Raw genomic sequence first — 288,358 nt, forward strand, 5'->3', positions numbered from 1 at the left:
ATTTGCCCAAGCTCAAAACCAGAAGTTTCTCTGCTTCTGCTCATTCATTCTCAGTGTCCAATGACTCATCATTAAACAGAGGTCCCCAAAATAAAGACTCTGTCTTACTTGTTTTATACTCCTATACTTTACATGGTATTTGAAGCCTTTTATTATATATTTGACAATGAAAATATAAGTGATGCCTGCAAAGAATGTGTTAATCCAGTAGGCTGCCACTGTAATTTTTCCTTAACTGCTGTTTCAAATGCCATAAGAGGTTGAGTAAATTGATGGCTGAGAAATGCCAATTCGATTTATCAACATGTGGATAATAGGTGACCTTAGAAAGACTGAAGCAATCAAGCCCAAGCTGACTGCAATGGTGCCCTGCGTTAGGAAGCAGATTCTGGGATAGAGTTTGGAGTATCTATTAGGGATGAACATCTGTTGAAGGAAGGGAAAGAAACATGACTGAGCAGAGAAAGCAGTTAAACTGGGATCCAAGCCCAACATCCTCAGCCAACCAGATGGGGGCCTTCGGAATAAACTCTACCCAGGCCAAAATGGCCAGTCCTTTTACCTCACTCATCACCATACATGGGCCACCCTGGGAAGGGCATGACCTTGTGCAAGATGACACTGAGTCTGAGGCAGACCCTGAAGAAGCAGACAGTTTGAGGCAGTCTTCAGACCACATTCCCCTCAGCTGGGCAGCGAGTACTTCCTTGAAGGAGGTTAGCATCCCATGTCCACAAATGGACTGAGAGGTGAATGGAAGGTTAGAAAATTGAGACAGACATAATGGACACCTCTTTCCAGAAATTTTACTGCAAAAGTAAGGAAAATGATATATAAGTAATAGCCAGATGGGAAAATAAAGTGAAGAAGGGGCTTTATTATTTTGTTCTGGGGAATAGATTGTTTGTTTCTAAGACAGAAAAGACTTGAGCTTATGCAAAACCAGATGGGAAGGATCCAGTTGGGAGAAAAAGGTAAAAAGATGGAGGATTGGACAGAAATAGACTGCAAATTACAATTTTTTTCCCTGGCAAATTATGTGTCATTACATCTGTAAAATGCTAAGCATTGTTCTGGACACATCATAAGGACTCAAATATTATCACATTATTATTATGACTAATTTTGAAATACATGCTGATGCTTGTCACAATTATGCCACATACTTAAGGGTTTATTTTAGTGACTACATATGTCATTTCTTCTGCCTCCTGCTTGAGATTATCAGCTAAGTTACATAACCTTGAATAAGAATCTAAACTTTGCTAAGACTCAGGATCTTCATTTATAAAATATGAAAGTACGTACTTTACAGTGCTGTGAAAATTAATTGAAACTATGTACTTAAGCATTTAGTACAGTGTCTGACCCATATTAACTTTTTCTAAAAGGTATCTAGATACACTGTTTTATCTTTTTTTAATATTATTTTATTTATTATTTATTTTCCTTATTTCTTTTGGCTGCGTCAGGTCTTACTTGTGGCACATGGGGTCTTTGTTGAGGCATGCAGGATCTTTTCATCACGGCTCGCAGTCTGCTCGGGCTTCTCTCCAGTTGTGGTGTGCGGGTTTTCTCTCTCTAGTTGTGGTGCGCAGGCTCCAGAGTGCGTGGGCTCTGTAGTTTGTGGCACACATGCTCTCTGGTTGAGGTGCGCGAGCGCAATAGTTGTGACACGCGGGCTTAGTTGCCCCGAGGCATGTGGAATCTCAGTTCCCCAACCAGGGATTGAACCCGTGTCCCCTGCAATGGAAGGTGGATTCTTTACCACTGGACCACCAGGGAAGTCCCTGACCCATGTTAATGTTATCATTATCACCTTGCTTGCTTGTTTGCTATTATACGTTTTGAACATGTCAACTGAATGGAATTCTGTTGAGATGAGCATTATTTTAATGATGGCAAACTTGCTCTGACTCCCAGTTATTTACCAGCTGATATTTGAGAGTAATATAGAAACACTTAAGATTAAACACAATAAACAAAAATAAAATAATAATAAATAAACCCACTGTCTGAGCCAGGTCCAGTTCCTGCATCTGAGTTTCAGGTTACAGTGTGGACATCATTTTTTATTTGATATTTCCTGCAACACTTAGGGAGACAGGCATCCTGGTTTTCATAATAGAAACATCTGTTTTCTAATTCAGTGACAGTTTTCACCCTGTTTCGTTGAGGAAAATATTAGGGGCTTCCCTGGTGGCGCAGTGGTTGAGAGTACGCCTGCCGATGCAGGGGACACGGGTTCGTGCCCCGGTCTGGGAAGATCCCACATGCCGCAGGGCGGCTGGGCCTGTGAGCCATGGCCGCTGAGCCTGCGCGTCCGGAGCCTGTGCTCCGCAACGGGAGAGGCCACAGCAGTGAGAGGTCCGCGTACCTCAAAAAAAAAAAAATATTAGGCTGTGTATATGTTCTCCTAGAGTAGGCTGGGGCAGAGTCACAATCTTCAGCTTTAACTGCAAATTTGGTAAAATAATGGATGTGCAAGAGGCACCTCTTGTCTCTGGGGGTTCATCTGCATGTAGCAATTCCTCTCTGTCTCCACAACCTATTGAATTAGAAGAGTTTTGCAAATGTCAAAAAGCATGTTTAAACACCAACTTATTAATGGTATTCCTACTGAAGTTTAGATAAAGATTCAGAGTTCTTGGCTACAAGTAACAGAAATTAACTATTGCCTTTCCATAACTCACTCGTGAATCAAAGTCCCTAGAGAGAGAACTCCATTGACTGGTTAAGTCATGTGCCAGCCCACGTGGTGGGGGCAGGGAGGCTCCTAATGCTTTGGCTCCCAAGTGAAAGAGAGTCACCTAGAATTATCCTCTCAAGCAAGACTATACTCAAGATAATTTCCCAATACAAAAATCAGAGTGCTACTAACAAAAGGGGACCTAACCTTGTCAGTAAAGCAGGCAAGGTATGTATATATATATATATATATATATATATATATACACACATATATATATAGTTATTTATATGAAAGACAAAGATATATTTTGTTTATATATTAAACACATAGTAATATTTCTCTTCTACAAGGAATATATATATATATATATATATATATATATATATATATTCTCAGTTTCCTTGAAGAATTTGGTCTTCTATCTTTCCTTGCTCACTTTTGATAGAGACATAGAGCAAAGGTTCTGTCCTATAAGAAACACCATAGTGTCAACGTGATGATCACTGGCAACTGATACTCATCTTTGATGTGGGGATAATAGAGAATGGTAGGGACTGTGGCAAACAGTAGAATATAAGCTCTGTCTACAGGAGTCAGTTGCTAATTATACTGGATATCTCCTGCTTGGCCCTCGAGATCCCCCCTCCAATCCTTTCCACCCTGCTCTGTGCCCCTTAGGACTACACTTTATGGGCTGACTCAAGAGGCTCCCTTGACTTATAGCTTCTGGTTTCATTCGGCCATTGAGGAGCACTACCAGACACAGACAGAGAGTGAGGTTTGGATATTTATTCGTCTGGCTTCCTCCCTGAGGCATTGTCATGAGCTAGCTGTGTCCTTCACCCAAAGTCACAGCTCTGCCAGACAGCCTTCTCCATTGTGCTGCCTCTCTGGTTCCAATGCTTCTCCCTCTGCTTCCTCCCTGAGGTTATACCGGTTCCAGGCTACTGCTCTTTACACTGTGGTTTCCCAACACACTGTCCACACATGTGTAATCAATCTCTTTATTAAGCCTTCCTCAAATTCCCCAGTTTGAGTTTGCCATTTGTTTCCCACTTAGGCCCTACTGATATATGACTCAAATCTGTTGGATTATGGGCCTGGTGTCAGTAGAGTCTCCAATTTTTCAAAAGAAGTGATATCAAGGTTTATATATATAATTCCTACTTTTTTTTTTTTACTGCTGATTCAAGTTTTCTTAAAAGCACTATTCAGACCAAACAGGTTATCCTAGTTATTATCCCAAATTATTATGGGCCAGATTTGACCCATGGGGTCCATCTGTAACGTCAGCCATTTATGATGGGAAATAGATGGAGCACAGGCCACTCTATAGCTATCCAACTTGCCAATAATGAGGGGCCTTTTTGTGTGAGTGAGTGGTGGACAAAATTTATTTAGTGTCTATAACAACCAGATTAGATTATTAAACTTCCTTTTTTTTTTCAGTATGGATCACAGAGGCTTGCTCTTCCTTCCTTCCTTCCTTCCTTCCTTCCTTTCTTTCTTTCTTTCTTTCTTTCTTTTTCTTCTCTAGTCATTCTATTGGTCTGTCTTCAAATTCCTTTCTTTTTTAGTGTCCAATATATCATCATCTAATGGAGTTTTACAATTTTAATATTGTATTTTTCATTTCTAGAATTTTCACTTGGTTCTTTAATCTTCACTTTAATCTTTCTTTCTTCTATTCGGTGAGACTACTGTTCTCTATTTGGTTTCCACAGCTTTGTGTTTTATTTTGAAAGGTGTCCTCAGGCAAAAAGCCAGAGAGAATGTTGAGTTCACCCTATTTGTTTCTTATATCTCAAGGTCATGATCCACACTATCTATTGTCCAATGCTTAAAAACGGTCGTTCATATATTTTGTCTAGATTAATAGTTGTTTATTGTGGGAAAGTAAATCCAATACCTATTCTCCATCATGGATGGAATCAGAAATTGTTCATTAAAAAAAATTACCTATCTATTTATCTATCTATCAAGATATCTTTTTATATTCTGCTTCTGATCATGATATCTGAAGTCCATGGGCTATAATTCTGCTGATTTTTATTTCTATTGATTCTTACTCATGGTGAATTTTTCCTGTGAGTTTAATGATCTTTGACCATGAACTTTTATTTGTTTGATCTTAAATGTGTAGAGTGGGTATTTTTCCCCAGAAAGGATTTGTAATTGCTAATTCTGGAAGCCAGGGGGCACTACCAACCTGGGTCCACTTCGGTCCACTTCTAGGATACTGGGTTTAACGCAGAAGTGTCATGTTCTGCTTTTCTACCTTCTGTTAGTTGCTTAACCTTCAAAGCCCTGGTATACTATTGGCATTTGCCCTCTAGATAGCTGGGCTTTTCCAGTTTTCTATTTGTTCAGTGTTGTTCTAATTCTGGTACAGTGTTAGGTTTTTGGTTTTTGGTGGAGAAGTTTTGGAGATTTATTTTAGCCAAAAAAAAAAGAAAAGAAAGAATAAATTAAGCTATTGATATTTATTATACAGATTAACAATCAACCTGTCATTTGATTAGTAGGTTGTATTGGCATGAGTCATGTAAGGTATCCTGAGGGAAAACTGGGGGTTCTGCAACTCAGGGGAACTCACAACACTCGCCTAGGAAGTCTTTTCACTTGGGCATATGTCCATATATCACATCCAGATAATTGGATTTAAGGAGTATATTTTAAACTATCTTTAACAAAGTGGATACACGGTTTATAAAGAATCTTGCAAAGGAACTATGTGTATGTAACACAAAGAATGAAAGCACAAGCACAAGATTTTAAAATATGGAAGATCAGATATTCTTATTCCTGATACTAGCACTTTAACAACATCATTACAAGAAAAAAGCAATGATAATGTAATCAGATGTCACAATGTCAGCCAACATTTAAAAATATTGAAATTATTAAGATTATGTGAAATATAAATTTATGCACATTATCCTTTAATATTATTTAACTCTAAGTGTATACTGTTCCTTAGGATGTTAGCTAATGATAGTATAAAGCTATCTGATTAGCAAAATATTTAAAAATATTATGCAGATAATTGAAGATATTATGAAAATAATTGTTTCCTGTAATGTTAGAAGCCATGCAGTATTGAATTCATTGCTTTGCAGAAAGACCCTTCTTTTTGTCAACAAAGAGGTCCATACCAGTGGGGAATATAGTGGCATTTCCTGCTATGGTAAAAAAAAATAGCTTAGAAAACACACAAAGAAAACAATTTGTTGACAAAACTAAAATGCAGTCCCATTGATCAACCAAAACAGAAAAAGGAAAAGAAAAAACAAACAAACTGAAGACTTGAAGAAAAAGGTACTTGAACAAATAGGCATTATGGAAGCTTTTCAGTGCAGTTGGATGGAAGCATAGATGTTTCTACACGTCTCAGTTTATGGTGTTTGCTAAATTCTGTTCAGTGGTAAAATACACCAATAACTACTCTTTTTCTGCACGACCAAAGTAAAGGTGTATCAAAGAATATATATTCTTATCAGTAAACAACTTCCTTAATAAAAACAATGTTTTATGAAAAAAATCAACAAAGCAGTTGTTATAAATGATAATTTAAAAGGGATTCACAGAAGAATAGAAAAATGCAGTTTAGTTTTCACACACTTTGAAATGAGGAGTGACTATAAAAATCTTTTGTACCATGCAGATGTCTGATATTTATTTAGTGCCAAACTGTTTTTCATGATGGCTGATGATTTCCAGTAGCACTGTATCTTAACAGAAATTTAAAAAAAATATTAAATCTAAACTTTCCCTTCAAGGTAAATATAACAATAGCTAAGAAAGTTATTAATTTTCAGAGAAATTTGTGCTAGGAAGAGAGCATTTAGATAATAGGCATTTGGAAAAACTTCCATAGTTTTGTGGGGTTTTTTCTGAAAACAAAAATATAAATGTGTCATCTACATAAAGTTTTATATCTACACTTAAAAATCATGGAAACAGAGTTTCTAACATGCTTAGAATCTTTCAGATTAAGAGTTTCAAAACCATTCTGAGATCATTTGCTAAACATTTCTAAATGTTATGCCTTCCAGTTTGCTATGAAAATGAATTGACACTAGGGAAGATGGACATTTAGTAGCCAAATTACATTAAAAAATTTTTTTTGAATGGATGGAGTTTGGATGGATTTGAAAAATGAGTGTTATGATTTAGAAACTGCAGCCAACAGAGTAATTCTTCCACTTTTAACTTTGTATTTTGTGATTCCAGCCACTAAAACTCAATATCCAAATAAACTCTTAGAATTGGACTTTTGAATTGCTGTACCACAAAGATTTTAACAACAGATTTTTTAAATAATGAAGTATATTCAGCTCCTTTGCTTTTGTTTTTGCCACTAGTAAAGCAACATAAAAAATTACTTTGAACCATTTTAATTTCATCTTTATGTTTTATATTCTAGTAAATAAGAACGTTAATACACATGTATTGGAGTATGTGCACAAATGCACTTTTTAAATGATTTGTTTGTTTATACATAAATTTTGGTAGGTCCACTGCTTAACAAATTATTATAATCAAATGTTTATAATTGTGGTTTAGGGTAGCCAACAAAATTCCTCTAAAACAGTTTTCCTTAAAAAATTTTTTCATAAGTAAAAATTTGTTTTAGAACAATTAAAATGAGGAAAAAAAAAGATAAAATCACTCAAATTTCTACCAACCAGAGATAATCACTGTTGAAATTTTAGTGCATACCCTTCCAGATTTTATGAATTTGTGCATCTTCTTTCACAAACATATGCTTATACTTCATTTAAAGCTGTTTTCATTGAGGGCCTTTATATCTTACAGAATTTTTAAAAATTAAATTTACACGAGATTTTGGGACAGAGATTAAAATTTAAAGGAACAATACTAAGAGGCAACTTTGTGAACCTTCATAATTAACCCTGTATAGGATTATAATATCTGTTTAATTTAGTCTATTGCCTGTCATTTTAATGGCCTTTACCTAGATGTTAAATGTGTGGTTTAACTAAGAAGAGAAATTACCCAAAAATAGACTGACCAAATGTTGTGGTCTTTGACTTGCTTTATCTTCGTATGGCCTATGTAATAAGGCAGATAGATAAAGGAAACAAAGATTTTGGCAAGGCTTTGTTTCTCTTCAATGTTATCACTGTATCTGAAACATATAATTTGGTGTATAAACTAGAATTATTAACTGTATGTAATTGGATAGGGAATAGAACCCAGAGTGACTATCAATGAAGTCATTGTATCTTCCAAAACAAGCAGTTATCTTTTAGAGGTGTGGTCCTGGACCTAATCTCATATAACACTTTTTATCAATGACTAATACAATGAGAAAAAACAGTCATTCACACAGTAAATGAAACTTAATTGGGAAATGAAAACTAAGAAGAGGAAGTCACATTCTCAATGACCAGATTAGAACCAAAATGACCTGGAAAATTGGAGAAGTAGTAAGAAGTAAACAAAATGAGTAAGACAGAGGAGTGGGCTAAAATAAACAGGGAAGGAAAACAAGTTTCAAAAAGAGGAATGGCTAGCTATTGGCAAGTTTAGAAAATAACTTAGAGATTTTAACAACAAGCTGACTAAGATCGATAATGTAGTGTTATGATTTAAAAAGCAAACATAACATTGTAAAATGTGTTCCTTACTAAAATTTACCGAAACTCCTGCTTCCTAGTTGAAAGTCTTTTGCAAACACTAAGAACGTGTTCTTTTTACCAGAAATGCCATTCACCTTAAGAACAAACATGGAGATCACAGCCAGTCAAATGACTGGGATAGTAACAGAGGAAAAAACTAGTTTCACTGTAAGATGTAAGTCTTGGAGAAAGATGATTTTTTTCCTCCTGAAAGAGATGGAGTAATTGAATAATGATCTTTAAATAGGAGCATATAGTTATAAAGATGAAAAACTATTAGATTCAGGCTCTCATGTACACTAAGTACTTTAAAAGTGGATCGGTTGTTCTCAGTTTTCACGAAGACTGAAAAAGAAAATGAAGTTAAATTGTACTGGGAAAGGGTTAATTCAGAATAGATAGGAATTTCAGAAATAGGGTAAAAGGGGTTGGTTGAAAATTGAAACCATTCTAAGAATCTGGTAGAGTTTTCATTGACAGATTTTCTACTTTTCTAAAATGGTGAAATGTGATACATGAAGAGATGAAATACAAAAATTTAATGTCCTATCCAGACCTCAAGTTTTGTGATTTTTGCCTTAGTCTGTAACTGTTTGGTAATGTCAGAGGACATTTTTAAAAAGCACTCTAATTGTGTTGCCTCCTTGAATCTAAGAGCAATATCAGCAGCAGATACTGATTGCAGCTCTCCTAAGAAAAGGACCTGGAATATACAGAGAACAGTATCCTAAGGAAGCAGTGTTCCTCTTTTATTTTCTTGATGATGCTACCCTATGCTGCTTTTAGTTTTCTCGTTAAAGTTTTTACTTATTTTACAATTGATATGTATTAATTATAGGACATTTTACAAGTACAGACAAACGAGAACAGAAACTGTATGTGTAATTCCACAATTTAAGGAGAGAAAACAAGTTAACATTTTGAGGTACATCTCAGATTTTTCTCTCCATACATAGACATGTAAGATATTTTATAAAGTATACTTTTAATTTGTTATGTATTTTAAGTGTTTATAAAAAAAGGGAACTTTGTAATTTCTTGCTTGATTTAGTATCATGAACAGTATTTCCTATAAACTAGACCTGCATTGTCATTTTTAATGGCTGCGAGAATTTGCATAATCCCTACTTTGGTTATTTAAGTGTTTCCAATTGTTCCCTATTTTTAACGACTGCAATTGATATCTCCAAATAGCTTTTTTTTTTTTTTTTTTAAACAGCAGAAAGAGCATTGAAACAAAGAAGGAATCCAGGGCATTTACTCAGCTACCTCATTATTTATTGAACACTTATTTATGCTGGGCACTGCATTAACTAGTAGCCGGGATAAGACAGGTTAAGGCAAGATCACTGTTAATTAACCTCCAGTCTCATGGAATATAGAAAGACAAGTGTCGAGGAACAGGAGGCGACAAAACGCTCACCCCTCTCTTCAAAGTTAATCTAGTTTAAGAGAAAGTTGCTGGGTCAGGGGCCAGGTGTATATATATTGATTAAAGTCTCTACACTTAATACTTGTTAGGTTCATCTGTAAAAAATATTAATCCACAACATCCACATTGCCCATTGTTTCAGGAGCTACACAGAGGGGAAAACCCAGACAGAGGCTTTAGCAGCTTCTCTTTCCAAGCAGAGAGGAAACCCTCTCCTCGGGCCTCCAGGGCCCCGCGCGTGCGCGGGAACAATCCCACCCACCGCCAGGGACCACCACCCGGCACTCCCGACTTTTCACCCCGTTCTCGGGTCCTACTACAAGCGGTCAAAAGCAAAACTTCCACCCGACTACTTCCACTTAGAGAAGCCAGCCTGGCTGAGTGTGGCTTTGAAGATCAAGTGCAAGGCTGCCTAGCACGGTGGTCAGTGAGGCTGGAAAATAAACTTTGTTACGTGTTAACTTGGTTGGAGCAAAGCGACTCTAGGCAGGATTTAGTTACGTTACAACTGCACAGTGTTTTGTATTTTTGTTGTTGTTTTAATAAAATCGTTTTAATTGACGAATAAGGAAGGAGGGCTATCTCAGGACTTGAAAACAATCATGCAGGATGGTTTCAGCAGGTGGCCAGCCTGGCGCATGAAGGCCTCCTCCCACTTCGTGTCGGTTTTGACTACGGTTTCCGCGGCGGCTGGAGGGGAAGCATCCTCCACGCTGCAAACTCGCATCAATGGGATTCCCCTCGTGGGAAATGCCCCCTCCTGGCGGACGTGCTCCCGGAGGGCCGAGCGCGTCGCCGCGCCCTCCGCCTCCGGGACGGGCGGGCGCGCGCGCGCGCGCTCCGCAGACTCTATCAAGATCCCGACTTGGCACCGCACTCCCTCCGCGCCCCGGGCTAAGCCGGCACCACCCGCCGCCCGCCGCCAGCCGCCGCGGGGGGCGGGCGCGGCGCGAGGGGAGGGGAAGGGGTTCTCGCGCGATTGGGCGAGGTTTCCGGTGTTGTGACTGAAACCCGTCAATATGGCGGCGGTCGGCCGCGGCCGCTCGCTGAAGAACCTCCGAATACGAGGTAAGTCGGCTGCGGCCCTCACCCCTCGCCGCCGGGCAACCGCCACCCCTGGCACTTGCCTACCCTTGGTCATGGGTGGGGGGAACGAGCCGGGGCGCTGGCCGGAGCCAGGGCTGCCTCCGCTGGCCTGGGAGCGAATCCTAATTGGGGCTATGTGTCTGTTTCGCGCAGGGCGGAATGACAGCGGCGAGGAGAACGTCCCGCTGGATCTGACCCGAGGTAACGCGGGGCGCCGCGGGCGCCGGCGAGGGCATCCTAGTGGGGAGGAGCCGGGGGCTCGGGGCCGTGGGCAGGGTCCGGCCCCGCACGGGACCCGCGGGGGTGCGGGAGGCAGAGCCCGAGCCCCGCCTGCCGGCCCGCGGGAGCCGAGCCGGGGGCAGTCTCCCCGGACCCATCCCCCTTCCCGGTGCCCGCTTTCCTCGCTCCGAGCCCTTCTCCGGGCCTCTGGGTGCTGCGGGGAGCACCGAGCGGGACTCGGCGGAGTCGCCGACCCTTTGGGTTCTCTAGACCCGCGGGGGAGCGTTGTCCTCCTGTCCCGGAGCTCGAGCAGCTGAATCCCAGGGGCGGCCGGAGGGAGGTAGAGGCTGTTATTTAGGTTGCCGGAGGACGTCTGAGGGAAGAGCGACCACATCCTGCCCTCCCCGTCCCCCAGCGCCGAAGCCGGACCTGCTCGGTCCTTGCTGACTGCGTGACTGTTTTTCTCTTTGCCCACTGCCCTGGGGGACCCGCAGCATTGATAACTCGGTAGTGAAACCTGGAGCCCGTGATTTCTGCGAAGTGTCTGGTGTACGCTGTATTTCCCTCTTGTATCCCTTTCCCGGGCCTCTGAGACTGTAGTTGGCAAAAGCCGGCCCCTCACCCTCGTTGCAGGTTCATTGTTTACCTTCTGCAGTGGCGATGGGTTTGTTTACACGTTCGGAACTGGGTAAACCCCTGCTATATTTTTAAGGACCCCAGCCGGCTACTGGCCAGTATATCTTCTATCAGTCACCGTACTGGAGTTTATTCGACAATATCTCGTTGAGCGTTTAGTAGTTATATACAAGGTTTCTCTTTTCTCTTCCACGGTAAACAAGATTTGGTCTATTGATTCTGAAGAAGTCGTGTTTCACACGGGCTGTAACTTAGCGTGTAACCTGGTTCAGCTGTATAGAATTCAGTTTCCTTTTTGAGATCTGAAAAGCACTTTAGGAAGTTTGAAAAAACGTCGTTTTAAACATTCTATATAAAATTAAAAAAAAATTTTTTAACCTACGTTCTACTTAACATAATGACTATTATCTACAGTATTTGTTAGATGTGGGCTCATTGTTGAGGATCATCTCTGTATTTAAAGCATAGCGCATTTTCTAATTTGTTTTATTTTGTGTATCATAATGTAAGATTACTGTTTTGTAAACTAAAAGCCTAGTTTTTATTTAGCTACAAGAGTACATTTTTGTAACAATATTTTATTCTGAAAGTTCTAGGACTTTGTCTCGGGTGAACTAGGTCCTTTTACAGGCAGAAGAGTTTCTAAAATAAAATAGGGCTTAAGTAATAGAAATGACAACTAATTAGATCACTAATGCACTAAATTAGAACATTTTTTCAGCAGATAGGGTTTGAATATTACTGTAGGGAGATGTAAAACTTTTGACTTGTGTAACTGTTTGGAAACTTGACTGTGTATAACACACATATGAAAAGTCTATATGCAATATATGTGGAAAAAGATTTTCTAGTAAATTTGCTAACAAAATAAGCAAAATTCCCACAGGGCTCAATTTAGCATTTGAGTTTTGTAGCAGATGTAGTTTTAGTGATTTATTTTATACATGCGCATATGTTTTAGATGGAGGTGAAAAGACCATTTATTAGATAGATCTTGGGTCTAATTTGTGTATTAAAGACCTGTTTGAATGTGGTGCTAGAAATAAGTTATAGTTGTGCTTTAAATTGACTTTACTGAGCTCCTATATATAGTGGTTTCTCTGGTTGGTGTCAAAATTTTGGGTAGTAAAAGAGCTTATGTACAAATTTGATACCTTTGGTTTACTCCAGTTTTACTCAAGTACACAGATAACTGTATATTTACTATTTAAAATACTATATTTCCTGAGAATTTAGTAAATACCTATGTCCTTAGGTGTTTCTGGGATAATACAAATAGTGCAGAAAATGCTATTTCTGCTTGCCCTGACAAGATGTATTTCAGTTTGGAATGAAATATACACAGCCAGTTGAATCTGATTGCAAAAGCAATATACAACTAGGAGTGAGAGGGCATTTGAGAACTGTGTTCCAGAGTCTTAAGGAAGTTTTGAAAAAGTAATCTGAGTTAGATTCATTGTATAGTGACTCTGTTGTTTGAGAAATTGCTATTCTGACAAACATTCATTGTTAGAAGAAGGCTTGTGGATCTAACATGAAGAAAGTTCATGAGGAATTAAACTTTAGTAATCATTTGAGAACTGTGGGGCAGTCTGGGTTGCAGCTGAAGGGCAGCTGTTTGTGGATTGGATTACGGCATGTTTTAGATAAAGTTTGGGTAACCAAAAAATTTTTTTTAACGCTAAGGCAGTGTTTGCTCTCATTCTCATTATTTTTATGTAACCTTTGAGAAATTCACTGTGTAGCTGTATAACAAAGTTCATTATAAAATAGAGGCCATGATCATTGTAATTCTTGAAGGAGCTATCAATGTGTAGTATAAAGTCAAATAGTTCTGAGTTGTAATCTCAGCTGTGATACATAATAGGTGATTTGGGGCAGGTTATTTGACCTTGATTAACTCTTGGTTTCTTCAGCTCAAAAAAAAAAAAAGAGATTAATTTCAGGTTATTCTTGAAGGTTGTTAAGAATGTGATAAGTAAATGAGCTAGGTCATATAGTACTCAGCATGGGTGGTAGTACTTTGTGAGTGATGTTACCTAAATGTTAGTTGCTTTCCTAAACTATGAAATCAAAATTATTTATATCACATTTAAAATATTTCAGACGATTGTTTTGAATATTATAAACTTTTAATAAGGAATTATGGTAGTGAAGCTTTCTTTTTTTGAGACATACAGTTAATTGGGTATAGTCTTTCTGAACTAGAGTTCTTTTTATTTTTTTTAATTTATTAAGAAAAGCTTCAAAATGTATAAAGTATATGTGAATGTATGAATATAATAAATATAAGGAGCTCTTATATGTCCCCCATCATTTAGTTTCCTCGTGCCCCCACCCCAACTGTGATCATTTTTTTCTTCCAGTTTTACTGAGACGTAATTGACATACAGCACTGTATAAGTTCTTGAATGTAACAACTGTAAAAAAAAAAAAAAACAAAAACAAAAAACTGTAACATTACCAGAATTAGGCCTAAGCAAGGAACAATCTGTTATATGTACTTAAGAAAAAATGTGATATTTTCTTTAACAGAACCTTAGAATTTTTCTCCCAGACTCCAGAAAATTTCTTAGTAATAAGACGTGGCCAGCCTTGCAAGCTTCTTTAAGCCCAGGAGAGGCTTAAGGTTCTTTGGTTTTCATATTGATGTTAGTGCTATGGTTTATACGAAAGTGCTTTAATTAAAAATTGTTTTTGGATTAATTTTGATGTAGTTCAGGAACTTCATTGTAGGAGATCCTATAGTTGATATATTGGTGATTGTTGCTTTAAGTTTTGTTCAGACAACTACTGTACTGAATCATGAAAGTCCGTGATACTTGCTATTGGTATCATTAAATACTCTCTCTGTTTTGCATGCCAGTTTAGTTTGAAACCAAAATGCTTCCCTTAACCACTTCCACTGCAAGGATAGTCTGTTTTTTTTTATCAGTCCACTAGTACATCTCTTCTTGGTACTGAATAACTTGAAGAGAGACAGAATATTCTTCCTGTGTAAGCCCTTCCTAGTATAATTTAATTATTGTGTTCAAGGTGAATTCCAGGGACATGGAAACGTGTATATTCAAATATAACTGTTAGAATATAATTTATTTTTAAGTATTGAGTTTTGTATTTTTTGACTGTCCAATCCTTTTACTTTTCCATTAGTAGGAATAAAAAGATTGACTGTCTTAGCTGCTGTTTAATAGCTAGGAAAGTAGGAAGGTTATCTGAATGATGCAGATTTGAACACTTAATTTTTTGTTTTGTGATTCCTTCTAGTCAAGAGATTGCTCATGTTGTTTAATCCCTTACTTCAGTTAGACAAAACAAACATTGACTGCTTTTTATATAAGAAATGCTGAATTAAGTGCTGGAGGAGTAAAGATGAGGAAGATGTTACTCCCTTTTTAGGAGTTTACTGGAACAGACATAAAGAAGTGATTGCGATACGGAACAATAAACTGAGTAATCAAACTGTACAAGGAACAGAAGTAGCCTAGAGGAGAGAATGATTAACTCTGGTGGGTAGAGAATCAGGCAGCTTCACAGAGGGCTTGACGTCTTATAAGAATTGTGGACATAGTGGAAGGAAATGTGGGCTCTCAAGAGAATATACCACACCTTGGGAAAGGTAAAGTCTGTAGGCAGAGGAGCTGCTCTGGAGGCCCCTGGTAGAATCTAAGAGATCATGGGACACTAGACCGGGGTATTGGAGACAGAAATGAAGTTGAATATATATTGGAATGGAGGAACCAACTAATTTGTTTTCTCCAGATTCTAAACTGACTTTGGAATCCTCGTACTCTGCGCAGAGAACAGTTATTTCTTTATTAGGATGACAGAGGCTGTCTAATGTGAATCCCCTTGTCTTCTCCCCTTTGTATTTCACCTATACTTACCTTCTGTTTTCCCGAGTCGGAGGATAAATCATCTCTGTTCATTTCCAAGGCTAAACTGGAAAGGAATTTTATGCTCCTAATTCTGTTTCCCCTAAGATTCTTTGTAGAACTAAGATTTCTTGCTTCTTCATTTCTTCCTTCTTTTGGCTCAGTTTTCTCGTGTTCAGCATTTGTTGTTGTATTCATATGGAGCAGGTACTTTGCTAAGCGTGGAATGATGGTGAGACGAGTAGAATGATAAGGACAAAGATTTCAAAACAGTTATTTTTTTGTAGGCTCTACACACAGTTTTCTTCCTTAACTCCTTTAGTCTTGTAAACACAGCTCTCCCCCTGTACTTAAAATAGTTTCTTAAGGGATGCTAGTAACCTCATGCAAAATTCATTGGTATTTTTAAGTTCCCCATTCTATTATTAGGACTACTTACTGTATTAGTAGTTTTGTTCCAGGCACTAAAACATTATTTTTCTTAATCTTCGATAACTCTTTGAGGTACTCCTATTATCCGTATTTTACAGTTGAAGGTATAGGCTTTCAAAATCTAACAGACTGAAACTCAGAAAGGTAAGTTATTCAGCCAGGGTCACAGGGCTAGTGAGTGACTAACTGCAGATCATGCACTTGTAGCTACTACACTATTGCTATTCTTAAAACTCCTGGTTCTTTTCCTACCTCTCCTTCTCTGTTTGCTGGCTGGACTTCCAGCTCCTTAAGCAAGTGTGCCCTAAGGTTCTGTCCTTGATTTTCTTGTCTGCCCTCTTATTGATGCTAGCTCCCTGAGCACCCTTTTCACTCATGGATTCAAGAATCCATGAATTGAGATGGTTACAGTAATTACATTTTTATTCATACTTTCTCTTCTAAGCTTGCAAAACATATTAGCATGTATGTCTGGTAATCATCTCAGAGTTGTGGTTTATAAAATTTTGCACTCCAACACATACCCACTTTTCACTTTCTAGGTACCACCACCGTCCTCTGTTATTCAAGCTAGAGACCTATTGCTCATCTTCTTGGTTCATTTGCCACGTTTCCCCAGTTTGCCTCTGAAATCTCTCTCTCCTTCTATTCTCATTGTCATTGGTCTAGTTCACATCCTCATTATCTCATTTGGATGACAGTAAAATTTTTTTTCTCTTTTTTTCACTCCCTCTGCTATATGATTGCCTGAAATCTGGAACTGATCTCATTCCCTTACATAAAACAAAACAAAACCAACAACAACAAAAACAAACAAAAAACTGTATACACACACTTTACAGGTTTCATTTTTTGCTCACAGAATAAAGTCCAAATTTCCTAGCTTGGCATTGAAGGCCTTTTATGATTTATTCTAGAAGTATTTTCTTCTGTACTATCTTAACCATACTATTCTAAATCAGTCTGCCTCTCCACATAGTTCACTTGTGTAACGCACTTCCTCCCTTCTTTTCACACAGTGATTTTCAAAGGGGGTTGGGGAGAATTTGCTAGCCTAAAGTACCTACCTCCCCATTCCTGTTCTTTCCCCTTGGAGATTGTGTTATGCCCGTGATTGAGAATCCCTGCTTTAGTCAAAGACGACTGTTTGTTCTTCCTTGCACATGGCATGCAGTGTCTATTTACTTTTCTTTGCATAGGTTGTTTTCTCTGCCAAGAATTCCATTTTCAGCACTCTTTAGAGAAATCCTAATTCTTTAAGGTCTAGGTCATATGCCACTTCTGGGAAAATCCTTCCTTATCATCCCAGTGGGAATTCATTGCTTCCTCCTCTACTTTTCCACATTTTTTGTTTATTACTTTGTAAATATCACTTACCATTGCCTATTTAAGTTCCTTGTTCACTACTTCTCTCACTAGAATTTAAGCTTCTTCCCCAGCATATATCATATAATAATAACCGAGACATTTATTGTAAGGAGGGATGGAGAGAGAGATGAGAAAAGGAGCACAGTATTAAGGAGAGTAGAAGTAAAAGAGTATTTTAAGTTTGCAAACTTGAGGGACAATGAAAGCGATGGTGCCAAGAAATGGAGAAATCATTTTGGAAGAGATGATAATGTGTTCAGCTTTTCACTTTGAGTTTCAGATGATTGACTCTGTCAGAGATGTGTAAGAGGTAGTGAATGCTGCAGTGGATGTTTTTGTAGTTGTTCTTGTGATCAGATTGTTCTCTGCTTTAGGGCCTTGAGAGAGGGAAGAATGTAAATGGAGGAAGAGCTGAAGATCTGAATGTTAGAGGATAAGCTGATTAGAGTATGTGTCACAACATAGGAATCAATAAGAAGAAAGGGGCGAAAAACAGAGAAGAAAGTTAAAAATTAGTAAGATTGTGATCTTTGAAGCCAAGTGGAGAATTTGGGGTTGAAGAGGTTGAGAGGCATAGCACTGAAGTTGGGTTCTGGAGAACTCAGTTCTTCTCTTCTTTAATCTGAGGATGATCTTGGCATGCTACTTTCTCTGGGCTTCAGTTTCCTGATCTCTGAAATGCGTACTACTTTCCATGCGTAGCACTTTCACCATCAGTCTTTGTGATTCTCAGATATCACGATGTTTCTGGGATATTGAAAGGTTAAAGAGAGAGCCTTGTTAAATCTCTTGTTAAGTTACTGTGAGAAGGATTCCCATAAACAGCAATGAATACATGTAGCAGTATGGTGTTTCATAGCACTTTAAATGTAAATTATAGTCAACTCTCAATTTCCTTGTAAGTGATCATCTGCAGTGACTTGCTACCTCCTCCCCCTCTCAGGTCTCAGGCTACTGAAATAGGGCTGTGAAAAGCACAGTGGGGTCAGTGACTGGTTTGCGTGCCTGTGTATCTGTACTTCTATTACAAGCTAAATACAGTCCACTCTCAGTTACCTACACTTAAGAAAAAGGTGAATAATGGTGGAAGATTGCTAAATATAATCTCAATAGCATTATTTATATGTGGTTTGGGAAGATTTTATATTTTTTCCTCCCCTACAGTAGATTGATGTATCTTTCATTTGAATTATTAGCATCAATTTTTATTTCCTAAGCAAATACTCTTAGAATAGTGGATGTAAACTGGCTAAAATATTTATTAGGTAATCCAAATATGAATAGTTGAGAGTTGACTGTTAATGCTTTTTGGATCATCCATTGTTTTGTATTATCTGTGCTTTTTTGTTAGTGTGGCCAGGTTAAAGCTGAATAGCTACTTTTAAATTATATCACTATGATGAATGTACTTACAAGACTATATAGATGCCAAACTAAATTGAAAATAATTGTGTAAAACTAGCTGAATATAACATTCATGTGTTCAGAGTCATAGGGTTGAAAGAGAACCTAAACCTAAGTACCTTCTTAAAATTCCTGTTACAAAGTCCTCTAGCCATACAGATTGCATAAACTGAGCAATGTGCCTGGTAATGATGAAATTTATATATAATATAATAAAATTGAGGATGTGCCAGGGCTTCAAACATGCCTGTTCAAGGAGTCAGTTGAGTTCAGTAAGCAGTATAGAAGAGCTTTTTAACCTTAATTACCTGGATTTTAAAGAATCTGGCTCCTTCAATTACTCTGCCATTTTTTTAATCCCAAAATGTTGAAGAATTTGGATTTGTAGTGGCTTGTTAATATCAAGACAGCATATTTTTAGTATATTATCAGGTTAGTAAGTGTTAATGTGAATCAGGAAGGCATAATTCTTGGCTTTAAGGAGTTTTATATTTGGGATATACGTGTAACAGGGCATAGTATTTGAAGCACCTGCCAGTTATCTTTATAAAGGAGTCATAAGCCAGAGGAATTCAGAAAAAAATGGGAGATAGGTAAGGAATGACCTAGAGGAGAGTCCTCATAGAAGTGTTGACATCTGTTAGGACCTTTGCATAAAAGTGTAGTATTTGAATAGTTAGAGCCCTGGATCAGTGTTTTAAAAATCATGCGTAATTTTGTGAATTAACATGTTCCTGGCATATTATTCAGTATTTGAAGATAATGTTGAGAAAAAGTTGATGATGAGTTCTGTATATAAATCTCTTAACTATTGAAGGCTGATTGTATTTTGGGCTAGGGCTTTTCAAACCTTTGAAGGTAGTGCTGGACTGGACTGAGAGATTTTAGGCATATTGTGAAGTAATTGTGTGCTTCTGATTAAGAGTGTATAGATGCTTGGCTGCATTCCAAACCCAAGCATAAATGATTTTTTTCTTTCATTGTTTTGTAGTATATGTGTCTCCTCTCCCCGTTATTAATATTGCATGTTCAAAGGGCTCTATAAATTTGTATCAAACTTATTTCTAGATGTGTGCAATTTGGAAATAGAGACTATAAGTGGGATGAGTAGTGTTTTTGTTATTTTCCATGCTAAAATGACCGTATTTTCTGATTTCAAAATTTAAACATGTGGCCTGACAGTTTATATTTGAGAGAGAATATTTGAAATTAAGCTTATCCTGAAAAACATGCACTGTTTCATTGCCAAATCCAGACACCCTACCCTCTAGTTATTTGGGTAAAGGATAAACAGTGTTTGGGGAAATTAACACTCTATTAAAGGAGCAAAACAAGAGTTGAATTGCCACTTGCAGGGATTTTAGTAATCTTGTTCAGAACCCAGTGTAATTTCACATGTTTCTTATAATGAATAAATAGTGAAGAAACACAGAAGCTGTAAACAAAGAAGATTGCCAAGTAATTTACTTTTAGTTGCTAAGAAGAAACAACTTGCCAGATGAAAGTGTATTTTAACTGTTTTTAGATGTGTGTACATATATATTTTTATCAATAGTTTCATACTTTGAGAAATCACATCTTAAAATAGTATTGCTAGTTATTTCCATGCTTAATGTTCATCCCTATAAAACTTTTAATTGCCCTGGTTTTTTTTCCACTCATAATTCTGTATAATACACTCCCTAACCTTCACCACACCACCATCACCACAACCCCTTCCCCCAAGAAAAATGAGAAAAAGAAAAACTGACGGGAATAGAGTTGCAGAAAAAGTGAGAAGACTCCAGGTTGGAGGTAGGTGAGCTGTGAACTTGAACCTTTAGCTATACAGCAGTATCTGGGGTGGCAAGTGGAATATTGTGGAAAGTTTTATTTAACACGTGTTGTAGGTAAGATTTTAATCATATCTGTCACATAACATTCGTATAAAATCATGGTAATGGGATATTTGAATACAGATAGCTATTTCCTATCTTGTTTATTTAGAGTGACATGTGGTTTTACTTTATATGTTGTAATTTCTAATGGTATTTTCGAATGTCATAACTTGGTATAAAGCAGGTCGGATTAATTCTTATGTTGTAGAAGATTTCGTATGTCATGTAAGAATAATTCTTAACGTAAGAGTTTATAACTTTTTAATGAGTTAAAAAGTTATAATTTTAGATTAGTGTAGTCTTAAAAAAGTTTAAATCACTTCTTATTTTTAATAAACCTTAAAATAGACCTTTTCTCCTTTGTCACGGGAGAATTCAGTGTTGTGTGTTCATGTTTCAACATTGTTTTGAATATATAAGTGTATACTGTTTTACCTAGCGTAACGGAAGAAATTTTTCAAAATGCTGGTTAGTTTTCAAAAGGAAATAAAAAGATTAAGAGATTTGGATAAACTATGGCAGTTGCCTTTTGCTATGTTATTGTTTCTTGTAATAGTTATTTTGTTTTGTTAAAAAAGTTTAGATTTAATTTTTGAGTCCTAGGAAAAATTTTTTACTTATATCGGTGATTGTGTCTCTATTATAAAAGTACCACAGGAAAAAGTGTAACTATTTTTAAAGTAAGTAACAATATTACCACTAAATATTCACTGGGGGTACTTGAATATGAGTAGATTTGGGACAGATGTGTGTGTATAAATATTATTTCTATTTTTAAGCATATATGGAAGCTACTTTAAAAATTATGTTTTTAGTTTTACTGTGCTGTAAAATACAAACTGTATAACTGGACTTATTAACACTATATGGAAAATAGGGATAATTAGGTTGTGATTATGAGGAATTAAGGGGCTCTGCTGTCAGTAACATATACTAACTGTAGTGAATAAACTTGGTGATGATACATACTTTGAATTTTTATTGGTATCTTTTGGAGTGCTTGATTTTGCATCCTGGTTGTTTTCCAGATAGGTAATTGCTTCATAGCATAGTTCAAGGTAGGTGAGGTATGACTCGACAAAGTTGTTATATATGTCTACAATATGGATAGTAGGATTATATGTATAAAGATAGATATAGGGTACTAATATGGACAAAATAACATTTAATAACATGCTACCTGCATGATACATTAACACAGTCTAACACTGTAACTAAGGGCCTGAGCTTTGGAACCAGATAGATGTGGATTTGAATCTGGATTTGAATCTTGACCTTGCCTCTTAGAATTTTTTGACTCTGGACAAGCTGCCTTTTCTAATTTATTTATTTATTTATTTATGTTATTTTTGGCTGTGTTGGGTCTTTGTTGCTGCGTGCGGGCTTTCTTTAGTTGCGGTGAGCGGGGGCTACTCTTCGTTGCGGTGCGTGGGCTTCTCATTGCGGTGGCTTCTCTTGTTGCAGAGCACGGGCTCTGGGCACGCAGGCTTCAGTAGTTGTGGCACGCGGGCTCAGTAGCTGTGCCTTGCGGGCTCTAGAGCGCAGGCTGGGTAGTTGTGGCACATGGGCTTAGTTGCTCCGTGGCATGTGGGGGTCGTCTGTGACCAGGGCTCAAACCCATGTCCCCTGCATTGGCAGGTGGGTTCTCAACCCCTGCGCCACCAGGGAAGCCCAAGTTAAAGTTATTTTAATCCAAGTCTGCTTATGTGTGTTAGGTATGTCATGATGTGTATGGATTTTTTTTCATTTGGTTGGGCAGTGGATTTATATGAGTGGTTAGAGTTTGGAATAATTACACTAATTCCAACTTAAAACATTTAAAATCATTTTCTGAATATCTGTTTTTTCCTCTTTAGCCTGACCTTTTAATGTTTTAGCCATGAAAACATCTAGATAGGTGAATTTTTTTTTTCTTGAATTTTTTTCATAATGACTATTTAAAGAAAAATTATAGATAAATCACCGTAAAGAGTTCAAAGCTACCAGTTAGAAAGTTGGAAAAACTAGAATTCCAATCCAATAAAAGTCTTGTGTTGACCTAATTAAATTGGTGGAATGGTTACAGAAATTGGCTTAGTATTTCTATGGAGAAAAAGGGAGGATGGTAAACAGTTCTTGGTCTTCACTGCAATAATCTCATGTGGAAGACATCATTAATAGTTTTAAAGTGTCTTCGTGTGATTGTTTCTCCATCTTACCCTTGTTTTTTTCAATTTCTCTCATCGATTTGTATTTCTCTTATTCTATTTCTAGTCTTCTGGTGACTCTTCACATTTTTCTTTTCCCGTACTTGATAGTGTTTTATATTCCTTGATTTAAAATAAATTTTAATTGTCAAGTTTTTTTTTTTAATTAATTCTTCATTGAATTTTAGGTTTTTGTCTCTGAGTCGGTGATGCTTTGTTAGAAAAAGATTCCACTGCCCATCTCTTGGTATGCATATCCCGAAGAACTTAGAACTGAATATTGCATAGGAAATTGATTAAATACTTGACAGCAACTTGGCAACATGTGCTTAGCATAGATGAGTAAAATAAAGAGCATTTTACTTATTTCAATATGCAAAAGCAAGAGTAAATATGAAAGTGAAACAAAAATATTCAACTATACTGAAGGTGAAGAAGTTTTGATGAAGTGCATTTTCTAAATGTTGGTAATTTTAAAGATATTAGTATTCACTCCATTTAAAATATTTTTATGCATCTACTCTTTGGAATTATGGAAAACAATGACTGGAATTCCCTGAAGGTGGGAACATTTAATAACCTTGGAATATCCTTGTTGATTCTGAGTCTAGACTGTTCAGTTCACTGAACAGATCTAAACTGAGTGTGGATTATTAGCTCCCAAAAGAATACTTGTTTTGGGACTTCCCTGGTGGTGCAGTGCTGAAGAATCCGCCTGCCAATACACGGGACACGGGTTTGAGCCCTGGTCCGGGAAGATCCCACATGCTGCGGACCAACTAAGCCTGTGCACCACAACTACTGAGCGTACGCTCTAGAGCCCGTGAGCCACAACTACTGAGCCCATGTGCTGCAAATACTGAAGCCCGTGCACCTGGAGCCCGTGCTCTGCAATAAGAGAAGCCACCACAATGAGAAGCCTGCACACTGCAACAAAGCATAGCCCCCATTCTCCACAACTAGAGAAAGCCCATGCGTAGCAGCGAAGACCCAACACAGCCAAAAAAAAGAAAGAAAGAATACGTGTTTTTAGTGGTGAATTTTGAGTGAGGGCTTGTTTGATTGTATTAGGAATGGTAAAATGCGGTAAATCTATATTTTGCACCATCTTTTTCAGGATTATATTAGTTATTGCTCTTGTTACCTACTGGTACATGAATTTTTTCCCAAATTATTTTAAATGATTTTTTCCTAGCCTAGAGCTGAACTAGTGTGGTAATTTTTTGCTGTCTACCATGATCAGGACTTGGTCTAAAATGATATTTTGATTATCAGAACATTTCAAATTGTGTGAAGGATTTATCACATGATGTGTTGTTTTAGCAGGCAATCTAGAAATTACATACTTCGAAGTAAATGTTTTCCTTCTAAGCAGTCCTCTTGGAAGGGCATGTACTTGTTCTAGTGGTGATGTCACTGTTCAAAACATTTTAAAAATTCTGCTTCTGAAGATTATTAAAGCTTAAAATTTAGACTTTTAAATTGGTATTTGGTTTGTCCTTTGGGATGAATTGGAGTTCAGGAAACAGTTAAATATAAGTTGGACTCAAATGTAGTGGGAATTCATTAACTCAGTGATTTATTCACTCATTAATTTGAAAAGAATTCATCGAGCATCTGCTGTATTTTAGCACTGTACTGGAATATGTGTGAGAAGATAATTTTTCTAAAAAGTATACAACCACTATATGTGATGACTGCCATTATAATCTAGTCCCTGGCTTCCTCACAACCGTTGTCATTTCCTAACTCTTTTCCTTTTGTTCACTATATTTGGCAAAACAGCCTCCTTTTTTTTCATTCCTACTCTTATTCTCTTTTTAGGGCCTTCGTACTTCTGTTACATTCTGTCTAGATTATTCTTCCCCTAATCTTGGGAGGCTTGCTCCCTCACTTTATTTAACTCTGTTCAAATATCACTTTATCAGAGAGGCCTTCTCTGATCATCTTATCTAAAGTAGCCCTCATCTCCATCACTTTCTATTCTTTTTTTTTTCTTTCGGTACGTGTGCCTCTCACTGTTGTGGCCTCTCCTGTTGCGGAGCACAGGCTCCGGACGCGCAGGCTCAACGGCCATGGCTCACGGGCCTAGCCGCTCCGCGGCATGTGGGATCTTCCCGGACCGGGGCACGAACCCATGTCCCCTGCATTGGCAGGCGGACTCTCAACCACTGCGCCACCAGGGAAGCCCACTTTCTATTCTTTTGTATTGTTTTCTTCTGTAGCCCTTGTCACTGCTGCCAATTACAGTATTGTTTGTCTGTCTCCCTGGAATGTAAGTTTTGTGAGGACAAGCACTTTGTGTTGTTCACCATTGTATCCCCAGAGCCTAGAACAGCTCCAGCACATTATATGTGCTTGGTAAGTCTTTATTGGCTGAATAAATGACCATCAAATTTGTGTTTAGCTTGAGGGCTCCAGGCCCATTTTTTCATGGCTTACTCAACATCTTAACAATGTAGTCATGTATTTCAAGCTTTCTGTGTTTCATACTTAACTAATTATCTTAGTATTCTAAAAATCTTTCTATATTTTCCATTTGGGTTTTAAGAGAATTACTTTAATGGGGCCATGTCACCCAGGAGGACACCCAGGAGACATTCTAGCCTCATTCTTTGTCCTTATTCTACACATCAAATCTGTGACCAGATAATAATGATTTTATCTCTGAAATACTGGTAAAATCTTTTTTCCATTTCTGTTGCCATGCCATTCTTGAGGCCTCATTTTCTTTCTTGGGTGATTGCATTGGCTTCATAACTACTATCCCTGTTCTAGTTCTATCCTTTCCCAATCTACTCTCTTCACTCTAGCTAGAAACACATTTTCTACAAAGTTAATCTTAATTTCCTCAGCTGGGTGGAACATCTTCCTTCTTTGGGCTTCTATAGTATATTGTATGTTACCTTTCTTGTAATATTGTAATAATATGTTCACTCCTGCCTCCCTCAGTCATAGTTGACAGATATTTATTTACCTTAACTGTGTGCTGGGTACTGTTCTTTTGCTGGTGATTCAGTGGTGAAAAACATTGAATATTTCCCCTGAGGAGTTTATGTTCTAGTAAGGAGAACACAGACAGTAAACAGGTGAACACAGAATTTTAAGTATGAATAAATGCTCTGAATAATGTAAAATTGGAGTATGTGAAAGAGAGTTGATAGGTGGTTAGGGGGTTGGTCAGAGAAAACTTCTCTGAGGCAGTGATATTTAGTTGATCCAGGACTAATGGGGAGGCACCAAGTGAAGAAGTAGGGGGAAAGTCTTCAACAGGTAGAAGGAACATAAAATATTGATCCAAAGGCCCAGAGATAGGAAAGAACCAGAGAAAGAAAGCGCTTGAGGAGAGGAAGAGTGGAGGATGTGAGACTAGAAGAGGTAGGCAAGAAATAGTATCGTTGAAGTATAAGTATTACATGAGAAAATTTGTTCAAAGACCCTAGTATAGTGTCGGTAAGTGCTAGGGTGAAAACCCAGAAGGCAAATGTTATTAAATAAATAATAGTGATTTATCCATTCTTTTAATCATGGACATTTGGTTCTAGTTTTTTGCTCTTATAAACAATGATTTTATATATGGTCTTGTACATGAATCCTGGTACTCATACGTAAGTTACTCTAGGTTATATAACTTGGTGTAGAATTACTGCTTATATGAAAAAATATATGTATATCATAGTAGCAATATGTAAGAGTTGCTCTTGATCCATACTTTTGTCAACACTTGGGATTATCAGACTTTCATTAAAAATATTCTATTATGAAAAATTTCAAACATACACAGAGAAAAAAATATAAGGAACCCTCATGTACGCCTTATCCTACTTCAACTATCGTAAACATATGGGGCAGTCTTACCTCATGTGTAAATCTTCCTCCTCCCTTTGTGGATAATTTTAAAGCAAATCCTAGGCAAGTATTATTTAATTTGTAAATACATCAGTGTGTATTTCTAAAGGATAAGGACTTTTAAATATATAACTGTAATACTATTAGCACAACTAAGTAAATTAACAATGATTTCTTTATATCATCTAGTATTTAGTGTTCAAATTTTCCTGATTGTCTTACAGATATCATTTTGAGTCAGGATTCATACACAAGGTTCACACACTTTTAATTTAATTTTTTGAATATGTCTGTCATATTGCTTCTCTTTCTGTGTAATCTGTCTTTTCAGTCTGTAGTATTTCTTTTGCTTTGGTCTGAAACATCTTGAATAAAATGTGTTTAGATGGTTATTTGTCCTACTTTGAAATTCATTGGGCATCCTGATTCTAAGTATTTTTCATGTTTTTGAACAATTTTGAAAAATTCTCAGTCTGACTTTTTGAGTAGTGCATCTCCTGCATTTTTTCTTGTTTAGGAATTCTTATTAAATGCATGTTAGACTTTCTCATTATCTTTCTTGTTTTTTAAATTTTTTCATGTATTTTGTCTCCTTTTTTCTTGGGGATCATGTTATAATACCTTCAGATGTATCTTTCAGTTCATTAGTTCTCCCCACAGCTGTGTTTATTCTGTTTATCCCCCCAATGAGTTTTTTAAATTTCAATCATGCTATTTTTATTTCAAGAAGTTCTGCTTGGATGTTTGTAAATTTTGAATCATATTTTCAGTCCTTTCTTTCCTTTAAACCAGAAGCTTGCAAGTTATGGCCTGCAAATTTTGCAAGTAAGGCTTACAGATGCTGCATTTGTAAATAGTTTTATTGAGACATAGCTGTGCTCATTTAAGTATTGCCTACAGCTGCTTTGGTGCTACGGCTACTGAGTTTAGTTGCGAAAGAGACCTTATACCTTTCAAAGCCTGAAATACTTAGTCTGACCCTTAATGGAACAAGTTTGCCAAACTCCCTGCTTTAGATATATAAAACATAATTATTTCATTGTTTGTATTATGTATATGGTACTTCTAATATTTACAGTCTTTTAAGATTTTTTTGTTTATTGTTTCTGTTGATAGTGGCTTGTTTTCACGTTTCCTTCTGTGTTTATGATTTTTGCTTGTGCACTTAAATTTTTTAGGTTACTCAGACTAAGGGTGGCTACCTAGTTGGGTGGGTGGGTGGGTGGGTTGAGGTGGTGGTTGATGGTTGAATTTGCTTCTGCTGCCCAGGAATATGGTATACCAAGGGCTACTTTAAATTAAAATTCTCATTTTGAGATTTTTTTTTTTGGATCATGCAAAAGAATATATCTAGGTTCCAAAGACACCTGTGGTTGGCTTAGAATCTCAGGGAAGTCTCTTTTTATTTGTTTTGTTTCTGTTTGCAGCTTTACCCAGAGATACTTTTCTTTGTTCTCTGCCCCTTTTGCATGAGTGTTCTTCTCAGTGTATCAGACTTTATGGCTGATGAATTCCTTGTCTTGGGGTAAGCCCACACTCCTTAAGTCATGCACTTAAGCTCTACAGCAGTGGTTCTCTAGCTCTAGTCTTGTTTTGGAGGTCCCCACGACCTCAGTAATTTGCTAGGAAGACTCATTATGGCAAAAGGATGCAAAGCAAAATTAGCAAAGAGGAAAGGTACATTGGATGAAATCTCGGGGAATCCAGGCACAAGAGTCTTGTGTCTTCTCCCAGTGGGGTCACATAGGACATGCTTCATTCTCCCAGCAATGAATTGTGATAACACGTGAAATATTGTCCACCAGGGAGGTTTGTTAGAGACTCAGCCCCAGGGTTTTTATTGAGGACTTGAGAAGTAGGCAGCCTCTGCCTGGCAGGTAACAAAATTCCAGACTAACAGAATGAAAGCAGACGTTTGGCAAAAACCTTGTTTGCATAAATGGTTTAGGCCCAGTGAGCCACTCTTACCAGTTAGGGCTGTAGGAAACCTCTGCAAGTATTTTTCCGGATGTAAGCCAGTGACTGAACTGGTAGGCAGACCTTTTTAAGGAAAAGCAGTTAGGCCTGTTAGGTTAACGTTTTCTGCGTAAATGTACAAATGAAGCACCTGGGGATGTTGATTTAATGAAGAGTCAGATTGGGTAGGTATGGGAGGGCCCAAGAGTCTGCATTTCTAACATGCTGCCAGGTAGTACCCATGTCGGTAGTTCACAGATGTACTTTAGTAGCCAGGTAGTTGCCCTGAAGGCCAGAAGTCCTTCTTTCCAATAGTATTTTTATCATAAACAATAAGTCTTTATTCTGAATTGGTAGAAAAGTTTTTTGTTGGGGGTTAAATTCTCTGTGCTGACAAACAAGTTTTTTTTCCTGGAGTGATATGGTTTATTTCGTATTAAACCTTATCCAACTTGAATAAGGAGATCTAAATTTATACTTCAATATTGGCATATTTTGTGTCATTGGGAGAATGGAAAAAGTGACTTTCAATGACTTTGTTGTAGAAAAGAATGAAGGATCTGGACTGTTGGTAATATTAATTGTACAGACCCACAATCTCTTATCCACAATTTTGAAAAACCAAAAACTCTGAAAATGAAAGCTGTTTTTCAGAAATAATGTGACCTGACAAAACGTAACCTGACCTAAACTCATTTGGCAGCAAAACCTGACCAGAATTTATATTATCTCAGTGTGTCTCCTCACATGTTCATCTAAAAAATATTACTGTATGTGAATATGTAATACTGCCCCTAACCTTGTTGGGATTGTTAAATCTGTGGTATATTACCTTTAAAATTAAAAAAAATTTGAATTCCTAAACCTATCTAACCCCAGCATGTCCGATGAAGGATCATCTGAAGGTCGTATAGTAGAAGTATGGAAAGAATTATGTTTAAAAGCACTATCAGAATGCATAAATAAATATAAAAATATTAGCAGTTAGGGTGGATCATATTCAGACCTCCTGTTCATGCAAGATATAACCAAAGAAATGCATTATATTGTTATATTTATAATAGTTCAGAGCTTTTAAAGGTTAAAATTCAAACAGCATTTGTAAATTTACTTTTAGATTTTGATTATTGGTGTTAATGCAATTATTTATGCATGCCCAAGTGGAATGTACAGAAGAATAACAAGTAGTAAATTTGTAACTAGAGGACTTGTTTGCACTTGAATTACACAGATCAATTGTATATTATGGCATTTTTGCACAATTAAGATCACCATTGCCCAAGGTTCATGAAAAAGCTTAATTTATCATGTGTTTCCCATATGCATGGGACTCCAGAGTAGTCAATATGTTTTTGTCTTGATAATTTTAGGTGAGGTGTGTCTTCTTTGATGTATATAACCATAAAAACATAAACAATGCCAAATACGGCAATATCAGCAAGGCACTGATTCAGAACTTAGTAGTAGTATAAAAATAAGATACTGTTGTGATATAGTCTGTAGAAGAGGTGCTGAAGATACATATGCTAAGATGTCTCAATGATATTTGTTGACTACCTGAACGTAATTTTCTAGTTCAGACAATATTACTATTGCCTAAAGAAGGAAATTTTGGAAAGCTTTTTTTTTTTTTTCCCTTAAAGGATGAATTAATTTGATCACAGGACATACTGAATTCGACGTAGACAGACCACCAAACATAAAAACAGATATTTGTTTCTTTAATTGAAGATACACTGTAGAATTGAAATTTTGAGGCATTGTATTGAATTTGTTAAGAGTTATGGAGACAGTGAAAAGAGAAACCTGAGGGCAAATGATACAACTTTAGGTAATATTAAAGAGTATAAAATAGGAGGAGGGAATGCAGACCTTTGAGAGAAGTACTCAAGGAACAGTGAAAAATAGGTATGAAGAAGACCAAGACAGTGAATTATAGCAACCAAGGGAGAGAAGGTGAATTTGGTTAGCATTGGCCAGTAGTTCTCTAATGGAAAAGTCAGGGAGTTTGAAAAGCTGAGAAAAAGCCTTTGTATTGGGTAAATAGTAAACTCGTAGAGAACAACTTTAGTGGAATGGTGGCCTAGATACCTGATGGGTAGAATTTAGAAGATGAGGTAAGAATTAATTAACTTGAGCCTCAGAGAGATTTGGTAGAAGAAAGGTGTAATGTCACTTCAAAAAATGGGAAACAGTGGGCAGAAGCATTTTTTTTTTTAAAAGATGGGTAAAAACTAGTGAGAGACTTAGGTCAATGAGAAATAGTGAATAATTAAATGATGGAAATACTGGAATTAGGCAGTAAGATGTAGAACCAAGAATACAAATGGAAAGGTTAGAAAATAACATTGTAATAGCATTTTTCAGATTTCTAACCCACACTCAAATTGTGTCTTGCAGCCAAAGTGTATTTGTACTCTTTGCTCCTTTATTAGTTTCTAAGAGGGAAGTCCTTAATTACATTCATAGAAGCCACCTGTCAGACAAGTGATCTGAACTATAGTCATGTTTCATAAAAAACGTGAAAGTAGCTGTACAAGCAAAATGTACAACTAACTTTGTAAATAAATCTAATAGGCTGGGTGTATATAACAATTAATTGCCTCAGCTTTTAGGCACAGCTGTTCAGTTCTTTTACAGGGTTCATTTACATAGTGAATTGTTTCAGAGAGAAACAGAATTTTTCTCTTACAATAAAAGATTTCTAATTAGGGGACTGTGGAAACCTAATGATTTAATAGATTAAGACATAGAAGTTTTAGCAGAACATCCAGTGATTGTAATCTTTATATAGTAATTGCTTTTAGTTATTTTTACTAACATTAGAAAATGTTCTAATTGCAGACAGTACTTTTCATACTGTTTTTCTGCAGAAAAATAGCATTAAAATAAATGCCATGACAAAGATTCTTTGAATCTTTTCTGTAGCCTGGTGAATGTCCTTTGTGTATTCTTTGTATATATACTTGTGTATACTTTGTACGTGTGTATAAAGTAAAAGTGCTTTGTGAATTTGGTTACAGTTCTGTACTACGGTTATCTCTAAGCCCAAGCATTCTACTGATCTCTAATTTTATTGTGAAAAAGGGAAAGAGATGAACTCTAAGAAAGCACTTCATATTTTTTTTCCTAACAAGCAGCTCTTCTTCATTTTCCACCACAAACATCTAAGCCATCTTTACCAGAAAAATCTTTAAAAATTCACAAATTACTTACCATTTAAAAACAGATAATGATGGAATGATTAGAAGATTATTAGGTAAATAGTTAGGCTTTAGTTCTTTATCTAATTAGTACAACCTGGGGACATGATTTCTAGTGCTGGTATGAATGTAAATATCGATATAATGCTTGGAGGGAGGGGGTGTGTAGACAAAGATCAGGAAGGTGATTTTCTGAAGGTAAATGGCAGGCTCAAATTTCTACCTTTTCTAGACATTGTCATTTAAAATTTTTATATTTGACAAATTTGAATGGGTCATGGCAGTTACATTGCTAATTATATTAAATAGGTATGTTCTTACCTTAGAAGGTGAGATTCCTTTTCAAAGCAATAGAAAGACGTTACTTATGGTTAGGTTTTGGGGGAGTAAATTTGTTTTGGTCCTCAGAATTTGAAAAATAGATACATTAAAGCAGTGTGATCTTTCTTATCTGCTCCTCTTTTATATACATCTCTTCTACAGTTATTGTTATTATAATCATAAGACAGTATTTCCATTGTAAATTCTTGTGTTTTAATATTCACAGTGTGACCTGGGACATTCAATAAAATTTTGGGGGGGTGGTTACTGTGTGTCAGACATCATTCTAGGTATTAGGATGACACCATAATGGTGAACCAGAGCTGACTTACAGGGAGATAAATGTCAACCAATCATACAAGTAAATGTATAATTGCAAACTGGTGTGTACACTGAAGGTACATTCTCCTTTGAAAGGCAGAACAGTATAATGAGGTAGACTGTAGGGCGATTGCATTTTGGGGAGTGAGATAGACTCTAGAGTCAGATTGGTTAGGTTCAAATCTTATTACCATGTCTGGTATTTGTGTGACTTCAGGCAAGTGAATTAATGTCTCTAAGACTCTTTTTAGCATGAGGAGGATAATAATAGCACCTACCTTCTATGGTTCGTATGGAGATTAAAACAGATTTTTCATGTAAAAATATTAGCACAGTATATTGTAGCATATAATGTACTAATAGTTATTTTTGTGTCTGGATATTATTTCACATTGTAATATATTCTTATTTGAAAATGATACAGAAGCATATTTCATAGAGTAGCTCTTATCTGTTCTTCAAAAGTTCAGATCAGATAAATCCAAAGGGATATCAGAATCTAGTTACATGACATTGTGGTAGTCTTTATATCATCTTTCAAATTTCAGTGTGCATAAGAATGACTGGGGTGCCTCCTACAAATGGTACAAATGTGGGTCACTTTCCAGGCATATTGATTCTGGAATCAGTATTTCTTATAATTCATGTATTTCTTAGAAACACAGGTTTGAAAACCACTGGTCTGTAAGTCTGTTTCCGATGCAGGCCAAATAGTCAATTATTTTGTCTCATCATTTTAAGGTATAACATGTAAGGTGTTTTTTGTTATTTTTGGTGTATATGCTTACTACAAATGGTAAAAAAAATTCCCCTAAATCTATACTTGCTCTAGGATTACTTATTAGTAAATAGTGTCATACATCAGTATATCCAATCTAGAATCCTGGATTCATCCTTGATTCCTCCTCCTGCCTTTCCTTCCAGCTCTAATCCATTACTGATGAAGTTTCTTACATGGAAGGTTTTTGTAACCTCTATTTAAACTTGACTTTCTTCTCCCCTACAGTCTTTCTAAAACACAGAGTTGATCATGCCATCCACTTGCATAAATGTCTTCCTTAATAATTATCCATTGCCCAAAGATGTCTAAATTTCGTAGTATATCTTATAAGGCCATTGGAATGAAGCTCCACTTTCCTATATTTCCTATCATCTTGTTTTCTTGGGAATATTGAATTTCTTGCCATTCCTTGAGAAAATACCATATTTTTTTCATGTTTACTTGTTGTGTACATTCTGCTTTTTCCTGTTGTATATGCCTAGAAAACTTATTGCTTATGGTCAAGAATCAGTTCCCATGTCAATCCATCCCCAAATAACTGTCTCACTCTTTTGCTCAGTCTTTCTTACCCAGTGTTTATTTAGCACCCACCATGTGCCTGGCATTGTTTCCAGGCCGGGGATGCATGTGTGAACAAAACAGTTTTCCTGTCTTCACTTGTCATACAGTCTAAGTGAAGTCTCTATCAAACACCCTCCTTTTATCTTATTCCCATAGTATTACTATGAAGTGTTATATATACCTCTATTCCCATTTAATTTTGATCTCCAGGGCTGAGACCGTATCTTGTATTTATTAATATTCCTCACCTAAGCAGTTGGCACAGTATATGGCTTCTGGTGAGCCCTGAAATGTACAGTTGAATAAAACTTAGGAATCTAAATATAAAGCTACTCCCAGGATAGATCAAAACTATACATTGTAGGAGACATTTGTACTTTCAGTTATATAAGTAATAAAATGACTAAATACAATCTAGAGGGGAAACCTGTGTTCCCACTCTACTGTCCCCACTATATAATGTCATTGTTATTTTATTCTTTACAGAAAATATTTAAGGAAAATTGGGAGGAATATTCTGTCATTTGAAACTTAAAAGTATTTTAAGCCATTTGTATCGATTTATTTTGTGATTTATTCAAAATAATGATTTGAAATAAAGATTATAGACAGTATTCTAATTATTGATATTATATATCCATACAACTTTTATTTTTTATTATTTTTTTTTTTTGCGGTACGTGGGCCTCTCACTGCCGTGGCGTCTCCCTTTGCGGAGCACAGGCTCCGGACACGCAGGCTCAGCGGCCATGGCTCACGGGCCCAGCCGCTCTGTGGCACGTGGGATCTTCCCGGACCGGGGCACGAACCCGTGTCCCCTGCATCGGCAGGCAGACTCTCAACCACTGCGCCACCAGGGAAGCCCCATACAACTTTTAATTGAAGTTCTGTTCAAGTGAATTATTAACTATTTCCAGCTGACTTTATTTTTAATGTTTTATGCCTAGGTCAGACCTGGTCTGTATCTTACAGTTATATAATGACATGCTTGTAATAAAGCAATTAAAGACATGGTTTTTGTTCATATAACTTTTAAATGATCACATCAGTGAACTGGTAGATGTCACTTGTTTAATTTATCCAGTCAAAGGTACAAATGAGAAGCCTCAAGAAGGACATTTCTGCCACCCCCTTTAGTGTTTTTATCTTTTTCCCTTGAAATCATTCAAAATGAGCAATTCTTTGGGATTATAGAAAAAAGACATATTTTTGTAAAAATAGAAAGAGGAATGTATAAAATGAGGTAATTTTAAATCCAAAATTGAAATGGAGCAAAAGAGACCTGAACCCCTGGGTCACTGGGAAGACAATCTTAAAATGTTGCAGATCAGCGGAAACTGCCTTAACCTCTTCTTACAAAATTGTATTGATAAGAGTAGGATACTGGAACAGGAACCCAACAAAACTGTTCTCTTCCAGCCTCTGGGAAAAGGAGATAGAGAAAAGATCTAGTTGTAAGAAAATTTTACAAACAGTCGTTGAATTTTAACTGTCTGCTCTTATGGTGGTCATGTCATTTATAATACAACCTGGGATACTTTGGGGAGTGAAAGGAGGTGGTATTAATAATTACACTGGCACAATAGGTATAAGTTAGAACCTAGGCAGTTGAGATATGTGTTCTGTCATAACTGCTGCAATAGTGGTATGAAGAATGTATCATGAGAACATAAAGAAGGGAGCTTGTAGGTTAAGGAAAACCTTTACACATCTGAGTAAGACTTCTGAAGAGTGAGGATTTCCTCCAAATTGGGTAGGGAAACAAAGGGCATGCCAGGCTGAAGAAACCTAGTGCCATCTTGCTGTCTGTGTAGTCTTGCCTCTGTACGCATCATTCACTCTCAAGAGGTGCTTCATGTCCATCATTCTTCTAAAGTAGCCCTACGAAAGTGTTCAATTTTTAGTATAATAAACCTAACATTTAAGAAAGTTAGAAGGGCTTCCCTGGTGGCGCAGTGGTTGAGAGTCCGCCTGCCGATGCAGGGAACGTGGGTTCGTGCCCCGGTCCGGGAGGATCCCACATGCCGTGGAGCGGCTCGGCCCGTGAGCCGTGGCCGCTGAGCCCGCACGTCCGGAGCCTGTGCTCCGCAACGGGAGAGGCCACAATAGTGAGAGGCCCGCGTACCACACACACAAAAAAGTTATAACTAAACTGATTTACTTGCAGTAGTAATTGATAGGTTTTCCTTGCCTATCTCTACTACAGTATTTATATTTAAAATATACCAAAGATTAAAAAGGTTATCTGCTACAGTTGCTTGAGAGGAAAAATTATTATTTTCAGTATGTGAGGGTAGATAATACTTGTTTTGCATTCCAGATTGTTAATCCAGAGCAAATCGATGAAAATTACAAAGGGACAGAGTTTGGCATCAGTATAAGAGACAATATTCGACTCCTCTATCAAAGATGGAATAGAATAGGCTCTCTTAGGAAGTTTTGAGTTCCTCTGCATTATAGATAAAAGGAAGGCCCTTTTTCCAGGATGCTATCATTGGGATAGATCCTTTCCCTACTAAATTATATAACTCTTTGATATTAATAATTGTTAGAATTTCAGGAAATGTTAGAGAGTTTGAAGCGGTGCTTCCTCAACTTTTGGACCTGTGGGTAATGGTGAGAAGGTGTACTCCCAGTGTCCTTGCTGGTAGAGGAGACAGATTTGCTGCTGGCTTTTACAGAGGTAATACCAACTATAGTTATGCCATATACTTTTTTTTTTTTTTTTTGCAGTACGCGGGCCTCTCACTGTTCTGGCCTCTCCCGTTGCGGAGCACAGGCTCCGGATGCACAGGCTCAGCGGCCATTACTCACAGGCCCAGCCGCTCCGCGGCATGTGGGATCTTCCCGGACTGGGGCACGAACCCGTTGTCCCCTGCATCGGCAGGCAGACTCTCAACCACTGCGCCACCAGGGAAGCCCTGCCATATACTTTTAATCCTTTATGTCTGCTCACAGTAATCATAGATAATATTAAATATATAATTAAATACATATCCAATTTATGTAGTCATGTTTAATTTTATTAAATTCTTATGCACCCAACTTTTCTAGCTTGTTGCTTACTAGCATTTGTTCATGTATATTCACAAATAAATCACAGAAAATATTGCTCAACTGTGCTCCCACTCCTAATTCCTCTGACATTTTCAAGAAGGCAAATAAGACAATAAAAGTTTTACTTCAAAAATGAGCAGATCTTGGATCATAAAAGTAATGCACGGGACTTCCCTGGTGGCACAGTGGTTAAGAATCCTCCTGCCAATGCAGGGGACACGGGTTCAATCCCTGGTCTGGGAAGATCCCACATGCCGCGGAGCAACTAAGCCCGTGCGCCCGAACTACTGAGCCTGCACTCTAGAGCCCACAAGCCACAACTACTGAAGCCCGCACGCCTAGAGCCTGCGCTACACAACGAGAAGCCACCGCAATGAGAAGCCTGCGCACCGCAACCAAGAGTAGCCCCTGCTTGCTGCAACTAGAGAAAGCCCACGCACAGCAACAGACCCAATGCAGCCAAAAATAAATAAATAAAATAAATGTATTAAAAAAATAAAAGTAATGCACTAAAATGTAACCAAAATTCATTAATTTAGACACACTAATATGTGAATTAAGCATTTGCCTGGGCTAGCCACATAACTTTCACATGATTGATCCATAAAAATTGTTTTTGCTAAGCAAATGATAACTAATTTTAATTATAGTTGCTACTATTTATTGAATATCTGTTCTGGGCTAGGCACTGTGCTAAGTAAGTTGCACCTCACACCTTGTAACAATGCCTTCTAGGTTAGGTAATTAGTATATTCACTATAGGTATGAGAAAATGGATGCCTGTGAGGTTTAGTGACTTAGTCTAAGGTTACATGGTTTGTAGGTGATTAAGCTAGATTTGAATCCAGTTCTTTTTTATTTCAGAGTTCTTTCTATTATTCCCAAATAGATGTATGCGAGTAGTTTTTGGTTATTAATTTACTATGTGTACTTGAAACTAACTTTATTTAAAAATCAATTTTATGTTGTATATTTTTTGACAGGTAAAGCTATTAATATGATTTATTGCAGCATGTTACAAAGCAGTACATATTGAAAACATTTTAAAATAAATGCATGTTTACTCACACATATATATACATATACGTGTGTGCGTGTGCATATGTGCACATACATGGAGAATTAAGCTAAAGGGGGAAAGAATATATTTATGTATGTGTGTATATGTCTATAGATGTATAGAGATAGAGATGAAAGGTTTCTTTACTGTAGTTTTCTCTTGGTGGTTTTCTGTATGTATATATGTATCTATATATACGTGTATGTGCTTATATAATATTAAATTGCTGGATATTGGCTATAGTTATTCCATTACCTCCAGAAAGAGTCATTGGGAACACTCATAGGACTTACAAGTTACACAATAAGAGGAAAAGAGCAACTGTAATTTTAGCAGTTCTTTTGTGTTTTGCTTCCTTGCATTTGAATGGTTGGCCATCATAGCCAGCTAGCCACAACTTTTTTTTCTCTTTTTCCTAGCCACATCCCCGGCCACCCCCCCCACCCCCGCTTTTTTCCCTTAATGCAGCTCTGGGCTAAACTACTGGGCTTCAGAGAAATCCTAGTGGATTATCTCATTTGTGCTTTATATCAATACTTCTCACATAGCACAGTTTTGGAGAGGCTGAACTGGAAACATTAAGTGAGAATAGGAAGAAATAAAGAGAGGTAAACCTCTCCTTAAAGTCTCTCCCCTGTCCCCAAAGTCTCTCCCCGTCCCCGCCCCCAGCCAATAAAAAGCACACTGATCTCAGCTTGCTCATATAGTTTAAGTTCTGACTGTCTAGCATAGGAGCTGGCAATCTACAGCTCATGAGGCCAGGTCTGTTTTACTGAAACATAGCCACATTCATTTACTTATGTATTTTCTACTATTGCTTTCTTGGTTACAACAGAGTTGAGGTTACAACAGAAGAAGAGAGTTTATGGCATAAAATACTTACTGTCTGGGCCTTTTTTAATTAAAAAGTTTGTATACTCCTAATCTAGCATGTAAGGAAGAAACCAGGGACTTCTTATTTCATTACCAGGGGAACTTTACCCTAATATTTCAAGTTAGAGTTCCTCATAGGAACATTGTAGCACATGAGCATTACATAGTATTTCATGTCTAAAATGGCCCTGAATACTATTTTTGAATTGGTCTAGGAAGTAACATAGTTTCTGGGAGGAAACATGTTCTGTCTTTCAGGAAATATATTATGAAGAAACTTCGAAATTCTTCCGTATTACAATTCTAGTTGGGTGTTCCTGGTAATTAATTATATAAAAGAGAAAGGGGTAAAGAGGGCAAAGAAGAAGAAAGGCTGATTCATTTTGATTTGGATTGACAACAACACCTGCATTGTATGTTAGGTTCATTATATGTCATTATTCATCAGGCAAAGATTTGACCCAATATTGGCTTCTCACCATCTGTCAATTTTCATATTGTGTGCATAGGGGTTTTTGTTGTTGTTGTTTATCAGTTTTCTTCCATTTGTATGTAAGGTCCAGCAAGGAACGATCTGTCTTGCTCATTGGTGTATTTTCCCAGTACTTAAAACAGTACCTGACCATATAGGTGTTCAATTAATGTTTCTGAACGAATGAACTCAGACTCGAGATTTTATTTTTGTCACAAAATTGTGGCTTTTCAAAAATGTCTGCAATCAGTTTGTACTTAGAAAATAGGCAATAATTAGAAATATGCAAGCCTTTGTGAAGAATATATCTTCAGACTAATCATCTTAACTATGAGTCCTATCACATTGCATAGTAGTAACTGTGTCCTCACGTTAGCGAAACTGTTTGATGCCTGACAATTTAATGATAAATTGATGTAAAATGGTTAGGTTATATATTTCCATTAGGTGGATTTCACACTGGCTTTAAAGATCCTTAACTCTGGTTTTGCAAACTACTGTAGGTTCTGAATTACTGTAAGGGTTGTTATAAAAATTGTATTAAGTTCGCAAGTATAGTTAAATCATTTAAAAATCATTGGCTTACTCATAATTTTTCTTCCTCAATGTCTCCAAACAGATACCATTTATAACAAAAAGATATTACTGAGTACTAGCAGTGATCTATTCATGGTCCCTTGCAGTTTTTTTAATGAGCTCTGATCCCACCCATTGGTGAGCTGTTTTCATTCCATATTTAAGACAACCTAAAAGAGTCACTAATTTTAAAGTCATACGCTAAACCATTTAAAAGTAGATAGAATTTCATTGGAGTTTAAAAAAAAATGCGAAATTTGTAGGAAATGCTCAGAAATCAAATGAATGATCTGAGTATGTAGTCATTTCAAAGTGATTGGAAATAACTGGGTTATGTAATATGCTTAGTGGTTTGACACTAACCAATTTATGGTTGTCATGGCTTACACTGAGTATAATAGAATGGCGGAATGTAGGCAGATGCAAGGTAAATTTATAGAACAATGTGACCAGTTTCATTTGCTGAGGAAAAGACTGATTCAAAACAAATAGCATCTTAGTTCTGTGTTAACATCTAAATATCTCAAAGGAAGGCATAATGGTTCTTAAACTAAAATACCCGTAATGTAACAGGTTTTTTTTCTTCTTTAGATTGTGCTTTTGTTTAAAGCAAATAGGATGCTGAATATATTAATAGAAAAATAGCTTCAGGAATATTGACACTCTATTCCAGGGGTTGGCAGACTACCAACCGCAGGGCAATTTCTGGCTTTGGCCTGTTTTTGTAAAACAAGTGAGCTAAGAATGGATTTTACATTTTAAAAGCTTTTTTTTTTTTCTTTCAGTATTTTTTTTTGAAATAATCTCACACAGGTCATTAATCACTGCATAGTGCCCTGTTATATAGATGAGCCTTTTTTAAAAAAAATTATTTATTTATACCTGCTGAGTTGAGTCTTAGTTGCGGCGCGTGGGATCTTCATCGCATGCAGGCTTCAGGCTTCCCTGTAGTTGTGGTGTGCGGGCTGTAGAGTCTGTGGGCTCTCTAGTTGTGGTGTGCGGGCTCTTCATTGCGGTGCATGGTCTTCTATCTAGTTGCGGTGCACAGGGCTCTCTACTTGTGGTGCATGGGCTCTAGAGTGTGCAGGCTTAGTTGCCCTGTGGCATCTTAGTTCCCCAGGGAACCCAGGGACCAGGGATCGAACCCATGTCCCCTGCATTGGAAGGCGGATTCTTAACCACTAGACCACCAGGGAAGTCCCTCTTTCAGTATTTTAAAGATGTTGCTTCACTGTCTTCTCATTTGCCTGTTTTCCACGAGAAATTTGTCATTCTTCTTATTCCTCTGTTTTTTATCTGGTGGCTTTTAAGACTTTTCTCTACCAGTGGTTTTGAGCAATTTGATTATGATGTGCCTTGGTCTAGTTTTGGTCCTGTTTCTTGTGCTTGGGGTTGATTGAGCTTCTTGGATTTATTGGCTTATTTTGATCAAATTTGGAAAGTTTTCATCTATTATTTCCTCAATTCTTCTATCGCCTAATTTTTTCCTTTGAGGACTCCAGTTACACATATTGTAATTGTGTTAGGCTGCTTGAAGCTCCATAGTTCACTGATAGTCTTTTCATTTATTTTTTGTTCCCTTTCTGTTACATTTTGGTTAGTTTTTATTGCTTTGTCTTCAAATTCACAATTCTTACTTTCTGTAAAAGCCGTTATGCTTTTATTCCCATCCAGTATATTTACATCTGAGACATTGTAGTTTTCATCTCCAGAAATTCAATTTGAGTGCTTTTTATACTTTTCATGCCTCTCCCTAAGTTTTTGAACGTATAGAATACAGTTATAGAAACTGTTTTAATGTCCTTTTCTGCTGATTCTAACAGTTCAGTTTTGGGTCATTTTCAGTTGATTAATTTTTCTGCTTACTATGAGTCATAGTATGACTTTGCTTCTTTGTATGTCTGATGATATTTGGATGCTAATCATTGTATTTTGCTTCATTAGGTGTTCCCTATTTTTTCTGTTCTTATGATACTTCTTGAGCTTTGGTCTGAGACACATTTTAGTCACTTGGAAACAGTTTAATTCTTTCAAGTCTTGTTTTGGAGATTTGTTAGGTGGGATCAAAGAAATGTTTAGTCTATATCTGATTGTTCCCCACCACTAAGCCAAGACTTTTCTGAATACTGTAACCAATGCCCCATGCACTATGAAGGTTTTCAATATGGACATTAGGAACAAGCACTGCTTGTTCTGCCCTGTGTGAACACAAGGTACTCATCCCTTTAATTCTTTCGAGTGGTAATTTCCTCACAAACATGCACCAATCATTGCTATATTGACTACATAAGGGATCCCTTTGCAGATGTCCAGTGTTCTCTCTCTGTGCAGTGCTCTCTTCTCTAACACTTTTTGGTCTACTGGGACTCTGAGCTCTGTCTCTTCAACTCAGACAGTTTGGGTTTCTCCTCTCAGCACCAAGGCCTGGAAACTCTCTAAAGACAGTAAGCTGGGGCAGTTGTAGAGCATGCTTGTTTATTTCTCATTTCTCAGGGATTATTTTTCTTTACTTCTTGATGTCCAGTGTCTTGAACTATCATTTTATATGTTTTGTTCAGTTTTTTGGTTGATTCAAATAGGACAGTATTTTTGGTGCCTGTTACTATTGTGTCAGTACATTGTGGCCAGAAGTGAAAGTTGTGCTTGGGGTTGGGGTTGAAATTTAAGAATGAGTGGTTGAATAATTCCAGGTGATGATACACAGAGTTGCACCATAGGTATAAGTGGAGTAGAGTCATCCACATGTGAGTCATCCACATGGACTTTGAAGTCTCCTAAGTAGATAGATTTCAGAGAGAGTGTAAGACTTTAAAGAAGCCAAGAGCCAAAGTTGCGAAGTTTTAATACTACACGGTTTGTGTGTTTGGTTAAGAAAATACTCTTTTAAAATTATGTTAAATTTGTTTTGTCTGTTCTAGAACCTTCTGATAACTTAAGGGAGATTCTCCAAAATGTGGCCAAGTTGCAAGGAGTATCAAATATGAGAAAGCTAGGCCATCTGAATAACTTTACTAAGGTAAGTAACTTCATTCTTTGTATTACCATCTTAAATTCTTTTTTCCTTATTGTACTTTTTAGATGCTTCTTAACCACCATTAACAAGAAATTCTTGAATATTCCTTCAGTATTAGTGCTTTCCTCTGCTGCTTCTCATGGATTTTTGTCATATGTTTTTAAATTTAAAAGTATATTTGAATAATGGGAAGCATTATATACTTGTTGTAAAAAATTTGGTAGGTTCAGAAGCGAATAAAGTAAAAAAAACACTGAGAAGTCCATAATTCAATCTCCACTATTATTCACAGAATGATGTATTTCTTTTGCCTTTTTATATTCATTTTTATGTGATACTATAGGATAAATATGTTTGTACATAAGTACGTGTGTGTTGCTTTTCATAGGTGTAATAATTTCCAGAGAAGTATTACAACTTCCTCTCTCTTTCCCTAATACTCTATTCCCATTATCTGGATCTCAATTAGAGCTCAAGATAAATATTGACTTGATCTCTGTTAGCAGCCAAGAATTCCCAAGTTTGATAGATGGATTGGTGTGCTTTTGAGCCTGGTAATGCTGGACAGCCAACTCTTGGAAACACTAAAATGCCGTTATTTGAGGTGATGCCATAAATAGAGAGCAAAATGCTTTCTTTGGGAAAATTTTTTTCCCTTTTTAGTTTACTAAATATAAACTGTTATACATTTTATTTTATTTTTTTATTTTTAAATTTTTGTTGAAGTAGAGTTGATTTATAATGTCATGTTTCAGGTGTGCAGCACAGTGGTTCAGATTACATATATATGCATACACATATATATGTATTCTTTTTCAGATTCTTTTCCCTTATAGGCTATTACAAAATACTGAGTATAGTTCCCTGTTGTACATTTTAAATGTAGGAATAATTGTTTGTTATAACCCCTTACTACTCAAAGTGTGATCCATATACCAGCAGCATTGGTGTCACCTTGGAGCTTGTTTGATATGTACAGTTTTTGACCCCCCCCCCAGACCTACTGAGTGAGAATCTACATTTTAATGAATATCTCAGGTGAATTTGGGTGTACATTAAAGTTTGAGCGGCACTGTTTTAATCCTTCCAAAATATTTAATTCTCTGCTACCTGGTAGTTAGACTGTGGCTTGGATTTGATTTTATTTCATAGAAATAGAAGGGGATAAGAATATTGTCACTATGTAACCAAGTTGTTTTTTTCAGTATGGTGTTGTCTGATAAATATTTACAAAATAGATTAGTTTTTTTTCTTTTCATAGTTAGGGAAACATAGATATGCATTTATTTTTTCTTAGTGAAACTTTGAAATATTCTGGCATTTTATTTTTATATAACAGATGAGAAACTTATTTTGTATGAGGGATGACAAAGTGATTTTTTTAAAAACAACTTTCAAAAACACTGAATGAGTGCTTGTGAAGGGGTTTTCAAAAATATCCCTGTGACGCAGACTTACTAGAGAGTGGACTTGAGGATACGGGGAGGGGGAAGGGGAAGCTGTGACAAAGCGAGAGAGTGCCATGGACATATATACACTACCAAACGTAAAATAGATAGCTAGCGGGAAGTAGCCGCATAGCACAGGGAGATCAGCTCGGTGCTTTGTGACCACAGGTGGGATAGGGAGGGTGGGAGGGAGGGAGACGCAAGAGGGAAGAGATATGGGAACACATGTATATGTATAACTGATTCACTTTGTTATAAAGCAGAAGCTAACACACCATTGTAAAGCAATTATACTCCAATAAAGATGTTTAAAAAAATAACCCTGTGTATATTTTCATTTTTATCAATGTAATGAAAGTCTTCAAATACATTTCTTCAGTGTGCTAGTCAGATAATAGCAAGTTTTTAAGACCTAGAGTTGTTCCACAGTTGCAAATGGCATCTCCTGGTTTCACTCCCTCTATTAAATTTCCCAGTTTTATGTCATCATTCTTCACCCAACCCTAATAATAATACGTCTTACCACTTGCCTAGATTTAACTGTTAAAAACAATTAGTAGAGGTTTTTGTCCTGTTTGAACTCATGGGTCCTGTCACAATCAGGTTGACATCTAGATATGTAGTTCCGAATCTCTTGACAACTGGGATTCTGAAAGTTGGGAATGAATGTAAGAATGGCAATGATTTCTGTTATTCCACTTTGGCACCAGAATGGGTACTAAAGCCATCTTAAAAATCTACAGTAGCACTATGCAGTAGACATATATGTGAGCCACATATGTAATTTTAAATTTCTAGTAGCCACACTAAAAAAAAGTAAAAGTGAAGTTATTTTAATATATATTTTCTTTAGTCCAGTATATCCACATTATTATCATTTTATGTAAGTATAAAATATTAATGAGATATTTAATATTTTTTCATGCTAAATCTTTGAAATCAAGTGTGTATGTTATGCTTATAGCACATCTCAATTCAGGCTAGCCATATTTCCATGTTCACAGCCACCTGTGTGTGGCTAGTAGCTACTAACCATAATGGACATTGTACATACAGAACTTTTTGGAATGGGAGTGGTTTAAACATCTATTTCTAGGAATCTGTTGGACACCTTTCTTTTTCCCTTGTCTATTCTCCATTTATTTCTATCTAGATCCCAGTTTCTCTAGGGTTAAGGTCAGTTGCCTTCTCTCCCTTTTTCCCTCCTCCATTTCTTTGTTTTTTGAGTTTTTCCCATAGTATTTCACTAAGTTGTTCCCTCCACTTGGTCTCTCCTTGATTTGTGTTCTCCCAGTCTCTTCTCCGGTTTCTCCTTCCCTCTCCTCCTCCCCTTTTTTTTGTTTTGCCATATCCTTTGTTTACAGTTTTCATATTTCTCTCTGAAAAGGGCTTGTAGCAGCCCTTTAAATTATTTATGGATTTAAAAATCAGATAAACATACTGGAATTTTTCTACAATATGAGGGACTAAACCTTGGGTCAGGGTGCGAGGGGCTGTTCAATTAGTAAAATCCATGAACATGAGACTTGATAAAAACTCACTTGGCTGCCTGGTGATACAGTGAGGAAAGCATGAACTTCAGATCAAGTAAATGGGGTCTTACAGCCCAGCTCTGACCCTAACAAGGCAGTCTTGGGCAGATTTCTTTACTCAGAGATAATTTTGCTGCAATTAGAAGCAAGGTGTCAGTACAGTGCTGGTACATAATATATACTCCATAACAGGTAATGCCTTACAATCTAGGGTTTGTTTTTTGTTTTCTTTTGCATTTTTTGCCACTTTTCAGGAATTTTTGTTGACTCTAAAAAGGTGAGTCTGCTTAATAGCTTGAGTTGCAGGTTGGTAAGCTGTTACTGTAACAGGGTTTTTCAACATGAGCAACATTGACATATTGGGCCAGATAATTATTTGTTTTGGGAAGCTGTCTTGTTCATTGTAGTGTGTTTAGCTGCATCCCTGGCCTCTACCCACTAGATACCAGTAGCGCACCTCCACTAGTTGTCACAAGCAGAAATGTCTCAAAGCATTGCCGAATGTTTCCTAGGGGACAGAGTCATCCCCTAGGTGATAAATAAAGGTCTGTAGGTTTTATTATAAAATTTCTCCAAACACCTAGCACAAAATAAATGCTTATTGAATTTAATCATAATATAATGTGTCTTTGAATTCCATTTTGTTAGCGAGCTACGCTAATAAATATTTACAGAGCTGGTATTCTTTTAAAATCTGTAAGTTCGTTAATTTACAGAGTAAAATTTATAAATTCTTAGAAATCTCTAAGAATAGCTCTATAGAATAAGAAAATAAGAAACAGGATTATGATTCCAGGAGACTGGTTAGACAGGAGTTAGTTGGTTACCCTTCACTGTTCCTATAATAGGTTATATGTGTGTCTACTAAATTTTATCTGCTCTTTTGTTATTATTATTTATTGTGTGTGACTATCTTATTAAACTGAGTTTATTAAATACAAGAAATATGTAGTATTTAATTTTTTACTCTCATATCCCTCTCTTCCCCAAATCCTGGCACATATCAAGTGTTTAATTAAAGGTATTGTATTACATTGGGATGATTTTGCAGTTTAAATAAGAGTTTTTGTTGTACTAGCATTTGTTTTGTTATTAAGTAACAAAACAAACTAGGATTAAGTTAATTTAGTAGATCAGTGGGGCTAAAATGTTGTAGAGGGTGGCCTTTATCTACAGAATTAAACCTCCTTTTAAGGTATGAAGAGAGGGCGCTAGTGTTGTGATCCTAGAACCATGTGAATGTCACACACCCATGCTTGCCTTCTGACATCATTTCACTAGATAAAGTAATGTGTATAACAGGCTGCTGATGAATATAATCTTAGTATTCTATTTTTAAAACTGACAACATGCTCATAATCTAAAGACCTGTTTTTAAAGATGAAAATATTTTAGCTCTTTTACATTTTAATGTTCTCTTTTCCTATATTTCTCATATATTAAAAGCTCCAGAGGAATCTTTATTTTGTTCTGTTTTTAAAAACTTTAAAATTATATAAGTTAAATATAAAAATTTAAATGGTACTAAACAATATATGGTAAAAAGTGAAATTCCTCTTTCACATCTCCTTCCCATCCACCTCCTTACCCTGACAAAAATACCGTTTCTCACAGGTAACCACTAGAAAGTATTTATTCTTCTCTGGTATAATTATAAATGTGTGTGTGTGTGTGTGTGTGTGTGTGTGTGTATTTCAGTGAGTTGTGAGAGTCAAATAAGCTAAACAAAACGAAGTGTCTAATATAATGCTCAGTTTATTTACCATTTATTATATGTATACATAAAGGTTTTTTTCAATGAGATCTTGAGATTTATTGATTTGTAGTTTGTGTCTTTTCCACTTTCCAATATATCATAGAGTCCTTTATTTTCTATAAATGTAGATCTACTTTTTAGTAGCTGCTTATGTGTATTGATAGATGTATGTGTGTGTGCATATCCATCCATATGTATGTATATGTATGTGCATCAAAGTATACATACATATGCGTAATACATATACCGTAATTTATTTAATCATTCCATCATTAGAAAATAGAAGTTTTTCCTCCTTTTTGCATTTTAAATTAATGCATTCATAACACTCTTGTGTACTGTCTTGTGTAGAATAGAATTTTAAAAGTGTAATTATTTAGCCAAGAACATTTGTACTTTATATTTTAAAACCTACTTATAAATTGCCTTCTGAAAAGACTATGCTGTGGAATTCTAATTTGTGATAAGATTTTTTGAAGTTTGGATTATTCTTTCTGTTGCTCATTGAGGAGAACTGTTCAGTTAACCTTCAGAGCCATAAAAGTAACATGGGAATAGCATTTAACTGCCCAGTTTTAACTGATCATTATATATTTTTTAAAGTTAATAATTTTAATAAGCAGCTCAGACATTTCTATTACCTAGAGACGGTTTAGACTTATATTTTAACTTTGTCAGAATATAATATTGTTGATAGCCCCCTTTGATTATTTTAGTATTTGTAAGAAAATTCTGTGCATTAATGATAACAAATAGATTGATGTTGCACATGGATTCTGATAGGCAAAATATACCAGTGACATGTTATCAAAACCTTTACCTCATTCATTTATTCATTCATATTATTTTTTGACCATGCAATGCGGCATGCAGGATCTTAGTTCCGCAGCCAGGTACTGAACCAGTGCTCCCTTCAGTGGAAGCGCGGAGTCTTAACCACTGGACTTCCAGGGAAGCCCCATACCCCATTTAAAAATAAGATATTATGTAACAGTATTTGTTTTGTTTATATTAAAAAAATTAAATTTAATAGTTACGCTCATAAAATAATTGCGGACTTCTTATGATATTGAATACTTAAGTTGGTTTATAAGTAACAAATGTAACAAACCTAATTCAACTGAGCTAAAGTATCCATAAAAGGAAGTTATTTACTCTCATGATGAGGAAGACCACATGTCAGGTCTTAATTTCAGGCAGAATGACCTAGAGGTTGAAAAAATGTTAATTGCATTCTGTCTCTCCATTTCTCAGCTCTTTTCTTTTAGGTTAGCTTCATCCTCAAACACTTTCCATATGACTAAGATACATAATATTTATAGCTTTCAGTCATAAAAGGAGAGGGTAGCCCTCTCTTACAACTTCTACATGAACTCTGGTCCTATTTAGTGACATTAAGCTAGGTATTGTGACTGATAGTCATAAAAACACATGGGGTGGGGAGTGACTGAACTCCAGTGAAATATGTGATGTCTAATAATTTAGCATTTTAAGTGACTGTTAGGATGCTAATTCTCACATTTTGAAAGGTCTTTAATGATTTCTAAGCATCAACAGTAATTTATTCTTAATATTAACAAACCTATGTGGTAGGGCAGGCATTGTTATAAGATAGAATTGAAGAAATTGCTACCTAATGATTGAAGGTTAATTAGTAATTCAGTCAGTAGTTGAGGCAGGATGAGATTCCCATTGTTTAAATTTACCAATTCAGCGTTCTTCTTGCTATTTCTGCCTATCTCTTTCCCAGAGTTGAGTTAAAGGGTTTCAGCTCAATATCAAAAAAACAAACAACCCAATCCAAAAATGGGCAGAAGACCTAAATAGACATTTCTCCAAAGAAGATATACAGATTGCCAATGAACACGTGAAAGGATGTTCAACATCATTAATCATTAGAGAAATGCAAATCAAAACTACAATGAGATATCATCTCACACCAGTCAGAATGGCCATCATCAAAAAATCTACAAACAGTAAATGCTGGAGAGGGTGTGGAGAAAAGGGAATCTTCTTGCACTGTTGGTGGGAATGTAAATTGATAAAGCCACTATGGAGAACAGTATGGAGGTTCCTTAAAAAACTAAAAATAGAACTACCATATGACCCAGCAATCCCACTACTGGGCATATACCCTGAGAAAACAATAATTCAGAAAGAATCATGTACCACAATGTTCATTGCAGCTCTGTTTACAATAGCCAGGTCATGGAAGCAAACTAAGTGTCCATCAACAGGTGAATGGATAAGGAAGATATGGCACATATATACAATGGAATATTACTGAGCCATAAAAAGAAATGAAATTGAGTTATTTGTAGTGAGGTGGATGGACCTAGAGTCTGTCATAGAGTGAAGTAAGTCAGAAAGAGAAAAACAAATACCGTATGTTAACATATATATGGAATCTAAAAAACAAACAGAAATGGTCATGAAGAACCTAGGGGCAAGACGGGAGTAAAGACGGAGACCTACTAGAGAATGGACTTGAGGACACGGTGGGGGAGGGGTAGGCTGGGACGAAGTGAGAGGGTGGCATGGGCATATATACACTACCAAATGTAAAATAGATAGCTAGTGGGAAGCAGCCTCATAGCACAGGGAGATCAGCTTGGTGCTCTCTGACCACCTAGAGGCGTGGGAAAGGGAGGGTGGGAGGGAGACGCAAGAGGGAGTAGATATGGGGATGTATGTATATGTATAGCTGATTCACTTTGTTATAAAGCAGAAACTAACACACCATTGTAAAGCAATTATACTCCAATAAAGATGTTAAAAAAAAAAGTTAAAGGGTTTGATTTGTAGGGTTTATTTAAATCAGTAGATTAGTAAGGTAGTGAGTCAGTCAGTACAAAAATTTTTTATTAAAATAATTTATTCTTATTCCTAATATTTTGAAACTTAAGATGAACTGGTGATTAAAAGTGAAAGCATAATGTGTCTTTGATAATCGAAAATTTAGAATCTTATCAATGTCTTCTCTGATTTCTTTAAATTAAATCTTTATTTATTTATTTTTGGCTGTGTTGGGTCTTCGTTTCTGTGCGAGGACTTTCTCTAGTTGCGGCAAGCGGGGGCCACGCTTCATCGCGGTGCACGGGCCTCTCACTATCGCGCCCTCTGTTGTTGCGGAGCACAGGCTCCAGACGCGCAGGCTCAGTAGTTGTGGCTCACGGGCCTAGTTGCTCTGCGGCATGTGTGATCTTCCCAGACCAGGGCTCGAACCCGTGTGCCCTGCATTGGCAGGCAGATTCTCAAGCACTGCGCCACCAGGGAAGCCCTTCTCTGATTTCTTATTCCTGATATATGTGAATTACTTACATATAGAAAATTTAGTCTCTACTTGGGATAATTCTAATTCAAAAGGGATATTTTCATTTAAGACTGATTAATAAGACCCCCTTCTATAATTCTGTAAACAATATGACAGCACAATTTAGCCACCATTGAAAGCATAGCCCTAATGTCTCTTACTGTCCCTGGAAAATAGGCAGATGATTATGACTAATATGCTGTGTTTCATTGCAAAGTGTTTTTTAGTTGTTACTGGTGATTTTCCAGTTTCCAACTGAGTGGACATTTTTCTCAGAAACATTTCTTGCAGTTCAAATACATTTATATTAGGTAGCAGAAAACGAAACTCCTTTCTAAATAATTTCCAAATTGTGTGTGCTTTTTGGAAATCATAATAATAACTTTGAAAAAATTTTTACCTTTTCAACAAAACTGCTAATTATAGCAAATGTTAAATAGTGAACAGTTATACATTTTGTGATTTGAGAAGGGGAGTAATTTTGAAATTATGTTTCTCTGAATCTGTAGTTTTCTGCAAGGATATCTAAGTGTGAAAAAGAAAATTCAGGAAAAGAGAACCAAGTACATACTTAGGGGAGAAACTAACCCTTGACAGGGTAAGATTTTTTATACTTCTACATTTCAAAGCATTTCATTTTATTAACAAACTGTAGCAGAAGAAAGGAAACACTGCCTTTTTAGAAATGGAGTTGTTTTAAGAAAACATTTCTCCCATTTTAAAAGCACAGTATCTTATATGTTAATAATAGAAAAATGAAGCTTAGAATTTTTTTTTTAAGTTTATGAATTAGAATACATCCAAGGTCTAAGTGATAACACCATGTTAAGGAGCCCTTTTCTTTTTCTTTTTCATTAATATATGGTACCATATAGTGACAGTGCTAGTAATCTGAAATATCTGGGGAATCTCAAATGAATACTAAATTATTTTTTAGTAGTGTAGTGATAAGGTTCTTTTTGTGTGTGTTTTAATCCTTTGAAATGGGCAATATTTGTATGTGTGTTTTTAGTTAGCTGTTCTGGGAAAAAAATAATAAATTCACTTACTCATTTTATGTGTTTATAGCCAGAGTGTGATTCTCCAAACTCTTGATTCATACCATTTTTGAGGCTGGAGAAATGAAATAAGATGGTAATGTTCAGTTATTCTATTTTTAAATCCATCCCCTGCCCCCATGTAAATTTTTTTTGTTTTTTGTTTTTTCTTTTCCCATGTAGATAATTTTAGTACTAAAGTACAGTCACATTTCATTGGGCTCTGGACTTAGACTGGTTTGGTTTGATTTCTGGCTTTACCACTTAATAGCTTTGTGGTGTTTGGAAGTCATATTACCATCTCTAGCCTCAGTAGTCTTTATTTACCAAAATATTACTTACTTTCTAGGGTTGACAAGATTAATAGTCAATAAATGCTACTTCTGTTACTATTTATGAATACTGTACTGTATGTAGAACCCTTCCCAGATTAGGTAAGTAATAGATATTCATTGTAAACATTTATAAAATACAGAAAAGCACAGAAAGGAAAATAAATCACCTATGATACTTCAATTTTTTTTCTTTATTTATTTTGAATTTTAATTTTTTTTATGCAGCAGGTCCTTATTAGTGTACTTTCATTTTTTGATGTTAAAATGTTGATGTATAGACTTCTTTAAAAATGTATATATTTTTAAAAATGTATATCTTTTAGAATATTTTCCCTAACTCACCAATACATTATGCAGGTTATTTCTTGTGTTTCAGTATTATGTAATATTAACATCTGCATAAGGTTCCTCCTTTATGAACATTTTGTTTCTAGTTCCTTATTATTGTAAATTATGTCTTAAGGATCTTGTGCTTGAACCTACTTTATATTTTAAGTTATTAATATAAATCACCAAAAGCAGGTCCTGATTTTGGTGCATTTTTCCAATTTATTTTACAATATGTGTTTCGTTTATAATTCCATCAACAGTGCATTTTCTTATCTGGTATAATCATGTTAAAAAAAAAACAGTTTCTTGCCAGTTTGGTAAGCTTTATTTAAATGGCATTTTCCAATGTATTTGATTCAGATTTTAGGAAATAGGAAATATGTCATGTTTATTTATCAGTTTTATTTCTTCAATAAATTCTCTGTGCATTTTATTTGCCTCTTCTGATAAATCTTTCTGCATTTTGTTTAGACTTTCACATTATAAGGTCCTGCCCATATTACTTTGCTGTGAGGGTGGAGTGTTACGAGCTGAATTGTGCTCCATCCTCCACCCCCTGCCCCCAAGTTTGTTTGTTGAAGCTCTATCCCAGTACCTCAGAATGTGTCTCTATTTGGAGATAATTCCATTAGAGAGGTAATTAAGGTAAAATGGAATTATATGGGTGGTCCCTAATCCAATATGACTGATGTACTGATAAGAAAAGATAAAGACACAGACACACATAGAGGAAAGATCATGTGAAGACACACAGAGAGATGATAACCATCTACAGGCCAAGGAACGAGGCCCTCAGAATAAAGAAACTCTGTCAAGACACCTTGATATTGGACTTCTAGCATCCAGAATCATGAGAAAATAAATTTCTGTGTTACAAGCCACCAGATTTGCTGTATTTGTCACAGCAGCCCTAGCAAACTAATATAGGGCCTAAACCTTTTGCCTATTATGTTTTTCCAATTTTTTTTTTTTTTTTTTTTTTTTTTTTTTAGCGGTACGTGGGCCTCTCACTGATGTGGCCTCTCCCGTTGCGGAGCACAGGCTCCGGACGCGCAGGCTCAGCGGCCATGGCTCACGGGGCCCAGCCGCTCCGCGGCATGTGGGATCTTCCCGGACCGGGGCAAGAACCCGTGTCCCCTGCATTGGCAGGCGGACTCTCAACCACTGTGGCACCAGGGAAGCCCTCCAAATATTTTTGACTAATATGTTATTTAACTTTTAATTTTAGGTATGCCATTGGTTTTCTAGAGGTATAGAAATTTTCCTGTCTTGTCCCAAAGCTTAGGAAATCTTACATTATTATTATTTTTTAAACATCTTCATTGGAGTATAATTGTTTTACAATGGTGTGTTAGTTCTATTGATATACGTATGTATAAAAAGTCTCATCCTTCTCAGTATTTAAGTACTTACAACATTGTATAACAATACAATAAAAACAAATAAAAATTTTTTCATACTCTTTGACACTCTAAACCTTCTTTGTTTATCATATTTCAGAATTTTAAGGAATTTATAAGAATACCAGTATAATCATTTTGGATAAAGGCCTGTGAAGGAAAGCTTTTAGCTTGTTTTGCCTATTTACCTATTTACACAGCAGTTTCCTGCCACATAAAGTGATCATTTTTATAGTCTTCTCCCCTGCTGTGAAAATGTTACAGTATCTGAGGGTTCCTGTATTCCTATCCCCTACCCTGTTCTATTTGCAACATCTTTCTTTTTTTTTTTTTTGCCTCTGAAGAAGAAATTGGGCAGGAAGTTTTACAAGGATCCTACCAATAGAACAGTGAGTTTATATCATTAGTTTTTTTGCTACAATATTGTGCTTTTCACAGAGGCAGATGTGCTGGTCACTTTGGTTGGTTTTTAACTTCATAACTTCATACTGAGGAAGAGTAATAACAGCACTTGAAGACCCTTCTGATCCTTCATGTTAATGAAATGATCAACTTTCTCTTTAATCCTTTTCAGTTAGGCCCAATAAATAACTTGCGAAGCTTTATGTAACTTTTAGATAAAAGTCAGTTTTCAAAACTTGCACTAGATCAACATGATATGTTGTCATCCAGGTGGGGTGCAAATAGCTAGTATTAGATCAGTATTCTTAATAAAAAAAAAAAAAAAGGAAAGCCTGTTTGAAGGCATCAGGCAACTATTCTGGCTGTAAGTGGGATAGGAACCAGGACTTCAGAGAAGAGAGAATCTTGTGGAGATGATCTAACTTCTCCAGCAACATTTACCTGGGGGATACTGGCTAATGTGGAATGTGGACAGGAAGCTAAATATTTAGACTGTAGTCCCAGGAGTACTATTGCTGAAACATGGGAAAAACAGCACAGAGCTTTTGATGGAGACCATCAAATGGGAGAAATCAAGTAAAAGGAGATTCTCCCCTCAGTACATTTATTTGTTGAATCCTGGGATGGGAAATATAAAATCCTAAGCAGAAAATCTTTGAAAATCAGGGTGGACTTTCTAGTGTTTTTATAAAACAAAAATGAGACATGTCATCCTCTTGAGATTGGTCCCCTGAACAACAAGCTTTCAGTTGAAACCTGGGGGAAAAACCATAGGTAGACTGAGTATTACCAGGGCAGCAGCCTAATATGGACTCACCATTGTCTATTGGCCTGACAAAGAAAAGGATGAACGCTTTGTGGAGAAAGATAACATAGTCAGGAATCTCAACGCTTTGTGGAGAAAGATAACGTAGTCAGGAATCCCTGCAAGTTTTTATGTACAAAGATTATAGGATCCACCAAAAGACAGGACTACATGACCAGAACAAATGGAAAAACAGATAATAAAAACAAACTCAGAGATTATCTACATCATTCATTCCATTTAGATGATAAGCACTTTAAATATTTAAAATGTAGTTAATATATCAAGAAAATAGAGGAAACTGTGGAGAAAATAGGTGAAAAAAGATTTTTTCATTATGATATTGGATGTGTACAAAGTTAAATGGAAACATGATAGGTAAAATTAAAAATTCACTAGGTAGGTATAATAGAAGATTAGACTTATCAGAAGATAAATAAATAGGAAATACCCAGCTGAAGGACAGAAAAAAAAGAGGAAGGAGAAAACAGAAAAGAGGACTTAGAGATTTGTGGTATACACAAAAAGATTGAACATTTGAATTACCAGAAAAAGAGGAGAGAGAATTGGGCAAAACTGCTTTTGAAGAGATACAGAATTTTCTAAAACTGATAAAATATATCAACCTAGAGATTTGGAAATTTCTGTTTTCCCTAAGCAGGGATGCAAATAAAACCACCCTTGAACAGCAAGAGTGCTGAAATCAAAGATAAAAAAATCTTGAAAGGAGTCTGACCAAAAAGGATAAGACCTTCAAAGGAGCCGACAGTAAGACTCATATCAGACTTGTCAACAAACAATGGAAGCCATCTTGAAATTGTTTTAAGAAAAGAGCAAACCTAACAATTTATATAAATCCAGCAAAATGTCCTCCAAAAACATAAGTGGGAAAAAATCATTTCTGGACAAACAAAAACCAAGAAAATCCATTGCCAGCAACCTTGGCTATAAAACAAATGAAGATACCAATAAAACAGATCAACAACAATGAACTGAGGATTCTTTAGGCAGAAGAGAGAACATCCCATAAAGGTACCACTGGAGTGAAGAGTAATGGAAGTGGTGAATTTGAGAGTAAATATAAATTGATATTGACTAAATATTAACTAAAAATAAAAATAATGTCTTGTGGGGCTTAAAAGATAGAAAAAACAAAAAGTGAAAGGTGAGAGGAGTAAATGGAGTTGAAGTATTGGGGTCTCATATTATTGAGAACATGGTAAAGTAGTAATTTCTGTTAGACTGTAATAAGTCAAAAATGCATGTTGTAATCTCTGTGGTAACCACTAAAAGAATATAGTTTTTTTCCCATAGATTTATTATTTATTTTATTTATTTTTGGCTATGTCAGGTCTTAGTTGCAGCATGTGGGATCTTCATTGAGGCCTGCAGGATCTTTTGTTTCAGCGCGCAGGCTTCTCTCTAGCTGTGGCGTGTGGGTTTTCTCTTCTGTGGTTGTGGTGCGTGGGCTCTGTAGTTTGCAGCATGTGGGCTCTAGTTGAGGTGCGTGAGCTCAGTAGTTGTGGCGCGCAGGCTTAGTCGCCCCGTGGCATGTAGGATCTTAGTCCCCTGACAAGGGATCGAACCCATGTCCCCTGCATTGCAAGGCGGATTCTTTACCACTGGATCACCAGGGAAGTCCCAGGAATAGTTTTTAAAACAGTAAGAGTATGGAGGGGGAAAAAAGAATAATAAAAAACAGGTGGTTAATTCAGACAAAGGCAAGAAACCTAGAACTGTCAGGTCAAATAAACGATAAGATGATAGAAATAAGTCATATTTAGACAGTAGAATCATATATTTTTCAAAATTTTATTAGGGAAAAATACCTTTTTATTCCAGTCTAAAAAGGTAATGTATGTAAATAAGCAAAAATACATGCTTATGTTTATGCATACTTGTTTTGTTTTTCTGACAGCTGCTTTGTGATATTGGCCACAATGAAGAAAAACTGGGTTTAAACTATGAAGATATCATAATTTGGTAAGTATAGTTCAGTTGCCTTCCTCATCCCTTCTGGATTTTAGTAATTTCAGTTTTAGTAATTTTAAACTAAAAATAGAGTATAACACCTTGTTTTGATTTTATAGAAACAGTTGTTTGAATGTTAGAAAAATTCAGGATCTCCAGCATTTTTAACTGTTATCCTATTGTTCTTACTGATATTTTGTAATTATCAAATATAAAGAACCAAAGCTAATGTTTTCGAAAAGTACCTGGACTTCTACAGTCTAAACTTCTAAGTTAAATCGCAGAATAAAAGTTCTCATATTATTCCCAAGAGCAAGAAGAACCTGTACAGTTATCTCTAGATCTCACCTAAGACACAGTGTGCTATGGCAAACTTGATTTGCTCAAGCCCACGAGAGGCTTAATGTTACAGTTTCATAGCCATCGTTTTGGCATCGTTTAAAATTGGTATAGGGCTTCCCTGGTGGTGCAGTGGTTGAGAGTCCACCTGCCGATGCAGGGGACACGGGTTCTTGCCCTGGTCCGGGAAGATCCCACATGCCGCAGAGCGGCTGGGACCGTGAGCCGTGGCTGCTGAGCCTGCGCGTCCAGAGCCTGTGCTCCGCAACGGGAGAGGCCACAACAGTGAGAGGCCCGTGTACCGCAAAAAAAATAAATAAATAAAAAATAAAATAAAATAAAATAAAATAAAATTGGTATAAGTAGTTTCTTCCTACTGTCATTTTAAAGTATTTTTATTTATTGGTTTAAACCAATGATTCTTTGGGAGAAGTGAAACAAGTAGGTAGAGGGGGATAGACTGTAGAGGCATATGTGATACAGCTTGAAAAAGGCATATTTAATTTCCCACTGTTTATATAAAATAAACTACAGAAGGTAGAACAAAACTCTTAACATTTTCTTGATTGGTAGGAATATACCAAGGAGACAAAAATTAAAAAATAACGTTAGTGAAGTTCCATGGCTTACAGTGAATGATTTTTATATATGTAAAATGACAAGTAGCTTTGCTTATTTCAACTGAAGAAGGATTTGGTATCATAATTTTATGTGTATTTGAAACTCATGCAGCAAGACTTTTTGTTTGTTTGTTTTCATATAGCTTGCGGTTAGCTTTATTGAATGAAGCAAAAGAAGTGCGGGCGGCAGGGCTACGAGCTCTTCGGTATCTCATCCAAGACTCCAGTATTCTGCAGAAGGTGCTAAAATTGAAAGTGGACTATTTAATAGCTAGGTAATTTTCTTAGAGCTCCCTATGTTTTTATATGTTTTTTAAAATCGTGTATTAAGTTTTAGCATACCTACCATAAAGTATACACATTTTTAGTGTAAAGCCTGATAATTTTTACAGGTAGATACAACCAATTACCCTATTATCCTGAGTAAGATATGGAACATTTTCAGCATCCCAATCAAGTTCCCTTGTGTCCCCAGTCAGTAGGAAACATTACTCTGACCTTTTTCATCCTAGACTAGTTTTTCCTATTCTTGAGTATCATATATTGGAAGTATACATTACTCTTTTCTTTCCTCAGTGTTATCTGTGAGATTTATCCATGTTGATTTAAAAAAAAAATTTCTGTGTAGTATTTTATGTTGTGAATAGAGCACAATTTATTTAATCCATTCTGTTGATTTTTTTCTTGGTTGTTTTCAGTGTTTGGCTATTTTGAATAAAGCTGCCCTGAACATTCTTGCACAAGTCTGTTGGTGGACGTGTGCACTCATTTCTCTTAGGTATATATGTAGGAGTGGAATTGCTGGGTGATAAGTTTTATGTTTATTTAACTTTAGTAGTTACTGCCTAACAGTTTTCCAAAGTGATTGTACTGATTTACACTCCTACCAGAAATGTTTGAGAGTTCCAATCCCTCCACATCCTCATCAGCATTTGCTCTTTTCAGTTTTTAATTATACCCTTTTCTGCTGTGGTTTTCATTGTGAGTTTCATTGTGGTTTTAATTTCTGTTTCCCTTTCATTTGCTTGCTGACTATTTGGATATCCTCTTTATCTTTTGCTCATTTATAAATTGGATTGTCTATCTTTTTGCGTAGGAGTTCTTGGTATCTTCTGGATATGATTCCTTTCCAGTATATGTATTGAGAATTTCTTCTCCAAGTCAGTCTACCTTGTCTTCTTACTCTTCTTAATTAATAAAATCCAATATAGCAGTCTTTTATTTTATAGTTAATGTTTTTGGTCTCTTTGGACGATAATATCCTATTTTTTCTTCTGAAGTTTTTATTCCGTATATGTTGAAATAGGTGTTAGGTCACAATTCATTTTTATCAATATCCAATAAATATTAGAGGCATTTAGTGAAAAGATTCTCCTTTCATGTCTAAATTAGTTTCATTTTTGTTGTAAGTCAGGTAACTGATAAGTATGTTTCTGGTTTTGCTTTCCCTATTCTCTTTGTTTGGTCTATTTGTCTATTCTTGCTCCATTTTCTCCCTGTCTTAAATGACTGCATCTTGACAGTAAGTGTTGATATGTATTAGTATAAGTCCTCCAGCTTTTCCTCTATTTTGGGTTCTGTATTTCCATGTGAATTTTAGAAAATCAACTTGTCCATTTCCATAAAACTTTCCGGGATATCTATAGTAATTGCATTGAAGCTCTGTGTTAATTTGGGGTGAATTGATATCATAATAATATCGAATCTTCCAAACCTTTATTTATTTGGACCTTTAATTTCTCTCAACATTTTGTAGTTTTCTATGCAGAGAGGTCTTGCACATATTTGTTAGGTTTATCGTAAGGCATTTATTAGATATAGTATTAATGTAATTAAAATTTTTCTTTTTCATAGTTTTTGCTGCTAATATATAGAAAAATAATTGTAAGTTTTAATGTTTTTGTATCTTCTTATCTCGGTGATCTGACTAAATTCACTTTTTAATTCTAATTGTTTTTAAGGTTATTTTAGAGTTTCTGTGTACATTAGCATTAATTGCAAATGATGACCCTTTTATTTCTTCCTTCCCAATCCTTATATTTTTCTTTTCCTCACCATATCTCACTGGTTAGAATATTGCACTGACTAGAAATGGTAATTGGATAACTATGTTTTGCTCCTGAGCTCAAGTTGAAAGTGTTCAGTATTTTGCCATTATTTATGATACTTGCTGTAGACTCTTAGTGGATTTCTTTATATTCCTTGTTTGCGTTCCTGAAGTAAACACCACTTTTTAATGATGTCTTTTTATTTCACATATAACTGTATTGGGTTTGCTAATATTCTGTGGAAAAATTTTTGCAGTTATGTTTATGAGAGGTATTGGCCTATATTTTTCCATTGTTCTAATATTCATTTTGGTTTTGGTATCAAGAGTATGTTTATAAAACAACTAAGGAAATGTTACCCCCTTTTTATATTCTCTGGAAGAATTTATGTAAGAACTTATGTAAGATACTGCTTTTTACCTTACATGATTAGTAGAGTTCACCGGCGAATCTGTCTGGCCCTAGGGTTTTCTTTTTTAGGAAGTTTTAATATCATGGACTCAATTTTTTTTTATTTTGTCTGCATTGGGTCTTTGTTGCTCCGCGTGGGCTTTCTCTAGGTGTGGTGAGCGGGGGCTACTCTTCATTGTGGTGCATGGGCTTCTCATTGCAGTAGCTTCTCTTGTTGCGGAGCATGGGCTTTAGGCATGTGGGCTTCAGTAGTTGCAGCACGTAGGCTCAGTAGTTGCAGTGCATGGGCTCTAGGGCACGAGGGCTTCAGTAGTTGTGGCACATGGGTTTAGTTGCTCTGCGGCATGTGGGATCTTCCCGGACTAGAGCTCGAACCCGTGTCTCCTGCATTGGCAGGTGGATTCTTAACTACTGTGCCACCAGGGAAGTCCCCCTGTCAGTTCTTGCTTTATATATTTTGAAACTTTGTTATTGCATTCATATTTAGAATTGTTAAACCTTCTCATTGGGCTAATCCTTTCCTGGTTATGAAATGTTTCTCTTTATTCCTAGTAATACTTCTTTTATGAGTGTTCATGTTATCTAATGTTAATATAGCTATACTAACTTTATTTTATTTAGGGTTTGCACAATATATCCTCTTCAGTCCTTTCACTTTCTTTTTTTTTGTTCTTACATTTAAGTTTCTCTCCCGTTAACATCATATAGATTTTTTTAAATCTAGTTTGACCATCTTTGTCTTCTAATTGGATTAGACTATGTCTAGTGGTTTTTTATATGCAGGTTCTATGTGCTTTATCTAATGTAATTACATTTATGAGTTTGTCATCTTGCCATTAGTTTTCTCCTATATTTGACTTTGCTGTCTTGCTGTTCATATTCTATTTGTCACGTCTATTCTTTGGTCTTGCATTGCTCCTTTTTTGTTTCTTTGGGAATAATCAAGAATTTTTTTCCTCTTCTGTTAATGTCTTGGTTTTAAAGCCTTTTCTTCTATTAGCAGTTGCCCTAGAGATTACATTTATCCTTGATATGTTAAGGTTTACCATTTTTATTACAGCCAGAACAATGCAGGAAACCTCTTCCAGCTTGACCACCAGCTCCCCTCTGCCTTATTTCTACATATATTTGTAACCCCACAGGATAGTCCTGTTATTGTATTAAATTGGAACTAGTGATATTTACCTATGTTATTTACCCGTTCCAATATTCTTCCTTCTTACATTTCCACCCTTTTATCTTGGGTCGCTTTCTTGAATTTCCTTTACTATTTTCTCATAGTGTAGGTATACTGGAGTTGAATTCTCTCATATTTTATTTGTCTATAAATCCTCTATTTCCCTTCCCATTTGAAGGGTATTTTTTTGACCAGTTACTATTTTTCAATGCTTTAAATAAGTTATTGTCTTCTGGATTTTGTTTTTTTTTTGTTGAACAGTAAGTTGTCTCTTCTTGTTGCTTCTTTTTCTCCTTTGGCTACTTTAAAGGTTTTTTTTCCTGTTACTTTCTCTCCTATCCCCTGGTACTCCAGCTATAGAGTGCTGAATCTGTTCACTGTGCCACATGTCTCTAATGCCCTTACTGTATTTTCAATCTTTGTTGTTGTTAATCTTTGTGCTTCAGTGTTGTTACTTTCTACTTACATGTTTGTTTTTTTTTGCGGTACGCGGGCCTCTCACTGTTGTGGCCTCTCCCGTTGCGGAGCACAGGCTCCGGACCACAGGCTCAGCGGCCACGGCTCACGAGCCTAGCCGCTCCGCGGCATGTGGGATCTTCCCAGACCGGGGCACGAACCCGTGTCCCCCGCATCAGCAGGCGGACTCTCAACTACTGTGCCACCAGGGAAGCCCTCAGTCTCTTGAATTTTTAATTTCAGTTATTGTATTTCTGTGATTTATATTTTACTCTTACTTAGACATTCTAGGTCTCTGCTTTATTTTCTTGAGCATAATAATCATAGTTATTTATGACAGTTCCAGTATGTGAATCACCTGTGTTCTGTTTCTATTATCATTTTCTTTTCTTGGTTTTTGGTTACTCAGCCCTTTGTTTGTTTTAAAGCATACCTCATATTATATGTGATTGGATGTGAACATTGTATGTTAAAAGTTTTTGGCTCTGGATCATGTTATTTTTGGAATGTTGGCTTATCACACTGATTGTGTTAAAATTTGTTTTTTTTTTCCTTTGCCTTTGCTCTAGGAAGTGGCTATATGGAGTCTCAAGTGAAAATGTAGATATTTAGCAGAACCTCTTCATCCCGAGCAGCCTTGAGCCCTAACATCTTTCTTAGAATATTATGTACCTGCTAAAATTTCTGCTCAGTTCCTTGGCTTCTCAGCAGTAGCTTTTTGCTTGGTTTCTTGGACTTTAACTCTGCATTCGTACAACATAGAAATTGGCAAGTGCATTGGAAAGGGGATGGCACGCAGATTCTTGCTTATACTCCTATTTTCTTTTCTTTGAGATTTTTTCCCCTCAAGTCCCAGCCACTTTGGTTGCCCTAAAGTTCAGTCTGTCTCTCCAGTACAGGAAGATTTTTGCTTTCTTTTAGGATTCTGTTCCCCTAAAACTGGGGCTTGGCAGGTGTCCCCAGGGACAAAGCCTGAGTGGATATGGAGCTTGTGCTTCTCTTTCCAGGGATTATTATCCATTGCCCTTTTAACAGTTGCTTTACAAAGTACTATATTTAGCCTTTATAGTTATTTTTGGCAGGAGGATTGGTCTGATCTGTTGTGGCCAGAAATGAAATTATATGTCTATTTGCTTCTTATTAAAGTTGTTTTAGATTAATTATATTCAGATAGCAGAAATGCTTTTGAATAGCAAACTATCTATGTATTGATATATAAAGTATTGATTAGAATTGTGAACTGTCTAAACATAAGTAAAAATGAATTATTCTTCCACATATACCAAAGACTCTTTAGAAATTGAATAATTTAGTAAATTTTATAGAGAAATGTCAGTTAAGTGATATATGAGCATTAACTTTTGAAGTACAGTCACATTTCAAATTATATTTTGGTAAAATAGAATTATTGTGGCTAATATAAGACTTTTAACTTAGTTATAATGTAAAATTTAGGCTCTGGTTAAAATCACAATTAAACTGAAACATAGGCTTGGAAATATTTCTCCTTCACAATTTTAATAAAGTATCTGTGAACTTTATCAAAGATAGGTGAATATTTTTTCAGTAGATTTCTGATATTTTGCTTTATAAATATGTTTATTATTTCTGTATAGATATATATAATTCTATAAATTTCTTACTGTATTCTTCTTTCCTGGAGTTTTAAGTGAAATAGTTTTGAAATGTTTTATTATAATAAGTATTTATCACTAGAGATATTAAATAAATATTTGCTGGTACTGAAAAATAACTTGTATTAACATCTACAAATACTATATTGACATGAACATGGGTCTGATCATGGTATTATACAAAAAAATTGTTTAATAAGATTTTTATCAATAATTAAATATTTTATGTATTATTTAGGTGCATTGACATACAGCAGAGCAACGAGGTAGAGAGGACACAAGCACTTCGATTAGTCAGAAAGGTAGGCTCTATGTCTGAGAGTAAAGGCAGATTTATGATTTTCATGTTAAGCATTTTACATTTTTAGATTTAGACTGTGAAATCTTTCTATTAAAATTGAAAGACTGAATTCTCATTAAACATTTTTATTTTGTTAAAATTATATGAGTTAAATAAGTATTAAAACTTCAAGATAAGCATAAATATGTTGTGTAATTATTCTATGTGGGTATAGCTAGGTCAGTATTTTTTATAAAATGTTTATTGTAAAGAATATTTCTTCCTGCAGTAGGCATATAAATGAAATTACTGCTTTTATATGTTATTGGAGAAAGAGGATTACTTGCCCCCAACCCTTATTTTTTCTTAATTATATGCTTGGAGTTAATTCTATTAAATGAATGTCAAAAATAATTACAGGCTGATTGTTTTGAAGATGAATTTGGATACATCAGTAGGCACTTGCAATAAACAATTCAGGCCATTGTACGGGATAAAAGGTCAAAATCTAAACTCTCCAAGAGAGGGTGTTGAGGATAATCCATAATGCTTCTAATGAGAGAGGCCTTCCAGGAGTTTTTTTATTGTTATTTAATGTGATGTGATGCCCTAATGGCAGAGGAATAGAGTAAACTGAGAGTTAATTTGGTTAGGGTACAGTTTGTGTAAGAATTTTATCATGTTTCATCATAAAGTATCATGTTTCATCTTAAAAATTCATAAAACTGATGCAGTATATGTTTGTTTTAATGTAAAAACATCTAAGATTATTTAACAGTTAACTTTTTTAGCTCTTCTCCTTTTTTCCCACCTTTGAATACAGTGCATGCTCCAGAATTGCAGACTGTTGAGTTTGTGCATTAACTAGATCTCCTCTTTTTCCTTTTTCTTCCAGTTGTTCAGCTTATGGTTAGTAATAGTACCCACAGGTGAGCATAGTAAGGAAGAAGTAAATGGATGAGTTGTCTTAAAAGAAGTTTGCAGTTCTAGTTAAGAGTGATATTGGAGATAGATTTAAAAAATGTTTGTTATAGGGTAAATTGTTATGTTGGCACCGTGATTTGACTCTTCATATTTAAATATAAAAATTAGGTTTATGATTTTTACTTATACATACAACCTCTTCTACTGCATGATTTTGAGAATTCAAGATAAGAAAACAAAATTTGTTTCTGAAGAACCTAGAATAACTCTTTGGTTATTTGAGTTATATATATGTCAGTATTTATCATACTAGGAATTAAAAGTGAGAAATTTAAAAATATATTAACATATTAAAAAATAACAAACTCATTACAAGTAAACATAAATAACATATTTTTATAAAAATAACTATATTTTCCAAAAATAAAGTTAATGAGTAGAGTGGCATTATTTTAGATTTATACAAATTTCTGTAGTGTTTGTCCTGATAGAAGGTACCTGGATTGTCATATTTGCTTTTGTATTCAGTCTCTTGTGATTTCACATGCAGTGGAGCCTCTGGAAAACTTCCATATGTACTTGTGAGAGTAAAAAAGACAAATAATGTCTTTGAATTACTACGAAAATAGTTTTTACTTTGCAGAATCTGAAAATATCCTCAGGACCCTCAGTTTTCTGGACCACACTTTGAGAGTTGCTGCCTTAGAAACTGCGTTCAGATGAAAAAAGAACCCCAAATGGATTAAATTAAATTCAGCTTCTTTGAATTATTCACTAAATATTTTATTTCTCTTTTGTACAGTGTTTTGTACAAGTTACAGTGTAATTTATAAAATAGCCCAGTAAAAATAAACAGACCCTTGAAACAATTCAGAAATGCCATAACAAAAATGTAATTTTATTTTGTTATCTTTTGAAGAAGGCAGATATCATTTGTGGATTCAAGGGCGGGAAAACTGCTTGTACCTGGTGGTAAAATACAGGCTCAAAGGTAGAGTTATGTCACAGGATTCCTCCTTGGGTTAGCTAAAAACAGAGTAAAAGGGAAAGCAAGGTTGCTGAATGAACAGTGGCCTCTATTGGCCAGAGGAACTATAATTTCACTAATACTTTTAACAATTGAAGCACATATTTCTTTTTTTCCAGCAACATCTTGGCAACTGAGCTAGTAGAAATTAATGTTAATAATATAATTGCTAGGTCACTGTGGATTCTTTGTATGCGTTCAGAACAGTTTTAAAATTTTCTGTGAAAGTAATAATGTTTTTTAAAGGAAAAGCAAAAACATTTGTTGTTTTAGGATAACTTGCTTTATGAATAATTAAGGAATACTCATGTTACTTTTTCTTCTCTTTCACCTGTTTCATTCATTTAGGAGATTTTGTTTGTTTGCTTGGTTTTTTTTCAATGTCTCTGATTTTTTCATGTCTCTTTCTTGCTCTAATCCAGGCAATCCTTCCTGATTCTTGTCTCTCTCATTATCTGTATTATTTTCACACTAGTCAGCTCTTGCTACTCTTTATCCAACTTAAAGTTTTCTTATTGCCTGCCTAATTAAGCCATTATTTTCTTCATATATCATTTCTACATTCATGCAATATGAGATTAATATATCACAGATTTTTTTTTTTTATAGCTGAAAGGGATTCATTTAAAGGAATCACTTGCCCTTGATACACAGCAAGATATTGTCAAAGCCAGCGTGAAAAGCCCAGTTCTCCAAATTTCCAAACCTACACTGGCCCACAAATCCTTTTGGTATTAAGCACAACCTGCTTATCTTGGCATTCAGAGCCCACTTTTGGGGCAACCAATTACGACCCGTCTCATTATGCCATTATATGTGTAGACAAGCTGCCCTCCACCACTGCTGTGATCACTGCTTCTATCCTATTCTTTTCATTTCCACCCCTTTCTATATTATATTCATCTTTCAGTCTCAGCTGAAATTTTAAATATTTCCCTTAGAGAACTCAGTGTTTCTCTCATTCTTTTATAGCAGTTCTACAAATTTATTACCTACTTATGATCTTTGATTTGTTTTATATATGTCTGTTCTATCATGCAAAAAAGATGATTAAACATTTATTTCAGCAGAGACTAAATTCTATGACTTTTCCCTCATTGATTACTCACTGATTTACAAGAAAAGTATTCTCTGATTTACACAGAATTTAAGAGTTTCTTTGTGTATATTTTCCCTGAAAAATAACAAGAGTGATTTCATTTGTAAAAACTTTAAATTACCGATATCCATTTCATAGCTCTACACTTGAGACTCATAGAATAGAATTTTATACTTGAAATTCTAGAAATCATCGGATCTTATACATCCTCATTTACAAATGAGGAAACTAAGGCACAGAGAGGATTGGTTTGCCAAGGTAACAGTTTATTAATGGCAGATTTGGCCCTGGAAGCCGGTTGGTCTGGCTTCTAGCCAACTCTTTTTAAAATACATTACATACGTCTTATTGTCTTGGGAATTTTTCTTACAAGCCCCTTGTAAGTATAATAATAGATCAGTAAGTATTAAAATACAAATTAATATCATAAGTTAGAATTTTCTCACTGAGGAAGATCAGTTTCTTATACCTCTTTTCCCTTTCCTATTCTTTCTTCTCCAACATTTTTGATTAATGAAAAATACTGTTTAGAAACAAATGTGAAAGTTTTTGTAGATTCTAAGGTTATTAGACATCTATTTTATGGTTGTGGAACAGTATTCTATAATTTCATTTGAAACTTGTCATATCACATAATGCTGCTTAAATGATGTAAACCATTTACAAGTACTCTATCCAATATAGATCTCTCCTTTGAACCTCTATAGGATTTAACTGGATATTAGTTTAGTTATATTGTGTCCCCTAATTTTGTCAGAGTATAAGTCTTATTTTTCAACAGGATTATAAATAGTAACGCCCAGGACAGATTAATTATCCCCAGTATTTATCACTACCCAAACAGAATAAAACATTTTCTTCTACTCCCACTCCAAGGACCTGCTATTTTGAAATACTTCATCTACCAAATAGTCTTTTATTTATTAAAGAGTAATTAACTACATAATTTTTCTTTCTGTTTTCCAAACTGAAGATACATGTTATCTGTTTTCCGTATTCCAAATATGTTATTGCCAATTAAACTTTTCATTTAAAATGAGATTCAACAAAAGTTTTTGTCACCAGAGACATACTGTTTCCATCATAGTTTTTGAAATATTAAAAATAGATTATGGAGAGACTGCTGCCTGCCTTGAAGTAGCAAATAACCATGAGTGAGCTGCCCATGACAGGGACCTGAGGGCAACCTCTAAGAGCTGAGGGCAGTCCCCATAACAACCAAAAAGAAAATGGGGACTTCAAAAAAAATAGATTATGGATTATGAAGTTTGCCTTTCAGTATAGCAACAAGTGAGAGACATAGGGAGATGATGAGACATCAGTTGCAGCAATCAAAGTAAGAATGAGGACCCAAATCAGAGTTTGATGGTGGAAAGAGTTGAGTTAATGAGGTAAATTGATAGGATGTAGTGGTGATAATAAATGGGGAAGGAGTCAGGAATGTAGTAGTACAGTAGTATGTTTGCAGGTGTTGTCACCACTGATTTACTTTGTCTAGTTACTGAAAAGTTGTTTAAAATAGTGTTCCTATCCTAGAGGAGCTTAGAATCTCAGAAACATTATATCTTGGTAGTCAACTAATTTATAGTCTGGACTATTAGGGAAAAAAGCCAACACTTTTTTCCATGGTAATGATTATTAACATTTATTGCATCAGTTATTAGTTATATTAGTCCTTTGACATGTTCATTTGAAGGAGAAGATTAAAATTAGTGCCTGGATCTTATAAATATTCTACGGTCTTAAACACTTCAGTCTGAATAAAATAGGTTTGAAAAATGCATTATGAAGTAACTTCTTTTTCTGATTTCTCCCTGTTACAGATGATTACTGTGAATGCTTCCTTGTTTCCTAGCTCTGTGGCCAACTCATTAATAGCAGTTGGAAATGATGGACTCCAAGAAAGAGATAGAATGGTTCGAGCATGCATTGCCATTATCTGTGAACTAGGTCAGAATTTTCTTTGAGTAATGAAAATGTAGTATTTTAGAAAGAATATGTAACACTTTTTAATGCCTTTAATACATTAATTCTTTAGGTATTGGTAAAAAGATATGGAAAAAGTAGGACATTTCTGATAAGGAAGTAGTGGACTTGTTTAAACAGATCATTTCAAAGTGACATTAAAATTCTATAAATTTTAAAGTTTTACTCATCATGAAATTTAATATATAGGAATTGTCCAGATTCCAGTAATTAGAATAAAATCTCTTACAGTCTGGCTCTCAGACATTAATTAACCACATTGTATCTTGATGTGAGTGCAAAACAACAATTCACTCTACATTAAAAAAGAATTCTAAATGAAAAAGGATTTAAGAATTAAATGGGGAAAATATGGGGGGGGAATGGATGAGTATCTGATCACGTAAGGAAAAGGAGTTTTGAATTATCAAAAGAAATCAAACAGATTTCAGCAGCTGTAGATTTTATTATAAGGAGATAAGAAAACATGTAGTACCAGAACAAAGAAAAAAATAAATGTAATAAATAAGTTCTTTACCATGACAGGTAAAGAACTTACTTATATACAGATCAGTAGGAAAAATAAGTAATTCTCAAAGAAATGCATGGCTAGTCAAAGTATTTTAAAAGTTCAACCTCACTTATAACCAAAGAAATATAATTTTTAATGACAAGAGAAGATAATATTTTTCCCCACCAAAAGCAGAAGTGGTATAGGTTACATTCACTCTTGATATGATAAATAAATGAATAACAAAAGTTTAAAGAAACAAAAGAGCCAAGCCTTATCATTGAGAGTCTAAAAATACTGTCCACAATACCTGTTGATTTAGAGAAAAAGTCAGAAATTTGATTAAGGAAATTTTGAAAAATAATAAAAATTTGACTACATGTCAATGTATGAGATGCCTGGAAAGTTATATACTCGAGTTAACTTCTCACTATAAGATGCTTTTATAATTAAGCAAAAAGTAATGAAAATAAGTGAGCGAACCCAAGAAATAGAAAAAGAAGAAAAAAAATAAATTTTAACATAAGCAGGAGGAAAGCAATAATGATTCTGAGTCTTAGAGAACAAGATAGATTATTTAATCTAATCTGTGTTAATGGAAGAAGAAAAAATGATACACAGGCAAACATACACTATTGTTTGAAAAATGCAAAAGTCAGAGAAAAGATTAATAGAATGAGAAAGAGAATTAATAGGAGTTTTAAAAATTATGAGATAATTTTTTTATATATTTGAAAATCTTATTGAAATGAATGGGTTTTCAGAGAAAATTTTAATATCCAGTTGACTCAAAAGAGTAGAACACGTGATGGATCAAAAACCATAGAAGTACTTGATGAATTAATTGCCTCCAAAAAGAGTCATTTAGTTAGTTTTGTCTTAAAAAAATTGTTTCAAGGAACAAATAATTCTCATATAGTATAATCTAATTGAGAGCATTAAAAATATGGAAATTTACCAATTTTAATTTAAATGAAACTAGCATTTTATATACATAAACACAAAGGTACGCACATACACACAAATACATGCATACATAAAATGAAATAATTAGAATGCTACTATGTTAACATTGTAGAATATTCATCTCAAATCACCACTCATACTCTTTTTTTAATAAATTTGTTTATTTATTTATTTATGGTTGCGTTGGGTCTTCGTTGCTGAGCGCAGGTTTTCTCTAGGTGCGACGAGTGGGGGCTACTCTTCCTTGCAGTGCGTGGCTCTCTCATTGCAGTGGCTTCTCTTGTTGCGGAGCATGGGCTCTAGGCACATGGGCTTCAGTAGTTGTGGCATGCAAGCCCAGTAGTTGTGGCTCACGGGCTCTAGAGCACAGACTCAGTAGTTGTGGCGCATGGACTTAGTTGCTCTGTGGCATGTGGGACCTTCCCAGACTAGGGCTCGAACCCATGTCCCCTGCATTGGCAGGTGGATTCTTAACCACTGTTAAGCCACCAGGGAAGTCCACCAATCATATTCTTAATAGTGGATCTCTACAAATACTACATCATTTTAAAAGCTCTTAATTAGCGTTTTAACCAGGTTAGCAAGACAAAATAATAAATGAGTTTTACATATTGGAAAGAAGGCATCATACATAGTAGATGATATATCTAGAAAACTCTGAATCAACTGAAGAACAACTTCAGTAATTCAGTACAATGGAAACCTGAAAATATAGATTTAATAGATTTATTTTGTGTTTCAGCAATAATCAGTAAACATAATGGAAAAAAAATGATACTATTTCCAAAGTAGACAAGAAAACTATATATAACAAATAGAAATAAGAAATGTGGGGCTTCCCTGGTGGCGCAGTGGTTGAGAGTCCGCCTGCCGATGCAGGGGACATGGGTTCGTGCCCCGGTCTGGGAGGATCCCACATGCTGCGGAGCGGCTGGGCCCGTGAGCCATGGCCGCTGAGCCTGCGCGTCCGGAGCCTGTGCTCCGCAACGGGAGAGGCCACAGCAGTGAGAGGCCCGCGTACCGCAAAAAAAAAAAAAGAAATGTGGAAGACGTGTGTGTGTGTTTAGGGGGTACATTTCAATTTGTTTAATTGATTTTCAAGAAGGCAGAGCTAATCTATAGGTAGAAATGAGAATATTTGTTGCCTTTGTTGTGGAGGGAGACTGAAAAGTGGTGTGAAGGAACTTTCTAGGATGATGAAAGTGCTATACCTTGATTGAGCTATTGGTTACAGGGGTATAGATACTGTTCAGAATTTATTGAACTGTACCATTAAAATCTGTGTATTTTACTGTAAGTAATTATACCTCAATTTAGAAAAAATGGAGAAGAAACCTAAATCTAAAGTTCAACCAGAATAAACAGGAAAAATTCAACTATGGAAAAAAAAACATTTTTGAAAAAGATTAAATGGAGGAGAAGGCAAAGATTTTTTTCTCATATTTTAAAAAAGTTAAGCTGGCTTATTAAGGGAGAAAAAAATGAAAAAGAATCAAGGGTTGCAGACCCTGATACATAGAAGACTTCAGTATATCAAAAGTATGAAAATCAGTTTGGAAAGCATGCTGGGATAGTTGAATAAACATTTGGGAAAAAATGAGCTTATCAATATTAAGCCAAAGTCTGTTTCCTGACAGATTGAAAACTGAAATGTTAATCATGAACTCATTTAAAACACACACATCGGTGTGCGTGCATACAGAGAAAATGCCTGATATTTGAAGTAAGGGAGGAGTTTCTGAGCTTAAAATCTAAAGTTAAGTTACAAATCAGATAAAAGATTTGAAACAGATAAAAGGCTAATATTCCCATTATATAAAGAACTTGCAATTGATAGGAAAGAAGAACCATTCAGTAAAACATGAACAAAAGATATGAAAAAATTCAGAGACATTAAGAAACAAATCAGAGTTTTGGAAAGTATATTCAGTGACTCTTATTAGGTAGTTTATCCACGTGTCCTTTTAAATGTCATTGACTGGAAAGTTTTTCAAGTCAGAAAGCAAATTAAGTATTAAAATCCCAGATTTCTGATTACATTTTATTAATTATCCCCTATATAATATATTAAGTTTTTCTTTTTTATTTTAGCACTTCAGAATCCAGAGGTGGTGGCCCTTCGAGGTGGACTAAACACCATCTTGAAAAATGTGATCGATTGCCAATTAAGTCGAATAAATGAGGCTCTCATTACTACAATTTTACACCTCCTTAATCATCCAAAGACCCGACAGTATGTACGAGCTGATGTAGAATTAGAGGTAGGAACTTTAATATTCTTTCTAGTTTTAAAATATGACTTTAAATACATACTCTTACTTTGAAATTTTAAAGTTAATATGCAGCACAGCATTAATTATTAAACCTAAATTAACTAATAAGCTTGGCTTATCCCAGCAGTATTTTATAGCTCATTCAGTTTCGACTGAATTGAAAAAATTCTCAAGAATATTTCATCAACATGTAAAGTGAAGTTTATTTTTTTTATTATCTATGAAAACTTGACTGAGCAAATTAGAGCACAAGTAAGGTTTCATAGACATTTACATATTTATTTAAGAAGACCATTTCTTTTTAAGGACTATAGTATGTTAATTGTGTGTGAATAGCTCCTGCTAATTATATACTATTTGTTTATTAAACCATGCTAAAACTCTCTGAACTTGGAGACACTTGTTGGCAACTAAAGACCATATATAATTGAAAGAAATAGAATACATATCTTTTTTAAAATACTCTACAATTTCTTTTTTTTTTTTTTTTTACTAATTCAGTTTTTTGTTTTTTGTTTTTTTTTTACAGTTGGTCTAAAATAGTAAGGCTACCATATACCCTTTTCTATAATAAGTATGTAGTAGAGGTTGGAACAGAATTATCACAAACTGTATTCTTTTTTTTTCCCCTCATTTTTGGCCATGCCCCGTGGCTTGTGGGATCTTAGTTCCCCTGACCAGGGATTAAACCTGGGCCCTCGGCAGTAAGAGCATGGAGCCCTAACCTCTGGACCACCAGGGAGTTACCACAAAATGTACTCTTATAGTTTATTTGTGTGAATGCATTACATTGTTGTCCATTGCAGATATCATTCAGAGTAAGTTTAAACCAAGGCTTTATTTGGGTATGAAATTATGCAAATTATAAAAGATTTATTGTTCCCTACTTTGCCTGTTTAAATCATTTTATGAAACTTGTCTTAAATGTTATAGTTCTGGTTTTATTAGGGCTACTAGAAATATTTTGAGATTATAAAATTGACATTAGCCTATATCACTAACTAACAAATTTAGGTACAATATTCTCCTTAATAAGTGATTTTAAATACATTATTCATGGGAATCCAGTGGGAATAAGCTGGCATTTTTGATATTTTACAGTGTATTTCGATTTAAGTTTTTTCTTTATCAAGTGGAGAAAATGATATTTTAAGATTGGAGAGATGATTGCAGTAAAGGAAGATATTGTATATAGGCCTGGTTTTTATTCCTATATAATTGTGCAGCAGATTAGTAAAGCCTTTGTGTAAACGAAAAAACCTCAAAAAGAATATGGTAGATATTTAAGTACACGACTGTATTTGCATAAGTTCTTTAAAGCCACAAATGTTCTTTTTTTCCTTAAGATCCCCCTAAAGTATCATAGTGATTGAGAGCATAGACTTCAGGCTATACGGATCTGGTTTTGGATTTTTGTTCTGTAACCTACTAGCTTTATGATTTGGGGCAAGTTATTAGCCTCTCTTGGACCCATTTTTTCCTAGGTAAAATAAAAGTCATGATTTTTACCTTAAAGAATTATTGTGAAGAATAAATACTATAATAATAATAGTAGTAGTAGTAATAGCAGCAACTAACACTCTTGTAAAGCTTATAATGAGTTAGGCAATATTTCCAGGTGCTTTACATATATTCATTCTAATCTACATAAATGTTTTATTTAGTACCTGGCACATAATAAGTATTCAATAAATACTGATTGCCTTGGATATTAATCATTATCATCTTCTACTTTATCATTATCTTCATCCTAGAGTCTGCTGTTACAAGAATATTGTCCTCAGTTTTATTAATTATATTTATAAATTTTCACTCTAACTTGATAACTTTGGTTTTTCTTTTCCACCTACAAAGGAGCTATTTTCATTGCTACTGTCTCGTTAGGCCCAAATCTTTCTTCTGTTAAAAAAAAAAAAATCCCTTTTAAAATCTACCCTGGCTTCTATTTCTATAATCTGTAATATATTTTGACCTCACACAGGAAAAAAAAAAGGTACATTTAATATGATAATGTTATTAGAATAGGCAGTCAGTAAGGATTGTAAAATTGTAATTTTAATTTTTTATAGTAAATTTTAAAAACAACGTATTTTTTAAACTTCAGAGTAGGATAGTGTAGTTCATAGCATCTGCTATGGAAAACTAGAAAAGTTGAATAATTATGGAAATCATATATTTAAAGCAGTATAGAGCTGTGAAAGCAATAAGGACCAGAGGGAGTGAAAAATCTAGAGATGCCCTTGGGGGCACTGTAGATTTAGGCCACAGGCTAGAGGTTAAGAAGATGACCTAGGCCTAGGTAGAAGACCAGACTATTTGGCAGGCGAATGTGTATGTGGAGTGACAAGCCTAGAGATGTGAGAAGCCCGCAGATCAAGTCTGATTTACCCTTCTAGAAGTTTGCTGAGATAAGAATCTGTGGAGAGCAGAAGTTAAAATGTTTCCACTGAGGAAAACACAGTGGAATAGGCTATGGTCTCCTGTGCATAGGACACAGAGGCTTCCCAGGAAGGGGGTTCATGGGCAGAAGTGGAAAGACCTCTAAGAAGTAGTGAATTTACACTGATTATATGCAGTTGCTTTTTTTTCCCTGGGGTCACTTACTGATCAGGACATAATTAGAAGTTGAAAATCCAGGTACGCTTTTCCTAGGACCTGAAAAATCAGAACAGCTTTTGGCAGTTATGTAGTATTCAAGTAACAAACTGGGTATTTCATAGCCGATTTCCTGTTCTTGACATGTCCCAAATTCTGAAGTAATTGTGGATGAGTGCCTAAAGATCTAAGTTCAAAACTTATGAAGTGTGTAGAAAAAATCCCCAATTTCTCACTGCTAAGGAGAAAAAAAAAAAACTTGCTAAAGTCTTGAAAATTTTGGAGATCCATACTTTAGAAACACAAGAAAACCAGGGGTACACTCAAATCTTAACAAAATTGCAGCATAGTTTAACTCAGTTGGTAACTAGGATAAGCTCATCAGTCCCTTTAATCTACCTGACTAACAGAGGAAAGGATAAACCGTCTCTGATGGAGATAACATCACTTGGAACCTTTAATAAAATTTACAGTGTCTAACATTCAGTCAGAAATATGATTGAGTGTCATACAAAAAGACATGAATATGTAACTGAAAACTCAAAAGAAAAGAAATTCCATAGAAGCCTGTCTACAGGTGATCCAGATGTTACAGCTAGAGGGAAAAGACTTTAAAACAAGCATGATTAACTTGTTAAGGAAAATGGAGAAGAAGAAAATAGATGAAATAATGGAGAATTTCACCATATAATTGCAGTGTGCAAAATGAATCAAATGGAACTAGTGCAGAAAAATATAAAACCTGAAATTCTGAACTCAGTGAAATTAAAAATCCATTTTGGATGAGAAGATATCATTAGTAAATTGAAATAAAAGTCAATAAAAATATCAAGTAAAACATTGGGGGCAGGGGAAGAGAAAGGAAATGAACATAACAAAAGGGATAAAACATAATTGTTGTCTTTGGAGAAGAGAGAGAAAATGAGCAGAAGCAGATATCCAAAGAAGCAGTGGTCAAAACTTTTGTTTCTAAAACTGATGAAACTTCATAAAGCTCAGAAAACTCAAGATAATACAAAGAAAACAACATGTACACACATCATGGTAAGGTTGTCAAAAACCAAGATAAATAAAAATCTTAAAATCAGCTTGAGATAAAAGACTCTACTTTCAAAGGAACAACTCTGACAGCTGATTTCCCAACAGAAATAATGGAACCAGAAGACAGTAGAATGGCATATTTAGAGTGCAGAAAGAAAATAATGTCAACCTACCTAGAGAAAATGTCTTTCAAAAACAAAGGTAAAATAAAGATTTTATAGACTAAAGAAAAATGACCCAAGGAAATTTAAAGAAACACTATTCTTTCTTCGATTCCTTGCCTTTATGTCATGAAGACAGTAAAGCAGCCTATAGTGAGGCACACGTGGGAAGGAACTGAGACCTTTTGCCAACAATTAGCACGTTGTGAGTAAACCATCTTGAAGCAGATTCTACAGCTTCAGTCAAGTCCTGAGATGACTGCAGCCCTGATCAATATTTTGACTACAACTTTATGAGGCACCCTGAGCCATAACTGCACAATTAAACTCTTCTAGATTCCTGGCTCACAGAAACATTGTGAGATAATAAATATTTATTGTTTTTTAACAAATGAGACAGTACAGGAAGATGGTGGAAGAGTAAAACATGGAGATCACCTTCCTCTGCACAGATACACCAGAAATATATCTACACGTGGAACAACTCCTACAGAACACCTACTGAACGCTGGCAGAAGACCTCAGGCCTCCCAAAAGGCAAGAAACCCCCCACGTACCTGGGTAGGGCAAAAGAAAAAAGAATGAACAGAGACAAAAGAATAGGGATGGGACCTGAACCAGTGGGAGGGAGCTGTGAAGGAGGAAAGGTTTCCACACACTAGGAAGCTCCTTCGCGGGCGGAGACTGTGGGTGGGGGAGGGGGCAAGCTTCGCAGCCGCGTAGGAGAGTACAGCAAGAGGGGTGTGGAGGGCAAAGCGGTGAGATTCCCGCACAGAGGATCAGTGCCGACCGGCACTCACCAGCCTGAGAGGCTTGTCTGCTCACCCGCTGGGGCGGGCAGGGCTGGGAGCTGAGGCTCGGGCTTTGGTCGGAGCACAGGGAGAGACTGGGGTTGGCGGCGTGAACACAGCCTGCAGGGAGTTAGTGCACCATGGCTAGTCAGGAGGGAGTCCGGGAAAAAGTCTGGACATGCCGAAGAGGCAAGAGACTTTTTCTTCCATCTTTGTTTCCTGGTGCGCGAGGAGAGGGGATTAAGAGCGCTGCTTAAAGGAGCTCCAGAGACAGGCGCGAGCCGCGGTTAACAGCGCGGAAACCAGAGACGGGCATGAGACGCTAAGTCTGCTGCTGCCGCCAACAACAAGCCTGTGTGCGAGCACAGGTCACTCTCCACACCTCCCTTCCGGGGAGCCTGTGCACCCCGCCACTGCCAGGGTCCCGGGATCCAGGGACAACTTCCCCAGGAGAACGCACGGCGCGCCTCAGGCTGGTGCAACGTCACGCCGACGTCTGCTGCCACAGGCTCGCCCCACATCCGCACCCTTCCCTCCCCTCCGCCTGAGTGAGCCAGAGCCCCCGAAGCAGCTGCTCCTTTAACCCCATCCTGTCTGAGTGAAGAACAGATGCGCTCCGGCGACCTACATGCAGAGGCAGGGCCAAACCCAAAGCTGAACCCTGGGAGCTGTACAAACAAAGAAGAGAAAGGGAAATCTCTCCCAGCAGCCTCAGAAGCAGCGGATTAAAGCTCCACAATCAACTTGATGTACCCTGCATCTGTGGAATATATGAATAGGCAATGAATCATCCCAAATTGAGGAGGTGGACTTTGAGAGCAAGATTTATGATTTTTTCCCCTTTTTCCTCTTTTTGTGAGTGTGTACGTGCATGCTTCTGTGTTAGATTTTGTCTGTGTAGCCTTGCTTTCCCCAGTTGTCCTAGGGTTCTATCTGTCCTTTTTGTTTTCCTTTTTAAAAACATTTTTTTCTTAATAATTATTTTTTATTTTAATAGCTTTATTTTATTTTATCCTCTTTCTTTCTCCTTTCTTTCTTTCTTTCTTTCTTTCTCTCTTTCTCTCTTTCTCTCTTTCTTTCTTTTCTTCCTGCCTCTCTCCCTTTCTCTCTCTCTCTCTTGCTTTCTTTCTTTCTTATTTTTTCTCCCTTTTATTCTGACCCGTGTGGATGAAAGGCTCTTGGTGCTGCAGCCAGGAGTCAGTGCTGTGCCTCTGAGGTGGGAGAGCCAACTTCAGGACACTGGTCCACAAGAGACCTCCCAGCTCCACATAACATCAAACGGTGAAAATCTCCCAGAGATCTCCATCTCAACACCAGCACCCAGCTTCACTCAACGACCAGCGAGCTACAGTGCTGGACACCCTATGCCCAACAACTAACAAGACAGGAACACAACCCCACCCATTAGCAGAGAGGCTGCCTAAAATCATAAGTCCACAGACACCCCAAAACACACCACCAGACGTGGACCTGCCCACCAGAAAGACAAGATCCAGCCTCATCCACCAGAACACAGGCACTAGTACCCTCCACCAGGAAGCCGACACAACCCACTGAACCAACTTTAGCCACTGGGGACAGACACCAAAAACAACGGGAACTACGAACCTGCAGCCTGCAAAAAGGAGACCCCAAACACAGTAAGATCAACAAAATGAGAAGACAGAAAAACACACAGCAGATGAAGGAGCAAGATAAAAACCCACCAGACCTAACAAATGAAGAGGAAATAGGCAGTCTACCTGAAAAAGAATTCAGAATAATGATAGTAAAGATGATCCAAAATCTTGGAAACAGAATAGAGAAAATGCAAGAAACATTTAACAACGACCTAGAAGAACTAAAGATGAAACAGGCAACGATGAACAACACAATAAATGAAATTAAAAATACTCTAGGTGGGAAAAATAGCAGAATAACTGAGGCAGAAGAACGGATAAGTGACCTGGAAGATAAAATAGTGGAAATAACTACTGCAGAGCAGAATAAAGAAAAAAGAATGAAAACAACAGAGGACAGTCTCAGAGACCTCTGGGACAACATTAAACGCACCAACATTCGAATTATAGGGGTTCCAGAAGAAGAAGAGAAAAAGAAAGGGACTGAAAAATATTTGAAGACATTATAGTTGAAAACTTCCCTAACATGGGAAAGGAAATAGTTAATTAAGTCCAGGAAGCACAGAGAGTCCCATACAGGATAAATCCAAGGAGAAACATGCCAAGACACATATTAATCAAACTGTTAGAAGTTAAACACAAAGAAAACATATTAAAAGCAGCAAGGGAAAAACAACAAATAACACACAAGGGAATCCCCATAAGATTAACAGCTGATCTTTCAGCAGAAACTCTGCAAGCCAGAAGGGACTGGCAGGACATATTTAAAGGGATGAAGGAGAAAAACCTACAGCCAAGATTACTCTACCCAGCAAGGATGTCATTCAGATTTTATGGAGAAATTAAAACCTTTACAGAGAAGCAAAAGCTGAGAGGGTCCAGCATCACCAAACCAGCTTTACAACAAATGCTAAAGGATGTTCTCTAGTAGGCAAGAAACACAAGAGAAGGAAAAGACCTACAATAACAAACCCTAAATAATTAAGAAAATGGGAATAGGAACATACATATCGATAATTACCTTAAATGTAAATGGATTAAATGCTCCCACCAGAAGACACAGACTGGCTGAATGGATACAAAAACAAGACCCATATATATGCTGTCTACAAGAGACCCACTTCAGACCTAGAGACACATACAGACTGAAAGTAAGGGTATGGAAAAAGATACTCCATGCAAATGGAAACCAAAAGAAAGCTGGAGTAGCAATTCTCATATCAGACAAAATAGACTTTAAAATAAAGAGTATTACGAGAGACAAAGAAGGAGAGTACATAATGATCAAGGGATCGATCCAAGAAGAAGATATAACAATTGTAAATATTTATGCACCCAACATAGGAGCCCCTCAATACATAAGGCAAATACTAACAGCCATAAAAGGGGAAATCGACAGTAACACATTCATAGTAGGGGACTTTAACACCCCACTTTCACCAATGGACCGATCATCCAAAATGAAAATAAATAAGGAAACACAAGCTTTAAATGATACATTAAACTAGATGGACTTAATTGATATTTATAGGACATTCCGTCCAAAAATAACAGAATACACATTTTTCTCAAGTGCTCATGGAACATTCTCCAGGATAGATCATATCTTGGGTCACAAATCAAGCCTTGGTAAATTTTAGAAAATTGAAATTGTATCAAGTATCTTTTCCGACCACAGCACTATGAAACTAGATATCAATTACAGGAAAAGATCTGTAAAATGTACAAACACATGGAGGCTAAGTAATACACTATTAATAACGAAGTGATCACTGAAGAAATCAAAGAGGAAATTAAAAAATACCTAGAAACAAACGACAATGGAGACATGACAACCCAAAACCTATGGGGTGCAGCAAAAACAGTTTTAAGAGGGAAGTTTATAGCAATACAATCCTACCTTCCGAAACATCCCGAATATACAACCTAACCTTGCACCTAAAGCAATTAGAGAAGGAAGAACAAAAATAACCCAAAGTTAGCAGAAGGAAAGAAATCATAAAGATCAGATCAGAAATAAATGAAAAAGAAATGAAGGAAACGATAGCTAAGATCAATAAAACCAAAAGCTGTTTCTTTGAGAAGATAAACAAAATTGATAAACCATTAGCCAGACTCATCAAGAAAAAAAGGGAGAAGACTCAAATCAATAGAATTAGAAATGAAAAAGGAGAAGTAACAGCTGACACTGCAGAAATAAAAAAGATCATGAGAGATTACTACAAGCAACTGTATGCCAATAAAATGGACAACCTGGAAGAAATGGACAAATGCTTAGAAATGCACAACGTACCAATACTGAATCAGGAAGAAATAGAAAATATGAACAGACCAATCACAAGCACTAAAATTGAAACTGTGATTAAATAACTTCCAACAAACAAAAGCCCAGGACCTGAAGGCTTCCCAGGCAAATTCTATCAAAAATTTAGAGAATAGCTAACACCTATCCTTCTCAAACTCTTCCAAAATATAGCAGAGGGAGGAACACCCCCAAACTCATTCTACGAGGCCACCATCACCCTGATACGAAAACCAGACAAGGATGTCACAAAGAAAGAAAACTACAGACCAATATCACTGATGAACATAGATGCAAAGATCCTCAACAAAATACTAGCAAACAGAATCCAACAGCACATTAAAAGGGTCATACACCACGATCAAGTGGGGTTTATTCCAGGAATGCAAGGATTCTTCAATATATGCAAGTCAATCACTGTGATACACCATATTAACAAATTGAAGGAGAAAAACCATATGATCATCTCAGTAGATGCAGGGAAAGCTTTTGACAAAATTCAACACCCATTTATGATAAAATCCCTGCAGAAAGTAGGCATAGAGGGAACTTTCCTCAACATAATAAAGGCAGTATATGACAAACCCACAGCCAATATCGTCCTCAGTGGTGAAAAACTGAAAGCATTTCCACTAAGAACAGGAACAAGACAAGGTTGCCCACTCTCACCACTTTTATTCAACATAGTTTTGGAAGTTTTAGCCACATCAATCAGAGACAAAAAGGAAATGAAAGGAATCCAAATCGGAAAAGAAGAAGTAAAGCTGTCACTGTTTGCAGATGACATGATCCTATACATAGAGAATCCTAAAGATGCTACCAGAAAACTACTAGAGCTAATCAATGAATTTGGTAAAGTAGCAGGATACAAAATTAATGCACAGAAATCTCTGGCATTCCTATACACTAATGATGAAAATCTGAAAGTGAAATCAAGAAAACACTCCCATTTACCATTGCAACAAAAAGAATAAAATATCTAGGAATAAACCTACCTAAGGAGACAAACGACCTGTATGCAGAAAATTATAAGACACTGATGAAAGAAATTAAAGATGATACAAATAGATGGAGAGATATACCATGTTCTTGGATTGGAAGAATCAACATTGTGAAAATGACTCTACTACCCAAAGCAATCTACAGATTCAATGTAATCGCTATCAGACTACCACTGGCATTTTTCACAGAAGTAGAAAAATAAATTTCACAGTTTGTATGGAAACACAAAAGATCCCGAATAGCCAAAGCAATCTTGAGAACGAAAAACAGAGCTTGAGGAATCAGGCTCCCTGACTTCAGACTATGCTACAAAGCTACAGGAATGAAGACATAATGGTACTGGCACAAAAACAGGAAGATAGATCAATGGAACAGGATAGAAAGCCCAGAGATAAACCCATGCACATATGGTCACCTTATCTTTGATAAAGGGAGGCAGGAATGTACAGTGGAGAAAGGACAGCCTCTTCAATAAGTGGTGCTGGGAAAACTGGACAGCTACATGTAAAAGTATGAGATAAGATCACTCCCTAACACCATATGCAAAAATAAGCTCAAAATGGATTAAAGACCTAAATGTAAGGCCAGAAACTATCAAACTCTTAGAGGAAAACATAGGCAGAACACTCTATGACATAAATCACAGCAAGATCCTTTTTGACCCACCTCCTAGAGAAATGGAAATAAAACCAAAAATAAACAAATGGGACCTAATGAAACTGCAAAGCTTCTGCACATCAAAGGAAACCATAAACAAGACCAAAAGACAACCCTCAGAATGGGAGAAAATATTTGCAAATGAAGCAACTGACAAAGGATTAATCTCCAAATTTGCAAGCAGCTCAATAACAAAAAAACAAACAACCCAATCCAAAAATGGGCAGGAGACCTAAATAGACATTTCTCCAAAGAAGATATACAGACTGCCAACAAACACATGAAAGAATGCTCAACATCATTAATCATTAGAGAAATGCAAATCAAAACTACAATGAGATATCATCTCACACCAGTCAGAATGCAAAAAATCTAGAAACAATAAATGCTGGAGAGGGTGTGGAGAAAAGGGAACACTCTTGCACTGCTGGTGGGAATGTGAATTGGTTCAGCCACTATGGAGAACAGTATGGAGGTTCCTTAAAAAACTACAAATAGAACTACTATATGACCCAGCAATCCCACTGCTGGGCATATACCCTGAGAAAACCATAATTCAAAAAGAGTCATGTACCAAGATGTTCATTGCAGCTCTATTTACAATAGCCAGGAGATGGAAACAACCTAAGTGTCCATCATTGGATGAATGGATAAAGAAGATGTGGCACATATATACAATGGAATATTACTCAGCCATGAAAAGAAACAAAATTGAGCTATTTGTAATGAGGTGGATGGACCTAGAGTCTGTTATACAGAGCGAAGTAAGTCAGAAAGAGAAAGACAAATACTGTATGCTAACACATATATATGGAATTTAAGCAAAAAAAATGTCATGAAGAACCTAGGGGTAAGACAGGAATAAAGACACAGACCTACTAGAGAATGGACTTGAGGATATGGGGAAGGGGAAGGGTAAGCTGTGACAAAGCGAGAGAGTGGCATGGATATATATACACTACGAAACGTAAAATGGAAAGCTAGTGGGAAGCAGCCGCATAGCACAGGGAGATCAACTCGGTGCTTTGTGACCACCTAGAGGGGTGGCAGGGAGGGACACGCAAGAGGGAAGAGATATGGGAACATATGTGTATGTATAACTGATTCACTTTGTTATAAAGCAGAAACTAACACACCATTGTAAAGCAATTATGCTCCAATAAAGATAATAAAAAAAAAATGAGACAGACTCAAAGGAAGGTTAAAGTGAATCCTTAAAAGGAAAGTGATCCGAGACAAACAAGGAAATGCAGGAAGGAATGAAGCGTGGCAAAAAACGTACACATGACAAAATATAAAAGACTACTCATTGTCTAAAACAATATTTTTAATGTCTTAGGTATTTTAAATCATTTTAAAATTAAAATTCAGGCCACAGTAATGCAGTCAGCACAAGGCTGGGCCAGGGGGGTTGGTAAATGAGATACAGTGGTTTAAGTTCTAAAATGAGTGAGCCTAACAGGGTTGCTATATACAAGGACAATACACGAAAATAATTTGGATTTCCTTATACTAGTAAGAAAATGAACATAATTTATAAAGTAAAAATAATTAAATAATGTTCAGAAATAGGCAAAACAAGTCATAGTGTTAGAAATCAGGATAGTAATCCTGTGGTGAGAACGAACGGGAGAATAAGGAGGCTTTGAGGATTATAGGGAACGTGCTTAGTTTGAGAAAATCCATCAAACCTCACATTCATGATTTGTGCACTGCTTAATATGTATGTTAAACGTCAGTTTAGAAGTTCAGAAATTCAGTTTGTACATTTAAAAAAATCACTCAAATATATTCCTTGATGATGAGTTTGAAGAAATAAGTCTCTCAAGCAGTGTACCCAGTTAGAGATACAGAGAAGTGGAATTAATTTTAGCTTGTTACAGGAAGAATACATTTTATAATAAGGACTCTTTTTCTTCTTCTTTTTTTGCCTTTTCTTTTTATTAGCGAATTTTAGCACCCTATACTGATTTTCACTACAGACATAGTCCAGATACAGCTGAAGGACAGCTTAAGTAAGTACCATGCGTGTTACTGTTAAAACTTTTAGATTTGCCTGATTGTACGTAGAGCCAGAGAAAAATGAGTTTAAGTAAATTTCCTATTTCATGGAGTTATAGTTCTCTCATAATTAGCTGTGGTTTAAAAAATTAAAAGTAAGCATCGGGAAATTTAAAGACTTGGAATTAGTTTCTTATTTTAAAAAATGTAAGATATGTAGGAGTAGAAACCTCGATCTTTAATAATTTTTCTATTGTACATGTTTTTAGCACAATTACATTGAAAGACTAAAAGAATTAATTGTGAGTAGACTGAAGAGCGGCCTAAATTGAGTAAGCAGAAAAATATACTGTGTAGAATTTTGAGAGTAAGGTTCATAGGGAGGTAAGAGGAGATAGAGTAAAGATTATTTTCTAGAAATGAGGCAGGATAATTTTCAGTTTTTCTGGAGAGAAATGCACATGTTCACTAGGTATTCTGGGATAACTATATTTAAATTGATTTATGGATCAAATAATGAACTTGTCGGTGAAGATTTTGCCGCTGACACAGTTCCAATAAATATGCTATCAGGTGTAGCATAGTAGGATTGTTGGATTGTAGACACACTTATTTTGAGAGATAGTATGTTTTTAAAATTCCTCACTAAGTTTGGGAACATTGTGAAATGGGCATATTTTTGTTGTTTTTCATTTTTCTCCTGAATTAAAAATAGTGGTTTCATATCTTTAATCACCTCCATCACTGTGGACTCATTGCATGCTAACATATCATGACCTGAGCTAAGAAATTAGAATAGTCATTCTCTGTTTAAGACTTCTCAGACCTTATTCTTGCTAACTAAGTTATGAATTGGGATTCTTAAGCCCCTTTCTTGGCTTCTCCTATCACACTTGGGCATGCTCTTTATTGATGAAGAATGTATGCATTTTCTATTGCTGCATGACAAATGACTACAAATATAGCAGCTTAAAATAACATCAGTTTATTAGTTCACAGTTCAGTAGGTCAGAGGTCTGGCGTGGTTCTTATCTGGAAGTTCTGGTGAAGAAGCCATTTATTTCTGGGCTCACTCAGATTGTTGGCAGAATTCACTTCCTTGCTATTGTACAACTGAAGTTCCTGTTTTCTTGCTGACTGTCAACTGGGGCCTACTCTCAGCTTCTAATGGCCACCCTCTTTTCCTGGCACATGGTACTCTCCATCTTCAAACACAGCAGGAATTCCTTGAATCTTTGTGCTTTGAATCTCTCTGACTTTTTCTTCTGCTTCCAGCTAGAGAAAGCTCTCCAGTTCGATCAAGCCTACCAGATGATCTCCGTATCTTAAGGTCTTCCGGGCTATATAACATAAACATAATCACAGTCATGGCAATGATATCATATTCACAGGGATCCAGGGATTAAGACCTAGAATCTTGAGAGGATAGGGGCATTTTTAGAATTCTGCCTACCAGAATAAGCAAGAGACGAACCTGGATATTTTTTAGAGTTGAGGCGGGAGTACATTCCACCAAAATCCTTTCTTTTCTGTTTGGTTCAATACTTTGCTTTCCTTAAGTTTCTGGAGTATGGGCAGTTTCTGGAGCATGAGTACATTATAGCTAGGGAATAAGGAAATGGGTGTTTTTTTTTTTTTTTTTTTTTTTTACAATACTACTAATTTATCAAATAGGTTAGAGATTGGATTACCAGGCAAACAGTATAAGTATGTCACAAACATTTTTAAGAGAAGGAGCACCAAAAGCTTAATCACACAGTTGTCTGATTCTCATTTCTTCCACCAACCCCCCTCCCCATTTTAGTTTCTGTTATAGTGTCATGTTGATTAGTACCACAGAGCTTAGTGTGGTTGGTTTGTATGTGTGGGGGATGTTTTTAACTTTCATTTCTCTTTTGTAAACTATCTGCTTGCTTACCATTCTTCAATTTGATTTTCTGTCATTGTTCTTTATCCCTTCTGTTTTTTTCTTTCCCAGTTCTCTGGATTTCTGTATTCTCACAACTGTTAAGAACTTTAACATTAGGGAAGTAAAAAAGATGGCACAGAAAAAAAAATGGACTGTTTACAGGGTAGAGATAGTTGAGGTGGCATAAATAAAGAGTACAAGGTTGCTATTAAGTATTAAAACTGGCCGTAGACCATATATGGAATATGTTTAACAATGTAAGTAATACTGTTGGTTAATTAATTGTCATAAACTATTACATAGAAGGGAACAAGTGAGATGATTGGATACCAATTATAAAAGAAGAAAGTAGCTGGTAGTAGGCCCCAGCTGACAGAAAGAAAACAGAAACCTCAGTTGTATAACACCAAGGAAGTGAATTCTGCCAACAACCTGAATGAGCTTAAAAATGGATCAATAATAATATCTAGTTATTTAATAATATCTCGGTGAATATCTGAGTTGTTGAGCTTGCTTGGTAGAAATGCTCAGATAAATTTGGGACAAGATTTTTGAAGTAAAGAGAATACATGTGGTAAAAGTAAGAGGTTTATGTGGTAATTTTCTTTGCTAAGGGGCAGTATTTTGACAGAGATGCTTATTAAGCAGGTTGGTGTTGTCTCTAATGCTCAATTAAAGGTGTTAATGAGCTACCTAAGAATAGTTTTCAGAAAGAGCAGGAAAAGAAGAACTCAGTGGGAAAGCGGAATTTATAATTTGTTTTAAAAGATGTGAATTTTAAATGGGGGGACGCGTGATCAGTACATAACTGGGTAATTTGCTTTGAGGTAGATCTGATCTTTATTTTCTTTTAATATATTGTTGAATTTCCTATGTAAATATTTAAATGTTAAGTAATGATAGCTCTTATTCTGATATAGTGGTAGGAAAAACTCACTTTTTATTTTAACATTTAATTTCTTTGACACCCCCCCGCCCCCCCACCTCACCCAACAGAGAAGACAGAGAAGCAAGGTTTCTAGCAAGTAAAATGGGAATCATAGCAACATTCCGGTCATGGGCAGGTAAGTTCCTCTGTGCTGCTTTATAACATCCAATAAGAAAAGCTTGGCTATTTTTTCAAATGTTAAATTATTATTGTAGCATCTGCTTTAGATGTTAACCTAGTCTTTCTTTATATGTTATCATTAGAACCAAGAGGGGTTTGTACACAAGTCTTAAAATTGACCATTTGTAAGTCAATATGCTAATGATAACCTGGGCATTAAAATAAACTTAAACAAGATCTATACCAAAAAAAATTTTTAAGAGTGTTAGTTGAATATGTAACTAAAGTTTGTTCCTAAAAATGTAATGTAGAATGTCATAAATACCAAATAAGCAAGATAGGCCATTAGTAATCCCAAATTACATTCTTTTTCATTATGGTTTATTACAGGATGTTGAATATAGTTCCCTCTACTATATAGTAGGACCTTGTTGTTTATTTTATATATAGTAGTGTGTATCTGTAAATCCCAAACTCCTAATTTATCACTCCCCCACTCCCTTTCCCCTTTGATAACCATAAGTTTGTTTTCCCTGTCTGTGAGTCTGTTTCTGTTTCACAAATAAGTCCATTTGTATCATATTTTAGATTCCACATATAAGTGATATTGTATGGTATTTGTCTTTCTGTCTGACTTACTTCACTTAGTATGATGATAATCTCTAGGTCCATCATGTTGCTGCATATGGCATTATTTCATTCTTTTTATGGCTGAGTAATATTTCATTGTGTGTGTGTGTGTGTGTGTGTGTGTGTGTGTGTGTGTGTGTGTGTATCTCACATCTTTATCCATTCATCTGTTGATGGACATTTAGATTGCTTCCATGTCTTGGCTATTGTAAATAGTGCTTCAGTGAACATTGGGGTGCATGTATCTTTTATTTATTTATTTAAATTTATTTATTTTCATGTTTTCTTTTTTTTGAATTTTATTTTATTTTTTTATATAGCAGATTCTTATTAGTTATCTATTTTATACATATTAGTGTATATATGTCAGTCCCTCTCGCAATTCATCCCCTCCCCGCCCCACTTTTCCCCCCTTGGTATCCGTACGTTTGTTCTCTACATCTGTGTCTCTATTTCTGCCTTGCAAACTAGTTCATCTGTACCATTTTTCTAGATTCCACATATATGCGTTAATATACAATGTTTGTTTTTCTCTTTCTGACTTACTTCACTCTGTATGACAGTCTGCATGTATCTTTTCAAATTAGAGTTTTCTCTGGTTATATATCCAGGCATGGGATTGCAGGATCATGTGGTAACTCTACTTTTAGTTTTTAAAAAAAACCTCCATACTGTTTTCCATAATGGCTGCACCAATTTACATTCCCACCAACAGTGTAGGAGGGTTCCTATTTCTCCACAACCTCTCCAGCATTTATTATTTGTAGACTTTTTAATGATGGCCATTCTGACTGGTGTGGGGTGATACCTCATTGTAGTTTTGATTTGCATTTCTCTAATAATTAGTGATGTTGAGCATCTTTTCATGTGCCTATTGGCCATCTGTATGTCTTCTTGGGAGAAATGTCTATTTAGGTCTTCTGTCCATTTTTTGATTGGGTTGCTTGTTTTTTTGTTATGAGTTGTATGAGCTGTTTGTATATTTTAGAAATTAATCCCTTGTTGGTTGCCTAATTTGCAAATATTTTCTCCCACTCCATAGGTTGTCTTTTCATATTGTTTATGGTTTCCTTTGCTGTGCAAAAGCTTATAAGTTTCATTAGGTCCCATTTGTTTATTTTTGCTTTTCTTTTTTTAAAATTTTTATTGGAGAATAGTTGATTTACAGTATTGCATTAGTTTCAGGTGTACAGCAAAGTGAATCAGCTATACATATATCCACTTTTTTTTTTTTTTTTTTTTTTTGCGGTACACGGGCCTCTCACTGTTGTGGCCTCTCCTGTTGCGGAGCACAGGCTCCGGACACGCAGGCTCAGCGACTATGGCTCACGGGCCCAGCCGCTCCGCGGCATGTGGGATCTTCCCGGACCGGGGCACGAACCCGTGTCCCCTGCATCGGCAGGCGGACTCTCAACCACTGCGCCACCAGTGAAGCCCTTTTTTTTTTTTAGATTCTTTTCCCATGTAGGCAATTACAGAGTATTGAGTAGAATTCCCTCTGCTATATGGCAGATTATTATTAGTTATGTATTTTATATGTGGTTGTGTGTATATGTCAGTCCCAATCTCCCAGTTTATCCCTGCCCCACTCTTATCCCCTTGTAGCCATAAGTTTGTTTCCTACATCCATGACTCTACTTCTGTTTTTGTAAGTTCATTTGTAACCCCCTTTTTTTTCTAGATTCCACATATAAGCAATATCATATATTTGTCTGTGTCTGACTTACTTCACTCAGTATGATAATCTGGATTCATCCCTGTTGCTGCAAATGGCATTACTTTGTTCTTTTTTTATTGCCGGTAATATTCCACTGTATATATGTACCATGTTTCCTTTATCCATTCCTCTGTTGTTGGACATTTAGGTTGCTTCCATGTTCTGCCTATTGGAAATAGTGCTGCAGTGAACATTGGGGTGCATTCCTTTACACTAACAATGAAAGATCAGAAAGAGAAATTAAGGAAACAATCCCATTTACCATCGCAACATAAAGAATAAAATACCTAAGAATAAACCTACTTAAAGAGGCAAAAGACCTGTACTCAGAAAACTGTAAGATATTGATGAAAGAAATGAAAGGTGACACAAACACATGGGAAGATATACCATGTTCTTGGATTGGAAGAATCAATATTGTGAAAATAACTATACTCCCCAAAGCAATCTACAGATTCAGTGCAATCCCTATCAGATTACCAATGACATTTTTCATGTAACTAGAACACAAAATCCATATGAAAACATAAAAGACCTGAATAGCCAAAGCAATCTTGAGAAAGAAAAATGGAGCTGGAGGAGTCAGGCTCCCTGACTTCATACTATACTACAAAGCTACAGTCATCAAAACAGTATGGGACTGGCATAAGAACAGAAATATAGATCAATGGAACAGGATAGAAAGCCCAGAAATAAACCCACTCACCTATGGTCAATTAATCTATGACAAAGGAGGCAAGAATATACAATGGAGACAAGACAGTCTCTTCAATAAGTGGTGCTGGGAAAACTGGACAGCTACATGTAAAAGAATGAAATTAGAACACTCTCTAATACCATACACAAAAATAAACTCAAAATGGAATAGAGACCTAAATGTAAGACCGGACACTATAAAACTCTTAGAGGAAAACATAGGAAGAACACTCTTTGACATAAATCACAGCAAGATCTTTTTTGATCCACCTCCTAGAGTAATGAAAATAAAAACAAAAATAAATGCGATCTAATTAAACTTAAAAGTGCACAGCAAAGGAAACCATAAACAAAACAAAAAGACAATCCTCAGAATGGGGGAAGATATTTGCAAATGAAGCAACCGACAAGGGATTAATCTCCAAAATATATAAACAGCTCATGCAGTTCAGTATCAGAAAACCAGATAACCCAATCAGAAAATGGGCAAAAGATCTAAATAGACATTTCTCCAAAGAAGGCATACAGATGACCAAAAAGCACATGAAAAGATGCTCAATATCACTAATTATTGGAGAAATGCAAATCAGAACTACAGTGAGGTATCACCTCACACTGATCAGAATAGCCCTCATTAAAAAGTCTACAAATAGGGCTTCCCTGGTGGCGCAGTGGCTAGGAGTCCGCCTGCCAGTGCAGGGGACACGGGTTCGGGCCCTGGTCCAGGAGGATCCCACATGCCACAGAGCAACTGAGCCTGTGCGCCACAGCTACTGAGCCTGCGCTCTAGAGCCCGCGAGCCACGACTCCTGAAGCCTGCGCGCCTGGAGCCAGTGCTCTGCAACTAGAGAGGCCACCGCGATGAGAAGCCCTTGCACCGCAACGCAGAGCAGCCCCCGCTCGCCGCAACTAGAGAAGGCCCGCGCGCAGCAATGAAGACCCAACGCAGCCAAAAATAAATAAAATTAATAAATAAAATTAAAAAAAAAAAGTCTACAAATAATAAAGGCTAGAGAGGGTGTGGAGAAAAGGGAACCCTCTTGCACTGTTGGTGGGAATGTAAATTGGTACAGCCACTGTGGAGAATGGTATGGAGGTTCCTTAAAAAACTAAAAATAGAACTACCATATGACCCAGCAATCCCACTACTGGGCATATACCCGGAGAAAACCATATTTTTGCTTTTATTTCTATTGCCTAGTAGTCCAATATTTCTTGAAAAGAGGGATTATACATGTTTTACCTTTCCATGGAATAAAAAGCAAACATTTTTCTTAAAATAATACCAGCACTAAATGTGTTATTTTGTATTAATGATTACCTCTTCTTTTTTAAAAAAAATGTATTATTTAATTTTTGGCTGCATTGTCTTCGTTGCTGCATGCAGGTTTTCTCTAGTTGTGGCGAGCAGGGGCTACTCTTTGTTGTAGTGCACGGGCTTCTCATTGCGGTGGCTTCTCTTGTTGCAGAGCACGGGCTCTAGGCGCACAGGCCTCAGTAGTTGTGGCACGCGGGCTCAGTAGTTGTGGCTTGTGGGCTGTAGAGCGCAGGCTCAGTAGTTGTGGTGCATGGGCTTAGTTGCTATGCAGTGTGGGGGATCTTCCCAGACCAGGGCTCGAACCCGTGTCCCCTGCTTTGGCAGGTGGATTCTTAACCACTTCGCCACAAGGGAAGCCAACCTTTTCCTTCTTGACTTTGCAGAATAATTTAAGGGATAGCATACAAAGGAGTATAGCAATAAATAGAACAGGAAAATTTACTTGAACATTTCTGTATACTTAAGTAACCAGTTAACATCTTTTCCATAAAAATGACTATCCCAGCCATAGACTATCCCAGCCCTAGCCAATATATGTACAAGGACTTCCTCTGGCCTCTCACATGTTGGTAAAAATCCCAACCTTGCTATACCTCATGACTGCCTTTTTCGCCTTATCCTAATGGACAACCTAGGATTCTATGAGGGCTCAACCATCACACATCGTTTTTTATACTTTACTAGCCTCCACACACTCTTTCAACATAGAAAACCAACACAGTCCTCCTGCCAAGGTTAACTGTCAGTGCCCTTGCCTTAGAAATCACGTATAACTTTATTTTCTGTAGCTACAGCTACCGTCCTTCACCATTCTTCAGCTTCCTTGCCGTTAAAGTGGTTTCTTTCTTCCCCCCAAGAATGAATTCTGTCCAACTCTGACCACCAGTACAGCCTAGCTACAGTCTTCTCATTCTCCCTACTGTAGACTCTGCTCTCCAGTCACTGTACCTCTCATCTCTGCCAGTCTCTTGTTTCTCTTAAACGTTTTTCTGCTGTGCTTCAGTTTGTCCTAGAGTCCTTTAATGCACTGATCCATCATTAGAAACTTAAAAGGTTGGAGTGTTCTTCCCTTCTATTGAAGTAAGAACTGGAATATTATTCAAGTTAGAATTCTGAAAACATTTTCTCACAAAAATAATTTCCTTAATAGTATTAGATTCTGTGATACTGTGTTTGGGTTAAATGAGCTTTTGTATGTTTGTAATGTTATTTCTATCATATATTTCAAAATCCAAAAAACTGAAAAATGAACTTTTAGAACACAGTTTCTTCTTGAGTTGCAGGAGCCTGTTTTCCCTATTAGTGCAGACTATGTTTGCAGATTATTATCTTAATCTATAATCTCTCAAATTACTGTCAGACATCAAAGTTTGAGAAACACTATTTTGGTATTTTAAGTAAGTCTGTCTATTATGTTTTAATTTGAATTTTGAACCTAAGTGCAAAGAGAAGATACATATTATTCATAAATATAAATATATGTGCTTAAGCAGAAGTAACAGGGAACTTCAGAATCCTATATGACTTTTTAAAAATGTTTTCCTTTACTTTTAAAAAATGTTTTTCCTAACATTTTATTATCAAAAATTTCAACTCTACAGAAAAATTATACAGTGAACACCATATACTCCTACCACTTAGATTTTGCTCTATTTGCTTTATTACATATCTACCCATCTGCCTAGTCCTCTGATAATTCATCAGTCCTCATGTTATTCTAATGCATTTTAAAGAAGTTGCAAAATTAAGTTCTCCTGATTCCTAAACACTTCAGCATGCACATTATTACCTAAAGTTCACTATTTGTTTAGGGTTCTTATTTGGTTATTTTTGTTTGTTTCTGAGGTTTTTTTTGGGGGGGGCACTTTGAGGTAAAATTTACCCCTTACAGTGAAATGCACAAATCTTGAGTCTGCAATTTGATGAGTTTTGACAAATGCTTATACCTGTGTATCCAAACTCTTTTTAGGATATAGAACATTACCATCATTGCAGAAAGTTCTCTCATGTCCCTTCCTAGTTAATCCCTGACCCCACTCCTGTAAGAAGCAACCACTGCTCTGTTTATTTTTTATCACAAATCATTTTTGCCTGTTCTGAAACTTCATTTAAGTGGAATCATAGTATATGTATACTTTTGTGTGTAGGCTTTTTTCACTCAACTTAATGATTCTGATTTCACTCAGCATAATGCTACTGATTCATGTTGTATATATCAATAATATGTTCCTTTTTATTGCTGAGTAGTATTCCACTGGGTAAATATATCACTGTGTTTTTAGCCTTCCTCCTGTTAGTGAATACCTGACCTGTTTCCAGTTTTTTTTTTTTTTTTTTTTTTTTTTTTGTGGTACATGGGCTTCTCACTGTTGTGGCCTCTCCCATTGCGGAGCACAGGCTCCAGACGCGCAGGCTCAGCGGGCATGGCTCATGGGCCCAGCTGCTCCGTGGCATGTGGGATCTTCCCGGACCAGGGCACGAACCCGTGTCCCCTGCATCGGCAGGCGGACTCTCAACAACTGCGCCACCAGGGAAGCCCCTGTTTCCAGTTTTGATCGTTCTAAATAGAGCTACTATGAGTGGCATTGTAAAATTTTTTTTCAGATGTAAGCTTTGTTTCCTTTTGGGTAAATACCAGATAGAATTGCTGAGTCACAGGGTGGATATATGGGGTTTTTTTGGCTGTGTTGGGTCTTCGTTGCTGCACGCGGGCTTTCTCTAGTTGAGCAGGGGCTACTCTTCTTTGCAGTGCGCGGGCTTCTCATTGCAGTGGCTTCTCTTGTTGCAGGGCACAGGCTCTAGGTGCATGGGCTTCATTAGTTGCAGCATGCAGACTTAGTAGTTGCAGTGCTCAGGCTTCAGTAGTTGCGGTGCGTGGGCTCAGTAGTTGTGACGCAGGCTCTAGGGTGCGTGGGCTTCAGTAGTTGTGGCACGCGGGCTCAGTAGTTGTGTTGCGGGCTTTAGAACACAGGCTCAGTAGTTGTGGCTCACGGGCTTAGTTGATCCACAGCATGTGGGATCTTCCCATACCAGAGCTCGAACCCCTGTCCCCTGCATTGGCAGGCGGATTCTTAACCACTGCACCACCAGGGAAGTCCCGATATATGTTTAGTTGTATGAGAAACTGCAAGACTTTTTCTCAAAATACTGAAGCACTATTTTATACTCCTATCATGTAGGTATGTGAGTTCCAGTTGCTCTACATCCTTGCCAGCATCTGGTGTTATCAGTTTTTAATTTCAGCCACTCTAGTGGGTGTGTGACAGTATCTTATTTTGACTGTAATTTGCATTTCCCCAGTGACTAATGATATTGAACACTTTTGTGTTTATTGGCTACTTACTGATACATATCTTCTTTTGTGACATGGTGTTAATATGTTTAAAATTGTTTGAGTAAATTCTCTCACTTAATATTTTGATCCATTCAGTTTATTTGAAGTCTGTTGGTTATACTCGTCTGTGCATTCGTTAAGTTTGAGACTTAAACTTTTAAAAGGCAAATGCCAAGCAAAGTTTATCAGTTCAGGTTGAGAAAGTGTTAAATAAGCAAGACATTGTCTTATTCTCTCCAATATCCCTGAGAATCACTCATCAGCAAATGGGAATAATAGGCAGTCAGATTCATGAAACCTTTTTGGGTATGAAACAAATAGAAGAAGTAATTTAAAGGATAAAATTATTGATAACCTCTAATTAGTTGGCAAATTCAGAGAATGTTTGAAATATACTATCAATTATGATAATCAAATAGTGTAATAGTGTAATTTAGCATGGAAAAATGTCACATTTTGTATTATGGATACATTACTATAGAAAATTTTTTTGAAATTCAAATCAGTTATTCTTTTTTCTTTTTATCTTTTTTAGGTATTATTAATTTATGTAAGCCTGGAAATTCTGGGATTCAGTCTCTAATTGGAGTCCTTTGCATTCCAAATATGGAAATAAGGGTAGGTAAAAGTTATGATTGTTTCATTCATGGAGTTTTAGTGGAGGAAATTAATTGGAAAAAGTTTATTTCAGGTAATGCTTTTTCCTCATGAATTGTTAATCTGTATCACAGAGCATTTTAAAAATACATGAATAAATATTTACTACTTAGTTGAACCCTAAGAATATAATATGAATCATTTGAAACACTGCTGTTGTTAGGAAGTAGGGCTGTATTAAAATTAGATTAAAAATATGAAATTAATTATGCTTTATTCAATAAAAAGTGCAAACAATACACAGGGGCATTCTCATTGTAAAAGGTTCAAGCAATATAGAAAAATATACTTAAAAAGTAAATATAGTATTTATGCAACTTATGCCTTCTAACTTGTGTTTTTATATGTTATGAGTAGTGGTTCTGATTAAAATTGGGGTATTTATATCCTTTTTTTAGACATAGTCCTAAGTTATTAGTGTATAGGAATTGTATTAAACAACTAAAACAAATTGAAATTAGAGGAAAAAAATGAACTCTTCATGTGGTTCTTCCTTTTCCTCTTTAATGTTTTTGTTTTAATTTTGTTCAAAGGGACAAAATTTGCCCCTTTGTTTCTTATTGTTAGTAGTAAATATTAGCTAGAGGTGCCTTGCTTAAAATGTGAACTAAAAATAAAAGCATTTAGACCATGGAAGGATGTAATTATAGATGGAAAGGTTCCAATTCAGTTGACTTCTTACTCAGCAAATGGTGAAAGAACATGGTCCTTTGAGTCTGGCCGACTGAGGTTTGACTCCTTTTTTTATTATTTATAGCTCCATGACCTTGGGCAAATTATTTTTAACCTTTAAATGTATTTCTTCATGTGTACAGTGGGGATAATAAAAGATTTATTGACAAGATTACATCATGTATATGTAGTAAGCATTCAGTAGTTATCTCTTCTGTAATATAGGCCTGATAATGGTAGTTTTCTAAAATACAGTAGTTCTGTTTTTATCGATTTTTTAATCTGTGAATAGGACATTTAAAAAATTGCAAACAAAGATGTATTCCATAAAAACAAATGAACTGTATTTATTTGTACTTGCAGCGAGGTCTCCTTGAAGTGCTTTATGATATATTTCGTCTTCCTCTACCTGTTGTGACTGAAGAGTTCATAGAAGCACTGCTCAGTGTAGGTAAGTATTGAAGTGCATTCACTACTCATATATTGTAATTTTTTAAATGGATTATCTAATGGAGACAGAGTTCCTCAAAGGAAAAATACTGAACTAAATATCATTTTCTTACTGCATATTTGTGGCCTGAAATTAATATAAAAATAAAATCTCAGATAAATTTCTAAAAAGAAATTTAAATTTCTTCTCCATCACCCTAGCTTCTGAAACAAGCAGTGAAATTAATAGAAGGATGGACTAAGAAAGGAAGAGAGGAGTTAATAAGAAACCTTATGTGATTCTCACAGTGGATTATTTGATTCTTGTTATTTTATTTTAGCCCAAATGACTCTGAGTCCCTCAGTGAAGGAAGTTAAATCTGTGTTCATTTACATAAATCGTTTTTTTCTGTATGCCTTCTTGAGTCTTTTTTTTTGCGTTACGCGGGCCTCTCACTGTTGTGGCCTCTCCTGTTGCGGAGCACAGGCTCCGGACGCTCAGGCTCAGCGGCCATGGCTCACGGGCCAAGCCGCTCTGTGGCATGTAGGATCTTCCCGGACTGGGGCACGAACCTGTGTCCCCTGCATCAGCAGGCGGACTCTCAACCACTGCGCCACCAGGGAAGCCCTCTTTTTTTTTTTTTAACGAACGTTTAAGAAAATTATTTGTAGCCTGCTTAGCTGATGGTTATTTGAAGTGTTTCATTGGTATATTATTTTCTTCTAACTATCTAAATTTAACTATTTTAGATCCAGGTAGATTCCAAGACAGTTGGAGGCTTTCAGATGGTTTTGTAGCAGCTGAGGCAAAAACTATTCTTCCTCATCGTGCCAGATCCAGGTAGACTTTAGATATAGAAATAGTTCACATTTATTACAATTACTATTTTTATGTTAAATTTTGTGGTGTATGGAACAATATTTAAATTTTTCTGTGCCATGCTTATTTCCAGGCCAGACCTCATGGATAATTATTTGGCACTGATACTATCAGCATTTATTCGTAATGGGCTTTTAGAGGTAAGAGTTATAAACCTTATTTTATTCTATTTTATTTATTTTATTTTCTCTAACAGAATTCTTTCAGAGCAACAAACATATATGATGCATAATTGTATTCATATATAATATTTTGCAACTATGATATTTTCTTCTTATTTTCAAAGGGTTTGGTTGAGGTGATAACAAACAGCGATGACCATATCTCAGTTAGAGCTACCATCCTTTTAGGAGAGCTTTTACATATGGTAAGTTTAACAACTTCTGATTATGTTTCATACTATTAATGTTTTAATTTATGAAACAGGCTATTTTAACGATTTACTTTGCATTATCTCAAAAAAATAAGTTTACATTTATTTGAATGTTTATCTTTGCATTACAAAGAACCCTTGATACTTTGTATCTTATATATATAGGCTAGTTTTTTAAATGGAACAAATATAAAAAATACAGAGAACTGACTATTGCCTTTTTATACTCACTTTTGATGCTGACATTTTGAGTCCTAAAAGTCTTTCTCTTAGAATGACTTCCTACCTAAAAAGCATGAAATTACAAAACTATAGGTATTACTTCAGTCAGCTAAATAGAATTGATATATAATAGTCAGTGCCTGAATTTTAGAAAACTTCGTGGAAAAAAATCTAAACATAACTGCCTCATTAGAACACATACTTCTCTGTAAACTTGTAGGTTTAGGTTTAGAAGGTGGGAATCTGTTTTTCTGGCCACGATTTTATGACATCAGTAACTTCTGGAAACAAGGAGCTAGCAAAGTAATCTGATCATTCTCTACTCCCAGCAGATCAAGCAGTGAGGGTACTCTGATTATTTGCAAATTAGAAATTTATATTTCTGTCACCAATTAGTTAATAAACACTAAATAAAAAGAACCACTTTAAACTCATTAAGTAAACTTATGGCAAATCTTTTAAAATTATGTTATGGTTTATTATTGGCAGAATATTTTTTGTTTTTGTAGTTGTTTTTGGTCCCCTCCATCACCAGGGTTTTTTTTCTACATAGCAGTTGGGCTTTGTGAGTGAGCAAAAGAGAATTAAACAGAGTTTAATTGTAACTGTCTTGTTTATCAGTGAATTATTTAGCCACTTGCTCTGTTTTCCTTCAGTCTGTCTATGAGATAATTAAGTAATATTGCAGAATCTCAGGTGTGATTATTTTTATTTTAATTAAGGTATAATTTCTGTAAGGATATCAATATCTAGAATTATTTGCCTTTATGTGAAGGAATCTCTTTAATAAATTTCATCCATTCCCTTCCCCCATACACCAGAATTCTGTGATTCCCTTGAAATATAAAAGCTAGTCATTTTGAGTATAGCAGTGTTAGTTCATTGCTTGTTATTCTTATATCTTCTGGCTTCCACATTTAATTAATTTATCTTTATTGGTAGAAAGCAGATTGGGTAGTAGGACTTCATTTGGAAAGCAGAAGACAAGTTTCTTATTTAAAGATTGTTGGAATATGAGACAAACCTGTTTTGAGAAGGTGGTTTTTAAACCAAAGAAGTCAACTCATAAGTTATGATATTGCATCCAGCATTTTAAATGCTACTTTTTTTTTTTGCGGTACACGGGCCTCTCACTGCTGTGGCCTCTCCCGTTGCGGACCACAGGCTCCGGACGCGCAGGCTCAGCGGCCATGGCTCACGGGCCCAGCCGCTCCGTGGCATGTGGGATCTTCCCGGACCGGGGCATGAACCCGTGTCCCCTGCATCGGCAGGCGGACTCTCAACCACTGCGCCACCAGGGAAGCCCTAAATGCTACTTTTAACATAACATTATAACACTGGATCCAAGTTTTGACATATAGTCCTTTTAGATTATTTAAGAAGTGAGTTTAATTGGGTACCACTTAAAATTATAATTTAATGTTATAATAAAGGATGTATGAAATTTAGAGTTCTATTAACATAACATGAGCCTGTATCTTTATATTTGTGATAGCTCATCCTTGTTGAAAGTAGATGAGATAAAAGTTAGCTATAAGTATATATTAGAAAATGAATAATTCATGAGTAAAACCTTTTAGCATTATATCTGTGGATAATCTGTGACATAAAATAATCAATTTTTCAAAAATATTATGGTTCATTTTAGGCAAACACAATTCTTCCTCATTCACATAGCCATCATTTGCACTGCCTGCCAACCCTAATGAATATGGCTGCATCCTTTGATATCCCTAAGGAAAAGAGACTGTAAGTATCAGAGCTCTAGCAAAGCTTGTGCCTGTATATTTAATACCCACTTAGATGACCTTATCTTCTTTATAAGGAAGTAGTATATATAGGTTATGCCTGGGAATTATTTAGGGAAGCCTTTGGATAAGAGGAAAATTAACAGTTTTTAAAAATAATTTGTATTTTAGGCTACAGAGTATTTTAGTTTAGTAAAATCAACCTTTTCTAGCATGTTTCTGGACAAGGACGTAAACTTTCTACCAGATCAGTAAAAATATTGGGATTGAGAGTTTTTTGGACTGTTTTATGTTTTGAGCAACAGTTCAGTCTCTTTTTCAATGTCTGAATTATTTCAAATTACAGCACAAAGACTAACAGTGTATTCTTTTGTATGTGTGGTTAAAAATGTTGGAAAAAGAAAGTTGGAATTTATATATTTAGGCTTCATTATTTTTTTTGTAATGTTTTGAAATGTAGTTCATTAGCTATTCAGAACTAGGAATTTTTGTTAAGTTATAATACATTTCTCAAAAGTTTAGTTAGCTTTATTAATTCAGAAGTACACATAAGGGCCTCACTATAAATAATACTTTTTTTATTAGCTTTAAATCTGTCAGTGAAAATACTACTATTTAACAGACTGAAGTTGTATTATAAACGGAGGGCATTACGGACCATCAGTTCTGACTCTTAAGCTAACATCGGTAGTGGTGGCATTCAACTTTTATTTTAGTAGTTTCTTGATGGGAAAATGTACTTTCCCAAAGCCTGGTAGACCTGAACTCTCTGGGTCAGATTATGGCCATGGTATTTAGTGTTCATCAGGAATTCAAATTTACCTTCAAAATTCCAGTAATAATCTAAGAATGATTTTTTTAGCTCGGTAAGCTGTTTACTGATAAGTACTTGCTAATCTGGACACATCCTAAGGTTTTTAAATTTTAAATCTGATTTGTATTTACCAGAATTTCTTAAGTTGAGACTTGATCGCTACCAAATTCTAGAAAACTGTATTTTATGCACCACAAAAAGGGAATTTAAAATAATTTCTAGGGACTTCCTGGTGGCACAGTGGTTAAGAATCCACCTGCCAATGCAGGAGATATGCAGGGTTCGATCCCTGGTCCGGGAAGATCCCACATGTCACGGAGCAACTAAGCCCATGCACTTCGACTACTGAGCCTGCGCTCTAGAGCCCAGAAGCCACAACTACTCAGCCCGCATGCTGCAACTACTGAAGCCCGTGCACTTAGAGCCCGTGCTCCGCAACAAGGGAAGCCACAGCAGTAAGAGGCCTGTGCACCGTAATGAGCAGTAGCCCTCACTCGCCGCAACTAGAGAATGCCCGTGCACAGCAACGAAGACCCAACACAGCCAAAATAAATAAATAATTAATTTTCAAAATAAAATAATTTTTAAAAGGATCCCATTTACAGTTGCAGATTAGTGGGGAAAATAGAGACTGTTCAGTTGATACTGGAATCATTGGTTATCCAACCTCATATCATAAACAAAAATCAATTTCATATGGATTAAGGACTTAAATGTGAAAAGCAGAGTTTTAAAACTTTAATAAGAAAGTAAGGTTACTAGGTCCTGACCTTGAGGAAGGAGTTCTTAAAACTAACATACCAAAAGTACCCACCACCATAGAAGAAAAGATTAGTAAGTATGTTTCGTTGAATCTAAATAATTAGTGTTTCTTCATACAAATCAGCAGTGTTCTTGTTTTTTTTCTTTGTGGTTCCAAATTTGGTTAAATAATTTACTTTTTAGTAACACTCTCTAGCATGGATTTATGTAAGTTTTAATAGAATAATTTACCAAAGTGGTCTCTTTAAAATTACGCTAGCCTTGTATTAATTGTACTAATTTTTTTTCTCATTAGGCGAGCCAGTGCAGCCTTGAACTGTTTAAAACGCTTCCATGAAATGAAGAAACGAGGACCTAAGCCTTATAGCCTTCATTTAGATCACATTATTCAGAAAGCAATTGCAACACACCAGAAACGGGATCAATATCTCCGAGTTCAGAAAGATATATTTGTTCTTAAGGTACTGATGAGAAGATGCAATTTTCAATTTAATTTCCTAATTCTTAACCACTGTATTTTAGTAGGCATACATGCTTGAGTTTGCAGTTTTATTCATGCATATGGATTTTCAGAAGGCTTCTAAGTTTTATAATGACTAGGCAGTGGAGCTGTGTTTTTATAACTTTTTCAAGTTAGAAAATCTTGATAATCTTCCTTAAATGAAAAACCTTCCATTTTGTTTTTAATATTTGAAGTTAGTTTTTTGACGTGAGGCCATTTGTCTTAATTTTTCATATTACTTTCTGGTGATTTTAGGATACAGAGGAAGCTCTTTTAATGAACCTTAGAGATAGCCAAGTCCTTCAACATAAAGAGAATCTTGAATGGAATTGGAATCTTATAGGGACCATTCTTAAGGTATGATAGGATACTTCTTGGTAATGGCTTGATTGTTTTCATTTTCTTATTCATTGTACTTCATCATAATTATATGTTTAGGAATTGATAAATACATAATATAACGTATTATGTTTTTCTAGTGGCCAAATGTAAATCTAAGAAACTATAAAGATGAACAGTTGCACAGGTATGTAAGAACTGTTTTGCACTTAAAGAACTTAGATTTGAATTATATTATGCCTGATACCTACTAAAAGTAATAATTGATGTTTTAAAGATACATACATACATTTTAATAGTTGGTATTCAGTAGGTACATATATATTTTTTTATACATAGTTTGTATTTTACAACCAAAAAGCATCAGCGAATTCTTTTTCTGGTTATTTACATTCTGGTTTTAGTTTTGGAACAAATGAAATACTTGAGATTAAAGTTTCTCAAATCGAGGAATATCAGCCATGTACTTATCTTAGCCCTAATGTATGAGAATGACATAAGGGCATAGTGTTTCCCTTTCAAAATGATGGCCATTTAAAATATTCCAATTCTACTTTCTTTTGAATCTGACTTTGAAGGGTTATTCATTCTTGTTCGTTTTTACACTCCTTGTAGCCAACCACACCTTCCATAAAACATGCTAATGTTTATGGCATATACAGTACTTCAGGGTATTGTGCTCTTTTCTAGTACCCCATGCATTTTTACTCCTTCTGAGTTTAGACTAACCAACCACCAGTGTTGATCTCATTGGATAAGAGGGGCTTTACTTCGTGTTTTTGAGAAGTTCATATCATTGACATTATAATTGATTGTATTCATCTACTCAGTGATATTTAACTTAATATCTGTATTAAGTTTTGAGAAATATATAGAACATAAGAATTACATTGGGGTAAAGAAGCATAGCACTAACTTTTCAGACTCCTTGAGAACAGAGGTGAAGTCTCATTCAACTTTGTTTCTCCAACTCCTGGATCTGGCACCTTTATTAGATTGGATTGTAGTGCTCGAAATTAAATTGAACTAAATTCCATGGAAGCTTAGAACATAATGTTGAAAATTATAACACTGAACTATCATCCATTGCTTTATAAATTCAGTTGCTTAAATTTTACCTGGAACTTTTATGGTTGACTTTTTTGCCTAATTGTGAAAAACTGATAAAATCATAGTGTGGTAACATTTGCTTACAATTATCTAGTATAAGATTATTTTATAGAGCCATGGGACAAAGTTCTTGATAAAGTACAGTAGAAAAGAATTTATATATTCTGGATTAAAAGAGAGTTGAAAAGAAAAAAAGACCTGATAGTAAAATAAAATGTGTGCATTTCAAAAGAAAAAAAAAAAAGAATGAAAATTTATATCCAGGTGGCTTCCTCATATTTCTCCAACTGTATCTTCTAGCTATGTTATATCTGCATTTTTCCTGCTAGCATCTTTCTTCTCCACTATTTCTATCAGGCATCTCACCATAAAGTTCTTATTTCACAAAGATATTTTTTATAATGAAGGGGATTTTTTGTTGTTTTTTATGGTTGGTTTGTGTGTGGAATGTACCAAATGTGTTTATTAAATTTCTTGCCATGTAGCTCAATGGTTTAAACCCAAAACATATTCAAAACCTTATTATATCATAAGTTGTGGTTAAGATTCTAAAAGAATTATTTGGTTTATTACTTTGTTGCTGATTTTTTATTTTGATCTTAGGTTTGTACGAAGACTACTTTATTTTTACAAGCCCAGCAGTAAATTATATGCCAATCTGGATCTGGATTTTGCCAAGTCCAAGCAGCTCACAGTTGTGGGTTGCCAGTTTACAGAATTTCTTCTTGAGTCTGAAGAGGTAATAAGCACTTTGTATATTTTCCAGAGTAAATGTTTTTCACTGAATTTGCCCCCTTCCTTTTATTTCTGAAGAGGCATAAGCTATATTTAGAAACATCGAGAATGAGACCAAACCTAGATTTTTATCCTGACTTAGTCACTAGCTATTTATGTGACTTTGGACAATTAATTTGCCTTCTAGAAGACCTGGTTTTCTCATTGTAAGATGGAAAATAATACCATCTCATGCAGCACTGTGTTGAATGGGATTAAAAACAACAGATACTCAGTGATTGATATCTGTTATTAGTAACTTCATCATTATCATTAAATTTTTTGGACTTTATTAGAGTTGATTTTTCTAATTGTAGGCACTAAGTCCTTTTCTAGCAATATCATAATGTATTTGCTTTCAGGATGGGCAAGGATACTTAGAAGATCTAGTAAAGGATATTGTTCAGTGGCTCAATGCCTCGTCTGGCATGAAACCTGAAAGAAGTCTTCAAAATAATGGTTTATTGACTACTCTTAGTCAACACTACTTTTTATTTATTGGAACACTTTCTTGCCACCCTCATGGAGTCAAAATGCTGGAAAAATGCAGTGTATTTCAATGGTGAGCATTCCTAAATTCTGTTTCAGTATATACCCAAACTATTTTTAATGTGATCAGAAAGGGCATGCTTTTTAGTCTGTGTACCTGTGTTTGGTAAATTTTTATTAAAATACAAAAAAATATTTAATTAGAGCTGTCTTGATGCTCTACTCCGATGCTTTTTTTTAAAATGTGATATTTGTTAAGTGCTTTCTTTTAGAAATGCTTGTTTATTAGGAATTTAAAGATATTTGTTGAATTAATGAATCAATACAGTAATTTCTAGTAACCTTCATTATTTTCAATCCTTATTTTAGTTTACTTAACCTTTGCTCCTTGAAAAACCAAGATCACTTGCTGAAACTGACTGTTTCGAGCTTGGACTATAGCAGAGATGGATTGGCTAGGGTCATACTTTCCAAAATCTTAACAGCAGCCACTGATGTGAGTATAACATAGGCAATAAAACTATATATTTCATAACCAGTTAATTCAGTATTTTATAAATTTTGGCCTAATAAAACTAATTATAAATTCTAAGACTATGGGATGGAATTTTAGTTTACTTTAAAATTTTAGTTCCTCCAAAGAACTCGATATAGTACACATATTTTTATATAAAGGGAAAGAAGCAGCTAGATTGAAACACAAGTATTTTACTTTACTTGGACTAAAAAATATTCATATCAAGGGCTAGACCATCAATTCCAGTCTTTCTGCCCTTTTCAAGTAGCAGAACTGTCCCAAAACAAAGTCGAATAGACCGTCCATAGTGAAGTTTGGGTGGTGGTTTTTTTCTTTCTTTTTTTTTTTTTTAATGTTCTTATTTATCTTTATAGGCCTGCAGGCTGTATGCAACAAAACATTTAAGAGTATTATTGAGAGCTAATGTTGAATTCTTCAATAATTGGGGAATTGAATTACTAGTGACCCAGCTGCATGATAAAAACAAAACGATTTCTTCTGAAGCTCTTGATATTCTCGATGAAGCATGTGAAGACAAGGTAAAGTTTCATTATTTTATAATAAAACCCTTAGACATGAATTTTTATTAAAACATTCAAATTTGATAGAAAATTATGTGAAATTATAATGTATATAATATAGTGGTTTTAGAAATAGAGAATTTACTATCTTCATGCAGTTATTAATTTGCCTAATAATTATTTCTTTTAGGCCAATCTCCATGCTCTTATTCAGATGAAGCCAGCTTTATCTCACCTTGGGGACAAGGGTTTGCTTCTCCTCCTGAGGTAAATTTGAAGAAAATTTTTCTTATAGTTATGTTTTCTGTTGTGTTCTCTCTGGCAGTGTGTATTAAAGCTGGATTCAAATCTGTAAAGGAAGCACTCTAAAGAGTTTAGCTGTTAACTTCTGAAAGAGGCCTATTTTAGAATATTGGACATCCTTTAATACTGAAACTCTGTCTTTTCATTGTTTTTCTTAATGTTTCTTTTACATTTCCATGTGTCCTCATTCTTTTCATGACATTTTCTTTACTGTGGTTGGATTCATGTGTTTTTGCAAAGATTGTGAAAATTTATTTGTATTTGAAATTACAATGAATAAAAATTGACCTTTTAGTTTTAGGAAGGAGCTGTTCTTAAAGTCTTTTACCTCCTTAAACATATTTTGTTTGAGATGTTTTAGCTCCTTAAACATTTTTTGTGAGACTTAATGTTAAACTATTGCCTGTTTTAATTTACAGATTTCTCTCCATTCCAAAAGGGTTTTCCTATTTGAACGAAAGGGGTTATGTAGCAAAACAGTTGGAAAAGTGGCACAAGGTAACTTGCTATTGAATAAGTTTCAATTTGTATCTTTTTATCTTGGGAAATAGATTGTGAATTTAGAGGATTTTTAAAATATTGTCAGTATTTTGAAACTAAAGAAGTTAAATATTTAAACATTCATGTGAAGTCAAGTCTTAAAATTCTGTATAATTATTTGTATTTATATTTGTCCACTTTTTAAACTATAGTTATTTTATAGAGAACTATTGATTTTGTGTAAATTCTGTTGAAATTTTGCTTTCAATTTAATTGATATAATCTATTGGTATCGTTTGTCAACCCTACTTACCATCATTTCTTTTATTCTTGGGTTCCTTTCACACGCCTTTTAAGCTGAAACTAAAACAATTTTCCTAAATGAAGATTAAAAAACAGTTCTACCAAGCAGATATAATCATCTAATTAAACTTCATTTTAAGGTGTACTTTTCATAAATCTGAGAGCAAACTTCTTGCTGTTGTATATAATAGGGAAATCTAGGAAGAAGGGAGTAGTTTGAAGGTATTAGTTAACTTCCTAGCTTTTCTTTAGGTGGTCATCACTGTGACTTCAGTTTCATTTGATGCATTGTAAATTGTCAAAGCATCTTAGAAACTCATGGATTAATCAATCCTAATGTAAATGATTTTCAGATTTTCCATTATTTCAGATCATTATTTATATTGTCTATATTGAACCATGTTTCATAAGATATTCTCATTTTTAAAAAATACTATAGCTATAGTTATAGTTACCAGAGGTGGGGTGTGGGGAGAGAGGGAGTTGGATGAAGGCAGTCAAATGATACAAACTTCCAGTTATAAACAAGTACTAGGAATATAATGTACATAATAAATATAATTAACACAGCTGTATGTTATATATGAAAGTTGTCGAGAGAGTAAATCCTAGGAGTTCTTATCACAAGGGAAAATTTTTTTTTTATTTCTTTAATTTTGTATCTGTATGAGATGATGGATGTTCACTAAAATTATTTTGATGATCCTTTCACAATGTGTGTAAGTCACATCATTATGCTTTACTCCTTAGACTTATACCGTGCTGTATGTCAATTACATCTCAATAAAACTGGAAGAAAAAAAGGGAAAAAAATACTATAACTATAAAGTGTACAACTTCAGGCCTGAAGTCTTTCAGTAATTGGTGAATTAGAAAACTAAAATAAAGATGTGATAGTTTTGAACTTCCCTGGTGGTCCACTGGTTAAGAATCCATCTGCCAATGCAGGGGACATGGGTTCGATCCCTGGTCCGTGAAGAACCCACATGCTGTGGGGCAACTAAGCCCGTGCGCCACAACTACTGAGCCCGCACGCCGCAACTACTGAAGCTTGTGCACTCTGGGGCCTGCGTGCTGCAACTACTGAAGCCTGCATGCCTAGAGCCTATCCTTCTCACCATAATAAGAAGCGCCGCACACTGCAATGAAGAGTAGCCCCTGCTGGCCACAACTAGAGAAGGCCCACGTGCAGCAGTGAAGCTCAGTGCAGCCAAAAAAAAAAAAAAAAAAAAAGAGATATGATAGTTTTATTTTCTAAATAGAAGATGTTTAAACTAGTTACCGTAATAAGATTGGTCACTTTATTATACAAATTATATTAGGAAATTGTTTAGCAAATCTGGTACAACACTTTCAGATAGTACGTACAAAATATTAACTGATATAACAAAATCATGTGTCGTGTATAAGGAAACAGAAGAAGGGTTAATGATTCTGCCTTAGGGATTAGCAAAAAAAATGTTAGGCTGAGGAGAGGATGTGATATTTGAAGTGGTCTTGAGGAGTAAATAGTCAAATTGGAAGAAGGATGTTCAAGGATGAGGGGGCAGAATAATAAATCTGTATAGGTTATTGAAACTTCACAGACTTGTGAGGAAAGCCATATTCCAGTGCGGTTGGGGCTAGGATAAGTGGGGTGTGGCAAGATGAGGATGGAATGGTGAATTAGAACTAGATTGAATTAGAATTAGAACTAGGCTTTTATAAGCCACATTATGTCATACTAAGGGATTTCAATTTTGTAGGAAGTAGGGGGAATCTTTACAAGTGTAAAGAATATTCATAGTCTGAACTATACTTTAGAAAAAGATCACAGTGTAGTAGCAGAAGTATGGTCATCAAGGTAAAGAAATCTAGGAATACTGAGACCAGTTTAGAAGCAAAATTGATAAGAGCATGGACTTCAGTGGTGGTTAGGTTCCATAGTCAGGGACACATTTTCTGGACATTTTTGAAATAAGATGGACAGGATTTGTGAATTGATTGGATGTAATGAATGAGGGGTCCCACTTGACCCTTAAGGTTTCTGATTTGAATGACTGAATACATAATGGCTTACCATTAAAAGATTGTGATTACAAAAGGTGGTTTGCAGCAATGAGGATAATGAATTTTGAATAAGTTGAACTGGTATTGCCTGTTGTATGGCAAGTGAGAGTATCCAGAAAATATTTGGAAATGTGCATCTGGAGCTCAGATATGAGCTGAAGATAGAAGTTTGGGAGTTGTCAGTGAATAGTAGTAGTTGAAATTTGAATTGAGTGAGATCACCAAGGAAAATGTAAAGAACAAAGAAGTAAAACTGGAAATTGCTCCCTAGAGAACACTCTGCTTTTTTTTTTTTATCTTTATGCTTTCTTTAATATATAACTTTATTTATTTTTAATTTTTGGCTGCATTGGGTCTTCACTGTTGTGTGCAGCTTTTCTCTAGTTGCAGAGAGCGGGGGCTACTTTTCGTTGCAGTGCGCGGGCTTCTCATTGTGGCGGCTTCTCTTGTTGCGGAGCATGGGCTTTAGGTGTGCGGGCTTCAGTAGTCGTGGCACACAGGCTCAGTAGTTGTGGCTTACGGGCTCTAGAGCACAGGCTCAGTAGTTGTGGCGCACAGGCTTAGTTGCTCTGCGGCATGTGGGATCGTCCCAGACCGGGGCTCGAACTCGTGTCAGGCGGATTCTTAACCACTGTGCCACCAGGGAAGCCCGAACACTCTGCCTTCATGAGGGGAATAAAAGGACAGGGACATTGAGGAAAAAATTATCAGCATGGCTTCACTAAAGGATGCTTCAGGAAGGAGAGGTCAGTGGTATATATTCTTGAGAGAGGTCAGGTAAGGTGAACACTAGAAAAAAAGCCTGTTGAAGGTGACCAGTCATTGGTGAATTTTGCTAGAGCAATTTCAGTAACAAGTTATAAACAGATGCTGAATTGCAGTTAGTTAGGCAGTAAATGCGAGATGTAAATATAAAGACAGTATAGTCTACTCTCTCAAATTAGAGAAAGGGAGAAAGGGAGGGGAACTAACTTAGTGATTGCCTACAGTTAAACTTAGTGCCTTTCAAGTATTACCTCACTTAATCCTCAAAGCAACCCTGTGAAATGTTTTTGTATCATTTCTATGTTGTGAATGAAAATGTGGAAGCTAAGATGAGTAAACTAATTTATCCTAGGTCACAGAGCATGAAAATAACAGAGCAGGGGCACTTTTTGATTCCAAAGCCCATGCTCTTTCCACTATATTTGATTTCCTCCCAGTAGCTTGCAGCATGCCAAGATGAAGTTGAGACTGTCGCTTTTTCTAGGTAATAAAGCATCCAGGCCTGAATAATATTGAAAATTCACTCATTTAATTTAAAACTTTCATCCCTAGCCCAGGCTTGGTATAGAAATCTGCAATGGAGGGAGGATATGGTTCGTTTCATCACTCTGTTATTTATCTCCTCCCCATTTACCAGGTGCAAATTTGGAGCCTCTTCAGCTTTAGAGCAGGAGGAGGAGGGGGTACAGGGTCATGGACAGTCTTACTCAACTGATGCAACTGTTATCTGGGGTTGTTAGCTTTGAGCGGGGCAGATTTCAGATGTTGATTCTTTTACTCGAGGGTTATGTTCATGAATTCCTTGAAGACCTCATTCTGGGGATCTCTCATTTGCAGTTCCCTTGACTGAATCAATGGCTCCTCTGGCTGCCTACTTACAATACCTCCTAGTAGCTAGAGGTTCACCCTCATTTGGGGTCTTCTTGCTCCTCCAGTAGGTCCTTTTTGGGCAGAATCCTCAAGATGATCCACATCAGAAACTCAGTGCATTTCATAGCTATAAACCATACCCCTCAACTTTGCTAGTGTTTTCCACATGGACGCCACTGGTCAAAAGACTAACCAAGCAATACCATGTGAATGTAACTATTCCTGCATAAAGCTCAAAATACCTTCCTTAATTAGAATTTTTGTACTGAGATGTTCATGTATAGGGAGATTATGGTAGTATAGTATATAGAGTAATATAGTGGTTGTAGTAGCAGTAGTAGAAATTTGGTATGCTGATAATATAATTAAAATCTTGTATTACTTTTGCAAAGTAAAGAACCTAAAAGAAAAGCAGGAAAAGTAAGTTTTTAGAGTCTCTAAGTAGGGAGTTAAGGTAACCCACCAAATTTAAGTAGTCTAAAATGGTTTAAAATGAAAAATGTCTCCTTGCCCCCTTTTTCTATCTTTTCTGAAGATAATGTCTCTTAATATTTTGTATGCACTGAAAGATGTTTTGTGCATCTATAAGTATATATTCTTCATATAAAAATACAAATGAATCCATTCACAGCTGTAAATAAAATTGTATTTAATTTTTTTGTTTAACAGTGTATCTAAGAGATCTTTTCAGAGCTGTGCATTTAGAGCTGTCTAATTCTCTTTAATGGCTGCATAGTAAATTATAGCAATGTACCCTAATTTTTATAATCACACCTGTATTATGGGCATTTAGACTGTTTCCAACTTTTTTAGTTTTGTAAACAGTGTTTGCTGGATATTCTTGCATGTATATCTTTGCATACTTGTGCAGGTATATCTTTTGAACAAATTTCTAAAGTATAATTGTTGAGTCAAAAAGTATGTGAATGTAAAGTTTTGATAAATACTGCCAAATTGCTTTTCAGAGTTTCTACCAATTCCTTCTAAGCGTTTAGTTTAAAGTGGAGATCTTTGCAATAAAGATGGTGGTGTGATTGACTGTCTCGGTTTAAAGAATTTAACTAGAAAATTTCCAAGTTTTAGTTGGAAATATTTTTTACATTTGACCTGATTTAAAGGGAGAGAGATTGTTTCTTACCAAACGGTGCTAAAATGGTAGAACTCAGTTAATTTCCTTTTAAAATTTCTAGTGAATATCTTCAGAGTTTAATATTAAGAAGCTAGTTTTGGGACTTCCCTGGTGGCACAGTGGTTAAGAATCTGCCTGCCAATGCAGGGGACACGGGTTTGAGCCCTGGTCTGGGAATATTCCACATGCCGCGGAGCAACTAAGCCCGTGCACCACAACTGCTGAGCCTGTGCTTTAGAGCCTGTGAGCCACAACTACTGAGGCTGCATGTCACACCTACCGAGGCCGCATGCCACAACTACGGAAGCCCTCACACCTAGAGCCCCTGCTCTGCAACAAGAGAAGCCACGGCAATGAGAAGCCCGCGCACTGCAACGAAGAGTAGTCCCCACTTGCCATAACTAGAGAAAGCCTGTGCGCAGCAACGAAGACCCAACACAGCCAAAAATAAATAAACAAACAAATAAATAAATAAAAAGCTGTTCTTTTTTTTTTTTAATGGGGACAGGAATTCAAATATGACAAAAAAATTTTTAGCTTACTTGTATGGACCCTAAAATATTAATTGAAAATGAGGAAAAGCGTATAAGCAGAAAGCTTATAGGTATGGATGTGATAGAACATTTGCATTCATAATACCTTGTTCTATCTACTCTTTTCAAAAATTTCTTAAATTTCCTGAACAGATGTTCATTTTTCTCATATTTATGCTTCCAAAGATTTGTTAGGTACCTAACATATTACAAATTTAGTGAATGTTGTTATGATATATATAATTAAAACAATATTATCTTCTAGGAATATAATTCAAAATATGTTGACTTGATTGAAGAACAACTTAATGAAGCACTTACTACTTACCGAAAGCCAATTGATGGTGACAACTATGTTCGTCGGAGTAACCAAAGGTATAGTCCAGTTAATGGAATAATTTATTGCTAGTCCTCAAACATAAAATTTAAAACCAAATTATTGTAAATCATTACTTTTTAAAGTTTTCTGAGTTATTTTGTTTCTTACACTGACATAGGAAAAGTCTTTTTAAAGCACAGCATTGAATGTTCAAAAATTCAGTGGCATTCATAACTTGAATACCCTGACTAATATAGCATAGTGTTCAGATCCCTCCATGTCCTTACCCTAGTGTGTATTTCTTGTCTTAGTTCTCTTAGCGTTACTCAGAGACCAGCTAAACTATTATTTTTCTAGAGGAATTCTCATGCCTTTCCACCTCCGTATTTTTATTTATGCTGAGTGATTATGTCTAATTCTGTTTATCTAGTACTTTATTATAAGTCATTTTTTAAAATTAGCTTATTTAAAATGAACCAATAGGTATATCAATCATTTTTATTATACTAGATTACAGCGTCCTCATGTCTACCTACCTGTACACCTTTACGGACAACTGGTACACCACAAAACAGGCTGTCATTTGTTGGAAGTACAGGTAAAAACATAATTTGCTTATTTTAAATAGCTACAGTAGTAGAAAAAACTTAGTATTGCTAAAGTATTATCTTTTCAAAAACTTCTCAAAAGCCTTCAGAAAGTCAGTGGCATAGTTGCTTTTAAAGCCATCCATCTTGTAATTGACTTAGCATTCTTTGTTTGCAGTGCTTAGAGATATTACTGGCTTGCATGCATTTCCCTGACTTGCATATGACTATTTGCATAGCTAATTTGTTATGTAGAGTAAGTAATCCAGTGAAGGTCTGAGTTCTTTCCTTTCTAGTTCATTGGGGAAGTTCATCTCCTTAGTAAAAACATACTGAAAAACTGAGTTTCTTCATTCCTCTTGTTGGGAAGTTAAACTGAACCTGAAACATATTCAGTTACCTTTGGTGAGCAAAAACTGAAAGTATCAGTTGCTGTATGTTAGTGCCTCACTGTTTTCATATATTTCATGTAATGTAAGGCTTAGATAAGCAGTTGTTCTTTGAGTATAGTATGCACGCCAGATTTTGGCTGGGAATATGTCTTGCTACTAGGTGTTTTCAATAAATGTAACCCTTATTTTAAGAATGGTTATAGAAGTATTTGTGTTTCTGAACAATAGTAACCTAGCAGTTTAGTTCCTTTTCATATCAGTGTTCATTTCAGGAGCAAAAGTTTTGCATAAATATATTCCACAGTTTCATGTATTTTTATATTGTCTGTGAAGACTATTGAGACTATATATTTTTTTAATTCACTGAAAATTTAAATGATTTTCTCAGTATCATTACCTACATAGTATGATAAAGTCTAGGTGTTAATTTGTTATTTTCTATCTAAAAGAAATAATGATCGTTAATGGCTAACATTTTTCTAATACTAAGCCCCAAGTACTTTGTTACACTTATGTAATAATTCATTAAATCATTAAACTTTATGAAACAGAGTTTAGGAAATCAAGACATGGGGAGATTAAGTAACTTGCTCAAGGCCACTTAGCTAATAAGTTCTAACTCTAGTATATGAATTCAGAGCCCATGTCCTAATGCTGCTTCTTAAGAAATTCGACATAAAATTATTTTAGGATTTTAAATATGCAAAAATTACTAAATACAAACCTTAAATTGGTTTTAAGATACAATAAGAATATATGTTAAAGACATACTGTTAATCATATGGTATTTTTTTCCTCTCTCCAGAATATCATTACAGAACTCTGTCACAGTGTCCGCACACCAGATTTGGATAAATGGGAAGAAATTAAAAAACTGAAAGCATCTCTATGGGCCTTGGTTTGTAATAAACACTTCTGTAAGATCTTCTTAATTTTTAGATTTTACTCATTTTCCTGTTAATATTAAATAAATAAAAATAATTTTATTTGGAACGTATTCTTAGATTAGTATTCTAAAGCAAAGATTGTTCCTGCCCATTTAAATATTATTTTATGTTGGAAAATAAATGATTAAACTGTTAGTTTTCTTGCTGAGACAGATGGAACTTTAATTCCTAAAGTTCCTTATGTGAGGTTTTTTTCACAGTTCTTTCTCTCTTATAGACGTGGTTAAATTTTTTGGTTTTTTGGGTAGCTTTCCAAATCTCTTGAAGGAGTTAGTATTGTAAATATATTTGATATGTGATTTCTTTTCTTTTAGGGAAATATTGGCTCATCAAATTGGGGTCTCAATTTGCTACAGGAAGAAAATGTGATTCCAGATATACTAAAACTTGCAAAACAATGTGAAGTTCTTTCCATCAGAGGGTGTGTCATTTAACTCAAATCTTTCTGAAGTATATATTTTTGTTCACAGATGAGTGTGAGGGAAGAGTATTTTATGATTGCAGTTTTTCAGTGCATCAGGTTAAACATCTTAAGGAACTCCTTGTTTATTAATATTATTGATATTTTATTCTTATCATTGTAATATTGACATTTACCTTGCAGATAAACAGAGTATAGTGTGTCCAAATAATCTAGTAGTGCAAATATTCCAAATTTATTTCAGAAAAGCTAATGTATATATTTTTCCCTGATCACAATATGTTCTTTTAGATTTTTTCCTTGTAATTAATATTTTCATTATGAAGGTTTTCATGTTATTTTTAATGGCTATTAAAGAAAGCGCAAATGTACATATAGCAAACTAATATTTTATGGTTGCTTTAAGAAATCTCAGTTTGGAATTATAAACTGTCATTACTGTATCTTTTACTTACAGGACCTGTGTATATGTGCTTGGGCTCATAGCCAAAACCAAACAAGGCTGTGATATTCTAAAATGTCACAACTGGGATGCTGTAAGGCACAGTCGCAAACATCTGTGGCCAGTGGTTCCAGATGATGTAGAACAACTCTGTAATGAACTCTCATCTGTTCCAAGCACTCTGAGTTTGAACTCAGAGTCAACCAGCTCTAGACATAATAGTGAAAGTGAATCTGCGCCATCAAGTGAGTACTGTGACAGGGTCATAATAAAGTTAGCCGAAACTAACGCTTGTGATATCAAAATTTAAATGAATTTTACATTCTTAATTTACTTTTCTCTGAGATAATTTGGCAGTAATAGTGTCTTGGAGAATGCATATCTTTTCACAACAGGGAGTATAGCTACCAGCCTACATTGTTCTCTCCCTTTGCTTTCTAAATAGGCCTTGGAAAAGGCTTACAGAGTTTACTTACAGAGTTAAATAATAAGCCATGTCCCAGAAGACCCATTCCCCTTTTTTGCAATTTCTAATAAGTAAATGTTTATTCATCTACTTTCTTCATTTACCTAATTCTTTTGTTCATTTTTCAGATATAGGGTTGTTGAACTAGAATATATTTAAGAGATATTATATTCATATACTCATCTTTGAAAGAAGAGCTAAATTTTTAAAATTAGCGAAACTGTTAAAAGATGGAGTATCAAAAATAAATTAAATGAAAAATGGTTTGCAGTTTTAAGCCTTGTGCTAAATGCTACTAGGTGCAGAAGATTTTAGACACTTTTTTTTTAAAGAAGATAGTGCAATATTTATCAAACCATATTTCACTAGATCTAAGATACCATAAATTATAATATGCACCACTGTTTAAGAAAAAAAATGCTGCCTATTGCAAGATGCATGCTGATTTTAGAGATTTTAAGTGTGAAAAATGTGCATCTTAGAATTGGCAAAATATGGAAATACAGTGCAGTGTGCAAGTTTAAGATTTTATTTTGCCTTCTTTCAGAATATATTTGAAGTAATTTATAACTATTCAACAGAAAATTAAAAATAAAAATAGAATAAAATCCCATAGATGTCATTAGGCACCTGGATTGAGTCTTTTATTAGAGGCCCTGAATTTAGATGAGTTTCTTAGTTCCTAAGGCAAAGTGAGAAATAAATATAATTGGTTTAAACATGAATTTAAAATGTTGTGACTCGGTTCTTTGTAAGTATAGTTTGCTTAAGATTGGACATTCATTTCTTATAAGATTGATTTTTCTTGCCTATTGTGATTTGAGGAATAAACCACCAGGAATCTGTACCAACTGAGTAAATATCCAGGGTCAAGTCTCCTTTTTGCCTTTAATTTTATCTTGAATATTTGGAGGGTTTGGAAACTCACTGAGATAAAAGAAACTTTATGCAAGCTGTGACATAATGAGTTCTGTAGTTTTTCTTTGGAAATAACAGAAGATCATCATAATGACAAATTTTATATTTTATTCAAGGACAAATTCTGGGTCTCAAGGAAGCTCTTTTTATGTGGCTCAGCAGTCTGACTCTTTATTTTTGAAAAATTTTTCCCCAGGTGACTATTAAACAAAAATTTCCTGAATTATGTCACTAATAGTTACTATGATTATTTGTCCTTTTTTATCTGCTTTTATTAATCCTTTGATCATAGGTATGTTCATAATGGAGGATGACCGGTTTGGCAGCAGCTCTACTAGTACATTTTTCCTTGATATCAATGAAGATGCAGAGCCAGCATTTTATGATCGATCTGGACCTATGAAGGATAAAAATTCATTCCCTTTCTTTGCTTCTAGTAAACTTGTGAAGAATCGTATCTTAAATTCGCTTACTTTGCCTAATAAAAAACATCGTAGTAGCAGTGATCCAAAAGGAGGGAAACTGTCATCTGAAAATAAGACAAGCAACAGGCGGATCAGAACGCTTACAGAGCCCAGTGTTGACTTTAATCATAGTGATGATTTCACACCCATATCCACAGTACAGAAAACATTACAATTAGAAACTTCATTTGTTGGGAATAAGCACATTGAAGACACTGGTAGTACTCCAAGTATTGGAGAGAATGACTTAAAATTCACCAAGAGTCTTGGTACAGAGAATCACAGAGAAAACACAAGCCGAGAGAGATTAGTTGTAGAAAGTTCAGCGAGCTCACATATGAAGATACGTAGCCAAAGTTTTAATACAGACACTACAACAAGTGGCATAAGTTCAATGAGCTCAAGTCCTTCACGAGAGACAGTAGGTGTAGATGCTACGACTGTGGACACTGACTGTGGAAGTATGAGTACTGTGGTAAGTACTAAAACTGTTAAGACAAGCCACTATTTGACGCCACAGTCTAACCATCTCTCTCTCTCTAAATCAAACTCAGTGTCCCTGGTGCCTCCAGGTTCTTCTCATACACTTCCTAGAAGAGCACAGTCCCTTAAAGCACCCTCTATTGCTACAATTAAAAGTCTAGCAGACTGTAACTTTAGTTACACAAGTTCTAGAGATGCCTTTGGCTACGCTACACTGAAAAGATTACAGCAGCAAAGAATGCATCCATCCTTATCTCATTCTGAAGCTTTGGCGTCTCCAGCAAAAGATGTGCTGTTTACTGATACCATCACCATGAAAGCCAACAGCTTTGAGTCCAGGTTAACACCAAGCAGGTGAGCAAATATACATTTTAAAATGAACAATAATGTTTGCATTTTAACAGACTTAAATGTAAAGCATTAGCCAGGTTTTACATCTACGTAAACCTCAGAACTGACCTATTATAATTGTTTACTATAGTAGGCTATAAGCTCCTAGTTACCCGATATGATTTGAAATGGATTCTTGCAGCTGCGAGGGGGGAAAAGAAACTCCTTTAGGCCCTGAAAATAAACATATATGCTTTACAATGACACATAAGTCACAAGCTTTTTTTTATTTATTTCTCGCTTCTGCAAGGATCGATTTTAAAAAGAAGCATGTCGGGGGAATCAGGAGCTTAAGACCTACAATAACAAACAACCTTTTCAGGTAGGTCAATTTAAGGCTCCAAAAGTTGACTTTTTTTTTTTTTTAAGATAACTGAAAATTTCAGTATAATTCTTTTCAGTTTAAGTAGCTATGATTATTAAGTAGGAACCAAATGAACATTAAATGAATTACTTGGCCCTCAGAATTCAGCAATAGCAGTTTGCCTGTGCTCAGGAGCATTTGGGAGATTTCTATGCCATATCTAAAGATTATATCAAGCTGGTCAAAGTAGTAGATTTTACCTATAAAAGATATGCAGTGTTAAATTTTATTGTTGCAAAAATTTCTATACCTTCCTTTTTTGTTGGACCAAATACTTCTAAAAACTTTCTTTAGTTTTAGATTGTTCATTTTCATTTATTAAATGGATTAGTATTTGTCAAGTACTGAGACTAGTGCCTAGCACATACTAAGACACTCGATAAAAGTTAGCTGTTATCATCATCATCACTATTATTATTGATAGTTATTTCTTTCATGTAATCCATTTGGCTCTTATATAACCAAATTCTTAAGTTATTAAGCAATTTTGTTTCAGGAATGTTAACACATTTAGTAGAAGAGATCCCTTGTAGCAAATAATAAATTATATTCCCTTTGGTAGAATTTCATAAATTATGCAGTAATGTCTTATCTACCTGACAGCCTCATCCCTCCCAACAGCTCACTAGTATAAACCTATGCAGTGAACTTCACAGATTTTATTCAAAGGAAGTACCTCTGACCCACATTCATAGTTTGTTGATGTTTATTCTAACAAGTTTGTATATCAGATTTTCAGGCCTATGGAAGCAACAGTTATAAGCTGCTACTGGTAGGGACACTGACAGGAAAGGAGAGCTGATAAAATTGGTGGCAAAGGAGGAAACTTTTATACTACAACGAAGTATTTGGAAACTCAGAGACTACAGCAGCTAGTAGCATTCAGCAAGGGGCAGTAATGGAGCACACCAAAATAAGCAGTAAGGGTACCACCATCTTAGAGCTCAGTACAATAACCAAAGCGCTGTTAACTCTGAACCACCCAGTTAGGGTTATTCTGTCTCACTGAAGCAGGCATTTCTATCTAAACTGATTAAAGCACAGATAAAAAGTTTCATTGCTTAAATATTCATTAGAATAAACCAGAAACAACTATTCCGAATCACTATTTCCTAATCATTCTGGGTTCTTAGGATCCTATTTCCTGTATTCTCTGTTAGATCAAGAGAAGGATATTTGGAAATCTTACTCCTGGAATAAAATGCCAAGTTATCAGCACTATAAAGGATTAATAGATGTTTTTAATTTCTTGGGAGGGGAATAAAAAAGAAAAAGCAGTCAAGAGAAACAGAAACAGCTGTACAGAGGCATGAGGCTTAACAAAAATCTCATGTTGGTCAAATCTGTCACTTATTCTTCAAACTGTGTTTAGTACTTAACTGTGTACTGGGTTCCATGGAGGAAAAAATTGTGTAGACATTAGTCTTCCTATTCCCACTTGTTTCCTTTGGTTAGTTCAGAGAAAATGAAAATGATGGACGATAACTACACATTTACTGTAAAATAATAGTTTGGAATCTAGGCTGAGAAGATTTTTTTTTTTCTTATAAAATTAGAAGAGTAGTCATACTGATACCTATGGTATAATGGTTAGCATGAATCCAGCATTCTTAAAAACCATATCTTACTGAGTATTTCCTTGGGGCATAGCAGAAAAAACACTGAAGTAGGAATCCTTAATCTTGAGTTATAATCCTGGCACTGAATGAATGAACTTGGAAAAAGTTCCATAAATTATGCTATAATGTCTCATCTGCTTGGAATTCAAAAGTTTTGCAAGCCTCATCAATGCAGAACAAACCCAGGCAAACCTCTCAGTTGTTTACCGTGGTAAATCTGTATGGTAAAGTTCATGAATTTTGAAGTATGTAGGCCTCAATTGCCTAATCTAGTGGAGATTGGACTAGATCAAGTGGTTTTAAGCTTTTTTTAAATGTCGCTTTTTAAGTAGAGAAACCTTTCTTCACAAAAACATTGCTGTGGAAACCCAAAACGTAGAATATGTAAAAACAGAGCTATTCTGGTTGAAATAGGTATTGTGGAGGTGAGTATACCAGTAATTTCTTCCCCTTCACTCCAGTAGTCTTTGAAGAGTTCTGTGGAATCACAGAGGTATAACAAAGTACAATTTAAAAACTACTGACCTATTTTATAAAATTTGTAAATTTCAATTATGAGTGGTTTTTAGGTGGAAGTTCGTAGAAATTAGTGGGTTTTGCTATGATAATTTTAATAGCTACTATTTATAAAACATTATTTTGTGTTCTTTTCAAAATAATTCTTCGTTTTAATATCAGGGTATGTTATTACATTTTAAATGACTTGAGTTTTCAAATAGCAGTATACATATAGTGTGGAACCTTGTACAAAGCAGGCGTATGATAAATATCTTAGCATGTCTGTTGCATGAATAAAAATCTGTATAAGAAAGGTGTATCTTATGGAAATGTCATTATTCCATGTTATGGAATCACTGGTAAGGAATGCATTGAGGAAATATCAGTGCTTCATATAAAACTGTCTCTTGTAATATTTATATATGATACCATTTTTACTGTTTTTTTTTTAGATGTGTACTTTATTTTAATTCTTGGCTGTGTTGGGTCTTTGTTGCTGTGCACGGGCTTTTCTCTAGTTGTGGCGAGCGAGGGCTACCCTTTGTTGCAATGCACAGGCTTCTCATTGTGGTGGCTTCTTTTGTTGCGGAGTACGGGCTCTAGGGTGCACGGGCTTCAGTCGTTGTGGCATGCAGGCTCTAGAGCTCAGGCTCAGTAGTTGTGGCGTACGGGCTTAGTTGCTCTGTGGCATTCCCCGACCAGGGATCAAACCCGTGTCCACTGCATTGGCAGGTGGATGCTTAACCACTGCATCACCAGGGGAGTCCCATTTTTACTGTTTTGTGTCTGTCTTCTGTGTTACAAAATCTTATGTTGATAAAGTAATTACCACACAAAGAATAAGTGATTATCCTTATTTTAATAAAAATAATCTTAAATAGAATTAGTAGACGTGCCCTTACTTATATGATAGCAAATCTAGCAGTCTCAAATGGTTGTGAAGTTAGTTCTTGGATAATACCTCTGTTTTCTGAGGTCAGTTTTTTATTTATTTTTTACTGCTAGATGTTGAAAGTTATCTTAATTGCTCACCTTTTCACTTTTACCTGGGAGACCGTAACAGTTGTTTTTGGTCAACAGTCAACATTACTGACGACGTTTTATATATCAACTTATAAGAGAGAAATATTTTCAAGTATTCATATGTTCTCAGTAAATAAGATGGCACTCTTTAGTACTTGACTAGCTTCCTTTCTTTTATGAAGGTATGAAAATAAACTATAATTCTTTATGTGATTGCTGTAACAAATCAAGAAACTAATATAGTTTTTTTAATGGTGTTATAGGTTCATGAAAGCTTTAAGTTATGCTTCGCTAGATAAAGAAGATTTATTAAGTCCTATTAACCAAAATACCCTGCAGCGATCCTCCTCAGTGAGGTCCATGGTGTCCAGTGCAACGTATGGTAGCTCAGATGACTATATTGGTCTTGCTCTTCCAGTAGACATCAATGATATATTCCAGGTATCATAAATTCTATTGTTTTCTTATGAGTTGGTTTACGTTTTTTTTCATATTCTATAACTGCTTATTAGAAATTATAATTTAGAGCAAATACTAATTTGGGGGAAGGTGGTATTTTTAGGCAGTGTTATTTAAAGAAATTTTACCATGAGAATTATTTCACTTTTCTCAACTATTCTATACTCTTTTATTTAGCATCTCTAAGTCCCCAGCACATTATCCTTCTCCTCACACTAAATCAGCATCTTGTTTGATTTCTTTATCAGTATATTCTCTATAGAAATTTTAATGCCTAATCTTGCTTTTTAGTCACACTTGACTTATTCCTTATTGTGTTTTTTAAATGAGATATAACTGACATATAACATTGTGTAAGTTTGAAATGTACAATGTATTCCTTGTTTTATTTAATCCTTGATCCTATTTATCCCAAACATGGCAGCCACATGTTGTGCTAATCCCACGAAATACTCACAAATCTCTAGAAGGTAGATAGTACTAAAGAATACACATTTGTTTAGAAGTCTAAAAACATTTTAGATAAATTCTAAAATAATTATTTTAATATCCATTTAAGTCACCAAGAATAGATAAGGACCTTAAGAGTTTTATGCTATTTTGTCAAGTTTTGGTGATTTAACCTTCTTCAGTATCTTTTCATTATAGGTTCATGTGCTATAGTAATTCTGTTTAAATTACATTTCATTTAATTATGCTGATATACATAAAGTGAATTTTTATAACAGGACTTACCATGACATATCTATTTTAGGTAAAGGATATTCCCTATTTTCAGGCAAAAAACATACCTCCACATGATGATCGAGGTGCAAGAGTGTTTGCCCATGATGCAGGAGGTAATGCATGGTTTTTGTTCTCCTCTTTATATTAAAAAGAAAATTCTTTTCAGTAGGATGACACTAAAAATTCAGGTATACTTACTTTTGGATCAACTTAAAAAATTATAGCAAAATAATTGTTTGAGTCAATTTAAAATTAAACCACAGTATTTTTTTGCGAGAGACTTAAAGTGTTTTTCCAACTAAGTACCAAGCCTCTCAAGAAGACAAAGACCAGATCAGTTGCTTCTGTTTTAAACAAACAATACGTGAAAAAATTTTAACACTTACACTCATAGGTCTAAGCAACAGCTGTTTGGGGAAAGGAGAGAGAGAAAAATGTACTTATACATTACATGATCTCTCTTTGCTATGAGCTGTGGTATTTTAATTAATATATGCCTATCAGCCACAAATTTAAAGCTTTAAAATCTTGATGATTTTTTCTTAACAAGGACCTCTTTAGACTCGGAATTATTACTTTTCTTTACACAAATATTAAGAATTGATTACACAAATATTAAGAATTGAAATGATACCTAATTGTGTAATCTTAATTTTTTATTTTGTATTTAAAACCCCATATTAAAGTAATATAAGTATATCTGCTGATGTTAATTATTTTCATAATTTAAAGCAAATTATCCTGTTTTTCTCCCCAGTTAAGGTTAGATTTTGAATCATAAAAAGGAGTTCTGGTTTTCTTCCCTAATTTCCCTTCTTTAAAATTTCACATAGTTTAAGGCACCTTGAAAGAGGTGTCATTGATACCATCTTCATCAGATTATGTTTTGTATTTACTTATGCACAGGTCTTCCATCTGGAACTGGAGGTCTTGTAAAAAACTCTTTTCACTTGCTACGACAGCAGATGAGTCTTACAGAAATAATGAATTCAATCCATTCAGATGCTTCTCTGTTTTTAGAAAGCACAGAAGACACTGGACTACAGGAACATACAGATGATAACTGCCTTTATTGTGTCTGTATTGAAATTCTGGGTTTCCAGCCCAGTAACCAACTGAGTGCAATATGTAGTCATTCAGGTGAGTGATTATGTCCTTCAAGATGAACCCACCTGTCTTTGAATCTGCTCCAGTCACAAGTCATCTTCCAGCCCGATTGATCATCCCTCTTACTCCATTCGCATTACCTCAGCCTTAGTACGGTCACTCAGCATCTCCCTGTGGGAATGTTAGTAAGTTTGTCTCCAGTTTTTTCCCCTTCCAATTCATCTTTCATACTACTGCCTTGGATTAGGCTGTTGACAGTTTTTTTTTACTGCCTATTCAAGTCCAGCACACAAGACTCTTTGTGTGATCTGTCTGCTGTTTTTTTTACCATTCTCCTATCTTATAATTGATACACCGCTACTGACTAGATGTTTTTTGAACAGACTGTGCTCTTTTTCATGGTTCTAGGCATGAAGAGTGTGTTTTCCCTACTGTTCCCTCTTGCGCCTTCTCCTCACACACATGCAAGCTCACACACAGTCCATTTGGCAAGCCCACCTCATCCTCAGAGTTGGGGCTGTTTTATCTTCAAAGCTTTCTGTGACCCTCTTAGTCATATGTTGACACTTCTTCCTCTTTACTTTCATTGCTCTTTGTACATAGATCTCTTATGATAATTATTGCTTGGTTATTTTTTTCCCTTCTACTCAATAAGTTCCTTCAAGGTATGGTCTGTCATGCCTTTTCATTTTTATTTTCTAATACTCAGCTGAGTACTGCTTTATATACTAGGCACTCAATATTTTTTTGGTGAGGGAGTGAATGAATCAGATCCAGATTCAGCTTTTTTATAAATATGTGTAGATAGCTTTTCTTGGTGAATATCACTTAGCCACCCTCAAAAAAATCTAGTGATAACCAAAGTTCTCTGGGTCATTCATCCACGTTTCTCCATGGCATCCTGATTCAGAACTTCCCAACTGATGGGTTGCAGCACACTGTTGTACCACATCCACAAATAGGATATGGATGTGCTGAGAGATTAATCCCCTCCATGGCTCCATGCCCCAAACGGGCCTGGGTTTGACAAACCCTTGGACTAGGCACTTACCACTGTGAACAGTCCTGTCCAGGGACCCAGAGTGCTATAATTATTTTCATTTTCTGTGAGCGAAAGGTTTGGGCATTATTGTTCTGATGTATTGTACACAGTAAAGAAGATGCTATTTAAAATCATTTGTCTATACATTGTTTATGATATTTTAGTTCTTCTAAGTTCTGTTTCTTCATTTACTCATTCAACAAATACTTATGAAGCACTTACTGTGGAGTTTTGCTATGTAAGTGTTTTCTCTTTATTTATCAAATGAGATAGGGAAGCCAGCTCCCTAATTACCCAGTCACAAGACAGTCCCAGCTAGTTCTAATCCATTTGTGATTATTGAGCTAGTAATCAAGTGGCGTCACATCAAGTGTGGGACTTGTGGAAGACTTGCTGCAGTCAGCAAGGCTCTCACCTTGGCACAGGATCAGAACCCCTCCACCTGTTGTTCTAGTGATACGAAGTGAGGAGGAGAATAACTCTTAATTGGGAAGTGATTACAGTTTACTATTGATACCCCTCTCGGAGGTATGAAGGGAGGCAGGCTAATTGTTAAAAAGTCACTGAACCTCTATGGATTTATGCATTCAACTTAATATTTATTACATCACTACTGTGGATCAGGCATTAAACTAGATGCTAGGAAAACAATTGAGAGAGAGAAAAATAGAAAGATATTATTCTTACACTCTTTGAGCTTTTATCCAATGGAGAAGGAAATGGATTGACTGACCACTCGATCAATCAGTACACAAATATTAATATAAATACTGCGTTTGTAACAAGCGCCATCAAGGATAGGTACATGGTATTAACAAAGGAATATAACCAAGTAGGCAGATCAAAGAAGAGACTTCGGAAGAATTGCTGTTGAGCTGTGGTTGAAAGAATGAATAGAACCTAAGTGAAGACTGGAGTATAGAGAATTTTGAGAGAGAGGAAGCAGCATGAGCAAAGGTCTTCTCTGATGGGAGCAAGTATGGGAAGTAGGAAGGACTAAAAAGACACCTGTGGGAATGGAGCTCAGAAAGCAAAGGGAGAGGAAATACAGAATCAGTCTAGAAAAACGGGTAGGGACCAAGTCCTGCAGAGCCCTTCCTACCCAAAGTGTGGTCAGCAGACCAGCAGCATCAGCATCACCTGAGCACTTATTAGAAATGCAGACTCTGCCCCACACGCAGAATCAGAATCAGCATTTTAACAAGATGCCCAGGTTATTCATGTACACATGAATGTTTGAGAAGCACTGGTATCAGCCATATTAAGTATTTTGTGTATCAGAAAGGAGACGTCTTTATTTTCCATGGCAGATAATTAAAAAATAGTTCCTATACTATTTTTTTAAATTGAAGTATAGATAATTTACAATATTTGTGTTACTTTCAAGTGTACAGCAAAGTGATTCAGTTGTGTGTGTGTATGTATATTCTCTTCTAGATTCTTTTCCATCGTAGGTTATTACAAGATAGTGAATATAGTTCCCTATGCTATACAGTAGGCCCTTGTTGTTTACCTATTTTATATATAATAGTGTGTATATATTAATCCCAAACTCCTAATTTATCCCCCCATCCCCTTTAGTAACCATTGTTTGTTTTCTATGTCTGTGAGTCTATTTCTGTTTTGTAAATAAGTTCATTTGTATCATTTTTAGATTCCACATATAAGTGGTACCATATATTTGTCTTTCTCTTTCTGACTTAATATAATCTCTAGGTCCATCCATGTTGCTGCAAATGGTATTATTTCATTCTTTTTCATGGCTGAGTAATATTCCATCTTCATTATCCATTCATCTGTTGATGCACATTTAGGTTGCTTCCATGTCTTGGCTATTGTAAATAGTGCTGCTATGAACATTGGGGTGCATGTGTCTTTTCCAATTAGAGTTTTCTCTGGATATATGCCCAGGAGTGGGATTGCAGGATCACATGGTGACTCTGTTTTTAGTTTTTTAAGGAACCTCCATACCGTTCTTCATAGTGGCTGCACCAATTTACATTGTCACCAACAATGTAGGAGCATTCCTGTTTCTTCACAGTCTCCAGCATTTACTGTTCGTAGACTTTTTAATGATGGCCATTCTGACTGGTGTGAGGTGATACCTTGTAGTTTTGATTTGCATTTCTCTAATAATTAGTGATACTGAGCATCTTTTCATGTGCCTGTTGGCCTTTTCATTGCCATCTATATGTCTTCTTTGGAGAAATGTTTATTTAGGTCTTCTGCCCATTTTTTGATTGGGTTGTTTGGGTTTTTTTTTTTTTTTTGATACTGAGCTGTATGAGCTGTTTGTATATTTTGGAAATTAATCCCCTGTCAGTAGCATTGTTTGCAAATATTTTCTCACAGTCCATAAGTTGTCATTTTGTTTATGGGGTGTTTTTTTTGTTTGTTTTGTTTGTTTTGTTTTTTGCTGTGCAGAAGCTTTTAAGTTTAATTAGGTTTATTTTTGTTTTTATTTCAGTTACTCTAGGAGACAGATCCAAAATATACTACTGCAATTTATGTCAAAGAGTGTTCTGCCTCTGTTTTCTTCTAGGAGTTTAGGTCTTTAATCCATTTTGTGTTTATTTTTGTATATGGTGCCAGGGAATGTTCTAATTTCATTCCTTTACATGTAGCTGTCCAGTTTTTCCAGCACCACTTATTGAAGAGACTTTCTTTTCCCCATTGTATATTCTTGCCTCCTTTCTCGTAGATGAATTGACCATAAGTGCATGGGTTTATTTCTGGGCTCTCTATTCTGTTCCCTTTGTCTATATGTTATATTTCTGTTTTTGTGCCAGTACCATATTGTTTTGATTACTGTAGCTTTGTAGTTATAGTCTGAAGTTGTCCCTCTACTATGTAATGATCATTTTAAAGGGATGTCAGGACTTGAACACAAGACTTTTCATTCTTTGAAACTTTCAGTCTGGTGGTAGTGTTGGTAGTGTTGGTAGTGGTAGTTGTTCAAAAAATGTTAAAGCTCAGTGGAAAGGCTATTAGGATATTTCCTAACATTTTATTCTGTGTCTACCACCTTCACAGATACTTGTGCATTGTATTGTTTAGTGTGCAAGGCAACATGTTGGCCTTTCAACATTTAGTATTATATATTTCTTTTGGGTCCATTTTTATGTATACCACCACATTTGCCCTAATGTAGCTAACCAACTGAGTGGGAAACCTTCTAAGTGTTGTAGACCAGTCCATCTGTGAAAGAGAGAGCACTGGGAAAAAAAATGAGCTAACTATAAAAGATAATGGCAAGAGATCAGTTTGAATGTCTAGGTTATTAAACTGACAAATTTGTGAGGAGTGGGTAGAAACTACATGGGGTAGGGGAGGGCCCTAAAGAGACAGTGGTGGTTTTCAAAATTATTTTAGCTGCAAAACCCATGTTTCAATCAAAATCTATACAAAAGCTCAGTGGTATGCAGATGAGGATGTAAGGGGAACAGTGGGGTGGCACTCCATCTACTAGCCTTGCCCAAGTATAAAATTGGGGGTAGAGAAGGCTAGGAAATGCCAGGGCTTCAAGAAACACTGAAGACCCCTGGTGTAAACATAGCAGAGTGTGAGTTTTGGTATCAAGGAGACTTAGGCTCAAAGCCAAACTTTTCCATCTTATTAGTTATCTGATCTTGGGCAATCTACGTAGTTTCACTGAGATTTACTTTTAATTTTTTCTTAAATCTCTAAATAGGAATAACGATACCTGCCTTATGGTGTGGTTTTGGTACTTACTAACATGTAAGATTAACATTCAGTAGGCTCTCCGTTAATGGTAACTCACACTAAGTTGTTTATGTTAGAAATAATATTCTTTCATAAATTCTGACAGGTCAGTTAGAATGATCTTACTGTGCTCCTAAGGAAAATCTCCTTGTTCATTTCATTTTACATCCCTGCTGCCAAGGGGAACTGGTGATCAGGTGGGTATATCTACCAGAGACAGAGCTCCTCACAGAAATTCTTAATGTTTTTCATAAAGAATTGTTTCAGCATTTCAGATAAGCTATTTGGCGACTTGGCTACTTTCTGATAGGAAAAATTGAGCTTATGATTTTTCTTAATTAGCCCATATGGACTTATGTAATTTTTTGCTTAGAGCTTTTTGTTCTTTCCCACATATAGTGGCTGGAGTCAGCCTTATGCCCAGATACAGGGAATAAAGAAGGTATCCAGTTTCTTAGAGTCTGGTCTGTCCTATGCTTCATGTCTCCATTTTTAATTAAAAGATAAAATAAAGCTGAGCTAGAATATTGTTAATTAAAAAGAGAGGAAGCAGTAAAAGCAAACAACTACAGTGAAGAAACTAAACATCAATCACATAGATAAAATGGTTCAGTTTATGGACATAATGCTTCATCCAAATTAAAAATAATCTTGAAATAAAATGTGTTGAGTAAAAGTATAAGTATCATTGCATTGAATACTTTTTAAGAGAAGATAGAAAATAAAGGTCCCTAAAAGTCAGTATCATCAATATAGTATGCACAGTTTTGCCTTCAGCAGAGTCCTAGACATTACCTTCCATGCATAAGAAGAAGGAGGCCAACTAGCTGGTCCTTTCCCAGTTTCAGGAAGTTTTGGTTCTCCTTATCGTGCCAATTTATAAATAGTGCCTATATTCTACCCACTTGTTCTCTGAAGTTTCCATTTAGCACATGTAATTATTTCATTAAAAAATTTATTCATATGGTTTATAGCAGGTTTCACACAAAAAAATACCCCATGTAGTAGTAAAAGCCTTCTGTTATCACTATATTTAGGATGCTTTTTCACGTCTTCCAATGGAAGAAACTAATTCTTTTGGCCTGGCTTAGTTAGACTCATGATTTTTTTTTTTTTTTTAATGAGAATGAATGATATCTTTAGAAATAAGATGTGGTTGTAACAGGTTAGAAATGTTAGGAGTCATCACTGGTTGAAGGTGAGGCTGAAATGAATTAGTTTATAACTTTTCAGAAACATGTTGATTAAAAGAAGTATAATTTTCTTATTGTTCCTTGCACTGGAATATTTTGTCATTTTACTCCCTGGGAAGCTCATCAACTGAGTCTAAAATAACATAGTCATCTCTTACCTGGTTATTCAGCATTGCTGGTTTTTAAGTACATCTTTAGTTCTCAGATCTTTTGGCAGTAGTTTTATATTTTAAATCAATGTATAATTTAAGTACCATACATTACTTTTAAGTGCCTGACAGATGCATGATTTCCTTAATATTAAAGCTATGCTAAATTGATTTTCTGAGGAACCAAAGCATATTCCGCTTAGTACTATGTAAATACTAATCTTAGGAAGTGCTTAAAGATGAGATGAGGTGGTGATATCTATTCTGTTGAAAACAGCATAGGGAGAGGTAGTGTGTGTTTACATTGGTCTAGTTTCCTGGACTTTTTAAAAAGCTTTTTTAAAAGCTCTTTTTAATACTCTGACAATGTGTTGTAGTGGAAAGAGGACTGAACTAGCTATCAAGAGGTCTCACCTTCTGGCTGAGTGTGTCTCTTCTCTCTCAATCTCTTTTGTAGCTACTGAGGTTGCATGATTTCTGGGTTGCCCAATGTTACTTCCTAAAAGGATAATCAAAGACTTTCTGATTTCCATTTGCTCTAATCACTTCAAGTGCTCAGGAGATTTTTAAATAATTTTAACAGCACTAAGATGTTTGGTTGACCTTAAAATCCCATCTAGGAGTATACCTTAGCAATGCATGGGTAGTATAGTAAATTTAACTCTAAGGAAGGAACTGATAAGCCCAGGGAACTGTGATTCTAATATTGGTAATTATTAAATGGTGGGAACAACAAGTGATAGAATAATAGATACAGTATAATCCCACTTATACACCAAAAGAGCAAGAAAGAGAAATTTAAAATAGCAAATATCTGAATTTTTATATATTTAAGAGAGGGGTATTTAGTTTGGGGGTGGGAGGGATGGGAGAGGGGGTAGATAAGGTACCTTCATTTTTTATTCTGTATACATCTTTATTTGAATTCTTTAAATAAACACGTATTTATGTATTTTTTATAATTTAGGAGTATAAAATTTTATGTATAAATGTCTTTAGAATTTAGCAAATTTTACTATCTGGTCTGAATTTACTTTGAAAATCTTCATCAGGGAAAATAATTATTGAAGACTGGAAAGAAATTACAAGGAATCATCTCTTCTATAGTATACAGTGCAAGCATAGGAATTAAGCCATTATGATCTGTTAATTGATTTAATTTTTTCTTCAGATCTTCAAGACATTCCATATTCTGATTGGTGTGAGCAGACTATCCATAATCCCTTAGAAGTAGTTCCCTCTAAATTTTCGGGCATTTCTGGATGCAGTGATGGAGTGTCTCAAGAAGGATCAGCCAGCAGCACCAAAAGCACAGAATTGCTACTAGGTAAGTTTTCAGATTTAAATCCAAGCCCTGTATAACTATACTTAGTCTGTTGTTGTTGTAGATACATACTGTTAATTAAAGTTGTCTCATAACTATGACAAGTCAGTTTTACTGAGGTATGTTTAGATAACTGTTGCACCTATATCAGCTGCTGATACATACCCTCTTAGCTATCTGCTTTCATTAGAAAGAATTTTGCTCCCAAAATGATTGGCAGGTCATGTGCAATTTATCTCAGTTTTATATATTTGGTAGAGTTGAAAAAACAAATTCCATGAGTTATAATACTTTTCTATTGTGATATAGATAAAATATTTTAATCTTCTCTTCAGGTGTTAAAACAATTCCAGATGATACACCAATGTGCCGTATACTCCTTCGCAAAGAAGTTCTGAGATTAGTCATTAATTTGAGTAGTTCAGTTTCAACTAAATGTCATGAAACTGGGCTTTTAACGTAAGTAAGCTATGAGCATGAGTATTCTTTGTTCTGCTTTTTATGGTGAAAAAGATATTTGAAATACTTCAAAAGTTAGACTAATTAGCTTACATCAGTGGTTCTCAACTGCATGGCATATCTGAGTGAGACTAGATTTTCTTTACATACGTCAACCAAACTAGCGTACGGTTACAAATTGAATGCAGAAGCAGGTATGTGAATCCAGCTGTCTTCTATTCAGCCAGACTTTAAAGAGATCTGTAAAAATGTAAAACAATACCAATCTTCTCACTTTTTTAGTTTTGTAAAATATAGTTTTTTTTCATTAAAGTATATGTATTTATGTTAACATGTAATAATTTTATTTTTTAAATGAATTAATAAATATTTTGAAATTTTCTCAGTTTTACTTTCTTATATGGTAATTATTGATGGCTATCACCCACAAAAAATAAAATTTGTGGGGTTCTCAAGTAATTTTTAAGAAAGTAGGGGTATCCTGAGACCTTAAAGCTTAAGAAAAGCTGGCATACATAAAAATAAGTGATATTTTCTTGGTTTAATTTTTCCCTATTTTTACTCCTTTCTTTTAATAAAAGTTGCAGAATTTTTATTGCTTTTCTAAATCACAGCAACATGATAAAAGAAAATTCAGGCAATCTTCAGCATCTTTGATTTGCACTATTTAAAGCAGTGGTCCTCAAAAAAAAAAAATGCACCTCAGGGTCTCCTGTGGGGCTTTACAAAATAATAGTAACACAGATGCCAGGGTCCCACTGCAGACCTCCTGGTCAGAAGCTCTAAGTATAGTGTGTCCTTAATCTGTGCATTACCCCATACCACCACTGACTCTGAGATGCTCTGCCAGCTAAAAGCCACTGTTAAAGGTTGAAAGATAAAGAGAGCGAGCCCAGTCAAGGATATTAATAATTTCAGTCTAACTTTAAAAACTTATTTCTATTTTAAAACTTAGTTTTGAAAATACTTGAGTTATCCTAGGCTGATAAATAAATTTTGTAATTTCTCATGCCAGTGATAAAGAATATTTCTAACTTTCCAAGAAGTATTTGTGTTTTTATCATTTTAAGAGATAATCCCAAACTTAAAATAGCTAATGTAAGTGTGAGGTAGGAATATTTACTATTTTATATTCTTATGCCATCACCCAGATGTACCACTTAATCAATATCTGGAGGAAAAAGATATTTAAAAAGTGATATTTTGAAAGAAAATAGCAAAGTCATTATTATAATTTTTATCACATCCTAGTCCTTTCTTCCATTTTAGAATTAAGGAGAAGTATCCTCAAACATTTGATGACATATGCCTTTACTCTGAGGTTTCCCATTTGCTGTCACACTGCACATTTAGACTTCCATGTCGGAGGTTCATACAAGAATTATTTCAGGATGTACAGTTTTTACAAGTAAGTAGGATTTGTACTTTTGAACTTTATCTTTCAAAAATCTCTTTGAATTAAGTTAAAAGAGATTATATCTGTTGATACAGTAGAAAGTCATTAATAATTTACCACTTCTTTTCTAGATGCATGAAGAAGCAGAGGCTGTCTTGGCAACACCACCAAAGCAACCTATAGTTGATACATCTGTTGAATCCTGACCTCATATTTATGATGTATATAGATGTATACTATATATATTCATATTTGTGGACTTCTAAAAGCCTCAGAAAATGCCGATTGACTGGGCAGCAAAGATAGGAGTATCTTCGCTACGCTGTTCCAGCAATTACTGGTACATGAGCAGTTGGAACTGCGGACTTCCCTAACCGAAACAACTTCCTTTCTCCCCCGTTGAGCCCTTTTAGGGGTTCATTGTTCATTACCACAGTTTTAAGAGTTTTAGTTACCATTGTATGCAAGAGCCAAGCACTGAATACCTACATAGGTTTTCTATTTTTTCATTTTAAGAGCATAATAACAGTGGAACAATAATAAGATATGCAGAAGCACCCTTCACACCGTTATTTCTGAATTCTTTTTTTAGGGTAAATATAAAGATGCCTTGTTTGTTAACTAATTTGTGGAAACTAGGAATCAGTGTCTCTGAGGGTGCATCCTATTAGCACAATGTGGTGTGCTGTAACTGCTGGTATTAGAGGGGGATCTTTGGCCCTTCCACTTTTTTCTTCATGTTTATAACACTACTTCAGAGGTTTGTAGCCTCACAGCGAAAGAAGAGCCTCAACAACCAGGACTTATAAATTATTTTTACATTACTAGACTTACATAAAGTTTCTTGTTTTCCATCTCTTCAGTTTTGTTGCAATGTGTTATTGTAGGCTATTTGAACTAATTAAGGTTTTTCACTACAGTTCCTGATTAAAATCAGAAAAATTATTTTATAATTCAAAGTATTTTCCATTCATAGAATGCATATATTTTCAGTGGACTTCCATTTTCATCAGCTTCCCATATCACCATTTTAAACCGTAACTTGAACAAGCACTATTAATTTAGACCTAAAGCAAAAGAAAGCATTAAATAAAATCTTGCATCTCTTGAGGAAAAGATAAGTTTGCCTACAATTTATACATTCCATGGGAAAAGAAAAGCCATAGTTCCTTTTAAAAAATCATTAATGAAACTTACTATTACGATTAAAAATTGTAGTGAAAAGCCTTAAGTACCAAATTTTAAAGCAGCAGTAATTTAATTTTTATATCAGTGTTCTTGTTTTGCACAAACTAAATGCAGTGATAGGTGAGTTTATGAATGAGTACAGTAATTGCCTTTATCACATTTGCAAAATTAAGTTGATGAGGGCAAGGTTTTGTTTATTTGTGTGTTTAATTTGTGTATGTCTAAAAATATTTGGAAATCTTTACAGGAATTAAACATATATGCAAATTTGTATATAAAAAAGCATGGCCATCCTCATTAGAATGCTTGTAAATGAAAGGATTATCTTTTTTGAGGTCTATATATAAATAGAAAAAAAAATCCAGCTGGACTGATTAGGACCCTTTTTTAATTCATTTGTTTAGACCATTTTTACAGTTATGCATCAACTCTGACACAGTCATAGTACATGGATTAATATCTTCCCATATTACAGATCCTTTTTATAATGGGCTTGTTCTTTGAGATCTCTGTAAAGAACCCTGTGAACTAGAAAACGTAACTCACAGAGATTTTTTTTTTTTTTTAAATATACTGGCACTGAAAGTTCCAATTGGGATGAAGCATTTCATCTCACTTCATAACACCTCTTTGACTGCACTTCAGTGAATTGTTCTTATGTGCACTGTGTAGCAACTTACATTATAACAAAGCAGATAAGGGCTGTAAGCTTCTGCTTATGTTAAAAAGTGGTTCTTCAGATTTTCTTTCATAAAATCCAATTGAAGATAAAAGAAATGCTTTTTTTTTTAACTTTAATTTATCACTGAACCCAAGTGTTTATTTAAATGTTAACAGTACTTCTAAGAACGTTGCCTGTCACCTTGGTCTTTGGTCTTGGATGATTAAACTGCCTTCCGGAGAACCAAATGTCAGAGATACTAGACCAAATAGTGATTAAAAACTCCAAAGGAGGTGATGTAGTAATCTTATGAATAATGGGATTAACATATTTTAGACATTCATTTTAAACACTACCTCAGTTAATATAAAATCTGTGGTTTAATCCCTCAAAAGTTAACAGTAAATTTTTTGTTACACACACACACACACACACACACACACACACACACACACACTCATCCCTGGACCCCACCTCACTCATTCATCCTGAAATGAAGTCTTCATTACTATTAGCCTGAACAGTTTTTTTGATTATTACTTTGAAAGATGTGTGTATATATCATAATATTTGCCTATAGCACTTAGTTTGGGGAGACAGAGCTTTGTGGTTCTCAGTAATCTAAGAAAAAAAGATGTCTATACTTAAATGTATACTGCTATTTGGTTTATCCATGTTTCACTGACAGGTCTAATATGTTTCCTTTAAGTACTTATTTGTATAAAAGTAGACTTCTATGATGAAAAATGCTCACATGCGGTGCCAAGTGATTTACTTAAGTGTTTAAAATATTAAATTATAGCAGAAAAGGTTAGGAATGTTGTCAGTGGTAATAGAAATAATTGAGAAAAGCACCTATATGTAATAGATATTACCAGACTATAAAATACCAAAATAATGTCAATACTGTAGTTTTCCAAGATTTTAGAATTAATCTTAGTCCATATAAATTTGTACTACTGGTAATTATTGAATAATTTGGAGGAATTTGGGCAGTTGTGCTGGTTGTAAACTGTGAATTTCTAATTGTAAAGTGAATTGTCATTTCTAATTGAAATTTTTTTCAAGAACAGATTTCAGCTTCACATACTAATAAGTAAATACTGATAAATACGGAAATTAGAAATTAGTATTTGTAATTAAATATGGTCTAAAATTTCTTATACTTTTACTTCCTATTTATGCTTAGATAGACTTGAGGAGGGAAAAAGTCTTTTCTCCCTAATAAAAAATTTTCTAATGAAGATTGGTAGCATAAGGGCATTCTGTAAGACATTGACTTTGAAAGAGGCTCTTTGAAGGTATATACTTTATTATGGTAGTTACTCTAACATCAGGTGTATAAGTCCTTTTGAAATGGGGTGGCTTTAATAGTTTTGAGCTCTTTTATCCAGAGCTTGAGGTAATTAAAGCTGAGTTTTTCTGGGCATATTACAATGGCAGAGTGTTCAGCAGTGAGGTGGGAATGCTTATTTAGATTTGTCTCCTGCTATTTATATAAATTTTTTTTCATTCCATTCAGAGGATGCCTTTTATTCCCACATTAAAGCACAGATCATTAAGCAATAAAAAGCAATCAAATTGTCATCCAAATTATAACTGCAGTTACTTTTGCATGGTAAGAGTGAGGTGCTAATTTTGTGTGAGAGGAGCGTTGTAAACTACCTTGGGAAAGGTCCTTTGGAAGTAAGGTTTTTCCCCTTTTGTCCTATGCTTCCAGTTTGGTCTCAAATTCACACTCCATTGAACATGGGAAAAAAGAAACAATTAATTGAGAGAGTTTTATGAGAAGAGCTGTTGGAGTAAAAGAACATTTCACATTTTCCAAAATGTAAGTTGGGAAAGGTCTCCCTTGTCTCCCCATTCAGGGAATACATTATTACCAGCTTCATTTCAAGAGTATCACTACAGTGAGAGTTTGATTATAAAAGCATACCGGTAAAATTAATAGCAGTGCTTATCAGACAATATTGAAATCTGTGAGAATCTTTCTAGGAGCATTTGTTTTTTCTTTTAGTTTTAGGTTCCCAGGGTAGTTTTCATTCATAGTAGTGTTTTATGACTCACACAGAATGTGGATTTTCTCCCCTTTAGAGTATTTTTGTAATATAGGTGGATAGCTATGCCACAGCATGCATAAATTGCACATTTTGTTTGACCTTCTTTATAAAATATTTAATTTGAAAAATATAATTTATGCCAAAAAAGTATATCTTGTAATTTTGCCACTAAATAGGTTGATTTAGCACAAAATGCAAAGTCTTGGGGCAAAGGAGGGGGGAGATTAAAACTTTCATAGATAATAGTTGAAAATGTTCCATTATTGGCCTGTCAGAAACCCTAAAGCTGCATTGTAAAACAAATGGTGTAAATTAGTTTTGAAAAGTGGTAAGGGATTGTGAAAAAAATCTGACTTAATGCTCCCTAACCACAAAATTTTCTTTTTTATTTAGTAATACGCTGCTACATATTTGGAGGTTCTGGTGTTTGTAGGTCACTGAACAGACATTGAAATCTGATTTATATTGTATAACTGTAACATAGAAAGAAAAAGTATTTATATATTTTCCGTAAGAATATTTCATTGAGTTGTGTATAATTTAAATAAGGTTTGTCCTCTAATGGTTTTGCTCACCTTGATTTTTTTTTGTGGTTTTCTTGTTTTTGTATAATGTGTACAGTTTTATGTCAAGGGCATTAAAAGCCTCCTGAAGCATAATCTTATCAAAGGGATACATTCTTAATAAAATGTACTTAAAAATTCTTAAACTTGTGTCATTCTATTTGAAATTTTAAAACCATCAGTGTTGATTTATGTACCACTGAGGCTGGTAAAACTGAATTTTAGGTACCATAGATAAGAATCTGGTTCAGTAACACATAGCGGCTTGTTCCAAATGTTTTAAAATAGCTATTTATACTTTCTAAACCCTTCATAATCTAATCAAATATCTTTACAGTTTTTATTTTTTAACTGCAGTTTATTGTAAAGGGTTTGAAAAAGTGGATCGATCTATAGAACAATTCTGATTCTTTTAGTGATTAATATACAAAATGAGCAATGATGGTATGATGGTAACTTTTCTGTATAAGCTATTTGATTTCTCACAGAAACTGACCTGGATCAGGTAAGCTAACCTACAGCCACCTAGTGGCAAAAGAAAATACCACAAGGGGAATTACAAGCCTGGAGAATAAAATTCAATGTCAAAGCTAGGGTCTGTTACAGTTGATTAAATGTGGTAAAATGTATTCAGAAATAGATTTGTTTTGGATAGTTTGGTTTTTAAGCACATGTGTATCATTTTCATATTGCCTTCTACTATTGTTTTTCAACAAAAACGTTGGCCCCCAAATAAACTAAAAGCACGCTTAATCATCATCACCTCTGAAAACTGTGATGATATAGCTGAACTTCAGACAGTTTGTTTCATTTTTTTAAACTCTTTGGTATATAAAGTACTGTCCTAGAGAAAGAAAAATATCCTATGATATCCCTTATGTGTGGAATCTAAAAAGAAACGATACAAATGAACTTATTTACAAAACAGAAACAGACTCACAGACTTAGAGGACTAACTTATGGTTACCAGGGGGGAAGGGTGTAGAAGGAGGGATAGTTAGGAAGTTTGGGATCGACATGTACACACTGCTATATTTAAAATAACCAACAGGGACCTACTGTATAGCACAGGGAACTCTGTTCAGTGGCAACCTGGCAGCCTGGATGGGAGGGAAGTTTGGGGGAGAATGTATACATGTATAGGTATGGCTGAGTTGCTTTGCTGTGCACCTGAAACTATCACAACATTGTTAATTGGCTATCCTCCAATACCAAATAAAAAGTTTAAAAAAATTTTTAAAAAGTACTGTCCTAGTCCATTCAGGCTGCTGTAACAAAATACCACAGACTGGGCAGTTTATAAACAACAAATTTATTTCTCAAACTTCTGTTGGCTGAAAGTCTGAAATCAGAGTGTGAACATGTTTGGGTGAGGGCCCTCTTTCAGGTCCCAGACTTCTTGTGTCTTGTGTCCTGACACGGCAGAAGGGACTAGGAAACTGTAGCGTCTCTTATAAGAGCATTAATCCCATTCATGAGAGCTCTAGCCTCCTGACCTAATCACCTCCCAAAGGCCCCATCTACTAATACCATCATCTTTGGGTGTTAGGATTTCAACATAGGAATTTGGGGCGGGGGCATCATTCAAACCATAGCAACTAATTTTGTATTGATTTCAAAAAAACCCAAAATGTACTAAAACTTTGTTTCTTTAATGCTTAGAGGACAAAGACAACTACATTTGCTTAGTCCTTTAAATTGAATGTATTTAGTCATTGTAAGTATTAACTGCTAATTTTGAAGGCTTTTAATCATCTGTTGTATCTCTTCGAAGGTTTTAATTTTTTTTTTTTTGGCCGCACCTTTTGGCATTCTGGATCCTAGTTCCCCGACCAGAGATTGAACCCGCACCCCCTGCAGTAGAATTGCAGAGTCTTAACCACTGGACCACCAGGGAAGTACCTCTTCAAAGATTTTCAAAGTCCTACTTTATGCAAAATGTTTAGTATGTTTTGTAATTTTTTTGAGATGAAAGTCAGCTAATCTTTCCACAGAGCTCTTAGAAGAAATATTTGATGTTGTCTAATTCAACTTGATTTTCGTAATCATATTCTAGTGGAGAATTAGTTTCACTAGAATTAGTATGAGTCAGGTGTTGGAATGTCAGCAGGCACTTTCAGCAGGTCCATAGCTCTGCTATGTGACTAGGTCTCTGCTCCCAGCCTATCTACCTGCAGCTGAGGACCAGTCACCAGGCCGAGGCATTATTTGTGGGTCATTATTTGCCAGTTTTTCCCACCATCAAAATATCCTGATATTGCTAAGGAATATTATTAACTAGATTTTAGATGTGATTTTTTTTTAATTTTAATTCTTTTAATTTTTTATTTTATATTGGAGTATAGTTGATTTACAATGTTGTGTTAGTTTCACATGTACAGCAAAGTGATTCAGTTATATGTATACATATATCCATTCTGTTTTAGATTCTTTTCCCATGTAGGTTATTACAGAATATTGAGTATAGAGTTCTCTGTGCTATACAGTAGGTCCTTGTTGATTATTTTATATATAGTATTGTGTATATGTTAATCCCAACCTTCTAATTTATCTCTCCCACCCCCCCACCTTTCCCCTTTGGTAACCATAAGTTTGTTTTTGAAGTGAGTCTGTTTCTGTTTTGTAAATAAATTCATTTGTATCAGCTTTTTTTAGATTCCACATATAAGTGATACCATGTTTGTCTTTCTCTGACTTACTTCACTTAGTATGATAACCTCTAGGTCCATCCATGTTGCTGCAAATGGCGTTATTTCATTCTTTTTTATGGCTAGCGGTCCATTGTATATATGTACTACATCTTCTTTATCCATTCCTTTGTTGATGGACATTTAGGTTGCTTCCATGTCTTGGCTATTGTAAACAGTGCTGCAATGAACATTGGGGGGTGCATGTATCTTTTTGAATTATGGTTTTCTCAGGCTATATGTCCAGTAGTGGGATTGCTGGGTCATATGGTAGTTCTATTTATAGCTTTTTAAGGAAGCTCTATTCTGTTCTCCATAGTCGTTGTACCAATATACACTCCCACCAATAGTGTAGGAGGGTTCCCTTTTCTCCACACCCTCTCCAGCATTTATTGTTTGTAGACTTTTTGATGATGGCCATTCTGACCTGTGTGAGGTGATACCTCATTGTAGTTTTGATTTGCATTTCTCTGATAATTAGCAATGCTGAGCATCTTTTCGTGTGCTTTTTGGCCATCTGTATGTCTTTGAAGAAGTGTCTATTTAGATCTTCTACCCATTTTTTGATTGGGTTGTTTGATTTTTTGATAGGTATGATCTTTTAAAAGGTATTATGGCTATATTAGAAAAAGTAAAGCCTATTTAGAGAAACAAATATTTACAGATGAAATGATTTGCTTCAAAATCATATCAGGAGGGAGACTGAATAAGAGTACAGATGGACTAAAATAAACATGGTTTAGTGGCTGTTCGGATTGATGACAATACATAAGGGTTTGTTAAACTCTTCTCCGTTTGTATATATTTGAAATTCTCCATGAGTTGTTTTTTTTTAATCGTAATAATTCTGACACATGAATACAATTTCAAAGTTTCTGAATAACACTTCTTAAAATGATGCTGTTAAATGGCATATACTAAGTTATTTGGTTATTTACGAAGATGGGAGAAGAATGTTTACAGCCAAACTATAGTCATAGTGATACTGTAAGGACAAAGTTATATAGCCCAGCATTTCCTATTGGTATGTCGTTATATTTCAGAAAGACATCTTCATTTGACTTAGACCAATGATTCTCAAAGTCGAGTGTGCATCTGAATGCCTGGGAACTTATGAAATATATGGATTCCAGGCCTTGGACCACAGAGATTCTGGTTATGAGATTTGGACTGGTACCCAGGAATTTACATTTCTAGTAAGCTTATTTATCGGCTATAATAATTGTTAAGGTTTTCACTTCATTGAGGTAGAGAAAACAAAATAATGCAATGGTGAAATATTTTAATTAAAGCTTATTGCAACAAAAATGCCTTCAAGGCTTTGTGGATTATTTTTTTTTAAGAAAATCTTTATGAAATATACTATTTACAAATCAATCATCACTGTCATTGATGTTTCTATGTACTTTTATAATTGCATCATGACAAACTCAAAGAGGCTAAGTGATAACAATACTGGCCCCAGAGTCTTCTCAGAACTCTTAATCAAGATACTTGTTTGTACTATGTTAGGTGTACATAGCCCATTATTCAGCCAAAGGCTTAGTTATATAGAAGGAAAAAGTTGAAAAGCCTGAACAGAAGTCTGGGTTTGTGTATATTTAGGTCAGTTGACAGCCATCTTCCTTTCAGCTGTGGCTCCTTCTCTCTCATTCTTCATAGTGTGGAATGGCACAGCGCAGTGCATTCGGTACCAGAAGCACAGGCAGCGTCATGTCCACCACAACAAAGAAAAAGGAGCCCCTAATTATGCTTGTTTAGAAGTGTGATAAGTAAACATTAAGGGTTGTCGGGCAGAAAGAAGTGAAAAGAACTCTAGCACGATTGAACACCTACTATGTACCAGGTATGTGCTTTGCATATATTGGTTCAAAGAGACAGAGCTGCTGCTGAGCCACTCCAGGAGTTCCCACTCCATTTAGCCTTTTGCAGTTATATCTGAATGATGTTCAACAATGAGGTTTCACTTTATTATGTTAGCATAACAGGAATATAAGGAGACAGTGAAGGCATTATCTTGACCCAGACAGCCTACTGCAGAGTCCAAAAGATGCTTACTGAAAATAGGTCATTTATATACCACAGTTCTTGAAAAAACGAGGAACCATAAATGTGAATGGAATTAATGACATTATCCTTTTATCTGTTCTGAGGTAGTCATCAAAAGTTGTGGTAGAAGACATGCCTACTAAGTAGGAGTGCTATAATCTTGACACTGAGGCAGGGGTTCCATGCCAGTCCCACTCTTTAACCGTGGTAAACTAAGCAGGACAATTGTGGGGATCTCATCGATTCATTCGCATGTCTTACCTATTAGATAAGGTCTAATAGGAAGAGTTCATTTTACTACATCAGTGAACTACAAATTATCATCACTTCAAGGCAAGTCTAAAATCTGTTTTGGTATCAAATATCTGCGACTTCATTAAACACACCCAGAATAAATTAACATTGACAATTTATGCTCCAGTAACGAATCTTCTGTAGCCTTTATTAAAGCCTGAAATCTAGTTCCTTTACTCTTGAGATATTAAATGTGGGGTAAAACTTAATGGAAATACTTTCTTACTAAAAACTGAACTTCAAGGACCTGTCCAGTACTGAGTGGATGGGGTCTATCCCTATGTCAAGTGCCAAGTCTGCTGTTACAAAGGTGAACGTGGAACACGCAGCAGCAAGGTAAGCCTGTTCCCATGATCCTGCCATTTCTACAGTGAGCCTGCTCCAAGGATGAATGTTAAGTTTCATAGCTTCTGACCTTCAAAACCTAGCAAGATTATATAAATCATACCTGACAATGGTGATGATAGCTCACTGGGATTAAGCCCTGAGGTATCTGGTGATGGAATGGTGCCGGCTATGCTTCTCCTAGGGTCTGTGTAGCGTAAGGATACGAAATGGGTACACTGCTTAGGGGCAGTGTTCCCCTTGACCTAAAAGGGTAGTGGAGGAGAGGCTGCTGTTCTCACTTGGGGGAGCGGAGGCAAGACCCAGGGGTATGGCCATTTGCATTTTATACTCTGAACAGAGTGCTGGCTCTGGTGGATTTGTTGGCAGGCTGTCCTTGTCTCCAGAGGTGGGTGAAGCCAACTGGGACACATAATTCAAATTAGCTTCTCCGGCTGGGATTTCTCCCAGGGAATTCATGTAGTTTTGTTCCAGTGCCTTTAGTAAATTTTCAGGTGAAGTCAGTGGTCCCAGCTGATGTGGTGGGGCTTGAGGGGTTACTGGGAAATGTCCACAAGAAGCAAAGTCAGAAGCTGCCTGATTATAGGTGAAGTTCTCAAAACACATGCAAGGTCCAGGGCCAGAGTAGTTCTTCTCCGTCGGAAGGAGGTAAAGGTAGGCAGGCTTAGTAAATTCAGTTTCTGTGAGTGACTTCCTAGTGCCTAAGAACTGTATCTTACTCCCTTCGGGCTTGTTTATAACTTCAATAGCATCTGGAACACAGTCGTTGACATACATTATTGTTAGATGAGGATTCTCCTGGAACAGAAATAAAAAATGTGCAAAGATAACGTGTGTGTGTGTATCACAGTATATAAAGCATGTGAAACGCACTTAGAGCTTCAATTTTTTTTTGTTGTTTTATCCTGGTCACAAGTTAACTGGAGGTGATGTTGAAAACCAAAAGATATCCCGACAGAAGAAATCAAAGTTGTGTTCAACCCTTTCACGGCTATGGGAGCAGAAGAGGCTTTTGCTTTGTGACATCTTCCTGAGAAGGTCTAGGAGTGTATGATTATTATAGCCCCAGCCCTGGGTTGGTCTTTAACAAGCATATGAGTATCCATACAATTTCCCAGCATTTACCTTGGATTTTATTAATGACAGGACACTGCTCTTGTAAGGGTTTGGACTATCAGGATAACACTTCTCCTTCAGCCTAGAAAAACAGTGAAAATTAGACAATTTTGCAATATAGCAGAATGGTTAAGAGTGAGAACGCTGGAGTCAGATTCCTGGGTTCTAATCCGTGCTTTATCAATCACTCATTAACACTGTAACCTTAAGCAAGCTTTTTAACCCTTCTATGCTTTAATTTCCTTACTGGTTCAATGGAGATCATTACGGTGGTGATGGTAGTGTTGGAAGCATTAAATGAATTGTTATATGTAAAGCACTTAGAACACTTCCAAGTACATGGTAAGTGAAATATAAATATTAGCTATTGCTATGAACAAATTTGGCAACATTTTAAAATAGTTGGTTTCCTTATTATTATTTTTGGCTGCGTTGGGTCTTTGTTGCTGTGCGCTGGCTATCTCTAGTTGAGGCGCGTGGGCTTCTCATTGTAGTGGCATCTCTTGTTGCGGAGCACGGGCTCTAGGTGCACAGGCTTCAGTAGTTGTGGCACGCAGGCTCAGTAGTTGTGGCACGTGGGCCCTAGAGCGCAAGGGCTTCAGTAGTTGCGGCACATGGGCTCTAGAGCACAGGCTCAGTAGTTGCGGCACATGGGCTCTAGGGTGCGCAGGCTTCAGTAGTTGTGGCACGCAGGCTCAGTAGTTGTGGTTCACGGGCTCTAGAGCACAGGCTCAGTAGTTGTGGCGCGTGGGCTTAGTTGCTCCACGGCATGTGGGATCTTCCCGGACCAGGGCTCGAACCCATGTCCCCTGCATTGGCAGGCAGATTCTTAACCACTGCGCCACCAGGGAAGTCTAGTTTCCTTATGTATTGATTTATTGCTTATCTGTTGATAAACAAGATTGTTTAAAACATCATATTTCCACCAAATCCTCCTTTGTTCTTTCCTTTTCAGCACTTTTCCTCATATTATCAGGTGTGACTTCTATCTCCTTTCTAGATTTTTCTTTGACTCCTTCTTGGATAAAAACCTTCCCCGCACACTTACCACTGACTTTTTAAGTAGCAAATTATGATGACGATCAAAACGCAGAAAATCATGGGCAGGATGATGTGTATCAGTGTATGGGCTGGAGAGGAAAAAGAAAGGGATATTTTTAATGACTGCTTTTCCCTCAAAGGAATAAAAATAGTTTTACATGTCTTTTATTCCTCAAAACTCCATTTGTGCAAGGTTCAATATGAGTTCTGTCTGACTGCTGGGGGACAGGGCAGTGAGACCAACCAGCCAACACAGGGAACCATTTGCCCTCAACACTTGTGACTCAAACCCACACCTCTCCTGACAGACTGGATCATTACTCCCCATTCTTTACTCCCTCCCTGTATGGGAATTACACTCCACACACTTGACTTGTGGGCTCAGCCACGTGAGTTGGTTTGGCCAATGGGAGGTGAGTAGTGGTCATGCTGGTTGGTAGCTGCGTTCGGTGTGCTTGTAGTTGGCTTGCTCTCTTGTGTTCCTGTGACCCACTCTGAGAAGAGTTGGTCCCTCAGAGCCACTGTCCCTTCAGCCTAAGCCTCAGGATGAACCTACATGGAACAAACCTGCCTGAAGCTTGGAGTCCCACCTGGCCCAGCCTACGTCAGCCAAGCCAGGAGCATGAAAAGAGAGATTTATTTTTGTATGCCATTGAGATTTTGAGGTATTTTATTACACGTCAAAACTTGACGAATGCACCCCTTCTAGTTAGGCTCTGAGAAAATTACCTAAGTCATCACCCGGGATAATTATTCTATTTTTATTTCTCAGATATGTCAACCTGTACTTCATTTTCATAAATGCCCATCTTCCTGGTCTCACTGCTTGCAAATCCGCCAAAGAATAGTTCAGCTGGGTTGGTAAACATCCTCTTTTATAAAAGCAAATCGCACGAAGGGGTTTGGAGGCTGACAGTCATTCACATGTACATATATTCCTGTTCAATCCCTTTGCCTCCCTGCCCTCCTCATCCCCCTCCACAGCTGTCCTGCAGGAATGGGGACTGACTTGTGGTGCTAGTGGATAACACTGGAGTTTTGTCAGGGAGGGCAGGCCCAACCCAGTGCTCTGAGGAAGCACAGGGCTCTGGAGAAAAGGACATGGGAAGGTAAGAGGGTGGCAGAGAAAGAACCTCGACAACTGGCCTAAAATTATCCCTGACACCAGGTAAGGCGAAAGAAACTCCTCCTGACACCACTAAAGAACACCATGCTCTTGGACTTCCCTGGTGGCGCGGTGGTTAAGAATCCACCTGCCAGTGCAGGGGACACGGATTCGAGTCTGGGAAGATCCCACATGCCACAGAGCAACTAAGCCCGTGCACCACAGCTACTGAGCCTGCACTCTAGAGCCCTGTGCCACAACTACTGAGCCCACGTGCCACAACTACTGAAGCCTGTGCACCTACAGCCTGTGCTCCACAACGAGAGAAGCTACTGCAATGAGAAGCCCGCACACCGCAGCGAAGAGTAGCCCCTGCTCACCACAACTAGAGAAAGCCTGCATGCAGCAACGAAGACCTAACACAGCCAAAAATAAATAAATAAATCAGTACATATATGTTTAAAAAAAAAAAAAAGAACACCTTGCTCTCAAGAGCAGTACTTTTGATGACTACAATTGGTTTTAAAATTTGGTTAAATTACGAATTTGTAATGTATCTGAGAAGCAGCCTGGGGAGCTACCCATAGTAGTTTCCAAACTTCAGACAGGCTTTGCTAAACTTTTTGTTGAAGTATAATATGTGCATACAGAAAAGTGCTCCTAAGTGTACAGCTCAATGAGTTTTCACAAACTGAACGTACCCACGTAACCAGTACCCAGATCAAGAAAAAGAACGTTACCAGCTCCCCCGAGAGTCCCCCAGTGTCCCCATCCAGGCATCTTCCCCTCCCACGGTAACCACTAGCCTGCCTTTCAACCACATAAACAGCATTTGCCTCTGTCTATACTCTATGTGTGGAATTGTGCAGCAAGAGCGGGGCCCGGCTTCTGTCACTCACCATTGCATTTGTGAGTCCTCCATACTATTTTTCTAACTGTGGACTGTCATTCTCACTGCTGCAATTATGCAGCAACTTAGTTTACTTTTTCATAATAATCAATATAATCGAGTCACAGCCAAGGCTAAGGAGGTTTCTCATGAGTAAGGGAGATAAATGAAATCTAGAAAATATAATTGAGATAAAGATAATCATATGTATTATATGTGTGTGTGTGTGTGTCTTACACATACTCATACACACACCTCTACCAGCCAAGTAAATACTGAAGCTGGAAGAAAAACAGCCTGAAAATAAATTTAAAATTAACTCTAGAATGGCAAGCATGCTCAAGTAATGTGAGTTGTTGACTGAAATCTTAACCTGACTACGAGAGTTCTGGCCTTTGGCTTAGAGACCTGGGGCCATGTTTCAGCCCAACCTGCCACTGTGGTCGTGGGCATCCTCATCACCCGTCAGACAGCCAGGTCCAGTGGTTCTACCTGACGAGCCCACCCCATCCCCAGAGCCCCACCTTACGCTACTTGGCAACCCAGGCAGATATTTTAGCCTATTTGTTTTTCATGGAGGCGTATCTTGAGATGTCCTTTCCAGCGTGTACCTCCTATGATTCCTATCTGCTACCTACTTTCCCCGCTTTCCTCCGTCAGTATCTGTTTTCTCCCACCACCTTCCTCTTTGTTGGAGGGCAGGATTTACCAGCAGAATCTTATTTACCAGTAAGCTGCCATTCTTCTCCCTTCCTCTTCTTTCTCCATCTTTCAAGACAAATGCATTTTGAAAGGATGGCTCTCTTTATCTCACCCTTTCCCCATCAAATCTGCAAACACTGGGTTCGTGAACCAACACTGCTTGCCCCACCGTACGTTCTAGTACCCCCAGAGACGCAAGGTCAAGAAGCCAGTAATTTGCCACTGAGACAAACCAGCCAGAAGTCTGGCTGCAGAGAGCAGTTCTGCTGAGAAGAACATCCCCACCCCTCTTGCACACAGAACTCACAAGGCTCTTCCCAAGTCAACACTAAAATATGCCATCAGTGATTTTCAAACTATTCTGGGACTGAGTTCCAGAGAAGTGCCTCAGGGGCCAGAGAGAGGAAGAGGAAGATTCCAGGTTATAGATCAGTTGGATTAGCTTCACTCTTATCTATTTTATGTAGTGGGATTCTGCGTAACATTTCACTTTTTTTTTTTTTTTTTTGGTGAGTTTCATCTAGAGAAAGAAAGAGACAGACACAGAAAGAGAAGAAAGGTTTAAAAATTCCCAATCTAGACAAAACCCATGCCCATGGTGTGTGTCATCTGTCAGTTTCCCAAGAACTGCTAAGAGTTTTGATTTGGAGAAACTCACAGTATTCATCCGGAGTTGTGACCTTTGTGAAGGCATCCAGGGGACCCTCGCCAACACTTGTGTAAGGAGTGACGAAAAACTCATAGACGGATTCCGGCTGTAGATTTTCCACAACAAATGTCTTTTGTCCGGGGTTGTCAATTGTGTATTTGCAACATACTGAATCCTCTGTGAGGTTAAAAAAAAAAAAAAATTTTTTTTTCAAGAAGAAAAAACTATTAAGAGCGTGATAAAGATCTTGTGAGACAGTGGGGCACTAATACTCTTGTTGACTTGGCACTGCCAACGTTTCTAAACCAACCAAAAATGAAATCATAATTTCATCACACTGGGGACACTGGAAAAATATTCGGGAGACGGCAAGCAAAGCAAGCACCCCACTAAACAAGGGATGTTCCTCATCCAGGGGAAGCACTCAGACCTGCCAGAGAGAGAGGAAGAGCCTGCCAGTGCTTCTTAGATAGACATTTTAATAAACTTTAATGAAGTCAAAGAAAAAATGAGGTTAGCAAGAATGTTTCCTAAGTAGGTTTTCTTAAGGAGCTGAGGGTATTTCAGGTGCTTCTAAAAATACTGGGCCACATTGTTTTTAAGTAAGTTAAAATCCTGGCCCCCATGGTCTTGTCCACCCTACTAATTTGTTTAAGCACGTGAGCACAGAATTCAGCCTGGCCACAGTCAGAGACGGCCGGCAGCCTTTCCAATGATTTCAAATAATGAGACCTTGAAACGGTAAACAGACAAAAAAAAAAAAAAGTCACCTGGAAGAACTGTCTTTTCAAATGCCGGCTGGCACTGCTCCCCCGCCTTGGGTTTCAGGTAGACATGGTATCCTTGTATAAAGCCAGGTTGGGATTCAGTGGAATAATCCTTCCAACTCAGAGTGAAGGAGTGGGAGGTCAACTTACTCATGACCACTTGAGGGTTGTCTGAAGGAGCTAGGAAAGGAAGTTGGGATAATGTAAGATTTACGATTTGGAAAGAGTCTCAGTGCACTGGTGTAAACTGAAAGCAGAACCACGGCCCACTCTGTAGGCGCGTGTGCCAAGTGAAGGAGTCTCATCTTTTTCTCTAGAGGATGTACGCCCTGACTTAGCTCGTGAGAGCTGGGAAGGAGTTAAGCAATCATCTTGTTCAAGCCTTACATCTCTCAGGTGTAGAAATGGATGCCCAGAGAGACTCAGTAACTTGGCAAGGTCACACAGCAAAAAAGAAAGGCTTTCTTAGACTTCATTCTGAGTCTGAATTCTCAACAGTGTTTGGGAGGATGAACTGAAGTAGGGAGGAAGGGAGGAGGAGGAAGGGTTATGTTTGAAGAGGTATGGGCAACTTTGAAGAACTCTAGTTCCCAAGTGGTAGCAGTGCACAATTGTCCAGGTGTCACAGGGAGAATCGGAAAGCATTTATTCTGAGGCTTCCCTGAGAGCCTGTTTCAGCACATACGCTGGTGCACACCTGGCCTATGTCCGCCAAAACACACAACACACCCTTCCTGCCTGTCTGGGGCAGCTCCCACCCAACGGAGAACCCCAAGAGCTGGTCTGATTGCTGAGAGGCAGTCAAGGACACAGCTGCCCAGCTTCCAGTGGGTGTGAGACCCTGGATGCCGAGAAGGTGAATTAGCAACCACATGGGAGGATCAAAACTCCCCCACACTGCTGCTGGGATCATGGTACAATTTCTGGGGGGGCAGCGATTTCACAACATCTACCAAAAGTCTTAAAAATTATAAAATTGTATTTAAGAAGTTCAAACCTTTTGGCTCGAGTATTCTACTTCCGGGGCGTTGTTGAAAAACCATTATCAGAGCGATGGACAAAGATTCAGCTAAAATGATGGTGAGTCAGATAGGGCATAAGAGATTTGGCCAAGAAAGAAGAGAGAGATTGAGTATTTGAGACTGCAGCATAACTGAAGGTGTATTTTATAGTTTTTAATTGAGAAATATTTTTGTAATCATCCTAAAAGTCCAACGACAGGTGATTTGACATATGCAAGCCATGAGGCACTTTGCAGTACTAAAAAATGATAGTTAAAGATTACTTAGTGACATGAGTCAAAAGGCACTTTACAAAATGGCATAGAGTAGTAATAAAAAAAGATCCCATTTTTATTTAAAAGTGTATATCTGTACTGAGAAAGGATACACATAAAATACCCAAGGTATTTGCCCTTGGGTGGTAAAATTAGCAATCATTTTGTCTTCTTTTGCATAACATCTTACAAATTGTCTTTAATGAAAATGTTTTCTATTTGTATGATTAAAAAATAACTTTTTAAAAAACCCCATTGCCAGAATAAACGGGACACTGAAAATTAGGAAAGGTGCTGTAATCTTCCTAAACCCAAAGTGAAGAGTTTCTGGATTGTTCTGAACAATGGACACATTAAATGCTTTAAACTTACCCAGTTCCTCCAAGTATCCTGCTTTTTTCTCTAATAAATGAGCCATCCTTTTGGTAGAAATTCCATAAATTCTGAAGTTGTATCGAACCCCTGGTCTAAAAGCACCTAGAGAAGAAAAGTCAACAGATTTTCAATAACACAGGATGCCATTCTCTTTACTTCTGAAAAGAAGAAGAATGAAAAATGAATTTGTGTCCCCTTAAGAATTTCCTCCTCGGGGTTTCTGCCCTTCATCGCCACCATCTTCCCTCCTTCCCCTGAATCCTCCAGCATTTCCGACGAAGTCTGGGACTGTCCTCTGCATCATCCTCTTGATAAAGAGCTCGCAAACATGCCCTTATCCACGTGCATGCAACTAGGTGCAGAATTCAACCAGACACAGAAAACCATGTAAAACTCTCCTTTGACTCCAAATCCCCTGCCAGCGACTGGCCTTCTCTCTGCCCATGAAGGGCAAGCATCTGGAAGATTTGCTTCCAGTACCTCACTTTCCCCTCACACCATGCCACTGACACTGCTCAAGCCAAGGGAAGACTCCCCTCCTCACTCCCCACCAGCCACTGAATGCCCTCCTCGAGTCTCATCAATCACCCTCTGGACCCGGACAATTCCCACATCTTTATCTTGAGCCCAGAAGATGGCGCCACCAACACCCCCCCCCCCCACCCCTAATCAAGCCACAAACCTAGGCTCCTTGAACTGCTACACTAGTAATCTCGAAATGACAAATCCAGTGTGGGAGGAAAGAGACCAAGTTCTAGATGTTCCATTGAAACTGACGTTGATAATCGACTCCCATCAGCTCTACTCCTATGTTTCCCAAGTCCACACACTTCACTGCTTTTGTAAAAGCTCTCAGGACAACTGTTACAATGTCCCTCTGCCATTCATTTGAGACTGCTGACTCACTGCTGAACAAATTCATGAAACTCATGAACACCTATTCCAGCCTTTGGTCCAGGTAGTCTCTGTGAAAGTAGATATAAAGGTCAAACCTTAGACCACATCACTGCAAAATTTGAACTCCAAGACCCACGCTGGATTTGGAGTTATCAGTTGAGCACAAAGTGTCTGAGATGATCCAGAAACCCCTGTTGAAGTTGCTGCCAGGTGAATGGAGCAGCATGGTAATACAGAAGGTTCTTCTTACCCGAGCTAATGACTGTGCTTGTGGTATTGGGGCCTAGGTTTTTCCACTGGAGAACACAGGGCAGGTCCTGGGGACCATCACACCACTCCACAACATAGCCTGTGGCATCTCCGGATTGGGGTTTCCAAGACACAGAAAATCCATCCTCTGTGCTGTTAACTCTTCCTTTTTCAACCTCTTCTGTACATACAAAGAGGTCAATGCTTCAGATTTAATTAATCATACATTTTGCAAAAATATCTAAAGAAGAAAATAAACTTGAACATGCAGTGTATCTAGCAGGTAAAAGCCCTACCTCTGCAATTGCTACGGGGCTTGGGTTAGGGCAGGAGGGATCTTTTCCTGCCTCTCACTCCAAACAAATATTCACACCTGCCCTTCAGATGCCCCCTGTCCTGATCTTCTGAGACCCAAAGGGACGTCAGCCCCTAAAACAGGGATCAGCAAACCACCGCCAGCAGGACAAATCCAGCCCTGGAAGCTTGTTTTTATATGACCCTTAAGCTAAGATTGGTTTTAAGATTTTTAAAGAGTTTTTAAAAACAAAGAATACAGAATATAGATTGGAGACTGTCTGGCCTATAATGCCTAAAATATTTACTCTCTGCCCCTTTACCGAAAAAGTTGTTGACCCTTGACCTAGAACTGTGTCTGGTACTTGATCTGCTTTCAAAAATCATCTGTTGAATGAATGATTTGGCTTAATTGTCCCACATAATGCTGGCTGCTCCTGAACTAACTACTGTCTCCTAGATTTTAGGGGCAGAAACTGAGGTGAGTGTGGAGAAAAAAGGAAAGAACAATTCAGGTATGTACTACGCCAGATTATGAACGGATATGCACGCTACTTGTGACCTAGGATACCACCTCAACGTATTTTATGCACCAGGGTAGTTTTCCTAAGGTCTGACAATTGGAAAAAAGGTGATATGGTCTCAATGGACTACAGTTCTACTGATTTCAAGCAGGTCAGCCTAGATATTGAGGGATGAGAATTTCTCCTATTTCCGAGGCTGACTCCACTGTTCAGAGGGCAGTGGTCCCTGGTGGTCACTCTAGTGAAAGCAGACTCTGATCAAGGGGTGGACCTGCAAGCAGCTGTTCAGAGAGGCAGGCAGTGTGGCGCAAACGTTACATGGGACAGACTTAACACTCAAAACGTACTTGTTGCTTCTCTGCAATTCATATTTAACTGGGCATCTTTAATTTATCTGGCAATTCTAATTAGAGCTGAACATTGATGCGAAAGCAGGATGCTATTACATTTTCTAGGGCACCAAATTATCACCCAGCTGGGAACACCGAAAGGAATGTGCAGCCCCAGGCATGAGGCGAGAGGTTCCCCAAGAAGGCCTGTGCCTATCCTACCCACATGGCTTCTCTGTCTTCCTTCATCAGAGAGACAAATCTCTTTCATATTAAAACTGACATTTTCTACTTCACTTATTCACACTGACTAAAATTTCACCCCAAACTTAGAAGCATGACTCTTACTAAGCTGCTTCTTTAAAATTGCAAATATGTTTTGAGGAGTGGAGGTAGAGGGAAAGAGAAAGGGAATCTATCTATTTTCTGTTTCTTCAGTCATTCACACTCTAGTGTGAATTGGCTAAACCTCCTTGGTCTCTCTCAGAGCACATCAGTGCCCTTATCCACTCTAGAGACTTAAGAATGTGGACCACATCAGGAAAGCTGGATAGGGCTTCACAAGGTGAAGGAATGGGTTCTAAAGGCAGGGCATGGGGAAGGAAGGTATGATAGGAACCCACAGATAGGGATGACCCCAAACAGATAATAGTGTTTAGCAGAGTTGTTTGAGCTGAGCCTCATTGGAGGCAGTGTTTTTTTAATCTGTCAGCTCCCCCAGGGTGAATGAAATGCCCACCTTTCCCGTTCGGCCCTAATAAAGACAGAACACAACTATTCACCTCCTTCTCTAATACAGTTCTTGACAAGCGAAGATTAGGTTAAGTGACTCCTTAGTTTTTCTCCTGTGGCACAATCCCAATTTCTTTCTCTTACTTGACACACGGGATAGTTCTTAAACAAAGTAAATAAAACAAAATAATAACACCCTCTAATCTAGCCCACTTAACCTAAATTTAAGCCTAATTTGAATGATAGGTATAAAGCAACATGACATAACCCTACAAGCAGGGTCTGAAAATTTTTATAGCAGTAACTGGGGTGACATTATTGCAAGGTTCATGAATGACCTTAGGATGTCTGTTGGGTCGTGTTCAAGTGTGCAGTGTCTCAGAGTGTGTACTGCTGGGGGCGGGGTTAGTGCAGCCAACCTCTTTTCACAGCTCTCCCAAGAAGGAAATTTACACCATTATTAATTGTACACGTAAGGTCATTTCCACCTTGTTTGGTCTCTCACAGGCTAAGGGTTTAGCCAGTTATCACCATTTTATTCCACAGCTTTGGCAAAGCCCTTCTCGAAAGATGATGCTAGCTCTCCTCATGATGTCCAGAAATGTTCCTGGGCTCTTTATAGGTGGCCAAGACTGACAAAATATTCTGCCATATAATAAATGCACCTCATGTTTCGTAAGCCACAAAGCACTTTCATACCATCTCTAACTCTCAGCTGGGACTGTTTGTCGGTGTTGCATTTATTTGAATAAATTTGAGACAATTTCCCAAGTTGGTGGAAGAATCCCTGAGATATGGCTGAAATCTTCTTCCCACACAAAGGAGGACTGCGCCAGAAACCCGCTGACACGCCTGAACCCAAAGAAAATGACGGACAGTGTTTGGCAGCTAGATCTTTTGTCTCCCCAGATTACCGTCTGATTTACCCATCTCTGCCTAATAACACCATCAACACTTTTCTAGAGAAGAAAAACAAAACCAGAAACACTCACCGTTTCCAGGGTCTCCAGAAACGACAATTACGGAAGCAGGAGAAGGGCCCACACTGTTGTGAGCTGTGACATGGATTTGGTAAGAACACTGATCGAGGGTTAGTTCTGTGCTGCTGGCGGGAGCAGGGATGGAGAGGACCTCGAACCTGGATGGCTTGTCTAGGTTTTCTACAATTACATTATAGAACAGGATCTTCCCGTTGGCATGCACTTTTGAGAGTGGCTGAAAAAAATATTAAACAATCATTTCAAAATGGGCTTTCCTCTGAAAAGAGTTTCTGTCCCTTGATTGAACACACACACACACACACACACACACACACACACACACACACACACACACACACACACACACACACACACACACACACACACACACACACACACACACACACACACACACACACACACCGGGCTAATTAAAACAGCTTAAGAGAGAAAATAACCTTCTAAACCAAGCTTGAAATCAGACATTCTATTCTAACTAAAACTGAGCAGAGAATAGGATCATTTGGGGGAGATCTCAGAGTATACTGTGTCCAGAGAGGAGTGACCAAGTCAGGAAGAGAGAGAAAGGGGGACTCTTTAGCCTGGATTAAAACACAGTGAGTATGGAGTGGGAAAGACAGGAGTAGACCCAGACGGGAGGGGCCTGAACCTCCAGCCTACCTTCCTGAGGACAGACAGTGCCCCTGGTGTGTGCACCCCCAGACCTGAGATTGGGCTGGGGCAACTGTTAGCTTGGGGTGTGGACAAAACCTGGACCTACAGACTGGCACGTCCACATGTGTGTGCATGGGGATCCTCCCTGGTGGGGAGGACCGGAGTGGAGATGGGAAAAAGAGTGGGGTGGCCTGCGGCCAAGGACCAGCTCCCTCAGCATGGCCATGATTTAGCATCAAACACTGAGGAATCCGAGAGTTCTTAACGGAAACCAGGCCTTCCACGTTGTTGTGAAGGCATGTCAGTTAAGATACAAAGACAAGATTAATTTTATATTGCAGTTTTTTAGCTTGACTTATAACTTTTAAATATAAATACTCTGAATAGTTAAATATTTATAACTTTTAATTATGGTATATATTTCTCCACTTATACTCATGGACTGGGCCCTGCAGATGTTAGGGGCAGGCCTGAGGAGAAGTTAGGAGATGCAGTTCTAACAAGCAGAAATGGCCACCTGTGCAAGAGGCTGCTGAGGAAGGAGTTACTGGTCCAGCGCTGGGGACATGGATGTGGAGCTGGGATTCCTCCACTGGGTAACAAATTCTACTGGATTCATGTTAACAGCCCTCCCCATCAGAAGACTGCACCAATGTCTAGTTTCAGTGAAAGATAACTGCCAAGCAAAAATCTGTCTCTTTGAACGTCTGCATCTCACCTTCCAGAATAAACTCACAGTAGGATGTCCCGACACCATCTTCAAGTTTCTCCAGACATCGGGAGCCTCTGAGGGAGCTGAAATTAACCAAAGAAAAGCTCTAGGGTCACAATATGCACATACAATAATACATTCAACCTTTCTCTAGTTTCGTCAACAAAAGTGACCACGGCCTGTCCTGCCTGAGCCTGCTTCTCGCTTTTTCACTCTCTGTGACTTCTACCCACTTGGCCGCGGCCATACTGGTCTCGCCTCACTAGGGGCCCACAGTAGGTGCTTTACAAAAGGGCTGCTACATCTGAATGGGACATCACATGGGGCCTTTGAGAACTCAAGCCTCAGAGCTTCTGGAAGCCACCAGGGAATTTTGGAATCCTTTGTCAGTCCAATTCTAGGAGGTTAGTCAGGTAAATTTCCCATATTTGGAATTTCTAGGAGCAGCAGACTATTGCTGTTTCCTTGCCCCACTTGTGAAGGTTGCAATGGACACACTCAAGTGGAGAGCCCCAGGGGAAGGCTGCACTCCTCCCGGAGTTCCTAACTGCACACAGGCTGGCCTGTGGCTGCAGTCAGAGCCTGGGACCCCTTCCTTGCTACACTCCTCCCCATGCACGCCCACCCCCCCAAGTTCCTGGCCTGGGCCAGCTGCCTGCATGAGGACCCTCAGGGCACTGGCTGCACGCCTCTCCCCAGCATATGCCTCTCCCCACTCTGTTCTAGAAGAGCTTGCTTCCTTGTCTTTCTTGCCAGTAAACGGTAGGACCAGTGATTTATGATTTGCTTCAACACATCTCTGTGCAAGAAGCATTGTTTTGCAACATAACACATACAAATTTAGTTCTCTGTTTCATAAAAATATAGTTTACAGTCCCCAATAATTGAAATTTAAGAAAGTCCTTTTTTTCCCCCTTAGTTACACTTCCTACTCAACATAAAGGTGACCATATATTTTTAAAATCTATTAGAGGCAGATTTCAATTTTCTCAACAAGCTATCGGAGAAGCCAATATTAAATCAAAAACATATTGAAATACTCAGTGAGAGACCCCCAAGCTCAATGCAGAATCTTCAGCTGGTTTGTACAGGACTACTTGCAAGAAAAGAGAATTGCAGCACAGTTGACGGTGCTCCATCTTTATGTCAATATAATTTCTCCCATGGTGTCATTTAGCTCTGCTCACCATGATTCTGCTTAAGCAGGATTATAATACACATAAACATTGACTTTGCCAGCATTAAGCAAAGTGTTATTCAAGGTGAAAAAAAAATCTGTGGATTCACCATCAGTAGATTCATCTCATTTTCTTGTCATCATCGAAAGCAAAGTTAAGTATTTTGCAGGTTTATGATACTATAATCTAAAAGAAACTATTTATTAAAAATGCCATCTTTCTGTTATTTTTCATTGCACTAAATTTTAGGTATAATGTTGGAATAAATTTGCAAAAAAATCCCAAAGCAATGCAGTATTAATAAAGTAAAAATTCTTTAATGAAACACAACTGAGGAATAAACCAAATTACCATCAGGAACAGGGCTCTGGAGGGGACTACCCCCCAAGAAAAATGACTGGAGTCTTGGAGGGGAGTGGTGGGGGGCTGACAAGGGGAGGAGGCCTGCTGAGCACCTCTGGTGACCAGCCCTGGGTGTGGGTTTTCAGGCACTGCCCTCGCCAGCCCGCCAATCAGAGTCACTGCTTGAAAACGTTCCCCCCAGGCTGAAACAGAAAGAACTCACCAGCTTACAAACACAAATAATAAGATGGAATCAAATAAATAGATATAATCCTTCCTTAGGCAGCAAAATAGCCAGGACTTGAATCACAAAGATCTCCAGGCTGTAATGACACCCCCGAGAGGCAGACCATGCAGATGCCAGTCTGGGTCAGATCAGGGGGGAGCTCTGGAGTCAGCCAGCCTGGGCCTGAGCTACAGTCACAGCTCAGTCCCTTGCTAGCGGGGCCGGTTAAACTCCTCACCCTCCCTGGGCCTCCGCGGCCTCATCTATCAAGTGAGGATAATAACAGGACCTACTGCATGGTGGGAGGATTTGAGGGGAAAACATTGCAAGCACTTGGAGCCGTGTCTGGCACATACTAAACACTTAGATAAGCGGTAACTGCCCTGGTTACTGTTGTCACGTCTCTGCCCTTCATTAACTCTGCAAACCAGGCATGTCTCCCCAGTTTAGGGGCCCAAGTTGTTTCATGTGTAAAGTGGGCAACAGTAAGACTTTATCATCTGGGATTGGAAGGAGGTGAAAGCAACGCTGGGCCATCTCATCTCCTGAGGTTTATCTGAGGTCTAAGACATAGTTATTTGGGGGGAAAAGTCTCTGTTCAGTCATTATTGAGGAAACGACCCCTGAGAGCATGATAAGAAGGCTCCCAGTTTGTTGTCACGGGAACCAAAAACTTAACAATGATGATTCAGTTTCCAAATACCATTACATTTCCAAACACAGCCCGAGGCTGTTTAGCATGAGATCAGTGCTTTCCTCAGCACAAACGCTACTGTTTGTCCCCAGTCCTGAATTTAAAGTTTATACTAATTTACACAGCCCCAGATCCAACGGGAATCCAGCAATACCTTTAGCTTAGAAACCACTTTGGCAAACTGAAGATCAGAGAGAAAATGTTCAGTAGAAATAACTCAGATGGCAAATGTCTGAGGTAGATATCTTCCCACTCACATTTCATTAGGCATTTAATTTAGGGTTTTTTTGTTGTTGTTTTTTAAAGATGGTACCAAGCCTCTGTTATGCTTTCCCCTGAGTTTTTGGTACAAACAAAAGTTCTCAGAGAAGCCCACCCATCTCCTGTCAGTCAGTTCAGACCCTTGGGATGTCAGGGAGCGGAACGTACCAGCTTCAGCTGTGTTGAATTTTTGACTAATCAATTCACTCCATTTCCAGAAGTGGTTGGTATAAGCACAGCGTACTTGGGCCACGTATTCTGTGTCAGGCTCCAGTTCATTTAAGAGGTACTCACCATTCACCTTGATGGAAACATTGCTTTGCTTAATTAAAAAAAAAAGGTGGGGGGGGAGAAGAAGACAGAAGTATTGGTGAGCATACTTCATTGCAAAGCCAAATCACACACAGAGTAAGACCTGATTTGGAGTAAGACTAGTTCTTCTTTGAGAAAAAAAAATCTGTAAACTCTAAAAGTTTATGATTAATTTCCTGGGCCTTTTAAACAGATGACCCATATCATTTGAACACACATAGGAATAAGAGTTTAAAGAGATTTCACTCACCAGTCTCTCTGTTTAGACACAAAGAAATTCTTGAAAATAGAAAGTTAAACACTTACTTGTATCACTTTTCCTTCAGCAAGGAGTTCAAGCTGACACAAAAGTGTGGAACTGTTTCCAATGGAGTGTACCTTCCAGGTCATGGTGGCATTTGTGGCACCAACATTTTTAGGTAATAAGTTATAGGGAGTCATTGGATGAACTGCAAAAAAAAAAAAAAAAATGAAAACAATTCAAGCACAGATCCAAAAGGACTGGTAAATAGGCAGTTCATTTTTATACTGGTTTGTTCAATAAGCATTTTTATTTATCTCTGAGAAAATGGCAAACAAAACCAGACTTGCAGCCAAGATGGAGTAGCCAAGTACAGCCTTTTCTCTCACTGATTATATTAGAAACTTGGAACAAATACACAAAGAAACAGAGGACTCTTAAAATTAAACAAAAGCAGGCAAGAATGTAGAGGGGAGTCAAAACTTGAAGTGGCCCATCAAAGAGAATATAACAGAACCCTGAGTCTAACCAACGTAACATTAACAGTCTCAAGGATACAATCCAAAATTATTAGACATACAAAACAAAACCAAAAAAGAGAAAATGTCACCAATTTTCGAGGAAAGAGACAATCAGCAGATGTCAACTTTGAGATGACCCACGCCTCAAGATGACTCCCTTAGAATGCTACAATTAGATAAAGAGTGTAAAACAGATCCATGAAGTATAAGCAAATGCATCCAGGGACTTCCCTGATGGCGCAGCGGTTAAGAATCCGCCTGCCAATGCAGGGGACATGGGTTCGAGCTCTGGTTCAGGAAGATCCCACATGCCGTGGAGCAGCTAACTAAGCCTGTACCCCACAACTACTGAGCCTGCGCTCTAGAGCCCACAAGCCACAACTACTGAAGCCCATGTGCCACAACTACTGAAGCCTGTGCGCCTACAGCCTGTGCTCCGCAACAAGAGAAGCCACCGCAGTGAGAAGCCCGCGCACCGCAACGAAGAGGAGCCCCAGCTCGCCACAACTAGAGAAAAGCCCACGCACGGCAACGAAAACCCAACACAGCCAAAAATAAATAAATAAATAAATTTATTAAAAAACCAAAAAGTAACTGCATCTGAAATGAATAAAAGGAAAACATTTCTCAGCAGAGAAATAGAAACTATTTTTTTTAAAGAAAGAATTAAATGGAAATTTTAGAACCGAAAAATAGAATATCTGAAATAAAAAAACCTTCCACCTTACGCACTTCCACAGTTGCTATGTGACCTGGCCACTGCCTACCACTCCAATCTCCTTTCTCTCACGGGAAAGACACAAGGATATTCTTCCCTGCATGAAACACCCAGAGCATGTTCCCACCTCAAGGCCTTTTCAAATCCTGTTCTTTTTTTTTTTTTTTTTTGTGGTACACGGGCCTCTCACTGTTGTGGCCTCTCCTGCTGCGGAGCACAGGCTCCAGATGCACAGGCCAGTGGCCATGGCTCATGGGCCCAGGCACTCTGCGGCACGTGGGATCTTCCCGGACCGGGGCACGAACCCGTGTCCCCTGCATCGGCAGGCGGACTCTCAACCACTGCACCACCAGGGAAGCCCTCAAATCCTGTTCTTTTACTCCAAATGTTCTAGATGTTTTCTGCCTCCTCATCCTTCAGTGCCCTCATCCCAACTGAAGCAGCACCCCAGGCATTCTCTACCTGTCACCTGAATTTTATCTTCTTTCCAAGACTTAGCGATGCTTGAAATTATGTTATTAACTTGTTTACATGTTTCCTGTGTGTCTCCATGCCCCACTCTCAACCCTCTCTCCACACACACACTAGCATGTACACACATTAGGGGCAGTTACTCAACTCTGTTCACTGCTGGGTGCCCAGTGCCTGCTACATTGGTGGCACCCTGTAATTAGGTGACTGAAGTGATCATTAAGTTGAAATCTAAATGAGGTGTAGAATTAAGAAGGCAAAGGAGAAGTACAAGAATTCCAGAAAAAATGAACAACGAGTTTAAAGATGCTACATTTCATAAGAGAGGCAGGGGTGTGGTCAAAACATAGAAAGAGATATTCAACTTCAGGGTTGTGCAGATCCAAACCATTGCAAAATACCACTTAACATCCATTCAACTGACAAAAATGCAAAGGGTGACAAAACCAACTTGGAGAGAATATATTGGTACAACCACTTTGGAAGCGAATTTGGCATTATCTTGTAAGTTGAAGAACATTCACATTTTCTGAGTCCTCACCAATTCCATTCTTAGGTATATAGGTATATACGCAAGAAAAACAGCTACAACTCTAGGTGTGTACTGGATATATATATCAAAATGCTCTTATTAACACTGTATCCAAGAGCATAAACCTTGAGACAATCTGAAAATCCACCAAAAGAGATGCATGAATAAAACACTGTATATTTATGCAATGAAATACTCTACAGCAGTGAAAATGGACTACAACAACACTCAATAATATGGGTAAATATTAGCAATTTAATATTGTATAAAAGCAATTACTAGCTTGATGTCTCATATACATTAAAACAAAATAAAAACAGTATTTGGGGGATTTCATAAGAAAATGAGAATACATACACATGCACACACATGACTTAAATCTGTTATCTTAGTGGAAGGAGCAGGGTGGGGGGGCTGTGGGATGGGAGATGAAGTTATTGTCAGATTTCTATTCTGAACTTGAGGTAAGCTCGTTGGTGTTTATTACATTATCAAAATAAACAAATAATGGGGACCACAAGTCATGCACGCACCCAAGTTTATAACTTGGCACAAACAAGTGATAAACTAAAACCTTCACTTGGGATGTGAATTAGGTGAAAATCTACGGCACATTTACTTGATCACACAGTGTGTCAAACAAAGATACGCTCGTGGCCACAGTGGGCTACACTCAAGTCTCACCTCGTTGGGTCAGGTTAAAAAGAATACTGACACTTCTTTTTCTGAAGTAGTTTTCAGCCAGGAGTGTGAAGTTATAAGTTTCTTGTGAGCCTTGAGCGACTTGCCAATCACACCAGTTTCTGTGTTTACAAAGTGTCTTTTTTCCGGAAAATCTTAAAGAAAAAAAAAAAAAAACACCACACAACAATTTCAGGGTTTACATTTTTGTCAATGCAGATATGTATCCCTGAATCCACTGAGTATCCCTGAGACACACTCAGTGGCTTTCAAACTATGTTCCACACAACAGCATCGATCCGTCACCAACAAATACCAATGACGAAAATATTGTTTCAAAAAATTTGACCTGTGCGGTTAAATGTGTAATGATGAATTGCTGACTTCTCCTCTTGGGTGGTGAAAACTTTCCTTAGTTTACTTTGGATACTCTTAAAAAGGTAGAAATTAGGTAGACCTAGATTACCACATGGAACGATTTTCATATCAAGATTCACCATTAACAGCCTTTCTTATCATTTTTATGCTACATTGTCCTTTAACAAAACTCAGGTAGAAAGTATGGTATACCTGAGACCACTTAAAGATTTCTTCCTGACCCTGGCAGGTGGTTTGAAAATATTTGTTCAAATTTTCTGTAACACTGTCACAAGTACCTTAAACAAGGAAGAATCCATCACTAATGTAACCAAAGCTCACTTACGATTCAAATAAAGTATAGCTTTGGGAAGGCTGTTTACTCAAGCCAGTGTCGCTCCCGGGATCCCAAGTACAGGTCAAAGTCTTGAGGTCCTGGGTTTCACAAGAAAAGTCCTTGGGCTCTTCAAGCACTTCTGTCCGTACAAGGAAAAAACAGATGAAAGACCTAGCTGAAGCTCTTTATCGAAAGACAAGTGAAATGGAAAGTTCTCTTCGGGGTCTGAGGCCACAGAGTTGCTCTGAACAATGAAAAGATTACTTCAATGGGGGCCAACGCCTCAGCAGCTCCAGAAAGGCACACTGCGGGTACCTCACCTTGGTCCCTACTCTTTCCTTCCCTGGTGCTTTGCTGGGGTATCACCGAGGATGGCAGACGTGTACTGCATGTGGTCTGCACTCTGTCTGCCTGATGAAAGTTGTAGCCCCAGTGCCTGCTAGCAGCATTCAACAGTACTGCTACATGCAGACAGAGTGAACAGAACAATGAATGAATGGGGTCAGCGTTGCTTGGTGTTTCATTGTAGATGCCCTGGCTTACTGGGAACCTGGGCTGTGCTTGGGATGCCGGGAAGCCAGATCTGGGGACCCCGCTAAACTCAGCAGCTGGAGGCTGAGAGTTCCAAGAAATGTACGGGCAGCACCGCCAAGTCCCCGAGGCACCGCAGTTCTCGGAGGCCACGCCAAGAGGCACAGGTGACCAAGCGTCTGGGAGATCAGAAACAGCCTTTGGCAGGGGAAGCAGGGAGGGAGGAGTTGCAGATACCGCCCCACTGTGCAGGGGAAGGGAGGCCACTGGGTGAGCACACTGGGACCTACAGGGAAAGTGAAACGCTGCCTTCTCTCCCCTCGCCATCACCCATGGAGGTACCTGACACCTCTGCACCCAGTTAAGAACAGCAGCGGCCTCATCTGCAGAAGTCCTACTGCGTGCAGCCACCATACCGGGGCGGGGCCCTGGCCGTATGCAGTAACCCTCACAACAGCCATTACTGGGCCCATTCACAAAGGAGAACACTGAGCTGAAGAGGCTGGGAAACTTGGCCGAGAAGGCACTCCCAGCCGTGGCAAGAAGAGCCAAACCTGGGTCTTCCGGCCACCACCTCGGCTGCCTCTCTAGGGCCATCCAGCCTGCAGCCCCTCTCCTCCCTCTCCCAGCCTGCAGCCATTCCAGCATGGCTAACGCAAAGCAGGACATCGTCCCAGTGGTCCAGGTCATGACCTGAACTTTCTCCCGAACGCTCTTGCTTCCTAGGAATAAAACTGTCAGTAAACTCAAGAAAACAACAGGAAATCCGACAAGGATTGCTTCAGACTGTCTTTGCCAGAGTCTCTCCTAGAAGACTTGGGAAACAAAAGAAAATTGAGGCCACGAGTGGAAACGTTTCCTTGTCTTCTGGGAAAGGAAATTTGATCTATTCCACAGGAAATGGGAGGGGGGCACAGAGATGTGGACACTCACTTGAGACAAAGAGAACGATGCCTCCCAAAACTCCTCCCTGGTCCACCTTACAGAAGACATTTGTCCCTTTTTCCCTAATAAAAGACACGTTCTTCAACTCGAACGCAGACACGCTTCGATCAAGCTGTTCTCCATATATCTGTACACCTTCCAAATAACAGGATATGTTGTCCTGATGGATCCTAGAAACGTAACAAATGGTGATGTTGGAGCCTTCTTCCACCAGCTTATCTTTAGGGAAGACAAACAATGGATCATGTCCAAGCAAATTCTGTGCTGCAAGATAAAAGAAGACAGCTCAGTTAGACTTGGACACAAAAGTCAAACCAGCCCCCTCCTGCCTCACTCTCAACAGATAGCTTTAGCTTTTTCTGCCTCCTGGAGAAAACAGGAAGCTAAAATTTCTACAGCAGATCTATAAACTTTGGTGTGTGCAAAACCATCCTCTGTACCGTCCCTCCTACTGCCGCGATCATACCACTGCTCTCGTTCTTACTGTGGAGACGGCACCGTGACTGCCGCTCTGCGGATGATCCTGTCATTCCTGCTTATAGGTTATCAGGACGGCAGTAGCTGCTTTGCACTAATCCCAGCCACGTGGGAGGCCCTGTGTTAAGTGCTTATGTATCTTCTCTCTTGTCATCCTTACCACCTTACAGCCATGGGGTGGGCAGGACTGAGCCCAAGTTCCCTCACCCAGCAAGTGGCAAAGCCACATTCACACCCACCAGGTCTGCCTAGCTCCCAAGCCACGTGTCCCTCATAATCTCTAAATTGTCCTGTAGATCACTCCTCTTCCACCTTCTCGGATGCCATTCACCCAAAGAGCTCCTTTCATTTCCATCTTCTGTCTGTGTGGCCCATCAGCACATAAGAATCCTCAGGTCTCTGCCATTTTAGGCAAACTCACCACCCTCCATGCCTCCCTCCAGCCTCCTCTCCACCCGCTCCTCCACCGTCAGCCTCCCCCAGGACCTGCCTGTGCCCATCACTCAGCTGTCAATCACCCCCTGCTCACCTAGGCCCCTGCAGTCTGGCTGCTGGCCCACCAGGGCTCTAAAATTGCCATCAGTAAGGTCACCCAAGTGCAGTGGCCTGGGTGTGGGATTTTGTTTTAAGGTCCCCAGGTGATTCTATGTGCAGCCATGGTTGAGAATCAGTGTTTTGGGGATTAGGAATAATCAGCCTTGAAACAAATCAAAGAAGAACATGAAAAGATGGAAAGATATATCCTGTCTTGGATTGGAAGAATCAATATTGTCAAAGTGACTATACTACCCAAGGTAATCTACAATCCCTATCAAATTACGAATGACATTTTTCATAGAACTAGAATAAAAAATTTGTATGGAAACATGAAAGACCCCAAATAGCCAAAGCAGTCTTGAGAAAGAAAAATGGAGCTGGAGGAATCAGGCTCCCTGACTTCAGACTGTACTACAAAGCTACAGTCATCAAAACAGTATGGTACTGGCACAAAAAACAGAAATATAGATCAATGGAAAGGGATAGAAAGCCCAGAGATAAACCCACACCTATGGTCACTTATTCTGTGACAAAGGAGGCAAGAATATACAACAGAGAAAAGACAGTCTCTTCAATAAATGGTGCTGGGAAAACTGGAGAGCTACAGGTAAGAAAATGAAATTAGAACATTCTCTAACACCATACACAAAAATAAGCTCAAAATGCATTAAAGACCTAAATGTGAGACCAGATACTATAAAACTCCTAGAGGGAAACATAGGCAAGACACGCTTTGACATAAATCACAGCACTATCTTTTTTGGTTTCACTCCTAGAGTAATGAAAATAAAAACAAAAATAAACAAGTGGTACCTAATTAAAGTTAAAAGCTTTTGCACAGCAAAGGAAACCATAAACAAAATGAAAAAACAGCCCTCATAATGGGAGAAAATATTTGCAAATGAAGCAACCAACAAGGGATTAATTTCTAAAATATATAAACAGCTCATGCAGCTCAATATCAAAAAAACAAACAACCCAATCAAAAAATGGACAGAAGACCTAAATAGACATTTCTCCAAAGAAGACATACAGATGGCCCAAAAAGCACATGAAAAAATGCTCAAAATCAGTAATCATTTTAGAAATGCAAATCAAAATGACAATGAGGTATCACCTCACACTGGTCAGAATGGCCATCATCAAAAAGTCTACAAACAATAAATGCTGGAGAGGGTGTGGAGAAATAGGAACGTTCCTACATTGTTGGTGGGAATGTAAATTGGTGTAGCCACTATGGAGAACAGTATGGAAGTTCCTTAAAAAACTAAAAATAGAGCTACCATATGATCCTACAATCCCCCTCCTGGGCATATATACAGAGAAAACCATAATTTGAGATACATGCACTCCAATGTTCATTGCAGCACTATTTACAATAGCCAGGATGTGGAAGTAACCTAAAAGTCCATTGACAGATAAATGGATAAAGAAGATGTGATACATATATGCAATGGAATAGTACTCAGCCATAAAAAAGTATGAAATAATGCCATTTGTAGCAACATGGATGGACCTAGAGATTATCATACTGAGTGAAGTAAGCCAGACAGGGAAAGACAAATAACATATGATAGCACATATATATGGAATCTAAAAGAAAAAAAAAAGACACAAATGAACTTATTTCCAAAACAGAAAGAGACCCACAGATACAGAAAACAAAAAACTTATGATTACCAAAGGGGAAAGGAGGGTGGGGGGAAGGGATAAATTAGGAGTTTGGAATTAACATATAAACACTACTATGTATAAAATAGATAACCAACAAGGACCTACTGTATAGCACAGGGAACTATACTCAATATTATGTAATAACCTATAAGGGAAAAAAATCTGAAAAAAAAAATGTATAACTGAATCACTGTGCTGTACACCCAAAACTTACAGGATATTGTAAATCAACTATACTTCAATAAAAAAAAAATTTTTAAGGAATAATCAGCTTTTCTATCAATTCTTGAGTTAGTTTGGAGGTTATAGTTTTGATAAACCTAGTCCACTGTACGAAAGTTGTTGATAATGTTGTTCTTTCTTTCTCTATTGCTACCTTTTTAATCTCTATTTTTTCTGTTAAGTGTGTCTCTCAGCAATAGGATGTGATGGTTAAGAGAATGGCCTCTGGAGCCAGATTGTCCAGGTTAGAATTCTGGCTCTACCACTTCGTGGCCTGATGACCCCGCATGGGAATTTTTTTTTTTTTTTTTTTTTTTTGCGGTACGCAGGCCTCTCACTGCCGTGGCCCCTCCCGCCACGGAGCACAGGCTCCGGACGCGCAGGCCCAGCGGCCACGGCCCACGGGCCCAGCCGCTCCACGGCACGCGGGATCCTCCCGGACCGGGGCACGAACCTGCGTCCCCTGCACCGGCAGGCGGACTCTCAACCACTGCACCACCAGGGAAGCCCTGCATGGGATTTTTTTAAAGCTATCTGCGCCTCAGTCTCCTCATCTGTGAAGTAGGAATAAGAATTATATGTATTTCATAGGGCTGATGTGAAGATGAAATTAATACATATAGTGCTGAAAGCAGTGACTAGAATGCAGATTTGATTCTATTATTAGTATTAAATTAATCATTGGGCCTCTCGTGAGTTAACATGCTATCAGTTTGAATGAATAAATTTGCATAAACACTTAGCTAAGGAATGGTTCTCTTGACAGGAATTTCAGATAACCTGTCAACGTATATAGTTGAGAGCACCAAATGCCAGTGCTTTACAACTAACGTATAGCTTAGCTGAAGCATAAGAAATTGTGCAAAATGCTAAATTTTAATAACAAAATAATCAAAATTAAGAGAGATTTTAATAATTAAACATAATTATCCATGATCTCAAATGAAGAACTGCTTCCAGTTTTCCATATTTCCCTCCCTTGTCTCTACATTAGGGGTTGACAAGCTATGGCCCATGGGCCAATTCCAGACACCATCTGTTTTTGTAAATAAAGTTTTATTGGAACACAACCACTCATTTATTTACACTCTGCCTATGACTGCTCCCATGCTACAATGGCAGAGTTGAATAGTCACGATAGGGAATGTAGGGTTGTAAAACCTAAAGTATTTCCTATCTTGCCCTTGACAGAAAAAGCTTCCCCAATTCTGCTCTAGATGAATACACATTTTGTGTTGTTCTAATAAAAGCATATGTACAATTTATGTCCTGTTTTGTTCACTTAGCATTCTATAATATACACACTTCACACCTATGGAAAATGAATACTAAATTGTCTGAATTTGCGTAATTCCCTCAATGAATAAATTCAGAGGGAAAGTCCTTAGCCCTCTGTCTCCTGGTGGCAAGTTTCACACCTATGCTTTTTAGACCCAATAGGAGCCAAAGAAAAATAATGCTGGTGTCTACCCAGAGTTTCTCAACAGCGACTTCCACTATTTGACTACTGGTCCCCGAGAAATATTAGACAGTAAACCCCTTCACTCTTTTATCACCTCACTTCTCACCATCTGCTTCCTCCCATGAACTCCAGTTGCTCCAGAACCCTGGCTTGGGAATCCTGGCGTCATCCACCATACTCCTCATTCTTATAAAGTGTGCCGCGCATTCCAGAGGGAGCTCGGATTCCCAGCTCCAATGCAGGACTTGGTCCCGCTTCACAGTGGTGCTGTAGTTCTCCTAGAAATAAAGAGAAAAACTTGGAAACATATAGCCGTGTGGTCCTGGGAAATGGCTTGGCTGGACTTAGCCCAAAGCACACACCTAAGAGTCCACTGTAACTCCAGGATATGGACAAATGCAGTCTGTTCTCAGCCAGCCAGCTTCTGAGCTCTGACGGCCCAGCGAAGAACCAGCCTTGGCCTCCTGCCTTTCGAAAACTTGGCTCCCAACCCCTCTGGGCCTCCAATTCCAGAGGGCTCAAGTGAGAGAGAAAACAGAAGCTACTGGAGTCTTGGGGGAAAAGATCAGAGAAAGAAGGTATGCACACAGTGCTGGTCACAAGAGCGTGCTAAGACGGTTCTTGCACACTAGAGAATTAATTGAGGCACCCTTTTAAAAATAAGCAAGATTGATGAGAATTTTCTAATATTCATCAGATCAAGTTGGCCCAATCTCAGTAGAGCTGGCAGTCCTGCATGGTTCCCAGGAATTCCACTGTCTCCCAGACGTCAACAGATGGCTCCCAATGATTGCTTTGGTTTTTGTCTCCTGTCTTTTCAGATACGGTGGCCACATGGACCATCGCCCCTCCCTTGAGCTCCAACCTTCAGAATCTTTAGTCCCCAGAGATGTCAATCTCATGGGAACGCCCTACACTGTGCTCTTGGGAACCTTGTCCAAGTTGTACTGTAATTTGCTTTTCCCGCACAGCGTTTAGTCTTAATCTTTCTTAGACAGTGGTATTTTCATTCTTTAACGCAATATACTTCAACAGCTCCTTCTACACCTGACCCTGTCGTCCAAGGCCATTTACAGTATGACTCCAACTGCCTCTCCCTTGCAGGACTCCTGTCTCCAGACACAGTGGGCCGCCCCACACTTCGGGAAGAGCTGTATGCTTTACTCCACAGTACCTGCTCACGCGGCGTTCCGGGTTTCGCGTCCCCAACTCTCCCTCTGAATTGGGAATTAGTCCCAACCTTCAAGCCCCTGTTATACCCCATCTTCTTCATGAAGTCTTTCTTGCTCTCTCCTCTGGTTTCCTCCCATCCCCACCTCTGCCCGAGCTCCCCTGCATACTGGGGGTAGTTGGTGGCATTTCATCTGTGGTTATGCCTCTGACTCAAGTAGGGCACCCAGAAAGCGGGGACTGGGCTTCATTCTTCTTCGTGGACCACAGCTCCAGGCACCCATGCTTTCAGTGAGCCCCTCCAGGACGCCTGCTTTCTGCACCCACAGCTGGGAGACAGGGACAACAAAAATCTTGCCCTTCCTGGGGAAAACTGAGTCTGCATCCATTTTTCTAAGGGCCAATGGCAAGTCCTACAGTGAAGACGAGGGGGGCGGCACACACGTCACACGCAACCAGACTCGGAGGCCTTCCTCCACCTGTGCCTTCCCCTCCCCAGGCCGCCAACCTTAAACAGCAGCCTTGGCCGAACCAAACACAGTCCCGGAAGGAGAAGCACTTCGTCCACCTGAAAGGCATCTAGTCGTGCACGTCCTTTCTCATGCTAAGCAGAACTCCCATTTGTAAAACATTTATATTATTTCGGTTTATTGTATTCCTTTATCCCTAGATTACTAAACAAACATTTTTTTTTTTTTTTCGGTACGTGGGCCTCTCACTGTTGTGGCCTCTCCCGGTGCGGAGCACAGGCTCCGGACGCGCAGGCTCAGCGGCCATGGCTCACGGGTCCAGCCGCTCCACAGCATGTGGGATCTTCCCGGACCGGGGCACGAACCCGTGTCCCCTGCATCGGCAGGCGGACTCCCAACCACTGCACCACCAGGGAAGCCCCAAAACATACATTTTTAACTACAAGTTCTGTGGTCCTGATCCATGCAACTTTTCCTATTTAATATGAGCGATCACAGGTACCTTTTCTTAATTATTATTTAAGAACCAACACCAAAATAAATAAATAAAAGGAACTCTGTCGTCCTGGTGACCTCGCTGTAATGTCAACAAGCCGCCGGCTGGATTTTGCCTCCCCCGTCTCTTGGGAATTCGGCCACTTCTCTTGTCACCACGGTCACCACCCACTCCAGGCCCCTCTCCTCTGGACCGACCCCACCGCTCGCTTCCATTTCAACTGGTCACACTTCACCTCCTCCAGTTCTCCCAACTTCTCTCCACTGTGTGGCCGGAGTGAGCTTTCTTTAAGACTTCCAATCAGAGCTCATCACTCTGCTTCTCACCGCTCCCTGCATATAAAACAGCATCTGGGCACGACCCTCGGTGTGTGTGTGGTCTAGCCCTGTCCTGCCCGCCCCACATGCCCCGCGCTTTCAGGCCTGAAAGCTCCCAGCCCCTTTCACTCAGGACCTCTGCTCACCCCAGCTGGATCTTCCTGGGACATTCCTCCTCACCCTCCATGCTAAATTAGCTTCTAATCTTCTTTCCTATTTTGGCTCCCACTGCCCTTCCTCCAAGGTGCTGGAGAAGGTCAGGCCTAGTCTCACCCCACAGCCCCGTGCCAGCGACCTGCACTCCTCACGCCTAGGATACTCTGCATTGTGGGATCATCTCCTTATTTTTGCTCAGCACTCACAGCCCCATGCCTGGAATAATGCCTGGACCTGAGCCCACAGTCTAAACCTCCGTGCTGAAGGATTTCCTCCATTCATTACTATGCAGTGAGCTCTGCTTTTCCCAGACACTCTGTGTGGATTCTATCTGACCACAAGTTGTGCTTTGTGGTCTTTACAGGCCCGTTGTGGAGGAGATAAAACGTTTCGTTGAATGCATCAATTCAGCAACTTTTAAAAATGTGATGACTGTGTCTGGGCTGTTTTCATTCATCCAAGTGGCAAGTTTAATTGGGCCCTGGCAGACATTAGTATGTTACAAAAAACTGGCATTTCCACAGCAGTGCAACTGAGATCACTGACTCATTCCTGAGAAGTGAGCTCATCCCTCACTGACTCATGCTCCAAGCCTCCTTCCAAGCTTGAGCTGCTACTCTCCTCTGCCTTCTCCTGCCATTGATGGAACCATAAAGCAAGTGGCTGGAGAGGCTGCGGGCAGAACCCTAGCCAGGGTGAGAGCACGTAGTGCAGCCTGAGTGGCCAGTGCCGGCCAGGAGGCAGCTCAGAGTCCCTGGTCCAGCTGTGACAGCCTCGGTCAACATGTTTTTCTGTGGCTTGTTTGGGAACAAAACAGTCTGAGGCATGAGTGAGGGTGCATTACAGGGACCTGCCCTATGAAAGGGAGATCACGGTCCAGATGGAAGCGACCTCTCTCAGCTGCTTTGTCTGACCCTTAACTGGAGGGGGACCTTATGTCTGTCCTTGATTTCAGGCCCGAGAGGTTCAGACAAGGGCTTCTCTTGGCATCGTCTGTTCTGGGACACGTGGAGACTGATGACCTGGGAAGACTGCATGTGGCTGTCACCCCTGTGGGGGGCCCGGGGCTCCAGCCAGAAACAGAGCTGCCTTGAGAGGGGCAGTTCCCTCCTCTGGGTGTGGCAGGTCCTCCACCACCCAACCCCAGCAGGAAAAGGGAGAGCTCTATGTGGACACGGTCAGGGTGAGGCTGTCTCAGTTTTTCTTAAATTGTCCTCTTAGCGTTGTTCTGTGTGTCCTGGACTTTCTCAGCTGTGCCGTAAACAATTCAAGGTCAAAGGTGTTTTTTCTTTTCCTGTTCCTGACATCTGGCATAGGCAGGTATGATCATCTTTTGTGAAATGAATAAATGACAGGAAAAAGAAGAAAAAAAAAAAAAAGCAGCACCACAAACCTCTCTGTGCCTTAGTTTTCTCCTCTGTTGGAATCAGGCTGGCCTGGGTGTTATGCGGACCGTATAACCGACAAGGCAAAACTCTACCCTCAAACATCTCCAGCCTTGGTAGGTTACACAAGGAGGTTTCACCAGCGGCTTTACCTTGAAAAGAGAACTACCTGAATCAAAGGTGTAAACAGATACGAACAACTGTCTGTTCACATGTTGCTACTGTTATTTTCTCTACTATGAAAGCAGAAAGAACTGTCTTTTAGAAAAATAAAGAATGGGGTCAACTTGGTCTACAGTTAATATTACTTTCGCTAATGGTGTTAAGTGCTAGTTTTCCACGAATTCCTCCAGCTGCTCTCTCAAATTTCTTTTCCTTAGATAATTCTTAGCCTCAATATGACCTCTGCTCGATGTTGTACTGGGTCCAAATCAACAACCAGTGTATCCATCAACAATACAAAAAACAGGAAAATACAAAAATTATTAGCATGAGGGGGATGGTGGGAAGATGGGCTGGTGGTGGGGAGGGAACAGCTGTACATAAGCATTGCTGTTGTTTAAAGTCAGAACACCAGGGAACACAATGCAAGTGCTTCTTGGATCTGTGTCTCCTGGCCTGCAGAACTAACAAACCCCAAATAAACTAAGTTTGGCCTCAAAAAAAAAAAAAAAAACCCAACACCGAACAACTCTCATGGTGGGAAGCTGCCCTTTGAGGGGCGGAATTCTAGACCTGGTATCCATCCTAAATCAACAGTCAGAATGATATTTAAATTAGGCCACTCACTCAGATCTCAAATGCAGTGATGGATAAGGAAAGTAACTGGAGCCTTTAAAGCTAGTAGCCTTTATGCTTCGCTAAAGGAACTAACCACCTGGCTCCCTGTACTCACACCTCCAGCACCTGAGAGGAGAGTGGCCATCCACTAGCAAATGGAGGTCCCCAGTAATGACACAGCCCTGTGCTGCCCTTCCCTCCAACGCAAATTCTCTGTTCCCTTCAGTGGGAAAATATTTCACTGTCCTTCAACATCCCATGCTAATAAATGATCACGATGTGGGCACAGATTATTAAGGTTCCCTGCACCATAAATGGTAATTGAAAGAAACTACCAAAGTTTGTAAAGCAATTATACTCCAATATAGATGTTAGGAAAAATAAATAAATCAACTACCAAAGTGCCCCAATGCACTAGATGGGGAAGCACCAGGCAAAACAGACACCACCATGATTTAAACCAGACAAGTGAAAAACCGATCCCAAATAATTCAAAGGCAAAAAGTGTGTGAAATTCAGGACTTTCTTAATTTAATTTGTGGTAGAAAAAGCCACATATGAGGCAACAAAGGACACTGTAAGTTACTCTCCAACATGGCCCATGGAGAACCTCTTCGCTGATTAGGGCAGAAAATGCTAGAATGGTTTATTCCTTGCATCTCAGCATAGCATTAGTAAAGAAACTGCCTGCAAGCCACAGTGGCATGAAAAAGGTTGCCAAACTCTTACATCTGATTTAGGAAGATCTCTGGTGGACAGGGAAGGAAGAAGGAAGAGGAATAAGGTGATTGACCTTCATGGATTTTTGGAATCCAGTATTCACAAGGACAGACCCCAACAGCTTCCACAGGGAACAGAGCAGAAGTGAGAGAATGATCTGATTCGTAGCACAGCCCATCCAACCTACCAAACCAAAATTGTCATGTTACTTTGTCCGGGACCCTCTTTTTTTTTTTTTTTTTTTGCTGTACGCGGGCCTCTCACTGTTGTGGCCTCTCCCTTTGTGGAGCACAGGCTCCAGACACACAGGCTCAGCGGCCATGGCTCATGGGCCCACCCGCTCCGCGGTATGTGGGATCTCCCCAGACCGGGGCACGAACCCGTGTCCCCTGCATCGGCAGGCGGGCTCTCAACCACTGCGCCACCAGGGAAGCCCTGTCTGTGACCCTCTTAACTAAAAACACAGAAATGTGATTATTTAGGACAAGTATTCTGAGTTGCCCAAATATTTCCATATTGGGATTTGGGGGGATGTTATAAAAGATAAAACACAGTGTCAGAAAAGGATTTTTTAAATATTGAGCCAAAAAGAAAAATACTTACCACCCGGATGACATTGGATGTTTTAAATCTACTGATCTGTATCTGAAAAACCATTTTCAATTCCTGATGATAAGCAAGGCTGTGGACAGTCCATTGTAAATGCAAACACTGACACGTAGAATTGACAGAAACTTTCAGCGATTCAGGAGTTAATGGTAAAGGTTCAGATAAAACTGAAAGGCCAAAACAAGATATGAAATAACATTTAATAGGAGTATGACTGAATAGTCATAGATAATTAAACTGTTCAATTTCATCATTGTTTAGCTGTAGAAATTATTGCTCACATATACATTCTAGAATTAGACACTTTGAAAACCTGGATGGAATCCAGAAATCACTCAGCAGATAAAGAAATTAAGACCTAGATGAATGAAATGACTTGCTCAATGATACACAGCAAATTAATAAATTGATAAACAGTTTCACAAGACAAAAGGATACTCTAGTGAACAATCTAAATGGTTCAGAAATTTGTAATAAGGCTGAATAAAGAAAGAGGACATTTTGCTATAAATTTCATTTCAAGAGGACTTTTTGCTATAAATTTGCTATAAGAGGACATCTAAAATGAGAGTTTTCTTTTTGGAAGTCAATATTTCATAGTTTATTAAGTAGCTATAAAGTGACAGCAAGTTCCATTTCTAGATAGTATTGCTTAAATCTCAATGCACTGAACTTAAAACACCTCTGGCAAGAATTCACTGGACTCTTCGGATGAGACTAGGCACTTAGTGTGAAATAAAATAATTGTGACAAGGTTTCTAGCTCAAGGAAGGAACCTAGCTGGAGAGACACAACAGACTCGTAAGAAGTAATGAGTCATTGCAAGTTTAGAATATTTAGTGGTGTGATAGAGTCTGTCAAAGAGTAGAGATTCAAACACGGAACAGATTTGCTGAGGTCAGTGAGCTAGGAAACAGCCCAGAGAGAGGATGGGGCCTGATGGAGTGAGATCGCTGCTAATTCCTGGAGAAGAACAAAGCACCACTTTTTACATAAGCAGAGGAAATGCTGTGCAGATTCAAAAGGAAATTGTGTATTGCCGAATCAACTGGTTTCACTCCCTTCTGAGGGAGTCTGAAGTGAACTGGGAATGGTGCAAAGGTACTGAAAAGATAAAGACTGTAGGGAAAAAAACAACTGATAATTGACGGTCCATGGTGGAGCACATTCCATCTTTTCAGCATTCATTTTTCTAGTTCTTTGGGGGTTTCCCCTAGTGATCTGAGACCCTCTGGCACCTAGTTCAAAAGGCAAGAGAGTATGTTCTTTTGAGAATAAAAATGGAAAGAATCTCTAATACTGGAAAAAAATGTTCCAAAACTGCCATTCTACATGTGCTATTTTTCTCAAAGAGGTAAAAATAACAGCGACAACAAGATTGAACACGTACTCTTTACCAGGCACAGTGCTAGGTGCTTTATACACGTTGTCTCGTGTAATGCCCACTGTAAAACTCAGACAGTAATTTTTTATAGATGGGGAAACTGAAGTTCAGTAAGCTTAAATGATTTACACAAAGCTATATGGGATTTAAGTATAGATCTCTCTAATACCAAAACCTTGCTCCCCTTTATTGCACTGCCCACCAACTGTTAAGGCAGGAGCATCCTGCCCAATCAAAGGTCACATGGAATGGAATGTCTGAGAAGTATGCTGCATGGCTCCCACCATGTCCTGCCAAACTCAGGATACAGATGAAAAGGACGGGGCTCTGGACCCAGCCAGATAAGCTGAGACGCATTCCTGGTAGATATAAGCATGAAGCTTTTCATGTGAATGGTCCACATGGTAGACAGGTTCACAATCCAAGTAAAGCATTAGCCTCAGAATTTATTTTAAAAAATCTCAGAAAATTCATTCTATGGAAGTTAGGTTAACAAGAGTGTCCATAAAACCCAAGTTATTAGCCATCAATGACTATCTTCCCAAAAATATACCCATCCTTTGTAATATTTTGTAAATGTGGTGCTGGGGATGGCTAGAGTACGAATTAAAATCTCAGTATGGACTCCCATGACCTTGGAGTTGGCAGTGGGTCCTTAGATATGACAGGAAAGCATGAGCCAAAAAAGAAAAAAATAGATAAATTGAACTCCATCAAAATGTAAAACTTTTGTGCATCAAAGGACCTTGTCAAGAAAGAGAAAAACAAACTAAGAATGGGAGAAAATATTTGCAAATCACTTATCTAGCATCCAGAATATATAAAGAACTCTTACAACTCAACAACTAAAAGACAAAAAGCTCAGTTTAAAAAATGGGCAAATGACTTGAATGGGCATTTCTCCAAAGAAGATGTACAAATGATGAAAAAGCACATGAAAAGATGCTCAACATCATTAGTCATTAAGGAAACGCAAATCAAAACCATAATGAGATACTATCTCACACTCACAGGATGGCTATAATTTTAAAAATGGAAATAAGCATTGTGAGGATGTTGAGAAATTAGAACCTTTGTACATTGCTGGTGGGGACGTAAAATGGCTTTAGCACCGTAGAAAACATTTTGGAAGTTCCTCAAAGAGTTAAAATCACCATATGACCCAACAATTCCATTCCTAGGTATATATCCCAAAGAATTGAAAGTAGAGACTCAAATACTCGTACACAAATGTTTGTAGCAGCACTATTCACAATAGCCAAACGGTGGCAACAACCGAAATGTCCATCAGCAAATGACTGGATGAACAAAGTGTGGTATATCCATTCGATGGAATAAGGAATGATGCTACAAATTAGGCAAGCCTTGAAAACATTACACTAAGTGAAAGAAGCCAGATATAAAAGGTCTCATATATCGGGGCTTCCCTGGTGGCGCAGTGGTTGAGAGTCCGCCTGCCGATGCAGGGGACACGGGTTCGTGCCCTGGTCCGGGAAGATCCCACGTGCCGCGGAGCGGCTGGGCCCGTGAGCCATGGCCGCTGAGCCTGCGCGTCCGGAGCCTGTGCTCCGCAGCGGGAGAGGCCACAATAGTGAGAGGCCCACGTACCGCAAAAAAAAAAAAAAAAGAAGAAAAAAAAAAAAAAAGGTCTCATATACATAGTATGATTCACTTCATATGAAATATTCAGAATAGATAAATCTATAGAGAGATAAAGCAGACTGGTGGTTGCCAGGGGCTGAGGGAGGGAGGAATAGGGGATAATTGCTTAATGCTTACAGGCTTTCCTTTGGGGATAATAAAAACGTTTTGGAACTATATAGAGGTGGTAATTGCAAAACATATTCAATGTACTAAATGTCACTGATTTGTCCACTTTAACCATAAACTGATTAATTTTGTTACATGAACTTCACCTCAATAAAAATTATTTTTAAAATATACATGATCATGATAAAAATGTTCAAATAATACAGAAATTGAATCCCCAGCATCCTACCAACTCCACTCTCACTCCATTGTCAAGTTCAAATCATGTATGTTTTGCTTGACTTTTTTCCATACACTTAAAAAAATCATATTGAACTATGCACTCCATTTTATATTTTTTAAAGTACTTATATTATTTTTAAAAAGCTATAAAGAGAAGTAAAACTAACATGTTAACAGTCATTTCTGGATGGTGAGGTTGAGTGATTTTAACTTTCTTTTTTATGCTTTTCTGTACTTTGCGAATGTTCTTTAGAAAACACGTATTACTTTCAGAACCATATAATATGCTAGATTTTTTTTTTTTTTTTTTTTTTGCTGTACGCGGGCCTCTCACTGTTGTGGCCTCTCCCGTTGCTGAGCACAGGCTCTGGACGCGCAGGCTTAGCGGCCATGGCTCACGGGCCCAGCCGCTCTGCGGCATGTGGGATCTTCCCGGACCGGGGCACGAACCCGTGTCCCCTGCATTGGCAGGCGGACTCTCAACCACTGCGCCACCAGGGAAGCCCTAGATTTTTTTTTAACATCTTTATTGGAGTATAATTGCTTTACAATGGTGTGTTAGTTTCTGCTGTATAACAAAGTGAATCAGCTACATGTATACATATATCTCCATAGCCCCTCCCTCTTGCGTCTCCCTCCCACCCTCCCTATCCCACCCCTCTAGGTGGTCACAAAGCACCAAGCTGATCTCCCTGTGCTATGCGCTGCTTCCCACTAGCTATCTATTTTACATTTGGTAGTGTATATATGTCCATGCTACTCTCTCACTTCGTCCCAGCTTACCCTTCCCCCTCCCTGTGTCCTCAAGTCCATTCTCTACCTTTGCGTCTTTATTCCTGTCCTGCCCCTAGGTTCTTCAGAACCTTTTTTATAGATTCCATATATATGTTAGCATATGGTATTTGTTTTTCTCTTTCTGACTTACTTCACTCTGTATGACACACTCTAGGTCCATCCACCTCACTACAAATAACTCAGTTTCATTTCTTTTTATGGCTGAGTAATATTCTGTTGTATATATGTGCCACATCTTCTTTATCCATTCATCTGTCTATGGGCACTTAGGTTGCTTCCATGTCCTGGCTATTGCAAATAGTGCTGCAATGAACATTGTGGTACATGACTCTTTTTGAATTATGGTTTTCTCTGGGTTTATGCCCAGTAGTGGGATTGCTGGGTCATATGGTAGTTCTATTTTTAGTTTTTTAAGGAACCTCCATACTGTTCTCCATAGTGGCAGTATCAATTTACATTCCCACCAACAGTGCAAGAGGGTTCCCTTTTCTCCACACCCTCTCCAGCATTTATTGTTTGTAGACTTTTTGATGATGGCCATTCTGACCTGTGTGAAGCGATACCTCATTGTAGTTTTGATTTGCATTTCTCTGATAATTAGTGATGTTGAGCATCCTTTTGTGTGTTTGTTGGCAATCTGTAGTCTTCTTTGGAGAAATGTTTATTTAGATCTTCTGCCCATTTTTGGATTGGGTTGTTTGTTTTTTTTTATATTGAGCTTAATATGCTAGATTTTAAAAGAAATATTAAGATATCTGGTTCACTTCACTACAATGACACTGCAGAATGCATAATTTAGTCTTCTAAATTTACACCAAAAGGCTGAGCCCCAGTTATCTTTCCAGTTTTATTCCCCACTGGAAGTTAATAAATTGGCATTCTGATTCTTAACGAGTTTGGGCAGAGTGAATCATGTATCGGGCCCTATTCACTCAAAGGTAAATGAAGTAAGTTGGAATTCCTGAATGCTCAAAGCCCAAACATGGTGGTCATATTCTATTGTTATTTGGCTAGAGGTTTTATCTCCTTTGTGAATAAAATGTCTCAATTCTCTAGTTAGAGGCAACAGCTGTTATTCATTCTCTCTCTAAACCTGTGTCTTCCAAGCCTAATACAGTGAACTAGAGGGAGATGGGGAGAGATGAAAGGGCAGATCCCTTATGGAACGGGGGGGAGGTTGTTTTAGTAGCCATGTAGCCATCAGCACCAGGGAAGCAGGGTGCATGCAGAGTCACCCCACCTTTCCTAGCCCTCATTTCATCTTGCCTGTATGGTTGTTCGTTGCTGTCAGTCTCACTCTAGATTCAAATTTCCTGGAGGACAGAGGCAGAGGCTTATGCACCTTTGAACGAACTCTTGTCCCCAGAACTTGGCATGACGTCTTACCCACAGCAGATGCGGATCTCAAATGACAGAGATCCAGCATCACCATGATATCAAGTGCCTGCCTGACCAGCAGCGCCTGACTAATAATTCGTCCTTCCTGGCACTCTCTTCTCCCCAGGGCTGCTTTTCCCACCCAGCGTGTGAGCCCTGATCTCAGCGTGCCGTCATAGCCTGTTCTGTTTGTCTCTCCGCAGACTGTGAGCTGAACATGGGTGGGACTGAGTCTTACTCAGCACGCTGGAACCAAGACCGTAACATACCTCTCACGGTATAGACACTCCGTGGCTGGTTGCTGAATAAGTGAGTCACCTACAAGTATCAACTTTACTTCTGGAAGCTCTAGAAGGCTGCCATATGATGCTTTAGACAAAAGGGGAATTCTTTATACTGACACATGCTCTTGGTGAGTGTTGAGTGACTCAGGTACTCGAGAGACAGCAGTCAGAAATAACTGGGTGGAAAGCAATTTAGAACATCCTTGGGAAATAGCAGGCAATGCCAAGGGAAAGTCAGAGAGATAAAGGAAATTGAGGATGAGGAAATTGAAACTAAGAAAAGGGGAGTGACTTTCCCAAGGCCACACAACCCAACCAGAACCCAGGGCTCTTGGCCCAACTCTTTAATTTATAACGCTGTACCGGCGTGTGGCCAAAAAGGGCAGGCTTGGAATCAGACAGACCTAGCTCTAGTCACAGACTGTCCTCCTATTTTCCCCAACCTGTTTCTCTGTCTGGTCCCAACAACACTCTTTAAGGAAATAAACCATGGCCCATTCGTAAGATGGGATACCATGCAGCCATTAAATATGTTATTTCTAGAAAAACTTTTAACATCAAAGGTAAAAACTCTCGTCATATATTGTATTAATTATTTTGATAAGTATATACAAAAGTAAACTTATTAAAGTATATATACTTCACTTGTTTAATAATTTACCTGTATACACTTTAATAAGTATATATAGTATAACTTCCTAGTATATATATTTATATTACATATAATATATATACTTTATACTATATATACTGTAATAAGTATGTATACTTTACACTAGTTATACTTCAACAAGTATACTTTATATATAAACTTTATACTATATACACTTATTAAAGTATGTATAGTATAAATACTCCCAGTGTACATATAGTATAATTTTACCTCTATTAAAAAAACCCTACACATTTATATCTCTTTCTCTGTCTGTGCAAACATGCGCACAAGAGACTGGAAGAAAATACATCCAAATGCTAGTCATGATCTCTGGCTGATGGAGAGTGAGCCCAGGGCCGACAGGAAGTGAGCCTGGGCTCTGTCTCATTGGACAGGAGAAGCTAGGTTACCTGAAAGGGAGTCTCAGGCCTGAGCCTGGCTGAGTGATTGAGTGAGAAGCCCAGTGGTGTGAGTGGACATTTAGTAGGTACTGGGTCAGATGCAGCAGAAATCGAGACAAGAAATCCAAGCAGTTAGGGTGAGGACAAAGCAGGATCACTTCGCAAAGCGGGTATGCTTAGCTGAGAAAGCTGGAAGCAGAAACAAAGACTGGTGGAGAGAAAAACAGGTAAATGCAAGTCAGATCTAAATAAAGGAAGCTGAAAGGGTGAGCAACAGAGCTTGCCCTGAGAGCAGAGTCCCTTGTAAGTAGAAGGCTCACAGTAAACAGTTGTCAGATCAGATATGGAGACTTCACTAAGGAAGTGAGCTGGGCCAAAAGCTTAGGGTTAAACACCTGGGTTAAACACCTGGCTTCTCTGGAGAGCCTGGAGTTGGGGCCCTGGGTCTGTCTGGGAATCAGGAGCTCTAACTGAGCCTAGACATTCTTATGGTACAGACCACCCACTCAGCCCCAGTGTGTCATGCCTAGATTTTAGCAAGTAAGATCGATGGAGTGAGGGGTATCGATACTACAAAAGAGAAGTCCTCCTAATTTCCACCTTTCAGCTCCAGATTATGGAAGAAACCAACAATCAAACTGTGATTTTTAAGAACCCATAAAAGTAGCACCTTCTCATGTGCCCTGAACCTCATAAAAAACTAAACCCAGACCTCAAGAATATCAGACGGAGAATTGAGCTCTTATCAGAACAAAATTTTCCTTTTATTTCCAAATAGCTTATCACAGAGTTTCAAGGGAAATGGATAACTTCTATGGACATTTCTTGCAAACATCATTTTCATGAATCCATGGACAGGAATTGTGTGAGTAATTACTAAGAGCATATGCCTGTACCCTCTGTTACAAAGGGAGTATACAGCAAAGAATAAATGCAGAAAGAGGAAAAGGTAAAGCTTTATAAAATACAGGTAAAGGCAACACAAACTTTATAAACCCACAGAAACTCTCTCAAGTTTGAATCTGTCTTCAAACTGGCTCAAAGTGATAAAATACGCATAAACATTTTAATGGTGTTGAATTCTTACTGACTTTATTTACAAAGTTGATTTATGGCCAAATACCTTCGCTGTGCGAGTAGCTAAGAGACAAATACTATTTCTTTACCCATAAACAGCATTTCAGCACTTAGCATATTATCTTGCAGGTAACAGCCTCTCAACGAACGCAGTTGTGGCACAGCCCAACTTGCTCTAACCTTGCAGCCGACACTGGACACATAACCCATCTCTACCCAGCAAGTTTAGAAGGAACTCCTCTGGCAATGGCCATGGACCATATATTGATCATGACATTCTCTGGGATTAGATTCACTGACAAGTTACCATTGACCGGGAAATGAAGGTTAAGGTATAGCTTACTCCATTGACCGGGAAATCAAGGTTAAGGCATAGCTTACTCCACTGACCGGGAAATCAAGGTTAAGGCATAGCTTACTCCACTGACCGGGAAATCAAGGTTAAGGCATAGCTTACTCCACTGACCGGGAAATCAAGGTTAAGGCATAGCTTACTCCACTGACCGGGAAATCAAGGTTAAGGCATAGCTTACTAAAATGAGCCATCAAGATGAGGAAGCTCATGACTAAGGTAATCACTGCTACTTACCAATTTCAAGTAATTTTCAAAGAAAAATGACCTGTTGATTTTTCTCCAAAGTACCTGTCACCTTGTTTTTTTCCCCTAGGTGATTTTTTTTTTTTTTTTTTTTTTTTTTTTTACTGTTCTTTCCACTTCTTACCTTCACTTTCGTAAGTTCTCAAGGACAGCAATGCCAAGAGGAATGTTGTCTGAAAAACTGCAAAGAGAGCCATAGGTTCTGGTTTTCTGAAAAAGATAAATTGCAAAGAAGGGAAATTTTATTTAATTTTAGCTGTGAGCAAGTGTCTTTGAACCAACTGCGGAAGACGATGGCATTAAGGTTCCCGCTCTTCTCTCCCCCTCATGTTCATACCCCCGTCACTGTGAATTTGGAGTCCCCCCTCGCCCCACAGTGAGGCAATCTCCCTGCTCCATCTGACTTGCTTTGGCCCGTAAATGAGGCAGAAGTGATGGTATGCCCGCTTGGAGCCTAGGCCTCAAGAGACTTTATGTATTTCTGCTTGCTCTTTTGTGTTTCCACCTTTGGCATGAAAAGAGCATTTCTGGGCTATTCTGTTAGACCCAGGAGGAGGACAAGAAACCTGAGGCAGAGCGGAGCCCCTGAGTGGCTCCAGCAGGGGCCAGCCTCGGTCAGCCAGCAGCCGGCCACGCCCCAGCCCAGAGCAGCTGTTCCCAGATGTGCCACTGAGTCTGTGGCAATAGATAACGATCCACCAATGTCTTCAAACCCAGCAAAGGTTGGTGAAGAAAGATAAAGCAGAGAAACAAAAGTTAAATATTAAAAAAACGGTCACAGTCTCAGAAGAGCTACATCTGAATGAATTCCTCATGGGGGAGTCATCGCCACTCTGCCCTGTCTCCCTCCTTAAAATGTCACCTGAGAGAAATGAGCACTTGGCACCGACGAAGACAGGCAGAGTTTCATTGTTCAAGATAATTTCCGGTTTTCCTTGTCTTAGAATAGGGTTGTGAACTACAGGTCAAAGAGCTTCACTGACTCATCAGGTCCTCAGACCATTGGACAATCCGAGGGCACACAGAATAAGCCTGGATGGCCTCAAGGAGGCTAATATGTTCATTTCATAAGAAACGTTTAGTCAGGGGAAGTACTGAATTTCACTTTTCTACTTCAAACTCTGACTTATCATGGAGAGAAGCAAAGAAAAATTCAAAGTCATCTTTTGCCCCCATCTAGTCCCCTTGGGCTTCATCAAAAGCTCAAAATTCCATGAACCAGATCATTCATTTTCACTGCCCACACCCTCCATTTATTTCCTTTAAATGGCATTTTACAAGAAATGGGGACGACAGTGAAGACAGGAAGAGGGTAAACCAAACCATTCAATTACTTTGGGGTGGTCAAACCTGCTTACGTAGGAGCACAAGTCTTCAAGTGACAGCTTTACTTCCTGATTCTTTAAGCACTGCTTTCTACTACTTCAATTTTTGGCAACAGGTCAACCATACCGCACTGAAGTCTCTACTGGCAACTTCAGATAGGTTCCTATTACAATTGCATATCAAAGCGGGGGGAAAACTGACTCAAGAGAAAAGATCTTCTGCTGAGAACCAAAGGGGAGGCAAAGGAAAATGGCACAGTGAAGTGTCTGACACTCACTGTTCATTCAAATATCCATCCAATCCTGGTCTACGGCACAGGGTCCCATCCTCCTGGCACTTACGTCACCCAAGGAACACAGGAGCCACCACCATGAGGAGAGCTCATCCCTGCAATTCAAAAGCAGGTGATTCCAGGAAATCCAAGAAAGAGGGGATATATGTGTACATATGGCCGATTCACTTCGCTGTATAGTAGAAACTAACACAACATTGTAAAACAACTATACCCCAATTAAAAAAAAAAAAAGCAGGTGATTCCGGGGGTGAGATGCACGCTGCCTCGTGTCCTCTGCACGAAAGGGCTATTTAAGATGTTTGTAAAAAGGCAGAGTTTTAGTAAATCAAATATTTTACATGTCACAAAAATTAAACAAGTCATGGGGCAGAGAAACTTAAAACTAGAAGTTAGAGGCCGCCTACCAATTAAAGGTAACTAGAAACTAAAGAATACAAGTTGTCATATAACAAAACTGAAAGATAAGAGTATTTACAAGGGAGGTACTTCTAAGGTCTGAGTATCTCAGGACAGTCTTTGAGAATCACCAGGACAATCCTGTCTGAAGCCCTGCCCTTTCCCACCATCTCACACAAGGCAGGTTGTGAAGCTGAGGACCTTCATTCCAGCAGCCACTTAGATTTCCTGGTTCTCCCTTCATCGGTTCTGATGGGCATGGTTTTACACATGCTGGACAGGTGGTAGCCGTGACCCAGTGGTCACTGCCTGCACAGAGCAAAGTGCTTATTTCCAGTGTTGTGACCGGGCAGCCACCATCCCGACACTTCAGGCTCCAGACCACCTCAGGACCTTTTGCAGAAGGACTACGACTCCTAGCCTTGTCTGAAATCCTAAAATCAAAACAGTTCATCAAAACCTGCAGAACAAGAGTCAGCAGATGGGAGAACCTCCCAGAGACCCCTGTGGAACCCACTTTGGGAAATGCCCTATGAACAGACTTCCTGTAGGCACAGAGCCTGATGCTGCTGGAAAAACACAGACACCAAGGGCTCTGGGCCAGCTTCTTCCAAGCCCCAGGTGACTGCTGCACAGCCCACGTGGTTCCCCTCCACGCCTCCAACGTCAATCCTCCTCGAGTTATCGGACTCTGAGTGCATCAGCTATTTCCCTGTGAGACCCCCAGTAACAGAGTGAAAAGCCTGGAGGTGAGGGAGTGACCTGTGCAGAGATCCTGAGGTGGCAGAGCGCTGGGCATATAGTCAAGGAACAACACGGAGCCGGGTGTTGGCACGGGCGAGGAGGTGAGCGACCGGGGCCATCACAGGGCATGCGGCGAGGCAGAGCAGACAGGGAAAACGCTTTAGAGACGTCGGCTTCTACTCTGAGATGGGAGCCACTGGGTAGTTTTAAACAAAGGAGTAACACGGTCTACCTTATGTTGTACAGGAAGGACCCCGTATTGAAGACATTGAAGGGGGCAAGAGTAGCATGAGGGAGTGCAGGTGGAGGTCACGGCCATGGTCCAGGATGCTGGCTTAGACCCGGCGGGGGGCACAGCAGTGGCCATGGGAACGGTGATGAAATGGGAGAGATTTTAAAGATAGAGCTGGCAGGGTGTGCGGGGTGGTGACAAAGTGAGACATCGTGGATGGCTCCAAGAATTTTGGCCTGAGTCCCTGGGAAAGTGGAATCACCATTCATGGAGAAGCAGAAGAATGATTTAGTGGGCTGTATCAAGGACCCAACCTGCGACATCTCAATCTGAAATGCTCACTTGATATCCAAGTGGAGATGTCAAGTAGCTAGCTGGATACATCATGTGGAGGGGCCATGGGAGGGGTCGTGGCTGGGGGATAACTCCAGGCATGCTTGGTGCATACAAATAGTATTAAAGCCACAGGACTGAAAGATCTCCAAGAGGGCGTACAGACAGAAAAGAAAAAGAGGTCCGAGCACATAGCTCTGGGGTGCTCTACACCCTACAGTACTCCCCCTTATGCAGATCAAAATGAAAATCCAAGATGAGGCCAGGCTTTCCCCCATCACCTCAAGGATGAGGGCTGGTGAGTCCCTCAGCATCAGGCGGCTGCTGGCACGTTCCCCTACAGATGCTCAGGGTGCACCAGGCAGGGTTTGGTTTTTCCTCCGAAGCTCTGCTTCTGAGCCGAGAGAGGCTACCCAGCTCTCCCGTTCATTCAACAGGCTTTCTCTCTCCACGACCGCAAGCAAGGAGCATTGCCACGTCCACTTTCCAGTAAGAAAAGGAAGTCTGGGAAGTACGGAGTGGCAGAATTCAGAAAGGGAAAATACTTTCCTGCCCCATCCGCATGACATTGTCCTTTCCCAAATCTGTTCTCTCTCTTTTTAAAAAAAATTTCCCCCAGTGTTTTAAAATTGAGGTATAGTTGAGGGAATTCCCTGGCGGTCCAGTGGTTAGGACTCAGCACTCTCACTGCCGGGGCCCAGGTTCAATCCCTGGTCGGCAAACTAAGATTCCCACAAAGGTGCACAGTGCAGCCAAAAAGAAAAAAAGAAAAGAAGAAGTACAGTTGATTGACAATATTGTGTTAGTTTCAGGCATACAGTAAGTTTATGTGTGTGTGTGTGTATATATATAGAGAGAGATTATTTTCTATTATAGGTTATTACAAGATATTGAATATAGTTCCCTATGCTACACAGTAATTCCTTGTTGCTTATCTATTTTATATATAGTAGTTTGTATCTGTTATCAGGATTCTGGGATTAACAAATCCAGACAAAATCTGTTCTTGATTTTTATTTTTCAGATCTCCATTTTTCCTACCCAGACTATGAGCTGCTTGAGGACAGGTCTACATCTTACTCCCCACGTCTGTCACAGTACCAGAACGCAGTTGCTACCCAGTCAATATCCAGTAAACGAACAAAAACTTGTACCAATTTTCTTGCATTCTCTCTTCCTTGCTTTCAATTTTATTTTTTATTTATTTATTTATTTATTTTGGCGGTACGCGGGCCTCTCACTGTTGTGGCCTCTCCCGTTGCGGAGCACAGGCTCCGGACGCGCAGGCTCAGCGGCCATGGCTCACGGGCCCAGCCGCTCCGCGGCATGTGGGATCTTCCCGGACCGGGGCACGAACCCGTGTCCCCTGCATCGGCAGGCGGACTCTCAACCACTGCGCCACCAGGGAAGCCTTCAATTTTATTTTAATTAAAATAGATTCTTTTTCAGGCCCTTCTACATTTTCTGTTGCCAAATGTTGCCGAATTCATAGTCTTTCACTGACATTCCTTCTCTGGAGGAAAAAGGGAGGAAAGGAAAGAAAAGTTACCCACTCCTTTCGTAGAACTTCTCATTCAAATCTTGTCTCTTTGCAAAAAGAAGATGCCTTTGAATATCCCTCATGTGTAATACTACACTTGAGGGATATTCAAATATCCACTACATGTGTAATAAAAACTACATGTGTAATGAAAACACAGCTTTTGAAAAATCTGCCCCTCTTCACCAGTACTTCTTGTTCTGTCATTACTGAAATATTTATTCCTGAGAAGTTTCCCCACCGCAAATAATCCCCATGGGAAGCAGTTTAATCGATCACTTGCTTCCCAAGAACATGGGTGTGTTTCCCAACTCTTCAAAATTGGCTGGATGCCCCAATGATGTCATATGCAAATACTATTTTAAAGAAGAAGCTGTTCAAGTACGACACGGGATCCGTGTGTGTACCTTGCGAAAGAGCTCTATGTGGCAGTACAAAGAGTTGCATGCCACTTCATGGAGGATGCCCACATCTTCCAGGTTCTGTTCTTTTTTTTTTTTAAGAGCCCTGCCATTTGTCTTTCGGAGCCCCTTTGAAAGGGCCTCCACCATTACAGCATAGGATTGATTACCCACAAGGTTTCACCCCAATTCCACCACCCCTTCCTCCTTAAGTATCCATCACTCGGAGGCAGGCGCAAGGTTCAAGCACTTCTTCCCCGCCCTCTAAACCTACCCACTTAAGTGTTTCTACTAGTTTTGTAAGGTCAATCCTGATTTATGAGACTGAATTGACTCACAGCTCATCTTCTTTTTTTAAGCAATGTTTAGTTAATGATTCTTGGAATCTGTGATTCCAGATAGGAGTAAAGTTGAGTCTCTAAGTTGTATGTGAAGTCAAAGAAAGAACTGGAAAACCTGGATCCAAGGAATATTCTGGACCCAAAGAATATGTAGGCATTTAGTAAATGCTAAAGGTGATACTTCATTTGAGAAAAGATACATTATTCACCTAAATGGTACTGGAACAATGTACCAACCCAGACATGTATGGGAAAAGGAAGCTGTAACAGTTATGTACAGCTGCTCTGACATAAGACTACTTAGGGTCTAATCCCCCCCTGGCACTTAATAACTATATGACTATAGACAAGTTACTTAAACCATCTAGGCTTCGATTTTCTTTTCTGTAAAATGAGAATAAATAACCTACCTCATAGGATTGCCATGAGGATCAAATAAGATTATGAGAACATACACACAGTAAATCCAATTAATGTTAATTTGATCATTATTGCTACTGCTTCATTTCCTTCAACAAAATAAAATCCAGATGAACAAAAATGTAAATGCAAGACCATTAGCTTTACTAGAATAAACAGAGAACTCATAAAACTCAACATCAAAAAAACAAACAATCCAATTAAAAAATGGTCAGAAGGCCTGAACAGACATTTTTCCAAAGAAGACATACGGATGGCCAACAGGCACATGAAAAGATGCTCAACATCACTAATTATCGGGGAAATGCAAACCAAAACCACAGTGAGTTATCACCTCACACCTGTCAGAACGGCTACCATCAAAATACAACAAATAGCAAATGCTGACAAGGATGTGAAGAAAAGGGAACCCTCTTGCATTGTTGATGGGAATGTAAATTGGTGCAGCCACTATGGAAAATAGTTTGGAGGTTCCTCAAAAAATTAAAAATAGAACTCCATATGATCCAGTAATTCCACTTCTGGGTATTTATCTGAAACAAATGAAAACACTAATTTTAAAAGATGTATGCACCCCTATGTTCATTGCAGCATTATTTACAATTGTCAAGATATGGAAGCAACCCCTGTGCCCATCAAAAGATAAATGGATAAAGAAGATGTGGCATATGTACACAATGGAATATTACTTAGCCATAAAAAAGAATTCAATCTTGGCATTTGCAACAACATGAATGGACCTAAAGGTTATTATGATAAATGAAATAAGTCAGAGAGAGAAAGACAAATACCACGTAATTTCACCTATAATGTGGAATCTAAAAACTATAATAAATGAACAAATATAACTAAACAGAAACAAAGTTGTAGATAGAGAGAACAAATAGGTGGTTGCCAGAGGGGTGGGGTTGGGGAGAAATAGGGGAGGGAGATTAAGGTATATAAACTTTCAATTACAAAATAAATGAGTCACAGGTATGAAATGTACAGTGTGGGGAATATAGTCAATAATTACGTAATATCTTTGTATGGTGACAGATGACTAGACTTCTGGCGATCATTGGAAATGTATAGAAATACTGAATCACCATGTTGTGTATTAGGAACTAACATAATGTTGTAGGTCGATGACACTTCAAAAACAAACTATTAGAAAAAGAGATCAGATTTGTAGCTACCAGAGGCAGGGAGTAGGGGGAGGGGGAATTGGAGGAAGGCAGGCAAAAGGTACAAACTTCTAGTTCTGAGACAAATAAATAGGAGGGATGTAATGTGCAGCATGATAAAGATAATTAATGGTGATGTACGTTACATATGAGAGTTATTAAGAGAGTAAATCCTAAGAGTTTTCATCACAAGGAAGATATTTTCTCTATTTCTTTAATTATGTATTTATATGAGATGATGGATGTTCACTAAACTTACCGTAATCATCACTTCATGATGTATGTAAGTTAAATCATTATGTGTACACCCGAAACTTATACAGTGTTGTATATCAATTATATCTCAGTAAAAATGGAAGAAAAAGATTACTAGAATAAAACATAGGTGAATATTTGTATAATCTGTCCAAGCATGATACGAAACCAGAAGCAAAAAAAGGTAAAGACTGCTATACCAATCAAATGAATATTGAAAATCTTTGGTAATATAATAGGTCCAAAACCAAACTGGGAACAACAGTTTCAATACTTATGTCAAAGGTTACTATCCCTAATATATAGAGAGATCTTAGAAATCAATAAGAAAAAGACAAGAAACTCTATAGAAAAACTGGCAAATGACATGATTATGTAATTCACAGAAAAGAAAGAAATGTCAATAACCAAAAAGAAAAAAGAAAAACTGGACACTATCACTAATAATTAAATACACACAAATTAAAGCAGTAGCTGTGTATATCTCTGTGTGTGTCTGTGTGGTGTCCAATTGGCAAAGCTTAAAAAGGTCTTAATACCTAGCACTGGTAAGAGTTTGAAAAAGTAGGCACTGCTACTCACCGATGGTCAAAAAGCACAACTTTAACAAGGTCAATTTGGCAATATCTATTAAAATTTTAGTATGCATTATCTTTGAGGCAGAAATACTATTTCTGGGATTTTGTCCTCTGTTCATTGTAACATTGTTTTTATTGAGGAAAAAAATTAAAACAATCTAAATATCCATCCAAAGAAAGTAGAAAATTTAATTATGGTGCATTTCTACAAAAGAATATTATCAAGCTGTTAAAAAGGATGAGCTAGAATCATGTGTTGACATGGAAGAATGTCCAAAAAATATTGAAAGAAAAAGCAAGTTTCAGAAGAGCGTGTGCAGAAAACCACCTCTAGAAGAGAAGTGTGGCAACCGTACAGCTATGCCACTCAGAGCTCCCTTCGCAGGAACCTACTGCATAGCTTCCTGACAGCCTCCATTGCCACACCTTTGGATCCACTGCACATTCACACCCAAGCCCACAGTCCCCCCTGGCTGCTCCCATCAAATATCAAACCAAGTCTTCTCCACCCGACACGGGGCTCCTCTAATAGACAACCTTTGATCAAAGCCTCCCCATCACTGGCTGGAACTTTCTCAGAGCTGCACTGCAGCTGGAAGCTCTTCCTTGCCGATCTTTCTTCTTCCCTATCCCCTTTCACAGGGCTCAGACCTGCTGTGGGTTTGGAGGTGCTCTCTGCCTATTCCTGCTCCCTTTTCCCTTTATACTTCACAATGCTTTCCCAAAAGATCTCCTGCACATCTATTTCTGCCTTGCTGTCTTCTACTTGAAGGATCCAAACTGGCCCCAAAAGACACACCCAACTACTAAGAGTTATAAATTTAGAGCTTGTGTGGGGGAAGAGAAGTAGGATGAGAGAAATTAGATCTCTCAAGTTATGTAATTCTGCAACATAAAGCATTCTTTAAAACATGTGTGTGCATGTGTGTATGTGTGCATATGTGTGTTTTACAAATATTGGGTTCAGTCTTGTGCAAGTACTGGCAATTCCATTATTTCCACACATATATCCCAACAGGGGTAAACTAGTCAAAAGTGTTTTGTGATTCAAATCCAGCCCATAGCTGTTAAACAGACCTGAAAAAAGGTTGATATTTTTTAGGTATTGGATCCGTCTCTGAGGGTGTCATGTATTTCCCTACAAAAAAAATGTGATCTCTCAGGTCCTGAGAAAATGCAGGCACTCTACTAATGCGTTTTCAAACAGAAAGTAACCAATGTCCCAGATAGAAAAATATACTGCCATCCTCTTCAGACAGATGGGCACACTAGATTGAGATTAACTTGCTCAAAGTCCCCTGTTAGGAAGTCTGGGAGTAGAGAGAATTGACTAAGAGACAATGTGATGTGTGAGAAATTTACTCACACGAGAGTGTAGCTCCTGTTGACTTACCTCTTCTCAAGAGCTGTCACACACTGTTCTCACACAGCAGAACCTCAGGCCATGCTTTCCAAGAGTTCTTTTTAATCTTACATTTAGTCTTATGTTTTTCCAAGTGTTCCTTATGTCTTCCTCTTTGCTAAGACACTTGTAATTCGGGCTTTCCTATCAGCTGACTTACATTTCATACTCAGACTGGATATATTTTATGTGGCTGTCTTCATCATAAATCAACAGTTTTAAATAAACCACGTAGTTAACTGTCTCAGTGATTTCAGATCTAAGAATAGAATTTGCTATTATATTTAGCACTTTCACTAACTCTCTTTTCATAAGGAAAAAAAAGAAAAGGAAGGGAGGAAAGAAGAAAGGAAACAGCCTAAATATAATTTAGTTCTTTAGCATATAATATTAAAAGAAAGCAATTTACAAGTCATGTCAATCACATTTATCCCCAAAGGACATACTGTCACTAGCAGCATAATTTTAAATATCAGTGAGAGGGCTTCCCTGGTGGCGCAGTGGTTGAGAGTCCGCCTGCCAATGCAGGGGACGTGGGTTCGTGCCCCGGTCCGGGAAGATCCCACATGCCGCGGAGAGGCTGGGCCCGTGAGCCATGGCCGTTGAGCGTGCGCGTCTGGAGCCTGTGCTCCGCAACGGGAGAGGTCATAACAGTGAGAGGCCCACATACCGCAAAAAAGAAAAAAAAAAAAAAAAATATATATATATATATATATATATATCAGTGAGAGACTACATTTGCAAAGTGTAGGATAAAAATCTGCATTTAAACAAGATCCCCAGGTGATGCAGATACACACTGAAGTTTGAGAAGCACTACTATATTCAATATTTATTATATATTTTTGTCTCCTAGGACACTATGGATATATGAAGGAGAAGATTTACCAGTTCTTGCTCTGACAAGGCACACTGCAGTGCCCACAGCAGGATAGGAAGGGAAATGTGAAAATGATCCCAGCTAGCACGTACTGGGTGCTAACCCTCTGCTAGGTGCTTTGCTAAGTGATTTACATGCATTCATTAATAGAATCCTTATAACAGCCCCCTGAAAGGAGATTCAATTATTATCCCCATACAAAGATAGGGAAATTAACGCTAAGAAAGGCTAAAAGTAACTTGTCTAGGTTGACACAGTCAATTCAGAGCTTGAGCCATGTGAGTCACTCGCCAGTCACATCACGCTGCTTCCTGCATGTGTGAAGGGCATACGACAATCAACATTAAGGCATAAAAAAATTACTGATAATTAGAAAGCCAAGAAAATCTTAAGAAAAATTCCAATAGGATTTTATTAAACTTGACAAGTTATTTGTAAAGTTTATACAAAATGAAAATGTATGAGAATCACTTTCAGAAAACGTTCTGAGGGAAAAAACCACAAATATATACTCCTAGATATAAAAATATACCATCAAGCTATAGCATTTAACACAGGTGATACTGGCAGAAGAAGAGACAAAAATAGATCAGTGAAATAGGGTAGAATCCTGAAACAGGGCCTTATATAAATAGGAATTTATTTTACTGTAAAAATAGAATTTCAAATGAGTTAGAAAAAAGTTGTATGATTATATAAACAGTATGGGAGCAACTGCTTAAAACTTAGGAAAAAAGTTAAGTTACATTTTACCTTCCACCTTATACAAAAATCTGAAATTTTGCAGAGCTAAATGTAAAACCAAAATAATAAAAGTATTAGAAAAAAACTTAAAAATAATTTTTAGGTGAAAAAGACCTTTCTAAGCTAGACAAAGCACAGAAAGCATGAGATTGCAGAGTTGATTACACAAACATTTAAAACTTCTGTGCAGCAAAAGATAGTTAAAAATAAAAGCATTGGGCTTCCCTGGTGGCACAGTTGTTGAGAATCCACCTGCCAATGCAGGGGACATGGGTTCGATCACTGGTCTGGGAGGATCCCACATGCCGCGGAGCAACTAAGCCCGTGTGCCACAACTACTGAGCCTGCACTCTACAGCCCATGAGCCACAACTACTGAGCCCACGTGCCACAACTACTGAGCCCGTGCGCCACAACTACTGAAGCCTGCACGCCTAGAGCCCGTGCTCTGCAACAAGAGAAGCCACTGCAGTGAGAAGCCCGCACACCACAACGATGACCCAACGCAGCCAAAAATAAAACATAAATAAATAAATTTATTTTAAAAATAAATAAATAAAAGCATTATAAATGGATAAGCAGAATGTGGTATACATAAACAATGGAATATTATTCAGCCTTAAAAAGGAAGGAAATTCTGATACATGCTACAGCATGGATGAGCCTTGAGGACATTTTGCTAAGTGAAATAAGCCAGTTACAAAAAGGCAAAGACTATATGATTCCCCCATTTATATGAGGTACCTGGAGTATTTGAATGCATAGAGACAGAAAGTAGAATGATGGCTGCCAGGGGTTGGGAAGAGGGGGAATGTGGAATTATTGTCTAATGGGTACAGTTTCAGTTTTGCAAGATGAAGAGTTCTGGAGATGGACGGTGGGGATGGTTGCACAACAATATGAATGTACTTAATGACACAGACCTGTATACTTAAAATGATTAAAATGGTAAATTTTATATTATGTATTTTACCATAACAAAAAAAATTTGGAAAATGAGCATTACACTAGAAGAAATATTTGCATCATCTACAACAGACAAAAGATTAAGAAACTGAGTACCTGTAGAGCTTCTGCAGTAAATAGAAATAAGAGAAAGCAACTCAGTAGAAAAGTGAGCAAAGGATACGCACAGGTAATTGACAGGAGACACACATGATCCACAAATATTGTGTTTAGAAATATTAAATTGCAGCAATAATCAGCAAAATGCAAATTAAAATGCCTTATTGGATTTCACTCATTTACCAGATGTGAAAATTTAAATTAAAAAAAAAAGAGATAACACCTGGTTTTAGGAAGGATGAGGGTAATGGGCTGAGTTTAAATTAGTACCTGGGGTGGGTCAGTGGTGCAATTTGAAGGGTTTTATCTATCAAGTTGAAAAATGGATAAACACTTTGACCCACAAATCTCTCTCCTAGTATATTATACTCAGGCTTAAGCACAAAGATGAATGCACAATCTTCCCTGAAGCACTGTTGCTAATGCTGAATAATTTTAAACAACTCAAATGTCCATCAATAAGGGAAAGGATGAATAAATGTCTCTAATTAAAATAATAAGAAATAAGAATAAGCACTATTACTTTAGAATAACATGTAGCCATTGCAAAAGAGGTACATACAGAGATGTTCGATCTCTAAGACTTGGGGGTGAAAAAATAAGCTGCACAATGATAGTAAGATCTCATTTACATATATTAAAACATAGTGTAGGCCTTCCCTGGTGGCACAGTGGTTGAGAATCTGCCTGCCAATGCAGGGGGGTTCAAGCCCTGGTCCGGGAAGATCCCACATGCCACGGACTAGCTAAGCCTGTGCACCACAACTACTGAGCCTGAGCTCTAGAGCCCGGGAGCCACAACTACTGAGCCCTCCCACCACAACTACTGAAGCCCGTGCGCCTAGAGCCTGTGCTCTGCAACAAGAGAAACCACCGCAATGAGAAGCCCGTGCACCACAACAAAAAGTAGCCCCCGCTCGCCACAACTAGAGAAAGCCCGTGTGCAGAAACAAAGACCCAACAAAGCCAAAAATAAAGTAAAATAAAATAAATAAATAAATAGATAATTGTACAATTTTAAAAAAAGAAAAATATCTTTAAAAAAACATAGTGTTTATATACATATTATGCAATTGTATAGAAAAGAAGAAATCTTGGAATAGTAGGTACCAGCCTGAACTTACCCTCTTCTGTGTGGGAGTGGGAGTGCATTTCATTTCATATAGTTCATATATATATTCACTTATTATTTGCATTATTTTTAAAACACAAAAATAAAATAGACAACCTTGTAAAAGCAAGGACACAGCTGCTGGAGAAGAAACTTGTGCTTTACAGAGCAAGGAAGCCTGCTTGGAGGGAGGGGTATTTCTCACAAAATCTTATTTGTCTTATATTTCCCCCTTTCATATATTTTTTTCAATCAAGGAGGACTTCCTCCCCCAGGGAAAAGAGAGCCAGGGCTCACTGTTCCTGTAAGTGAGCAAGATGACTCTCAGTTTTCCTTCCACCCAAGCCAAAAATCCTCCCACAAGGAAAACACACACCTTCCTCTTGTCAAATCACAGCACCACCGATTCCTCTTTCAACACCCTGATAGTTTTCCTGATTTGGTTCCTTTTTCAGGACAAAGGGTTACAAGAAACAACAGAGACTCTGAAACACCTCTCTGCACCCCTGTAGATGTTTCTGCTCTTTCAGGTTAAAGAACGGGGTAGAAGGAAAAGACCCAGTGTGTAAGTGTTCTCCCCAGTGTGGCTCCAGTCCCCGTTGGACACCTAAGACCAGCCCTTTCCTCTCAAGGTGGCCTTTGATACAGAAGGTTTAGAGGTTTAGACACATTTGCTGAGACAACAGGAGACAGAACAGGTACCACAAGGAGGCAAGTTACAGCTGAGAATTAGCTCTGTCCAACAATCACGTTAGCTGGTGAGCTCCCTGGCACTGGAGGCATTCTAACAATACTGAACGCTATCTGGGAGATGCCAAACTTAGCATGCCCTGACGATTCTGAGTAGGCAGGTGAAGCTGGAGGCCAGCGCTTTGAAAAGCTTCAAGAATGATTCTAAGACACAGCTAAGTTTGGGAACCCCTGGCCACTATGACCCTTCGGGGCCCTTCAGCTTCAAGGGTCTCTGAGTGCATTTTAAAACAGCCAAAGAGAGAAACGAAGCAGGACAATAATGAAGCACCACGGGTGGGGTGGGGTGGGAAACACTCTAAAAAGGGTCCTAGAGTTTGAGGCACAACACAGTGGTTATAAGCAGATTCCAAAGCCAAATCCTGACTCTGTCACGCGCTAGCTGTGTGACCACAGACAAGTTACTTAACTTCTCTGGGTCTCAGTTTTCTCACTGATAAAATCAGAATGAGAAAACTGCTACCTACCTCACTGGTGACGCTTAAATCGTCTAGCATATGTACAGTACTTAGAATAGTGCCTGGTCCCATAGTAAGTGTGAACCATTATTATTTTGCAGAGGAGGAGACAGAGGCTGAGGCCATAAAGTTAACCTGACCCAAGTCCCAAAGTCAGTTGAGACTTGAGAATAAGACCCAGAGCTTCCCTCCTTCTAGCTCAAATGAAATACACTACATTCAGTTCCATCATATCCTCTGCCTACATCGACCTCTCGAGCTGGAGAATAAGCTTGTTCAGTCTTCAGCCTTGTCAGTTACCAGGCGTCCCTGCTCAGTGGCATGGCGCACTGTGCTTCCCACCATAGGACAGGCAGGCAGGACGGATGGATGCGTGAGCGGCCCAAGGACTGTCAAGAAAGGGCTCTCGGTGTCAGGGGCAAAGCCCCGCGCTTCGCGACGTCATTGCCACCGCGGCCAGCTCTACGGTCTTGGACAAGTTATTGAACCCCTCCGTGCTTTTTGCCTAGGAAAGGTTTGTCTATAAAAGGATGAGGGGTGGGTTAGTTACAAATGCAAGGCTCCCACCGCCCGGCCAGACACCTCGGCGCTCCTTGCATTCGCTTGGCGTCTATCCCAGACACCTCCCCGGGATTTCCCGCTCCACCTGCGCGTGAGCGCCTCCCGCTTCCAGGTGTAAACAGAGACCGGGTGGAGGGAGATCGCGGACTGCGAGAGGAATGACTGTCAGGTGGGGGTTAAGGGAGCGTGAGGGGAGGCTGGAGACAGCAGTTCACTCTGGAGTGTTGGGAGAGAGGCAAAAGTGGGTCAAATGGGAATTTTAACTCCCAACTACCTGCGAAAGAGGCGGTGGGATGGCGAACGTAAAAGCAGGGTAGGAACCGTCGTGGTGCCCCCAGCAGCGTGCGCTCTGGGAAAAATTAGTATTCCAGTGTTACGCACCAGGCTGGCGCGCCACGGGTGAGGACCCCTCAAAGCACCGTCTCGGAGCAGAGCGAATCCCGAACCAAAGCAAACGCGGGGCCTCGGCGCCAAGCAGGGGAGAAGACGGCTGAGCTCCGGGCCGCGTCCAGCCGGGAAGGGCCGGCAAAGGGGTCGGATTCTACCGGACGCCACCCAGGTCCGTCCGTTGGAAGAGCCACGGAGGGAGGCGGGGCGCGCGGAGGGGAGCGGGACGGGCGGTCGGGTGGGTACTCACCCCGCGGGCGGTAAGGCTCCGTGAGCCGGGCTGACTCGTCGGCTTGGCTGCCGCTGCGGTGCGAGGCAGGGGCGAGCGCGGGTGTGGACGTGCAGGGCCGGCCCCGCGCCCGGGCAATGAATCAGCTGCGGGGCGCGCGCCCAGGGGCGGGAGTTACGGGAAAGCCGCGGGGGAGGGCAGAGGGGCGAGGACTTTTGCAATTTCCCGTCTCGCTGCGCACTCTTGGCACTCCTGGGACCCACAGGAATTCGCCTCCTTTGGGTCCCCGGGGGGAGCGGACAGGACCCTGCAGAGGTGCGGGCCCCCGGACGTGGGGACCGGGGGGAAAGGAAGTGGGAGAGGCCTGGAAAGGAAAAGTGGAAACCGAAAACTCGGCAGGCCGGGCATCGCGCCCCCGTGCCGCGCTGCGGACCCCGCCGGCCGGCCACCCCGCGGGCGCAGAGCGAAGCCGGTGGGATCCCGCGGGGCCACTTGTTATCCCAACCTAGAGGCAGAACCCCTGGGCTCCCGGGCAGAAAGTCTTTGGGTAAAAGACAAGCGCCCCAGACAAACTTCCTACTGTGTTTCCGTTTGGCGTTCAGAGCAATACAAATAAAAAGTAGTTCTAGGATCCTGCTTTGCGTTCCTCTCTAGAAACACCGTCACAGTCTCGCCTGCACAACTGTCCTGAAACCTTAGTTTCACAAAGAGCTGTGTGTGCTGCAGCATGGCTTACTTTTCCTCTTAATAATGCCGTCCAGACTTTGGAATACGTATTTCAAATACAGGGCCTTTGACATGCATATTTGCCCTCTCCTCGTAGTTATATGATGGACTCTGTAAAGGCTTATCGACTTTGGAGCTGGTATGGAAACCAGCTGAATACGGTTGCTGTGGTGGTAGCCTTGGACCCAGAGAGGAGAGTGGGGGGCTCAGGTGTCGAGGAGGGATGCCCCGCAGCTCTGGAGGCTTGTTCATGGGGCCTAGTTTTTGGTCAGCTAAGCCTGGTGGGATTCAGGTACCGCACAGTACCACAGATGGCAGGGACTGGGGGAGCCACGAGTAATCAAGAAGGGTCGCCCATGAATCATATCTTAGAATCACTTATGGAATTGACTGGATGGCTCAAAATAATGTCAGAATCAGCCCAAATGTTACTTTTATGTTTGTCCTTTTTGCTCCTTTATGTCATTTTTTGCTATCCCAATGCCATCCCAGGGAAAGAATTCTTTTTAGGCCTAAATACACATCATATCTAATGGTGCCACAAAGACAGCATTACTATGCTCCATATAGTAAATGTTTGATGATAATGCAGTTAAAGGTACTTTTGTCTAAATAAATGAATGGTCCTTTGCCACACCTCTCATTACTCCAAGAGTTTGGTTTTTTTTTAAACATCTTTATTGGAGTGTAATTGCTTTACAGTGGTGTGTTAGTTTCTGCTTTATAACAAAGTGAATCAGCTATACATATACATGTATCCCCATATCTCCTCCCTCTTGCGTCTCCCTCCCTCCCACCCTCCCTATCCCACCCCTCTAGGTGGTCACAAAGCAGGGAGCTGATCCCCCTGTGCTATGTGGCTGCTTCCCACTAGCTGTTTTACATTTGGTTACCTGGTCTGACAGAGGTTCTGTAGCCACACAGATGGCTAAACTAATGGAGTCCAAGAGTTTTTTTTAAGTGGAGTCCAAGAGTTTTTTTAGAGCCATTAGTTTAGCCATCTGCGTGGCTACCCAAGGGTTAAGAAGGGTTAGGAAGGCTTTCTGATTCTCTGTTTCACTGAGTGAAAAAAAATGTTAATTTCTTCTTTACAGAAACAGTTCAGAGGGGTGTTTCTTATAGCAGATGAGATGCCAAATAAAAAATATTGAGTGTGATGAATTTCTGCAAAGTGAGTCTTCACTTACTTTGGGCTCCTGTAACAATTGAAAGAAACTGAGTTACAAAAAATCGGTGCTGTTGGTTCATGACCTCAGGGAATTCCCCTAGTGAAATTCTAAACTTTCCGCCTTACACAAAGGTCAAGGAGAGGTAGACCCATTCAGATTGGTAGATGGCAGTGTTAATAGGCAGGGAATTTACATAGAAGGCTTGTCTCAGGCGGAAGCAAGATAAATACATCTCCTCTCCTGCCTGCCAGATTCTTAAAAGTTTACATAGAAGCCTTAATGGGGTTCAGTCCAGTGTACAGACCACATGATCTCAACAACACATTGCTCTCTCAAGGCTACATCCTTGAAAATGGCTCCTGGTACAGGAACAGTGGACAGAACATACATTCCAAGGACAGGGGAGGGGATAAAGAGGCTCTAATTGCCTGGGGCTGGAGGGTCAACTGGAGGTCACGTCCTCTCAATGACATCCTCAAACAGGTGTCCACATAAAATTCATTTATTTTGTGCACCACTCTAATTTCTTGAATATATTCCTTTTTCTAGAGACTAGTTACTATAGCACCTGTAAATCTGCCATCATACCCTTAGGATGGTGTACTAGGTTGAATAGTGTCCTCTAAAAATTCGTGTCCACCCAGAACTTCAGAATATGACCCTATTTGGAAATACTGTTTTTGCAGATTTAATCAAGGTAAGATGAGGTCAGACTGGATTAATCCAATGACTGCTATCCTTATAGGAAGAGGGAAATTTGGACACAGATACCCAGGAGGAATGCCATGTGACTACTGAGACAGAGATTGGAGTTATTCTGCATCAAGCCAAGGAATGCCAAGGATGGCTGGCCACCAGCAGAGGCCAGAAGAAAGGTACAGAGAAGCATGGTTTTAAACACAGTTTCATATGTTGTCAGAACAAAGAACATTCAACAAGTCAGGGATAAATTCCTTCAAGGTTTCCAAAAGCCCATATCAGCACGTACGCAGGGAGTTAGTATGGCCTTGGCATCTGGGGAGGGAGTCTTGTCATTGAAGGAGTACCAGCGTGAGCATCCCAGGAAGGAAGGCGTTTAATCTTTATTTTTAACATGGACATTCTTTACTTCTGGTCAGTGCTCCCTTTTCTTTCATAATGAAAGCAGACATACAATGTATGTTTGATATGCCACAAACAGGCTGTTTTAGTTAGCATAAAGTTCAAGTTAACTCATGCATAAGCCAGAGTGACTTCCTCATACCTCAGTATGTGAAAATTTCCTTTATCATTTCCCTGTCCCCTTCTTGTTCTCCATGTGTCCCCTAGATGTTGGTGTGTCCCAGGGCTCCATCCACGGCACTCTCCTCTGAATCCGCACAGTCTCCCAAATGATCACGTCCATGGTCCTGATTTCCATTATCACTTGTGCTCTGATGACCCTTGAGTCTTCCTCTCCACTGCAATTATTTCATCTGAACTCTAGACCAACTTATTTGTACTTCAAAATCAATATGTCCAGGTTCAAACGCTTCATGTTTCCCCCTTTGATTCTCTTGTATTAAGTGAATGGCCAAAACTTTAATTCAGGTACCAAATCAAAAAACCTGGGAATGACCCTTCATCCATCCTCTCTCATCTGCCATCTCCCACCAGAAAGTCTCATATATGTAACTATGACAGGGGAGCCATGAATGGAATGTAGCCCTACCCTATGAAATTTCTCAGGGGAAATATAGTTCTATAAATGTTAGTAACATTATATAGATATAACTATGGATATAGATATAGGTATATAAAATCAGCTATGTAAATTGTGAAATATAATAATTATTCTATTTGTTCAACTGCTACAAATATCTGTAATTACATGTTTGGCAGTATTTGGTAACCAAACTGATAGAACTTGAGGGAATTGGGAGTTTTCTGAAGAAAGTGGCTTCATGAAGTAAGTACTAGATGATGATTTACGATTACCCTCATGGATAAGAATTCTCTATTTTTTGGGGCATGTTATCACATTTGACATAGTAAAGATTCACTTTTAGGTCTTAAAGCATGCTGCTGTGGTTATGATCGTATTGGTGATACTGGCATTATTTCTAAGAAAACTTAATGGAAATTAAAATGTTATTTTGTAGATGTATTCTTGTATTGTGAAAAACTAAACAGGCCTTTTGAAAAGTTTCTAATCTAAAGTATATCATAAAGCTTGGTTAGTTAAGAGATAGCTATTATTTCCAAATATATATATATATATATAAAATCCAAAAGCAAGTAAAACAAGGGAGCCGGCAATGACAAAGCAAGATGTTGAGTGTTAGGGGGCCACGTGGAGCTTTCCTATTTTATAATTTCAGAGGATGACCTATAAGTACTTGAGTATGAATTGCTTTCCTTCAATGTCTGTTAAGTGAATTTAAGTGAGGGATAACATCATCCTTAATAGTTCTAAAGGAGTTTCTTGCTTGAACTAAATATTACTGGAAGATTGGGTGATGAATTGATTGATTCTACATATTCCGCCCTCTCCTGGATATGGCAATTATGTTCACACCTTATTCCAGAATCATCAGAAACCAGACAGTGGGGAGAACTTTTTTGAATCTTTATCTTTTTTTGCTTTAGAGATAATGTTGAATGTGTGTTTGCTTGGATAGCTGCTTTTATTCTTTTGACCTATGGTTATGGGGATTAATAAAAATGAGTGCAGTAATTAATGCTACAGGATAGAACATTAATCCAGTTAGGAAGGAAGTACTTTGGGGGAGAGTTAGGTGGGAACTTGGAGAACTTTTGAAAACGATTTGCTAAGCTTGACCTAAAATAAGTCTATAGTCGTGTTTATATTTAAACAGCATCTCTTATAGACAGCATGTAATTGGGACTTTTTTTTAAAAGTACATTCTCTGCATTTTAATTTGATAGGGAGTGTTTAGCACACTTACATTTAAGGTAATTATTGATATGGTTGGGTTTAACCTACCACTTTACTATACGTTTTCTGTTTTGTTCCCTCTGCTTTTTCTTCTTCTGTTTCTCCTTTTCTGCCTTCTTTTACATTAAATGACTTTTAAAAGAATTTTATTTTAAATTTACCTTTTGGGTTTTTGTTATTCCTCTCAACAGGATTTTTTGGTGTGTGGCCTAATGGATTACAATATACATCCTTAATTTTTACTGTTTGGTTGAGATAATATTGTACCATTTCACCTACCATTTAACCATGCCTCCGGTCCTTTACATTACAGTAGTAAAATGTATTGCATTATGACAAGATAAAACTGGCATGTGATATGTATTTTAAAGAAATTAAGAGGAAAAATAGTCTTTTATATTTACCCACATATTTATCTTTACCCCAATGTTCTTCAGTCCTCTCAGAGATCTAAGTTTTCATCTTATCTCATTTCCCTAAGCCTGAAGAACTTCCTTTAGCATTTTTTTAGTGCAGGTATACTGGAGATACGTTCTCTTAGTTGTTTTTTTTTGTTTGTTTGTTTTTGTCTTGTTTTGTTTTTTAATGTCTTTACTTCATGTCATCCTTGAGGGATATTTTTGTTGGGTATAGGATTCTCAGTTGACAGCTTTTTCCTTTCAACACTTTTAAAATGTTGTTCTGTGGTTATCTGGCCTTCATTGTGTCTGATGAGAAATGATCAATTATTCAAATCATTGTTTCCCTGTATATATAATGTGTCATTTTTCTCTGGTTGCTGTCAAAATTTTTCTTTCTCTTTGGTTGTCAATAATTTGACAATGAGGTGCCTAGAGATTTAAAAAATATTATTATAATTATTCATCAGGTTTGACATTTGTTGAGCTTCTTGAATTTGCAAATTTATGTCTTTTAACAAATTTGAGAAATTTTCAGGTAGTATTTCTTCAATTTTTTTTTTCTGTTCTATTATCTTTCTCATCTCTCCCTGAGAATCCAATTACTCATATGTTAGGCCCCTTCATATAGTCCCAAATACCCACATGGCTTTATTAATTGTTTCCAATTTTTTCTTTGTGTTTTTCAGACTGTATAACTTCTGTCAAACTGTATTTAAGTTTACTGACTCCTATCCTATAATCTTAATTTTGCTATCAAATTCATCTTCTAAATAGATAGTGTAAATTTCAGTTCTCAAATTTTTCTTTATTATATATATTTTCTATTTCTGTACTGATATTTACTATCATTTAGATCATGATGGGCATCTTTTCCTTTACCTCACTGAGCATAGTTCTAATTGCTGCTTTTAGAGCATTGCTCATTCATTCCAACATTTAGACACCTTAGTGCCAGTCTTTATTGATTGTTTCTCTTATGACAATGGATCACATTTTCCTGGCTTGTTTATTTACTCATTTTTGGATTGCCAAGTAATTTTGGACTGCAACCTAGATGTTGTAAATATTATGTTATGAAAACTGGATTCCGTTACATTCCTCCAAGGTATTGATTTTCTTTTTAAATGGGCAGTAAACGTGGTGAGACTCAAACTCCAAACATGATATTGATCGCAGTAGTAGAAGCTCAAATCAGAGTTCAGTTGTTTTTTTTTGGCTTTAGCTGGGCTCTTTTGAGTCTGCCTTGCACAATCATGATTCAGAGATTATCCGTGATGTAAGTTTAAACACAGAATATAAGCTTCTTCCTCTCTAGCTATCTCTTTTCTGCCATTTCCCACCTCATTTTCCAAAGGATGTGGTTGCCTCAAACTCTGACCTCTGGTTCTTCAAGCCAGAAATGTTGTAGTCTTTCTAACAGAGCTCTAGTTACCCCCATGCTGCACAGACTTGTGTGGTCTCAGGCTAAGGGCCATAAAATGTGGGAAGCTCCCTCCCTACTCCTTCCCTGCTTCGAAGTGTTAACTCCCTTCCAGAATCTTCCTGTTTTTGTCAATTCTGCTTTTAACTGCTTCTTATTTTTTTTCCTAGTGTTTTATATTGTCATATGTGGAGGGGCAGTTTAATAGGAGCCACTCAGCTCTGACTGGAAGGGCACTCCCTACAGTTACATTTTGAAGTGCTAAGTGATGAGATTATTGGGAGAAAATGGTAGGAACTCTTTTTTTTTTTTTCCCCATTTGCTAGGTTAGTTTTCTCTCCAATAAAATATTCTTCTGAAACAATCCAGTTTCTTCAAAAGATTGAAATATATTTGCCTTAGACTTCAATCTGGAAATTGATGAAAGCCTACTGGAATCAAGTAAGGTTAATCTATTATCTTAAACATCACTTTAGGGTAAAAATTTATGAGTATTAATAACATTACACTACTAAGGAAAGAATTTTAGGAACAAAAAAAGGATGGGTCAAACTTGTCCTTGAATTTCCTGTGAACTTTGTTCAAAGGCCAAAAATGAAATTTACTTGAGGGAGTTACGGTAAGCTATATCTTTATCTAGTGATTCCATTTGTGTTTAAATTAATTTTACCTAGACTGAAATGAAAACTTCCTAAAGGCACTCACTTCTATACACTTCTATATTCGATCTTGTCAGCTTATTAAATGTAGCCTCTTTCATTGAATTCTAACACAACAGCAACTATTTTGTCCATTATCAAATATTATCAGATGATGCGTAGTCACCGTGGAATAATGCTCAGGTAATTTCCACATTCCAAGGGCATTTTGTGGGAAACAGGCCAGGGAGAAATGTTCATTCAAATTCAACACAAAATAATCGAGCTAAACTAAAATAAGATGAAAAACTCAAGAAGGAGAGAAATGTTATTAAATTAATGTTAATAGATTCTGTAGCAAAAATAATCATAAAAACTTGTTTTCCTAGAAATTATTGGAAAATGATGCCTAAAGATGAAGGTATAAATGTTTTGGAAAGGAATGACAATGGACAATTTCTTTTGAAACTTCCCCTTCTTTTTAGAAAGAAAAAATAAAAATAAAGAATATTCACTTACCTGGAAATTTAGGCTTACAAACATTCACAGTTGCAAAATTATAACACACACACACACACACACATACAGACTCTCATTAGAAAAACATTGTGGGGGAGATGGTAGGAAAAATATTGTTTGTAATAGCCAAAGCTAGTAACAAACTAAAATCATCCAATAGAATACTGAAAACTCTATGATTCATCCTTTCAAAAGAAAGAAGGAAGGTTATGTGCTTTATGTACTGCTATGGAAATACATCCAAGATATATAATTAAATGAAAAAATTAAGAGTCAGAAATGTGTATTTGGTACGTCCATGTATCTGTTTAATTTGTTGATGTTCATGGCATATATGCATGAGCCTGTTTTGAGGAGGATTACAAGAAATTGGTGACTGTGGATGTTCTTGGGGAGAAGGGCTAAAAATGGGGGGTAATGTGCAAGGGAGGCTTGTACTTTTCATTTTAGCTTTGTCTTACAGATTAGTTTTTTTATCACGTGTTTTTATCTTTTAAAGAAATACCTTTAAAAATCAAAGAATACAAGGAACCTCATTTGTTACTTACTTTTGTTGCTATGCTCAAGTTATAATCAATTATAACCTCTTTATAGATATGAAAGAAACAAAATTAATTGCCTCTGGGGAAGACAACTGAGGGACGGAGGGGAGATTTTTTTATTTTGTTTTTGTTTTTTATTTTATTTTTGGCTGTGCTGGGTCTTCATTGCTGCATGTGGGCTTTCTCTAGTCGCAGTGAGTGGGGGCTACTCTTCGTTGCAGTGCACGGACTTCTCATTGCAGTGGCTTCTCTTGTTGTGGAGCATGGGCTCTAGGCTTGCAGGCTCAGTAGTTATGGCACATGGGCTCAGTAGTTGTGGCACATGGGCTTAGTTGCTCTGCGGCATGTGGGATCTTCCTGGACTAGGGCTCGAACCAGTGTCCCCTGCGTTGGCAGGCAGATTCTTAACCACTGAACCACCAGGGAAGTCCCTAGAGGGGAGAGTTTTAACTCTACCCTTTGGTATCTTTTGAATTTTTATCCATATAAATATATTACTTAGTAAAACATTAAAATTTTTAAAAAACATGATGAATAACAACAAAAAAATGAGACATTGATCTGAAGTGTTGTATGCATGAGTCCAGCATGTCAGCCAGTGGGCTTCATCCAGTGTGAACACACAGACCTAGGTTCCATGTAGTCTGAGTTACAGTGCAGGTTGTGTAGCACTTGTCTGAGAATGTGGGCTCCTGGCAGCTGTTTTAGACATTGGCTTCATAGAACTGGGGGAACTAGAGCCCCTAACCCCCAGGGGGCTGGGTTGGGGCACAGACCCTCCCATGGGAAAGAGGAAGCCCTGTTCCAGGAAGTCCATGGCCAAACAACCTCAACTTCAGGAGTCATCGTCCAGATAATGCTGCTTATCTCTTTCCAAATATTCTTATTTTTTTAAAAAGAACAGCTCTCTGTAGAAAACTATAAAATTATGGGAAAATATAAAGAACAAAATAATCACTATCTGCTTATTTAAACTTTTTTGTTGTTGTTGTTGTTGTTGCGGTACGCGGGCCTCTCACTGCTGCGGCCTCTCCCGTTGTGGATCACAGGCTCCGGACGCGCAGGCTCAGCGGCCATGGCTCACAGGCCCAGCCACTCCGCGGCATGTGGGATCTTCCCGGACCAGGGCATGAACCCGTGTCCCCTGCATCGGCAGGTGGACTCTCAACCACTGCGCCACCAGGGAAGCCCTCTGCTTATTTAAAACAGGAAAAAAAAACCCAATACTATACTTCTTACTTATTTTAGCAACATAATTGACAATAACCAAATTGTTGCTGTTTCCTTACAATAACGAAAGTTGGAAGCAACTTGCCGGTCTTCCATTCACTTATTTATTTAACGCATCCCTGGGCTCTGTGCAGCAGCACACTGAGGTTTGTTTTTCACTCAGGTCATAGTCCGATGCCAATTGGATTATCTTTTCTCTTCTAAGTGGTGAGTCTAGGATGGAGGCTTCTTCCGTGTTATAGCCTTGCTTCTGGAACACGTGGCTTCCAAAAATTGTTAATTTTCTTCAGTGATCACATTTTTTTTTGAAAAGCAATACGTATAATCCGAAGAACTTTTTTTTAAGTGAAAAAGAAATCCTTAGATCATCTGAAACTAGAGTTGACACTTAAAATAACTTTATAAGTTGCTACAGACTATGAAGTTAGGCTAATAAGTTTGTTTGTTTAAATCAACAGGGGGCAGCTCCCTGCTTCAGTGCTTATTTTTCCTTTGGCATAGATGCTAGCCGCATTCCCTGTTTTACACATTAATTGTGGTCAGAATCACGTATTCGATGTACTCCTTTGGGAAGAAGCCAAGTCTGAAACCTATCTTTGTCAATCGCAACACTTATTGAGTAGCATACATTTTGCTTAACAGAGCAAGTAAGCAAACCAGGTGTGGCCTTCCAGGAGGTTTTCATCTACAGCAGACAGTACTAACATATCCACAGGCTCTGTCACAAAACGAGGAGAGGAGAGCAGTTGCACACAGCAAACACTGTCCTTGTAAGAAGGACAAAGTGTGTTTGGAAGAGAATGAGGACTGGGCTAAGGTGGCAACGTATTCCAGTAGGACAGAGCTAGATGGAAACCATATTTCCTTGTACAGGGAGACTTTGTGGATTAAAAAATACATATCATTTTAATTTTTTGGGGGGGGGGTACGCGGACCTCTCACTGTTGTGGCCTCTCCCGTTGCGGAGCACAGGCTCCAGACACGCAGGTTCAGCGGCCATGGCTCACGGGCCCAGCCGCTCCGCGGTATGTGGGATCTTCCCAGACCGGGGCACAAACCCGTGTCCCCTGCATCGGCAGGTGGACTCTCTACCACTGTGCCACCAGGGAAGCCCTACATATCATTTTTAATATCTATGTAGGGCAAAGAATATTGACAGGATAGGAACAGACAAAATAGAGATACTCATTAAAAATAAGAAAATGTGCTCCATATGTATTTTAAATCCATCATGTTAGAAAAATTTACAAGATTGATCATGTCCAGTGTTAATGAGGGTGTGGATCAACAGTTAATTTTCAAATACTGTTGCTGGGAGTATAAATTAGCCTTTGTATTATCAAAATTTTTAAATTATTTGTTTATTTGCTGTATTGGGTCTTCGTTGCTGTGCACAGGCTTTCTCTAGTTGCGGCGAGCGGGGGCTACTCTTTGTTGCGGTGCGCGGGCTTCTCATTGCAGTGGCTTCTCTTGTTGAGGAGCACCGGCTCTAGGCACAAGGGCTTCAGTAGTTGTGGCGTGCGGGCTTCAGTAGGTGCAGCTCGTGAGCCCTAGAGCACAGGCTCAGTACTCGTGGTGCACAGGCTTAGCTGCTCTGCGGCATGTGGCATCTTCCTGGACCAGGGATCGAACCCGTGTCCCCTGGATTGGCGGGCGGATTCTTTTCCACCGCGCCACCAGGGAAGCCCTCAAAATTTTAAATGTATGTTTCCTTTGATGGAGAAATTGAATGTCTAAGGGTAACTCACTTGACAGAAATAATGTAGGTGGATGCCCAAGGCATCTGCTCTCCTGCTGTCCACCTTCATACCCTAACCTGTGAGGTAAAACTGTCCTCAATCCCTTGGCAGGCCTGGTAAGGTCCAAAGCAGCTCAGCAAACCTGTCAGTTCACAGCAGGACAGACTGCAGAGAAAGAGACCCTAAAGTACCCTCTAGTGGCTGCTTTTTAGAGAACAGGCTCTTTAAGAAATGCTTCAAGCTTTCGCACCAAGGCACCAAAAGACAAATCTGACGTCGAGAGGCATTGATACTTGGCCTCCCATGCCCCCTACCTCCAGGTTCCGGTACTGGCCAGGGGCAGTCCTTTGGCTTGGCTTTGCCTAAAATGAGTTCTGGGTGTTCCCCGGGTGCTGCAACTCCAAATTCCTTCCCAGCGGTGTGTCGATGCAGACAGCCGAGGAGCCTGGCAAAATCCCAAAGGTGCTGTCTGTGTGGACCCCCACCATAAAGCCCAGGGACACACTAGTAAAGCAATTCCCTGGAGCAACTTAGGTTTCCGATTGCTTCCTTGAAAATATGCAAATTAACTTGACCTTGAGTTATGCAAGAGTGAGCAAGTAAGGAAAAGATCACACAGGCTGGAAAGAATGAGAGGCCCCAGAGCGCAGCACGGATACTTGCAGAGCGCTTATTTGGTGCCAGGTATCAAGGCTGCCACAGGTGCTGGTGTAACGTGCTGGGCCACCCACAGCCTGATGGTACCTCTGCACATTCCCAAGAAGTGGGCGCAGGGCTTGGCAGAGAGACAGAGCCTTTGTGTGAAAGCAAAAATGCCCTCTTCTCAGGCATATGTAACTGCGTGCCGAGACATAACAATTTGGCAAGAGAAAAGGACTTCAGTTTAGTTCCCAGTCACCCCCAGCCCGTTGTCCGGGCACCTTGGAGGATGCACCCACCTCACAGGTGTACCATCAGCATTGCATTCGTGTGATGCTGTAAGCACCCAGCCAAGGGAAGAGTGAGGGCTGACACCTAACCCTGCTCTGCTGGCCAAGCCCTGAGTCATGTGTCTGGAGCTTCCTACCTTTGTGTAAGAAGCATAAATGTGCCTTATGTGCTAGTGGCCCTGGGTCTACATTGTGTCATCCTCTAATGATCCTATAAGGTAGGCAGAGATGGGTTTCCTGTGGAGCTGATCTTTGCCAAGATCCAGGGAGGGGTTCAAGCACTGGTTCATATGGTCCTATTTTGCCACAAAATTTGCAAAAATAAGGTCATTGAACTGTAATCGCTTAAAAGTATCATCATAGCAACTTTTTATAGACAGGTACAATTATTATCTCTACTTTATAACTGAGACACAGGAAGGTTAACTAGCATTACTGTTAAGTGGTAGAGCTTGGATCTGTTGCAAGCTGACTGATGCCAATGCCAGAGGACCATGGAGAATATGTATATTGTTCCCAAGGAAACGAAGCTTCCAGGGGAATCCTACCAGTTGCTATTCATTCTTGCCCCCAATTCTCCAAATATCATGAGAAATGAGAAACATCTTTAGATGTTATTTTAGTCAGAGGAGACTGCTAAGAGGAAGGGAACAAACCATCAGACCAGAGGTCAGACCAGAAGGATGCAGTGGTCACTGTGAAGCCAGCCCTAGAGGTTGGCAGCCCGGCCATGCAGTCATTGTGACTAAGGAGAGTGATGGGTCTTGTGCCTGTTGTATCATTTAATGCCCAGTCTAAAGCCAAACACTGTGGTCTACCTAAAACCTAACTTTATCTTCTCCTTATTTGACAGTCTAGAGGTGAGTGGTCTGGGTAGAAGGGCAGCTCTGACATGCTAAATGCATGGCTTCCAACAGTGCTCCAGCCATCGCCTTTCTCCACCTAGAAGGAAGGAGGAGTGAGACTCCCTTTGGTTCACATGTAATCACATGGTCATACCTAGCTGCTTGAGAAGCCGACTAATTAGTCTCTGTTTAGGCTCAGGGAAAACTTGGAGGTTCTTTTACTAACAGGAAGAAGAGAAGATGGATATTGAGAGATTATTAGCAATATTTACCAACACCATGAGGCCAAGAATGGTTTGACTTAAAAAAACTGTGAGGCCTGAGATCTCTGGGTGCAGTGTGAGAATTAATATGAACTGCAGGGCAAAGAAGGCACAGAGTGAGGGACAGACCTTGCCAGGAGGTAGTAATGAGATGCAGGCTGTACGGGGCCAGGAGAGAGTGGAGCACAGACCCAGCAATGGTAGCTGTTTCAGGGAACTGTCCCACAGTTGTGGGCTCTGATAAACCAACAAGAAAATGCACAGGGAATGTGAGAGTCGTTTATGTTGACTCACAAGAAGACTTGGGAGACCCAAGAAAAGACCCCTTCGTTCAGAGAATGAGGAGAAGACAATGAAGAAAGTAACAAAGAAGAGGGAGATTGAGACTTTTTTAGCCTCTGGCTTTACCAGTCCCTCAGTGGGGAATGATTCACTATTCCACAAGGACACACGGATGGTAACCACATCCTTCCTTTTTCTTTCTCAACCAAGGTTCTGGAAAGAGTTATATTGTGGGACTCCTTATCTCTACCTTCTCACCTTTTCACCATCCCCGTGAAACTGTCGCTGTTCTGGCCTCTAGGGATATCATTATTGCCCAATTCAACAGATTCTTTACAACTTTACATAGTGTTTCTCTGCATCATTTAATCTAAGTGATTGACCCTTCACTTCTTCATACTGCCTCTTGTCATAATTTCTGGGATACCAGGTTCTCCTAATTCTTCCCAGCTTCACTTTCTCATTCCCCTCCTGCCTAAGCAACTCCTCCTCAGGGTGATGTGTTAGAAAGAGTAGGTTGGCCCCCTCAAGTCTCACTGCAGCCTCCTCCTAGGTTTCAATGGCTAGAAAGCTAACTAGGGCTAATATGACATGTCCCCAAGTCCCGTGCAGCTAGTGGTTCAGACATGTTCTAGATTTTGCCAATCAGGTGGATTCACATGGAAGCCTGGGGAGAGACATAGGGAATCAAGGAAGCTTGGAGAAGAATCAGATCAAGGTATTTATTGAAATCTTAAGGAAGTCCGTAACTCTAAAGTAGGTTAAGAGTCACTGCTTTACACAGTCTTCCTAGAAAATGCATCCGCTCCCAGGTTTCAATTTCTTTCTATATGTAGATGATTTCTGTGTTAGTCACCGACTGAGGCAATGATGCTGCATATCAAACCATCACAAAGTTCAGTGACTTGCAATAAGAACTTCTAGATTTTGTGGCCCACAGCTCTGCTTCAGGCTGCTGGTCACCTGGGCTTGGCTTCAGGCTTCAGCTGGGTTCAGTTTCGCTCCGTGTATCTTCACATTCTCTGTGATGGACAGTTACTCAGGGTATGTTCTTCCCATGGCAGATCACAGAAGCCTAAGAGAAGCCAGATCACACAAGCACATTTAAAACCTGCTCTCATCATGTCTGCTCACATTTTTTGGCCAAAGAGATTCACCTGGTCAGGGCCAAAGTCTGTGCGGTAGGGCGGTATACTTGTCCTCCGGGGGAGAAGAAATTGGGATTCATACTTTCTAAAAATTAATCAAATTTATCTCAACTTCCAATGTACATATTGAGCTTAGAATATTGCTCTTGGGCTCCAGATGTCAGACATCTTTTCTGTGCTGGTGCTGCTTCCAAGGCTGCCTGCAAAGATGACCATGTCCTACCTACTGTTTAATAACTACCAGTTCATAAAATAAAGCAGGAAAAGCTAAAAAGACTGAGTTGACTTCTGCAGAGAAAGGATGTTCTAGAGAGGGGCTAGGACCCATGTGTGTGGACGACTAAAGATGCCTTTAAATGGGGATGGAAATTTAACAATCAAAGCCTTTAGTGATTGGGAATTTCCTGGTGGTCCAGTCGTTAAAAACTCCATGGTTCCAGTGAAGGGAACAGGGGTTTGATCCCTGGTCGGGGAACTAAAATCCCATATGCAGTGAGGTGCAGCCAAAAACAAACAAACAAAAGCCTTTGGTGATCTAATTTTTTCTTTTCTCTCTCACAGTTCCCCCTCTTGAACCTTCCACTCTATGAGAACTACAACAAACAAAACAAACCCCATTAGAAAAGAAAGAAAGGTCTTGTATGAATACTGATATATTGTTGGAAAGAAATTAAATCTCTTTTGCTATTTAAAAAGATGTAAAGTCAACAAGCAGCCTGAAATAACTTTTATTATATTACTAAGTTTTCAAATTAATCACCCAAATTAAATGTTAAAGTATTAATATTCTGATGAATTTTTCATCTGGAAATGCATCTGATTTTGAGTATTTTTTTTTTCTGAAGAGAGAGATAAATAAGGAAGTTTAGAAGGCTCCCACCAACATTTTCTTAGGGTTTCTGCTAACGTGTATAATTGCTTTAGATGAAAACATGAAACCTCTGGAATAAGCTCTTTTTGGACAATCTGTTAAAAAAATAGATGTATTCCTTCTTATGCAATTGACTTTTCCCAAATCAGTCTTACCACTTAAGCTGAATCAGGAAAACCCCTGACTCAAAGGTGAGAGCAGCCCATGCCCATGAAAATTGGAAGTCATGGAGGAGCCTGGTCCCAGGGCTTTCTGTGAACCAAGGGTTAAGATATCTAGGATGAAGGCCCGTTAGTCTGTGACCAAGTTTGGTTTCTTTACCTTTTCAAGGGCCTTCATGTGCCACCCATCAGAGGGATGAATTTAATTCTATTCTCTAGAGACTACGTCCATCAAAACCACCAAAAGTCCCCAGCTTCTTACCTAAGGGATCTAATCTTATTTTTTAAAGCTTTGTATTATGGAAAATTTCAAATGTACACAAAATTTTTAAAAAATGATATCCAAAACCCATGTAGTCATCACCCAGCTGAGACAAGTATCTACTCCTGGCCAATCTTACACCATTTCTATGTCTAAGTCACTGTCCTCCATTCTACTGGATGACTTTGAAGCAAATCTGAAACAATTCTATCATTTCAAATGCAAATACTTTAGTATTGTCTCTAAAAGATAAGGGTTCCTTAAAAAATCCAATCTCATTGTCAGGATCAATATTATAGATTAAGTAAGCATAATGCGTAGCAGAGCAGCTCCCTTGCTGTGATCTATTGAGAGTCAGCCCTCGACACAAGGGTTTGTAAGAAAGAAGGAAGTAATAATTAAAAAAAGAAAAACAAAAAAAAAGAAAAAGAAATTAAAAAATAAATAAGCATAATGTATAAATTGCTATTGAGGAGCAAAGTTGTTTTTTGGTAAGACACTATTTACAACTGTTTCAAATAACTACAATAATCATTTTATATGAGTATCAGAGCATAAACCGCAGAGGCATTAATCTATAAAACTTAGCACTGAACATGTTGTTTCAGCTACTGTAATTGGAACCGTTTGATTCTATTTATTTTAAATAAATTCAAAACAAGAGGTTTCCTGCTCAGTTGCCAGGTTGTTAAATTCTTCCTATTACTGTTCTTGAATACTTTTCTAGGGAATTATCCATCTTGAGAAAATCGTGTGCTCCCCAGTATCTTAGTTGAAATGTCCTTTGAGCTCTACATTTTCCTGCAAATCAACTTTCTTTTCTCCTTATACATCAGGATACATTTTCACGCTGGTTTCACTAGCCAACCCTCAAACTTTGAGGGCTGTCGCTATAGCATTCTATTGTTGCCTCTCCAACAAGTTGCAAATGTTTTAACTCCAAGTCATTTAATACTGTTGTTGTTTTTTTTAAATTTTCTTTCTTTTTTTTTTGGCTGTGCCATGGGGCTTGCAGGATCTTAGTTCCCCGACCAGGGATTGAACCCAGGCCATGGCAGTGAAAACGCTGAGTCCTAACCACTGGACCACCAGGGAATTCGCCATTTAATACTATTATCATCAGCATTTCCCAAGTGGCTTATTGAAGATAAGGTGGTGGTGGTGGTGGTGGTGTGTGTGAGTGTACAGTTGGAGAGGTTCAGGGTGATCAATAGCACTCCCATTTGAGCCCTAAGCGTCAGAGCCTTGCCAACTAGTTTAAAAAATCATCATTGCAAATTTTCATTGCCATGATACCTCTTTCTTGTTTTTCTTTAAAATTATTTGACCTTTATTGCAATAGCCTTTCAGAAATTATGAAGAGGTTGACATGTCCCTTTATAATGAAGAAATATGTCTTCGCACTGCTTTCTGAATCTCTCTCTGCCTTGCTGGTCCACTCTAACACTATGCCTTTTGCTGTACTTAATTCCTTGTCTTAGTCTGTTTGGGCTGCTATAACGGAACAACATAGACTAGGTGGCTTAAAAACAGCAGACGTTCATTTCTCACGGTTATGGAGGATGGGAAGTCCAAGATCAAGGTGCTGGCAGATTCAGTGTCTGGTGAGGATCAGTTCCTGGCTTATAGACAGCTGTCTCCTCACTATAACCACACATGGCAAAAGGGACAAGGGAGCTCTCTGGGGCCTCTTTTACAAGGGCACTAATGTCATTCATGAGGGCTCCACGCTCATGACTTAATCATCTCCTACAGGCCTTATCTCCAAATACCATCATCTTGGGAATTAGGTCTCAACATATGAATTTTGGGAGGGACACAAACATTCAGTCTACAGCATTCCTATTCCCTCAAAGACCTCCAACCTGCTTTCCAAAACTTAAAGTGGAATACTCGATATGCCAGTCATGTTGTGAGGTTAATGGGTGATAGTGGCTTAATAGGTTGCCTGTCTTGGAAATACCTTCATCCCAACAGATTACTTCTGGGGACAAAACACCCTGATGTAAAATACTAAGAATGATAACAATGCCATGTTTTTATCCTCTGGAACAGACAGGAGTTGCTGAGTTAATATTAATATTTTTTAAATGATTAAAAATACTTACTTTAGCCTTGTCCTAAGCAATAATATCTATGAAACCACTGGTTTGATGTACTAATCATACTTTCATACACATTGACATAAACACATAACCATTAAATTTTTTTAATCCATCATTTCATTCTCTTCCTCTTTCCTTCCTAAACAATTCAGTCCTAAAGTGATTAGATGTGACAGAGCAAGATAGAGTCCATGGTTGAGGGGTCCAGGAGAGACCTGGTGGTTCAGAGTGGGATGTCAGGGTCTAAGTAGGGTTAAGAAGGTGTTCATATGAAGGCTGAAGTGGGAGAGTCATAGCCAGAGTAGGGTAAGGAAGGCATCCCCAGGGAGGGTGGTGTGATGTGGGGTGTGAGACCTCCAGCAGGGTGAGGAAAGTGTTCTTACTAAGGTTGGCTTGGCATGGAGAGCCAGAGCCCAAGCAGAGTGAGTTGAGAGTCTGTTCTAAGGGACAGCCTTGATCTTGCATGGAGAGTAAGAGTCTGATCAGGGTGAGGGAGATGCCCATGTGTGGTGGAAATGGGAGATTAGTTAAATATTTTGATCAAATAAGGAAATCAAGGATGATTGCTTTTAATTGCTTCTCACTGTTGGAGAAGCAACTAAAAATCTGGAAAGGGAGCAAACTATGATACTATACATAGAGAGGGCAAGCTCAAATGAGTCACTCAAGAAGGCAAGGTGACTTTCTGGGGCAGAACCAGCCTCACTGTCCCATGCCTGAAGCATAGAGCAGAGGCAGAGACAGGCAGAGAGAAATGAATATTGGTGGCCAGAGGGCATGCTGGTGACTATAGCAGATGCAGTTCATGCAAGGCTCACATCTGAACCTATCTAGGTCTGGTTTAACTGGTACCTTTGGCATCATTCAAGTGCTTTCCCAAAGAGATGGGCTCTCTGGTTTTCCTAGAAGATGATGAGAGTCCACACCTGCCATCTCAGCTGCTCACAGACCAGGCAGCAGCCACTTCAGAAGTGGCTCTTAGACAGCAGGCCGGCCAGAGAACTCCATTAGGACACTCAGGCTTGGCATCTGTCTGCTCTGTGCACTCCTCAAATACTTCACACCATCCTGTCTCCAGGTAAATTACAGTAAGTCCCCTACCTACGAACCTTCAAGTTGTGAACTTTCAAAGATGCGAGTGTGCGTTCACATGTCCAATCATGTAAGTTAGTTCATGTGTCTGGCATATATTGTCATGTGCCTGCATCCTTTACAAGTAGGAGCGCTTTTGTTTACTTTACTGTACTGTACTGTATAGAGGGAGTACAGTAGTACAGTATCTGTATTTCAAACCAGGATGTCCAGAAGCAAACGTAAAAGCAGTAGTGATGTAGCTGGTACAGAATTACCCAGACATCACTGGGTCATTTTTTTCAAGAGGGTAGATAGAATTGAGTCCAGCAAGGAACCAGAATCTGTGCTGTCAACATCAGGTGTGAGTGAAACTGCAGCTTGCCCTCCGTCTCCTATTGCTGACGATCCTTCAGCTCTACCGACTCCCACCTCCTCTCCCTCCTCCAGTCAGTAACTCTTCCTGCCTGTTCACTTGATGCCAGTCCCTTATGCTAGCTGTTGTACTGTACTATTGTACTTTTCAAGGTATTGTACTGTAAGGTTAAAAATGATCAAGAGGGATTTATCCCAGGGATTCAAGGAACCTTCAGGGTACACAACTCAATCAATGTGATACACCATATTAACAAATTGAAGAAGAAAAACCATATGATCATCTCAATAGATGCAGAGAAAGCTTTTGACAAAATTCAACACCCAGTTATGATAAAAACTCTCCAGAAAGTGGGCATAGAGGGAACCTACCTCAACATAAAAAAGGTCATATACGACAAACATCACAGCAAACATCATTCCCAATGGTGAAAAACCGAAAGCATTGCCTCTAGGATCAGGGACAAGACAAGGATGTCCACTCTCGCCACTATTATTCAAGATAGTTTTGGAAGTCCTAGCCACGGCAATCAGAGAAGATAAAGAAATAAAAAGAATACAATTTGGAAAAGAAGAAGAAAAACTGTCACTGTTTGCAGATGATATGATACTATACATAGAGAATCCTAAAGATGTCACCAGAAAACTACTAGAGCTAATCAATGAATTTGGTAAAGTTGCAGGATACAAAATTAATGCACAGAATTCTCTTGCATTCCTATACACTAATGATGAAAAATCTTAAAGAGAAATTACGGAAACACTCCAATTTACCACTGAAACAAAAAGAATAAAATACCTAGGAATAAACCTACCGAGGGAGACAAAAGACCTGTATGCAGAAAATTATAAGCTACTGATGAAAGAAATTAAAGATGATACAAACAGATGGAGAGATATACCATGTTCTTGGATTGGAAGAATCAATATCGTGAAAATGACTATACTACCCAAAGCAATCTACAGATTCAATGCAATCCCTATCAAATTACCAATGGCAGTTTTACAGAACTAGAACAAAAAATTCTTAAAATTTGTATGGAGACACAAAAGACCCCGAAGAGCCAAAGCAGTCTTGAGGGAAAAAAACGGAGCTGGAGGAATCAGATCCCTGACTTCAGATTATACTACAAAGCTACAGTAATCAAGACAATATGGTACTGGCACAAAAACAGAAATACAGATCAATGGAACAGGATAGAAAGCCCAGAGATAAACCCACGCACCTATGGTCAACTAATCTATGACAAAGGAGGCGAGGATATACAATGGAGAAAAGACAGTCTCTTCAATAAGTGGTGCTGGGAAAACTGGACAGCTACATGTAAAAGAATGAAATTAGAACACTCCCTAATACCATACACAAAAATAAACTCAAAATGGAATAGAGACCTAAATGTAAGACCGGACACTATAAAACTCTTAGAGGAAAACATAGGAAGAACACTCTTTGATATCAATCACAGAAAGATCTTTTTTGATCCACCTCCCTAGAGCAATGGAAATAAAAACAAAAATAAACAAATGGGACCTACTGAAACTTAAAAGCTTTTGCAAAGCAAAGGAAACTACAAACAAGACAAAAAGACAACCCTCAGAATGGGAGAAAATATTTGCAAAGGAATCAATGGACAAAGGATTAATCTCCAAAATATATAAACTGCTCATGCAGCTCAATATTAAAAAAAACGAACAACCCAATCCAAAAATGGGCAGAAGACCTAAATAGACATTTTTCCAAAGAAGACATACAGATGGCCAATAAGCACATGAAAAGCTGCTCTATATCACTAATTATTAGAGAAATGCAAATCAAAACTACAGTGAGGTATCACCTCATACCAGTTAGAATGGGCATCATCAGAAAATCTACAAACAACAAATGCTGGAGAGGGTGTGGAGGAAAAGGAACCCTCTTGCACTGTTGGTGGGAATGTAAATTGATACAGCCACCATGCAGAACAGTATGGAGGTTCCTTAAAAAACTAAAAATAGAATTACCATATGACCCAGCAATCCCACTAGTGGGCATATAACCAGAGAAAACCGCAATTCAAAAGGACACATGCACCCCAATGTTCATTGCAGCACTATTTACAATAGCCAGGTCATGGAAGCAACCTGAATGCCCATCAACAGACGAATGGATAAAGAAGATGTGGTACATATATACAATGGAATATTACTCAGCCATATAAAGGAAAGAAATTGGGTCATTTGTAGAGATGTGGATGGACCTAGAGACTGTCATACAGAGTGAAGTAAGTCAGAAAGAGAAAAACAAATATTGTATATTAATGCATATATGTGGGACCTAGAAAAATGCTACAGATGAACCGGTTTGCAGGGCAGAAATTGAGACACAGATGTAGAGAACAAACATATGGACATCAAGGGGGGAAAGCAGCAGGGGTGGTGGTGGTGGTGTGATGAATTGGGAGATTGGGATTGACATGTATACACTAATATGTATAAAATGTATAACTAATAAGAACCTGCTGTATAAAAAATAAAATAAAATTCAACAACAAACAAACAAAAACAACATAAGTGCTAATCTAATAGATTCCTGATACATTTGATTACGTGGAAAACGGTATGGGGTGGGATTTTATAGTTGTTAAATAATATGCAAGGAATGAAACAATTAAACAAAAGAAAATTTGAAGAAATCATTGAGGGGAAAATAAGCCCAACAAAGTGAAAGCCCTACAGGAATGTAAATATTGTAATGTAAATACCAAAAGAAACACTTCAGAGTAGAGGATGACTCTGGGGGGAGTAAATGGGGGCAGAGAAGGAAGCATGGAGCTTCTGGGGTTTGCTGTTGTCATAAGTTTTGTAGTATCATTTTATTTTTTAAATCATGTGAATGTATCACTTTTAATAAAGCTAAAAATTAATTTAAAAAATGTTTTCTTTATTTTTTGTGTTTGTTTTTTATGTATTATTTGTGTGAAAAGTATTATAAACCTATTATGGTACAGTACTATATAGCCGATTGTGTTAGTTTGGGTACTTAGGCTAACTTTGTTGCACTTATGAACAAATTGGACTTATAAATGTGCTCTCAGAACAGAACTGGTTCATGTGTAGGGGACTTAGTGTACTTTACTCCAAAGGTATCTTCAGTTTTCATGTCTCTGCAGTGGAAACTCTGCTGGATTTAAAACCAGCTCTATCACTAAGCATGTCCCAACCTTTCCAGCCCTCAGTTTCCTCATCTGTATAAGTTTCCTCATCTGTATAAGAGATAAGATTTTACCAGAGTTGATAAGATTTTACCAGAGTTATCTGCTTAAAGAAGGAGGAGGCGTTAGATCAGCCACCTTCCCAAATCAATGAAATGCAAAGGTAAATAACCTATTTTTCAGATAAGCAAGATCTCAAAAAATTTACCTCCCATGAACTGTTTCTAAGGAAACTACTGAAGAGTATGTTCTACCATAACAAGGAAGTAAACCAATAAAGAGGAAAACAAGAAACCCAATCCAAAAGAGATATAAAGGAAATTCCCAGGGTGATAAGAAAGGGATATTCCAAGAAAACAGGAGGTAGTCTTAGAAGTCAATCCACCCAGATAATTGCAGGCCAGAAGGCTTTAGAAGAGTCATCTTCAAGAAGATGAAATTGATGGAGTACTTAATTTGTTTGAATATATCCAGAGGAGATTTACAGGGGAAATAAATTAGTAATAAATACATAGAAAAATAAGCAAATGGAAAAGAAAGACATATATTAACTTTAGGGACAGAAAAACGTGAGTAGAAAAAAGCAATCATAGTATATTACATTGCTGAACTTTATCATTTACGTATAGTCATAATAGTACATTTACTGAGTATTGATTTTAACTTTACTGGACCATGGGTGAATGGAAAATGTACTGTGTCTGTTTGTGTGTGTATATGTATGTGTATGTGTGTGTATAAAAAAGAACAACATCTTCAGTCTCTACAGAGGAAAGTTGATGAATAATGTCTAAAACAAATTATCAAAAAGTAGCAACGTAAGCATTTTTTTCCAGAGATATGCAAAGAATATATCAAAAGAGTTGAAACTAATCGCCTCTGGAAATGAGAGGGAAGGGAGGAGGCTGTTCCTTCAGGTAAGATCAATAGAGCTCTTATTACAGGTTGAGTTCTCTGGAGCTCATTTATTGGGATGGCTCTTGGATCAACAACTTGTGGAAGAGGGCTGAGTGAAGAGCAAAGGAACCTGCTCTTACAGATCAGCTCGCACAGGGAGATGGCAAGGTGGAGGGTGGATCTGCAAGCAAGCAGGAGTAATCATCACATACAGCATGTTTATGCTCGTTTTACAGAGGCTAGAGAATAGTGCCTTCAGCTCTTTTAACTTTGCTTTAAAAAAAATAATACATTATTCTCCTATAATTTGGTAGCTGTTCTACACTCAAGTAGCCTGCCCTTAGGAAACAACTCCTTCTACCCGCAAAAAGATCTGAGCATTCTTTTAGTGACAGGAGCTGGGGATTAACTTTAAGTCCTGTCTTTCCCAGAGTTATTTGTCCACAACATTCAAATCACATGGTAATATCCTAAAGAATACACTTTCATAAACCTATGTAACTGTGGCTGGGCTTTCTTCAGGAATGCAACTTCCAATTCCAGCATTGTTCTTAAAAGGAAATATGATTCCCTTTAGGAGGACAATTCCAAGTACTGATTGATGGTGGCCGAAACCAAGGTCTGCCTATACATGCCTGGTTGAGTGCTGTAAAATGGAAACAAAACAAAACAAAACAAAACACACCTAACTAGAAAGAAGAAAACAAGGGGAAGAAAGAAGGGAGGGGCTGGAGGCTGTTTAGAACCAGGTTTGAAAGATGCAGTAAACATCAGGGGTATTACAAGAGTCCAGATGGAAAACAGTTTTGTTCATTTTTACATAAAAAGGAATAGAGTAGGGGATGGCTTTGTCCCCAGTAGGATGGTTGGAGGGAAAGTAGGTGCGTTAAAGGACAGGTCAGGTAGCCTCCAGGAGAGGCAGGAGACAAGACTGGGGTTCAGGTGGATTATAGCCTTTTGTTTCAAACTAAACTGGCTGTACCTGTAGCAGCTGGACAACAGGAGTCTGAGATCAGCCAGGGACTCTGCTTCCAAAGGAACCAGCCAGCCTGGGGGAAAGGGATGAAAACTGTGAAGCATGATTTAGTAACACCTAAGGCTGTCAGTCAAGATCAGATGACTCTCAGTGCACCTGTAACTTCTCCCTCTGTGTTTGATTTGTTTGGTAACTTTCCCCATGCTAACTTCATCCTCTGAAACAGAGACTGTCAACAGTTGCCACCTGTGGCAGTAGCCTGAGGTCAAGTGGGAGGGGCAGGTTGGGGAAGACAAGGTGATCTCCTGATTCTAAGACGGCTCTCTCATGAGGAGAAAAAAGTGTACGTATCTTTCCCCTTGATCCCTTTGGCAGGGGTGAGGGAAATGAGTTGGGGTGAACAGTTCAGCAAGCCCAGGGAAATTTTACCACGTAGGCCAGGGATAAATGATGGGGATCACCTTTATAGGTACTAAGGATTTTCCACATCTGGGTTAAGTTTCTAAAAGAATTTAAATCGATACAAAAGAGTATTTAAAAAAATGTGTAGGGTAGCAAAATTATAGTAATGAAGAAAGACAAGAGGTTGCCAGGGGTTGGTGTCGGAGGGAGCTTGTGACTATCCAGTTTCTTTGTGGTGATGGAACAGTTCTGTATCTTGATTGTGGTTGTGATTACAAGAATCTATACATGGGATAAAGCTTCATAAAGTGTACACATGCAGACACACACTTGTGCATGCACACACACACACAAAGAGTACATGTAAAAACTAGTGAGATCTGGGGCTTCCCTGGTGGCGCAGTGGTTGAGAGTCCACCTGCCGATGCAGGGGACACGGGTTCATGCCCCGGTCCGGGAAGATCTCACATGCTGCGGAGCGGCTGGGCCCGTGAGCCGTGGCCGCTGAGCCTGCGCATCCGGAGCCTGTGCTCCGCAGCGGGAGAGGCCACAACAGTGAGAGTCCTGCGTACCACAAAAAGAAAAAAAAAACCCAAAAAACACTAGTGAGATCTGGATAAGGTCTGCAGTTTACGTCATGGTATTGCACCAAGGTCAATTTTCTGGTTTTGCTAATTGAACTATGCTTATGTAAGATGATGTCATTGGGGGAAGCTGGATGAAGGATACCTAGGAACTCTATGCTCTTTTTGACGTTTCTATGTGAGTATAAAAAGAAAAAGCTTTTAAAAGTTGGGGCGTTTAAATAGTAATAACTCAAGAGAGATCCATTATCAACCACCCACTTTAAGAAAGAAAGCAAGCATTACCATTGTTTCTGGAAGCCTTCTCTTCCTCCCACTCCTCTGCCCCATCAGAGATAACTACTACCTGGATCTTTATATTCATTATCCCTTTGCTTTTCTTTGTAGTTTTGCCTCATACATTTAAATCCCCAAGGAATATGTTGTCTAGTTTTGAGTGTTCTTGAATATTATGTAATCATTCTACTTGTGTTCTACTACTAATTGCTTTTTTACTCGGTGTTTCCTTTCTGAATTCCATCAGTGGTGAGTGTAGCTTTTTGATTTGTTCATTGGTGTATTCATTGGGAAAGCACCATGATTTATTTATCCATTCTATTGTTTATTAACATTTGGTCTGGTTTCAATTTTTTTTTCCAATTAAAAACACACAGTTCTGCTATGAACATTCTTCTGTATGTCTCCTAGTACACTGTGCAAAAGTTTCTTTAGGGACTCTACCTTGGGTGCAGTTACTCAGTTAGAGACTTCTGCTACTTTCCTAATTTACTAGATGATGCCAAATTATTTTCCCAAGTAGTGTAACTATTGCTGTGTATTTTCAGTAATATTGGGTATTGCCAGGATTCTTACTTCTTGTATGTATGGTAACTATAAAATGTTATCTGATCACGGAGGCTTTAATTTTTGTATTTTTTCTAATTTCGAGTACAGTTGCCCATTTTCCATTTTTTTAAAAAAATCCTTTCTACAGCCTGCAAGACCCTAAACAATCCAGGTTTGATTCCTCTGACCTCATCTCCCACCACTCTTCTCTCACTCAACCACAGTTACATGGGCCAGAGAGAGTCCAGAAATAAACTCATACGCCTATGGTCAGTTGGTTTCCTTTTTCTTTTCTTGATATTTATTTATTTATGGCTGTTTTGGATCTTCTTATTTTTTTTAACATCTTTATTGGAGTATAATTACTTTACAATGATGTGTTAGTTTCTGCTGTATAACAAAGTGAATCAGTTATACATAAACAATATCCCCATATCTCTTCCCTCTTGTGTCTCCATCCCATCCTCCCTATCCCACCCCTCTAGGTGGACACAAAGCATGGAGTTGATCTCCCTGTGCTATGTGGCTGCTTCCCACTAGCTATCTATTTTACGTTTGGTAGTGTATATATGTCCATGACACTCTCTCACTTTGTCCCAGCTTCCCCTTCCCCTTCCCCATGTCCTCAAGTCCATTCTTACATCTGCATCTTTATTCCTGTCCTGCCCCTAGGTTCTTCAGAAACTTTTTTTTTTTTTAGATTCCATATATATGTGTTAGCATATGGTATTTGTTTTTCTCTTTCTGACTTACTTCACTCTGTATGACATACTCTAGATCCATCCACCTCACTACAAATAACTCAATTTCGTTTCTTTTTATGGCTGAGTAATATTCCATTATATATATTGCCACATCTTCTTTATCCATTCATCTGTCGATGGACACTTAGGTTGCTTCCGTGTCCTGGCTGCTGTAAATAGAGCTGCAATGAACATTGTGGTACATGACTCTTTTTGAATTATGGTTTTCTCAGGGTATATGCCTAGTAGTGGGTTTGCTGGGTCATATGGTAGTTCTATTTTTAGATTTTAAGGAAGCTCCATACTGTTCTCCATAGTGGCTGTATCAATTTATATTCCCACCAACAGTGCAAGAGAACTCCCTTTTCTCCACACCCTCTCCAGCATTTATTGTTTGTAGATTTTTTGATGATGGCCATTCTGACTGGTGTGAGGTGATACATCATTGTAGTTTTGATTTGCATTTCTCTAATGATTAGTGATGTTGAGCATCCTTTCATGTGTTTGTTGGCAATCTGTATATCTTCTTTGGAGAAATGTCTGTTTAGGCTTTCTGCCCATTTTTGGATTGGGTTGTTTGTTTTTTTGATACTGAGCTGCATGAGTTGCATGTATATTTTGGAGATTAATCCTTTGTCAGTTGCTTCGTTCGCAAATATTTTATCCCATTCTGAGGGTTGTCTTTTTGTCTTGTTTGTAGTTTCCTTTGCTTTGCAAAAGCTTTTAAGTTTCATTAGGTCCCATTTGTTTATTTTTGTTTTTACTTCCATTACTCTAGGGAGGTGGATCAAAAAAATCTTGCTGTGATTTATGTCAAAGAGTGTTCTTCCTATGTTTTCCTCTAAGAGTTTTATAGTGTCCGGTCTTACATTTAGGTCTCAAATCCATTTTGAGTTTATTTTTGTGTATGGTATTAGGGAGTGTTCTAATTTCATTCTTTTACATGTAGCTGTCCAGTTTTCCCAGCACCACTTTTTGAAGAGACTGTCGTTTCTCCATTGTATAGTCTTGCCTCCTTTATCAAAGGTAAGGTGACCATATGTATGTGGGTTTATCTCTGGGCATTCTATCCTGTTCCACTGATCTATCTTTCTGTTTTTGTGCCAGTACCATATTGTCTTGATTACTATAGCTTTGTAGTACACTCTGATGTCTGGGGGCCTAATTCCTCCAGCTCCGTTTTTCTTTCTCAAGATTGCTTTGGCTCTTCAGGGTCTTTTGTGTTTCCATAAAAATTGTGAAATTTTTTGTTCTAGTTCTGTGGAAAATGCCATTGGTAGTTTGATAGGGATTGCATTGAATCTGTAGATTGCTTTGGGTAGTATTGTCATTTTCACAATGTTGATTTTTCCAATCCGAGAACATGGTATATCTCTCCATCTGTTTGTATCATCTTTATGTCTTTCATCAGTGTCTTATAGTTTTCTGCATACAGGTCTTTTGTCTCCTTAGGTAGGTTTATTCCTAGGTATTTTATTCTTTTTGTTGCAGTGGTAAATGGGAGCATTTCCTTAACTTCTCTTTCAGATTTTCCATCATTAGTGTATAGGAATGCAAGAGATTACTGTGCATTAATTTTGTATCCTGCTACTTTACCAAATTCATTAATTAGCTCTAGTAGTTTTCTGGTAACATCTTTGGGATTCACTATGTATAGTATCATATCATCTGCAAACAGTGACAGTTTTACTTATTCTTTTCCAATTTGCATTCCTTTTATTTCTTTTTCTTCTCTGATTGTGTGGCTAAAACTTCCAAAACTATCTTGAATAATAGTGGTGAGAGTGGGCAACCTTGTCTTGTTCATGATCTTAGTGGAAATGATTTCAGTTTTTCACTATTGAGAATGATGTTGGCTGTGAGTTTGTCATATATGGCCTTTATTATGTTGAGGTAAGTTCCCTCTATGCCTACTTTCTGGAGAGGTTTTATCATAAATGGGTGTTGAATTTTGTCAAAAGCTTTTTCTGCATCTATTGAGATGATCATATGGTTTTTCTCCTTCAATTTGTTGATATGGTTTATCACGTTGATTGATTTGCGTATATTGAACAATCCTTGCATTCCTGGGGTAAACCCCACTTGATCGTGGTGTATGATCCTTTTAATGTGCTGTTGGATTCTGTTTGCTATTATTTTGTTGTGGATTTTTGCATCTCTTTTCATCAGTGATATTGGCCTGTAGTTTTCCTCTTTTGTGACGTGTTTGTCTGGTTTTGGTATCAGGGTGATGGTGGCCTCGTAGAATGAGTTTGGGCATGTTCGTCCCTCTGCTATATTTTTGAAGTGTTTGAGAAGGATGGGTGTTAGCTCTTCTCTAAATGTTTGATCGAATTTGCCTGTGAAGTCATCTGGTCCTGGGCTTTTGTTTGTTGTAAGATTTTTAAGTACAGTCTCAATTTCAGTGCTTGTGATTGGTTGTTTATATTTTCTATTTCTTCCTGGTTCAGTCTCGGGAGGTTGTGCATTTCTAAGAATTTGTCCATTTCTTCCAGGTTGTCCATTTTATTTAAGGCATGTAGTTGCTTGTAGTAATCTCTCATGATACTTTGTATTTCGGCAGTGTCAGTTGTTACTTCTTTTTCATTTCTAATTCTATTGATTTGAGTTTTCTCCATTTTTTTCTTGATGAGTCTGGCTAGTGGTTTATCAATTTTGTTTATCTTCTCAAAGAGCCACCTTTTACTTTTATTGACCTTTGCTATTGTTTCCTTCATTTCTTTTTCATTTATTTCTGATCTGATCTTTATGATTTATTTCCTTCTGCTAACTTTGGGGAATTTTTTTTCATCTTTCTCTAATTGCTTTAGGTGTAAGGTTAGGTTGTTTATTTGAGATGTTTCTTATTTCTTGAGGTAGGATTGTATTGTTATAAACTTCCCTCTTAGAACTGCTTTTGTTGCATCCCATGGGTTTTGGTTGATCGTATTTTCATTGTCATTTATTTCTAGGTATTTTGTGATATCCTCTTTGATTTCTTTAGTGGTTTCTTAGTTATTTAGTCGTGTATTGTTTAGCCTCCATGTGTTTGTATTTTTCACAGATTTTTTCCTGTAATTGATATCTAGTCTCATAGCGTTGTGGTCAGAAAAGATACTTGATTTGATTTCAATTTTCTTAAATTTACCAAGCCTTCATTTGTGACCCAAGATATGATCTATCCTGGAGAATGTTCAATGAGCACTTGAGAAAAATGTGTATTCTGTTGTTCTTGGATGGAATGTCCTATAAATATCAATTAAGTCCATCTTGTTTAATGTATCATTTAAAGCTTGTGTTTCCTTATTTATTTTCATTTTGCATGATCTGTCCGTTGGTGAAAGTGGGGTGTTAAAGTCCCCTACTATGAATGTGTTACTGTCGATTTCCCCTTTCATGGCTGTTAGCATTTGCCTTATGTATTGAGGTGCTCCTATGTTGGGTGCATAAATATTTACAATGGTTATATCTTCTTCTTGGATTGATCCCTTGATCATTATGTAGTCTCCTTTGTCTCTCGTAATAGTCTTTATTTAAAGTCTATTTTGTCTGATATGAGAATTGCTACTCCAGCTTTCTTTTGATTTCCATTTGCATGGAATATCTTTTTCCATCCCCTCACTTTCAGTCTGTATGTGTCCCTAGGCCTGAGGTGGGTCTCTTATAGACAGCATATATACGGATCTTGTTTTTGTATCCGTTCAGCCAATCTATGTCTTTTGGTTGGAGCATTTAATCTATTTACATTTAAGGTAATTATCGATATGTGTGTTCCTATTACCATTTTCTTAATTGTTTTGGGTTTTTTATTGTATGTATTTTCCTTCTCTTGTGTTTCCTGCCTAGAGAAGTTCCTTTAGCATTTGTTGTAAAGCTGTTTTGGTGGTGCTGAATTCTCTTAGCTTTTGCTTGTCTGTAAACATTTTAATTTCTCCATCGAATCTGAATGAGATCCTTGCTGTGTAGAGTAATCTTCGTTGTTGGTTTTTCTCTTTCATCACTTTAAATATGTCCTGCCACTTCCTTCTGGCTTGCAGAGTTTCTGCTGAAAGATCAGCTGTTAACCTTATGGGGATTCCCTTGTATGTTTTTTGTTGCTTTCCCCTTGCTGCTTTTAATATTTTTTCTTTGTATTTAATTTTTGATTGTTTGATTAATATGTGTCATGGTGTGTTTCTCCTTGGATTTATCCTGTAGGGGACTCTCTTCACTTCTGGACTTGATTGACTTTTCCTTTCCCATATTAGGGAAGTTTTCAACTATAATGTCTTCAAATATTTTCTCAGTCCCTTTTTTTTTTCTATTCTTCTTCTGGGACCCCTATAATTTGTATGTTGGTGTGTTTAATGTTGTCCCAGAGGTCTCTGAGACTGTCCTCCATTCTTTTCATTCTTTTTTCTTTATTCTGCTCTGTGGTAGTTATTTCCACTATTTTATCTTCCAGGTCACTTATGCATTCTTCTGCCTCAGTTATTTTGCTATTGAATCCTTATAGAGAATTTTTAATTTCATTTATTGTGTTGTTCATCTCTGTTTGTTTGCTCTTTCGTTCTTCTAGGTCCTTGTTGAATGTTTGTTGTATTTTCTCCATTCTATTTCCAAGATTTTGGATCATCTTTACTATCATTACTCTGAATTCTTTTTCCAGTAGGCTGCCTATTTCCTCTTCATTTGTTTGGTCTGGTGGGTTTTTACCTTGCTTCTTTATCTGCTGTGTATTTCTCTGGCTTCTCATTTTGCTAAACTTACTGTGTTTGGAGTCTCCTTTTTGCAGGCTGCTGCTTCATAGTTCCCATTGTTTTTGGTGTCTGCCCCCAGTGGGTAAGGTTCGTTCAGTGGGTTTTGTAGGCTTCCTGGTGGAGAGGACTGGTCCCTGTGTTGTGGTGGATGAAGCTGGATCTTGTCTTTCTGGTGGGCAGGACCGCATACCGTCATGTGTTTTGGTGTGCCTGTGACCTTATTATGATTTTAGGCAGCCTCTCTGCTGATGGGTGGGGTTGTGTTCCTGTTTTGCTAGTTGTTTGGCATAGGGTGTCCAGCACTGTGGCTTGCTGGTCATTGAGTGGAGCTGGCTCTTCATGTTTAGATGGAGATCTCTGAGAGAGCTTTCACCATTTGATATTATGTGGTTTCTGGGAGGTCTCTGGTGGACCAATGTTCTGTACTGAGCTCTCCCATGTCAGAGGCTTGGGCCTGACATCCAGCCACAGCACCAAGAACCTGTCAGCCACATGACTCAGAAGAATAGGGAGAAAAGAAAAGAAAGAAAGAAAGAAAAAGAAAGGCAAATAAAGTTATTAAAATAAGAAATATATTATTAAAAATTATAAAGTAATAAGAAAAGAAAGAAAGAATAGAGCAAACCCAAACACAATCCACCAATGATAACAAGTGCTAAAAACTATATTAAAAAAAAAAATTACTGACAGACAGACCCCTAGGACAAATGATAAAAGCAAAGCTATACAGAAAGCTTTCACACAAAAGCTTTCACACAAAGAAGCATACACATACACACAAAAGGAGAAAAAGGAAAAAAACAGTATATATATATATATATATATATATATATATATATATATATATATATAAAGGAAGAGAGCAACCAAATCAATAAACAAATCTACCAATGATAATAAGCTCTAAATACTAAGCTAAGATAAACATAAAACCATAAACAAATTAGATGCAGAAAGCAAACCCCAAGTCTACAGTTGCTCCCAAAGTCCACTGCCTCAATTTTGGGATGATTCATTGTCTATTCAGGTATTCCACAGATGCAGATTGTAGAGGTTTGATCTGCTGCTCCTGAGGCTGCTGGGAGAGATTTCCCTTTCTCTTCTTTGTTCACACAGCTTCTGGGGTTCACCTGTGGATTTGTCTCCGCCTCTGCGTTTAGGTTGCCTGAGGGCGTCTGTCCCCTGCCCAGACAGGACAGGGTTAAAGTAGCAGCTGATTAGGGGGCTCTGGCTCACTCAGGCCGGGGGGGAGGGAGGGGTGCGGATGCGGGGCGAGCCTGCAGCGGCAGAGGCTGGCATGACGTTTCAACAGCCTGAGGCACAACATGTGTTCTCCTGGGGAAGTGGTCCCTGGATCACAGGACCCTGGCAGTGGTGGGCTGCACAGGCTCCCAGCAGGGGAGGTGTAGATAGATAGTGACCTGTGCGTGCACACAGGCTTCTTGGTGGCTGCAACAGCAGCCTTAGCGTTTCATGCCCATGTCTGGTGTACGTGCTGACAGCCGTGGCTCGCGCCCGTCTCTGGAGCTCGTTTAGGCAGTGCTCTGAATCCCCACTCCTCGGGCACCCCAAAACAATGGTCTCTTGCCTCTGAGGCAGGTCCACATTTTTTCCCGGACTCCCTCCCGGCTAGCCATGGCGCATTAGCCCCCTTCAGGCTGTGTTCACGCAGCCAACCCCAGTCCTCTCCCTGGGATCTAACCTCCAAAGCCCGAGCCTCAGCTCCCAGACCCCACCTGCCCCGGCGGGTGAGCAGACAAGCCTTTCAGGCTGGTGAGTGCTGGTTGGCCCTGATCCTCTGTGCGGGAATCTCTCCGCTTTGCCCTCCGCACCCCTGTTGCTGTGATCCTCTCCACGGCTCCAAAGCTCCCTGCTGCCACCCCCGTCTTTGCCAGTGAAGGGACTTCCCAGTGTGTGGAAACTTTTCCTCCTTCACAGCTCCCTCCCCGAGGTGCAGGTTCTGTCCCTATTCTTTTGTCTATGTTTTTTCTTTTTTCTTTTGCCCTACCCAGGTACGTGGGGAGTTTCTTGCCTTTTGGGAAGTCTGAGGTCTTCTGCCAGCGTTCAGTAGGTGTTCTGTAGGAGTTATTCCACATGTAGATGTTTTGGTTTTTTTTTTTTTTTTTTGAGGTACGCGGGCCTCTCACTGCTGTGGCCTCTCCCCTTGCGGAGCACAGGCTCCGGACGCGCAGGCCCAGCGGCCATGGCTCACGGGCCCAGCTGCTCCGTGGCATGTGGGATCCTCCCGGACCGGGGCACGAACCCGTGTCCCCTGCATCGGCAGGCGGACTCTCAACTACTGCGCCACCAGGGAAGCCCGCAGATGTATTTTTGATGTATTTGTGAGGAGGAAGGTGATCTCCATGTCTTACTCCTCTGCCATCTTGAAGCTATGTCCTGTGTTGGGTCTTAGTTGCGGCATGCACTCTCTTCATTGTGGCGCAGTGCATGGGCTTCTCTCTAGCTATGTTGCGTGGGATCCAGAGCGCATGGGCTTTGTAGTTGTGGCATGCAGGCTTAGTTGGCCCACGGCATGTGGGATCTCAGTTCCCCGACCAGGGATTGAACCCGCGTTCCCTGCATTGGAAGGCGGGTTCTCAACCACTGGACCACCAGGGAAGTCCCTCCACTTATTTTTTTCTGTTTCTTTCTCTTCTGTGAAGTACATGTTTAACACTTTTGCCCATTTGTCAGTTGGGTTGTTTGTCTTTTTCTTATTGATTTTTGGTAGTTCTTTATATATTCCAGAGATTAATCCTTTGTGTTGCAAAAACCTTCTTCTAGTTTCTGACTTAACTTTTTACTTTCATTATGGTGTCTTGTAAGGAACATAAACTCTTAATTTTAATATAGTTAATCTCATTTTAAGAGTCGTTTCATTTAGCATATATTTTTATAGTATATGTTTTTTCAAGGAAGTTTTTTATAAACCAGAAAATCATAAAATTATTTCTTTATATCAATCCTTAATAAATTTTATAATTCTTCTTTTACATTTAAGCTTTTACTACACCAATACTTGGCTTTTATGTGTGATGTGAAGGATTCAATTTTATTTTTGAAATATGTGGGTAATTTGTTTTCCCCGTACCCATATTTTGAAAAACAATTATGTTTCCCCTGGGTATCTGTAACGTCAGCTCTAGAAAAAGTCAGTCAGATCTCTATGCGTGTGTCTATCTGATTCTGAGTTCTATATTCTGCTGCACTGATCCATCTATATGTTTTCCCACTGATACCACCATATCTTATTACCTTAGCCCTGGAATAATTTTAATATCTGGAAGACAAGTTCTCTCATGTGGTTCTTCTTTTTGAGTGTCTTGTCTTTTCTTGTCCTTTGCTCCTTCATGTACATTTTGGAATCAGCTTGCCACGTTTCTCCAAAGGCCAGGGGAATTTTGAATGGAATTATGTTGAATTCACAAAGTCATATATCTTCAAGTGTATGTGTATATGTACTTGACCATATTTTTCAGCCAAATAGACCATTTGTACAGCACTGTACTTTATTAGATCATTGGGGCATATCAGAGGCTGGCTCAGTATGGAGGTACGAGAAGCCAGTGGATTTTTACCACTTGTAGTATAACACTATCTGATAACAATATAGAAGATCATGTGCTCGAATTGCCACAGAGTTTTCAATTAAAAAGAGCTGTTCCCTAAATTAGAAGATCTCATGGACTGCAATGACTGTTACATGAGTACATCACTTTAAACCAATGAATATTGTATTTCTGGGTATGCCTAATACAAAACATTGCAACTAGACCTGGAAGCAAATGCTATATGATATAGCAGTCAATAAAGCCTTTTTATATCTATCCATGTCTTCTCATCTATAAAAAATTTGTAAGAATTTTTTTATTAGGACTATAGAGCCAATTCAGATGAGACTCTGTGATTCTGCAATATGGTTGCAGGATGAGCATTAAAAATTAGGAAGAGTGTGATACTCTGCTCTTAGGTCAAATGAATATTTCTCCTCTTTTTTTTTGCAGTTTAATTAGGGCTAAATTAAAATAGCCAGGTGAAGCCTAGAGACACCGCACGTATGAAACTTGTCAAGCCATTTTTCCTCCCACCAGGGCCTGAGCACGGCCTCATTTATCTTGGTCAGTGAAGCTCAGGGAAGCATTGCACTTTGGCTTCAGCTTTAAAAGGCTTGTATGTTGAGGTGTATCCTGTGTCTCCAAAGATAAAGTGCTGTTTCACTGGCATTACTCACCATGTCAAGGTTTTCTGGTAAATTTTTCAGGCACTCACCTTGTGGGAAAAGGCATCAGTTTGCCACTTCCTAAGAAATGGGCTGTTCATAATGTTGTGTTGTAATTTGATTCTTGTGAGGCGTTGATGGAAGACAATAGTGGCCCAGAGTCAATGACAAAACATAGAGGCTGACCCTTAAGAGATGCTCCATAAGTTAAAAGTTGTTTTCATTTGACTACAGTGTGAATTCAGTTGACTAATAATATCTCTTAATCATGTTACCATGATTCAGAAAAAGCACCACGTTCCAAATTCTCTAGGTGTTTAACCCAAAATTACATAACAGTTTCTAGTTGTCTGGTGGCATAGAGTGACAAGGCAGGATATTTGCACCTAAGAAATTTACAAACTAATAAACGAAACATGAAAGAAAGCCTTATATGGCCATAGGACTGTTCAGGAAAGTTCATTGAATCAACCCGAGATGGCGCTGTGATTCGGAGAATGATAGTAATGGCAATTGAAACAAACAAACAAGCAAACAAAAAAGCAAAAAAAAAAACCCTGATTATCAATCAGCCAACAGCATTAACTGAGAATCCCTTGAGATAGATCAGTGGTCTTCAAATTTTTTTGCATGTTTTCTCCTAAAAAAATTCTTAAAAGCTGTATGTATACCTCCTGTTTCTGCTGCCAATGTGAGGCTAGCCAAAGAAATTGCCACTGAGACTTGCTACACTGGCACAATTTGCTATGCTAATTAACAAAGACTGCTTCAGTGCAAGAAAACTCGGGTTGTTCCTTTAAGTTCTAGGATAATTAAATGTTAGTTAATGTTTATTAAGTGCCTGCCATGTGTCAGGCCTTATCTGAGGCACTTATATGGTTTATCTCATTTAATCTTCACCAAAACCTTATGAAATAAATACTAGAATTACAGTCATTGTACAGAAAACTGAGGCAGGGCTTAAGAGACAGAGATGCACACGTGGAACCCAGGCATTTGGCTTCAGAGTCCATGTTTACAGACTTCAAGGTCTCCCGAGCCTTTAAAAGGCAAAGAGTGTCTCTTCCCCGTGGGGTCATTGAAACAGCCTTTGTTTCCCAGGAGCTTTAGAGGCAGCCGTGAGTCTGTTGGCTTCAAGATTTATCCATCTCAGATGGGAAGGATGGCTCCAGCTTCCTGTGCAGGACCGTGTTGTTTATGGTTAGGGTGGACCTGGCTCTCCTGATAAGCTGGTTTCAGCATGTAAGGCCAGTGTTTCCTCCTGCGGCTGGATTTGAGGGAGCCAGGGAAGTCTCATCTGACTGAACCCATGATACCATAAATTTGTCAGAATGTCCCTTGACTGAACTGTGCCTAAGTTTCCCCATAGAATCTGTCTGTGATGAGCTTCTGTTCCCTTCAGGACTTCTAGGCCTCACCAGAGCTGCATCTGACCTGGAGGAGAAAAGGGAAAAAAAAAAAAAAGAAAAGAAAATAGAAGAAACAGTAGCTCTTGGTCATTGAATCAAATCTATAACGTAAGGCAGAATCAGTAACTTAAGGCAGAGTCAAGTTCTTCTTGAAGCAAAAACTGCATAGTCACAAATGTTATTAGGGAAAAATGCAAGTTTAGAGCGCTAAACTCTTATCCTCAGAAGTTTTTTATTACAGTTGCTTTTAGGCCACATTCTCTCATTAGGTGCTAATAAATGTTTTCCGTCGTGTGCAAGAAAGATTTTTTACAAATTCCATTTCCCAGAACTCCGTGAATGAAATGGAAACCCCCTTTTCTGGGTGTGGAAAAAAAAAACCAGCCCTGAGACCTGCGAGCTCAGTGTTTCTTGAGTACCCTCTGGTGTTGCTAGGTGGCGCCGTAGGCTCATTCACGGGCGTCGCTCAGCTCTCGGGTGGCCACCTTCTGTGGGAGGGTAGGAAGGCAAAGAAGCTGCCGTTCTCCTCAAGTTAGTCAGGATCATCAGATCCATGGACAGGAGGTGAGGTCTATTTGCCAAGGCTCTGGCCTCTGTCATTTTATGAACTGTTTCCTTTTTCCCCCCCTTCACCTTCCTGGTTGATCACAGCTGGCAGGGAGGGGGCTTCTAGGCCCTGGGCTTTGGCTATCCTTGAGGAAAATTCTGGAGGATCTTAAACTTTGTCCTAAATATTGTGTTTTTTCCATCTGAATCTCCCAAAAGTGGCTCAAGAATTTGGGGAGGAAGGACCAAGCTCATCTCAAAGAATAAAAGGAAGGGGCAGTACTTCCAAGGTTTGCACCAGTTCCCTCCCCATCTCCTGAGCGAGGTCAGGGTGTGAGCAAGTCCTGACCCTTGTCCTCCCCTGAGATCCCTAGTGTTTCCCAGCCTCCCGCACTCCTGCAGCTCTCAGAGGAATAGAGGGCCCCGTTGTAGGGAGGGGGGAGCACAGGTCCAGGAAGCCTTGGATGGTGTGAAGGGCACCAGAGGACCTTTAGTCTTAAAGGAGAATCCCCTTTCCCACCATGCCAGAAGCCTGAAACTCCTAAATTACTGACTCCTATGTCCGAAGGCATTAAAGACCCTCCTTAAAACATAAATGTGACGTAAAGGTTTTAATTGGAAAAGTTGGTGGAGGAATCCATTGCAAAATGGCGCTGTGCAGAGAGAACCCCAGGGAGGAACCAGTCATGGGTGGGGTGGGGCAGGGCGGGTGGGCTGAGCTGAGGCAAGAGGAGGGCTAAGGCGGAAACAAAGGTCACCTACTTGGCATCTTTGTGGTACCATAGCCTCCTTTCCACCTGCCCCGTTTGGAGTCAGATACAGTTCTGCGATGGCCGAGGCCGTGTGCCCTCAAGTTTCCAGGAGAGACTGGGCTTCAAATACTGTCCCAGTATCTCCACAAACACACACATACCTGTCTGCTCCTGCATCCTGGTTTTGGCTCAGACACATTCCTGCTGTACTCGCCCTCCCCTGAAATCTGCTTCATGCCTAGGGGTACCTGACAGTGGTCGCCGGACCTTGATGGGGACGACAGGCTAAAGAGGGGCCTTAGCCAGGTGAAAGGTGATCTGCATATGTTCCAGGAAGGAGATCTCATAAACAGTCAAACTTGCACAAGCATCTCAGACACAAGTAGGATGCCAGTCACAGGGGATATATTTCAGAAAACAGATGAAAAGGAGAAAATACTCTATAAATATAGAAAGTGAAAACAGGAGCAAAAATTAAATTTGAAAAATATATATATTATATAAATATTCACAAGATCTCTCTCTATATGAATATGTAGATATCTGTATCTATATGGATATACCTTCACAAGAAGGTAAGGAGAAACCTAAAAACCCCCAAACCCCAGATTAGAGGGAGAAAACCTGAAAATAAAGATGTACATCTATGGATTTTCATGAGCACATTGTCTGAAACTGTCCTGAAGACATTGATTTGAGCAATTATAGGAACTCTGATAATGCCGTGTCCATCTTGATACCTCTGTCTATTTTAACCTTGAAGAACCTATCAGCCTTCCTACATTTATCTCTGTCACAGCAATGACGCTTCTTTTGGCAGTAAACTTCAGTGCCATGAGTCATATTGTCAATTTTTAATTAAATCATGGTCTAGCTAGAGTTTGATTTATTTAGGCTTGAATTAATTTAGACCCTGGTCCACATAAATTTACATAGTTTACTTAACAAGCTCATGACTGTATAAATTGTAAACTCTCCTGAAGTTTATAACAATATAGGTTGTGAAAGCATCCTCTTATCAAGCAGAGAGTGGTAGAACATAACTTCTGATGGTGGTGTTAGCTTTATATTAAAACCGAGCATTATAAAGGAAATCTGTTGTATTCCTAAGTAAAGACATTTATGAGATCATTTAAAGATAACCGTCCCATATGTTTTCACTCAGAGTTTTAGTGATATGCCAAAGCCTCATTAAGAACTAGCGGTGCTGATTTATTTTTTCTTTCCAAGAATGGTTACAGATGGTTGTAAATCCATACAGTGAGGATCTAGGGAAAAACTCATCTGCCTCGATTCAATATAGTAAAAACTGCTTTAAACTGCAGAAGAGTGAGTCATACGGATATCCACTTTCCTAGAATTCTCCAAAAAAGCATCATGGTTAATTATCACTCCCCAAAATGGGTCAGAGCTCACAGGAGATGAATGGGAAGGTGACTGGGAGAAAGGGTGGGGAGCACAGGACGCCCTGGCTCAGGGCTGTTGGCGAGATTCTTATTCCTGCAGCCAGAAACTGACAACAGCCTCAAGGAGGAGAGAAATCATGCCTGCACTTTTACACGCAGGTCAGACCAGACTGGAGATGCAGGGGTGCAGAGAGAGAGGGGAGGACAGAAAGGTGGAAAGGATGCAACTGCTAAACATGAAACAGATAAGCAACAAGGATTGACTGTATAGCACAGGGAATATACCCAGTATCTTGTAATAACCTATAATGCAAAAGAATCTGAAAAAAAAAAGCTGGATCACTAATGCTAATACAATATCGTAAATCAACTATACTTCAATAATAAAAAAGAATGGTATTGAGGAACCAAAAAATAAATATCTATATTATTTAGTTTTAGTTGGGAAAAAAAAAAAGATTCAGCTAGAGGGGCTGGGTGGGCTTCAGGAAAGAGGGCCGAGGGAACAGCAGTGGGTGAGATGCCCTCCACCGCTGATCTGGTCTGGGCCCTGTTGTCAAGTTGCTTTTGTGGGTTTGGGGTTTTATAGAACTTCTGAGTGTTCAATGTGATTGAATGGGCACAACTGGCAGTTCCCCACTCAAGGCTCAGTTGAATTTGCAGCCTGTAGCTGGCCATCACGTAACCCTCAGAGGGGAAAATGAGTCAGATGCATCTTCTGCAAAAGGCAAAATGAAATTTGCTTTGTGGGAGAAAAGCCGGGTGCTGCCCGTGATTGTGTACGGGACTGGAGTGCAGCTGTTTGCTGCCTGCAGTCAGTGACCTGGGGGCTGGGGTAGCTGGGTGGGAGGAGTCGCGGACCAGGCCTAGGTGGAGATGCTGTTCTCTTCTTCTAGCTTGTTCTTCCCACTGGGTTATAGCCACCCGCTCTTCCAAACAGTCAGGACTCAAGGTCCAACACAGAGTTGTTTTTTCTGATGAATGGTTTAATGGACATGAAACATTTACAGAGGTCTAAAAATCAAAGCAAATTTCATTACATGCCTAATGAACTCATTTGTCAGAAAGAAATCAGGGTTTTTCCAGGAAATCTAGAAAGGGTGGGTGTCATACTTCTAGCAATTCCTGAAAACCCTCATGGATTATTAATTTTCCTGGCTGGAGGGGCTGTGAGGGCCTTTGTTGATTTGCAACACCAGAAGCATAACTATATTTGTCTCAAGGAGGTATGCTCAGATTCTTTTTTAAAAAAGTCATTTTGAGGTGCCTGACTGCACTTTTGATGGGGGCTTGGGGTGGGGAGGGGTTGACTATTATATGATCCGATAAAATGTCAGGTAACGCAAATCTCTAAAGGTTGGGGCAATTTTAGCTGACCCCAAGGAATCAGGAAGCATGAGCAGAATCCTTTCTTGCTCTGTGTCTGGCAAGGCACCACCGTGGGTGTAACGAGAAGAAAAGCCGGGTTTCAGTGAGAATTTAAGTACCATCTGCCTATCCATCAGCAAACAATGGAAAGTCCCACTTTCCTGTGAAACTGTTTTTGTGAAAATGACAGGTTTACTGAATGGAAATTAGAAGTCAAGAAACATGTTCATGATGTATCACGGAGGTCAAGACTTGTGTTCAAAACCCAGCTCCACAACTAACTCGTTGTTGGTGGACAAATCATGTTATTTCTCTGGGTCTCAGTTTCCCAGGAGGGCTTTTTAATCAGTACAAGCCGCCCAGCTCTAAACGATCTTCCAAGTCCTCCAAGTTTCTTTTGGTGTGTCTTGGATATCTTCTAACAAGAATGTGAAGGACCAGCGATTTCTATTTTCTAAACCTCCCACCTATCACTGATAGAATATATATGTATATACATTTTGGGGACAAGAAAGTTATGGTAACACGTTACCAATATCCTTTCTGGTATAATCTGTATTTCTAATGGTAAGATCTTGTTTTTGACTTTTTTGAGTGCACGTGAGAAGTAAAACCATCCTTGACCCTCTTAGGTACGTATTAAACTTTCCTAGTTGGGCTGCCAGTGATTTAACAGAAAAGACAAAAACAATTGTGATACACACTTAGATCGATACAGAAAAAAAGGAGTTGACGAGGACAAATAAGGGTCAAGATAGTTGAATGAATGGAGTTAGACCAGCCTTGAGACGGCAGGTTGGGCTGGGCAGCAGCTCAGCCCTTTCCTGCTGAAACCCCAGGGATGGCTTCTTCTTTTCTGTTTCCCCCAGGCATGGAAAGTAAGGAAGAAGGACCTTCTCTGGCTTGGCTATTGTTTGCATATCCATGCCCCAGGGCCTAGTGATCCACTAAACAGCTGCTGCCATCTCTGTCCTGGATGGAGGGAGACACTCTTCTTTTTGTATGTTTGGATCCCAACCTCTCTTACCCTTCCCAAAGTTAATAGTCAATTCCTGGAATGATTCTCTACCCAAGGATTCTGTAAAGTCTTATGAATATACAGGGCATGGGAGGGGATGCTGAAATCATGCAGCTCACTCTCTTGTCCCACCTTAGGTACAAAAGTTCACCACCTAGGCCTGTGTACATGCATGCGTGTGAGTGCATGTGTGCATGTGTGCGTGTGTGTATTGGGGGCTGGAGGGAGATCCGTGGAGGTTCCAGAGGGGACTTTCTGGGCCTTGGAAAGGTGTCTCTGATGGTTGATTTTACGTGTGGACTTGGAGGGTATTTTTGGATGAGATTAGCATTTAACTCTGTAGACTTGAGTAAGCAGATTGCTCTCTGTAATGTGGGTGGGCCTCATCCAATAAGCTGAAGGCTTAAATAGGAGCGGCCTCCCTGAGCAGGAGGGGATGTTCCAGCAGATTGCCTCTGGACTTCATCTGCACCATTGGCTGCCCTGGGTTTCGAGCTTGCCTGCCTGCATTGTAGATTCCGTTCTCACCAGCTTCTGAAATTGTGTGAGCCAATTCCTTACAATCAACCTCTTTCTAGTTACACACACACACACCCTGTAGGTTCTGTTTCTCTGGAGAGCCCTGACTAAGAGTATCCCTCATGTGCTTCCGCAATTCCAGACTCTTTCTCTTTTTTTATTTTAAACTTTAGAGTTTTCTTTCTTTCTTTCTTCCTTCCTTCCTTCCTTCCTTCCTTCCTTCCTTCCTTTCTTTCTGGCTGTGTTGGGTCTTCGTTTCTGTGCGAGGGCTTTCTCTAGTTGCGGCAAGCAGGGGCAACTCTTCATTGCGGTGCGCGGGCCTTTCACTATCGCGGCCTCTCTTGTTGCGGAGCACAGGCTCCAGACGCGCAGGCTCAGTAGTTGTGGCTCACGGGCCTAGTTGCTCTGCGGCATGTGGGATCCTCCCAGACCAGGGCTCAAACCCGTGTCCCCTGCACTGGCAGGCAGATTCTCAACCACTGAGCCACCAGGGAAGCCCCAGACTCTTTCTCTTTGCTTCCTGTAGTCTTTTCTCTTAAAGTCCTCTTCCCCCTGTCATGGCAGGTTGGCTTCCCTGGGAAACAGAGTTTAGGGCTCAGGAGGTTTCTTAGGCAGTGCCCTTGTGGGCAACAGCTGTGAAGGAGCTGGTGCAGGACTGGGATGAAGGAGAAATTGAACTTCAAAGTTCCCCAGTAGCAACCTCAGCCATGGGCGGGCTCTGGAGCGAAAATGGCCTGTCAGAGTTGTCCCACACTGGGCTGAAAGGCCAGCCTCCATGTGCCCACCTCAGTCGGTCACTGAACGTGGGCAGACCCTTGGGTCAGGTGTGCCCCGAGGCTGAGCAGACCCATGGGGCTGAGCTGAAGGCTGTCAGCTGATGGCGCTCCCAAGAGCTGGGACAGTGAGCCTTCTCTTGAAGGGACAGGCAGTCACTGCGCCTGTGCAAGAGGCTGCTTGTTGTCCACCAGTAGACATTTACCCCCCTTTTAAGTGCCTGATTTTATCTGGACGCTAAGCTCCCAGAATAAAGACTACATTTCCCAGCCTCTTTTGCAGCTAGGTGTAGCTGCAAATTCTCTTTTAGCCAGTGGATGTCAGCAGATATGTGTGTGTGCAGCTTCCACAGTGTGCCCTTAAGTGGAGAAGCAGGTGCTTTTCTTCTCTCTTTTTACCTTCCTACTGACTGGAAGACAGATGCAATGACTGGGGCACCAGCAACCACTTTGACGGTGATGTTACTTTGGTAATGGAGAGTGCACATGGCAGAGCAGCACTGAGAAGGAGCCTGCTTCCCTGCCTCCGTGGATTACTTACCAACCTTAATCTGGCTACCTCCAGGCTTCTTAATCATGACAGAAAGGGAGAGAGAGAGAATCTTCTTTCTTTTCTAAATCATTCTTATTTGGGCTTTTCTGTTTTGTGCAGCTGAAACTATTTCTGATTTAGACTTTCATATTCCTTTTTCTATACATTTTGCCAGGGTTAAACCCACCACTCCCTAGAAAAATAACTAAGTCCTACTTACTTGGTACTTTCTTGTGTTTTGTGGTCTCTTTAATGGCCTTTCTCTTTGGACTAACTTCTGCTGGTTGAGCAGCAAAAAGGGTGAGTTTTGGTCTCTGAGATGACTGGCTGAGGAGAGCGGTGTATATATAGAGGGGAGCTTTGGCCGACGGGAAAGAGGGGGAGGGCTTCCACTCTGGTTTATGGCTTACTCTCTCTTTGAATGTTCAAAATGAAACCCACCTCATCATAACAAGGATTCATGTCCTTTCAAATATAAATATTTGATTGGCACAAAAAAGTCATATTCTTCCTATCCATACACATTTGAGTCTACTTCATGCATATTAGTGCTGAGGGTCTCTTATTTTAAGGGGAGGATTTGGTCCCTCTTTGCTCTGGGTTGCATTGCCAAATTGTATTACAGTCATACCTCAGAGGTATTTTGGGTTCAGTTCCAGACCACAGCAAGAAAGTGAATATTGCAATAAAGCGAGTCACAAGAATTTTTTTTGGTTTCCCATTGCGTATAAAAGTTATGTTTACACTATACTGTAGTCTAGGAAGTGTGTGATAGTGTTATGTTTAAAAACACAATGTACATACAATTTAAAAATGCTTTATTGCTAAAAAATGCTAACCATCATCTGAACCTTCAGCAAGTTGTAATCTTTCGGCTGGGGGAGGGTCTTGCCTCAGGGTCGATGGCTGCTAACTCTGATCAGGCTGGTGGTTGCCGAAGGCTGGGGCGGCCATGACAATGTCTTAAAACAAGACAACAATGAAGTTTGCACATCGATCAAGTCTTCCTTTCACAAGCGATTTCTCTGTTGCATGCAGTGCTGTTTGATAGCATTTGCCCACAGTATAACTTCTTTCCAAATCATGGTCAACCATCTCAAACTCTGCCACTGTTTTACCAACTAAGCTTATGTAGTATTCCATCCTGTTGTCATTTCAACAGTCTTCATAGCATCTTCACCAGGACTAGATGAGCAGGAAACCACTTTCTTTGCTCATCCATAGGAAGCAACTCCTTATCTGTTCAAGTTTTATCATCAGATTGCAGCAATTCAGTCACATCTTCAGGCTCCACGTCTAATTCTAGTCTTCTTGCTATTTTCACCGTATCTGTACTTATTTCCTCCACTGATGTCTTGAACGCCTCAAAGTCATCCATGAGGGTTGGAATCAACTTCTTTCAAACTCCTGTGAATGTTGATATTTTGACCTCTTCCCATGAATCATGAATGTTCGTAATGGCATCTAGAATGGTGAATCCTTTCCAGAAGGTTTTCAATTTACTTTGCCCAGATCCATCAGAGGAATCACTATCTACGGCACCCATAGCTTAACGAATTATAGTTCTTAAATAATAAGACTTGAAAGTCAAAATTACCCCTTGATCCTTGGACTTCAGAATGGATGTTGTGTTAGCAGGCATGAAACAACATTAATCTCACTGTACATCTCCATCAGAGCTCTTGGGTGACCAGGTGCATGGTCAATGAGCAGTAATATTTTGAAAGGAATCTTTTTTTTTGAGCAATAGGTCTCAACAGTGGGCTTAATGTATTCAGTAAACCATGTTGTCTACAGATGTGCTGTCATCCAGGCTTTGTTGTTCCATTAATAGAGCACAGGCAGAGTAGATTTAACATCATTCTTAAGACGCTAGGATTTCCAAAATGGTAAATGAGCATTGGTTTCACCTTCAAGTCACCAGCTACATTAGCCCCTAACAAGAGAGTCAGCCTGTCCTATGAAGCTTTGAAGCCAGGCATTGACTTCTCCTCTCTAGCTATGAAAGTCCTAGATGGTATCTTCTTCCAATATAAGGCTGTTTTATCTACACTGAGTATCTGTTGTTTAGCGTAGCCACCTTCATTGATGACCTGAGCTAGATCTTCTGGATAACTTGCTGCAGTTTCTACATCAGCACTTGCAGCTTCGCCTTGCACTTTTATGTTATGGAGGTAGCTTCTTTCCTTAAATCTCATAAACCAATCTCTGCTAGCTTCAAACTTTTGTTCTGCATCTTCTTCACCTCTCTCAGCCTTCACAGAATTGAAGAGAGTTAGGACTGAGCTCTGAATTAGGCATTGACCTAAGGGAATGTTGTGCCTGGTTTGATCTTCTATCCAGACCACTAAAACTTTCTCTGCATCAGTAATAAGGCTGTTTCACTTTCTTATCATTTGTGTGTTTTACTGGAGTAGCACTTTTAATTTACCTCAAGAACTTTTCCTTTGCATTCAGAACTTGGCTAACTGACACAAGAGGTCTTGCTTTGGGCTTATCTCGGCTTTAGACATGCCTTCCTCACTAAGCTTGATCATTTTTTGCTTTTGATTTAAAGTGAAAGATGTGTGACTCTTCCTTCCACTTGAACACTTAGAGACCATTGTAGGGTTATTAATTGGCCTGATTTCAATATTGTTGTGTCTCAGGGAATAGGGAGTGAGAGAGATGGGGGAACAGGCAGTCAGTGGAGCAGTCAGAACACACACAACATTGATCAAGTTCACTATCTTATATGGGCATGGTTTGTGGCCCCCCCCGAAATAATTACAAGAGTAACATCAAAGATGAATGATCACAGATCACCATAACAAATATAATAATAATGGAAAAATTTGAAATATAGCAAGAATTACCAAAATGTGACACAGAGACATGAAGTAAGAAAATGCTGTTGGCAAAATGGTGTTGACAGACTTGATCAATGCAGGGTTGGCACAAACCTTAAATTTGTAAATTTATAAATTTGTGGAAATATTGTTACACAGCAATAGATTATATATATACACATATATATGTATGAAATAAGGAGTTTGGTGGTCTTAGAAAGGAAAAGAAAATACAAATTCCTTTGATGAAGGCTTTTCAGAGCAAGATGATTAAGATGATTGATTATACTCCGGAAGACACAGCAGATGAGGACAAAGGTTTTCCTTATACTCTCCTAAATATTTTTGAGTGGGAGGAGGCCAGATGGCTACAAAGAAGTCTGGAAATTCAACATTTTAGGTACAAAAGTAGCTGGAACCAGAAAGGAAACTAACAGTGGGAATTAGCAAAAAAAACAAAAAAGGCTGTATAAATATTTGTGACAGAGAAAGGCGACAGTTGATCTCTTTTAGGGTGGAGGGATTGAAGCAAAGGCCAAAAAAGTTGTATTTTACAAAAATGACCATTATGGGGGTTGGGGTCATGGTGCTGGAGAAGATGGAGGTGATGGTGGTGAGAGGCTGGGGAGAGTTCTGCCCTCAGATGTGGGTGTCAGGTGAGAGAAGCATTTCTGGAAAAGTCTGCTCCAGGGGGCAGAGCAGTGAGATGGAATCATGGTCTGGTTCTGTGGGCCCTGGGTTGGAAGACCTGTGTCTGAGTCCCAGATCCATCTGTGTTACCTTGGACAAATGATGTCATCTCTCCAACCCTTAGTTTCTACATCTGTAGAGTGGGGCTAATTATAGGACTGGTCTCATAGAATCACTGTATTGGGTCAATGAGGTAATGCATGATGAGTGTCCAGCCTGGCGCATGATAAAGGCAGAATCAAAGATAGCTTAAGAACATAATGACTGGAGGAGGAGTCATAAGATTTGGTCAGGTTCAGGCTTTCCTGAAAGTCCTTGTAGTCATCAGAAGCAAATTGCATCACCTCTTTGAGATGAGATGGTCCATCAAGGTGTCATGATTGCTCCAGCCAGTGATTATCTTCCGTGGCTGCATTTTGAAATTAACTAGGAGATTTGAAACATATTGTTGCTTGGGTCCCACCCCTAGAGATTCTGATTTAATGGTCTGGGGTATGGTCTGGGCATCAGGATTTTGAAAAATCCCCCAGATGATGCTAATGTGTGGCCAGGCTTGAGAATCTTTGTTTTATCCCTTCAGTCCTTCCCTAGTGGCTGCCCCTGATTGTTTCAGGTGTACTGGTTTTGTTTACTCAGCTCAGTGGCAAGGTCTTATGGACTCACCTATGTCTTATGCTTTATTGCCTGGAAGAGTAAGAGGCACAGGGGATGGGAAGCTGAAAGGCTTGGATTCTTGACCTGGTTTTCCCTGCCTGTCTGTGGGACCCTGGGTCATAATAAGATTGAACGTGTACTATGTCCAGACACTATTCCAAGTACTTTGCATGTATTTGTTCATCTGTCCTATCAGCCTGATGAGATAGGCTCTAGTATTAGCCTCAGAGTTAATAATAACACAGAGAAGTTAGTAACTTGCTCAGGGCCACAGCACTGTGCATCGGAGGATGTGAACCCAGGAGGCCGGAGTGCCCGCCATGAACTACTCCACCCTCCCCGGCTGATACCAGGCTGCTCTTGATTTTGTTCACTCCTTAAGTGGAGGAGCTGGACCGTCCTTGGTCCAACTTCCCAACTCTGATGTTCTGCTTCTCCCACCAGCACCTGGTAGAATGTCATATAATGGGTGGTCTGGCACTACCCGGCCATGGATTAATTATTAAATCAAGGAATTGAGCTCAGACCAGAATGAGGGCAGCAGAATGAGGAGGGAAGACACGTGGAAGTCATGACCTAGGAGGGTGGCTCTGCTCAAAAAAGTGACCTGGCTAAAGGATGAAGTTTGGCCTAAGATGTTGAAAGGTAAATTTCCCTGCATAAAAAATTATCAGGAATTGGAGGGAATAGAGCCTAACAGTGAGAGAAAAGATGAAAAAGTCTCTTGAGTGGATGCGGCTCAAAAAGTAAAGAAGAATTCAATGGGACTGGAATTTTCCATGGCTGCTGGTGTTGAGGATGGTGATGCCTGCTGTTCTGTGTGGTAGTGCCTTTCATTAGCACTCAACTGTCCATAAAATGACACATAGATTCTTTTGTTAGTAGTGCTCTGAGAGGATGAGGGAATGGGGATGGTGTTGATATGGAAAAAAAACAATGAGGCAGACGGTGATGGTGGCAGGAGATAAGACAGAGAGTAGAGAGGAAACGTTTAGGGGAAGCGAGAAGGGGGATCAACAGAAACTTAGGTCCCCCTAGGAATGCTCAGATATTTTGGGTGAACAGTAGGTTTAAAGGAATTTAATTTAACATATGAAGGGACAGAAAGATCCTACTGTCTGAGGGACTGGGATACCCAGGAGGCTGACATGTAGGTTATTCAAGGTAAAACAAGAGGTTGAGATAAAAGAAAGTACACAGTATGATATCCCCAGTGAAATACAGAATAATAAAATGGAGACTCCTTTTTTTAATGTGTGTGTGTTTTTTTTTTAATATTTATTTATTTGGCTGTGCCAGGTCTTAGTTGTGGCATGAGGGATCTAGTTCCCTGACCAGGGATTGAACCCCAGCCCCCTGCAATGGGAGCACGGAGACTTAACCACTGGGCCACCAGGGCAGTCCCGAGACTCCATAATCTACATACATTTTGAGAAAAAGAAGAAAGGTGAGGTAGAGTAACGCCTTCCCCCGGGCAGGGGTTAGAAGATGCAACTCCACCTCAGACGTTCCTCGGGTCCTGCATATGTCTTAAAAGGGGTCCTCAATTCTGAGGAAAATTGGAATTACAAGGGTTTGCAGAATACTGCTCTCTGGTCCACTACAGGGAGAAAGGCTGACGAGAGTGGTCTAGGAGGTGACCTGGGCACAGGACTTTTAAAAGCTCCTCAGGGGATTTGATGTGCAGCCCAGGTTGGGAACCACTGTCCTGTCTGGAGAGCCATGTGGGAAGCGCACCCGTGGGGACACGAGGGGACTGGCAGTTCTACAGAGAAGGATGTGGTTGAAGCTTAAAGCTTGTGTGATGGTGGTCATGCTGGATTAGGTGAGTGTTAGGAAGTTAATATTAGGAATTTCAGGTGTGAGTAAATATTCAGAAAAACAATTGTGCCTTTCCTTGCATAAAATCCTGGCAGGAACTTTCCCAGAAAGAGAATCTGCAGACAGTGCATCTCAGTTGCTGGAAGGTGCCTCAGACCCCCTGGCATCCACTTGAAGGTGGCTGCATACAATGTGATTGGCTCAGAGACTTGAGCCAGCTCTCCTCAAATATCCCCTTCTAATATTGGGAATAAAAATCAACAGCTTTAAAATTCACAGGAAGATTTAGAAATTATCTACTTGAACCTCTGATGTTATAGAATTTCTTTACAGCACTTTCTTTACAGCACGTTATAACTGTGTGGGATGCATAAAACTTAGAGACCTGAACATTGGAAGAGAGCGGGAAGTGTCAAGACTGATGGTGAAAGTCAAAGAAAGGGGTCTGGGTAGGTCTCATTAGTCAAAGAAAGGGGTCTGCCCACGATGAAGGCAGACAGAGCTGATTTCACAACTCAGACTAGCACGGACCTCCAGAGTTGAGCATGGCTTGGACCTCCCTCTCTGCACCACACACCCCCCACCCCAGGAGACCAGCAGAAGGAGAAGAATGACTTTATGTTGAACGTGTTTATGAGTGAACACATTTTAAATTAACATGTGCCAAACCGCCCACCTACCCAGAGCTCCTAGGAAGCCCCTAAAGGCTGGCCCTGAGAGACTCCATCCCATTACCAAGAATCACTGGCATTAAGGCTATTTCTGCTTTGTCCAAAAGGTTTTCAGTTACCTTCAGAGTCAACAGGAAATTAATCAGCAAGCAGAAAACTGAAAGAAGATCTGCATCTCACTGTAGGAGTCATTAAAATAAAAGCAGATTTGGCAAAATGGCAACGTTTTTCAGTTTTTTCTATTCTTTTTTTAATCTCTCTTCTACTTTCTTACTTAATAAGTTGAAAATTCCAAAACTAAAAGCCTGAGGGACATAGACTCCTTGGAGGATGGGATACATACTGTCCTAGGATCGGCACCGCTCTGTTGAGCATGTCAGCCCGATGGCCATCCTAATAGCTCTCCCCTCATGCTCGCAAAAAGCCCCTGGAAACCTGACCACTCGGTGACACAGTCTGTTTAAAACTTCCTGGACTCATCTCAGGCCATATCTCTGTCCTGTATTGTTTGACTTGCCTCTCCCCTGTAAGCTCTTGGGGGGAAAGAGCTTCTTTTTTTTTCTTGTTTTGGAACGATTTTATTTATTATTGTAAGCCTGGGTGGAGAATGCACTTCCTTGCTTATCGCACAGTTATGTAAGAAATATTAAATAACAATAATACCTGGATGCAGTAGAGATCATAGAACTCTGCCTATCGTATAACCTTTGCTCTGCCATCCTGAGTATCTGGGGAAGCAGCTTCTCTCTGTCTTCCTTATTATGGGAACTAGAAACGCACAGACCCTAAATTTGAGAACTGATGTATGGAAGGATGGCAAGAAAAAGTTATCTTCCCTTCCACTAGCTTCTGACCTATTGAGCTTTAAAAGTTCCCTGGCCCCCCTGCCCAGAGTGGCGGTGACAAGAATGGGTGTGGAGTCACATGCGTTTCATGTGGAGTCTTGGGGCTGCAGCTCACAGAAACCACCTCCAGCTGGCGTAAGCAAAGCACGACGTTTACTGGAGGACCATTGGGGTTTCTCACGGAAGTCACAGGAACGTCTCAGGGGCCTGTCAGGAAACACAGGACATGCGCTTTTGCTGTCTCTCTGCCTCTCGTCTTTGTTTCCTGGTCCCTACTTAATGTGAGTTCCATGAAAGCAGGAATTAGGTTTGTTTTCTGCAGGCTCACCTGTGCCTAGAACAGTGCCTGGCATATAGTAGTTGCTCAATCAGCACTTATTACTCTATTTCTCTGCAGAGCAGCTTCCTTCATTCCTCTGTGGGTGTGTCAGTATGCAGTCACCCCTCAGTACCCAAATTTTCATCTTTGAAACTCAGGCTGGTGTCAAATGTTTATTCCTGATTAGTCAACTCCAGCCAGGGGTTAGGGTTTCCTAGCAAGTGTGATTGAGGCAGAGATGCTTTTGCATGAGAGTCTCTTTGGAGCAAGGCAGACACCTTCACATGTGTTTACAACAATTGGGCGGGTGGTTGTCGTTGGTGCAGGTAGCCTGTGGGAAGTGGTACGTGATGATTCCCAAACAGTACCATCTTTTGATGAATAGCCAACCAAAGGGGACTCCATCTGCCCCCATAAATGTGAAACTCTCTTGCAACTTTGCTGATATGTTGTTGGCCAATCTCTCTTTGGACATCTCCAAGGCCAAAGGTGACACTATTTTTCAAGAGTTGTTCACTCCATTTTTTGACAGATCTAATGATTAAGAGGTCCAACCATGTATCTGTCTGACTTCAACCTCCACTGGTCCCAGCTTTGCCTTCTGGCCCAGAGAGAGCAAATTTATTTTCCATATAACAACCCGTAAAGAAGTTATTTGAAGAAAGTGATCATGTCACTTTGAAGTCTTTTCCTTGGAGTGAGGAATACATGCTGCCTGTGCAGTCATTACATTGTATCTAGGATTGTTTTTCTTCTGATTCCTGAAAATGAGAGAATCAATGACTCAATTGTGGATGGAAGGCAGTCCTCCCAGACATAGGACTGCATGACCTTGGTCCCCACCTAAAAGATAGACTTCGTGTGTCTTTTCAGCCACCCTTTACAGATAAAAGTTTCCATCAGTGGTAACATCTTCTGCTTCAAGGAACACGTGTTACCTCCTAGGGGTTGATGGCTAAAGGAGCTGAAGTTACTGGTTAGTCTGGACCAGTGAAGATCTAACTGGTAACGTGTAGCTGTTCCCAAGCTAATGGTATCTTTATTAAATTTGTCAGCCCCTTTACGTCTTCTCTTTTCAAGGCTAACTACACACTCTTCTTCTTTCTCTCCCTCCACCCCCCTCTTTCTCTGTCTTTTTACATTTATTGAATATCATGTAACAAACATTTAGAGAACACCAACTACTTGGGAAGAATTGTACTATTTGTTGGGATAACAGACAAAGGATAAGATTTCTATCTTCACAGAATTCACAGTGCAGCAAGAGTAGTAGGCTGAGTAAACAGATGGTTTTAACCTCGGATGAGTGCTGTGACAAACGTATAGATAAGGGCTGTCAGCAGCATGCAGGAGAGGCGCTCAACACGAGGTGGGAAGAGGTGGGGAGAGAGGGAGCTCTGGGAATGCTGCTTGGCAGAGGTGCGGCCTGAAATGAGCGTCTAAGGAGGAGGAGAAGTCAGCAGGATGAAGAAGGATGCCTGAGGGAGGAGGCGGTAGACCAGGCAGAGGTTTTACATTTGCAAAGCTGTGGAGAATTTAACATAATGGTTTGTTCAGAAGCAAAGAATGATGAGCGTCAGAGTAGCAAGACAGATAAAGTAGAACCAGTACGTATGGGCTGTAACAGCTGGCTGTTGCTCCGTGACAAACCACCTCGAAACCCAAGGACTTAAGACAATAAGCTTTTAGTACTGCGCACGAGTCAACAGATCAGCTGGGAAGTTCTGTTGAAGTGGCCCAACACTGTCTGATCTCGACTGGGTTTGCTCATGAGTCAGCAGTCGGGTGGCAGGTTGGGGGCTGACTGATCTTGGATGGCCTCACTCCCATGCTGACAGTTTGCTGGCTGTCAGCTGGGTGCCAAGGTGATGTGCTTCTCATCATACAGCAGGCTAGCCTGGCCTTGGTCACACAGTGGTGGCAGAAAGAAAGTGGAAACACACGGCTGCCTAAAACCTAGGTTTGGAACTGGCATACCATCCCTTCTGCCCCATGTTCTTAGCCATAGCAAGTCACAAGAGCCCTTCATTCAAGGGACAGGGACATCTCTTAATGGGAGATGCTGCAAGGTCTTGTTGCAAATGATGTATACATAGGAAGGGGTGAGTAATTGCAGCCATTTTTGCAGTCAATCCAGCACAAGTGACGTAGATGATAAGAATTTCTCTTGAAAAAGATGGGGAAACATCAAAAGGATATATTATTCAACTTTTATTATTAATATACAGTAGTTTAATAATTAAATGTTATAAAATTATAAATTATATTAAATATTTTATTATTAATTTTTATTATATTGTATTATATTATTGATTTATTATATTAACATTTTTAAAAGTTAATTTTCATTTACACATGTAACATTAAAGCATGTTCTCCCTTAAAAACAGGATATCAGATAAGGCTAAAGTCTCCTACCAACCATGTCCTTGTGGAATACGATGATATGGAAGATGTTTCTCTGGACACCACCCTCCAGGTCCCCCTCCGGGTTGATGTGGACCATTCCCCAGCATCCTTTGCCTCTGGTTGTCCAGCTAATTAGGAAGTCACATGAATCTCTTTGTCCCTAGACTACATTCTCTACTTCTCCACAAGGACTTCATAAGAAACTTTGTCAACTGCCTCATGACATCCAGATCCACTATGTCTACACTATTGCTTATTAATTCTTGGTCTAATAAACCTGTCAGAAAACAGAATGAGGTAGGTCCAGTCCAACTTGGCTCTCTAAATCTCCTTTAATAACCCATTCTAGAAGGTGTCTAGTCTATTATTTGGGCATCCATTTTGGTGTACTTTTTGAAATTTAGGGTCCAGTTCCCCTTCCATTGCCAAAGTTCCTTAAACACAATGAGCAGCACTTCCATCATTCTATCCCTAGGTCCTCCCAGTTCCCTGAGAGAAATTTCACCACAGTCCACCTGGTGATCTCATTTAGGTCCACCGGGTGCTTGGAGGAGGAGAATTAAGTGTGTGCTCTTACGGCCCTGTCATGAATTTTTTTGTTTTTTAAAGGCTTGTTTTTTCTTTTTTTTGGTCTGTTTTTGTTTATTTATTTATTTATTTTTGGCTGTGTTGGGTCTTCATTTCTGTGCAAGGGCTTTCTCTAGTTGTGGCAAATGGGGGGGCCGCTCTTCATCGCAGTGCGCGGGCCTCTCACTATCGCGGCCTCTCTTGTTGCGGAGCACAGGCTCCAGACACGCAGGCTCAGTAGTTGTGGCTCACGGGCCCAGCCGCTCCACAGCACGTGGGATCTTCCCAGACCAGGGCTTGAACCCGTGTCCCCTGCATTAGCAGGCAGATTCTCAACCACTGCACCACCAGGGAAGCCCCTGTCATCAATTTTTACTACACCACACGTCCTATTTGATCGACTTCTAAATTTTGTGTGTACATCTTATTTAGCATTTAATTAAATATAAAACGTTTTTAGAATGTTTTCCTGGAAGTACTCATAAGAAATTGTTAGCCGTGGTTCCACCTGGGGAGAAGTGCTGGGGCGCGCTTGTTGGGGGCTTTTGTTTGGTGTTTTTCTCTATTGGTTGAATTCTCTGGGCATGCCAGAGAGACTCCTCTAGAAAATGGAATTATGGAACATGTTTCTGGTTTTTTTCTTAATTTTTCTCTTTTTATTAAAAAATATTTAAAAGGTGGAAACAACCACGTTTTGGTTGTTTTTACGACAGCAACAAATACATATATATATATACATGGAGCACTCACTTCGTGCCCAGCACCATGGTAATGTATATGTTCTACATTTATTATCTTCTTTGTCCTACAACAACCCCCTGGGGGAGGACTTCTTTTTTTATTTTTAAAATTTTATATTGGAGTATAGCTGATTTAAAATGTTATGTTAGTTTCAGGTGTAGAGCAATGTGATTTAGTTATGCATAAACATATATCTATTCTTTTTCAGATTCTTTTCCCATTTAGGTTATAACAGAGGACTGAGTAGAGTTCCCTGTGCTATACAGTAGGTCCTTGCTGATTATCTATTTTATATATAGTAGTGTGTATATTTTAATCTCAACCTCCTAATTTATCCCTCCCCTGCTTCCCCTTTCTCCTTTGGTAACCATAAATTTGTTTTCTAAGTCTGTGAGTCTGTTTCTGTTTTGTAAATAAGTTCACTTGTATCATTTTTTAGATTCCACATGTAAGTGATAGCATATGATATTTGTCTTTCTCTGTCTTACTTCACTGAGTATGATAACCTCTAGGTCCATCCATATTGCTGCAAATGGCATTATTTCATTCTTTTTTATGGCCGAGTAATATTCCATTGTATATACCACATCTTCTTTATCCATTCCTCTGTCGATGGACATTTAGGTTGCTTCCATGTCTTGGCTATTGTAGATAGTGCTGCTACGAACATTGGGGTGCATGTATATTTTCAAATTAGAGTTTCCTCCTGATATATGCCCAAGAGTGGGATTGCTGGATCATATGGTAACTCTATTTTTAGTTTTTTAAGGAACCTCCATACTGTTCTCCATAGTGGCTGTACCAATTTACATTCCCACCAACAGTGGAGGAGGGTTTCCTTTTCGGGGGAGGACTTATACACGGTTTTAAAGACGAGAAAATGAAGGCACAGGGTAGTTATACAACTTGTCTAAGGCCACACATCTACCAAGAGTCAGTGCCAGGATCTCCCCCAACCTGCCCTTCAGTTCTGTCAGATTCCACAGCCAAGGTTTTATCCACCATGTGATGATGACTCCTTCCATCTCTTCATGGATACTCTTTTAAAATCTTGGTCATTAGAAAGCACCACAGGCAGCCACATAACTTCTTGTGGCCACCCCCCTCCCAGTCCTGGGCCATCTGCGTCGGGTGGAATTGTAGTCAGACTGTCTTCATGGGGGTCTCCTACCTTCCATCTTTTCTCTGAATGCTAAGACTCCACCCCACTAAGGCTGAAGTCCATGTCTCACTGAGCTCAGGCTCTTCCCCACTGCTTTCCCTGAAGTTTAAGCTGCTCCTTTCTGCCTAGTTGCTCTTTTCTTCTTAGCTCATTTTTCCCAAGAGAGCAAAATTTGGGGCAGAATAATGGTTCCCCTTATCACTTTTTCAACATTGTGGGAGATGAAGTGGTCATAAGCCACATGAAGAATTGTCTGTGTATGTTGTTCTTACGTGACCTTAACCCTGTCTTGCCACATAGTAAAATCCTCCGAGTCCTGCATTAGTTAGTTACTTTGGGTTTTGTTTGTTTGTTCACTGTTAACCACAACTGAACTTTAAGTCTGGGAATAGTTTCCAAGTTTCTGGAAATAGTAAGCGGCTCCTTGTCTCTCTGTTGTTGCTATAGATCAATTCTGAGGAGAAATTTAACCTCAAAACCTCTTTGGTTCCTCCCTTTCACTTGCTTTTTTCCCTTCCCCCGTATTCAGTTAATGACTGTTCTCTCTTCAAAATACCTCTTACCTCCTACTTTCATAATTATTTTTACCACAATAAATAAAATAGGTTTAGGCTTTTGAAACATTTTAACCTACTATGTGGTAACAACTCCTAAACTGGCCCAGTGGCCATGCAGGTTTTCTCGTCAGCTTCCACCCCACCCTGAATGGTTAACTTAAACTTGGTCGCGCTAATCCCATTCCCCTTTCTGGTGACTGGCTCAGGAATGGGCATGTGGCCTGATTCTGTTCAAAGTGTGAGGGGATGTCTATTATGGACCTTCTGGAAGGTTTCCTTGGTCCTAAAACTTAGAAGAGTTGGTTTCTTTGTCTTTTCTGGATGTGATAACAGAATCTCCAGCAATCATTCCCAGGTATTTCTCGTGAGGTGCAATTTCAGCTGTCCAAATTTTAAAATACAAAGCATCTCAACAGATACACCAGGCTCTCTGCCTGTAAACTTCCCACTTTTCATCCTACTCATGCCAGACTAACAATCCTAAAACACACAAACCTTTATGACTTCATTTCTCTCTTCAAGTTATCTTCCGTGAAGGGAACTGAGAATTAAAGACCAGGGCCCAAGATGCTAAGCATCTGTACAGTCATGTAACTTTGTTATTTCCCATGCTTGTTGTTTTTTTACACTATACCATGTTTGGTCATTTTCATTTATTCAACAGATATTTATTGAGCATCTATTATCAGATGTTATGCTACCAGATGTTATGTTTTGTACCTGGAGGTACAAAAAAATGAGGGAGAATGTTTCTGCCATCAGCAAATTTATAGTCTAGTAGGGGAGTATGGCAGGCACTAATGCTGCCCACTCAGTAGATAACCCCTGTTCTTTCTTCTTAACAGGCCCCCAATTTTGTTCAGACAGTAATATACCTGGCCAGAGGAGATGATTTGTAATTTGTCTAGGAGTGAACATGTGAATGAGACTTAAGGGGAATTCTACTGAGGATTTAGGGAAGAATTATCTCCCTGATAAAAGGCATGAGCCAATCACCTACTTGCTTACTTCTTGGGGTCCTGTGATGTGGGGAGCAGCGGCAGCCATCTTGAAATTGAAGGAAAGGCCAGTTGAATCAGAGATGCGCGTGATGCAGTCACACTGTGCCATAACATCATTGAACTGCCGATCCAACTGTGGAACTGTGCATGTCCAGACTTAATTTTCTGTAGGGTAATCAAGTGCCTTTCTTGTTTAAGCCATTATTAGTTGGGTTTTCTAACTAAAACAAGGGAGAAAGCCATACAAAGTAGTATTTTAAATACAATATATGTGATGATTGAGTTATGCATGGGAAGGCAGTATACTTAGAGGTATATGAAGAGAATATCTGTCCCTGACCCTAAGAATCACAGTCCAGGAGAAGTATCATCAATGCATATTTATAGTGCATGTGATAAACGCAATGCTATAAATATTCATGGAAAAATATAAACACACCAAAGAGGAAAATCTGACTCAGGTGTCCACAGTGTTTGCTCATGATGAGAGTGAAATTATGTATTTTCGGCAGGAGCACTGCAGAGGTCACCTTGTGTCCTTAGCACATCACATCGGTAGGTGCATAATGTCAACTTGTCCCATTACTGGCAATGTTAAGTTGGATTACAAGGTTCAGGAGATGTTTGGCAGGTTCTTCTCATTCAACTCACCATTCCCCTTTGCCATTAATAAGTATTCTGTGAGAAGATATTTTGAGACTCTGTAAATGTACCATTATCAATCACACTTCTCAAACTTTCACCTACCAGTTTTATTATCTATTGATGATTCTTGCTGAATTGCTTTTTATAAGGATGTTTGTGAAATGATTTTTAAAACTCTTTTATTCCTTTTATATTTATTTCGTGGCAATCTATAATAGGGAGTAGTTTTTCCTCCTCCTTCATTTACTCCATTTATTCATATCAGTATGAACTTATGGATTTCTATTTTATTCAATAACTGATCTGTAAATATCATGTATTTTCATGGTCAAATTATCCCAGATTTGGCAGAGTGAGCCTCTTTAAACTTCCTTCTGTGCCCTTATTCTTTGAGAATTTCCTTAATTTATTATACACGAAGATATTCCAGACTCACCTTGAACTTTTCTTGTCCTGGCCGTGAAATCAGCCGTTTCTTCAAGTGACCCTACTTTAGTGGAGAATGGTATGGTATTTAGAAACTAGGATCTGGGCAATAGGTGTGTTCATTGCTACTGGGGTATCATTGCTTCTAGGCCTTTTCAGTGGACATACGTAATAGATAATGTATATATACATCCACCCATAAACATATGGAAGTAAAATATATATCTATAATGATATAGATATAAAATAAACGATGAGGTCATACTTCCAATTCTAGCCTAACACAACCTTCTCTGACAATGAGAAACCTGGCCCCATTATCCTCAATATATTTACATTTTAATCCTATAATATACTAAAAGCAGTTTCATACTTACTGACCTATACAACTGTGACAAACAATTCAACTAACTAGAATTCATATTAGTTTACAGTTCTTATCATCTCAGTCTGAGGGTATATAGAAAAAAACTGTGTTCAAAAATTACTTGGGTTGGTTTTTACCCTCCTTTAGTAAGATTGTTATTGATTTGAAATACAGTTAAGTTTATCTGTTTTTGTTTGTATTCCATTTTAGGTTTTGTTTTCCCCATTCTTTTAAATTTTATCATTGTATAATTATTTTGAGTATATAATCATAATTCCAAAAGTCAGAAGTATTCAGAGGAGTGTCACTCCTTTACCTCTTGTTTCTTCTAACCCATTCTCACCTACTCTTGTATTTCTGATGTATCCTTTGTTTTGTTTTTGTGAAATTAAGGAGATACATGATATTATCTTATATTCTCCACTTTTTTTACAGAAGAGGTGGCACAATATAGGTCTCACATTAGGTCCTTCTTAGTGTATCGCATCAATAGGTACGTGACTTCAATTTGTTCCATTATTGGCCATGTTAAATTGGATTACAAGTTCAAGTCCTTTTGTGCTTTGCTTTTTTTCATTTGACAAATGTGGTTCATAAATACCATCCTCAATAACTTTTATGGCTTCATAGTGCTCCATTATGTGGATACAACATAGTTTATTTAATGACTTTTTTATATTTCCAATGTTTACAATCACAAACAATGCTGTATGAGAAACCTTTTGCATATATGTTTTTATATTTTTAGAGGTGTATCTTCAAAGTAAGTTCTTAGACATGGGACTGCTAAGTCAAATGATAAGCACATATATAGTTTCATTAAATATTGTCAAATTCTCCTTCTCAGACGTTGTACCAATTTTCATTTCCACCAGCAAGGTCTAAGGGTTCCTGTTTTCCCAAAGCCTCACCAACAAAATGTATGGTCAAACTTTAACATGTTTGCCAATCACATGGGGTGAGAAATGGTACCTCAGAGTAGTTTAACGTTTATTACTTTTCTTATGTTAAGCAGTGTTCATATGTGTGTTGTGTGTGTGTGTGTGTGTGTGTGTGTGTGTGTAGTCTGTTCATGTCTTTTGCTAGTTTTTAAAAAACCAAGCTTATCAGGTCTCTTTCTGTGACTTTTAAATGAATTCTTTATATATTAAGAATTCTTAATATATTAGAATTATCTATGTGTTGCAAATATATTTCAGTTTGTTTTTGCCAACTTCATTTATGGTGTTTTTTTGCCATGTAAATTTTTTTGTAGTTAAATTTTTATTTTCTTTTATTGCCTCTGGATTTCAAGTGATAATCAAAAGTCTTTCCTTACACCAAAGTTATAGAGGAATTCACCTGTGTGTACTTATTGCATCTATATGGTTTCATTTTTTACATTATTCTCTCTGATTCATTTGGAGTTTATTCTTATCTATGGTGTGAGATATAAATCTAATTGTATCTTTTTCCAAATGGTTATCCAGTTTGTCTCAGCACCTTAATTCAAACACTCATCTTTGTTTCAGTGATTTGAAATACTTTTCCATACACTAATTTTCCACAGGTACTTTGGTCTAGTTTTTTTCAGTCATATTCTGGTCTGTCTATTCACACACCAGTACCATACTGTTTTAATTATGATGTTTTTATATCCTTAATCCTCTCTTGTAACTTTTCTTATTTTGTGTTTTTCTAGTCTTACTATCAACTTGTGTAGCTCCATTGTGAAAAAGCCTTTTTTGGTATTGGTGTTGGGAATGCATTAAATTTATAAATTAACTTGGGGGAAAATAACATTTTTATGGGCTGAATTGTTCTCTCCAAAACAAGAGATGTCTTCTGTTTGTTCAAGTGTACTTTTGTTTCTGTCGGGGGGTGTTCAGAAGTCTTCCTCATTTCTTATTTCTTGGGAAGTCCTCTGTCATCCCAATGTCTCTACTCAGGTAAGTTAGGCTCAAAATACTAGTAAGAATTTATGCTTTTGGCTTCCTCTGAATTCATCTTCTTATTCTCCTTCTTGATTCTTATCATTCTCATTAATCTCATTCACCCCAGGATAATAGCGATGTTTTCCTCTTGATTCTTTGGGAATTAATGGTAGAACCTAGTACTTCTCCTATACAGGACATCAAAGGCTTCAAACATTGAGCCAGGCCCTGAAAGTCATGTCCAGAATCATGAGGCAGAGGACAGACTTCACGTGGGTTCTGAGTGTCTTTTCAGCCACTCATAGAGATGACCGTTTTCATTCCATGATAGGATGAAGGGATAAATATGTTCAGCTCTATCAGCTGCTGTATGTGGATTTGTGAACAGTTAGTACAGAAAACAGCCATGTTTGTCTTGTTACTTCTCCTCCACTTCTAAAAGTTTATTTACCCCAAACAGTTCTCCTTTGACCTGCTTAGGACTAGCCAAGCTAAAAAGTGTTTTAAACACAAACCAACTATTTTTAGCCTTGGGAATAAAAGAGTCAATTCAAGCAAAATTTATCGGGTTCCCAGGCAGTTTGGACACTCCCTTGTGGCTTATAGTAAACTACCTATTACCAATCTAGACTTTTGTAGGTTTTATCAGAAGTCTCACCTTCAAAAGCCAGTCTTGCACTACCAAAATTTTGTCAGTTCCTGGATCTGAAGGCCTCATCCCTGGGATACCTTTCATGCCTTTCAGAAACCCAAAGGCAATACCAAAAGGCAATTTCCTATGAGATCAACAGTCCCTTCCTCGAATTGTTTTCCCTTTTGGCTTAACTCATCAATTTTCAATCAATTTTCTTTCCATTCAAGTGCATGTGTTTTACGTAAACTCTCTCCCCTTTGGAGACCGGGGCCTGCTCCTCAGTTGCCTCAAGTCCATCCTGTCTCAGCATAGCTGATCTGACCCTAAGTCCCCGCAGACTCTGCAGATCCTTGGGGCAAGGGACACAAGAGGCTCTGCAGAGTGCTTGCCCTGCTAAGCACAGTCACTGTGTGCCAGCGAGCTGGGGATCTAGATACTGCTAAGATCTCTTTAAGGTCCATTTTAGGGAAATCTGATGATTGACTGAGGCCAGTTGGGGACAGAGACTAGAAATACTCACCCACTGATTCTGCAGAGAGGCTTCCCTCTCCTTTAAAGGATATCCTCACCAGCCTGAACTCTCCTTGCTTCTTGAGAGATGTACCTTTACCAATCACGGCCCACAGGACTGTTACTCAGTCAACCTGGCAGTCTCAAACTGTACCCTGTGGCCCAGCACATCAGCTGGGCCACAAATGATTTTCAGTCCGGCCTCACATCTTGCCACAGTTTCCAGCTGGATGGACAACAAGCCCCATGAGGTTAAGCAATGTAACCCTGGGCTCCAGAGTGAGTCAGTTGCTCAGCTATGCTGTAAACTGTGGACCCGTTCAGGCTTCCAGGACTTTTCTCTAACCGGCAGACCACAGGGTCCCTCTCCTGCAATCAGATCGGCTTGTCTGCAGAGAAATGGAATTAAGCTATTAGCAAGTGGTTTCTGACTCTTGCAGAGACACCAGCAACAATGTCCACTTCGACATAACGTTTTAAGAGAGCTGTTTGTTTTGGCAGTGCTTCACTATATTACACATTCCTGCCACTTAATTGTCCTTGCAAAGATCAACAAAGACCTTCTGAAGCAAAGCTGGAAGCTGTAGAACTCAGCTAAGCAAATGTTTGTTAAAATGAGGAGGGAAGGGGGGGTTAGCTCTATATATTCAGCTGTACTCTGAAATGACACCATTTTCTCTACAGTGTCATCCATTTCCTGAACTTCCGTATCCCGCCCCTACTGCCTTCAATTCTGAAAGTTTGAAAATATGTTCTAATTCTTGGTCTCATTATTATCAAACTGCTTCCTTTGATCTTCAAAGCCATTTGGCAAGTTCAAAGCACATAAAGACACAGTGTCTAATTTTTTTTGTTCTTGCTTTTTAAAATATAAAAGTCACATTATTATAATGATGTTAATGATAATAGTGAGCAAACACCTTAAATATCTTAGTGGACGTTGATAAGGGACCCTCATGAGCTAAGAGCTGTGCAGAACATGGACTCAAACACGAGTCTCTCTCTCTCTCTCAACAAAGGCAAGAAAAAAGAAAACACAGCTGTTGATACACACTTTTTCTTCACCTTCTATGTGCAGTTTCTGGCCAGAGACCCAGGGGTAGATACCAGCAGGATGGGGAATCAATTCCTGCCCACAATGAGTTAATGATCTAGCAGGATGGCGAGGTCATGCCAGCATTAGGGCTGGTTAAAATCTTTTCAATAGAGGCAGAAAAATCACCCTGTGGCTTTCCTGGGTCTTTGGAAATACTGAAAATTAAAAGCCAGTTTCTGAAGGTCATCTTTAGAGATGGAGCCACACTTTATACTTCTGGAAACATGTTCACATTTACTATGCCCCGTTTGTCCTATCAAGAAACTCCTGAACTGGGGGGAAACTACTTTATGAAAATGGGCCCATGAGAAATGGAAATGGGAACTAGAACTCCCATCTCCAACCCTTAACTGAGGAATGTTATAAGAAGAGAAAACAAGGACACTGGTTATGTTAAAATTATGCTGTATCCTTTGAATTATTAGTAAATATGTATAGAGCATTACCAAGCACATGGTACAGAACAAAAGACATTCTATGGGCCTAATGAGTTAATAGAAGGGGGAAAAAGGGTGTCTTAAGAGGCGAAGGACCTGAGAGATGCCTTTGCACATTCTGTTACCTTTGTCTGGAACACCACTATGTGCCTGGTTCACCCTTACTTCCTGTGCAAGATTCAGCTTAGACGTCACCTCCTTGAAGAAGCCAGCCTCGGTCTTCTCAAGTTCATACCCCTCCTCTGTGATCTCATAGCCTTCCTCAGTCTCAAAATACAGTCTTTATTGTATTTTGTTTGAAATAGCCCTGCAGAGCACTGCCCAACATTGACCCAAGCTCTTTCAGAATAAAGACACTATCTATTTTACATGTTTATCCCTAGAGCCTAGCACACAGTAGGCCTATATTCAATATTTTTAAAAAATGATATTATAAACTTCTCTCTCTTCCTGAAAGAGGCAGCAAGGAAAAGATCTTAACAGTGTGACTGAGGGAAAGGATGTATTAGTTTCCTGTGGCTGTTGTAACAAACTGGGTGGTTTAAAACAACAGAAATTTATTCTCTCACAGTTCTGGAGCCTAGAAGTCTGCAATCAGTATCGCTAGGTGGAAATCAAAGTATCAGCAGGGCTGTGCTTCCTTCAGAAGTTCTAGGGGAGAATCTGTTCCTTGTTTTTCCCAGCTTCTGGTGATTGCCAACATTCTTTGACTTATGGCTACATCAGTCCCATCTTCAAGGCCAGCATCTCCAAATCTCTGTCTGCTCTGTCTTCACATTGCTTCCTCCTACCTGTGTCTGTCAAATCTGCCTCTGCTTCTCTCTTAACGATACATGTGATTACATTTAGGCCCCACCCAGATCATTCTGGATAACCTTCCCACCTGAAGATCCTTAATCACATCTACAAAGACTTTACCATATAAAATAATATTCACAAGTTCTAAGGATTAGGGCATGGATATCTTTTGGGGGGCCATTTTTCAGTCTACCACAGGAGGCTTAGAAATAAATTTTTTTAATGATGACGAAAGAGTTAACAAGAAGAAGTAATTTGATGAAGAATAATATGTCATAAAATGAGCAAAGCCTTTGAAAATGAGGAAGTTGATAAAGAGGAAATAAAAGTTATTATAAAATAGGAACTAAAATATTTAATTTGGCAATCTAGGGAGGCAAACTTCATAGCCCAATAGTTAAGAGCATAGATGCTGGAACTCAACTGCCTGGTTAGAACCTGGCTTCATCATTTACTGGCTGTGTGACCTGGGATAGTTACGTAACTTCCCTGTGCCTCAATGTCTTCATCTATAAAATGGTAATGACCACAGAACTTAACTTCATACGGTTGTGGTAAAGGATTAAAAGACAGTATATTTAGAGCATTTGGAAGTATTTGCTACTATTATTTTAAGAAAACCAGAAATCTAAAAGAGGAAGTACAAATTTAAAACAGAACAAAAAGGAGAAATGTGTGGAAGATAAATGTTGATAAGAAAAGAGAACTTTTAAAATGATTGACCAAGAAGAAAGAAAAAAAGAAATGCTGCCTAAATGATGTAAGATATTTTTTTAAAAAGTAAATTAAAAACATTTGCAACCACAAATTTGAGGGGGAAATAGGATAAATACGTTGCATATCATAAGAAAGACCAAGTCTATAATTGAGGACACTAGGAAAATTGCAGAAAGTAGAAAAGAATGTTCCAAGGCTAGCAACTCTTCTTTCCTTTATATATTTATGTGGTTCGTATTGTTTTTCTCAGATCTTCTATGTCTTTGCTGATTTTTTTGTCTAGTTATTCCAGTAATTGCTGAGAGAAGATTGATGAAATTCTAAGCTTGTGGAATTTTCAATTTCTCCTTTTAATTCTATCTGTTTTTATCTCATGTATTCTGAGATTCTTTTTTTAGTTGCATACACATTTGTGATTGTTTATGCCTTCCTCATGAATTGACCCTGTTATTATAATGAAATATCCCTCTTTATCTTTGATAGTACTTTTTGACTTGTGTATTAGTTTCCTGGGGTTGCCATAAAAAGTAACACAAATTGGGTGGTTTAAAACAACAGAAATTATAATCTCTCAGTTCTGGATGCTAGAAGTTTGAAATCAAGGTATCAGCAGGGCCATCCTCCCTGAAGGCTCTAGGCAAGAATTCTTCCCTGCCTCTTCCAGCTTCTTATGGTTGCCTGCAGTCCTTGGTGTTCCTGGGCTTGTAGATCTGTCAATCCAATCTCTGCCTCTGTCATCACATAACCTTCTTCACCCTGTGTCTCTCCATGTCTCTGTGTCCAAATTTTCCTCTTCTTATAAGGACACTGGTCATTGCATTAGGGTCTGCCCTAATGCGCTATGACCTCATCTCAACTTGACTATATCAACAAAGACCCTGTTTTCAAGTAAGATCACCTTCACAGGTACCAGGGGTTAGGACTGCAATATATCTTTTTGGGAAACACAATTCAACCCACAACATCTTGGAATCTATTTTGTCCGATATTCATATAGCTAGCCACTGCAGCCTTCTTATGTTTTCTATTTGCATAGTACATATATTTTTTCCCATCCATTTACTTTGAGACTCTCTATGTCTTCAGATTTAAAGTATGTCTCTTAGGCAGTAGTTTTTAAATTCCTTCTGACAATCTCTTTCTGTTGATTAAATTGTTTAATCCTTTAATATTTAATGTGATTACTGATATGTTTGGGTAGGCCAACCATTTTATTTTTTGTTGTTTACCTGTCTTCTCTATTGTTTTAGCCTGTGCTTTTCAGTTATTGGCTTTAAAAATTATTTGAATTTAATTTATTTAAATTTTCTTATTGGCTTTTTAGATGTGCTTCTTTGCGTTTTTTCTTGGTGATTCACTAGTAATTACAACATATATTCTTAACTTTTCACAGTTAACATGATAACATGGTAACATTTTGTGTAAAATATTGAAAACTTGCAAATATATAGAGCTGTATCCACCCCTGCTATGTCCTTTTTGTTATAGTTGTTATGTGTATTACATTATAAATTATATTTATATTTTTTATAAATCCCACAAGGCAATGTCATACTTTTTGCCTTAAACAGATCTATTTTTTTAATTAAGAGAAAAAAGAAAAATTAATCTTTTGCATTTCTCCAGCTTTTTTTTTTTTTTTTTTTTTTTTTGCGGTACGCGGGCCTCTCACTGTTGTGGCGTCTCCCGTTGTGGAGCACAGGCTCCGGACGCGCAGGCCCAGCGGCCATGGCCCACGGGCCCAGCCGCTCCGCGGCATGTGGGATCCTCCCGGACCGGGGCACGAACCCGCGTCACCCGCATCGGCAGGCGGACTCTCAACCACTGCGCCACCAGGGAAGCCCTCTCCAGCTTTTTAAAAAAACATTTCTGATGCTCTTTATCCTTTTCTGAGAATACAGATATCCATCTAGAATCTTTTCCTTCAGCTAAGGAACTTCCCTTAGCATTCTCATAATGTAGATCTGCTAACAACAAATTCTTAGTTCTCTTTTATCTGAAATAGTTTTTATTTTGCCATTATCTTTGAAGGATATTTTTGCTGGATAAGATATTCTGGGTTGTTTTTTTTTTCTTTCTTTCAGCACTTTAACAATGTTCCATTCTCTTCTGGTCTCCATGGTTTTTGATGAGAATTCATTTCTTAATTGGACTCTAATCCCCTGTATATAATGCATCATTTTTCTTTTGCTGCTTTCCAGGTTTGTCCTTTATCTTTGGCTCAATAGTTTATGATGTATTTCAATGTTAGTATCTTCGTGTCTATTCTAATTGGTGTTGACAAAGCATCTTGAATCTAAGTTTTTATTTTTCAACAGATTTGGGAAACTTTTGGCCATTATTTATTCAAATATTTTTTTTCTGCCCTATGCTTTCTCTCTTCTTCCTCTGACACTGCCTGTATGTTGAATCATTTGATATTATCTGAGCCCATGTTCATTTTAAAAAATTTTTTTCTCTCCGTTCATCTACTTAGATAATTTCATTGAGTTATTTCCAAGTTCACTTACTCTTTTTTTTTTTTTAACATCTCTATTTGGTTATTAAGTTGATTCAATAATTTTAGAATTTCAGATATATTTTTAGTTCTAGAATTTTCACTTTTTTATTGTTTAAGTATCTCTGCTGAGTTTTCCTATGTTTTCATTCATCAAGAGCATATTTTGCTTTACTTTATCAAGAATAGTTAAAATAGCTGCTTTAACATTCTTATCTGTTACTTTCAACATCTGCTTCATCTCAGGGTCAGATGTAGTTCATTCTCTTTTCTCTTGAGAATGTGCTTCATTTTCCTGATTCTTTATATGTCAAGTTATTTGTGAATCTATCACATATATTATGAATGTAAAGTTATGAAGTTTCTGGGTTTTGTTCTTTTTCTCTATTGTGTGTTGTTGCCTTGGCTTTAGCAGGCAATTTTCTTGGCTAGGCTCGAACTGCAAATTCTGTTTCTTTGGGCAGCAGCTCTAGTCTGGATTCAAATCATTCGCTGTAACTGAGCTGCTTTATTCTGTTCCATGCATTCACAGTTCAGAGGTCAGTCTGAGATGTGGCTAGACAGAATTTAGGGATCCTTTCTCTGTCTCCTTTCTCTTCCCTTCCAGAATTCTTCCACTCACTTCAGTAAGAGTTTCCCAGCTTCACTTTTCTGATTCTGCTAACCAGAAAGACTGCGTTTTTCAATCAGTGCCCTCACCACTAGGCTGCCAAATGCCAAATGGACCACATCAATCTCCAACTAAAAGCCGCAGAACTGGGGCACTTACACCACAGCACTCCAAGCATTCACTCCCCACAAGAGTCTTTCTGCTTCTGTTCCCTCTCCAATTGCTTCAGGTAGTTGCTTTTGTATTATATCCAGGTTTTATCATTGTTTCTAGAGGGGAAAGGGCATCCTCTGGGAGGGACTTATTCCATCACTATCAGAAGCTGGAAATCCATTTGACCTGCAGGATTGTTTCTAACAGTAAAGAGTTGAAAACAACTTGAATGGCCATCAACAGAGAAAGATTAAAGAGACTGTTGTCCATCATCTGCTGGAACACTACTTAGCCGTTAAAAAGAATAAGATCAACCTGACTACTAAAAAGGAGAGAGCACCAGGAAATACTCTTCGGTTTAAAAGCAAGTTTCAGAATTGTACTAGAGCCTGTAGAGTGGGGGCTATGTGGTGTGCCTCTCAGGTCCTCCCTTCAGGATCAATGCACTTATTCTTGCAGCTGCCAGGAACATTGGCTGCTGAAGGATCACAGTGGAGTTTCGCTTTAGAAATTGCCCTCAGCTGAAGAGAGCCACATTTTCTAAAGTACATCCCCTTCTCAGGGGCAGCTGCCGTTCGATGACTGGTTAATATGAAGGTACGATGGCCCAGTCCCTTTACCTTAAAGGTCAACTCTGAAGGCATATCTGGAGTGCTCCTCTGTCCAGCACCGCTCCCTCACTCTCTTACAGGCCTTGTTCCAGCAATTCATTCCCCCCATTAAATCTGTTGCATGTAAGCTTCCATCTCAGAGTCTATTTCTTGGGGAAACTGATGTAAGGCAGCCTAATACCTTTCAGGTAAACAAACAAACGAAACACAGTTCTGGAAGCTCATAGATGTATATAAAGGCAGAGAAAACATTCTGGAAGAATATAGGTGAAAATGACAATAACAGATATCTTTAGGGAGGTATCTGGCATGTGGAGAGAGTATTCAATAGACTTTAATTCACATGTGCTGTTTAATTTGTTACAACTCATATATTTGTGTATATTTGTTGAATTAAAAACAAATACAGTCTGAGAGTTCCCTGGAGGTCCAGTGTTTAGGACTTGGCACTTTCACTGCTGGGGCCAGGTTCAATCGCTGGTCGGGAAACTAAGATCCAATAAGCTGTGCGACGTAGCCAAACAAAGAAACAAAATACGATCACAAATACCAAAAAATAACTCTCCATCTCTATCTGCATCCCAGACCCTTCAAAACCTGAGCTCTAGGACCATACACCCAGTTGCTTATTGTACACCTCTACTTGGATATCTCTCAGAATCTTTACATTAAAGTGTCCCCCCAAATAAGGTCAGCATCTCCTCTCCACTTTTTGCCCTGTATTTCCTGTCTCAGCGAATGAGAACGTCACCACTCACCTGATTGCACAAACGGGGAGTGTGGATGTCGTTTTTGACTTTTCTTTCTACCTCACTGCTCCATTTGCAATTCACGTTCAAGTCCCATGGATTCCATCTCCTTAATATCCTCAGACCCCTCAATTCTCTCCATTTGTTGCCATTATCTTATTCAGGTTACCATCCACTTTGCCTGGATCCTTGTTGCAGAATCTTGACTCTTCTTCTTGGCCCCAGTCTTGCCCCCTTTAATCCATTCTCTGCATTCCAGCAAGGGCAATCTTTCTGAAATATTAAGCTGTTCAAATTCAACAGGTAGGAGTTTGCATAGAATCCTTCCTATTCTTCCAGTTGCCATCTAACCACTTTATGACCATGTCCGCATTGGACCTGAGAGGCAGCCTGTAGCCTGTAAAGAATGAAATGCCCCACCTCGGCCTGGGAGACGTGGAGAGCACCGTTTGGGCTAACTGGTCATGTCCAGTAACAGCGTTTGTATGTGATTCCACTGAACCCTGTGGATTATGCTAAGTCCATGGACTAACTGGAGGGAGTTCAAAAAGAGAGCAGGAGTGATGAGAGGAATGGAAGAAAAGAAAAGATATATGGAGAAAAGTTAAAGAGATATCTATCTATCTATTTATCTGTCTATCATCTATGTGTCTTTAGGTCATATCCTCAAATGGAGATGGAGGCTGAGAACTCACTCTGTCTTAAAGCAGAAAAGTGACTATAGATAGAGAAAGGGTGGGAATGGTTAAAACCTAACTCTCAGTGTACTAAGGGGGCCAGTTACCCCTGGGGTTTGAGTTTCTTAATAAAGCAAATCTTGAAAATGCTGTTAAAAAAAAGAAAATTTGTGGGGTTTTTTTGAATGGCATAATTGTAGATAGATCTTTTAATTTGTTTTTGATTTCCATTAAAATTATTTTGATATAATGTTAATAATAAGACCTACAGTTTAAAAGAAGTTTTTAAAAATATTTATTTTATTGAAGTATAGTTGATTTACAATGTTGTGTTAGTTTCTGGTGTACAGCAAAGTGATTCAGTTATACATAAACATAATAGCTTGCATCTGCTAATCCCAAACTCCCAATCCATCCCTTCCCCACACCCCTCCCCCTTGGCAACCACAATCTGTCCTCTATGTCTGTGAGTCTGTTTAAAAGGATATGGGGAGGGGGAAGGGTAAGCTGTGACAAAGCGAGAGAGAGGCATGGACATATATACACTACCAAACGTAAGGTAGATAGCTGGTGGGGGGCAGCCGCATGGCACAGGGGGATCAGCTCGGTGCTTTGTGACCGCCTGGAGGGGTGGGATAGGGAGGGTGGGAGGGAGGGAGATGCAAGAGGGAAGAGATATGGGAACATATGTATATGTATAACTGATTCACTTTGTTATAAAGCAGAAACTAACACACCATTGTAAAGCAATTATACTCCAATAAAGATGTAAAAAAAAAAAGTATTTTTAAAGTGAAACTGTCAGCTCCTTTTTTATCTTAATATTATAGAAAAATTTTGAATATATACAGAAGTGGAGAGAATAGTATGTCAGCCCTCATGAGTGCACCATTGAGTTTCAACAATTAGCCTCTGTTTGCCAGTCTTTTTGTTTGTTTGTTTTTAACATCTTTATTGGAGTATAATTGCTTTACAATGGTGTGTTAGTTTCTGCTGTATAACAAAGTGAATCAGCTATATGTATACATATATCCCCATATCTCCTCCCTCTTATGTCTCCCTCCCACCCTCCCTATCCCACCCCTCTAGGTGGACACAAAGCACTGAGCTGACCTCCCTGACTTGAGGACACGGGGGAAGGTTAAGCTGGACGAAGTGAGAGAGTGACATGGACATACATCCACTACCGAATGTAAAACAGATAGCTAGTGCCAGTCTTCTTTGGTGTACCCCCTTCACGCCAGTTGTTAAGCTATTACCTCAGCTTCAGGCCCATACTTCTGTGTCCTCGTTGAGAATCTGGGGCTCTCGAAACCCCACTTTTGTTTTAGCAGCCGGCTCCCTGTTGGACTCAGCCAATGGCTGAAGGAGGAAGGGACTTGCCTCTTCCTATTGGCTTCCTGCCAACACCACCACCCTTTCCTGAGGCAGCCGTCCCTTTCCAGACTAACAGTGGTATCTAGTTGCAATTCCTCTGACATTCACACAGCCAGCCTCATTGCCCCCCTCAAAGGCACCAGCCCCAGTTGGCCAGAGCACTGTCTGGAGTCCGGGGGTAACTTCAGTGCCCCTCCTTGAGCTCAGACACTAGCGATCCTCTCAGAGGTCTGTGTTCCCGCTGAGCAGGGACCCTTCTCCAAGGCTCTAGGTTTTGCTAGGTGCAACCCCTTCCATTTATTCCCCAACCTTAGGGCAGTAACTACTTCCTGCAGTTGCTACTTCCATGATACCTTAGGTTCTCTTTTTGCCTTCCAGTGATCTGGTTAATAATTCTTCGTGGTATATTCTCTGTTACAATACGTGGCGTGGATTCTGTCTCCTGACAAGATCCTGACTGACCTACCCCTTACCCCTTTATTTTAAAAGCAAATTCAGACATTATGCCATTTCATCTGTAAGTGCTTCAGAATATATGTCCAACTTACAGGCATTTAAGAAAATTATATAACCGCCATGGCATTAACAAACAAAGTTAACAGTAATTCCTCAATTCCATTTAATAATTAGTGTGTATGCAAATTTCCTTGATCTTCCCAGTGACCTCAGAGATCTTCATAAGCATCATTCACAGATGCCCTTGGGGTGTAGGGAGGGAACAGGAACAAGGGACATGGAAGGATGGGAACTGCTCCAGGTGGGAATTCCTAAAGAACTAGAAACCCCCTGTCATTTTCACTTGTCTTAAGGCTAGAAAGGAGATAGAAAGGACTCCTGGGAGAAGACAGGAGCTTTAAGGGCAGACACAGGGTAGTGGGAGGTCCTGGGAATCAAACAGCAGGTAGGTGTGTTGGCCAAATCATTATCGATTGATTGCCTTTGGACACTGTTTCCTCACCAGAAGCCTGTGCCGGCAACATGAGTGAAGGAAGTATCTTCAGGTCACAAATTTACCAAGGAAAAAAAAAACTGCAAAGGGGGTGTGAGGGGACAGAGAACAGGGGCACGCTTAGAGTTCAGCTGGAGGCTTAGGTCAGTTCAGTCCACAGTGGGAACCTACTCCTGCCAGGGGCTGCTTTACTGACTGTCCCCTTCCTCCTGACATAAATCTTCATTGCTTTCCCAGGAGAAGCATTGCCTCGGCCAAATGGCGGTTTTCATAATGAAAGTTTCAGTGATTTATTTATCTTTCCAAGACTCTCCAAACATAAGAAGCTTAATTGGACTTGTCTGAACACTGTCAGTCACCCGTAGCCTTGAAGACCTCCTTATTCCATGTTCAGAACATAACTAAAATTAATGATACAATAAAGATGCCAAAACTCTGATCTCTGGTAAAGGCAAAGGGAAAATTAGTGGAAAATGATTGCACATTCTTCATTATATTTCAGTTTCAAGGAGGTGAGAGGGGACCCACAGAGAGGAAACACATGAGAGCAATGGCCATTTTCTTAGGGACACCCGTGACCCTCTTGAGCCTCCAGACCAGCCCCACACCAGACTGGGAAAACTTGGGTTACAAAGAAATATTTGCTAATCATCAATGCTGAACCATTAACTCCAGTACTATATTTGCATATTATCATGTTCTCAGCAAGTCAAATTAGCGGTTCCTTACACAGCTTGGTTAGAACAGCACTGAATATTTCTCTTGACCTTGAAGTCCCAGGCTATCCCAGAATGTGTTTCTTGGTTGTTTTCCATGAACTGTGCAGGCTTAGTAACTGTGCAAGCTCCAACTTTTGAAGATCAAGCTGCAATGTGCTTCATCTCAATCTACAGAATTCACCCGAAGGCCAGGAGAGAGAAAAGCAAGGTTCTACTTTTGCTCTGCTGTTTTTAAGATGAACTGGTTAAGTCAAACTCCATAGGCTCTCAGTTTCCTCATCTGTTAAATGGAAATGCCTTGTTTTCCTTCCAGGGTTGTGACAAGCATGAAATGAGAGAGTCCTTTAAAAAATGTAAACAACTATATATGTATTGGGGAGGTCTCCTCCGAATTATTTAGCAACTCATGTGAGTCTTAAGATCGCTTCTCCTTAGGACCTTGGGAAATTCTTCAACCTAGCCTTGCCACGATTTAGCCCAAGGAGAAATGAGATTATTAATTCCTTTTCCTCTATCTCTCAGTAGACAGTTGTGGAAGAGAGATATTAAATGGGAAGACTTTGTAAATTCTAGATTTCTTTTGGAAATTGTCACCAGTTATAGCAGCTGCAAAGTCTGGTGTTTGTCAAGGGCACTTATACACCTTAGAAGTGAACATTATCCTTTAGCTCCACTCACCAACCACCATCTGCTGAACTTGGTACCTTCTCAGCCGTCTGTGGGAGTTCTGTGAGGCACAACAGAAGCCAGCCTGAGTCTGTCTGCTGTTCTCTCACTAATCTATCTGCTGCTGTAGCATCTCCACAGCCCAAAGCCCTGCTGCATCACTGGAGCTGGGTTTCTGCATGCCCACCCTTCCTTCTCCCCACCTTGCTTCTCCATATCAGCTCTCCTTGCTGAAAGAGTAAGTTAATGCAAACTGATGCATTTCACAGCTTAACTGGGTCTTGTTATTTGAATTGAATACTGATGATACTGCAGAGCCTCTTCGTGTGGCATGTCCAGATCTCAAAGCCTGATGGAGAGTCACTCTGTGGACCTTCAGTTTGGCAGCATTTGTTGTTGCATTATATCCATACTGTCTTTTAAATCAGGACATTATTGGCTTGTGTGTCCTCTAGAAGTAGAACTGAGTGACAGCTTTCATAAATGTACCATCAAAGGGCAGGGAAGCAACCAAAAGCTCCAGAAAGATTGCTCTGTTCCACTTTCTAAATCTCAAGCAAGTGCGTCTAACTGGTGAAACCCTAGCTGCAAGGGAGACTGGCAGATGGAGACTTTAGCTTTCCAGCCTTTCCAGATAGATCTGTCCTCAACTCTCTTCACATCTCAGCAGCATTTGACTCAGATGAATACACCTTCTTTCTGGAAACCCCCTTCCCTTGTGTCTATGGTACAGAACTCTCCTGGGTTTCCACTTACCTTTCTGGACCTCTGTTCCCTATCTCTTTTGCGGTTGTTCATTCCCTACCCTTTTTTTTTAAAATTTATTTATTTTTGGCTACGTTGGGTCTTTGTTGCTGTGCTCGGGCTTTCTCTAGTTGTGGCGAGCGGGACCTACTTTTCATGGTGGTGTGCAGGCTTCTCATTGTGGTGGCTTCTTTTGTTGCGGAACACAGGCTCTAGGCATGTGGGCTTCTGTAGGTGTGGCATGTGGGCTCAGTAGCTGTGGCTCGTGGGCTCTAGAGTGCAGGCTCAGTAGTTGTGGCGCACGGGCTTAGTTGCTCCACAGCATGTGGGATCTTCCCGGACCAGGGCTCGAACCCTTGTCCCCTGCATTGGCAGGAGGATTCTTAACCACTGTGCCACCAGGGAAGCCCCCTACCCTTTTCTTAAATGATGATATTCCTGATATTTATGCCCCAAACCCACTTTCTTTTCTCATCCTATATGCTTTTTGAAAAGATACTCTCATTTGTGTCCATGTTTTCAGTCACCATCTATTTGCTGTTGACTCCCAAATTTATATCTCTAATTTATATCTTTCTTTTGAGTTTCAAACCTGAAAAGCCAACTCCCCACTAAAATTGTGTGTCCCAAAGGCAAGGCATATTCAACATGCCCAATAATGAATCCATCCAATTTTCTCTCAAAATGTATCCCTTGGGCTTCTCTGGTGGCGCAGTGGTTGAGAGTCTGCCTGCCAATGCAGGGGACATGGGTTCTTGCCCCGGTCCGGGAAGATCCCACATGCTGCAGAGCGGCTGGGCCCGTGAGCCATGGCCGCTGAGCCTGCGCGTCCGGAGCCTGTGTTCAGCAATGGGAGAGGCCACAACAGTGAGAGGCCCGCGTACTGCAAAAAAAAAAAAAAAATGTATCCGTTTATGTTTTCATCATCCTTTCGGGAATCCAGCCAGAACCTTGTGCTGGATTTCAAAGGATTGTGCTTTTTACCTGGTGGTTGGCTTCCAAGAGGAGGAAACAGAAACTGTCAGGCCAGTTAAGGGTTATATCTGTAACTGGTGCATCATAATTTCTGCTAAATTGTATTGCTCAAACCAGTCATAAGGTTCACCCAGATTCAATAAAGTGGAGAAACTGGCTACCTCATTATGGGGGCGTGTCAAGTTCATATTGCAAAAGAATGTGTGGAATGGGAGATATTGTGAACATCTGAAAGTGCAATTTGCAACAATGGCAAAATCAGAAATCAAATTCAGACTCAACAAACTGCAAAGCCATAGAACTTAACTGTGAAGTTATATTGCTTCACATGTTCAGAAGAGCACTTCTTTCACTTCTGGAAAATAACTGAAATAAAGGAATATTGGGGCTCTTCAATCATTAGTTAATTACTCATTCATTTATTCTTCCAATATTGTTAAGTACCTACAACAAACTCAGGCATTGTTTGAGTGCACACAATAATGTATAGAATATACAAGTCACTGGTCTCCTGGAGCCCAGAGTCTTTTCTTCCACGATTGCAAAAGTAGTTTCACTTTGAATCAATGGAATCACAATCAATTGTTTTTAAGGGGCAGGAACAATCTATTTTTTATCCTAAGCAATGTTGGAATGAAGCCCTACAGGGAAGCAGAGTTTAAAATTGAAGCTTGATCCAGTCAAAGTTTATAGCATTGTACAATGTTTAGATTTCTTGGTATGGCGTGTATTCAGGGAGGACTGTACATTTTAAATATTTACAACTGATAAATATTTTTCATTATATGACAGTACTTGACACATAGCAGCTTGTAGGAAAAAATGCTTGAATTCAACATTCAAGTGAATTAATTACACATCCTGTCCTAGGGTCAGACAGTGGTGCTCTGGCTAAATGGCCAACAGTTGGCAGGCCAGTTGCCAAAATGATCAGTTGGATCATTGTGCAATCCAATTCCCTCATTAAGACAACTAAGCAGTAACAATGAAATCAGATTGACTCTATGGAAATCTAATCAATTGCTCCACAATCAGATATAACAGCTCTCCAATCAAATTTATTTCATTTTATTTGGTTTAGTTAAGTGACATAGACACAGTTTTCACGGGTGCCTGTTCTCTCCTCACACACAGCATGACATAACATCAGCATTTGAAGGGGTCCCAAAGCTTCTGATTCTATGCTTCTCACATGGGACGAAAGTGAAGGCAGCACACACAGTCACTAGATCGATGTGGTGTGTCTCTCTGGGGTGCTAAGTGTATCTGTAAATTTGGAGGGGGACATATTTTTGTATTTAAATGAGTAAGATGCATCATGGAATATGTGTTAGTCAAGGTAGATTCGATTATGCTCTGATAACAAAAAACTTCCAGTCTTGGTGACTTAAAACAAAAAGGCTTATTTCTTATTCATGGGACACATCCATGATGGTCAGCTAGGGCCTGTGTTTCACATTGTCTTCATTATAGGATCTGGATTGAAGGAGCAGTCTCTCTGTAGAACTTTGCCTATTGTCTTAGAGGAAGAAAAGACAACTACAGTAAATCATGGATTAGATCCTAATACATCTACCTGGAAGTGGCACCTGTCATGTCCACACACACTTCATTGGCCGAAGCATGTCATAGAGACCCACCTATCTTCAAAGAGGGACAGGGAAGTGCAATCCTACTACGTGCCCAGAAGAACTAAAAATATTTTGTGAGAAGTATTAATATCTACCACAGAATGGGGTGCAAATTTCTTTTTTTAATTTATTTTTAATTTTTATTGGAGTATAGTTGACTTACAATGTTGTGTTAGTTTCAGGTGTACAGGAAAGTGAATCAGTTATACATATACATATATCTACTCTTTTTTAGATTCTTTTCCTAGATAGGCCATTAAAGAATATTGAGTAGAGTTCCCTGTGCTCTACAGTAGGTCCTTATTAGTTACCTATTTTGTATATAGTAGTGTGTATATGTCAATCCCAATCTCCCAATTTACCCCTTCCCCTCTTCTCCCTGGTAACCATAAGTTTGTTTTCTAGATCTGTTTACTCTATTTCTGTTTTGTAAATAAGTTCATTTGTACCATCTTTTTAGATTCCACATATAAGCGATATCATATGATATTTGTCTTCAACATCACTTATTATTAGAGAAATGCAAATCAAAACTACAATGCGGTATCACTTCACAGCTGGCAGAATGGCCATCATCAAAAAATCTACAAACAATAAATGCTGGAGATGGTGTGGAGAAAAGGGAACCTCCTACACTGTTGGTGGGAACGTAAATTGGTACAGCTACTATGGAGAACAGTATGGAGGTTCCTTAAAAAACTGAAAATACAGCTACCATATGACCCACAAATCCCACTCCTGGGCAAATATCCAGAGAAAACCATAATTCGAAGAGATACATGCACCCCAATGTTCCTTGCAGCACTATTTACAATAGCCAGGACATGGAAGCAACCTAAATGTCCAGAGGAATGGATAAAGAAGATGTGGTACATATATACAATGGAATATTACTCAGCCATAAAAAGAAACGAAGTAATGCCATTTGAAGCAACATGGATGGACCTAGAGATTGTCATACTGAGTGAAGTACGCAAATTTCATAGAAACTTTAGGATGAAACAAGACTTCGAAGAAGTTTCTTGGAATCCATGTGCACCTACTCAATGTTGATTAAATAAAGGAAAATGATACATACTTGCCTCAAGTTGTTACTGAACCAGGCAAGCTAAGCGCTAAGAGGCCCAAGTTTGTAGCCAAGAAGGAGTTGATTCACAAGGCAGCCAAACAGAGGAGGCAGGAGAACAAGCCTCAGATCCGCCTCCCCAGAGGTGAGGGGTTTGAGATGTTTATGGGATAAAAGAAGCCGGGTGGTCTTAGGCATGAAGAAACGGGATTGGAAGTGGGGAAAAGGTGAGGTAATCAGTGTTCTGCACAGGAGTATCTGGGTTACATGCTTATTCATGGGTTGCGTGTTCAAAAATGGAGGTGCTTAGCATGATCTGAGGGTGAAGCTTCTGGCCCTCTGATGTCAAAAGGTCACTCATCGGACACCTGCGCAGTCCCAGTTTTGGGGTCGGTGGTCCCAAACAATCTTGGCCTGCTTTAACTGGGCAGGAGCCAACTCCAGTTTCTGAAAAACAACTTAAGCCCTGCCCACCCCCCACCGCCATTACTAGAGGGACCCATACGATAAAGACATTATCTATAGGGGTGGTTAAGAAGTCTGGTGATATATTACCTAGGCTATGTGAAGCTTGGAGGGTATGCAATTAAAGAAAAAAAAAAACAACTAAAGTAGGCTTGATTAGCAAAGGCAGGTTACAAACAGAGGGGTTTTAATAAGCTGTTCCCTTATCAGCTGTTCCCTTATCTGCTGTTCTGTAAGATACACTCAAGGACTTCTATTAAGGTGCCAGCTTCTATTAAGCCTTTGGGGCATGGTTTCAACGTGCTTCATTTTATCTTAAAATATATAAATGCATATTCATTTCCTTATCTTTTGATGTCAGTGGATATCTATGAAAATGTGTTTCTTGATTGAGATTCCTTATTGTCTGATATCCCTGAGAGCTTTCTCTGTGTGAGAATCTAAAGCCACAGGCAAAGGCATCTGATGAATAGTCCTTCAAGATGCTGTACAATTCTTTTACTGTTGTCTCTTTCACATATTATTTTTTTTTATTTTTTATTTTTTTACATCTTTATTGGAGTATAATTGCTTTACAATGGTGTGTTAGTTTCTGCTTTATAACAAAGTGAATCAGTTATACATATACATATGTTCCCATATCTCTTCCCTCCCTCCCACCCTCCGTATCCCACCCCTCCAGGCGGTCACAAAGCACTGAGCTGATCTCCCTGTGCTATGCGGCTGCTTCCCACCAGCTATCTACCTTACGTTTGGTAGTGTATATATGTCCATGCCTCTCTCTCGCTTTGTCACAGCTTACCCTTCCCCCTCCCCATATCCTCAAGTCCATTCTCTAGTAGGTCTGTGTCTTGATTACTGTCTTACCCTTAGGTTCTTCATGACATTTCTTTTTCTTAAATTCCATATATATGTGTTAGCATACGGTATTTGTCTTTCTCTTTCTGACTTACTTCATTCTGTATGACAGACTCTAGACCTATCCACCTCATTACAAATAGCTCAATTTTCTTTCTTCTTAGGGCTGAGTAATATTCCATTGTATATATGTGCCACATCTTCTTTATCCATTCATCCAATGATGGACACTTAGGTTGTTTCCATCTCCGGGCTATGGTAAATAGAGCTGCAATTAATATTTTGGTACATGACTCTTTTTGAATTATGGTTTTCTCAGGATATATGTCCAGTAGTGGGATTGCTGGGTCATATGGTAGTTCTATTTGTAGTTTTTTAAGGAACCTCCATACTGTTCTCCACAGTGGCTGTATCAATTTACATTCCCACCAACAGTGCAAGAGGGTTCCCTTTTCTCCACACCCTCTCCAGCATTTATTGTTTCTAGATTTTTTGGTGATGGCCAAAAAAATGGTGTGAGATGATATCTCATTGTAGTTTTGATTTGCATTTCTCTAATGATTAATGAAGTTGAGCATTCTTTCATGTGTTTGTTGGCAGTCTGTATATCTTCCTTGGAGAAATGTCTATTTAGGTCTTCTGCCCATTTTTGGATTGGGTTTTTTGGTTTTTTGTTATTGAGCTGCATGAGCTGCTTGTAAATTTTAGATATTAATCCTTTGTCACTTTCTTCATTTGCCAATATTTTCTCCCATTCAGAGGGTTGTCATTTTGTCTTTTTTATGGTTTCCTTTGCTGTGCAAAAGCTTTGAAGTTTCATTATGTTCCATTTGTTTATTTTTGCTTTTATTTCCATTTCTCTAGGAGGTGGGTCAAAAAGGATCTTGCTGTGATTTATGTCATAGAGTGTTCTGCCTATGTTTTCCTCTAAGAGTTTGATAGTTTCTGGCCTTACATTTAGGTCTTTAATCCATTTTGAGCTTATTTTTGTGTATGGTGTTAGGGAGTGATCTAATCTCATACTTTTACATGTAGCTGTCCAGTTTTCCCAGCACCACTTATTGAAGAGGATGTCCTTTCTCCACTGTACATTCCTGCCTCCTTTATCAAAGATAAGGTGACCACATGTGCGTGGGTTTATCTCTGGGCTTTCTATCCTGTTCCATTGATCTATCTCTCTGTTTTTGTGCCAGTACCATACTGTCTTGATTACTGTAGCTTTGTAGTATAGTCTGAAGTCAGGAAGCCTGATTCCTCCAGCTCTGTTTTACTTTCTCAAGATTGCTTTGGCTATTCGGGGTCTTTTGTGTTTACATACAAATTGTGAAATTTTTTGTTCTAGTTCTGTGAAAAATGCCAGTGGTACTTTGATAGGGATTGCATTGAATCTGTAGATTTCTTTGGGTAGTAGAGTCATTTTCACAATGTTGATTCTTCCAATCCAAGAGCATGGTATATCTCTCCATCTATTTGTATCATCTTTAATTTCTTTCATCAGTGTCTTATAATTTTCTGCATACAGGTCTTTTGTCTCCTTAGGTAGGTTTATTCCTAGATATTTTATTCTTTTTGTTGCAATGGTAAATGGGAGTGTTTTCTTGATTTCACTTTCAGATTTTTCATCATTAGTGTATAGGAATGCAAGAGATTTCTGTGCATTAATTTTGTATCCTGCTACTTTACCAAATTCATTGATTAGCTCTAGTAGTTTTTCTGGTAGCATCTTTAGGATTCTCTATGTATAGTATCATGTCATCTCCAAACAGTGACAGCTTTACTTCTTCTTTTCCGGTTTGGATTCCTTTTATTTCCTTTTCTTCTCTGATTGCTGTGGCTAAAACTTCCAAAACTGTGTTGAATAAGACTGGTGAGAATGGGCAACCTTGTCTTGTTCCTGATCTTAGTGGAAATGCTTTCAGTTTTTCACCATTGAGGAAGATGTTGGCTGTGGGTTTGTCATATATTGCCTTTATTATGTTGAGGAAAGTTCCCTCTATGCCTACTTTCTGCAGGGTTTTTTATCATAAATGGGTGTTGAATTTTGTTGAAAGCTTTCTCTGCATCTATTAAGATGATTATATGGTTTTTCGCCTTCAATTTGTTAATATGGTTTATCACATTGATTGTTTTGTGTATATTGAAGAATCCTTGCATTCCTGGGATAAACCCCACTTGATCATGGTGTATGATCCTTTAAATGTGCTGTTGGATTCTGTTTGCTAGTATTTTGTTGAGGATTTTTGCATCTATGTTCATCAGTGATATTGGCCTGTAGTTTTCTTTCTTTGTGACATCCTTGTCTGGGTTTGGTATCAAGGTGATGGTGGCCTCGTAGAATGAGTTTGGGAGTGTTCCTCCCTCTGCTATATTTTGGAAGAGTTTGAGAAGGATAGGTGTTAGCTCTTCTCTAAATGTTTGATAGAATTCGCCTGGGAAGCCATCTGGTCCTGGGCTTTTGTTTGTTGGAAGATTTTTAATCACATTTTCAATTTTAGTGCTTGTGATTGGTCTGTTCATATTTTCTATTTCTTCCTGATTCAGTCTTGGCAGGTTGTGCATTTCTAAGAATTTGTTCATTTCTTCCAGGTTGTCCATTTTATTGGCATAGAGTTGCTTGTAGTAATCTCTCATGATCTTTTGTGTTTCTGCAGTGTCAGTTGTTACTTCTCCTTTTTCATTTCTATTGATTTGAGTCTTCTCCCTTTTTTTCTTTATGAGTCTGGCTAATAGTTTATCAATTTTGTTTATCTTCTCAAAGAACCAGCTTTTAGTTTTATTGATCTTTGCTATCATTTCCTTCATTTCTTTTTCATTTATTTCTGATCTGATTTTTATGATTTCTTTCCTTCTGCTAGCTTTGGCGTTTTTTTGGTTCTTCTTTCTCTAATTGCTTTAGATGCAAGGTTATGTTGTTTATTTGAGATGTTTCCTGTTTCTTAAAGTAGGATTGTGTTGCTATAAACTTCCCTCTTAGAACTGCTTTTGCTGCATCCCATAGATTTTGGGTCATCATGTCTCCATTGTCATTTGTTTCTAGGTATTTTTTATTTCCTCTTTGATTTCTTCAGTGATCACTTCGTTATTAAGTAGTGTATTGTTTAGCCTCCATGTGTTTGTATTTTTTGCAGATCTTTTCCTGTAATTGATATCTAGTCTCATAGCGTTGTGGTCAGAAAAGATACTTGAAACAATTTCAATTTTCTTAAATTTACCAAGGTTTGACTTTTGACCCAAGATATGATCTATCCTGGAGAATATTCCGTGAGCACTTGAGAAAAATGTGTATTCTGTTGTTTTTGGATGGAATGTCCTATAAATATCAATTAAGTCCATCTTGTTTAATGTATCATTTAAAGCTTGTGTTTCCTTATTTATTTTCATTTTGGATGATCTGTCCATTGGTGAAAGTGGGGTGTTAAAGTCCCCTACTGTGAATGTGTTACTGTCGATTTCCCCTTTTATGGCTGTTAGTATTTGCCTTATGTATTGAGGTGCTCCTATGTTGGGTGCATAAACATTTACAATTGTTATATCTTCTTCTTGGATCGATCCCTTGATCATTATGTAGTGTCCTTCTTTGTCTCTTCTAATAGTCTTTATTTTAAAGTCTATTTTGTCTGATATGAGAATTTCTACTCCAGCTTTCTTTTGGTTTCCATTTGCATGAAATATCTTTTTCCATCCCCTTACTTTCAGTCTGTATGTATCTCTAGGTCTGAAGTGGGTCTCTTGTAGACAGCAGATATATGGGTCTTGTTTTTGTATCCGTTCAGCCAATCTGTGTCTTTTGGTGAGCGCATTTAGTCCGTTTACATTTAAGGTAATTATCGATATGTGTGTTCCCATTCCCATTTTCTTAATTGTTTTGGGTTCGTTATTGTAGGTCTCTTCCTTCTCTTGTGTTTCTTGCCTAGAGAAGTTCCTTTAGCAGTTGTTGTAAAGCTGGTTTGGTGGTGTTGATCTCTCTCAGCTTTTGTTTGTCTGTAAAGGTTTTAATTTCTCCATCAAATTTGAATGAGATCCTTGCTGGGTAGAGTAATCTTGGTTGCAGGTTTTTCTCCTTCATCACTTTAAATATGTCCTGCCAGTCCCTTCTGGCTTGCAGAGTTTCTGCTGAAAGATCAGCTGTTAACCTTATGTGGATTCCCTTGTGTGTTATTTGTTGGTTTTTCCTTGTTGCTTTTAATATGTTTTCTTTGTATTTAATTTTTGACAGTTTGATTAATATGTGTCTTGGCGTATTTCTCCTTGGATTTATCCTGTATGGGACTCTCTGTGCTTCCTGACCTTGATTAACTATTTCCTTTCCCATATTAGGGAAGTTTTCAACTATAATCTCTTCAAATATCTTCTCAGTCCCTTTCTTTTTCTCTTCTTCTTCTGGAACCCCTGTAATTCGAATGTTGGTGTGTTTAATGTTGTCCCAGAGGTCTCTGAGACTTCCTCAGTTCTTTCCATTCTTTTTTCTTTATTCTGCTCTGCAGTAGTTATTTCCAATATTTTATCTTCCAGGTCACTTATGCATTCTTCTGCCTCAGTTATTCTGCTATTGATCCCATCTAGAGTATTTTTAATTTCATTTATTGTGTTGTTCATCGTTGTTTGTTTCATCTTTAGTTCTTCTAGGTCCTTGTTAAATGTTTCTTGCATTTTGTCTATTCTATTTCCAAGATTTTGGATCATCTTTACTATCATTATTCTGAATTCTTTTTCAGGTAGACTGCCTATTTCCTCTTCATTTTTTAGGTCTGGTGGGTTTTTATCTTGCTCCTTCATCTGCTGTGTGTTTTTCTGTCTTCTCATTTTGCTTATCTTACTGTGTTTGGGGTCTCCTTTTTGCAGGCTGCCGGTTCGTAGTTCCCATTGTTTTTGGTGTCTGTCCCCAGTGGCTAAGGTTGGTTCAGTGGGTTGTGTAGGCTTCCTGGTGGAGGGGACTAGTGCCTGTGTTCCGGTGGATGAGGCTGGGTCTTGTCTTTCTGGTGGGCAGGTCCACATCTGCTGGTGTGTTTTGGGATGTCTGTGGACTTATTATGATTTTAGGCAGCCTCTCTGCTAATGGGTGGGGTTGTGTTCCTGTCTTGCTAGTTGTTTGGCATAGGGTGTCCAGCACTGTAGCTTGCTGGTCATTGAATGAAGCTGGGTGCTGGTGTTGAGGTGGAGATCTCTGGGAGATTTTCACTGTTTGATATTATGTGGAGCTGGGAGGTCTGTTGTGGACCAGTGTCCTGAAGTTGGCTCTCCCACCTCAGAGGCACAGCACTGACTCCTGGCTGCAGCACCAAGAGTCTTTTATCCACACGGCTCAGAATAAAAGGGAGAAAAAGTAGAAAGAAAGAATTAGTAGAAGTAGAAAGAAAGAAAGAAAGGAGGGAGGGAGGGAGGAAGGAAGGAAGGGGGTTGGGAAGGAAGGAAAAAAAGAAAGAAGATAAAGTAAAATAAAATAAAGTAAGATAAAACATAATAATTTAAATAAAATATTTAATAAAAAAGTAATTACTAAGAAAAAGAAAAAAAAAAACGGACGGATAGAACCCTAGGACAAATGGTGGAAGCAAAGCTATACAGTATAAATCTTGCTCTTAAAGTCCACCTCCTCAATTTGGGATGATTCGTGGAGCTTTAATCCGCTGCTTCTGAGGCTGCTGGGAGAGATTTCCCTTTCCCTTTGTTCTCACAGCTCCCAGGGGCTCAGCTTTGGATTTGGCCCCGCCTCTGCGTGTAGGTCGCCGGAGGGCGTCTGTTCTTCGCTCAGACAGGACGGGGTTAAAGGATCCGCTGATTCGGAGGCTCTGGCTCACTCAGGCCGTGGGGGAGGGAGGGGCACGGAGTGTTGGGCGGGCCTGCGGCGGCAGAGGCCGGCGTGACGTCGCACCATCCTGAGGCGCGCCGTCCGTTCTCCCTGGGAGGTTGTTCGTGGATCCTGGAACCCTGGCCGTGGTGGGCTGGACAGGCTCCCCGGAAGGGGGGGTGTGGAGAGTGACCTGTGCTGGCACACAGGCTTCTTGGTGGCGGCAGCAGCAGCCTTAGCGTCTCCTGCCCATCTCTGGGGTCCGCGCTTTTAGCCGCGGCTCGCGCCCGTCTCTGGAGCTCCTTTAAGCAGCGCTCTTAATCCCCTTTCCTCGCGCACCAGGAAACAAAGAGGGAAGAAAAAGTCTCTTGCCTCTTCGGCAGGTCCGGACTTTTCCCCGGACTCCCTCCTGGCCAGCCGTGGTGCACCAACCCCTGCAGGCTGTGTTCACGCCGCCAACCCCAGTCCTCTCCCGGTGCTGCGACGGAAGCCGGAAGCCGGAGCCTCAGCTCCCAGCCCCGCCCGCCCCGGCGGGTGAGCAGACAAGCCTCTCAGGCTGGTGAGTGGCGGTCGGCCCTGATCCTCTGTGCGGGAATCTCTCCGCTTTGCCCTCCGCACCCCTGTGGCTGGGCTCTCCTCCGCGGCTCCGAAGCTCCCCCACTCCGCCACTCGCAGTCTCCGCCCGCGAAGGGGCTTCCTAGTGTGTGGAAACTTTCCTCCTTCACAGCTCCCTCCCACTGGTGCAGGTCCCGTCCCTATCCTTTTGTCTCTGTTTATTCTTTTTTCTTTTGCCCTACCCAGGTATGTGGGGGGGTTTCTTGCCTTTTGGGAGGCCTGAGGTCTTCTGCCAGTGTTCAGGAGGTGTTCTGTAGGAGTTGTTCCACGTGTAGATGTATTTCTGGTGTATCTGTGGGGAGGAAGGCGATCTCCGCGTCTTACTCTTCCGCCATCTTCCCGGAAGCCTCCACACATTATTTGGAAGCAACTTTCAAATGCAAGTTCTTGCATTTAAAAAGTATTTCCAAATCTTTTAACTTACTTTTTCAGCATTCACTATTTATTTTAAAAGGTTTCAAACAGACAGGAATCCACACTTGCATATCTACCACCAGTATAGTTTTCATAGAAACAACAGCTTTACTTCTTTTTGCAATCATTTTCTATGCACTTAAATAATATTTAATTAAATTATGTAATTAGAGTAAGTACAAAAGGCACGAACAGGTTTGGGAATGATACAACTCAAGTGGAGGGAACAGAAATGCAAGAGCATAGCAGAGAGTATACCGGCCATTAGTCTCAGCCATTCCTGGGCATCAGATAGTACATTTTCTATAACAAATGGAGAGCACCTGATGATAATCTGGTAAAGAGATTTGTTAAAAGAACTTGTACTAGACTTTGGTGGAAAAGTTTAGGAAAACTGTCCAGTATACTCAT

At 38.8% G+C, this 288,358-nt stretch overlaps 2 protein-coding genes and 1 pseudogene across 10 annotated transcripts; 1 reads left to right on the forward strand and 2 right to left on the reverse strand.

Annotated features, from left to right (window-relative positions):
- Positions 1–10,711: 10,711 nt before the first annotated feature.
- RICTOR (RPTOR independent companion of MTOR complex 2) lies at positions 10,712–138,545 on the forward strand. Of its 6 annotated transcripts, none has more exons than XM_033421234.2 (39): positions 10,712–10,837; positions 11,009–11,056; positions 42,801–42,898; positions 57,172–57,236; positions 58,327–58,458; positions 64,148–64,211; positions 69,063–69,189; positions 72,773–72,942; positions 85,070–85,137; positions 88,029–88,096; positions 96,311–96,393; positions 97,468–97,555; positions 98,284–98,374; positions 98,487–98,553; positions 98,700–98,780; positions 100,657–100,757; positions 102,628–102,793; positions 103,090–103,191; positions 103,314–103,360; positions 104,887–105,022; positions 105,420–105,619; positions 105,916–106,042; positions 106,438–106,602; positions 106,775–106,851; positions 107,307–107,385; positions 113,282–113,391; positions 113,846–113,933; positions 115,120–115,212; positions 115,576–115,682; positions 116,140–116,369; positions 117,801–118,809; positions 119,096–119,167; positions 122,613–122,790; positions 123,563–123,647; positions 124,555–124,674; positions 131,920–132,075; positions 132,408–132,531; positions 133,801–133,939; positions 134,059–138,545. In XM_033421234.2, exons 1-39 carry the CDS (start codon positions 10,789–10,791, stop codon positions 134,131–134,133), a joined length of 5,085 nt encoding a protein of 1,694 aa, XP_033277125.1. In that variant the 5' UTR covers positions 10,712–10,788; the 3' UTR covers positions 134,134–138,545. The 6 variants fall into 6 exon arrangements, with proteins under 6 accessions (XP_033277125.1, XP_033277126.1, XP_004266024.1 ...); XM_004265976.4 differs by having other exon boundaries at positions 10,713–10,837; positions 124,441–124,674; XM_033421235.2 differs by lacking the exon at positions 132,408–132,531 and having other exon boundaries at positions 124,441–124,674.
- Positions 138,546–142,351: 3,806 nt separating this feature from the next.
- OSMR (oncostatin M receptor) lies at positions 142,352–200,236 on the reverse strand. 4 transcript variants are annotated; one of them, XM_033421238.2, is made up of 19 exons: positions 200,106–200,236; positions 184,596–184,681; positions 175,903–176,075; positions 169,912–170,083; positions 165,422–165,697; positions 163,967–164,096; positions 163,267–163,418; positions 160,406–160,548; positions 159,956–160,109; positions 157,093–157,169; positions 155,712–155,934; positions 152,842–153,021; positions 151,692–151,796; positions 151,041–151,112; positions 150,047–150,223; positions 149,286–149,453; positions 145,939–146,020; positions 144,900–144,972; positions 142,352–144,572 (listed from the first exon to the last, which is right to left on the reverse strand). In XM_033421238.2, the coding sequence occupies exons 2-19, from the start codon at positions 184,666–184,668 to the stop codon at positions 143,997–143,999; spliced, it is 3,006 nt and encodes a 1,001-aa protein (XP_033277129.1). In that variant the 5' UTR covers positions 184,669–184,681; positions 200,106–200,236; the 3' UTR covers positions 142,352–143,996. The 4 variants fall into 4 exon arrangements, 3 of the variants coding, with proteins under 3 accessions (XP_033277129.1, XP_033277131.1, XP_033277132.1); XM_033421240.2 differs by lacking the exon at positions 151,041–151,112; XM_033421241.2 differs by lacking the exons at positions 142,352–144,572; positions 145,939–146,020 and having other exon boundaries at positions 144,894–144,972.
- Positions 200,237–245,424: 45,188 nt separating this feature from the next.
- LOC125963777 (tigger transposable element-derived protein 1-like) lies at positions 245,425–247,178 on the reverse strand (annotated as a pseudogene).
- Positions 247,179–288,358: the final 41,180 nt, after the last annotated feature.

Source organism: Orcinus orca, chromosome 3 (assembly GCF_937001465.1).
Source record: "Orcinus orca chromosome 3, mOrcOrc1.1, whole genome shotgun sequence".
Classification (NCBI taxonomy): domain Eukaryota; kingdom Metazoa; phylum Chordata; class Mammalia; order Artiodactyla; family Delphinidae; genus Orcinus; species Orcinus orca.

What these genes read in the sequence shown, in the direction of transcription:
- OSMR (XM_033421238.2), bottom strand. Translation starts at nt 184,668, where the DNA reads ATGGCTCTCTTTGCAGTTTTTCAGACAACATTCCTCTTGGCATTGCTG. An exon ending in TTTTAACCTGACCCAACGAG is followed by an intron (nt 160,549 to 163,266) that starts GTGAGACTTGAG and finishes TTTTTTTTGCAG; the next exon opens with TTCATCCAATGACTCCCTAT. An exon ending in CACAACTCCGGATGAATACT is followed by an intron (nt 146,021 to 149,285) that starts GTGAGTTTCTCC and finishes TTTCCTCTCCAG; the next exon opens with CCCATACACTGATACACATC.
- RICTOR (XM_004265976.4), top strand. Translation starts at nt 10,789, where the DNA reads ATGGCGGCGGTCGGCCGCGGCCGCTCGCTGAAGAACCTCCGAATACGA. An exon ending in ATCCCTAAGGAAAAGAGACT is followed by an intron (nt 100,758 to 102,627) that starts GTAAGTATCAGA and finishes TTTTCTCATTAG; the next exon opens with GCGAGCCAGTGCAGCCTTGA. An exon ending in CATGAAACTGGGCTTTTAAC is followed by an intron (nt 132,532 to 133,800) that starts GTAAGTAAGCTA and finishes CTTCCATTTTAG; the next exon opens with AATTAAGGAGAAGTATCCTC.